The sequence below is a fragment of the Lepidochelys olivacea genome (assembly GCF_965140295.1).
Source record: "Lepidochelys olivacea isolate rLepOli2 genome assembly, chromosome: 18".
NCBI lineage: Eukaryota > Metazoa > Chordata > Testudines > Cheloniidae > Lepidochelys > Lepidochelys olivacea.
Genome location: NC_140428.1, coordinates 8,255,922 through 8,536,603, shown reverse-complemented (window position 1 = coordinate 8,536,603; position 280,682 = coordinate 8,255,922). Strand labels below are relative to the sequence as shown.

The 280,682-nt window shown below is 57.0% G+C and overlaps 2 protein-coding genes across 3 annotated transcripts; one reads left to right on the top strand and one right to left on the bottom strand.

Annotated features, from left to right (window-relative positions):
• Positions 1-46,174: 46,174 nt before the first annotated feature.
• Positions 46,175-239,860, top strand: HSPG2 (heparan sulfate proteoglycan 2). Of its 2 annotated transcripts, none has more exons than XM_084651586.1 (95): positions 46,175-46,493; positions 88,007-88,142; positions 89,053-89,148; positions 98,605-98,714; positions 99,116-99,174; positions 99,690-99,850; positions 102,411-102,536; positions 103,535-103,642; positions 104,510-104,800; positions 106,851-106,970; positions 107,755-107,886; positions 108,079-108,223; positions 108,859-109,010; positions 109,417-109,563; positions 110,283-110,446; positions 110,949-111,128; positions 111,838-112,034; positions 113,189-113,336; positions 113,718-113,845; positions 113,978-114,064; positions 114,418-114,476; positions 115,143-115,210; positions 117,396-117,536; positions 119,757-119,933; positions 120,485-120,664; positions 121,035-121,153; positions 122,087-122,198; positions 124,540-124,653; positions 126,080-126,207; positions 126,376-126,462; positions 127,615-127,664; positions 128,649-128,737; positions 130,451-130,591; positions 130,695-130,886; positions 145,353-145,445; positions 146,606-146,686; positions 147,705-147,935; positions 148,055-148,168; positions 148,532-148,659; positions 151,271-151,357; positions 152,542-152,600; positions 154,018-154,182; positions 155,335-155,445; positions 156,378-156,478; positions 157,583-157,763; positions 159,501-159,560; positions 160,934-161,056; positions 161,886-162,038; positions 162,816-162,958; positions 168,733-168,868; positions 170,325-170,476; positions 170,851-170,989; positions 171,694-171,833; positions 191,226-191,364; positions 192,305-192,456; positions 193,220-193,355; positions 194,321-194,472; positions 194,917-195,043; positions 195,427-195,578; positions 195,981-196,119; positions 197,111-197,262; positions 197,659-197,797; positions 198,467-198,627; positions 199,833-199,971; positions 200,550-200,701; positions 201,126-201,264; positions 201,698-201,841; positions 202,582-202,716; positions 203,421-203,602; positions 204,285-204,477; positions 214,446-214,625; positions 215,486-215,746; positions 216,618-216,795; positions 217,225-217,322; positions 217,569-217,835; positions 218,132-218,244; positions 221,836-221,983; positions 222,911-223,027; positions 224,967-225,051; positions 225,546-225,690; positions 225,965-226,064; positions 226,315-226,424; positions 226,668-226,776; positions 228,082-228,180; positions 228,294-228,515; positions 229,195-229,439; positions 231,943-232,114; positions 232,455-232,577; positions 233,250-233,306; positions 233,666-233,741; positions 234,135-234,213; positions 235,953-236,023; positions 236,700-236,783; positions 237,099-237,202; positions 237,880-239,860. In XM_084651586.1, the coding sequence occupies exons 1-95, from the start codon at positions 46,428-46,430 to the stop codon at positions 238,050-238,052; spliced, it is 12,756 nt and encodes a 4,251-aa protein (XP_084507712.1). In that variant the 5' UTR covers positions 46,175-46,427; the 3' UTR covers positions 238,053-239,860. The 2 variants fall into 2 exon arrangements, with proteins under 2 accessions (XP_084507712.1, XP_084507711.1); XM_084651585.1 differs by having other exon boundaries at positions 157,583-157,805.
• Positions 239,861-240,735: 875 nt separating this feature from the next.
• LDLRAD2 (low density lipoprotein receptor class A domain containing 2) lies at positions 240,736-271,940 on the bottom strand. Its single transcript, XM_084652127.1, has 5 exons — positions 271,597-271,940; positions 245,502-246,008; positions 243,446-243,589; positions 242,955-243,095; positions 240,736-241,470 (listed from the first exon to the last, which is right to left on the bottom strand). The coding sequence occupies exons 1-5, from the start codon at positions 271,727-271,729 to the stop codon at positions 241,223-241,225; spliced, it is 1,173 nt and encodes a 390-aa protein (XP_084508253.1). The 5' UTR covers positions 271,730-271,940; the 3' UTR covers positions 240,736-241,222.
• Positions 271,941-280,682: the final 8,742 nt, after the last annotated feature.

Here is a 280,682-nt window from a genome sequence, read left to right as displayed (position 1 = left end):
GCCAGGAAAAGCGGGAGGGGTTCAGCAGTGCTCCAGCAATGCGAGGGTTAACGGGGGTGCTGGGTGAGGCATGTGCGAGGGGAGGACCCACGCAGGGCACAGAGGTGTGGGTGTCGGGCAGGCTCAGCACCTGCCCCTGGAGAGCTGAGTGCAAATCCTGGGGAAGGTCCCAGAAGCAGAAATGAGTTTGTCTCAACCTCGTTCCCATTTCTCCAGCCAAACTATTCCCACGGCTTTGAGAGGCCTCAGGAGAATCCCAGGGCAGGGACAGCGGGGGCTGTGGGTCAGGACTGAGGGGCGCCAGCGGAGCTATGTGTGGGGAGCTCAGCACTGAGGTACAGGGGGGCCGTGGGTCAGGATCAGGGGGCACTGGCAGGGCTGTGTGTACGGTGCCCATTCCCAGCTCTGCTCTGGGCCCCTGGAGAGGCCCCCAATCTGCACAAGGCCCATCTCAGGGAGCCTGAGTAGGGAGATCTGCCCCCTGTTTCCTGGCCAAGGGGAGCTGGGGGTGCTGGGAGATTGTCCTGCCCTGTCTCAGGGGGCTGCAGAGGTACAGGCCTGTGCTGGGGGTTGGCATCCCATGGGAATAAACCTCGAGGCACCAGTCATCCTCAGGAAACTGTGGGGGAAGGAAGCCCCATGCACCATTCCTTGGGGGGAGGCTGCTCCCCCTCTGCATCCAGCCGGCTCCACTAGAGCAGGGCCGTGACCCCGCCTCACCCCCTTTGGAGGGCAGCAAAAACACCCTCCAGAAAAGGATGCCAGAGGCTCCTGCACCCAGCAGCTACAGCAAGCAGTGCAGAGCCAGTACTCTGTCCCGCTGGAGGCAGGGGTCCCTTTCCCCGAGAGTTGCCTTGCTCTCCGGCCATGCAGTGGGATGCCGACCAGGCCCCATGCTAGGTACATTTCCATAGAGCATGGATCCACCCTGTTCTCTCCCCTCAGGATGGCCGAGACCCCCACTGCTGCACTAGAGGCTCAAAGGCACAGAGGCTGTGCCCAGCACAGGGAAACGGCCAGTCCCTGCCTCCCCAACCCGCGACTGGGGGCTGATCAGCCCTGGAAGGGGCCCCCTGCTCAGCCAGCTGGTGGGTTTGTTTCCCTGTTTGTTCCCCCTTATCTCCACAAGCCCTGGGAGCTCTCATCAGTGCTGATGATACAGTGGGCAGCGGAAGGCCAGCCCAAGCACCTTCTAACCTCTGAATCCCTCCCGGAAAGAGTGGCCTCGGGGAGCGTGCTGAGCAGCGGAGGAACAAACAAGCCAGGCTATTCCTGTTGCTCGCACAGACACTTCCTCTGACATGGCCCTGACTGCAGGGACCCCAGTCCTGAGTGCGTGGGGTCCCAGGGGCTCCTTTCACACACCAGTCCTGTGGCCTCTTGGGGTAAGCTTAGCCCATCTCCCTACATCCCATTTATTTAGATGTCTCAATAGGTCTACTTACAACAGACTGATTAATGAATCCCATCCTGGGATAGACTCTGAGACCCTTGGTGCTAAAGCACAGGTGTCTACTTCTTGTGCTAAAGGACGAACTCTGTTAGCTGGTAGATGTAGTGGGCTTTTATCCACTGCCAGGCCTAACCACTAGGGCAAGGGACACACCAAGCTTAATTGGAGCATCACATGTCCTTGGAAGGATTCAGGATTGGTCGGTTAATGTCAAGAATCATCAGTTTCCACGTTCCACTTAAGCCCAACCACAGACATTTGTGGCAGAGGCCATGGAAATGCCAGTGTGTCGCTGCAAGGGGGAATGTAAGCCCCACACTGGCAATGCCAGGATTCAGGGGAGCTGGACAGCCCAGTTAGCCCATTCTGGGGCCTCTTCAGGGAACCAGGTAATGGAGGATCAGCCCCAGCTGAGAAGTTCCTATGGAGGAAGGACTGCGGGGCAATGGGAGGAAGGCCTACTTGGAAGCTTCCTCTCTCTGAGAAGGAATGAGAGGGGCCTGCAGGAAGGAGCTTGTCCTTTGGGACTGTCCCCGAAGGGAGAGGGCAGCTGGGGAGAAGGAGGCCCCTAAAGCAAACCTAGGAGAAGAGAGCCTCCAGGGAAGGTGCCCTGAGCATCAGCGGCTTGAGAGGAGCCAGGCCCCCTGGAAGAAAGCTCTGTGACCAACGGAGGAGGAACGCAGCGGAGCCCAGGAGAGGGGATTGAACTTGGGAAGGGGGGAAGTGTTTTGGTCCTTGGCACTGGGCCATTACCAGCTGGGCCGGTCAGTGTCACCAGGCAGGAGAGCCAAGTCACCACACAGCAGGAGGGTGAGGCTGAGGGCAGGTCTTGCCATCAGGAGGCGCTCTGGGATGCTGAGTGTATGACACTCACCCTCCCAGATGGGCTGGTGCCCTGGTCACCTGTGGGGACCGAACACCAGACCTCTGGATTTCAAGTCACAAACCGTGGCTGCTGGAGCTAAAGGAGCAGCTCGGAAGTCAGCAGCAGACTCGTAGATGTCTATGCATGTTGCAGCCACTAGATGGGGACAAGGAGCCACACGAGCTAGCATAGGCTGAACTGGCACCTGGCTGATCAGTTCGTAAGAAAGGAATGACAATAAAGGTGAGGCTCAGGCATCGGGGGTTGTTTCTGCATCTCTACATCTACAGACAGCAACTGATGGTGAGGGGCTCCTGCTACGGGGGTCTGAACTCAGCATTTCTGGGTGCCCAGCTTTTGAGTTCGAGAAGTTAAGCACCTGTTTTGGAAGGGCTGTGCAGAGCCGAGAGGCCCAGGGCCACCTGGACTCCAGCAGCCTTCGCTCCACGGGGCTGCAGGGGTGTGTGTGTTCGTTTATTCTGTGGGCTTGGTTTTGTTTTAATTTCCAGCAAGTGCAAAAATTGAAGATGGTGGAAAGTCAGGAGCCTGGGAGTAACCTGGATTTTATGGGGTTCCTGGCCCTTCACTAGCACCTGGCACAGCCAGGGCCAGGGCAGGTTTGTACTGAGCTCTGAGATCCTCAGAAGAATGCAGCCTTCAAACAGAAGAATCAGATAAGCATTCGCCTCTCTATTGTAGATGCCAAGCCAGGGGGCTTATGTTCCAGCGAAATCAATCGAACAGCCTCAAATGGCATGCACACCTCTGTGCACGCGTGGCATGCACACGACTGCACGTGTAAGCAGAATCTGATCTGCACACACATGTTACTAGACAGGCGCCCGCCTGGCAGAGCCCTGGTTTACACACCTGGCAGGCGAGCAGCGGGGCATGCAGCTTCCAGCTGAACAATGAGGCCCAGAAGTCTGCCCCACCCCTGCGAACACTGGCACTGGTGAGCGTGTTTGTGTCGGGCTGTCCGTGTGTGTTCATTCACCTCGCTGCCCTGCCCTCTCCTCTGCTCCAGGCCAGCCCTGGAAAATCCTGCTTAGACAGGAAAGAGAAGATAAGGCGGAGAGAAAACAAGGGGCTGTTCTAACCCCAGGAAACACCCTCCTAGTCTCAGCAAAACATTCCTTTCTCCTGTTAACCTCCCCAGCCCTCACAGGCTGGCCTGGATGGCTCCGGAGCCTCTCAGCTCCTGTAATGAGCCAGCTGCAGCCTCCCCATCCCCAGCCATGAGAAGGGAGGCTGGCGGGGCAGGACGTGGCTGCCCCTCTATCCCCAGCTTGAGCCCAGCCAGGGCTTCTGGCTGCAAAGGCAGGCAAGGAGCTGGAAGAAGCAGGATGCTGCTGGATGTGTCTCTCAGGGTGTCAGGTAGCTGAGATAGTGACTGGTGCTGTCGGGTCCATCTGCTGCCAACCTTCTGTCCCGGCAGCTGGCACTGACCAGGTGGGACGCTGTGATGAAGTGGGACTGTTCTTAATGTTCTCTCTAAATACTGTGCGGTGCCTCAGTTTCCCCTAGGCATTTCTTAAGTATCTAGGGGTGGCGGGATAAGGGCGTGTGATTGCTGCAGAGCCCTAGAGGGCCAGTGTGATGGTGTCTGCACAGAGAATGGCCGACCTGTCTCCTGGCGACTGATGGCCTGGGCCCTCCCCTGCAAAGGGGCCAACTGAAGGTGTTGGAGAACGAAGAGATCAGGTGGCCTCCTGGCCCAGGAAAGGGACAAAGGCCAGGGGAGGGGCTGGAGAGTTTCAGTTTGGAGCTGGCTGGGGAAATGGAGAGAGGCCCAGATGGGGCTCTGGCCTCCCTGCCCCCCAAGATGGACCTGACTGAGGGGTCCTGTTCTCTGTACCTACAAGCTCTGTTTTAGACCATGTGCCTGTCATCTAATAAACCTTCTGTTTTACTGGCTGGCTGAGAGTCACGTCTGACTGCAGAGTTGGGGGGCAGGACCCTCTGGCTTTCCCAGGACCCCGCCTGGGCGGACTCGCTGGGGGAAGCGCACGGAGGGGCAGAGGAGGCTGAATGCTCTGAGGTCAGACCCAGGAAGGTGGAAGCTGTGGAAGCTTCTTGCCCTGCAGACAGGCTGCTCCCAGAGAGGAGGCTCCCCCAGAGTCCTGACTGGCTTCGTAGGGAGCAGTTCCAGAGCATCGCCCAGGGACTCCGGGACAGAGGGTGACCTTCCCAAGGTGGAAGGTGCAGAGCGGGGCAGCACCTTTCCCTTAGCCAGCCTGAGCTGGACTGGAGCTGAGCACCTGCACCCAGGGCGCCCAGCCCTCACCCTCCCGCGTCTCCCTGGGGCTGATGGGAATGCTGCTGGCCCGTGAGTCACCAGCAGGGAGCCCAGCCCTGGGGTGACTCCTCCCCCGCACGTACGTGATGCGGCCCCCCTCCGAGCCTGGTAACTCGCGGTTGGCTTCACTTTCCAGGCCCTTTGCAGTCAGTCCCCACCCAGCTCTCATCTCTCACCCGCTGCCGAGCTGGCCATGCACCTCCAATAGCCCCTCAAGCTGGGCTCTGCTGCCCGCTGGTTACTTTTTCAAACAAGGCCCTTGTGCTTTCTCCCGGTGACCCCATGCTTGGGTGGAGCTCCCACAAACACCCACAGAGCTACTGCTTTGTCCTCAAATCGCTCCCTAGCGCTGCCCATTGCCGGGACGCCGGCAGGCACGGGACAGCTGTGGGTGTGCTGACAGCACGGCTGTCGTGCTGCTCAGGACGTCCTCCTGTTCTTGGGCTCCCCCGCTGGTCAGTCTGCCCCCACCTGTCACTGCCCCTTGCACTTGGTGAGCTCCTGGGGGCTGTCGCCTAGCACCTCATGCACTGGGGGGGTGGGCCACAGAACGGTACCACTTGTGCGGAGGGGATACTAGAAATGGGCCCAAACTGCCCACTTCAGATCTGGATCTCGACTCTCCCAGGAAGCAGGGTTTTGGTCCCTCCTGTCCAGGACCTTGTCTTCACTAGGAACAAGGGTGTGTTCCTAAAACAAGTTAACTAATCAGAGGGAAAATCCAAGTGACACCACAGCAGCATGTGGCTTTCACGGGTAGGAGCAGGACCTGGTCAAACCCGTGGAGGAGACTGGGGCTCATCTTGCCCTGTGAAAGCTCCCAGCTGCCTTGGCTTCCCAGTTCTCGTGCCAGGTAGTCTCTTCATGTCAGCTCACAGGTGGAAGCTGGTGAGAACCAGTGTCGGGCAGGAAATGGCTTTCCTGACCCTTGAACATTTTCAAGATTTCCAAGCTGCATCAGGATGAATCCGAGACCTTTCCATGGTGAGAGCAGCCCCACACTAGCCAACCAGTGGGTTGGGGCTCATGTGGGCTATGGGAGAGCCAGGTTCAAGGCCTGCTCTGCCTAGTTCATTGGCACTCAAGCCTGGGTCTCATCCACCCCAGCTCAGTGCCCTGGCCAGGACATCTCGCTCTCCATCCGGGAGCTGAGAGACCTTCTCCACAAAGCACCATTTTCCCACAGCAAGAAAAGTTTGTCAAATCATTCCCAGCCAGCTCTGGCAGGATGCACGTTGGTGAACATGATGTGGGAACATATGTTATCTTCTCATGAGCATGGGACCCAGCCGGCTCAGTCCCTGCTGGAGATGATGGGGCAAAGCTCCCCAGCCGGCATGGCAGAACTTGCAGATACCCCAGGGTCTGGGGGCTGGCGCCCCTCACTGCTCAGTAGTTCATTACTGTGGACCCCAAGCTGGGCAAATCCAGAGATCACGGCTCATATGCTACGCTAGGCTCCCTCCTCTCCCTGCAGCGGCAGCCCAGCCTTTGCCAACCAACCGAGAGGAGCAATGGCAACTTGCCAGGAGCACATGGCTGCCCGCTGATATGCATGAAAACGGAAACGATTGCACCTGCCCTCCTCTGACAGCACGGGTGGGGCCTGCAGGGACACAGGTCTGCAGCCTGCTTCACTTCACGCAGGGGCCCTGTGCGATCGAACGCTGAACTGCGTTATGCTGTTCAGCCACTAACTGTGTTATGCATACAATACCTTATTTCATCCAACCTCAACCATACCTGGCAGAGCATTAAAGGAGCGAGTGATGAACACAGCTGGGTTATAAGCACGCTCTGCGCCCAGCCTGTATCTAACGCAGAAGTACATGACATGGTGTCAGCAGTAATCTAAGAACAGAAACAGAAGGAACAGCAACAAAGGTTGCAGGATCTCGTCAATATGCCACTCTTCAGTGCCCCAGAGAACTTAAACAGAAATTAAATGGTACAGTCCCAAAAGTGAAATCCCTGCAAGCTGCATGGAAACTCTTTAAAGACACCATAATAGAGGCTTAACTTAAATGTATACCCCAAATTAAGAGAACCAAAAGTGCCACCGTGGCTAAACAACAAAGTAAAAGAAGCAGTGAGAGGCAAAAAGGCATCCTTTAAAAGTGGAGTTGAATCCTATTGAGGAAAATAAAAAAGAACATAAACTCTGGAAGTCAAGTGTAAAAGTATAACTAGGACGACCAAAAAAGTATCTGAAGAGCAACTAGGCAAAGACTCAAAAAGTAACAGACTTTTTTTAAAGTACATTAGAAGCAGAAAGCCTGCCAAACAACCAGTGGGGTCACTGGACGATTGAGATGCTAAAGGAGCAGTCAAGGAAGATAAGGCCATTGTGGAGAAACTAAATGAATTCTTTGCATCAGTCTTCATGGCTGAGGAGGTGAGGAAGATCCCCACATCTGAGTCATTACTTTTAGGTGACAAATCTGAGAAAATGTCCCACACTGAGGTGTCATTAGAGGAGGTTTTGGAGCAAACTGATAAATTAAACAGTAACAAGTCACCAGGCCCAGATGGTATTCACCCAAGAGTTCTGAAGGAACTCAGATATGAAATTGCAGAACTACTATCTGTAGTCTGTAACCTGTCTTTTCAATCAGCTTCTGTACCAGATGACTGGAGGGTAGCTAATGTGACACCAATTTTTTAAAAGGGCTCCAGAGGTGACCCTGGCAATTACAGGCTTCAGTACCAGGCAAACTGGTTTAAATTACAGTAAAGAACAGAATTTTCAGAGACATGGATGAACATAATTTGTTGAGGAAGAGTCAACATGGGTTTTGTAAAGGGAAATCATGTCTCACTGATCTACTAGATTTCTTTGAGTGGGGGTGAACAAACATGTGGACAAGGGGGATCCAGTGGATATAGTGTACTTGGACTTTCAGAAATCCTTTGACAAGGTCCCTCACCAAAGGCTCTTAGGCAAAGTAAGCTGTCATGGCATAAGAGGGTAGGTCCTCTAATGGATCAGTAATGAATTAAAAAACAGGAAACAAAGGGTAGGAATAAATGGTCAGTTTTCAGAATGGAGAGAGATAAATAGTGGTGTCCAGTTGGGGTCTGTACTGGGATCAGTGCTGTTCAACATATTCATAAATGATCTGGAAAAAGGGGTAAACAGTGAGGTGGCAAAATTAGCAAATGATACAATATTATTCAAGATAGTTAAGTCCAAAGCAGACTGCAAAGAGTTGCAAAGGAATTTCACAAAACTGAATGATTGGGCAACAAAATAGCAAATGAAATTCAAGGTTGATAAATTCAAAGTGATGCACATTGGAAAACACCATCCCAATTATACATACAAAATGATGGGGTCTAAATTAGCTATTACTATGCAAGAAAGAGATCTTTGGGTCACAGTGGATAGATACAGCCATTCTTATGTTCTTAACTTCAGCTTTGACAAACCTTCCCAATGGACAGACTGGAAACAATATTTTGCAAGATTTTGGATTGCAAACCAACTCCGCAAAGAAACTGGAGATATTCACCTATTGTCTCTAATTTATGAGCTAGGGAAAGGATATATTTAAAGCCTTTGGCTTTACTGAAGATAGTCGTAAAGATGACTATGAAAGGGTTCTGACTATGTTTGATGCATATTTTATACCTTAGAGAAATGTGGTTTATGAAAGACCATGTTTTCACCGGAGAATTAAAAAACTAGAGGAAAACATTGACTGTTTCTCAGAGGTCGCATACACTGCTGGCTGAAAACTGATTTTGGGAATGAAAACAACAGAGACAGGCTGGTTATTGGGTTAACAGATAAAAGCCTTTCACAGCAGCTACAGCTGAAGAAATTTAACCCCAGCCACAGCTATGCAGAGAGTGAAGCAGTCAGAATTAGCCAAACAACAGACCAAATGGCAGGAGCAACTTGAAAAACCTGAAACTAGATTAGAAGCTGCAGACAGACACTTGCATGTTATCATAAAATGCTGAGGCCAGGAGAAAGAACTCCCAGGCTAAGAGGGATAAATTCCAGCCTAGTGCCCAAGGTGTGGAAAAAGTCGTATCCCAAGAGATGATTCATGTCCAGCCAGAGGCGCATGGTGTAATATGTGCATGAAATATGGACATTTTGTGACTGTTTGCTGCACCAAAGCAGTCAGGGAGTTGACTCATATTACAGACAATCAAAACGAGCCGTTGTTCTGGGATCTATCACTTGTGATGACTCAGAACGTGCATGGAGAGTGAAATGGACTATTCATGCAGAGACTATTGACTTTAAAATTGACTCAGAGCTGACATCACAGTCATCTCAGAAGGGGCAGCTCTGACTAGCCCTGGAGGGATTCTGAGCTGCCTGGGCAGCTCACCACAGAACAACTTACAAAGACAAGAGCTTTGTGTTCAGAGTGTATGTGATCCAAGGACACAGATCAACAGCCTTCCCAGCCGCAGCAGGGCAGCCATGATGGGCCTAGTGAGAAACATGGATGAACTCTATGGAATATTTTATGATACTGGACTTTTGAAAGGCGATCCAATGCAAATCAACCTAAAGAGACACTGGTGAGCCATAGAGAGTACAAACACCCCGAGCAGACAGACCTGAGAAGAGAATAGCTGCAGATTTATGCACATTCAGAGGACATCATTACCTGGTCATTCTGGATTATTTTTCCAGAATAATGTATTTTTCCAAGAAATAATGTACTTGAAATACATAATGTGTCACAATGTCTTCGAGAACCTGAAGTGCACTTTTGCTCACTTTGGAATTCCACAATTCCTAAGGATGGACAACGGGCCACAATTCACGACAGCAGAATTTAAGTCATTCCAAATGAAATATGATTTTGATCATATTGCTAGCAGCCCACATTACCCACAAGCGAATGGAGAGGCTAAAAGAGCTGTACAGACAGCAGTGAGATCCATTCCTTGCTTCTCTGAGTTACAGATCAACGCCAAGAGCGGCTACTGGATATAGTCCAGCATGACTCCTGATGGGAAGACAACTCAGAACATGAAGCGAGTAGCCAAATCAGATAAAAAGGGCTAGAAGAGCTTATGAACACTTTTGCAACAGACATCGCTCAGATAGAGAACTGCCAGGTCTAGAATGTCCTGTGTTCATATCAAATTGGATGGAGGAAAAGGGTGGACAATTCCAACTGTTGTAAAGAAAAAGAATTCCATGCCCAGATCATATGGGATCGAGCTGACCGCAGAGAGTTCAACAGAAGCCGTCAACATCTACATTTGTTCATCAGAGAGAACAATCAACAGAGCAGACTCTGCAGCTGGCAGATGCAGAACAAGAAGACGAGGACTCAAGGATTCCAACATAGCCAGTCATTGCAAAAAATGGACAGCCAGATGAGCATGTTGTTATGTGTAATTAGAAAACTAGTACAATTCAGAGACGCTGAACAGACTGATCCGTACTGAACATCAAAGATACCGTGACAGTGTAAATACTGTAACTGGTAGGAATATAGAACTTAAAGGGGGAGATGTGATGGAACACTAAACTGTATCACACAATTCAGCCACTAGGTGATATAGCTTATTTAAGCTAATCTTAGCCGTACCTGGCGGAGCATGAAAGGATCTAACAATGAACACAGATGGGGTATAAGCATGCTCTCTGCCCAGCCCACACCTGGTGCAGAGATGTGACTACCTAGACAGCCAGATTTGCAAATGAGCTCATCTCTTATCAGCTGCCACGGAGTACAATAGAGAATCCCCTACCCTCCCATTAAGAACAAGGGAGTGGCTGGGTGATGACCTATTCGGAAGTCTGGCCTGTGTGTTTTGCAGGCCGTCTCTCGGTGTGCAGAACAAGAATGGCCACAGGCAACATAGAGAACTTGGCAGACCTGCTTTGTCAGTCTTGGGGACTGGCGCCCCAGTTCTGCCAATGCCCCATAAACCTGACTCACAGCCCCTCTGCTGTTCCAGCCTGGGCCTCCATACAGCGCGTTAATGCACTTTGTCTCTACCAATTTATTAGAGCATAAGCTTTCGTGAGCTACAGCTCACTTCCTCACGAAAGCTTATGCTCTAATAAATTGGTTAGTCTCTAAGGTGCCACAAGTCCTCCTTTTCTTTTTGCGAATACAGACTAACACGGCTGCTACTCTGAAATTTGTCTCTACCTGCTACCACAGCACAAATGAAGAATAACCTCAATCCTGGCCTGCTGCACCTTGGCCATTGCAGCCCTGGGCTCACACACAGCGCCGCTGCTGCCCCTCCATGCCACCCACAGCCCAGCTGCTAGTCCAGGCCTGGGCTCACCCACAGCCCCGCTGCTAGTCCAGTCCTGGGATCCCAAAGCAAGGCACTGCTGCTTCTGCTCAGTCCTGACCAATGGCGCCTCCAGTCTTAGATTTTTCAGGAATGAAGAATGTGATGGTGCCCCCCCATAAGACTTTATGGAAATATACTTATGAATGTATTAATGACATAACTAGAATATGTTTTATGCTACATATGCCATGTAACATATCTCTGCAAAGGTTATGATCTATTGAATCTATTAATCCTATTTGTATGCATGTGTCATTTTTGTATTCAAAATTATGAATATTGGCTGCCCACTTGTTTGATTCTAAGTAGGTTTTAGTGAAGCAGTTGATCAGCTTCCTGAGAAAAGACCATTCTCAGTAAGTGCCCATCAAGAAGCCCTTAAGCCAACAATGAACTTGGAGATGCCAATCCACATCTGGGCTTTCCCAGGAATGTGGCCTGGTTGGAAAGGAACTCAGTCATGCAAGGACATGTGACTTGCCCAGGTGACTCCAAAACTCCATTTTGTAGCTGAACTTTGCATAGGAGAGAGGAGGGAGTCTCCACCCACAAGAGAAAGTCTATTTAAACCCCTGGGAGAGCCCTCCATTTTGGTCTTCAGCTGGCTAAAGAGAGAGACTCTATCCCCAAGGATACCTGAAAGAAACTGAAACAAAGGACAGTAACTACAGGGGGTGTGAGTGATTGCTGGACCCACACTAGAAGGAAACTAGTCTGTAAAAGGAAGCTTACTGGGTGAGGATTTTATCTGTATTCAGTTTTATTACTGTACTAGACTTAGACTTGCGTGTTTTATTTTAGTTTGCTTGGTAATTCACTTTGTTCTGTCTGTTACTACTTGAAATACCTTAAATCCTACTTTCTGTATTTAATAAAATCACTTTTTACTTATTAATTAACCCAGGGTATGTATTAGAATCATAGAATATCAGGGTTGGAAGGGACCTCAGGAGGTCATCTAGTCCAACCCCCTACTCTAAGCAGGACCAATCCCCAACTAAATCATCCCAGCCACGGCTTTGTCAAGCCTGACCTTAAAAATATCTAAGGAAGGAGATTCCACCACCTCCCTAAGTAACGCATTCCAGTGTTTCACCACCCTCCTAGTGAAAAAGTTTTTCCTAATATCCAACCTAAACCTCCCCCACTGCAACTTGAGACCATTACTCCTTGTTCTGCCATCAGCTACCACTGAGAACAGTCTAGATCCATCCTCTTTGGAACCCCCTTTCAGGTAGTTGAAAGCAGCTATCAAATCCCCCTCATTCTTCTCTTCCGCAGACTAAACAATCCCAGTTCCCTCAGCCTCTCCTCATAAGTGTTCCAGTCCCCTAATCATTTTTGTCGCCCTCTGCTGGACTCTTTCCAATTTTTTCACATCCTTCTTGTAGCGTGGGGCCCAAAACTGGACACAGTATTCCAGATGAGGCCTCACCAATGTCGAATAGAGGGAAACGATCACGTCCCTCAATCTGCTGGCAATGCCCCTACATATACATCCCAAAATGCCATTGGCCTTCTTGGCAACAAGGGCACACTGTTGACTCATATCCAGCTTCTCGTCCACGGTCACCCCTAGGTCCTTTTCTGCAGAACTGCTGCCAAGCCATTCGGTCCCTAGTCTGTAGCGGTGCATGGGATTCTTCCTCTCTAAGTGCAGGACTCTGCACTTGTCCTTGTTGAACCTCATCAGATTTCTTTTGGCCCAATCCTCTAATTTGTCTAGGGCCCTCTGTACCTATCCCTACCCTCCAGCATATCTACCTCTCCTTCCAGTTTAGTGTATTAATACCTGGGGTGGGCAAACAGCTGTGCATATCTCTCTATCAGTGTCATAGAGTGCCAACAATTTATGAGTTTACCCTGTATAAGCTTTATACAGGGTAAAACAGATTTATTTAGGGTTTGGACTCCATTGGGAGTTGGGCTTCTGAGTGTTAAAGACAGGAACACTTCTTAAGTTGCTTTCAATTAAGCCTGCAGCTTTGGGGCAAGTGGTTCAGGCTCTGGGTCTGTGTTGGAGCAGACGGGCGTGTCTGGCTCAGCGAGACAGGGCGCTGGAGTCCTACACTGGCAGGGAAAGCAGGGGCAGAAGTAGTCATGACACATCAGTTGGCAGCTCCCAGGGGGTTCTGTGATCCAACCCGTCACAAAGATCACTAGTCACCATGAACTGGGGGGTGAGAGGCAGCGTGTGCATGTCCGAGGGTGTGGGTGGGGGTGTGCATGCATAAATGAGAGAGGAAGGATGAGACACGTTGGTTGTTATTGTCTAGCTCATTTTCCCAGCATTTGGTCCCTGCAGTGCCATTGCTCAGTATCTCCTCTGACTCTCCAGGGTGCAGCTGCCCCGCATGCCTCCCAGATTTCACTCTGACGATGAGCCCCCCTCCAAGCTCAGTAGCCTCCCAGGCTCTCCTTGCAGCCTGTGCCTGCTCTGCTCAGACATGTGTCACTCAGCCAGGGAGACAGCGTCCCTGGTTACGGCAGTTAGCTGAGATGCCACCTCCTGCAGATTGGTGCCATGCAGAGCTGGTGCCGCTCTTCACCGGCTGGGAGACGCCGCAGTCCCAATATAACCCTAAATCACGCTGCCTGGGTTTATGTTTACGCCCTGCGCGCCAGTCCGGGAGGAGCTTGGCCTGCGCTGGGATCACAGCGCTAGATCAGCTCATTAAAAAGCAGCCAGTTCTCTTGCCGGGCACTCCACACGCGCAGAGACAGGCCTGATAGCAGCTAACTACTCCACCAGCGCGGTTCCCAGCTCACCACCGCCACATGGTCAATCGCAGGCGGGTGTTAGCCCCTCCCTGCCGCACTGGGCACGGAGCCCATCTGGCAGGCTGTGCGGGAAGAAGTGACTCACCCACTTGGCATCTCCCAGTGCAATCAGCCCCCGTCTATTTAAAACGGTGAGCTACAGTTTGCTGTCCGAGCTGCCATCCCGCCGCTGGCTCCATTCCAGGCCCAGCGCCTGGCCCCACAGGCTGCTGGTGGTGGTGATTATTTCAAGGCAGGGATTTCGCTAGCCACAGGCAGGAAGGGACAGGATTCAGGCCAGGCGTGGTCAGGCAAAATCGTGGCCATGTGCATGGAGCCGGCATGGAGCACTCGCGCTTGCCAGCTGGTGACAAGCACCCGCTCGCCTCTGATACTAGGAGAGCCCTGGCCAGGTGAGCAGCGAGGGACAGTCCTGCAGCGCCAGGGTACCAGTGGGGGCATGTTGGAGTAAGCTCAGGGCCTGGCCAGTGGTTTGGCAGGATGGGATTCCATCCGCCAGAGGTCGACCCATGCCAATCAGCAGGGCGGGTGGCTTCAGCTCAGGATGCTGAGCTGGGACACAGCAGCTAATTTCCGGCCCTGTCACTGATTCCCTGTGCTCCAGTTCTCTCTGCAGCATGGAGATGGTAATGCTCCCTCTCTGCCTTGCCTATTGAGGTGAGGGTCTCTCTGGGACATGGCCTGGGTCTCACCCACACAGGGGCCATCTCCGTGCTGTGTTTGTCCAGCCTGGGGGATGCCACAATGCAGATCAGAAATACTGGTGCCACCTGGGATGCCATGTCCAGGTGAGTTTCTGGGCACCACATGACACAGCATTGCCAACCGCAGCGTTCAACCACCAGGCGTCAGACCACCACCACCAGGAAACTGTCTTCAAAACTATGACATTAAAATCAAGAGTCCCCATTTTGCCGTGCATGGGTTGGTTGGTCTGAAGTCTGCTCTGAACAGCTCCCAGGGGTAACCCCAGCTGCACCCCTTTGCCCCTGGCCATGCCCTCTCTGCCTGCAGCAGGCTGGGGGCTGGATCTGTGTCTCCATGCGCAGCTGGGCCAGTGTAAAGCAGCCCTGACACACCAGGCCGCGGCGCCGGGATGGAGCACCGGAGGCCTGGAATCTGCATCTGGTTCCCATTGGGTGCAAAGCGAGTAACACCCGCGGTGGGCTGGCGGCTGCACCCGGGGTCCCAGGAAGCAGCCTGCTGTGCACACGCACCCCCTTCCCCCACTCCTGGTAGGAGCTTTGTGATCAGCCTTAGCACCCGGGTCAGGGGCACAGAGGTCATTCCCACCTGGCATTGCAGCTGGGAGCAGGCTGGGCCGCAGCTGCAGGCGAAGGGGTGGATCTGTCCTATCAGGCAGGTGGAGAGCAAGGGGTTTTACACGGCAGCAAGGCCTGCTGCCCCATCCCTCACCCTGACAGCTCTGGCATCTGGAGGATGATCTCTCCCTCCCCCTGCACTGGGCACCGCCAGCACCTGGCTGCAGTGAGCAGCCGTGAGTGCAGGGAGCACATTGTCTGAACTGGCCTGAGTCCAAGGTTTCCAGTGTTTACGGTTGGGAAAGCATCCCACTGGGTCCTGACCTGCTCCCAGCCAGCCAGGGGGCCGCTGCCTTCTCCTTGCTCCCTGGTTGGGCTTGAGCAGAGAGCGGCTAAAGGGCAGGAGTCCCTGGGATGGATTCTTCTCTCATGGCCCAGGAGTCACTCCAGCTACACCCACAGGCTCGCACTGGGGAACCAGGCCGCCACGGGGAAGTAGGGCTGGATCACCTGACCTCATTCAGCCTGGGGCAAAGGGGGGTCCCAACCCTATTCCCATGGGGCCACATGAACCCCACTAGCAGGTTGGTTCCCCTCACGGCGCTCTGCCGGGGTTGTGACTGGCCCGGTAGCTGCTGCCGTCCCCTGCAATCGGATATTGCCCCCCACACTTTGCTCCAATGGCAAATGACGCAATCCAGTGCAGGGCAGCCGGGGACTGGGCCCCAGCTAGCATAAGGTGTTGGCCAAAGCAAAGGTGTTGGCCAAAGCCACCAGCAAGGATCTGGCTGTTCCTGAGTCCAACCTAAGCCCTTCGGCTGGAGTCAGGCCCCTGCGTGGCCACACCCATAGTGGGTCCGGGGAGGCCAGGGGCGAGGCACCCGAGAGAGGGGGCAATGCCTGTACAGCAGCTTCCAGGCCACGGCCTCCACACAGATCCATCCTCCAGGCAGCTGAGCGCCTGGCCCACACCAGTCCCTGCGGGCGCCTCTCCCAGTGCAGGCCTGGGCTGACAGTGACCTGACCACATAGACCCTGGGCCAGGCAGGGTGCATCCCCCAGTGCTGGTGTGGGGGAGAAGATGCAGCAGAACGTGGCCAGGCTCCGGCAGGGCCCCTGAGCACCCAGGGGAGCAGCAGAGGGGGTTGCAGCTGGCCTCTCGGCCCCAGAGAGAGCTGACCGAGGCCTGTGGAGGGCCCCAGCAGGAGAGGTGTAGCTGCTTGAATTATTCTGAACATTTTCTGTTAATGAACCAGAGCCCAAGGAGGCTGTTGTTGTGGGACTGAAGAAAGCTTTATGTGAGTTCCTGAGGGGTTCAAGAGGGGAAACTGAGGCAAGGTGCTGCAGAGACTCCCCTGGACACAAGGGGGCACTCAGGAGGCAGCCCACCTCTTACATGGTCGTGGGCGGTGGTGGGGGAGGGCAGAACCCTCTCCTAGAAGCCTGGGTGAGGCCTTGTCTGCACCCGCATGCTGCACCAATGTCAGCCCCTTGTGTCAACAGGATGAGCTGCAGCAAGCTGGGCCTGGCACTGGTGTTGCCTCGCTCTGCTTGAGCCCAGCCCTGCTTGTCTGCACTGGGGGCACATCCCCGCACAAGCAGCTGAAATTGGGGCACATCCCCCCACAAGCAGGCTCAGAGGCGTAGAGGAGCAACTGTCCTTACAGCCTTTAGCCCGTGTGCAAGCTGTGTGCCCTGGGGAAACAGCCCTCCCACATAGATGGAGGTGGCAGATGCCCACTTTAGGTGTGGCAGTTGTGACTGGTTCGGTCACAGAGATCCCCTTGGGACTGCCACCTGACGTGCTGGAATTACCTCTGAGCCCGTTTTCCCGGCCAGCTCGGGACTCCAGAACCTGCCTTGTTGAGCCAGACACATTAGCCTGCTGCAACACAGACCCAGGTCTGGTCCACGTCCCCAAAGCTGCAGACTTTAACCAAAAACAGCTCTGCAAGTCGCCTATCTCCAGCACCCAGTTCCCAATGGGATCCAAACCCCACATAAATCCGTTTTACTCTGTATAAAGTTTATACAGGGTAAACTCATAAACTGTCCACCCTCGACAACACTGAGAGAGAGAGATGCACAGCTGTTTGCTCCCCCAGGTATTCATCACTTACTCTGGGTTTACTAATAAACAAAGGTGATTTTATTCAGTATAAAAAGTAGGATTTAAGTGGTTTCAAGTAATAACAGACAGAATAAAAAGAACAGGAGTACTTGTGGCACCTTAGCGACTAACACATTTATTTAAGCATAAGCTTTTGTGGGCTACAGCCCACTTCATCGGATGCATGCAGTGGAAAATACAGTAGGACGATTTTATATACACAGAGAACATGAAACAATGGGTGTTACCTTACACAGTATAATGAGAGTGGTCAGTTAAGGTGAGCTATTACCAGCAGGAGAGAAAGAAAACCTTTTGTAGTGATCATCAAGGTGGGCCATTTCCAACAGTTGACAAAAACGTGTGAGGAACAGTAGGGGGGAAAAATAAACATGGGGAAATAGTTTTACTTTGTGTAATGACTCATCCACTCCCAGTCTTTATTCAAGCCTAATTTAATGGTGTCCAGTTTGCAAATTAATTCCAATTCTGCAGTCTCTCATTGGAGTCTGTTTTTGAAGTTTTGTTGTTGCCATATTGCGACAGTATAGGGTGGTGTTTATGTGACCATTGCTTATTAGCACTGTAGCGTCCAGGAAGTGGATCTGTTGTGTGGCCTGGTCCAGGCTGTGGTTGATGGTGGGATGGAAATTGTTGAAATCATGGTGGAATTCCTCAAGGGCTTCTTTTCCATGGGTCCAGATGATGAAGATGTCATCAATGTAGCACAAGTAGAGTAGGGGCATTAGGGGACGAGAGCTGAGGAAGCGTTGTTCTAAGTCAGCCATAAAAATGTTGGCATACTGTGGGCCATGCGGGTACCCATAGCAGTGCTGCTGATTTGAAGGTATACATTGTCCCCAAATGTGAAATAGTTATGGGTGAGGACAAAGTCACAAAGTTCAGCCACCAGGTTTGCCGTGACATTATCGGGGATACTGTTCCTGACGGCTTGTAGTCCATCTTTGTGTGGAATGTTGGTGAACCAGTCGGAGAACACTTCAATCTCTCTGGTCACTTGATTACAGACCTAAAAGTCGCAATATTACAACAACAAAACTTCAAAAACAGACTCCAACGAGAGACTGCTGAACTGGAATTAATTTGCAAACTGGAAACCATTAAATTAGACTTGAATAAAGACTGGGAGTGGATGTGTCAATACACAAAGTAAAACTATTTCCCCATGTTTATTTTTTTCCCCCTACTGTTCTTCACACATTCTTGTCAACTGCTGGAACTGGCCCATCTTGATGATCACTACAAAAGGTTTTTTTTCCTCTCCTGCTGGTAATAGCTCACCTTAACTGACCACTTTCGTTATAGTGTGCATGGTAACACCCATTGTTTCATGTTCTCTGTGTATATAAAATCATCCTACTGTATTTTCCACTGCATGCATCCGATGAAGTGGGCTGTAGCCCACAAAAGCTTATGCTTAAATAAATGTGTTAGTCTCTAAAGGTGCCACAAATACTCCTAAAAAGAAAAGGAGTACTTGTGGCACCTTAGAGACTAACCAATTTATTTGAGCATAAGCTTTCGTGAGCTACAGCTCACTTCATCAGATGCATACTGTGGAAACTGCAGAAGACATTATATACACAGAGACCATGAAACAATACCTCCTCCCACCCCACTCTCCTGCTAGTAATAGCTTATCTAAAGTGGTCACTCTCCTTACAATGTGTATGATAATCAAGTTGGGCCATTTCCAGCACAAATCCAGGTTTTCTCACACACACACCCCTTTTCCAAAAACCACACACACAAACTCACTTTCCTGCTGGTAATAGCTTATCCAAAGTGACCACTCTCCTTACAATGTGTATGAAAATCAAGGTGGGCCATTTCCAGCACAAATCCAGGTTTTCTTACCCCCCCCCCCCAAAACACACACACACACAAACTCACTCTCCTGCTGGTAATAGCTTATCCAAAGTGACCACTCTCCCTACAATGTGCATGATAATCAAGGTGGGCCATTTCCAGCACAAATCCAGGTTTTCTCACACACACACCCCCCCCCCCACACACACAGACTCACTCTCCTGCTGGTAATTTTGCTTATGCTCAAATAAATTGGTTAGTCTCTAAGGTGCCACAAGTACTCCTTTTCTTTTTGCGAATACAGACTAACACGGCTGTTACTCTGAAACAAATACTCCTGTTCTTTTTGCGGATACAGACTGACACGGCTGCTACTCTGAGACAGAACAAAGTAAGTTACCAAGCAAAATAAAACAAAACACACAAATTTAAGCCTAATACATTAAGAAACTGATACAGTTTCAGATAATCAGATTCAGAAAATCTCACCCTTAAAGATGTTCCAATAAGCTTCTTTCACAGACTAGACTCCTTCCTAGTCTGGGCCCAATCTTTTCCCCAGTACAGTTCTTGTTAGCTCCAGCTCAGGTGGTAACTCAGGGATTTCTCATGACTGGCAGCTCCCTTTGTTCTGTTCCACCCCCTTTTATAGCTTTCGCCGAAAGCGGGAATCTTTGTCTCTCTGGGTCCCCACCACTCTTTCTAAATGGAAAAGCACCAGGTTTAAGATGGATTCCAGTATCATGTGACATGGTCACATGTCACTGTAAGACCTCATTCTTCATTACCCACACCAGGTACACAGGAAGGCTTGCAGGTAAATAGACCCATTCACAACCAATTGTCCTAGTCAATGGAAGTGTCAAGGTTCCCTCCCAACTCTGAACTCTAGGGTACAGGTGTGGGGACCCGCATGAAAGACCCCCCTATGCTTATTTCTACCAGCTTAGGTTAAAAACTTCCCCAAGGCACAAATCCTTCCTTGTCCTTGGACGGTATTGCTGCCACCACCAAGTGCGTTAGACAAAACTTCAGGAAAAGGACCACTTGGAGTTCCTGTTTTCCTAAAATATCCCCCCAAGCCCCTTCACCCCCTTTCCTGGGGAGGCTTGAGAATAATCTACCGACCAAATAGGTAAACCAGATTCTTAAAAAACAGAACTTTATTATTGTGACGTTATTGACTTGAACTGGGACCGTATAAAACATTGTTGCAGCCAAGGTCCTACAGTGGCACCAAATCCTGTATAAAGGGGGTCAAATGAGGTGTCTAAAGACAAGGTTATGGTTTGCTGGTTATGATTATGCTGTCTATCTGTGTGTATCACTTTTGTAGTTAAAGTTATGGGTATTGGCTCTATACTGTTTGTATTTCAAACCTGTGCTATGCTTCTGGGTGACACCCCAGACAAGTTGGGGTCAGCTCTGCCTAGCCTGCTTGATGGCCCATTAAGGACCATCAGCGATACAAGTGACCCATTGAGAGAAGGCAGACACGCCTGGGGACTCAGCAAGGTGTGCAGGGACCTGCCTAGGGACAGAACTCTGAGGTGTTTCCAGGCCATGGGATGGACAGCGTGTCTTTGGGACAAAGAAAGACAGAGACCACATGGCAAGGGAATGTAAAAAGCTGCTGCAGCTCCTCCATCTGGTCTTCAGTCCTGCTTCCTACCTCTGGAGGGACTTTGCTACACTGAAGCTTTGAACCAAGGACTGAACGACCCATCCCAGCTGGGGATGTTCTCCAGAGATTTGATTTGAACCTGTAGTTTGTTCTATCACTGCTGCAAGTCTGAACCAAGAACTTTGCCATCACTGTATGTCATTGAGTCCATTTAACCCATTCTAGCTCTCGTCTCTATCCTTTTCCTTTTATGAATAAACCTTTAGATTTTAGATTCTAAAGGATTGCAACAGTGTGATTTGTGGATAAGATCTGATTTGTAGATTGACCTGGGTCAGGGGCTTGGTCCTGTGGGATCGAGAGAACCTTTTTTCTTTTACTGGGATATTGGTTTTCATAACCATTTGTCCCCATAACGAGTGGCACTGGTGGTGATACTGGGAAACTGGAGTGTCTAAGGAAATTGCTCGTGTGACTTGTGGTTACCCAGTGGGGTAAAACCAAAGTCTTCTCTGTCTGTCTGGTTTGGTTTGGTTTGCCTTGGTGGGCATAGAAACCCCAGCTTTGGGCTGTAACTACCCTGCTTGAAGCAATTTGTCCTGAATTGGCACTCTCCGTTGGGTCCCGCCAGAACCAGCAATGTTACAATTATAAAGAAAAAAAAAAGTAAAAGAAACACCTCTGTAAAATCAGGATGGAAGGTAACTTTACAGGGTAATCAGATTCAAAACACAGAGGATTCCCCTCTAGGTAAAACTTTAAAGTTACAAAAAAGCAGGGATAAATCTCCCTCTTAGCACAGGGAAAATTCACAAGCTAAAAACAAAAGATAAGTTACCAAGATATCTTATCTTGCCTTATTTACTTATCTTTTTTGCAATATTGAGACTCATTTTAGGATGATTTTAGGAGAAGGAGTTTTCTGACCTGATGCTTCTCTGCTTCCCCAGAGAACACACAACACAGAGCACAAAAAGTCTCCCCCACCCCCCAGATTTGAAAGTATCTTCTTTCCCCATTGGTCCTTTTGGTCAGGTGCCAACCAGGTTATTTGAGCTTCTTAACCCCTTACGGGTAAGGAGGAATTTTAGGCTACCCTTAGCTGTATGGTTATGACATGCCTCCCAAATCCCAGTCGGTGCTAGACAACCTGTACCACACTGGTTGTGATTTCTTCCTGGAGCTCTAGGACCAAACAGAGTTAATATGACACATGCATCTCTAGATATACTACTGATTATATAAAAACTAACAATATCTCCCACATTTCAAGGATGATTTTAACCAGTTGATTCTGGGAAACCTTCATGGGAGAGTGCATCAGCCATTTTGTTCTATGTTCCTGGAATGTATTGTATTTCAAAATCAAAATCTTGGAGAGCTAAACTCCACCGAAGAAGTTTTCTGTTATTTCTTTGACGGTGTGAAGCCACTTCAGTGCAGGATGGTCAGTTTGCAGGTGGAAACGCCGTCTCCAAACATATGTGCGTAGTTTTTCCAGAGCGTACACAATTCCTTTTCGGTGATTGACCAGTGACTTTCCCTCTCAGACAGTTTTTTGCTGAGAAACATGACAGGATGCAATTCTTGATCCGGTCCTTCCTGCATTAAAACTGCTCTCACACCATGCTCGGACGCATCCGTGGTTACTAGGAACAGTTTGTCAAAGTCTGGGGCCCTTAGTACAGGGTCAGACATGAGTGTCGCTTTAAGCTGGTTAAAGGCCTTCTGACACTCTTCAGTCCACTGAATGGCATTTGGCTAGTTCTTTTTGGTCAGGTCTGTTAGTGGGGCGGCAATTTGGCTGTAGTGTGGTACAAATCGCCTGTATTATCCAGACAAGCCTAAGAAGGATTGGACCTATTTCTTTGACTTTGGGACAGGCCACTTTTGGATAGCATTCACTTTGGCTTGTAGGGGGTTGATAGTTCCTTGACCCAGCTGGTGTCCAAGGTAAATCACTCTGTTTAGGCCTATTTGACACTTTTTAGCCTTAACAGTTAGTCCTGCCTCCCTTATGCGCTCGAAGACCTTCTGGAGATGCTCCAGGTGTTCTGCCCATGAATCAGAAAAGATGGCCACATGATCAAGGTAGGTGACTGCAGATTCTCATCCATCTCATCATCAAGCTAGGAGACTATCTACAAGATTCTGGAAGGTGGCGGGTGCATTTCGCAGCCCAAAAGGGAGCACATTAAATTCACACAGTCCTACATGGGTGATGAACTACAGTCCTGGGGAACTACAGGCCAGTCAGCCTCACCTCAGTCCCTGGAAAAATCATTGAGCAGGTCCTCAAGGAATCACTTCTGAAGCACTTAGAGAAGAGGAAAGCGATCAGGAACAGTCAGAATGGATTCACCAAGGGCAAGTCATGCCTGACTAATCTAATTGCCTTCTATAACTAGATAACTGGCTCTGTGGATGAGGGGAAAACAGTGGACGTGTTGTTCCTTGACTTCCACAGTATTCTTGCCAGCAAGTTAAAGAAGTATGGGCTGGATGAATGGACTATAAGGTGGATAGAAAGTTGGCTAGATTGTCAGGCTCAACGGGTAGTGATCAATGGCTCCATGTCTAGGTGGCAGCCGGTATCAAGCGGAGTGCCCCAAGGGTCGGTCCTGGGGCCGGTTTTGCTCAATATCTTCATTAATGATCTGGAGAATGGCATGTACTGCGCCCTCAGGAAGTTTGCAGATGACACTAAACTGGGAGGAATGGTAGATACGCTGGAGGGTAGGGACAGGATACAGAGGGACCTAGACAAATTGGAAGATTGGGCCAAAAGAAATCTGATGAGGTTCAACAAGGACCTGCACTTAGGACGGAAGAATCCCATGCACCGCTACAGACTAGGGACCAAATGGCTCGGCAGCAGTTCTGCAGAAAAGGACCTAGGGGTTACAGTGGACGAGAAGCTGGATATGAGTCAACAGTGTGCCCTTGTTGCCAAGAAGGCCAATGGCATTTTGGGATATATAAGTAGGGGCATTGCCAGCAGATCGAGGGACTTGATCGTTCCCCTCTATTCAACATTGGTGAGGCCTCATCTGGAGTACTGTGTCCACTTTTGGGCCCCACGCTACAAGAAGGATGTGAAAAAATTGGAAAGCATCCAGCAGAGGGCAACAAAAATGATTAGGGGGCTGGAACACATGACTTATAAGGAAAAGCTGAGGGACCCGGGATTGTTTAGTCTGCAGAAGAGAAGAATGAGGGGGGATTTGGTAGATGCTTTCAACTACCTGAAAGGGGGTTCCAAAGAGATGGATCTAGACTGTTCTCAGTGGTAGCAGATGACAGAACGAGGAGTAATGGTCTCAAGTTGCAGTGGGGAGGTCTTGGTTGGATATTAGCAAACACTATTTCACTAGGAGGGTGGTGAAGCACTGGAATGGGTTACCGAGGGCGGTGGTGGAATCTCCTTCCCTTGAAGTTTTTAAGGTCAGGCTTGACAAAGCCCTGGCTTGGATGATTTAGTTGGGGATTGATCCTGCTTTAAGCAGGGGGTTGGACTAGATGACCTCCTGAGGTCCCTTCCAACCCTGATATTCTATGATTCTATGAAGACTGACCTTTCCTTGGCGGATTCATCCAGCCAGTACCCCTTGGTTAAGTCCAAGGTAGAGATGAACTGGGACTGTCCCAGTTTCTCCAATAGCTCATCTGTGCGTGGCATTGGATAGTTGTCTGGGCGAGTTACAGCATTTAGCTTACGGTAGTCCACGCAAAAGTGTATTTCCCCATCTGGTTTGGGAACTGTTAGAGGGGCGGATTACACCCATCTGTAGCATATCCTGGATCTCCCGTTCTACAGCAGTTTTAGCTTGAGGAGACACCTGGTAAGGTTGGGCTCTAATTGGGTGAGCATTACCTATGTCAATGGAGTGGTATGCCCGTTCGGTCTGTCCTGGGGTGGCTGAGAACGTTGGCGCGTAGCTAGTGCACAGCTCCTGGATCTGCTAGCATTGCATATATCCGAAGGTCATTGAGAAGTTCACCTCTTCCACGCCACCGTCACTTTTTCCTTCGTAGTAGACACCTTGAGGCCACTCAGCGTCATCTCCTCCCTAGGCTGTAAAATGACAAAGCTTTAATTCTCTGGAATAAAAGGGCTTTAGAGAATTAACATAGTACGCCTTAGGCCTTAGGTTTGAGGTGGGGGATGCTATGAGATAGTTAACAGCTCCGAGACACTCTTGGACCATAAATGGCCTTTCCCATGACACTTCCATCTTATGGGCCTGGAGCACCTTCAAGGCCATGACCTGGTCCCCTACTTTGAAGGAACGCTCTCTGGCATGTTTATCATACCAGGCCTTTTGCTCTTCTTTTAGGTTTTCTCTAGCAAGGGCTAAAGAGGTTCGGAGGGTGTTTTGTAGGTTGTTTACAAAGTCCAGAATGTTAGTTCCTGGAGAAGGTGTAAATCCCTCCCATTGTTGCTTCACCATCTGTAATGGCCCTTTAACCTCATGACCAAACACAAGTTCAAATGGTGAAAACCATAAACTGGGATGGGGTATAGCTCTGTAGGCAAAGAGCAACTGCTGCAACACTAGGTCCCAATCATTGGAGTGCTCATTTATGAATTTACATATCATGGTCCCCAACCTTCCATTAAACTTCTCCACTAGGCCATTTGTTTGATGGTGGTAAGGAGTGGCGACCAAGTGATTTACCCCATGAGCTTCCCACACGCTTTTCATGGTCCCTGCCAGGAAATTAGTTCCCGAATCCATAAGGATGTTGAAGGGCCAACCTACCCTGGCAAAAATATCTGTTAATGCCTGGCACACACTTTTAGCCCTGGTGTTGCTTAGAGCTACTGCTTCCAGCCATCAGGTGACAAAATCCAGGAAAGTCAGTATGTACTGCTTTCCTCTGGGTGTCTTATTTGAGAAAGGACCCAGAATATCCACAGCTACTCGCTGAAATGGAATCTCAATTATCGGGAGTGGCTGGAAAGGGGCTTTCATAGAATCATAGAATATCAGGATTGGAAGGGACCTCAGGAGGTCATCTAGTCCAACCCCCTGCTCAAAGCAGGACCAATCCCCGACTAAATCATCCCAGCCAGAGCTTTGTCAAGCCTGACCTTAAAAACTTCTAGGGAAGGAGATTCCACCACCTCCCTAGGTAACGCATTCCAGTGTTTCACCACCCTCCTAGTGAAAAAGTTTTTCCTAATATCCAACCTAAAGCTCCCCCACTGCAACTTGAGACCATTACTCCTTGTTCTGTCATCCGCTGCCACTGAGAACAGTCTAGATCCATCCTCTTTGGAACCCCCTTTCAGGTAGTTGAAAGCAGCTATCAAATCCCCCCTCATTCTTCTCTTCCGTAGACTAAACAATCCCAGTTTCCTCAGCCTCTCCGCATAAGTCATGTGCTCCAGTCCCCTCATCCTTTTTGTTGCCCTCCACTGGACTCTTTCCAACTTTTCCACATCCTTCATGCACTGTGGGGCCCAAAACTGGACACAGTACTCCAGATGAGGCCTCACCAATGTCGAATAGAGGGGAAAGATCACGTCCCTCGATCTGCTGGCAATGCCCCTACTTATACATCCCAAAATGCCATTGGCCTTCTTGGCAACAAGGGCACACTGCTGGCTCATATCCAGCTTCTCATCCACTGTCACCCCTAGGTCCTTTTCCGCAGAACTGCTACCGAGCCATTCGGTCCTTAGTCTGTAGCGGTGCATGGGATTCTTCCGTCCGAAGTGCAGGACTCTGCACTTGTCCTTGTTGAACCTCATCAGATTTCTTTTGGCCCAATCCTCCAATTTGTCTAGGTCCCTCTGTATCCTATCCCTACCCTCCAGCATATTTACCTCTCCTCCCAGTTTAGTGTCATCTGCAAACTTGCTGAGGGTGCAATCCACACCATCCTTCAGATCATTTATGAAGATATTGAACAAAACCGGCCCCAGGACCGACCCTTGGGGCACTCCACTTGATACCGGCTGCCAACTAGACATGGAGCCATTGATCACTACCTGTTGAGCCCGACAATCTAGCCAGCTTTCTATCCACCATTCATCCAGCCCATACTTCTTTAACTTACTGGCAAGAATACTGTGGGAGACAGTGTCAAAAGCTTTGCTAAAGTCAAGGAATAACACGTCCTCTGCTTTCCCTTGATCCACAGAACCAGTTATCTAGTCATAGAAGGCAATTCGATTAGTCAGGCATGACTTGCCCTTGGTGAATCCATGCTGACTGTTCCTCATCACTTTCCTCTCCTCTAAGTGCTTCAGAAGTGATTCCTTGAGGACCTGCTCCATGATTTTTCCAGGGACTGAGGTGAGGCTGACTGGCCTGTAGTTCCCAGGATCCTCCTTCTTCCCTTTTTTAAAGATGGGCACTATATTAACCTTTTTCCAGTCGTCCGGGACTTCCCCTGATCGCCATGAGTTTTCAAAGATAATGGCCAATGGCTCTTTACAATCACATCCGCCAACTCCTTTAGCACTCTGGGATGCAGCGCATCCGGCCCCATGGACTTGTGCTCGTCCAGCTTTTCTAAATAGTCCCGAACCACTTCTTTCTCCACAGAGGGCTGGTCACCTCCTCCCCATGCTGTGCTGCCCGGCGCAGCAGTCTGGGAGCTGACCTTGTTCGTGAAGACAGAGGCAAAAAAGCATTGAGTACATTAGCTTTTTCCACATCCTCTGTCACTAGGTTGCCTCCCTCATTCAGTAAGGGGCCCACACTTTCCTTGACTTTCTTCTTGTTGCTAACATACCTGAAGAAACCCTTCTTGTTACTTCTAACATCTCTTGCCAGCTGCAACTCCAGGTGTGATTTGGCCTTCCTGATTTCACTCCTGCATGCCCGAGCAATATTTTTATACTCATCCCTGGTCATTTGTCCAATCTTCCACTTCTTGTAAGTTTCTTTTTTGTATTTAAGATCAGCAAGGATTTCACTGTCTTTTTTTTGACCTGGTCTTGGGGTTTTCCCACTCTTTGGCACACCTCAGAAGACTGGACATAGGTAGAAATGTCCTTGCCCATTCCCTCCCAGTGGAAGGACTTCCCCAAACGGTCTTTGGTCCTGTTCACTCCAGCATGGCCACTGGGATGATCGTGGAATAAGCTCAAGAGCTTTACCCGGTACTTAGTTGGGACTACCAACTGTCTCTGAGGAAGCCAGTCTTCCTGGTGCCCACCAGAAAGAGTGTCCTTGTATAGAAGTCCTCTTTCTACAACAAACCGGGATCGACTAGAAGAGCTGAGGGGTGGTGGGTTGCTCTGTCCAAGCTCCCTGGAGGCTTTCAACTGCTTCCTGCTCAGCCTGGAACTGTTCCCTTGATGCTGGAGACATCAGTTCCTCACTGGATTGTAGACTTGGGCTTGGTCCCTCGGGAAGCGATGTAGGGGATGAGGCTGTTTCCGTTGACTGTGAACCGCTCTCCGCTGGTGCACTATGGGGTATTTCAGGTGCTGGCAGAGCCTCTTGCCCAGGTTTAGCTGCTGCTGCCAGGGCGGGCTCGGTGGGGCCCTCTGGTTTTGGGGTTGCAGGCGAGGTTGCAAGCGCTGGACTCAGGGCTGGCAATGGTTCTGGTGCTGGTTGCTCCACCAATTCCGGTTCTGGGACTGGCCCTGGCTGGGTCTCTGAGGCTGGATCCGCTATGGCTGTTGCAGTCGTTGGCAGGGGATCCGGTTCCACCACCTCTGTCTGGGTCTCTGGTAACACAGATGGGCCCCTGGTGGAAGGCTCAGGAACAGAGCTAGGTGTGACGGCTTGCTTAGCCTGGATGCAGGTGACCATTCCCACCCTCTTGGCTAGCTTCACATGGTTGGCCAAATCTTCCCCCAGCAGCATGGGAATGGGATAATCATCATAGACTGCAAAAGTTCACATTCCTGACCATCTCTTATACTGGACAGGCAACTTGGCTGTAGGCAAATCAAAAGAGTTGGACTTGAAGGGTTGAATTGTCACTTGGGACTCTGGGTTGATGAGTTTGGGGTCCACTAAGGATTGGTGGATAGCTGACACCTGTGCCCCAGTGTCCCTCCAAGCTGTAACCTTCTTCTCGCCCACACTCACAGTTTCCCTTCCCTCTGAGGGTATCTGGGAGGCATCTGGGCCTGAGGACCTTTGGTGTGACCCCAGTGCAATGAACTGTAATCTGTTGGGATTCAACTTTATTATAAAGAAAAAAAAAGTAAAAGAAGCACCTCTGTAAAATCAGGATGGAAGGTAACTTTACAGGGTAATCAGATTCAAAACACAGAGGATTCCCCTCTAGGTAAAACTTTAAAGTTACAAAAAAGCAGGGATAAACCTCCCTCTTAGCACAGGGAAAATTCACAAGCTAAAAACAAAAGATAATCTATCGTGCCTTGCCTTATTTACTTATCTTTTTTGCAATATTGAGACTCATTTTAGGATGATTTTAGGAGAAGGAGTTTTCTGACCTGATGCTTCTCTGCTTCCCCAGAGAACACACAACACAGAGCACAAAAAGTCTCCCCCGCCCCCCAGATTTGAAAGTATCTTCTTTCCCCATTGGTCCTTTTGGTCAGGTGCCAACCAGGTTATTTGAGCTTCTTAACCCCTTACGGATAAGGAGGTATTCTAGGCTACCCTTAGCTGTACAGTTATGACAGCGAGCCATCAAGATTCCCAGGCACCATTAATGGCCCACACTTTGCATAGTTACAGTAGGACTTCAGAGTAATACTTCATATTTCTAGCTTCAGAGACAAGAATGATACACTCATAAAAATAGGTTGAACACACTCAGTAGATCATAAGCTTTGTAATGATACCTTACAAGAGACCTTTTGCATAAAGCATGATCCAGTTACCTCATATTCACACTCATAAGCATATTTCCATAAACATATGGAGTGCAACGTCCCAGTTGGGAGCCCGGCTTCTCCAGGGTGGAGGCAGGCAGTGGTGCATGCCACGGGGTGAATTGCACTGGCTGCACCATATCAAAGGCCTGTGTGGTTCAAAGAGCCTTTATTTGTGGGCCCTAGTGAGGCAGGACAGCCTCCTTCTGGACCCACAGCAGCCTCTGTTCAGTTCCCATCAAATTGGGAGCACAAAAGACAATGGGAGGTGGTGGATGGAGGAAGCTGGTTGGCTGGACGGAGGGCTGCTCCAAACGGAAAACATGCACCAGGCCATTGTCTGCAAACAGGGCAAAGCAAATTCACCCCAGAGTGGGACGGGGAGCAATCACAGCAGTGTCTGTGTGACGGGAGCCCCCAAGAACAGCCATGCCTCTTCCAAGCAGGAGGATCTCACCAGCGGGGGTGGGTACAATGAGCCAGAGCAAACCCCCTCCCCAGCTCTGCAGGGCTGGCCTTGTGCCAAGGGCCCCCCAGCAGACCTGGTTAGGAAACTGAGGGGTGGGGGGCGGGATGCATCAACATTTGGTCAATTTTTTTCACAATTTTTCTTTTTTAATTTTTAAATTCAAAACGTGCAAATCTGACAAAAGTCTCCCACCTCTGCTGGTCAGTGTGCGGACTTTAGCCAGGCTTCTAGGACCATAAGAATGGCTAGACTGGGTCAGAGCAAGGGTCCGTATAGCCCAGTGTCCTGTCTTCCTACAGTGGACAAAGCCAGATGTTTCACAGGGAATGAACAGAACAGGGCAATTTCAAGTGACCCAATCCCTGTTGTCCAGTCCTAGCTTCTGGCAGCCAGAGGGGGAGGGATACGCGGCATGAAGGTGTGTCCTTGACCATCTTAGCTAGCAGCCACTCATGGCCCTAACAGCCTCACTTTTCTTAGGGTTTTATTAATTTCATTTTTCAGGGTTGACTTTTAGCACTTTTTGAGTTGTGTGTTCAGAAGTCGGGAGGGGGCCTCAGAGCTTTCTCTTTGTATGCGGCCGCAGTACTGCTGGAAACAGTATCCCTTTAAAGCACACAAGGGCCCGGTTAGCATACACCAGCGGGGTGTACACAGACCCGTTGGTGTCCAGCACAGTAGTGCACTGTAGAAGGCAGAAGCCTGTAGTCCGCAGGCCCGCGTTACTGCTCCAGGGAGACATGCCCTTAGATCTGAGCTCAGGAGAGGGACATCACCTGCAGAAACAAACTGTGCCGGGTAAGGGGTGAAGCTACCATGAACCGAATAACCATTGCCAGTGGATTTCCAGCTTTTAGTGGATGAATGCCGAACTCTTGCTTTTGGGTGGTTGGGTTTTTTTGGTATCTAGGGTGTTTTATTGGTTGCATCCTAAAGTCAGAAGCCCCACTCATAAACTAGGAGCCCAGGAGTACTTGGGGAATGGCACCTTCTGTGGTTTATACGTAAGCTTGGAAGGATTCGATTTTTATCAGTAAACCTTGATTTGGCTGTACACACGCACACAAACCCACAGAAAAATGTTCCATTGGCCACAACTGACATTTACAGATTGGCAAAGGAAGAAAAATGGGGCTTGAGAACTCCTTCGAGTTTGATGTAAGGATAGTTACTTTGACAGCTGATGTTGACAATTTGTCTGAACAGTTACGAAGTGTTCACATTTCTAGGCCTACCATCATTAAATAGCTACTGTCCGAACTCCCATTGTCTGACCCCTCCCACCATTTCCTGCAACTGTGAACATTTAAATGAATTAAAATCAGAAAAATATTGCTTAAAAATAACCATCAGTGTTATCCATCGAAACAATAACAGCGACCAGTGAATGCTGCCAAGGCTACTGGCTGTGAGGCCGGGGGCTGGAGAAGAGGCAGAGGAGCGACAGTGTGGCCTAGTGGACACAGCTGTGGTCTGAGACTGCTGCGCTCTGGGGTCTGTGCCCAGCTCACCCTTGCCCTGCCGGGTGACGTTCGACATGTCCCCTCCCAGCTCTCCGTGCCTCTGTACCTGGGCAGCACCCACCGCAGCAGGGCCCCGCTCGCAGCAGGGGTGTCTGGGTACTCCGGGGATATAGGTAATAACCTCTCGGTTGCTGCTTCAACCCACCAGAGAAAAGCAACTCCTCTCCGTCCCGCCATGGGCCAAGGGTTTCTTTGCTGCCTGCAGCCCCTGCAGCCCAGCGCAGCCCAGCTGACAGGCAGCCGTGGCAAGAGGGGCCCCCTCTGAGCTGAGTCCCAGGTGCACAGGCTGCTCCTCAGCACGTGGGACACTCCATGGAGAACACAGGCCAGTCCCAGCCTGGCTGGGAGCACGGGCCGGCTCCTCGCACAAGCAGGGAGAAAAGCGTCCCTGGGCGATGGAACAACCAGGGCCCAAGCCACAGCTCTTGGCTCCCGTGGCCTGGATTTGGGCCTCGGAAGGTCCTGGTCCTGTGATGGCAGCACATCGAGCTCTGTTGGGAGGGGGGGATCAGAGCCCAGGAGAGCTTATCCGCAGACCAGCTGCAGAATGGGCAGCAGCCACACTAGCTTCTCCCGCAGTGCTCAAACCAGACCAGTGCGGGGAAGGGCTCTCTGCTGAGCCTTGCACCCCTGCCTGCAAAGGAACAGCACAAGCCCCCCGCATGCCTGGGGTTCCCCAGCCCACTCGGGTGCCTCTCTGCTGCGTGGAAGAAAGCCTGCCCAGAACTCTTCCCCACTACTGGTCCTGGGCTTCCTGCTCACAGCCCATCTCTCTGCTCTCCCTCCTGTCTGGTCCCGGGGACCGACTGGCTCGGCAGCAGTTCTGCAGAAACGGACCTGGGGATTACAGCAGACGAGAAGCTGGATACGAGTCGGCAGTGTGCCCTTGTTGCCAAGAAGGCCAATGGCATATTGGGCTGCATTAGTAGGAGCATTGCCGGCAGATTGAGGGAAGTGATTATTCCCCTCTATTCGGCACTGGTGAGGCCACACCTGGAGTATTGCGTCCAGTTTTGGTCCCCCCACTACAGAAGGGATGTGGACAAATTGGAGAGAGTCCAGCGGAGGGCAACGAAAATGATTACGGGGTTGGGGCCAATGTTCCCTCTAATTTTTGACAGGCCGTGTGTGCAAAAAATTTCTTCTGTGCAAATTTTTGTGTGCGCGGTGTTTCGCTGTGTGCGCGGGGTTTAGGATCTGTGTGCTCACACACACACGCACAGCTTAGAGGGAAGAGTGGTTGGGGCACATGATTTACGAGGAGAGGCTGAGGGAACTGTGGTTATTTAGTCTGCAGAAGAGAAGAATGAGGGGGGATTGGATAGCTGCCTTCAACTACCTGAAAGGGGGTTCCAAAGAGGATGGAGCTCGGCTGTTCTCAGTGGTGGCAGATGACAGAACGAGGAGCAATGGTCTCAAGTTGCAGTGGGGACGGTCTAGGTTGGATATTAGGAAACATTATTTCACTAGGAGGGTGGTGAAGCACTGGAATGCGTTACCTAGGGAGGTGGTGGGATCTCCGTCCTTAGAAGTTTTTAAGGTCAGGCTTGACAAAGCCCTGGCTGGGATGATTTAGTTGGAGATTGGTCCTGCTTTGAGCAGGGGGTTGGACTAGATGACCTCCTGAGGTCCCTTCCACCCCTGAGATTCTATGATTCTATGGATTTAGCACCCTGGACTGCAGAGATCCCCATCCAGAACCTGAGTCTGGGGCCAGAAGCCTGCAGAGAGGCAGGGATGGGGCCCTTGGAGACCTGTCTTCTCAGCATTGGGCTGAGCTCCAACAGCTCCTGTCACTACTCTCCAGGGAGCCAGAGCAGAAAGGTCCCACAGGTCTCTCCTACCATCAGGGCCAGCTCCAGCGTTTTTACCACCCCAAGTGGCAAAAAAACAAAAAAACAAAAAACCTTGCCACTGAACACGGAGGTGGAGTGACGGTGCAGCCGCTGAATTGCTGCTGGCGACCGTAGGAGAGTCGCGTCCCCGCCGCCAAATTGCCGCCGAGCGCGAAACGCGCTGTGAGGGCGGATTGCTGCCCCAGAGCCCGCCATCCTGCCGCCCCTTTACACTGGCAACCCCAGGCACCTGCTTGGTTCGCTGGTGCCTGGAGCCGGCCCTGCCTACCATACACCCCATTCTGGATCCAGCCCACCCCCCAGGGCTGACTCTGGGCTCCCATCTCATTAGCAGTCACTCCTTGCTCTAGCAGTATCTTTTCAGATGCTCCCTGCTCAACAGCTCGGTTTTCTAAAGAGCCCTGAACTTTAGGCCCATTCCCTTGTTGCCTCTGCCCCCTGCTTTAATCTCCCTGGGAATGGCAAAGGAGCCCTCAATGGCAAAGCAGTTTAGCAGAAAATGATTGACCCGACCTCAGTGTTTTTCAACAATAAAAGACACAGAGGCAGAACAAAGTGGGACAATTCCCTTTGGAAAAAGCCCCAGGCCCGGTCCCACCCAGCCAGGGATCTAGGGGAGAGCGTCCAGGCTGTAGGACTGTGCCCTCAGCAGGACCCTAGGCCCGCAGGCATTGCTTATCTTATTTGGCTTGTGCTTCAGACACTGGGAGCCTCACCAGGGGAGGGGGTTGAGTGTCTCCAGGGGTGGGCAGCCGCCTGCAGGGCCTTTCACCGAAACGTGACCTGTTCAAGCCAGGCCTGGGTCAGAAGTCCAAGCAGTAGCCTGCCTGGAATGAGACACGTGCTCTCAGTCCACACCCAGCAAAGAGGCCATTGGTGCCCCAAGAGCTGCCTGTCTCCCTGGATGGACCTGAGTAGGCCCCTCGCCACCCATGGAGATGGAGAGTGAGCCCTTGATTCTCCAGGGTCGGGGAGGCTCACTTATGCTGCTTGTGTGGCTCTGGCTCCATGGACAAAGGAATCCAGGGCCAGGGACCCAGCACAGAGTTCACAAGAGGCAACCTGCCCTCGAACCTCTGGGCCAGCATGTGGAAAAGGGGCCACTGACTCTGCTTTTGGTGGCCCAACTTGAGACCCCTGATTTTCAGGGGAGCTGAGCACCGCTGTGTCCAGCTGAAGTCAGTGGGAGCCGTGGCACAGCACCATCCAGTGGGCCCTGCAGGTATCTGGCAGAAAGTAGGCTAGCGCAGTGCTTCTCAAGCTATCTGATGTGGGGGACCGGCAATTTTATTTTCCAATGTGCGCACAGACCGGCAGCCGCTGGCTCATGGACCGGCGGCACTGGTCTGCGGACCACCACTGGATTCCATCATCCATCCATCCCTCATTCCCACATCAAAACTACACGAGTCAGATTACAGCAGGGTTTTGCACTTTGAGTAGCACTGGGCTAGAGAACAGGGTGAACAAACCCATCTCTAATTGGGTAGGACAGTCCCAAAATGTACATTTCCAAGTCCCGGTCCCGGCTGAATGACTCTGGGACAGCATTTGTCCCAGATTCCCTGCGGTGTCACTCCACACCAGCTTGGGGCTCAGGAGCAGCGCCAGCCTCTTCCCAATGGAGGGGACCGAGGTGGGCCTTAGCCCCCTCCTTGCCACGAGGCCCTGCCCCTGCTCCACCTCTTCCCCTGAGGCCCCACCCCTGGCCAGGCCGGAAGCCAAAGCCGGACCATGACCATGGTAAGAGCCGCCCACGGAGTCTGAAGCACAAGTCGCTGAAGGGAGCCTCACCTGTCCTGGGCTGCACAACCCAGGGGGCGGGGACACTGGCTGGGAGCTGCTTTTGTGCACCCTGGTCCCCCGCCCAGGGCAGATGGAGTGGTTGGGGCTCCCCACAGTGGCCCAGGCTGCCTGGGCAGCTCTTACCATGATCTGGCTCTGGCTTGGCCAGGAGATGGGGCCTTGCGGGGAAGAGGAGCAGGGCCATGGGGGGTGCGGCTCCTGCATGTGTCCTGTTTTTGCATTTTGAAAAGATGGTCACCCTACTGGAGACCCAGAAGCAGACAGTTCAGGCATCTGGGAGTCCACCCTGTTTCAGTGTCACCAATCCCGGGCTCAGAAATCACTTCAGGTCCAGCAAGTCATTAAAATATAGTAAACCTGGGATGCTTTTCTCTGCCTTCTGCGCCTTCAGAGTGCACACTGGTCACCTTTGCAGGGTTTCCTCTGCCAGCAGGATGGCTCGAAACTGATCTTTTAAAAAATGAAAGCTGAGTTCTCACCTATTCCCCAGCCTCCAGGAACTGCGGCTTTACGGGGAACACCAAATAGCATGGCATGGCAGCGCAGCTTGTTGTCTCTGAGCCTCCTTCCAACACAGCACGTCGGAGACTGGGCCCTGGGGTCTCTGACTGGGCCCGGACACACCGCTGCTCTCAGAATCATTGAACAGGTACGATGGGGCTTCCCCAGCTGCGCTGTTGAGGCTGGAAGGGAAGCGCTGGGCGCATCAGGGGCCGGTACACAGCGCTCTCTCTGCGAGACCCTTTGTCGGGGATGTCCCGGATGTCCGGTCATCCTCATGCCCTTTAACCTCTCACCCTCTTGTCCTCCTTCAGCACCCAGGCTGCATGCTGGCATCTCCGTCTTCCGCCTCTGAGACACCTGGAGCTCCGGTGCCAACTCTCTCTTAAGAGCTCGGGCAGCCCACCCTCCTTCCAGCTCTATCACTGCGCTGCTACCTCTCGTGCCTGGCATGCCTGGCGCTCTCCTGAGCCAGGCTCTGGGCAGGGCCTTCTCTACAGGGCGGAGCAGGCAGCATGACCGCCTGGCATCGGCGTGCCCACAGGCGGCAGCCTGCCAGCAGCGAGCTGGGGAGTGGCGGGAGGGATCGCACGGGGCAGCTTGTGCAGGAGCCTCGGCCCTGCTGCCGCGACGCTCGGCTGGGCCAGGCCAGTTGTGGGAGCTGAACGCTGCCTGTCCTGCCCGGGGCGACGTTCACGTTTCTCCAGAGAAACCCAGGCCGGGAGCGCCTTGGAGGGGTGGGTCTTCTCTCTGGGCAGGGCAGGTGCTGGAGCCAGGGGGCTCAGAGCTGGCGCTGTGGGGGAAGCTGCTGGGGAGGCAGAGGAGAGGGGCTGTGAGGCAGTGGATCTCCGCGCTTAGGGGTGACTTGGCAGAGATCAGTGCTCCTGTGTGTCACCCAGCTGTGGCGGGTTCGGCTCCCCGCACGACGGGGCAGCATTGCTCGGGGAGGAGCAGCCTCTGCTGTGCTGGGGAGGGCGACTGCCCAGGCCTGGCCTTGTCGCTGATCAGTGGAACTGCAGCCTGAGCTTCCCTGTCCAGGGCAAAGGAACCTGCAGAACAATGGGGGGAAGCTCAAGGCGCGGGGGAGTCACAGAAATCCAGGCAAGGTCACCTCCGGCCCGGCCTGCTGGGACCAGGCAGGACAGCTCCCCTCCCCCACTTCGCAGGCTGCTCCACCCGGCTACGGGTCTCCCTGATCCCTGGCTGAGGACCCCGCAATCCCTGCCGGGAGAGGGAGTGCACCTGCACCCACCCACACGCAGGCCTCCAGCCCCTTGTAACTGACCAGGAGATTTGCCAAGGAGCCAAGCAGCTATTCTAAATTAGCTCAGGATGCCAGGAGCCGGGGAGGTGGAGGCGGGGACCTTGCCCAGAAGAGGGGTTTGGCTTCCTAGGGCTGCTCCTGCGGTTTCCCTCTGGTCACTCCCTCCTCTGCCTGCTGCTCCCCCAGGGCTGGTACAAAAGGGGGCTGCTCAGTCCCTCATGCAGGAAATCCAGAGTTAATCATTAATGGCACCTGGATCCCTGCAGTTCAAGGGTGTTACGCAGGAGGTGGAGGCCCCTCCCTCACCCGGGGGGGGGGGTGTGCAGAGAGCTGGGGGGTGCTGGGGAGGTGAAGCAGAACAGGAGCCTTTGAGATGTGGGGAGAGCTGCAGAGGCAGAAGCTGAGTCATTGGTCCGTTTCAGAGATGGACAAAGCCAAAGGAAACGAAAAATCCCCAAGAAAAGAGCAGGAGTACTTATGGCACCTTAGAGGTTCATTACACACACACACACACACCCCCGCCCCGTGTGAGCATTAGGCAGTGCAGCGGGCTCTGAGCAGTGTGGATGCCCCTGCAGATGGCGGTGCTCAGGGCACCTCCCTGCTGCGTCCCAGAGCCTGAGTAACCAGTGGGGTGCCCTGGTTGTCCTCCCCTGCTCTGCAGTTTGCACTGGGGGGGAGGCCAGGGTTCACAGGAGACAAGACAGGTCAGAGACAGCTCCAGGACCATTCATTCTCCCCCCCGAGCAGTGTGGAGGGAATGGAAAAGCTGCCTCTGCTTTTTGCAGAAAACCGGTGAGGCTTCAACTGGCCACAACCCCTACAGAGCCCCTGGTGCTCCCTGTAATATGCCGGGTGGCAGACTTTGTGAGGAGCTTCTCATCACCTGTATTGGGGGGTGGGGGGCAGGAACCATGGTCACTGGCAGATGGCAGGGTACAGTAGAAAACAACTGAAGCAAATACTTGCCTGTCCAAGTGAACTCTCTTTGCCCAGGCCCTCTTTGCACTCACTGTCCATGCAAGTCCCAGGAGCTGAGTTTCAGCAGCACAAACTTCTCCAGAGACTTGTCTGTGTGGCCAGTAAATTTTTAATTTGCTCATGCTCACCTGGTCAGAGAGAGGGAAAAGTGGCCATGTGATCTGTTCAGTCAATCACAGCTGAAATTGGCTATTGGCCATGGATCCTGAGGATGAAAATCAGATAGGAGTTTTGCAGAATATGAGATTATGGGATGAAGTCGCATTGGTTGTGATCTGCCCAGAGATGTCCCCGAAGTAGGAAAAGGAGCCAAGATTCAACCAGCAGATTATTGGTTGTGAATTATTTGCTCATTATTATAATACTGGGCTTTGATTAAATACCTGACATAGGTCAGTGATAGCTTGGCCCATCACTGAAATGCAGCCTCCTCTGGGGGGATGCTTAACAGCACACAACAATGCTGCATGCCACTTTGGGGCAGGAAGTGAAGAAGGATACTGTATTCTTTCAGAATGATGGAGTAGACACAATGCCCTCACCAGGGGTAAAAATGGGCCAGGACACATGGCCTCAACACCATGGGATCTCTCATAGCCCCAGGTGTGAGAGCGCCCCCTAGCACCAGACTGTGGATTGCTCAGCAGTGACAGAGAATCACCCATGCTGCTCCCTGCAGCACCTTAAATATGCCAGCCTCCTTGCTTATCTCCTGAGTGGTGACAGGCCCCAGCCTAGCTGCAGGCCGATCCTAAGCATTGCACAACTGGCCAGGGGTGGGGGAGTCGCTTTCCCAATGAGCTGGGGATCAGCCATGGCTGGAGGCCGCATGCCAGCCTGGAAGGAGCAGTGGTTTGATCTGCAGTGGCAAATCCAGTGTTCCCCCAGCCGAGAAACATCCTGCATCCTTCCCTTGTTGTTATGCTGACAAAACTACACAGAATCATTTCAGGGGACAAGACAAGATGTCACGTTTATTATAATAACACAATTTGATTTAACCACTAACTAATATCTAATACCTATGTACACACACACACACACAAATGTTCTGCAGCTGCTAGATGGTTCCCAGTCCTGAATGTAGCTTGAGTTTGTGGCTTGGGTTCGTAGCTTATGGCAGCTCACTGGCCAGGAAAGCCGGGCACAAGGAAGGGCTGGGTCTCTGTGGAACGTGCACCAATGCCCTTCCATGTTGGCAGCAGAATGTGACCCTCTAAAGTCTTCCATCTCACCCATCGTTTTTGTAGGCTTTAGTTTGAATCCAGAGTCTATCGGTCTTGCTGTGTCAGGTTGCCTCTGGGTTTGGTGTGATTGATCACCCGTCAATTGCAGACATGACTTTCAGCCTGGGACCTGGCTTTGATGTTTCTTCAATTGTACCTTTGTTCTTTTCTTTTGAGGGTGGACTCTTCCTGCTTTGTCAGGGCTGTTGTCTGCATCTTCAGCCATCGGTGTTTACACTTTATTTCATCAGGACAGGCTGGGGCTGGAGGTTGATTCCATCATCCATCCATCCCTCATTCCCACATCAAAACTACACGAGTCAGATTACAGCAGGGTTTTGCAAAAATGAAGGTTGCAGCAAGCTTTTACAAAATGGAGTGAGCATTTAAAAATGGAGTTTGGGACAAGTTAAAATGGAGTTTGGGTTACACCATGGGCACGTGTAAGGAACGGCAAACAGTGAACAGAAGTTACAATGTTGAAGTTACAATGCATCCGATGCAGTAAGCTGTAGCTCACAAAACCTTATGCTCAAATAAATTGGTTAGTCCCTAAGGTGCCACAAGTCCTCCTTTTCTTTTTAATGTTGAAGCAGTACAAGATTCAGTGATTTAAGCAGCAATTGGATTGAAAGTGAAACTCAAATAGCCAGTTATTGGGATACCTGGTTTTATGAATGAATGTAATTTCATTCATAAAACTTTACTTATTAAGTTATATTAATAAAGTGAACAATTAAAAACAATTTCATTGATCAGTTCTACAATGTCGAAGCACAGCCCTGGGCCATGTACAACTCTTCCTGCTGTCTCCTGGCAGGGAAGGGACTGGGTCTCAGCCCCTTCTCTCCCCGACTCCCTGGAGACTGAAAGAGGAAGGGGAAAGTCCCTGGGGATCCTCTCCCCAGATGGGAGAACAGTGCTTTGAACAGGGGCTCCTGGGTGCAGCCCAGTGAGCAGAGCACTAACCAGTGCCTGCTCTCTGCTCTGCCCCATGGCATGGGGGATGAGCGCGGCTCCCCAGTGGTGCACGCCTCCCTTCATGCTGCCTCTGCCTCCCTATGTGGCCTGTAGGAGAAAGGATCCCGGCTGCACAGGTGGAATGTCCTTAGCTAAAGCAGCCGCAGCTAGTACTGGGCACTGAGCAGGGCTCCAGCTGAGGAGATGGGGCCAAGGCGGGGGGGGCTTGCAGGCGCTCAGATGTGCATCAGCCGGCTGGGGAGAGGTGGTAACCCTTACCGCAGCTCCCTGCTCTTGCAGCCTCTCCTTTGGCGAAGGAGGTCTCTGTTGGAGCAAAGGGTCCATGCTGTACTCCCGGCACGGCTGGCCGGCGCACAGAGGGCAGTGTGTGTGCGAGAGGCTGTCTCCTTGGCTGCTCCCACTCCTTGAGGCACAGGCCGCTGTGCAGAGCACATGCCCAGTGCCAGGGCCCGGTTGTGCTCTTGGACAGTGGGGACCCTGCTGGTTTCAGGGGCTTTCAGCAGGCCCCCATCTCGGTGCAAAAGGCTTTGGTTGTGTCTGCTGGTGTTCCGGGGTCGGCCCCTGGCGGCGCACACAGCTGCAGGGTGTTCTGGGGCTGGGATCAGAGGTAACCTGGCTCAGTGGACTGAACACAGGGCTGAGAGTGGGGATGCCAGACTCTCGGCCTCTGCCACTGATATGCTGCACGGCCTGAGCCTCTCACTGGCCGGTGCAGAGCCAGCGGACCAATTGCCATTAGGATTTGTACAGAGCTGCACATGCCTGGTGCCGAGTGATGGGGATCGGTCCCTTCGTCATTCCCTTGGCTGGGAGCTGAGTTCCAGCTCTCAGGGGAGCACTGTGTCTGGCTGGGCCTACCTGGGCACCCCATGCGCTGGTTCCTGGGGATGTGGCTGTGACATGGGCTTATTTCCCCAGCTCCATTCTCCCAGGGGCCAGCTCTGCTACGTGTGGTTTGTGCTGTGGACTGAGGCCACCTGAGGGCTTCTCACCCCCTCCCCCAGAGCCTGCAATGAGGTAACCATTCTTACCAAAGGTGGGGATGGGTGTCCTTTTATGGGGAGCCACTGTGGCTTGAGGACCTACACATTTCCTGATGGTAACACACAATGGCAGAGTGTCGGCCTTTGTTTCCCCCCAAAGACTGCTCACATAAGATAAGAGCCTACTACTGGTGCCAACTAATAGAGCTGGCTCCTTTAGCACAAGCTGAAACAGCCTATGCTTTTACTGCAGAAAGTTCTGGGTTCAGGCCTCAGCCGTGGCTCATGGGGGGCTCTGCAGTGTTCCCAGGGTCTCCTGGTGCAGCAGTGCACAGGAAGAAAAGGACAGGTTTCAGAGTAGCAGCCGTGTTAGTCTGTATTCGCAAAAAGAAAAGGAGGACTTGTGGCACCTTAGAGACTAACCCATTTATTTGAGCATAAGTGGACAGGAGCAACCTTGCTGTGGACGTGCCCCATCCCACAGCCTGACACACAGGTGGTTCTTGTGCCCTATTGGCGAAGATATCACACTCACATCATCCCCCCCAGGAGATACTCCCTGCCCTGCTCTGCTCGCTTACCCAGCAGCTGCCTCTACTCAGAGGCCTATCAGGGTGTGATTAAAAGGCTGGTGGAAGAAACCATGGGAAAACAGCCAGTCACTGGCTGCCCCCAGGAAATTAAAACTGCACACTGTGGTAATCTCTACATGCTGTTTCCTTTGCCTGCTCCACCCTGCACAAGCCTGGCATGCTCTCCCTGGCTCCAGGCACCTCCACCAAGCTCAGCAAAGCAGGGTCATGAAATGGATCTTGCAGTCAGACCTGCACCCTGATCCCGCCATCAGATCCAGGGACCAATTCTGTAATGAGATCTGTGCCATAGTCCTGCCAGCGATGGCAAGATCAGCACCCGGGTCAGTCAGGACATCAGTCTTGCACTGTTTTAAAGGGACTCCGAACATTTCCCACATTTCATAGAATCACAGAATCATAGAATATCAGGGTTGGAAGGGACCTCAGGAGGTCATCTAGTCCAAGCCCCTGCTTAAAGCAGGACCAATCCCCAATTAAATCATCCCAGCCAGGGCTTTGTCAAGCCTGACCTTAAAAACTTCTAAGGAAGAAGATTCTACCACCTCCCTAGGTAACGCATTCCAGTGTTTCACCACCCTCCTAGTGAAAAAGTTTTTCCTCATATCCAACCTAAACCTCCCCCACTGCAACTTGAGACCATTATTCCTTGTCCTGTCCTCTTCTACCACTGAGAATAGTCTAGAACCATTCTCTCTGGAACCCCCTTTCAGGTAGTTGAAAGCAGCTATCAAATCCCCCCTCATTCTTCTCTTCTGCAAACTAAACAATCCCAGTTCCCTCAGCCTCTCCTCGTAAGTCATGTGTTCCAGACCCCTAATCATTTTTGTTGCCCTTCGCTGGACTCTCTCCAATTTATCCACATCCTTTTTGTAGTGTGGGGCCCAAAACTGGACACAGTACTCCAGATGAGGCCTCACCAATGTCGAATAGAGGGGGACGATCACGTCCCTCGATCTGCTCGCTATGCCCCTACTTATACATCCCAAAATGCCATTGGCCTTCTTGGCAACAAGGGCACACTGCTGACTCATATCCAGCTTCTCGTCCACTGTCACCCCTAGGTCCTTTTCCGCAGAACTGCTGCTGAGCCATTCGGTCCCTAGTCTGTAGCGGTGCATTGGATTCTTCCATCCTAAGTGCAGGACCCTGCACTTATCCTTATTGAACCTCATCAGATTTCTTTTGGCCCAATCCTCCAATTTGTCTAGGTCCCTCTGTATCCTATCCCTCCCCTCCAGTGTATCTACCACTCCTCCCAGTTTAGTATCATCTGGAAATTTTCTGAGAGTGCAATCCACACCATCCTCCAGATCATTTATGAAGATATTGAACAAAACCGGCCCCAGGACCGACCCTTGGGGCACTCCACTTGATACCGGCTGCCAACTAGACATGGAGCCATTGATCACTACCCGTTGAGCCCGACAATCTAGCCAACTTTCTACCCACCTTATGGTGTATTCATCCAGCCCATACTTCCTTAACTTGCTGACAAGAATACTGTGGGAGACCGTGTCAAAAGCTTTGCTAAAGTCAAGAAACAATACATCCACTGCTTTCCCTTCATCCACAGAACCAGTAATCTCATCATAGAAGGCGATTAGATTAGTCAGGCATGACCTTCCATTGGTAAATCCATGCTGACTGTTCCTGATCACTTTCCTCTCATGCAAGTGCTTCAGGATTGATTCTTTGAGGACCTGATTTTTCCGGGGACTGAGGTGAGGCTGACTGGCCTGTAGTTCCCAGGATCTTCCTTCTTCTCTTTTTTAAAGATTGGCACTACATTAGCCTTTTTCCAGTCATCCGGGACTTCCCCCGTTCGCCACGAGTTTTCAAAGATAATGGCCAATGGCTCTGCAATCACAGCCGCCAATTCCTTTAGCACTCTCGGATGCAACTCGTCCAGCCCCATGAACTTGTGCACGTCCAGCTTTTCTAAATAGTCCCTAACCACCTCTATCTCCACAGAGGGCTGGCCATCTCTTCCCCATTTTGTGATGCCCAGCGCAGCAGTCTGGGAGCTGACCTTGTTAATAAAGACAGAGGCAAAAAAAGCATTGAGTACATTAGCTTTTTCCACATCCTCTGTCACTAGGTTGCCTCCCTCATTCTGTCAGGGGCCCACACTTTCCTTGTCTTTCTTCTTGTTGCCAACATACCTGAAGAAACCCTTCTTGTTACTCTTGACATCTCTCGCTAGCTGCAGCTCCAGGTGCGATTTGGCCCTCCTGATTTCATTCCTACATGCCCGAGCAATATTTTTATACTCTTCCCTGGTCATATGTCCAACCTTCCACTTCTTGTAAGCTTCTTTTTTATGTTTAAGATCCGCTAGGATTTCACCGTTAAGCCAAGCTGGTCGCCTGCCATATTTACTATTCTTTCGACACATCGGGATGGTTTGTCCCTGTAACCTCAACAGGGATTCCTTGAAATACAGCCAGCTCTCCTGGACTCCTTACCCCTTCACGTTAGTCCCCCAGGGGATCCTACCCATCCGTTTCCTGAGGGAGACGAAGTCTGCTTTCCTGAAGTCCAGGGTCCGTATCCTGCTGCTTACCTTTCTTCCCTGGGTCAGGATCCTGAACTCGACCAACTCATGGTCACTGCCTCCCAGATTCCCATCCACTTTTGCTTCCCCCACTAATTCTTCCCGGTTTGTGAGCAGCAGGTCAAGAAAAGCTCCCCCCCAGTTGGCTCCTCTAGCACTTGCACCAGGAAATTGTCCTCTACGCTTTCCAAAAACTTCCTGGATTGTCTGTGCACCGCTGTATTGCTCTCCCAGCAGATATCAGGAAAATTAAAGTCGCCCATGAGAACCAGGGTGTGTGATCTAGTAGCTTCTGCGAGCTGCCGGAAGAAAGCCTCATCCACCTCATCCCCCTGGTCTGGTGGTCTATAGCAGACTCCCACCACTACATCACTCTTGTTGCTCACACTTCTAAACTTAATCCAGAGACACTCAGGTTTTTCTACAGTTTCGTACCGGAGCTCTGAGCAGTCATACTGCTCCCTTACATACAGTGCTACTCCCCCACCTTTTCTGCCCTGCCTGTCCTTCCTGAACAGTTTATAACCATCCATGATAGTACTCCAGTCATGTGAGTTATCCCACCAAGTCTCTGTTACTCCAATCACATCACAATTCCTTGACATCAACAGGACCTCCAGTTCTCCCTGCTTGTTTGCAAGGCTTTGTTCATTTGTATATAAGCACTTGAGATAACCTGCTGATCGCCCCTCATTCTCAGTATGAGGCAGGAGCCCTCCCCTCACAGACATTCCTGCCTGTGCTTCCTCCCGGTATCCCGCTTTCCCACTTACCTCAGGGCTTTGGTCTCCTTCCCCCGGTGAACCTAGTTTAAAGCCCTCCTCACTAGGTTAGCCAGCCTGCTTGCGAAGGTGCTCTTCCCCCTCTCTGCCTAGCAATTCTTCTTCTTGGAACACCATCCCATGGTCAAAGAATCCAAAGCCTTCTCTCCGACACCACCTGCATAGCCATTCGTTGACTTCTACGATTCAACGGTCCCTGCCCAGGCCTTTTCCTTCCACGAGGAGGATGGACGAGAACATCACTTGCGCCTCAAACTCCTTTATCCTTCTTCCCAAAGCCACGTCGTCTGCAGTGATCCGCTCAAGGTCATTCTTGGCAGTATCATGGGTGCCCACGTGGAGAAGCAGGAAGGGGTAGCGATCCGAGGGCTTGATGAGTCTCGGCAGTCTCTCCGTCACATCGCAAATCTTAGCCCCCGGCAAGCAGCAGACTTCTCGGTTTTCCCGGTCAGGGCGGCAGATAGATGACTCAGTCCCCTGGAGGAGACAGTCCCCGACCACCACCACCCGCCTTCTCCTCTTGGGAGTGGTGGTCGTGGAACCCCCAACCTCAGGACATCGCATCTCATGCCTTCCAACCAGCGGAGTCTCCTTCTGCTTTCTCGTCCCAGACGTATCATCTGGTCCACTCTCCGCAATGGTACCTGTGGAGAGAACATGAAAGCGGTTAGTCACCTGTGTCTGCGTTGCTGGAACCCGGACATTCCAGCCAAAGCAGCTTGTTTTGTCTTGAGTGGCCCCTGCAGCGTTTGTGTCTGAAAACAGTGCAGCATGTGCTGGGGCTTGAGAGCCCTCAAGTGACACAAAGGGGACCCTGGGCAGTTTTATCAAGCTGCCCGTGCAGAAAGGGAGTGAGCACCAGAGCTGGCAGGAAGTATGTCCAGTTGTTACGTTAAAGTTGTTCTTTGCCGTGGAGTTTGAGCCTTTGCAGGTCAAGTTTTCACTCTTTTCTCTGGTCACAGGACAGAGGGCTAGAAACCGACTCTTAAAAACCGGAAGGTGAGATCCTCACCAAATCCCAGGACTCCAAGAGCTAGGTATTTAAGAACAAGCACCAAATACAGTGGTACAATGGCAAGAGACAGAAACACTGGATATGGGCCTGGATCTTCCAAAGTGACTAGCGGTTCCGGGTGCCCACCTCAAGACACTTAAAGGGGCCCGATTCTGCGAGAAGGGTCAGCTGGCACCCAGAAGCTGGGAACCTGGCTGTGCTCAGTGGGGCTGTGCAGGGTGAAGTCACTGTTTGCAGGATCAGGCCCTGCTCGGGATGTGCCCCCGTTCCTAGGGACCTGATTGTGACTTCACCCCTGATTTGCCCCGGCCGCGGCTCCTTCCTCCGCCCCCTCCCCGCGCCCAGCTCCCTTCCGGAGTCCGGACTCCAGGCCGCGTTTGGCCGCCAGCCGGCCGGGAGTGAGGAGCCGAGATTCGGAGCGGCGCCGCCGGGACAGGGCAGAGCGCAGGGAAAGTTGCTCGTGGCCGGAGCGGGCGCCCGGCGGCCCAGCCAGACAAAGGGACGGACCCTGTGCGCGGGCCGGTGCCGGGCCGGGATCAGGACGCTGCGCCCCGAGCCGGAACATGGGTCCCCGGCAGCGGCTCCCCGGGGCGCGCTGCTCGCTGCTGCTGCTGGCTGCGCTCCTGCGGGTAAGTCCCGGGGCGAGGGGGACCCCCGCTCCCGTCTGCGCGGAGCCTCTGCCCGGGACTCGGCCCCGAGCCCGGCGGGCGGGCGGAGCTTGGCCCCGGCCTGGGGCCCCTGGCGCTGGAGCCTGGGGGCCGCGGGGGCGGCCCGTGCTCGGCTGGCTCTGTCCCGGGCGCGCTGTGCCGCGGGTGCGGACCGCGCGGGGCTCAGCGGCAGGGCTGGGCTGGGCTGCGGCCCCTGCTCGGCGGGCGCCGACCCCAGGAGGGCTCCCGGGCGCTCGGACCCTCCTTGGGCGCCAGCTCCGGGCGGGAGCCGGCGGGCCCCGCGCAGCAGCCAGCCCGGGTGCTCGGAGCGGGCGCGGTAAAAATAGCCGCCTTAAAATAAAGGCACCGCCCGGCCGGCGCGGAGCGGGGCGGGAGCGGCTCCCCCGAGAGGCCCTGGGGGCCGGCCGGCCGGGGTCCCGGCCCGCCCCCGAGAGGCCCTGGGGGCCGGCCGGGGTCCCGGCCCGCGGGGGAGCTGGGGTGAGCCCAGGTTCTGTCTCCCTGTCTCCCCGCCGCGGGGGGCTCCGAGCCCGGCGGGCTCGCGGGAGCCCGGAGCCCGGCAGGGACCCGCCTGGCGCGGAGGGGCTGGGCTCTGCCAGGCCGGCTCTGCAGGGCACGGGGCTTTGGGCAGCTCCTGGGTGCACATGGTTTGGGGCGCCAGGGCGGGGGAGCTGGCTGCTGGAGCCTTTCCCCGATCCCTGGGTGCCAAGGGGAAGGCGAAGGCCACTGCCGGGACGGCATCGCAGCAGCGTGTAGTGGGGGTCCCCACCGGCTGTGAGGGGACGGGGCTCCCCCTCCTGCTCACAGCTGGGCAACGATCAAATGTCCCGTACCAGCGGCAGGGAGCAGCCCCTTTCCAGGAGTCTGCTCGGCCCCTCCCGCCTTCCTCTGCCCAGCCAGCCTCCCCCAGGGCAGCCTGGCTGGCCCTGGACAAGCGCTGGCCGCGGTGATTTAGCCCGGGCTAGGTGGGGTACCTTACTGCCAGCTGCTCCCACCTGTAGCAGCCCCTGCAGGGCGTGCGGAGGCTCCTGCTGGGCTTGGCTCCCTCCCGCGATCAGACCAGGGAGCCTGGGCTGGGTGTGTGCTGGGGAAAACGCTGCCGGGCACCCCACGCTGCGTCTCTGAGCTGGCAGAGGCAAGGGGACCCCGGTGATCAGGGTGCCGGGCCGTTGTTCCTTGCACATGGAGCACTGGGGTGCCCTGCATGTTTGAGGGGCAGGAAAGTCAAGTTGGGTGAAAGTTGCCAGGAGTATTTTTGGGCTCTTGGCAAGAGCCAGCTCCCCTTGGTGCCCCCTACTACTCCCACTGGGCCTTGCGCTGGGTAGACACTGCACCCACTCAGCGCCACTGATGCTGTTCAATCCTGACCTGCTGCCTTTCAACTGTCCCAGCCCAGGGCCCCCCCAGCCCTGCTGGTGCCCCTCAGCTATCCCAGCCCTGGCTCCACCAGAAGATCTTCAGTACAGGAGACCTCTGGGGGCTCTGGAGGTTGTTACATAGTCTGCCCTGCCTGCTCTCCACCCACATGGCCTGGGCTCAGGGCTGCGTGGGTAACAATGGACAGCTTTGTGTCTGAGAGTCCACAGGCTCTGAGAACATGCAGGCGGCTAGAGAGACTCCTCAGCCTTTGCTGGGAGCCTGTTCCTGGAAGGTGATTGCTCAAGCTTGCCCATCTCAGGGGCATGGGGCACCCCCATCCTGGGGGCCCGCCTGCTGCAGCTGGGGGCAGCTTATAGGATGGGTGAAAGGCTGTCGAGCTTGGTGCTGCAGCCCTGGCCATGCGTTGGACACGATACCCGGGGTGGCCTGGCTCTCTGAATGGTCCTGGGGGTGCTGGCAGGGGCTCAAGGGCACAGAAAATGGAGCTGGAGGCAGGTGATGGTGGGCAGAGGCTGCTTGGACCAGGTGGAGCCGTGCATGCTGGGTAGCATGAAGCGGGTAGCTGCATTCTGTTCACGCCCCCTGCCCTGGGCCTGGCTGTCTGAAATTTCACTCACCTGTGACCTCCCCTTGCCTAGGGAAGTAGAGCCTGGCTGCAGCCTGCCTTCTCCCATGTGGGGAGCTGCTCCCACCCGGCCCCAGATTCAGGAGCGACTGATGACTTGCCCCGTCTAGCATGCTCCATTGCAGGCTCCCAACCTCCCTGCATGAGACCGGGTCTCTCCCACCCCATTGCACAGATGGGGAAAGTGAGGCACAGAGTGGGGAGGGGACTTGCTAGTCAGTGGCATAGCTGGAAATAGAACCCAGGTGTCCTGCATCCCAGGCCCTGTTTGGCTGGCCCTGTCCTTAAGCAGCAGCCCACTTCTCTGTCTGTGGGCCACAGGCAGGACTGTGGGGGTGGGGGTGCACTTTCCTGGGGTGCTGGAAGCAGGAGCTGGGCTGGTTGGGGGCTCTGCTGGGCAGCGAGTGTGTAAGTGTGCTGGGACTCTGGGTGGCAGGGTGGAGGGATCCCCAGGGACTTGGGCAGGCTGTGTGTGCTGGGTCTGGAAGGGGAATGATGAGGGGGCTTGCAGGGCGGTTGTGCGAATAGTGCACAAGGCCACCATTCCCTGAGCAGCTGAATGGGAGAGGATCATGTGACAGGCAGATATCCTCCCCCCCCCCACACCTGCCCAGGCTTGTTCTCAAAGTAGAGGGTCTACGGGGGTGGGATCTGCTCCTCCCTCCCTGGGAAGGGGATGGGGTGGCTGGGTGAGAGGAAGTGCGAGGAGGGGGAGGCAGGATTGTAAACATGGCTCTAAATAGAACATGGATTGAGTGACTCCTCTGTAGTATTTATACAATCCAGGAATCTCTCCCCAGCCCTCTCTTGCAGGGAGCCCAGGCTGTGGGACGGCTCTTGGGACCCCGATCCAGCCATAGCTTAGCAGCCAGAGGGGAGTGTGCAGGCCTCCCACCCTGCCCTCGGATGGGACCAGGCAGCAGGCTCGGTGGGACAATCCCTGGGAAGTGTGCTGGCTTCTTCATGAAGCTAAAGCCCAGTCTCTGGAATCTCCTCTAACCTCCAGCCTAGGCCATTGCAGTGGGGAGCTTCCCCACAGAAGAAGGGCTCTGAGCTGCCTGGAGGATCCCTGACTGGAGGTTCCAGTCCTGTGCCCAGGTGCAAACCACCCCATGTTTTCTTGCCCCCCCGTGCCATCCCTTCCCTCGGGGATCTCTCCCTAGCTGGGGTTAGAGAATGTGGGGTTGGTCCTGCCACCGCAGACCCCTCTGAAGACCAGGATAGCCCCACATGCCTGTTCTCTGGAAACCCTGGCTCCCATACCCAGGGTCGCAGCGCAGGGGGCATCCATCCTGTTGGGCGGGACTGCAGAGCCAGGAAAGCTGTCAGGGCGCGGAGCCTTGCAGAGGTGGACATGGCCGCCGGGGGCAGCCGAAAGACTCTGAGGCCTGGCCTAGGCTACAGTTATTATACACTAATTATGTCAGTGTCCACACTGCAGCCTTGCTCCCACCGATGTCAGTGCCCCGCTACACTGACATCATAACTCCATCTCCATGAGAGGAGCAGGGCTCATGTGGGTGTAATTAGGGCCTGTCATTCTTGTCAATTTCACAGCTCCACACAGAGCCATGAAATTGACAAGAAACCGGGGCTCCCCTCTCTACTCTGAGAGCAGAGCAGCCTCGGAAAACCGAGGCTGATCTCAGCAGGGAGCTCTGTGCCTGGAGCTTGGACGGCTGATGTGCTCCTGGTGGGAAGCAGGGAGCTGAGAGCCCAGGGGGCAGCTGGGTTCCTGTGGGGGTAGCCAGGCTCCTGGCAGGGAACCAAGAGTCTGGGCTCCCCGACACTGCCCCTCTTCAGTCGGTGGAAGTGCTCCTGGTGTGGACTACGGACAGAAGGAGGGTAGTGTGGACATGATTCACTGCAGTAATTGCTGCGGTGGCTGTAAGTCAAGGGTGTAGACATGCCCTGAGTTACAGTGCCGGAGCCCTGCGGGGGGAGAGCCTGGGCTAAGAGGTGTGCTGAGGTCAGGCTTCCAGCTGGCCCCCCCCTACCCAGCTCCAACAGCTTTAGCTGGGGTATAGTCTCCCTGGGGAGAGGGAGGCTGGGGGAGCCAGGATCTTATTCCCATCAGGTGTCTCCCAAGGACAGCTCCCTCCCCAGAGGCGTTTACTGCCCCCCAGCGCCCTGCCAGACATTGAGATGCTATCCTGCCAGGGGTGGCTTAATGCAGTTCCCAAAGTGACCAGAGGGGGAGCTATAGAGCAGTGCATGGTGCTGCCCCGAGCACATGCCGTCTGGTAGCGTGTGGGGACTGGCTCTGGCTCACTTGATTTTTAACCAGGAGGTGGAAATGCCCTGCAAGCAGCCACTGTGGGTGTCATCCCATAGGCCCCCCAGAGGAGTCTCAACAAGAACCCACAGCCTGGGCTTGCGGAGCCCTGGATCCAGCTTAGTAACTGGAGCCGCTGTGCTAGGTGCTGAAGGGTTCTGAATGGCGGCTCGCCCGTGCGAAGGGTGGCCAGTCCGGAGTCACCGGCAGACGGAGCCGCCCCGTTGGGGGAAAGGGGTTGGGAGCGAAGGTGCCTATCAGGTGGGGGTGGAGTGCGGGAGGAGGTGCCCACTGTGTGTCTCAGTTGTTTGCTAAGTGGCAGAGGCAGCTGTGTGTCCGGGAGGTGCACAAACACACCTCTCTTTGGCTGGCCTCCGGGCCTCCCCCTCTCTGCCTGCTCTCCTCTCTTCCTCTGTCTCGTTTGCATTCTCCTTTGCACCACAGACCCAGAATTCTTGGACCAAATTAAAGCTGACAGTGGCTGAGAAATATGCCTGGAACTTGGGCTGTAGGAGCCGAGATGTTTTCCAAATGAGGCAGGTTGTTGGAGCTCTCCCGCTTGCCTTCTCCCTTCTTGTCAATTGCTGCTTTGAGGAGCTGGGGTGAGGCGGGGCCGGGGCTGCGAGTGGCTCAGAAATGCAATGGAAAAGCCAGCAGTAAATCCTGGGGCTTTGTGAGTGCCTGCACCCTGGCTCTGGGCTCCCAGCCTGCTGGGGATGAATGGTCAGCTGCGCTGTCCCACTGCACCGCAGGGACTTCCCCATGCAGATCACTGGGAGAGACAGGTGGGGAGCTGCAGACGGTGATGTCATGGCTGTGGACGGTGATGTCATGTTGCTGATGTCACAATGGGAGGGTAAAGTGGGGCTGCCCTGTTGTTCTGGCCGAGCGATGTAGAAAGCCCTGGCTGTGCGTATCGAGGTGCAGGCCAAGGCAGGCTCCTAACAGCAATGTTGTCCTTGCCCCCCCTCCCCCCCTCAAATGCCCGGCTGCACTCCAGCCCCGCCCCTCCCCCCCCCCCAGCTCCCTCCTGCACTTGTCCCCTTCCACGTTAGTATTTCTGTTACGGGTAGCGCCTAGGAACCCCATGCAGAGGCCTGGGCCCGGTTGTGCGGGGAGCCGACGGACTAATCGCAAAGCAGACAGCTCCCTCGGCCTCTGTGTTGGGGAGGCCATTGAAGGGAATCCGTGGTCACTGGACACCCACTGGCTCCCCTTCATGGGCACGCAGCACAGGCCACCATCTGCCCTTTTGGTACGCCTGATCCCCGCTGTGCCCATCTGTCAAAGCCTCCATGTATCAGCATGCTTCCCTCCAGGCCCTGTGAGCCACAGCCCAGCAACAGGAATGCCACACACAGCAGGAAAATCAACCTGTCACACCCGTGGCATGGCCAAGTGCCACCAGGCAATCACTGGCATGTGGCGTGCTCTCTCGTGGAAGCTGGGCGGGTTGGGGGTACTGGGTGTCACCAAGCCCAAGCATTCAAACTCATAAGTCCGGTGACTAGCTTAAAAATCATGAGACTTTTTTTATTTAGGTAAATGTAGGGCTTCTCTCTCTTTGCCTTCTGAGCTTCCCATCTGACTGGTCACGTTTTCTCCACCAACGTTCGGGCTAGAAACTCTTTTTTTTTAAAATGAAAGCAGAGATTCTCAGATATTCACATGACTCCAGGAGCTGGGGCTTTAAGAGTCACTTCCAGTGCTGTGAGGCTCCCGCTTAAATGGTGAGAGCTGGTGTTCTGGAGTCCCTGGGCGATGCTCTGGAACTACTCCATACGAAGTCAGTCAGGACTCAAGGGGAGCCTCCTCTCTGAGAGCAGACTGCCCTCCAGGGCAAGAAGCTTCCACAGCTTCCACCTTCTTGAGTCTGACCTTGGAGCATTCAGCCTCCCCTTCTCAGACTGTGCGCTTCCCGCAGCGAGTCTGCACAGGCGGGGCTCCTGGGGAAGCCTGAGGGCCCTGCACCCCAATTCCACAGTCAGCCGTGACTTTCAGCGAGTCAGTAAAACAGCAGGTTTATTAGACGACAGGAACATGGTCTAAAACAGAGCTTGTAGGTACAGAGAACAGGACCCCTCAGTCAGGTCTGTCTTGGGGGGCAGGGAGGCCAGAACCCCATCTGGGCCTCCCACCATTTTCCCAGCCAGCTCCAAACTGAAACTCTCCAGCCCCTCCTCTAGCCTTTGTCTCTTTCCTGGGCCAGGAGGCCGCCTGATCTCTTTGTTCTCCAACACCTTCAGTTGGCACCTTTGTAGGGGAGGGCCCAGGTCATCAGTTGCCAGGAGACAGGTCGGCCATTCTCTGTCCGGACAGCCTCACGCTGGCCCTCTAGGGCTCTGCAACAATCGCTCACCCTTATCCCACCACCTAGATACTTAAGAAATTCCTAGGGGAAACTGAGGCACCCACCCAGTATTCAGAGAAAACATTCCCACTTTGCCACAGCTGGTGATGCTAGATGCTGGATTCCCCTCTCACTTGTGTTGGAAGTAAATGGAGAGTAACTCAGAATTTCCATGATGTGAGAGGAGAACCGTGCCCCTGTGAGTTCTCCCTGCACTCTCGTCCCCTGGAGAAATGAGGGTGGGTGTAATCCTACTCGTTGCTGCACGCTGAAGCCAGACACCTTCAGACTAGAAATTAGAGCAAATGTTTAAGAGTGAGGGGCCTACTGGCCTGGGTTGTGGGGGATTCTCCAGCATGTGGCCAGTCTTTCTTCGAGCTCTGCACTGGCTCCGCCAGGAGGTCAGGGCGGGATTACGTGGGGAGGCTTCTCAAGCTTTGCTAGGCAGGAGGTCAGACTCCATCACGCTGGTCCCTTCTGGCCTGATGGCTCAAGCTGCAGAGGTGTGGAGAAGCGAAGAGGGAACTTTGGCCAAGGGGGAATTGAGGGCAAAGGACCCCTAGCATCTGAGCACCAACGGGTGTAAGTAAGATCAGGATTGGACCCTTCGTCCGGCACCGCCAGGAGTCTGATGCCCCTGCTATCCAGCTGTCCAGGTGGGAGCAGACAGCACAGTTATTGAATTAATGTGACCCTGTGACTAGCTGCTGGATGCCCCTCCTGGACCAGGCCAGGTTCTGGGCTCAGTTACCCCCGCCTGGTGTAAATTCCTCAGCTACAGTGGAGTGGCTCCAGTCTGACCCTATGCCAGGCCGAGCAGAGTCTGGCCCTGGCTGCACAGGGAAGAGGGAAGGTCTGATGTCTTGTGGCTGTGGGTGTGTCCTTGTGGCCAGCCTGCCTGTGTGCAGAGGGACACGTACCCCATGGGCTGTGGGTGGCAGGACTGCCGCAGTGGGATTGGGGGAGGGGCCGGCTCTGACCCTGACCGTTCGCTACGGCCCTGATGCTCCCAGTCCCCCTTCTGTAGTGACCCCTCCCTGCCGGGAGACCCCCGCTCACCCCAGGCAGACCCCTGGACAGCCAGTGTTTAGTTCTTTTCCCAGCTCAGGTCTCAAGCTTTTCTAGGTTGTTGCAATGAAGGAGATGTCATCACAGTGCCCGGAAGCAGTGCCTGTGGGGAAGGGGGCACCCGGGGGGCCAGTGCTTGCCAGCTGGCTTAGCTGGGTCCCTCTGGGGCCCCCCATTCCCATCCCGAGAGAGGCCCTGCTTCCCTATGCCTGTGGCAAGCTCTGAGCCCACAGAGCGCCATCACCTCTGTGCCCCACGGCTGTCCCTTGACTGACAGTGGGGGCCTCCTCCCTCCTGAGAGGGAAGGGCCAGCGATGGAGACGGGATCCCTGCTCGGGGGGCTGAGGAGAGAGTCCTGTTTGCCGTGGAAACCGGAGAGGGGCCAGACTCCTAAAGGAGCTGGGGGGGGGGGGCGTGTAGGAGGGCTGGTGCCTGTGGAAGATGTGGGGGGGTGAGCTGTGGGCTCGGAGGTTAAGCTGGGGCTCCCAGGTGTGTGGAGCTGCTTAGTTGCCACCCCTCCAGCCTTGCTGGCTGGCGCCTCCTGTGGGCTGCAAGCATGTGTGAAGAGCGTTTCATGTCCGCCCCCGGTCCCCACCTTTCGCCCCTCCATCCCGAGGCCCCCGTGCGGGAAGGGGTCACGGCTCCTTCCTGGCTGGGGGGCCAGGGAAAAGTCAGGGGAGGAATGTTTGGTGGGCAGGCGAGCTGTGTCAAAGCTTGCCATTCACCTTGCTGAGCGGGGTGTGAACACGGGGTGGGGGGGTGTCAGAAATCGGAGCAGGCGGCAGGGTTTCAGGGGCTTTTGCTGGGGCTGTGGCAGCCTGCATGCGGGGCTCTCTGGGCTGAGGAATCCATGGTGTGGAGCCTGCGGCTGGGCTGGGGGAATGAGCACCACATGCAGAAAGGCATTTGTGTGCCACCACGGCTATCCTGCACCAGCAGCTGCCACGCTGGGCCAGCCCAAGGGCAGTAGCATGGCCGTGCAGGCAGAGAGGGAATCTGTACAGTTGTGGGGGAGCTCGTGGGCTGCCCCAGAGGGGGCCGTGTCTTGCTGTGGATTCTTCTTCTCAGTGGCACATGGAGCTGTCTGAGCCCAGTGCAGTCGCTGCGTTTACCGTCTGATTGTTCCAACGTACAGCTAGAACAGGGATGCCCGGGGAATACGAGGCTCCAGGGGTCCCGTGCTTGGGTCAGGCTGGAAGCACAGGGCCCAGTGGTAGCTCCCACCAGTGCCATGTGGCCTAGGACGCAGCCTGGGAGCTGGATCTTGGAGCATGGTTTGGAGACTCAGCTCCGCCCTTGCTAAGAGAATGCTCAGTGCTCCTGCTTTCCTCATTAACCCCCAGCCCTGCAGTGCTCAGACTGGGAGCTGGGGGTGGCTGCTGCTGCGGAGGAGGGGGTTGGGGACCTGATTCCATCTCTGTTCGTGAGAATCCATCCAGCACACCTGCTGCCTTCCTTGGGGCATGGCCACGAGAGCTGGGCACCGTGATTTTTGGTGACTTGGGATAGAACATTTGTCCTCTAGGGCGAAGGGCAGGGCAGAAGGGAAACACCTTTGGAGGCCCCACTGCTGTACCCAGCTGAGCGCTGCACCTCTGCCCTGGTGCAGGCTCTGTGCAAAGGCTTGTTTGTGAGGCAACCAGGATTCTGTCTGGCTTTTGCTTTGTATACCAAAGGCAAGAGACCCAGTGCTTGTGAGCAAACCGCATGTAAGGACCTGGAGTGCAATGGAAGTGAGACTCTCATGGGGAGAGCACAGGCCTCAGTCCCCCGGGGCTATGATAAAAGGTTCCTTGAACCAATTAACCCTGTGGCATGTCTGTATTCCTGACTGTGTGAGAGATTCATGCCCCTTCAGTAGCGCCTCCTGCTGGCCAGCTCAGGAGAGGCGCTGCAAGCTGCTGCAGCCTGCTTTGGCCAGGGGAAATGGGTGGTCCTGGAGGTGTTGTGTTCCTGGCTATGGAATGAGCCAGGAGCTATGCAGAGGGGGCTCATTGTGCAGGCTGGAGGGGGCTTGGCAGAACTGACTTGGCTTTAGTAGTTTTGACAGATAATATCCATGTTTGCTGCCAAACAGGTTTTCTAACTTCCGCAGGCGCAGGCAAGTTATGGGGCATCAGGCAAGTTACGGGGCATCAGGCAGTTACTTGCTGACGGGCCTTGAGATGCATGAAGTTAAAGCTGCTAAAACACATCAGTATTGCCTGTGGAAACAGATAAAGTAAATAGCCTTAGATCAAACTCTAGCTCCCTGGCTGCACTCTTCTTCCTTTGCCTCTCTGAGACATTTGCGTAAGATCAATGGGAACATTCCCCTTGTATGTGTGGTGAAACTCGGGTGACCAGATGTCCCGATATTCGGGGCTTTGTCTAATATAGACGCCTATTACCCCCCGCTCCCTGTCCCGATTTCTCACGCTTGCTATCTAGCCACGCTGGGTGAAACCGACATTTACCAACACTCACCAATGATAATCTAATCCTTCCCAGACTGCACGCGCGGGACAGGCCATGTGGGCTGGCTGGGTGTGCCTGGGGTGGGCTGAGGGATGCGTGTGTCTAGGCATCTCTAGCTGAACTGGGAGCTCAGGGCTTGGTGGGGCCTGAATCATAATCATAGAATATCAGGGCTGGAAGAGACCTCAGGAAGTCGTCTAGTCCAACCCCCTGCTCAAAGCAGGACCAATCCCCAACTAAATCATCCCAGCCAGGGCTTTGTCAAGCCTGACCTTAAAAACCTCAAAGGAAGGAGATTCCACCATCTCCTTAGGTAACGCATTCCAGTGTTTCACCACCCTCCTAGTGAAAAAGTTTTTCCTAATATCCAACCTAAACCTCCCCCACTGCAACTTGAGACTATTACTCCTTGTTCTGTCATCAGCTACCACTGAGAACAGTCTAGAGCCATCCTCTTTGGAACCCCCTTTCAGGTAGTTGAAAGCAGCTATCAAATCCCCCCTCATTCTTCTCTTCCATAGACTAAACATCCCAGTTCCCTCAGCCCCTCCTCATAAGTCATGTGTTCCAGTCCCCTCATCATTTTTGTTGCCCTCCGCTGGACTCTTTCCAATTTATCCACATCCTTCTTGTAGTGTGGGGCCCAAAACTGGACACAGTACTCCAGATGAGGCCTCACCAATGTTGAATAGAGGGGAATGATCACGTCCCTCGATCTGCTGGCAATGCCCCTACTTATACATCCCAAAATGCCTGGTGCTGTATGGCGCTCCCCAGCCCCAGAGCTGTCTGCTTTGCCCTCCCCTCCTCATCTTTCCTCCCCTCCTGCCGCTGCTTTGATGTTGCTCCTGATGCCAAGGCAGGCAGGCAGCTACCTCTGGCCCTGGGAGGCAGTGGTGGCTTTCTCAGCCGGCTGCACTCCCATCTCTCCCACCCTGAGTCATGGTGACACCCATGAGAGGTCCTTGGCAAAGGCTGGTGAATCTAGAGCTGGTTTGTGAGAGAAGCGATAGCAGCTGTGGCCTCGGGGGTGTGGTGAGTTTGTCAAGCCTGGGCTGAGCTCTGCACACACGCTGCTTCCTGGCTCAGAATCACCAAGGCCTGGAAGCTATCTAGCACCTGCTTCAGAGCAAACCTGGATGGACTTAGGGCTCATACCTGCCTGCCCCAGGACCCCCTCAATCAGCCAGGGGTCTGAGCCTGCCCTTCTCCTGGGATAATGCACATGCCGGGTATTTCTGTGGCTTCTTGCAGAGCTTTGTGAAGGAGCCCTCATTGCTCTGCTGACAGCCACTTGCTGGGAAGAGAACCCTGGAGTCCTGGCACCCAGTCCCCTGCTCTGACCACTAGATGCCACTGCTTTCCCAGAGCTGGGAAGAGAACCCAGGAGTCTTGCCTCACAGCTCTCTGCTCTAGCTGCCCTTCGGGGTGGGGGATGGGCCCGTGCGATGGGTGTTTTGTGCAGCTGTTGGAGTCCATGCAGGATCCTCCAACCCTGCTAGGCCGTGTTCCTGGTCACAGAGTTAACGATAAAATCAACTCCCGCTGCTGCTGTCTCTATGGGCATTTCCTTCCAGGTCACACAGATTTCCAGGGAGGACCTCTCCCATGCAGCCCCGTGGCCATGGTCTGATCTGGGTTCCTCTTCTCTCTTCGGCACATGGACTCTGCCAACTCTTCAGCCAGCACCTGGCTCTGCTTGATCCCTGCACCCATGACCCTTGCCCCTGGGTGGCTCTTCCCAGCACCTCTCTGGGCCACACGGTGGGTTTAAGCCCACAGAGCCATGGTCACCGGGCAGCCTGTGTGCCCTCCTTCCAGCCTTCCTCACCCCTGCATACATGGGCGGCTTATCCTCCCTCCCCTCCCAGCATCCTTTGTGCCTCTCCGAAGGCCTCTCTGGGGCAGGGCGCCCATTGGCTGGTGGGATGCGGTTGCAAGTGTCGGAGCAGGTGTGTTAGTGTGGAGGGAGGGATGGCACTGCCCAGCTCCCCAGAGAGTGGTTGGAGACCTCTGCCAGCTTCAGGCCCCCGGGCAGACTGAGCAGGGCTGGGGGAGTCTGAAGCTGTTTGTGATGCAAACTTGTGAGGCCGATAGAGGGGTGGGGGTAGCTTGGCAGCCAGCGGGAGTCCCGGGGCTGCGAGTCACCCGAGCAATGTGCCTAACTCGTCCAAAGGAGTCGCTGCAGAGCAGCACCAGCCCCTGCCCCCACCTCGCCTTCAGAGCCGGCAAGCGGAGTCGTGCCAGAGCCTCCTTCCCTGCACAGGGCTCCCCCCTGGTCCTTGGCCAGATCCGCCCTTACTGGGCCCCGTTTCCACGGGGAGCCTGGCCTGGTCTTCTAGGACTCCAGGGTTCTTTTTAGCTTCCCCATCTCCAAGAGCAGCTAGAGTGGGGCCCAGCAGTCAGGACTCCTGGGTTCTTGTCCCGGCTCCGGGGGTGAGTGTGATTGCGGGTAGATCAGGGTGTTCTGGGAGTCAGGACACCTGGGTTCTTGTCCTGGCTCCGGGGGTGAGTGTGATTGCGGGTAGATCAGGGTGTTCTGGGAGTCAGGACACCTGGGTTCTTGTCCTGGCTCTGGGGGTGAGTGTGATTGCGGGGTAGATCAGGGTGTTCTGGGAGTCAGGACACCTGGGTTCTTGTCCCGGCTCCGGGGGGTGAGTGTGATTGCGGGGTAGAGCAGGGTGGTCCGGGAGTCAGGACTCCTGGGTTCTTGTCCCGGCTTCGGGGGGTGAGTGTGATTGCGGGGTAGATCAGGGTGTTCTGGGAGTCAGGACACCTGGGTTCTTGTCCCGGCTCCGGGGGGTGAGTGTGATTGCGGGGTAGAGCAGGGTGGTCCGGGAGTCAGGACTTGGGTTCTCTTCCCACCCTGGAATGTTTAAATTCAAAGGGTCTAATCCTGCTCCAGCTGAATTCGATGGGGCTTTTGTCACTGACTGCAGGGTGAGTAGGAGCAGGTTCCCCGCAGACTGCTGTGGAGTGTCCCCCTCAGGCCGCTGCAGCATGCAGTGCGAGCCCCTCCTCTGACGGATGCCCAGGTGCTGGACTGTTTCTTTTGGTAATGTTAGGGGCTTCCCCCTTCTTTCTCTGCAGCGGCTGCTATTCCGAGTGAGGGCAGAGAAGGAGCTGTGGATAAATTAGGTAATGTTGACCTGGGAGGAATGTGCTAAGCATTGGGCCAAAGCCTGAGGCAGAGAATAGCCTCCTGGGCAGCTGAGAGGGAGCCATGCCGTGGCAGGGCGGAAGGAGCACACCGGAGCGGGGGGAGCTAGCAGGGAGCTAGGGCTGATCGCTCTGGCCTTGGGGAGGGCTTGGCCTGCTCTCTGAGCCTGACGGCTGTCCTGGGGGTCCTGGGCTGAGTGCTCTGAGCTGCCGTGGGTCCAGGGCGGGGGTTGAGTTCTGCTCATGCAGGGCTGTTGGCTGTTCTGCTCTCAGTGCTGCCCTGTGGAGGTCTGGGTTGAGGCCCAGCAGCTGGGAGAGCTAGTCACTTAGGGCCGATGGGGATAGGGGTGGGGGTGGGTGGGTGCTCCATGGCACCCCCCCCAGCTGGCTGAGGCCCAGTGCCAGGGGACTTGTCTGGGTAGCTTTTCGTAGCATTTGTGCTGGATGATGGAGGACTCCTGCTGGCCCCCCTGCTGCCAAAGAGACTTTGCAGGGCAGAGACTGGCTCGGGGTGTGCCTGGGATGTGAGGGCACCATGCGCCCTGTGTTACCCACAGACTCTGTATGGCCCAAGGCGGGATGCCGTGAGGTTCCCTGAAGCCAGAGGGGGCCTGGCCTGACCCTGGTGGAGAGGGGCAGGGGAGCTAAATAGGCACCGTGGTCTGTCAGCCTGTCTGTCAGACTGTCTGCTGAGCTGTCAGTGGGGCCAGGCTGGTGTATGACTTGGGGCAAGGGGCCCTCTCCCTCTAGGCTGGTTTCCCTTTGCTCCATCCCATCCTGTCTCTGAAGCCACATGATGATCCCTGTCCATGCTGGGGGCCAGGTCAGAAGAAGGCTCCCCCTCCCCCCAGGTTGCCCATGTTGCCCTTCCATGCCTGTGTCACGTGGGTTGGTGCATCACACGGACAGCCTGGTGTGCAGATTCCAGCCCGAGTTAGTTCCACTCTGTGGGTGAGTCCCACGTTGCTCCTGCCTTGGACCCAGCCCTGGGCTGGCGTCAAAAGCCTCTGACTCATGCCTCTAGGGAACTGGCCAGTCCAGCTGGACAGCGCTTTCCAGCTCCCAGAGTTTTTGCCTTTTCCCCCTATTGTTTCACTGTCACTAAGGAGATTTGATAACACAATCCTGCCCCTTTGCTGGCGCCTGCTGTCCAGGGGTCTCCAAGCACTACACAGACAAGAGTGACTCGCTCCCCCCAGAGGGGGTGATGGGGAACTGTCACCCCCCATTTCACACCTGGGGAAGCTGAGGCCCAGGGTTGCACAGCAGGTTCGACACAGATCCTGGGACGAGGACTCAGGAGTCCTGATTCCCATGGTTGTGCCTTAACCATGACCTCATGCTGAAAAGCCCTTCTCTCCCCGCTGATGCCAGCTGGACCCGGAGACTAGCCCTGAATAAAGGAGAAGGGGCTGGGCCAGGCTCCTGGGCAGTGAAGTCTCTCTGCTCCAGCGCAGATCGGCTGAGAGGAGTGGCTGGGCGGGGCCCTGCTCCCTGGTGCCCTGTGGGGACTGAGCAAAATCCATGGAGCAGAGTCAAGGGAGCCATTGGGATATTGGACAGTTATAAAGCTTCATGCCGTGCAAATGTGGCAGTTGGGGCTGGGGTGGGAAGAGCCGGACATGTGATACTGCTGGATCTCTCGCTATTGGCCTGACCTCTCGGTACTGTACGGAGAGGAGGCCCATGGCCCCCACCCTGCTGCTGTGAAATGCTGCTCTCATATTGCCAGGGCTGAACAAACACTGCAAAGCCTCCTTTCAGCAAAGCAGCGAAGTGCGTGCATCTGGCCATCCCTCTTCAGCCGAGTGCCGAAGCACACGCGTCCCCTAAAGCGAACCGTCGGGGCTGGTCAGAAGAGAGGCCCGCTGCTGCTCTGGACCTGGCAGAACAGACCTTCAGCTGCAGCGGGTCCGTGGGGAGCTTGTGGGATGAGCGACGGCAGTGTTAGGAGGCAGCCAGAGATGGGCAGAGGTTCAGAACTCTTTTGGAGACTCCTGCTTGATGCCATTGCTAAGTCCGAGCTAGGACCTACTGTTGCCGAGTGGGCTGCGCTGATCAGAAACAATACAGCAGCCATATCAATCCCCACACACAGCGACGCGAAAGGCACAGGAAGGCTGCAGAGTCGAGCACTCCAGAGTTAAAAACGCCAGGACTAAGCTTGTCTATGCAACCCTAATTTGGTCCCCTTGTACGTATGTAGTCTGTCTGTAATGCCGTGACCGTGCTGTGTTCTCCACAGCGCCCCTGGCCCCGTGCACAGGACACACAGCGCTCCCTGAACGAGCAGCTAGGCAATACTTCATTTTATCCTCATTGTTCCGCGTGTGGCCCCAGGCCTCATTTACTGCAAATTTATTTCCTCCTGGGCTTTTCTGTGGCTCTCATCGCAGTATTTATTCTCTGAGTGCTTCCCAAGCAGTAAGGAATGGATGTCAATGACATTATTTTCCAGCACCGTGAGGGGTGGGGGGGTGTTGCGATCCCTGTTTTGCAGACGGGGAATGGAGGCACAGAGAGATCAAGGTCAAAAGCAGGGGTGCTACAGACCAGCTGTAGTGCACAGCTGTGGTTCATCCCCAGGGCAGGTCTCTGAGCACTAACTGAGGCAGTGGTGCTGGGGAAAACTAGTATGTGATCGAGTTATGGGCCTTGCGCCCCAGGAGGGCAAAGGGCAGAGGAAGCTTGACTTTGCAGCCTTAATAGCCTTGTCACATGGTCTGTTTGGCTGTGATCAGTAGAATAATGGTTTGCAGCTGGAATTTTATGAACATTTGAGGAGCACATAGAAGACTTGGGCAAAACACTGGCTGATAAAGCAAGGCCCTGGGCTTTCCTTGGGGTACACAGTCATTAAGAAGAAAAGTAAATAAATTAATAAATATAAATGAAAAACAAAAGCCACAGAAAATATGCAGCCAGGAAGATTCTGGAGTGTTTTCCTGGATGTGCTTTCATGTGCAGGTGTTCTTTCCTCCCCTAACTCCCGGCCCTGCAAAGTTGGCCTGGAAAGGGGCTATCCAGCAGAAATCTTTCCAGCTCATTCATCACCACAGATAAAGATTCTGGGCTCTAAGCTGGGCTGGCCATTGTGGTCACTATATTGGGGTTGGGAAGGAATTGTCCCTAGGTCAGATCGGCAGAGACCCTGGGGTGTTTCACCTTCCTCTGCAGCAGGGGGCTGGGCCACTTGCTGGTTTGAATAGAGTAAATGGTGGATCCTCTGTCTTGCTCAGCCAAAGCTTAGGGGCCCATTTCAGGAGTGGATGGGTGAGGTTCTGTGGCCTGTGATGTGCAGGGAGTCAGACTAGGTGATCATGATGGTCCCTTTTGGCCTTAAAGTCTGATGCCAGAGTGAGTCCGACTTCCACGGGCTGTCCCCGGGCTGGGCTGGCTCAGTGAATGTTGCATTGGAACCCTCCGGCCCGGTGCCGAGACCCCGGGGAAGGCCCTGAGGAGCAGATCTGCTGGGTGAGATGTGGCCGGCTCTGCTCTCTAATATAGACACCATCTGGCCTGAGCAAGATGCATGCATGTGGCAGCAGCTGTGTGGGGCAGGGGTATTTGGGGGTGCGGGGGGAAGGACTCCACTGCACTCCTGAGTTTAAGTTTCACCCTCCTCCTGCCCCAGCATAAGTTACGTGTTCCCCTGATTCAGCCACTTCTCCGAGCAGCACCCGTCGTCTGGGGTGGGTATACCTGGGCGCTGGCAGCCCCACCCTGTGCCCAAGGCCCTCGTGGAAGAGAAGGTCCCCGCTGTGTCTCTGCTAGTCCTGTCCGGGTGTCTCTGCCCAGCACCAGTCCCACCCCTCTTCTCTCTTCCCTCGTTTGCCCCTGAAAGGGAGATTAGGGTTTGTTGTGACTGGGGTCAGTGGGCACTTTGCCCATTCCCTGAGCACTGGTATCTAGGTGCCAAGTATTTGCTGTCTGCACTTAGCTAAGCCCTGGGCCTTGGCCCTGGGCCCAGGAGAACAGGCCACGTCTGGCATCCTCTGATAGCAGAAGAGATGATATCTCATCTTTGCCGTGCGCCTCTGCTGAGCACTTGAGGCCTGATCCTGGCAAGTGCTGAGTGCCTTCCTCTGGGTGCTCAGCACCCTGAACTGCTGGCTTTCACAGCAGCAGTAGGCCAGGCTGACAGGACTTAGCTGGTCTCGTTGTGTGTCGATGGCCATTCCCACCAGTGCTGCCAAGCTACTGTAGGAAACAGGGAAGGAAACACCTGTAACGTTGCTGAAATCCGCTGGCCTTGGAGAACAATGAGCGAGAGGTTGCTAGGGCTTGGAGTTCGTTGGTTTGCTTGGGAGTGGAATGGCTATTAATAAAGGCACGGGTCTATTTCTGGTTGAGCCAGGCTGCAAGGCCACTCATTTAGTTCTTGTCTACTGAATGTGTTTGGAACGTCAGTGTAGACTAGTGCGTGAGCCAGAGAGGTGCTGTAGCCCCCAGGACCTCAGAGGTACTAAATCGCATTGAAATCCATGGGAGCGAGGTGCCGAAATACACAAAGCAGCCAAAGGAAGGAGCATTGCCCATTATAGAGATGGGGAACTGAGACTCAGAGAAATCAGAGCCAGGAACTGAACCCTGCTGTCCTGATCCCAGTCTAGTCACAGGGTCCTCCGTTCCAGCAGTGACTCATCGCTCAGCCAAGCCTATAATAAAGAGATGTATTGAAGAAAAGGCTGTTTCCACTGCTGAATCCTGCCCAGCCTCTGTGCACCACCCTTCACGTTCGCTAGGTCGGTGGGATTCCAGACCCAGGGAGCTGAGAGGTGTTTGTAAATGGACGGGCACCCACCCTGTGCTGAAAATCTAGCCACGGGTTCTGGTGCTTAAATGGGAGCTGTGCTCTCATGGCAACCTAGGCTGTTTACTCCATTTTGTTAACAGCTATTGAAGAATCATTGGCCAGTGAAGGCTGACAGGGTGAAAGAGCTGGCTGTAAATCTTAGTGCGATTCCACATCAAATAACATCCCCTTGCTGGGTGGGAAGATCCCTCCCGTGGTGTGACCTGCCAGTAAAATGTGAGTGGGAAGGGAACATTAGAGCTGTCTTCATTCCCTCATAACTACCTCAGATATTGTCCTTTCTGGGGTGAAATTTTGCCCAAGCTGGCCCCATCCAAAGGTGAACTGCTTCAGAAAGTTTGGAGCAAATCCACCCAGTCAATTACCAGTCACACAAGTGCATGTGCATGTTAGAGGATCAGGCCTCTGCAAGGAGGTGAGGCTTTGATAGGGTGGAAGGGACTGGGCTGGCAAATGAAAAAAGAGCCCAAACTGGAATGCTGCACGTGGGTACTTTTTCATTTGTATTTTCAATTGCTGGCAGCTTTATTTTCATTTTTAGCAGCACATTTCTCCAGGGTGAAATCTGGAGCGTGTTTAATGAACTAACCCACTTTTCAGTCACTAAAAAGAAAGGCTCCTTTTAAAACAGGCCGTGGGTTCCTGCTTGTGTAACACAGGGGACGGGCCTTGGCTTAGATGGTGATTCCCAGACTTTTGGGGGGATTAAGGGGCATGATGTCATTTCAGTAGGACTTGGAGGAGTCAGGGGCCAGGTGCTGCAGAGATACATGATGGGAGATAGTCCCTGTCCGCAGAGAGCTCCAAGTCTCAATAGAGAGGCAAGGCTGAGGTGTGGAAGAGAAATATGGGCAAATGCTGCTGGGAGTAGGGGTCTGAGAGGGGAAGTGACTTTCCCAAGATGAATGGCCAAGCTGGAGAAGAATTCAGGTGTCCCCCTCCCAGTCTGGTGCCATGTCTCCTAGGCCACACTGGGCAGCGAGCCCTGTCCCATGCCGTCAGGAGCTTCTCATTGATCTCAGCAGCAGCTGGGTCAGGTCCCTAGGCCACAGCTGTGTCACTGGTGGGGCAGTCAGGCTCTCCTGGGCGGCTTTGAGGCAGAAAGCTGGCCTGGTTGAGGCTCCTGCAGTGCTGCGAGGGCAGCGCCAGGCCAGGTGCGGACAGGATGTTCCCTGGGCGAGGACGCGAGATTCCAAGGTGGAACTGGGGGAACTAAAGAAACGTGCTGTTTCCGGTAACCTGAGTCGGAATGAGGCAGCTTTCCCCTTGAGGCCCCTCCTCTCTGCACTCCCAGCTCTGCCCTGGCAGCCCCCCTGCCGGCCCCATGACAGGTGCGAGAGTGATCGCTGGAGCAGGCAGCTCCGATTCCCTGCCCAGGGTCCGTGCTGCCAAGTCCTGGCGGAGGGCGGGCTGGCTGATTCCCTGCAGCACCCTGCTTGCTAATGCTCCAGCCGGGGACTGACCCTGGGGGAGCCGAGCACCCACAAACTCCCATTGGCTTGAGTGGAAGCAGGCCCAGACCTGGTAACTTCAGCAGCAGGTGCTGAGCCCCGTGCAGGGTCAGGCCTGACTGCAGCCGGCAGGATCCTGCTGCCTGTTCCCCTTCTCTCTGCCACTTGCCAGGTCAGCCAGCCCAGCGTGTGGGGCAGGCGCGGGAGGTGGTGTTTGCCCTACAGCTCAGGTCTGCGCAGCACTAGGGGGTTAACAGCCAGCAGCCTCTTGGGGAGAGTGAGCCCACAGCTCAGCATGAGGGGCAGGGTGATGAGGGTGCGACCGCGCCCACCCTGCTCTTTACTTAGGAGCAAACAGCGTTTGGGGCCAGGCAGAGGTGCTGATCCTCGGGGTCAGTGCTGCTGAGTGCGATCCCGCAGACCTCAGCCATGATGCTGCTGCTGGGCGGTGGGGGCCATGAGGGGTGCTATTGGGTGGGGGGGCAGTGAGGGGTGCTGCTGAGTGGTGGGCGGCTGTGAGGGGCCCCTGCTGCTGTGGGGGGGAATGGTGAGGGGGCGCTGCTGGGTTGGAGGGGGCCATGAGGGGTGCTGCTGCTGTGCAAGGGACCTTTGGGCTCCTGATTGTTCGCCCTTTGCTGTCTCAGTCACCGGCTCTCCCTCTTGAGCCAGGATTTCGGTGGTTCCTGGCCAGCTCCCTCCACCCGCTCCCTGGCTTCAGGCCTGGCTGGGAGGCCCGGCTGTGGCTAGCCCTGCACAGGGTGGGTGGGACCCAGGCCTCTGCCGTCTCTGGGTTCGGCTCAGGCAGGACATCTGCAGCGTGGCACCCGGGGGAGGGGTGGGTAATTCCTTCCTCAGGGTGGGCTCCCGTACCCTGGATCCCCCCTCCCCTCTGCCGAGAGCGCTGGATCCATAAAGGGCCGTGTGTGTCTGAGGCTGGCTCCTCTTGCCTTGGGGGACTGGAGCAGAGGCCCAGGGGCCTGCTCCAATGAGGCAGCTGCTTGGTGCTTTCTCAGAGTCAGTTTTGGGGTCTGTCTTTGGGCCCTTATCAGCCTTGGCCCTGCCCCTGCTCACAGCACCCCTGGCCAGGGAAATGGGCAAGCCAGTTTTGGGGTGATGGGCTCCTGAGAGCTGGGCTCTTGGCTCTGCAAGGGCCTCTCCCTGCAGCTGGACAAGATGGAGTTAATTCTCTCTAAGCTGCCCCAGGCTTACCCCCACCCCCCACCTGTATCTCCCCCATTCCCAGTGGCCAGGAGCAGTTTCCCCTGCTGTGATTTCAGCCCCTCACTTCTCCTGATGAGGGAGGTTAACTGACCCCGGGGCTATTTATAATCTGGCCCTGCTGTGGGCTGGGATCCGAGCAGAGGCAACGGGCTGAGAGGGGTCGACTGCCTCCCAGCTTAGAGGAGAGACTTCTAATGCAGTGGTCTCCAAACTTTTTTGATTGTGCACCCCATCAGTAAACATTTTTTGAGCACGCACCCCCAATATATGTATATTTATTTATGTATAAATTATAGACATGTACTACTGTACTAATATATTGTGTAAATTATAAAACACACACAAAAACAGAAATTAAAAAATGATGAGATAAAGATGAAATAAACAATATTTTTACAATAATTTTTTATTTTATTAACGGTACAAAAAACCTTTGTGCTCTCACTAAAAACATTATTATTAATAGTAATATTTTTAGTGAGAGCAATGTGATTGAACACGCTTTATTATTTTTGACAGGTTTCAGAGTAACAGCCGTGTTAGTCTGTATTCGCAAAAAGAAAAGGAGGACTTGTGGCACCTTAGAGACTAACCAATTTATTTGAGCATGAGCTTTCGTGAGCTACAGCTCACTTCGTCGGATGCATTTCCACTGAATGCATCCGAGGAAGTGAGCTGTAGCTCACGAAAGCTCATGCTCAAATAAATTGGTTAGTCTCTAAGGTGCCACAAGTCCTCCTGTTCTTTTTATTATTTTTGAAACTCTTGGTTTAACACTTTGTGATACAGCGGGTGCTCAGGGTGGGGTGCGGGGTCTGGGAGGGAGTTAGGGTGCGGGAGGGCACTCAGGATGGGGGTGCGGGAGGAGGCTCAGGGCTGGGGCAGGCAGGAGGTGCAGAGCACTTACCTGGGGCAGCTGGCCTGCAGCTCCGAAGCCCCATTCGGATGCGGCCCTGCGAGCACGGGCCGGAGGACTCAGGGCTGCCCCGCCGCCCTTTTCTTCCTCCGGCGGTGCTCCTCCTGCCGTGCCCCCCAATCGATCATCTTGCGCACCCCCTGAGGCGTGCTCACCCCACTTTGGAGACCACTGTTCTAATGTAACCCTTGGTGCTGCTGGAATTTACTCAGTCAGGGGCCCGGCCACCCGTGCTGACCCCAGTAGCCCTATGCAGCACTGGGGGGCACTGTGATGCAGGGAGCAGGGTGGGGGGCTCTGCAGGGGGCGCTCTCCCCTGCCGCCAGTGCTGACCCCAGTAGCCCTATGCAGCACTGGGGGCACTGTGATGCAGGGAGCAGGGTGGGGGGCTCTGCAGGGGGCGCTCTCCCCTGCCGCCAGTGCTGACCCCAGTAGCCCTATGCAGCACTGGGGGGCACTGTGATGCAGGGAGCAGGGTGGGGGGCTCTGCAGGGGGCGCTCTCCCCTGCCGCCAGTGCTGACCCCAGTAGCCCTATGCAGCACTGGGGGGCACTGTGATGCAGGGAGCAGGGTGGGGGGCTCTGCAGGGGGCGCTCTCCCCTGCCGCCAGTGCTGACCCCAGTAGCCCTATGCAGCACTGGGGGGCACTGTGATGCAGGGAGCAGGGTGGGGGGCTCTGCAGGGGACGCTCTCCCCTGCGGCCAGTGCTGACCGCAGTGCCCTGCAGTGATAGGGGCTGTTGTGCGGCAGGCAATGGTGGAGGGGCACCATAGGGGATGCTTCCCCGGTGCCGCGCTAGGGGGCGCTGTGCTGCTGGAGCGGCTGTCTGAGGGGTAAAACTGAAGCAGGGTCTTGCCAGGCTAAACCGGCAGCGGCTCGACAGCTGGTGGGGGTTGGTCTGCCCCTTTAAAGGGCAATGCCCCCATGCATCCCTGCGAGCTGCAGTGCAGCTTCAGTCCGGCCAGGCTGCCCTCCCCTTTCCAGCAAGGGTCTGCCCCCCTGAGAGGGGCGCGGGCACAGGCAACAGAGCACAGTGGTAGGGCTGTGGGTCAGTGACCCCCGTGGCCTCAGCTTGGGGGCAGGAGCCTGGCTCCGGATTCTCACCCCATCCCTCTCTGCAGCAGCGTTCTCTGCCTGGCCCTTGGGGTGGATGGTTTGTCCGCCAGGCCCTGCCCCTCGGGGCGCTGGGTGGGCAGCAGGCCTAGGACACAGGCCTGGCCTAGTTTCCAGCCCTCCCCTGGCCAGCGACCCTAGAGCTGGGGCAGCCCAGCCCCCACTGGCTGCTCAGTGCACTGGACCCCTCAGGCCTCAAGGCCCTTGGGGCCTCCCTGGGTGGGGTCCTCTGAGCGTGGGCTCTCACTGGGGCTGGAATGGGCCCAGGCCTGGGATTTAGACCCTCCTCAGCCCCCCACCAGAGCGCAGTGGGAGCAGGTGGCAGGGCACTGTCCATCCTCCTTAGCACCCAGCCCGAGGGGGGGCTATTCCAGCAAGTAGGGGAGCAGCAGGAGAGGGGGAGCCTCCTGCAGTCACTCCCCTCAAACTGTCCCCCATGTCCACCCCCTCCCCGGGCAGGACCCTTCCTTGACTCAACACCCTCCCCGCTCCATGGGTTGCCTGGCTGGCTCAGACTGGCAGGGTGGGGCGGCAGGAGGCCTGCCGCCGGCTTGCAGGGTATTTTGGGCTGGGCAGGCCAGCAGGTTATTTTGGGGATGCTTTGGGCTGATCCATTTTCGGTAGCACTGAGCTCTGCCCCTCCCCCCACCGCACACGTGAGAGCAGTGACTCGGGGGGGCCCTCGGGCCCCTCCCTTCTCCCCATATGGGCAGAGCTGGGGAGTCCAAGAGGGGGACAGCCAGCTCGGATGCGCCCCCTTGTGGCAGCGTGTTCTGATTCCCCCTAGTGATCGATACCTCCTTCCCGCCCGGCAGGGACAGATGGGAGGCATTGCCCCATGTGCTTGGTGGCCCATGGTCACCATGCCAGCGGAGCCAGGTCTGGAAGGTTAGCCCTGCTGGGCACAGTTTCATCTCCTGGGTGGGTCCTTTCACCCTGAGCCGGCTGCAGGGCCGTAGGGCTGGGAGGAATGGGGCAGGGCGGGTGCTGAGGGTCAGGGAGGTGAAATCCTCATCCTGGAAAAATATGGGTTTCATCCCCCAATTTCCGCCTGTGTCTGAGGAGTGGAACCTGGTTGGACTCTGGGAAATGGGCAGGGGAGAGCGGCCCTGGGATGGTGGCTGGTGAGCTGCTCTCCCGTGCCAGTAACAGGAGAGGCTTTGCAGAATCCCTGCCAGGTGCAGTGCCAGGCGTGGACCAGCAGAGGTGTTGGGGGGCACTGCCAGGGCCCAGGGGGAGCCCAGGATGGGCTAGCTGGGGGGCTGATGGTTGGCACTGAGGGGCATTGGCAGATTGGGGGGTGCTGAGGGGCACCGCCAGAGCTGGGCAGGCAGTGCTGGGCTTGCAGGGCAGGGCAGGAGCTGAAATAAATAACTGGCTCTCAATCCTGCACCTGGCAAATCCCCAGCCACAGGCACAGGGTGGGGCCAAGCCTGCGAGAAGCAGCAGGGTAAAGGCAGGGCCGACTGGGCTGGGTTTGCTGCAGATTCACAAACCTCTCCTGAGTTTGCCAAATCCCTGAGCCCCCCCAGCCACATTCGCTTCATCAGGAGGCCCCCCCTGCGATCTAGAACTAGAACCACTGTCCACACACCAATGATGGACCTGGACCAGCCCTGCCCACCCCCAATCTGCTCCTCTGCCAGCCTGATTGGCTGGCCTGGCCAGCTCCTGAAGGGGCAGCTCTCCGGAGGGTTCTCACCTGGCACTAAGCTTGGTGCATGGGCCGGGCCATGCTCCCACTCCAGGCTGTGTGGGGGGTGGTATTTGAGCCAAACTGAGACCCTTTGGCCCTGAGGAAGCCAGAGAAGGGAACGGAAGCTATGGCAGTGAGGGAAGTGAAGGGGAAATAACCACAGATGCTATGGAGACGGCCACAGGCCTGCAGTGTGTTAGCAGAGCTGGAGACCCCATGACAGCAGGGGCTGCAGGTTAGGAATGAGGGGCACTGGCAGAGCCAGGGGGTGGGGAAGGTCAGGGCAGAGGGATAACTCAGTGGTTTGAGCATTAGCCCCCTAAACCACGGGTTGGGAGTTCAATCCTTGAGGGGGCGATTTAGGGATCTGGGCCAAAAATGGGGCTTGGTCCTGCTTTGAGCAGGGGGTTGGACTAGAACTTCCTGAGGTCCCTTCCAACCCTGAGATTCTAGGATTCTATGAATAGCAGGGGGCTACGGGTAGGGATTGAGGGGCCCTGTCAGAGCTGTTCGTGGGTAGAGCAGGACTGTGGTAGCAGGGGTGGTGGGGCGAGCAGCCCCATAACATGGGTTGGAAAATGCTGCACCGGAGAACGAGCAGGTTTCTCTGGTGGTGAACAAAGGGGAGTTTCTGGGAAGGCTGCACACTCTGGCAGATTGTGGGATGAGTGACAGGCTGTTACAATGACCCTGTGAGCAGCTGTAATGGTTTAGGTCCTGCTGGTCCCCAGAGCCAGCTGCACCCAGCAGCTCAGCTCCATGCACTTGGAAAATTGGTTGTAATTAAGCGGTTATTGGGCCCTGATCCAGCCCCTGGCAGGAGGGCAGGTTGGTGGGAAGGTGGGGCCTGATCCAGGTCTCTGGATGCGGGGGGGGGTGGGTGGATGAGGGGGATGGTCGGGCTCGTCTGGGTGTTGATGGGGCATTTTGCCATTGATTTCAGTGGGGCAGGCTTGAGCACTGTGCTATGCGTGGGGACCGTCGTCCTTGGCTGGCTGCAGCTTAGGAAGCTCACGGGCTCTTCCAGAGGCGGCAGCGGAGCAGAGGTTTTCTGTAGCTCCAGTGATTGGGCCCCGTGTTGGGAGCCGTGGGGCCTGGGTTCTTGGCACCAGGGGCGAGTTTATTTTGGCGGGGGCATCTGATCCTAGTTCATGTTACCGCAGGGGCCTGCTCTCCAGCAGTCCTGGTCCTGGTGGGCTGAAACAGGAGTTTGCCTCCCTGCTAAGAGCCAGGTGTTCAGTGGTCAGCGCCAGATTTCCGAGGTCCCAAGTGCTTCGTTTCCTGGTGCTCGGCTGGGGCTGTCCGTGATCGGGACGAGGCACAGGGCTGGCACTTGGCAGTGGGGGTTGGTTTTCCAGTTTGATTTCTGGAGTAGAGTCAAATGGCAGGAGCCTCTCCCAGCTGGGCTGGAATCGGGGGAGGGAGGACTGCATGAAAGAGGGCAAAGGAACAGTTAAGGAGGGTGAGGACGCTGCAGGGAAGCTCCCTGATTTCCCTGTGCCAGCCTTCAGCACAGCGGGGGCGGGAGATGACTGGGCCCCGGACCCCCCCATCAGGGGTTCAGTGACCAAAGAGAGGAGTTGGCGCAATGTGGTGAGTTAGAGAGCAGCAGATCGCCAGCAGCTGCTGCCATGGGTGTTGGGTGATGCTGGCCAAGTGTTCTGAACGGCTGTTGCTGAGATCAGGGGATGTGGCAGCGAAGTTGCTAAGCTGCTACCCAACCCACGTGGGCCTAACGCCCGCTCCTGTAGCAGGGGGCTGGAGGGCAGGGAGTGGGCAGCGAGCCTGGGGATTGCAGCTCACTGGGATGCGCGGGCATACTGGACGCACTGGCTGGGATCTGCTCAGACGCCGTGAGGGCCATGAGCTGAGAGTGAAACTGACGCGGCTGCTGGGAGGGCAGGCCAGGGCATGGCACGGGCTGCCCCAGGCGGGGCGCTAATGGAGAGGAGGGCAGCTGCCACGTGCTTTTAGCAGGGGAAGGGTGGCTGCTCCACGGCTTTGCCCAGGGTTGTGGCGCTGGCTGATGGGAGGATGCAGGAGGGTTAATCCAGTCGCCCTCTGGGCGGGTTCCTGGCCCTACCTCAGCAATGCTGGTGCGGCTGCTGTTGGGGCATACTGGCCTGGCTGGGCCCCTGGCTGACCCCCCCGGCAGTTCCAGGATCCCTGGAGAATGGGCCTGGGCTTGGCACAAGCTGGGGATGCCCCTGTTCTGTACTGAGCACCACGACCATCCTCTGCCATGGATGCTCTCGGCTGAGCAGGGCTCCGTGGCAGCAGCTGGAGCCGCCCCACGTCTTCCTCTGCCCGTCTTAGGTCAAGCTTCAGGCTGCCTTGGGGAAAGCAAAGGAGAATCCTCCAAGCCCCGGCCTGGGCCCTCCCTCCCCCCCCTCTGCCAGGGGTGCTGGTGGAGCACGGGGCAGTGGTTGGAGATGAGTGGCGAGCAGGGACATGCGGGGGGGTTGAATGCCTGTGTTTGGGGTGGGGGCCCTTGGCTAGTCCCTGCTGAGCCGCCTGCTGGCTGGTGCATCTGTTCCCGAGCACAATTTCAGGAAGTGTCTCATTCCTGCAGGAGCCTGGGGCGGGGGCGCGGGAAGCGACCTGGTGCTGCCTGGAGCTTTAAATAACCCCTGGGCTGCCTCAGAGGCTTGGGAATAGCTGCCATTGTTCTGGTGGCAGAGGGACCCTAGCTCCCGCATGGGGCCACGTTGTCGGGGGCTGATCTCTCCCGGGGGAAACCTCACCCCCATCCTTTTCTTGGGGTGACTTTCCTGCAGGCCGGCGAGTGGGATCCGGCAGGGCTGTGGGGGTGCTGTGCATGGCACATGGTGCATTGGGGTACAGGGGTGTGACTCACACTCCAGGGCTGAGGGGGGGGGCGTGTGGACAGCAGGTCCTGGCTTCCTATCCATCCTCCTGGGGGTTTAACACCCTTCTGCCTCTCTGGCATGTCAGTTACACTCCTTGGCACCTCCGTGTACATCAGCTCGGCTGTCAGGCCCAGCCCTGGATCGTGACCAGGCTGGAGGGGGCAGCTGGGGGGAGAATATTTTCCCCTTCTGAACTGGTGTAACACGGTGCCTGGTGGGATTCCAGAGCGCTGTGTTCAGGCCCGGGGTTTGCTCCACGCCTGCTCTGGGCGATGACCCCCCAGACGTTAAACATAGCCCAGAAGTCAGCCGTGATGTAAGTATTTCCTGGCTGCGGGGCAGGAGCGAGCGAGACAGTGGTGTGTATGTGCGTGCTGCCGGCTACGTGAGTGCCCGCCCGTCTGTGGGCATGCTGCATCTGTGCACTTCTGCCCGCCACTGCCTTTGCATGCAGCTGCGGCCCCTCCCCGCGCCCAGGCGCTGCCATTAAAGCTCCTTCGTAGCTGGTGCTAGCCGCCGGCTGGTGTCTGGGCTGCAGTATCTCTTTATTTTTGTCACAGCCCCAGGGCAGGGATTTGCAGCCTAGCACTCCGGAGGCATTTCCAGCAGCTTCCCGGGTTCATTACTTTTTCTTCTCTATTAGCTGTACAGCTGGAGCCCTTGTGGGGATGAGCTCAGGGCCCATTGTGCTGACGCTGCACAGACACAGAGTAGGCCAGTCTCAGGCCCCCAGAGCTGACAGTCTCAACAGACAAGACAGAAACAGGCTGGGAAGGGAAACTGAGGCTCACTTTCTTTTCTTTTCTTTTCTTTCTGTATCCTAGTTAATTTTGGGGAGGGGGCAGTTTCCAAACTGGCAGCCCCTAGACAGTGGAGTTCCCCCCTACTACGGGGCGGTGTGTATTGGGCACAGAGCAGCGATGCCATGGCAGGATCTGAACGGGACACTGAATCACCAACCATCTCCAGTACCCCAGGATTCCAACCCAGTGGCCCTGCAGCATTACCTCACTGCAGAAATGCTGCCCCTTGCTCAGCTGAACTGCCAGGTCTCCTCTGGGGACAGGGCCAAATTAAAGCTGCCCAGGGCCATAGGCACACCCCACATGAGACTCCCCCTGGCATGGGCCTGTCCCTCACTGGAATGGCAGCAAGTTTCAGTAGCTCTTGGAGCTACTGGTTCAGGCTGCCTGCAGACTCAGGCAGGCAATGCTCGTACTCAGGCCTTGGCTTCAAGCTTTTCTTTGCCCCGGGGGGTAGGAACAAATAGATCTGTAAGTGAGAGCTGAGACTGTGCGCTCAGCATGGGACTGTAAGAGCCAGGGCCTTTCTTTGGTCTGTGTGGGAGGCCGAACCTGCAGGGAGATGGTGCTTCCCTGGGAGCTGGTACCTGGCCGCTAGAGGAGGATATGGGGCTAGAGTCCATCCATCTGCCAGGCCCAGGGAGTGAATCTGTGCCCCTCGCCTGCTGCCTGCGATCCTAGAGCCACCCTGAATCCCGCCTGGCTGGTGGGACAGTGTGGGTCGCAGGGCTTGATTCATAGAATCATAGAATATCAGGCTTGGAAGGGACTTAGGAGGTCATCTAGTCCAACCCTCTGCTCAAAGCAGGACCAATCCCCAACTAAATCATCCCAGCCAGGGCTTGTCAAGCCTGATCTTAAAAACTTCAAAGGAAGAAGATTCCACCACCTCCCTAGGTAACGCATTCCAGTGTTTCACCAGCCTCCTAGTGAGAAAGTTTTTCCAACCTAAACCTCCCCCACTGCAACCTGAGACCATTACTCCTTGTTCTGTCATCTGCTACCACTGAGAACAGTCTAGAGCCATCCTCTTTGGAACCCCCCTTCAGGTAGTTGAAAGCAGCTATCAAATCCCCCCTCATTCTTCTCTTCTGCAGACTAAACAATCCCAGTTCCCTCAGCCTCTCCTCATAAGTCACATGTTCCAGTCCCCTAATCATTTTTATTGCCCTCCGCTGGACTCTTTCCAATTTTTCCACATCCTTCTTGTAGTGTGGGGCCCAAAACTGGACACAGGACTGCAGATGAGGCCTCACCAATGTCAAACAGAGGGGAACGATCACGTCCCTCGATCTACTGGCAATGCCCCTACATATACATCCCAAAATGCCATTGGCCTTCTTGGCAACAAGGGCACGCTGTTAACTCATATCCAGCTTCTCGTCCACTGTCACCCCTAGGACCTTTTCTGCAGAACTGTTGCCGAGCCATTCGGTCCCTAGTCTGTAGCGGTGCATGGGATTCTTCCTTTCTAAGTGCAGGACTCTGCACTTGTCCTTGTTGAACCTCATCAGATTTCTTTTGGCCCAATCCTCCAATTTGTCTAGGTCCCTCTGTATCCTATCCCTCCCCTCCAGCGTATCTACCACTCCTCCCAGTTTAGTGCCCCCAGCTCTCAGCAGGTCCACTCTGGGAGGCGCTGAGAGTTCCCCTGCATGGGGCCACAAAACCACTTGACTCCTGAGGGAAAGCATCCTCATGGGTCTAATGCACTTTACGCTCACGACACGGCACCTGAGCTGATTCCCCTCCATGTCCCTGGGTGCAGACGAGCCCCAAGGGTCCCTGGCGGCTGCAGGGCGCGGCATGGCTCCCACCTGCTGCTCTCCTCTCGCCCCGGTGATCTGCGCGGGGGTCTCACTCCCTGGCCCTTTTAAGAGAGGCCGGTGGGGGACGGGGTGCGCGGCTGGTGTCCAGGCCTGCAGTCCTGCCCAAAGGACACACATTGCTTCCCCTGGGAGACTGGGCATGGCGGGGCTGGAGGCTGCTCTCCCCCGCAGAGTTGGAAGGGGATTGTGCTGAAAGAGGGGGCTGGTTTGGGCTGGTGGAGCACCGGGAGATTTGTGAGCGCCAGGTCTGGAATAGCGGGGGGCTGCCAGTCGGGATTGAGGCTCACCGGCAGAGCGGGGTGTGGGGAGCTCAGGGCCGGGCGGGCTGTGGGTCAGGAGTGGGGGGCAGTGGCAGAGCGGGGTGTGGGGAGCTCAGGGCCGGGCGGGCTGTGGGGGAGGAGTGGGGGGCAGTGGCAGAGCGGGGTGTGGGGAGCTCAGGGCCGGGCGGGCTGTGGGTCAGGAGTGGGGGGCAGTGGCAGAGCTGGGTGTGGGGAGCTCAGGGCCGGGCGGGCTGTGGGGGAGGAGTGGGGGGCAATGGCAGAGCTGGGTGTGGGGAGCTCTGGGCCGGGCGGGCTGTGGGTCAGGAGTGGGGGGCAGTGGCAGAGCTGGGTGTGGGGAGCTCAGGGCCGGGCGGGCTGTGGGGGAGGAGTAGGGGGCAGTGGCAGAGCTGGGTGTGGGGAGCTCAGGGCCGGGTGGGCTGTGGGTCAGGAGTGGGGGGCAGTGGCAGAGCTGGGTGTGGGGAGCTCAGGGCCGGGCGGGCTGTGGGTGAGGCGTGGGGGGCAGTGGCAGAGCGGGGTGTGGGAAGCTCAGGGCCGGGCGGGCTGTGGGTCAGGAGTGGGGGGCAGTGGCAGAGCTGGGTGTGGGGAGCTCAGGGCCGGGCGGGCTGTGGGTCAGGAGTGGGGGGCAGTGGCAGAGCTGGGTGTGGGGAGCTCAGGGCCGGGCGGGCTGTGGGTGAGGCGTGGGGGGCTCTGGCAGAGCTGGGTGTGGGGAGCTCAGGGCCGGGCGGGCTGTGGGGGAGGTGTGGGGGGCAGTGGCAGAGCTGGGTGTGGGGAGCTCAGGGCCGGGCGGGCTGTGGGTCAGGAGTGGGGGGCAGTGGCAGAGCTGGGTGTGGGGAGCTCAGGGCCGGGCGGGCTGTGGGTCAGGAGTGGGGGCCATCGGCAGAGCTGGAGTGAACTGCACCATGCCTGGCCTCTGAATGTTTGACTCTATCTAATTTTGCCCATAATTAATTGATGTAAAGAAGAGACCCCAACACGGACTCCAGCAGAGCCCCCATCCGCCTGAGACCCACAGAGTGGCCCTGCTGGGGGCTCCCAGCCTGGTGGTTCGGCTGAGGCCCAAGGGGCAGGCCCACATGACCACTGTGTGGCTGACTGCATGCTAGCCCCAGGGGCTGCGCAGCTTGGAGCCTGCCCCACGGGGAAGGAGTCTGCATGTCCCACCAGGATGTTCCCGCCCCAGTGGGTGGTGCCTGCGGGCAGCCAGAGCCGGGGTGATTTGCCCCGGCTGCTGCATGATCCCATCCTTGGTGGCCACCAGCACCTGCTCTATCCCCCAGCCTCGGGTGGCCGGGCAGGGCTGTGACCCCTGGCACAGCTGGGCACGGCTCTATCCCCCCAGCCTCGGGTGGCCGGGCAGGGCTGTGACCCCTGGCACAGCCGGGCACGGCTCTATCCCCCCAGCCTCGGGTGGCCGGGCAGGGCTGTGACCCCTGGCACAGCCGGGCACGGCTCTATCCCCCCAGCCTCGGGTGGCCGGGCAGGGCTGTGACCCCTGGCACAGCCGGGCACGGCTCTATTCCCCAGCCTCGGGTGGCCGGGCAGGGCTGTGACCCCTGGCACAGCCGGGCACGGCTCTATCCCCCCAGCCTCGGGTGGCTGGGCAGGGCTGTGACCCCTGGCACAGCCGGGCACGGCTCTATCCCTCCAGCCTCGGGTGGCTGGGCAGGGCTGTGACCCCTGGCTCAGTCGGTCACGGCTCTATCCCCCCAGCCTCGGGTGGCCGGGCAGGTTTGTTACCCCTGGCACAGCCGGTCACGGCTCTATCCCCCAGCCTCGGGCGGCTGGGCAGGGCTGTGACCCCTGGCACAGCCAGGCACGGCTCTATCCCCCCAGCCTCGGGTGGCCGGGCAGGGCTGTGACCCCTGGCACAGCCGGTCACGGCTCTATCCCGCAGCCCCCGGCAGCTGGGCAGAGCCCTTGGCTCCCTGCTGCTGGGTTCTCAGGGCAAGGCAGGTATGGAGCCCAGCTGTCTGGAGCCCTGGTCTCTCTTCCCAGGCTGGTGCCCTGCACCCCATCCCCGGCTCAGTTGAAAGGGGGCCCTACGAAGTGTGGGGGAGGGGGAGCCAGCTGCGCCTTCTCCAGAGCGCTCCCAGATGTGGGGAGGGGAGGAGGGAAGGTGCTGTCACAACTGGGGGAGGGGCTGCTACAGGGTAGCCTGGGGCTGGGGGGGACGGAGAGGGGGCTGGAGGCCAGTGCATTTGTCTGGGGGTTGGAGCCCCACCCCCCTGGCCTGGGTGAGCCACCCTGCTTCGCTGATGGCCCTCGGCCCCCAGCTGCCTGGCAGTGACAAGGGCGTGTGTGGGCCCATGGCGGGGGCTGCAGGGGCTCAGTGTGGGACTCTGGCAGTGATGGGGCGGGTGTGGGGTCCTGGCTGGAACGGGGGCCGGGCACAAGCGAGCGGCGCTCGTGACAATTTCTGCTGTCTGCAATGACAGGCCCAGCCATGCCGTGACTGATGCTGAGCAGGGTCCGTTGCCCTGGGGAAGCCTGTGGGGCCCGTGACCCTGTGTGCCCTGCTGCTCTGGCACTGCCGTGGGGATGAGCCCTGACTCCTGGCCTGACAGCCCAGCAGCTGCTGCAGTGGGAGGGCCGAGAGCCCTAGGTGACGGTGGACTTACTTGCCTGGCCCATGGCTGGAGATGGGAGGGTTTAGACTGCTTGTGCCATCTCTTGTCTAATTGCAAAGCTCCTTATAGGTGCTCAGGCCTGTGTGAAATCCTGCTGGGCTCTTGGCCTCAGATACACCTTGTGGCAGTGAGTTCCACAGGCTGACCACACTATGGGTGGCATTGCCTCATGCCTGGATCATGGGCGCAGACAGCGCCAGTTTGCCTGCTCTGCTCCTTTGTGCCACGTCTGGGTCTGCACACCTGTGCTGTGTGCCCTCCCATCACTGCCTGCTGGCCCTGCCAGGCACGGGGCTCAGGGCAGCTCCTCCAGTGCTCCTCGGCTGGGATACGTGGGTCGGGGCAAGGGCGCTTTTGTGGGGGGGAGCCCCCAGGAGCCGGGAGGATCCTGCTGAGAACGGGCCGGGCCAGACCTCACGTCAGGGCTGGGGCAGCCTCCCCCAAGGGGCCGGGCCAAGCCCCAAGGCTAAGATTAGAGCCGGTGATGGGATCTGCCCTCAGCTTCCTTCCTGCCCTGAGCAGAGCAGGGGTGAGTGTGTGCCAGTCCCACCCCTCAGCAGCCCAGCCCTGGGCTTAGGGTCTTCTCCAGCCCAGAGTCACCGGTGCCTTGGCGGTGCGGCTGGTGGCCTGCTTTTTTGGGAGACATCTGTGAGCCTTAGACGCATCCATGTGTCCCGGGCCCAGCACGCTCTGGCTGCAGCAGATCAGAGCCCTCCAAAGGGGCTGCTGGGGCAAGTCTCAGGGGCACTCCAGAAGAGACACAGAGGCTCTGCCAGCCACCAGGCCAGGGGCATGGGGAGAGCCCCTCAGCATGCCCACCCCTGGTGGATTACGGCTGGGGCACATACCTGTTCAGGTTGTTCCGGCTGTGGCCCCCGGCTGGCTGCCCCCTGGGTCGCAGGGGGACCCTCAGCTGCAGTGATGTGCCATGTGCCCGCTGATTGGGTGCATGGGTGCTGGCTGGCAAACACTGCAGTGACCTGCCTGCAAACTCCAAGCCACAGCGCTGTGGCTGGTGTGCCCTGAGCCTGGCACAGGCCTGGGCATAGCAGCTGGTCCCTTTGAAGTGATCTCTGCTCTCTTCCTTGCTGTGCTAGCAGGGGCCCGCTCGCTGGGTCAGTGACTGCCACACACTGAGGCTTGCGTGCCCAGGGTCTGGGCAGATCCGTGGGCAGCTGGGACATGTGGCCATGCCAGGCTGGAGCTGAACCCCTGCTGGGCATCATGTCTTCATTCCACTTCCCACAGGCCCCCCTGCCAGGCTGGGAGATCATGCCCTTGTATCCATCAGTGCATGTGGTATCAGTGCCCTGGAGTCCCCTCTACCTGCACCCTGTTGGCACCTGGCTGTAGGAGATCTCTTTGTTCCCAGCGAGTGCCAGGAGAGATGCCAAGCTGGCAGAGGGCAGAGAGTGGCATGGGGGTAAATAGGGACACCTGGTGCCATCCAGGTTGGGAGGGCAGCAGTGCTGGGTTCTTGGGGGCTGTGTGCGTGGAGCCTGGCATGGTGCCATGCTGGCATTTGCAGACTGCATGGATCGCCAGCTCCTGTTTCCCCTTGGCCTTTTCATGCCCATTCAGACAGCCGGGGCTGATTAAATACCTTTTCTGTTTCCATCAGGCCTTTGTCCCCGCGCCGATCACCCGGGAATAATAACCCGGTGTGTTTGCACAGGAAAGTGCTGCTGTGACGAATTCCTGCCTTGTCGCGGTCTGATGCCCCAGGCCACTCGCTGCCAGCGGGGTGGGGTGGGGGAAGGGCAGGGAAGCCGGCGCCCAAGCTGCCCCAGGAAGGGGCCCCGCCAGGGCCACCGGCTGGCAGTAGGGGCTGGCTGCGGGTGCGATCGCTGTACTGGGATGTGCCTCCTATAATGTGATGGGCTGAATGAGTGGGGCTCAGGGGAGGAGATTGGGGGTGCTGGCCCTGGGGGTGCAGCAGGGGAGGGGGTTGCTGATCTCTGGGGAGAAGGACAGAAGGGATGGGGGGGCCGGCACTCAGGCCATTCTGCCCGCCCTGCCACCCCAATGCATGCTCTCTCCCTGTTCCTGGGCAGAGAGCTGCCTTGTGGGGACCCTCCCCCTTCCTTTGCCTGCTGGGGTGGGTGAACCCCCATGATGAGCTGGGTCATGGCTGGTTCTCCCTGTACGTGGACTGGATTGCAGCTGTTCCATGCGGGGTACGTGGTGGGCTGGGGCTGGATGTGCTCAGGGTGGGCGTGTGGGCTCAGAGTGGTGTTAGGTGCTCTGCCAGGCTCATGTCACTCCTTGCCCCACCCAAGCCCCTCCCAAGAGCTCCCACTTCTAGGTTATTTCGTGGGGGCTGCAGGCCTGTGAGGGATCCAGCAGGGGCGTCCTTCCCTTTGCACCTGCCCAGAGTAGGAAGTGGAGGGACGCTGCTGCAGGGAGCAGGGTGGGTGGCTCTTCCCTTGCAGTCCGTGCTGGGCTAATGCCCAGCATGGCACTAGGGGCATGGTGCTGCAGGGAGCAGGGCAGGTGACCCAGCAGGGGGCACTCTCCCCTTTGAGCTGGTGCCCCAGTGCCAGGTGGCACTGTGCTGCAGGGAGCAGCGTGGGTGTCTCTCAGGAGGGGGTTTTGCTGCCGCAGGGGGTGTCTTTCAGATACCATGTGAAAAGGGGCCTGTGCCCATTTGCCCATAGGGGCTTGTGCCCTGCTTTGGACACAGGAGGAAAGTGAATCCTGCCCCCCGAATCTCCCTGCACTTTCATCCATATTCTTCTCCACTTCGCATCCCAAAGCAGCATGCAGCATTGCTGTGCACTGTTCCCACCCCAGAGCTGGCTGCATTTCTATGAGCTAAAGCAGTTTCTGAGTAGCTTGTGGGGCAGGAGGCTCTAGTGGGGTGAGAGCCCCTGTTCTTCCCACCACAGGCCCAGGGCTAAACAGAGGAGTGCAGCCCCCTGCCCCCCACCAGCTTGGGGATGTTTGCTTTGCTTTAATCAGCGTAAGATGAGTCCCTGTGGACTCATCCTGCTTCCATGTCAGAGCAATGAGGCAGTGCTGGGAGCTGGCTTGGAGGATCAGCTCTGGCCAGGGAGCACATGGCCTCTGCATGGGGATCCCCTTCAGCCCCACCCCAGGGTGAAAGCCATGGAGCAGACAATGCACCCCACCTGGCTGGCCCTGCTGCCCCAGGGCCAACGCCAGAAGCCAGATCTTGTTTCCTCCAGTCTGGGGTGGGCTCCTGGATTTCTGTCAGCCCTCAGCTTGGGGGAAGGAGCATGAGCCACAGTTTACCCCTAGGTAGTGGCATGCCAGCACCCAAGGAGGCTGCAGGGGTGTTGCTGCCAGCATGCCCACTCCCTGCTGCCCCTGGGAGCGGGGGGCACAAGGCCATCGGCCCTGGGCCTCTTGCATGACATGCAAAGTGCTGCTTTGAGCTGCACTGAACTAGTTCCCACTGGAACTGAGTTTGCTGCTGGGGGCCATCCCCTTGCGCCTTCCTGCCTGAAGGATCCCAAAGGGCTGGATAGTGCATGGGCCAAACTCTGCTCATAGTTTCCCTGGTGTAAATCTGTGGCATCAGGGGAGTCACTCCAGGTTCATGTGCCGAGGATCAGTCCCCCCTGCCATGGAAATGCATCTGCCTCTGGGGTGAGGCTGTTGAACAGTGCACAGCGCTGTACGCCCATGGGGGAGCGGGCGTGAAGAAGACTGCCATAGGGGTTACCCAGAATATTGGCAGCCCAAGCTGGCATTTGCCAGGATGCTGCAGGAAGCGGCCATGGCCACTCCAGGGAGCAGTGCCAGGGAAGCCTGGGTGGCCGCGGGACTGTGGAGCTCTGCTGGAGTGTGGGCGGAGGGAAGGGTGCAACAGGCAGGGTCCCAGCGCGGTGCCCAGAGATGATAGTCCTGATGCATTGGTGCACGGGGCCCCCTGACATCGGGAGGTTCAAGGTGACCTGCAAAAAGAAAAGAAGCTTCTTTGGGCCAGGTCTTGTCTGCCGCAGGAGTCTCTGTGGACATCTGGGAGCTGCGGCCACCGTGTGGTGTGGGAGGGGAGAGGATTCTCAGCCAGTGGTGCCAGTTTCACGTTGGCACCGAAGGAGCAGAGGTTGGGAGGACGTGTCCGGGGAAGACTCAGGGTGAGAGCACCCAGTCCTGGCTCCCCGCCACCTGAGATCTGTAAGGAAAAACCCGGCAGGATGACAACCCCGTGGACAAACACTTTCAGGCCTTCTCCGGCCTGCGTGGGCACCTCAGTGCCAAAGTCGTGTCTCCCCTATGGGCAGGGTTGGCAGCGGGGCTGGGGGTGACTGCAGCTAGCAATGGAAGCCCCCATGATGAGGTGGGGCCAGTTGGAAGGGAATGCGGCTCCGGCGGGGTGAGCTGGGCCCCGGGCCCGGGTGGGAGGCGGCTCCGGCGGGGTGAGCTGGGCCCCGGGCCCGGGGGGGAGGCGGCTCCGGCGGGGTGAGCTGGGCCCCGGGCCCGGGGGGGGAGGCGGCTCCGGCGGGGTGAGCTGGGCCCCGCGCCCGGGGGGGAGGCGGCTCCGGCGGGGTGAGCTGGGCCCCGGGCCCGGGGGGGAGGCGGCTCCGGCGGGGTGAGCTGGGCCCCGCGCCCGGGGGGAGGTGGCTCCGGCGGGGTGAGCTGGGCCCCGGGCCCGGGGGGGGAGGCGGCTCCGGCGGGGTGAGCTGGGCCCCGCACCTGGGGGGAGGCGGCTCCGGCGGGGTGAGCTGGGCCCCGGGCCCGGGGGGGAGGCGGCTCCGGCGGGGTGAGCTGGGTCCCGGGCCCGGGGGGGAGGCGGCTCCGGCGGGGTGAGCTGGGCCCCGGGCCCGGGGGGGAGGCGGCTCCGGCGGGGTGAGCTGGGCCCCGCACCTGGGGGGAGGCGGCTCCGGCGGGGTGAGCTGGGCTCCGGGCCCGGGGGGGAGGCGGCTCCGGCGGGGTGAGCTGGGTCCCGGGCCCGGGGGGGAGGCGGCTCCGGCGGGGTGAGCTGGGCCCCGCACCTGGGGGGAGGCGGCTCCGGCGGGGTGAGCTGGGCCCCGCGCCCGGGGGGAGGCGGCTCCGGCGGGGTGAGCTGGGCCCCGGGCCCGGGGGGGAGGCGGCTCCGGCGGGGTGAGCTGGGCCCCGCGCCCGGGGGGAGGCGGCTCCGGCGGGGTGAGCTGGGCCCCGCGCCCGGGGGGGAGGCGGCTCCGGCGGGGTGAGCTGGGCCCCGGGCCCGGGGGGGAGGCGGCTCCGGCGGGGTGAGCTGGGCCCCGCGCCCGGGGGGAGGCGGCTCCGGCGGGGTGAGCTGGGCCCCGCGCCTGGGGGGAGGCGGCTCCGGCGGGGTGAGCTGGGACCCACACTGTGGGCACGTCTCTCGAGCGAGCACTCAGGCCTGGGGCCCAGTGGCCTCCCTTTCTGAGCTCTGTTCAGCCCGTGCCATCTGTGCGGTTGCATGGCCACCTGTGGGGCTGTGCCCGCTCCCCGAGGTCACTCCTGGGGGGCTGGCCACACAGAGGGAGCAAAGCCCAAGATGAGAACAGCCCCCCTAGGCGCAGCCAGTGCTGCGGGGTGCTCCGACACCACGGGGAGGGGAGGCGCATGCTGAGCCCTGCTGAGGGGAACGGGTGCCCCCCGGGGCATCTTCTCCAGCTGTGGAGCTGTCTGGGGATTCCCTCCCCCCTAGCCCCCCCCACGCCAACCCCCGGAATTCCATGGGCTGAGATCATGGCCGCTGCGAGCACATGGCCCAGGAATGCTTGTGGGTGGCTGGAGATGAGCTCACTGCTCCTGTCCCTCCCCCAAAGGCCAGCATGACTTTACTGCTCAGCAATGTTGGCGAGGCCATGCCAGGAGCCTGCAGTGAACACCAGCCCATGCAAAGGCTCTCAGGCAAAGGAAGCTGTCATGGGATAAGAGGGAAGGTCCTCTCATGGGTTGGTAACTGGTTAAAAGACAGGAAACAAAGGGTAGGTATAAATGGTCAGTTCTCAGAACGGAGAGAGGTAAATAGTGGTGTCCCCCCGGGGATCTGTACTGGGGCCAGTCCTATTCAACATATTCATAAATGATATGGAAAAAGGGGTAAACAGTGAGGTGGCAAAATTTGCAAATGATACAAAATTACTCAAGAAAGTTAAGTCAAAAGCTGACTGTGAAGACTTACAAAAGGATCTCTCAAAACTAGGTGACCGAACAACAAAATGGCAGATGAAATTTAAGGTTGATAAATGCAAAGTAATGCACATTGGAAAATATAATCCCAATTACACATATTTAATGATGGGTTGTAAATTAGCTGTTGTTGCTCAAGAAAGAGATCTTGGAGTCAGTGTGGAGAGTTCTCTGAAAACATCCACTCAACGTGCAGCGGCCGTCAAAATAGCAAACAGACTGTTGTGGGGGAATCACGAAGAAGGGGAGAGAGAGTAACAGAAAATATCATGTTGCTTCTGTAGACATCCCTGGCACACCCCCATCTTGAATACTGTGGGCAGATCTGGTCGCCCCATCTCAAAAAAAGATATGTTAAAACTGGAAAAGGTTCAGAAAAGGGCAACAAAAATGATGAGGGGCATGGAACAGCTTCCATATGAGGAGAGATTAATAAGACTTGGACTTTTCAACTTGGAAAAGAGATGACCAAGGGGGATGTGATAGAGGTCTATGAAAGGCTAAGATAGATAGAGGGCTAAGTCATTATGCAAGGTAGCCTGTTTCCTCTTGTTTTTTCCTACCCCCCCCCCCCCCCAGATGTTCTGGTTTAACTTGGATTTAAACTTGAAGAGTGGTCAGTTTGGATGAGCTATTACCAGCAGGAGAGTGAGTTTGTGTGTGTATGGGGGTGGGGGGGATGTGAGAAAACCTGGATTTGTGCAGGAAATAGCCCAACTTGATTGTCATGCACATTGTGTAAAGAGTTGTCACTTTGGATGGGCTATCACCAGCAGGAGAGTGAATTTGTGTGTGGGGGGTGGAGGGTGAGAAAACCTGGATTTGTGCTGGAAATGGCCCACCTGATGATCACTTTAGATAAGCTATTACCAGCAGGACAGTGGGGTGGGAGGAGGTATTGTTTCATATTCTCTGTGTATATATAAAGTCTGCTGCGGTTTCCACGGTATGCATCCGATGAAGTGAGCTGTAGCTCACGAAAGCTTATGCTCTAATAAATTGGTTAGTCTCTAAGGTGCCACAAGTACTCCTTTTCTTTTTGCGAATACCGACTAACACGGCTGGTACTCTGAAACCTATGAAATCATGAGTAGTGTGGAGAAAGCAAATAAGGCAATGTTATTAATTCCTTATAATAACACTAGAACTGGAGGTCATGCTATGAAATTAATCGGCAGCAGGTTTAAAACAAACGAAAGGAAGTATTTCTTCACACAATGCAGAGTCAACCTGTGGGACTCCTTGCTGGGGAATATTGAGAAAGGCCAAAAGTAAAACTGGGTTTACAAAAGAATGATATAAAGTTCATGGAGGATAGGGCCATCAATGGCGATTAGGCAGGGTGAGCAGGGATGCCACCTGCCGCTCTGGGTGTCCTTAAATCTCTGTTTGCCAGAAGCTGGGAGTGGTCAACAGGAGATGGATCACTTGATAATTGCCCTTTGAGGCAGCTGACATTGGCCACTGTTGGAGGGCAGAAGACTAGGCTAGAGGGACCATTGATCTCACCTAGTATCGCCATTCTTATGTTCTTGAAACAGGTTTCTACGCATGGCATTGTAATCGTCTGACCTATTTTTCCTTTGTACAATTGTTTTAAAGCAAATTTGATGTCTGGTTTGGCATCTGTGGGGCGTCTGTTCCTCCACTCGATTACTCATGTCCCGTTGCACCTGGCTTGTTACTGCCCCCTTTGCCCCTCGGGCAGCCTTCACTCGCTGGGCTCTGCTGCTGGCCTGGAGCTTTCCCTGCAGACGCTGGCTTGGTGGCTCCCACCAGGAATTTTTAACCTGCCGATCCCTGAGCTGGTCCCAGGGGGTTGCCTGCATTTGAATGGCTCAGAAGCGTGCTGGTCTCTTTCACCTGGTCCCTTGAGCTCCTTGGGGAGTGCCCTGCCTCCATCACAGGCTGTTAATCCCCTACTGCACGTGGCCAAAGCAGAGTGTGGGTCAGACACAGGGCAGAATGCAGTGCAATCGTAAATCGTAGAGCAGCCCGACAAAGGGGCCTGGGCACTATCCGGTCTCGCCTCCTGCGCTCGACGCCGGGTGGAGCAAAGCCAAGTGGCTGGAGCAGCCTTGTCGGGCCTCGGCTGTGCTTGCATCCAGGCAGCTGCACAGAGCCGCCCCAGCCTGTGTGACTGAACTGAGTGCCAGGGAAGTGACTGCATTCCTGCCAGCGCTGCTTGGCACCTGGGGCATTGTTGCAGTGAGAGAGGGTGACTCTCCCTCAGCTAGACAAGCCCTGAAGTTTCCCCTGCTCAAGGGAGCACTGGGGATGCTGGGGCAGTGTGCCGGGTACACCCTCAAACCCTGCCTCTTGGGTCTCATGTGCAAGGGGTGCTGTGGGAGCTGATCCAGCCCTGGTTCTGGTTTGCCAAGAGGAAGGGCCGGCCACTGACTGATGCTATCTGGGCTTCTCTCTGGCAGGTCTCCCACGCTGCCCAGGGGCTGACCGAAGCCTCCTTTCCCGAGGATACAGAGTCTGACCCAGCGGGCACACCCTGGTGGAGTGATGTCGACCTCTCTGATGACGAGGACATGCTGGCAGATGAGGCCTCAGGAGGTAGGGGCTGCGAGGCTCCAGCATGCCCTCCCTGGCCTGGGCTCTGAGATCTGTGCTTCCCGCCCCACTGACAGCCCCTGCTCCTGCTGGGAGAGGGACAGGGCCGGCTCCTGTGGCTCCCAAAATGCACGGCTGCTCTCCTGTCCCCTGTGCCCCAGCTCCCTGGGGACATGGGGCCAACACTCCCACCCAGGCAGGGGCTTTGCAGCCCTGACATGTGCTGGGGGGAAGTGCCGGGCGCCCCGCCAAGTCCTAAAGGTGCCGTGTAACAGTTCTGGGGCTGCACAGGACTCTCGTCCTCCCAGCCCCCGCCCATGTGGCCCCAGGGCTTCATGAGCCGGCAGGGACAGACAGCAGGGAAATCCCCTCCGGCCGTAGCCAGAATAGTCCCAGATGCTCTATGCAGGCCCCCGCAGTGGGTGGCTGAGCTCCCTGTGGGCATGCGCTCGTGAACTGGCGCCATGCCCATGGCAATAACGGGCAGTCCTGAGGGGGAGCTGGGCCGTGGCCTGTGAGCCGGAGGGAGTGTTCTGGGAGAGAACAAGACGGGCACCTGCTCCGTTTGCACAGCACTGTCCCTGGGTGTTACCAGCTCCGAGCGTAACTGTTGCCCAGTATCCCTACTCTGGGTCTTACTCCTCCAGGCAGGGAGCTGAGTAAGAAGGTGCCACTTTTACCAGGCCAGCTCCACAGCAGCCTGGCCGTGGCCCGTGGGTCCCCAGGCCTTCCCTCACAAGAGGGGTGGGTATTCCGTGCCAGGGAGATGGGCCTGGAACCCTGCATGGGGCTTGGTCCTTTCCTCGCCGGCGTGACTGGCCCTGACCCTAGCCGACCCTGGGGAGCTGGTGCTGCCAGGAGCCCCACACCGCGGCTGCAGCTCACGGCCATGTTCTGTCTGCTTCCATTCCAGATGGCAACGGCAGCGGGGAGAACGGCAGTGGGATTGCGCTGCCCGACATGCCGCTGTCCACCAGCCGGACGCCGAGCGTCACGCTCTTGCCAATGGGTAAGGGGTGGAGCTGGTGGGCGCTGGTGGGCGGGGCCGAAACTGCAACCAAAGAGCAGCAACACGGCCCAGCTTCCTGGTGGTGGGCACCAATGGGCTGGCAAGTCATGGGTGTGCTCAGGGCTGGGAAGTCTGGATGGCAGCTCTGCCTTCCCCAGTATGCAGTGCATCACAAATAGCGCTCACTCGCCCCGGCTGGGCTGGGCTGGGCAGCTTGTAACAGGCCCGACGACGCTGCCTGTTTGCCTGGGGCCTGTGGGAGAGTCTAAGCCGAGCGTGGAGGGAGGTGGGGGTATCATGAGGCCTGGATCCATTCTGACCCCAGGGGAGTTACCCAGGATGGGTGTGAGTGGGCATATCCCTGTCCCTTGCCTGGGGCATGGCCTCCATTCATGGGTGGCACAAGCAAGGGAGGGGGCAGGGGGAGGCAGCGGGGGTGGGGCTGGGGTGCAAGTATAACAGAGAGGCAGGGTTGGCTGCTGGGGCCATGAGGGCCATGGCTTGGTGGTGGTAGGAGGCAGCGTGGCATTGTGTGGCGGTGGTGATAGGAGGCAGCGTGGCACTGTGTGGCGGTGGTGGCAGAAGGCAGCGTGGCACTGTGGCGATGATGGTTGGAGGCAGCGTGGCACTGTGCGGCAGTGGTGGCAGAAGGCAGAGTGGCACTGTGTGGCGATGACGGTTGGAGGCACCATGGCACTGTGCGGCCGTGGTGGCAGGAGGCAGTGTGGCACTGTGTGGCAGTGGTGGCAGGAGGCAGCGTGGCACTGTGTGGCGATGACGGTTGGAGACAGCGTGGCACTGTGTGGCAGTGGTGGCAGGAGGCAGTGTGGCACTGTGTGGCGATGATGCTTGGAGGCAGCATGGCCCTGTGTGGCAGTGGTGGCAGGAGGTAGCGTGGCCTTGTGTGGCGATGATGGTTGGAGGCAGCATGGCACTGTGTGGAGTGGTGGCAGGAGGCAGCGTGGCACTGTGTGGCAATGATGGTTGGAGGCAGCGTGGCACTGTGTGGCAGTGGTGGCAGGAGGCAGCGTGGCACTGTATGGCAGTGGTGGCAGGAGGCAGTGTGGCACTGTGTGGCGATGACGGTTGGAGGCAGCGTGGCACTGTGTGGCAGTGGTGGCAGGAGGCAGTGTGGCACTGTGTGGCGATGATGGTTGGAGGCAGCGTGGCCCTGTGTGGCAGTGGTGGCAGGAGGTAGCGTGGCACTGTGTGGCGATGATGGTTGGAGGCAGCATGGCACTGTGTGGAGTGGTGGCAGGAGGCAGCGTGGCCCTGTGTGGCAATGATGGTTGGAGGCAGCGTGGCACTGTGCGGCCGTGGTGGCAGAAGACAGCGTGGCACTGTGTGGCAGTGGTGGCAGGAGGCAGCGTGGCCCTGTGTGGCAATGATGGTTGGAGGCAGCGTGGCATTGTGCGGCAGTGGTGGCAGGAGGCAGCGTGGCACTGTGTGGCAGTGGTGGCAGGAGGCAGTGTGGCACTGTGTGGCAATGACGGTTGGAGGCAGCGTGGCACTGTGTGGCAGTGGTGGCAGGAGGCAGTGTGGCACTGTGTGGCGATGATGGTTGGAGGCAGCGTGGCCCTGTGTGGCAATGATGGTTGGAGGCAGCATGGCACTGTGTGGAGTGGTGGCAGGAGGCAGCGTGGCCCTGTGTGGCAATGATGGTTGGAGGCAGCGTGGCACTGTGCGGCAGTGGTGGCAGGAGGCAGCGTGGCACTGTGCGGCAGTGGTGGCAGGAGGCAGCGTGGCACTGTGTGGCAGTGGTGGCAGGAGGTAGCGTGGCCCTGTGTGGCGATGATGGTTGGAGGCAGCATGGCACTGTGTGGAGTGGTGGCAGGAGGCAGCGTGGCCCTGTGTGGCAATGATGGTTGGAGGCAGCGTGGCATTGTGCGGCAGTGGTGGCAGGAGGCAGCGTGGCCCTGTGTGGCAATGATGGTTGGAGGCACTGTGGCACTGTGCGGCAGTGGTGGCAGGAGGCAGCGTGGCACTGTGTGGCAGTGGTGGCAGGAGGTAGCGTGGCCCTGTGTGGCGATGATGGTTGGAGGCAGCATGGCACTGTGTGGAGTGGTGGCAGGAGGCAGCGTGGCACTGTGCGGCAGTGGTGGCAGGAGGCAGCGTGGCACTGTGTGGCAGTGGTGGCAGGAGGTAGCGTGGCCCTGTGTGGCGATGATGGTTGGAGGCAGCGTGGCACTGTGTGGAGTGGTGGCAGGAGGCAGCGTGGCACTGTGTGGCAGTGGTGGCAGGAGGCAGCGTGGCCCTGTGTGGCGATGATGGTTGGAGGCAGCGTGGCATTGTGCGGCAGTGGTGGCAGGAGGCAGCATGGCACTATGTGGAGTGGTGGCAGGAGGCAGCGTGGCCCTGTGTGGCGATGACGGTTGGAGGCAGCGTGGCACTGTGTGGCAGTGGTGGCAGGGGGCAGCGTGGCACTGTGTGGCAGTGGTGGCAGGAAGCAGCGTGGCACTGTGTGGCGATGATGGTTGGAGGCAGTGTGGCACTGTGTGGCGATGACGGTTGGAGGCAGCGTGGCACTGTGTGGAGTGGTGGCAGGAGGCAGCGTGGCCCTGTGTGGCAATGATGGTTGGAGGCAGCGTGGCCCTGTGTGGCGATGACGGTTGGAGGCAGCGTGGCACTGTGTGGCAGTGGTGGCAGGGGGCAGCGTGGCACTGTGTGGCAGTGGTGGCAGGAAGCAGCATGGCACTGTGAGGCGATGATGGTTGGAGGCAGTGTGGCACTGTGTGGCGATGACGGTTGGAGGCAGCATGGCACTGTGTGGAGTGGTGGCAGGAGGCAGCGTGGCCCTGTGTGGCAATGATGGTTGGAGGCAGCGTGGCACTGTGTGGCAGTGGTGGCAGGAGGCAGCGTGGCCCTGTGTGGCGATGACGGTTGGAGGCAGCGTGGCACTGTGTGGCGATGATGGTTGGAGGCAGCGTGGCACTGTGTGGCAGTGGTGGCAGGAGGCAGCGTGGCCCTGTGTGGCGATGATGGTTGGAGGCAGCGTGGCACTGTGTGGCAGTGGTGGCAGGAGGCAGCGTGGCACTGTGTGGCGATGACGGTTGGAGGCAGCATGTGCGGCAGTGATGGCCTGGCTTTCAGGTCAGGGCTGGGGCTCTCCTCTTCTGCTTAGCGGTAGCGTTGGGCCTTTCTCTTGGGTTGCTGGCTCTGGCCCTGCATGACCTCGGCTGTAGCTCTTTCTTCTCTCTCAGTAACTGCCCATCTTTCTCTCTTTTTTTCTCTCCTGTCCTGTCCCTCTCCATCCTCCATCTTCTTCCTCCTCCTGCTCCTGGGGTGCAGCCCAACCGGGTGCAGCAGGGCAGCCCCATCTGGCAGGTATGACTGTGGCTGACCCGGACGATGAGGCCCCCCTCAGTAAGTGAAGGGCTTGGGGGCCCAGGCTGCGTGTGGGGAGGGGGCGCAGACTGGGCTAGCTGGGGTGGGGAGGTCAATAGAAAACTTCAGCATGTTGATAAAAATGTGAATGCCAAAATATTTGGATTGAGAATTGCTGCCACAATGCCTCATGGGAGTTATGGTTCAGCTCTCTCAAGCTCCAGTTCTCCTCTATAGGCCAGGTCCCCTGGTCGGATTATAGCTCCCATGATGCACTGTGCTCTGCCCCCTTAGTGCAGAGAGGCTGTGCAACATGAGAGTCCCTAGCCATGGTGCATCATGGGAGCTGTAGTCCAGCTAGGGAACTGGCCCATAGAGGAGAATGGGGACAACGAGGCATGCGAACTACAATTCTCAGGCAGCACCGTGTCAGCCTCTCCAAATTGAACTGTTGTGGTTTTCGGGATTTTGGACAAAAAAATCCTGTTCTGCAGGCAGCTGACGCTATTTGTGAAAAATTTCATTTAGTCGAAACCAGAGTTTTCTGTTGAAAAACAGCTGAGATGGAACCTGCCCACCCCAGCCTTGTGGTTCCATTGCATCTTGGGGCAGCAGCATCCCGCCTGCAGGAGCAGGGTCGCAGTGTGGGGTATCAGGGCCACCCCATCAGGGACAGGCTGCCTGGCTGTTAGCAGCAGAGCCGGTTCCCTCGCTGCAAGGCTGGGTTGTTTATTTTCTACCCCAGTTGGCAGATCTCTCCATTGTGGGTCGCTGGCACGCTGGAACCCTGGGCCTTCCTAGCCCCAGTCCTTGAGCTCCAGGAGTAGCTGCCCCTCTGTGGCTCAGCTGCTAGCCAGGGGGCTGCATGTGGAATGGTCGTGATCAGGACTCCTGGGTTCGGTCAGTGGCTCTGGAGGGGAGCATGGACGTGACGTTAAGATCTAGTCCCAGCTCTGCCTGAATCATAGAATATCAGGGTTGGAAGGGACCTCAGGAGGTCATCTAGTCCAACCCCCTGCTCAAAGCAGGACCAATCCTCAATTTTTGCCCCAGATCGCAAATGGCCCCCTCAAGGATTGAACTCACAACCCTGGGGTTAGCAGGCCAATGCTCAAACCACTGAGCTCTCCTTCCCCCGCAAGTGCCCTTGTAGGATGGCGCCATTGGCTGCTGTGTAAAAGGAGAGAGGCCTGGTGCTCGTCTGGCTGCTAGGGCAGAGAACGTGGTGAGCAGTCAGAGCTACCAGGTGCTCAGACGGCAGCCAGGAGAGGGGAGAGTAGAAACCATCCCTGCACAGCTCAGTGCTGCAGGGGATCAGGGCACTGTGCCCCCAGCTCCCACCCAGGACACCATTGGCCTCGCCAGCCCATTCTCTTGCCAGGTTGGCCAGCTCCAGCTCCTTCCGCCTCTCCCTATCAGGCGACCCCCCGTCACTCTTATTGCTCACCCCAAGCTCACTGCAATTTGCTGCCCTCGTCCTGGCGCTGAGGCTGGATTCCCCTTGCCGTGTAGAGGGGCTTTCTGGGCCTTCACAGGCAAAGCGCATGTTGCACTGTTGTGGCCACGTCACAGGGCCGGACCATCTCCCCTGGTGGCGTGGGCATGCTGGGGCACCACCTGCCTCCTGGCCCTGATCCTGATTCTGGGACACAGCCCCTGTGTGTGAGCTGGGTAATACCACGGCTACCCTGCCCCCTGCCAAGGTCATTCGCTGGGCTCATGAGTTCAGAGGTCTCCCCAGGGCAGCGAGCTTGGAGCGCTGGAGAGCCCCAGGGTCTGTGCTGAGCGCGAGCGCCGGGCTGGGTGTGTCACCCCCCACGTGCCCTGCCTCACGAGAGGAGCCTGCCCAGGGCTGGGCTGGCTTCTGCTGTCAGCTCCAGAGGTCCCAGGCACCGTGTGGCGAGGCAGTGGGCCATCCGCGCAGTGCCCTGGCAGGGGAGGGAGTGATTTCCAAGGCAGACTCTGCCTTCCCCCAGGTCATGGTGAGCCAGGTCTGTCCCAGGAGCCCCCAGGCCCGTGCAGCCCGGAGCGGGTGCCCGGGAGGGGTGGCTCAGCCGGCGCCGGACGCAGCAGCAGGAAGCTGAGGGCTCCGCAGCCGGAGGCATTTTTTCCATCTCCCTCCCCAGCCAAGTGCAAACAAAGTGCAGCCGAGAACCGAGGGCTCCTTAAAAGGAGGACGAGTGGCTGCTGGGGCAGCCAGGGAGCAGGCTGGGCTTCCTGCAGCAGGCTGCTCTCCAGCCCAGGGCTGAGCCAGAGCCAGGGCCCCCCAACGCGCCACTCCCAGTGCCTGGCTACAAACGCAGCCCCAGCCATGTGCACGTGGCTGCACCTCCCGATGCTGGGCACTGGGGGTTGTGGGCACAATTCTTTGGGCTTTTGCCTGGGGCCATTGGGCATGTTTGTAGGGCAGTGTTGCTGGTGCAAGGCTTCCCATGGGCACCCTCTGCTTGCCCACTCATTTTAACCCTGTGTGCACCCCCCATGTGCTCAATCCTGCTTTTGTACAGCCAGAGAGCTGCACAGTCTGACGTGAAAGCCCCTGAACTCTCGCTCTTGTGCCCAGATGCCCATGGGTAGCCAGTGGGGCTGACAAGGGCACATACCCAGCTGGGGCAGGGCTGAGGCTGCCCTCCTGAGCCTATGGGGGCTGGGACCCACCTTGGAGAGCGACCACCCAGTGCCAGCCCCAGGGCGTCTGCAGGAATTAAATGTCCCATGTGACGAGGTCCCAGCTCCTTGGCAGGAGGGCTGGAGCATCACCCTGTCTGAGGCCAGGCTGAGGGGCTGGCAGAAGCAGAGCAGTGGCCAAGCAGAGAGCTGGGCTCTGGGCTGCTGGTAGTTAGCGAGGCCCAGTGATGCGCGTTGCCGGCTCCAGGCTGAACCCCCATCCCCGACGCTGCAAGAAAAGGGGCTTTGTAGTGTGAGCCGCATGCTCCCTCCCCCTGAGCTGAGGAAGGGCTGTTTCCTGGTGGCCGCCTGGCTGCGCTCTTTGGGGTGAGCTGTGCTGGAGGGCAGGGTGTGAGGGGCGACCCCACCCCCTGGCTGCCCGCCATCCCCGCTGTCACAGGGCACTTTCAATGGGCTCTTTGTGTGCCTGACAAGTGCCCTTGTGTTCCCTGGGCTCTGGGAGGGGCACCTGGGCAGGGAATGGCAGCACCTCGCTGCAAATGGGGGAAGCCCCTGTCTTCAGGCAGGGCCACCACCCCTAGCCCCAAGTGCTCTCTGGCACTGCCCTCTCTGGTGCTGGTGGCACGGCCTCTCCCGTGCCTGGGAAGGGCCTGGCTGGGAGCAGAAGCAGCCCTGGAACGTGGGGAGACTGCTGGCTCTGTGTGCGGGCCTGTGAGCCAACATTACAAGGCATCACCCCAGGGAGCAGCCCTTGAGCAGCTCCATCCAGCCTGCAGGAGACTCTGGCTCTCCCAGGCTGCTGGGGGGCACCTGGGAAGGGTTGGGGGCTGACTGGCCAGCTGCAGGGGAGCTGCTGCGTTCTGAAAGGGGCCCCTGCCCCATGCATAGTGCCCATCTCCATCCTTCCCAGCCCCTGGGATAGTGAGAAGCCTCATCTGGCCCCCCTGCCCTGCCCCCGGCTGGTTCCAGTACCCTGCAGCTGTCCTGCTGGCACCCCAGCCCCCATGCTAGCGAGCAGGAAACAGACTCTCCTTGCAGACAGGCCGCCCACTTCCATGGGGTGAACCAAGCTAGGGGCAGGCAGCGCCAGTGGGCACAGCGACAACCCTGTCCCATCCCTGCCAGGATCTCAGAGCTCTGCACAACCTCCCCAGCAGGTCAGGATCCTTCTCCCCGCTTTATAGAGGGCAAAGTAAGGCACCTCGGGGGAAGGAATTCACCCAGTTGCAGGACTGTGAATAAAACCCAGGAATCTGACTTCAACCCTCCCCGGCTCTAATCCACTCGATCCTACTTCCCTCCCCAAGCAGAACCCAGGAGCACTGACCCCCTAACCCACCCCCACTCGACTCCACTCTCTACTTCAAGGGGAATTCTGTGCCAAAAAATTAAAAATTATATGCACAATATTTCAAAATGCTGCATATTTTATTTATCAAAATAAAACAAAATAATCAGGCCGGTTTCAATTATTTTGGTCATTTATTTCAAAATACCAGTCAGCGCGTGTGTCTGTAACAAGACAGCGACAAGACAGGAGGAGGCAGAGCGGTGGCTGCTCGCCACCCTTCGTTTTCTGCTGTTGCTAGCAGCAGTGCTGCCTTCAGAGCTGGGAGGCTGGAGACCAGATTTCGCTGGGGAGACCAGATTTCACGGTCTGTGTTGCAATTTTCATGGCTGCAAACTCGGTAGACCCCCAAATGTAGGAGGGAGGGCAGCACAGCTAGGGTCAGACAGGAGGAAAAAGGAAGCATTTTGGTTGAAATCACAAATTCTGCATGAAAAACAAATTCTGTGGGGAACATTAATTCTGCATTGCGCAATGGCACAGAATTCCAGCGGGAGCACAGTCCTCCCAAAGCAGGATAAAGAACTCAGGAGCTCTGGCTCCCAGCCCCCCAGTTCTAACCCACTAGTCCCTACACCCTTCCCGAACAGGAAATGGAACCCAGGAGTCCAGTCTCCCATGCCAGGCCTTTTTCTCCTTGGAGAAGAGCGGGGTAGATTGTCCAGCTCTGCCATGTACCTGGGGGGTAGTTTGCCAGTGTCAGACCCCAAGCTGGGGCATCTGAAGCAGGCAGGGCGCAGTTTCTCCCTGGTGACGTCACCACTGCGTGTGGTGGGGCTGGGACCGTGTTACCGATACCTGACAAGGCACTGTGGAGCGTGTGGGCAGGGCAGGGCATAGTAACTTCCCTGGCACAGCCTGCCTCTCCTCTCTGACAAGGCCGGGCTGTGTGCCCCCTCGGCCCCACACCTAGGGTGTTTGCCCCAGAGAGCCAGCTCAGGGAGGCCAAGCCAGTGCTGCCCTTGGCTGGGTGATCCCTGTGGGCAGAGCCCAGAGGCCCAGTCAGAGTGCAACCACATGGTGGAGGAGCTCCCCCCTGCCCCTGGGTCTCCGGTGCTGGGGGTCAGGCTGCAGGGACTCCTTGGCCTGGGAGCAGCTGTCCTGTGGGGGAGCTGTGTGGTGTCTGGCCTGTCTGCAGGAGCTGGGGGAGGTGGTGAGTGGGGCTGCTGTTTACTCACTGCAAGGAGCTGAGCAGCTGGTGCTGGGGAGGGGCCCCTGCGGGGCTGGACGCAGGGCAGCTGCGAGCGGGGGATGAGCTCTGGCAGCCGCAGCCTGATGCAGGGAGCCAGGGGCTGCTCCTGGCACGGCAGGCGTGTGAAGCTCGGGGGTGCAGTTAGCAGGACTCCACAGACCCCTCCCCCCGGCCCAGAACTCCCACCTGGGCCCAGCCCCTGTGGCACGGACCCTTCGGGGCTGGCTGCAGATGGCCTTGCAAAGGGGGCTGAGGATTTTCCCAGCCGGGAGCCAGGCTGAGCCTGCCCCCTCCACCCCACCCCACCGTCAGTGGAGCCTGCCCCTGGGGAGATGATCAGGGCTCTGCTCCCTCTGCCCGCATGGGAGGCCAACTCCTGAGGGAGGGCTCCCCAGTGCCGCCCCCTGCCCTGCCGTCGTCCCAGGGGGTCCCGGCTGGTCGAGGTGGGAACCGCCTCGGTTGGGCAAACGTCACACTGGGAGGGAGGCGCTGTGCTGCTGGGGGCAGTGTTGGGGGCTCAGTAGGGGGCGCTCTCCCACCACAGTCAGTGCTAGAGCCAGTGCCTCAGCACAGCACCAGGGGGCGCTGCGCTGCACAGGGTGCACAGCCAGGTCGTGTCCCCCTCTGGTCATTAATGATCCCTTGGCTCTTTTTGGCAGAATAAGGGTGTTGGCTCCATTGGCCTGGCCAGGTCCTAACCCAGCGGGGGGCCTTCTGGTGTCCCAGGATCCTGCAGGTTTCAGCTGGACACCGTAGTCTTCCTCACTTCCTGTCCTAACAGTTGCACTGTGTTGTCATGTGGCTGCAGCAACCCACCCCAGAGGTGGCTGCATTACAGGGCTGGGCAAGGTGATCCCTGGAGGTAGCCAGTAAAGCTGGTCGGTGCAGAGGCCCTAGAGCTGGTCCTCCCTGCTCAGCTGCGCCCTGCTCTCATGCTGGCTGTTTCTCCTCTCCACATGCCCAGTCTACTTCCGCGCTCTGGTGAATTTCACCCAGTCCATCGACTACAGCCCTCGCCTAGACGATGCCAATTCGGAGGAGTTCCGGGAGGTTTCGGAGGCCGTGGTGGATACGGTGAGCCCTGGCCCTGCCACCTGGCCCTGCCCAGGGAGCTCCCTGGCAGCTGGCCCCTGCTGCTCCCAGATTCAGCAGTAACCCTGCCCCCTGCTCGGCACTACAGAGGTCTGTCAGCCCCGGCTGCCCAGCCTGGGTGCAAGGGGCTTCAGTCTCTAGTGGGCGTAGCCCACCGGGCCCCAAGGCCCTTTCCAGGCAGGGTCACTGTCCCTAGGATAGATGGGCAAACTGGGGTGGGGGAAGAGCCTGGAGCCGATGGCTAGGTCAGGTGACGAACCTCAGCAGCTTGGCTCATGGTGCCCTGCGCTCACTACTAGGCCATGCTGCCTGCGGGATTCGCCCCCTGCCTCCCCCGGCCATGGGGTATCGCTTGCTGATGCTCTCTCTGCCTCTCTCCCCAGCTGGAGTCCGAGTACTACAAGATTGGCGGGGAGCAGGTGGTCAGCGTGGTGTTCATCAAGTGAGTGAGGTGCCCCTGGCAGTGCCGCGGGGTGGGGAGGGCAATGGAGGCCCTTCTGTCCCCTGTTCCCCTGGGCCTGGGGCATTTATCTCTGGGAGCTGGAACTTTCCCAGCTGTCAGCATCACGCCCTGCCCGGCTGTGCCCCAAGCACCCTGCGCCAGGGTCCAAAGTGTGCATGGGGAGTCGCACACCATGCCCAAAGAGAGGACACCCCACCCCGCGCCGCCTTCTGCAGCCGGAGACATTGCGGGGGTCACGGCTCTGCTCCTCCCGCGGACTGCAGCTGTTTCAAATAGGCCTGAGCATGGGAGCGAAAGGAGCAGCCCCGTTAGCGCAGCCGTAGCAGGATTTTTATTATCTGCAGAGGGGGAGGTAACTGGGAACACACGAGCCTGGTGGATCCCAATTGGGAGACCCATGCACACAAGGGAATCTACTTCCATCCAGTACGGAGCAGTGGCCGGAGCACGCATGCACACCTCCCCCGATTCAGCCCTGGCCCCGCTCTCCCCAGGGAAATCGACGACTGTGTCTTTGTGGAGCTGGATGTGGGCTCAGAGGGGAACCTGGACGAGCGGGAGATCCGTGAGGTGCTCTACTCCATCATCCAGGGCGGCTCCATTGCCTCCTACGTCACCTCCACGCAGGGCTTCCAGTTCCGGCGCCTTGGGGAAGGTGAGCGAGGCCCTGCCCGGACCCCCAGCTGGGGTCACTGCCCTGGGCGCTGTTGGAGTGTGCCAAGGGGGCTGGGGTCGGGGGGGCAGCAGCTTGCCAGTGTGTTTAGAACAGATCCTGGGCATGCAGGAGGCCCCTCCCCAGCAGTTGAGCCCTGGCGACTGGCAGACTAAGTGCGGGGTGGGGCCTGTGCCCGCGATGGGCATGGTATGGGCCCAAGGCCGATCTGTCTGTGTGGTTCACCCCACAGTGGCTCAGAGGGGCTGGGACAGATTGGCCTGGCCTGCGTGGACAGAACAGGGCTGGTTCTGGTCGCTGTCCTATAGAACCAGACTGCTCCCTGGGCATCCATGGGCTGTGTCCATCGGTCTATCTGCAGTCACTGTGTTGCCCGGGTGCCGTGGTCTTACTCTGGACTCCCTAGCCTGTCTGCTCCCCTGCCCAGGCCCAGCAAACCCGGCTGGAACCTGGCGCCTGGCACGGCGGGGGCCGCTCTGCTGGGAGGGTCAGCTGGCAGCCCAGATGACAGGTTAGGGGCAGTGCTCCCTGTGTGGGGCTGCGGCTGCGGCCCTGCTGCCTGTGGGGCCAGATGGAGGGCAGGCGGGAGGGAGGGCAGCGTTGGCTGGTCCACTGAGCTGCTGTCTGGCCAGGGCTGAGCCAGGTGGCCCCGAGCCAGAGACCTCCACTCCTTAGGCGGCCTGCGCTTAGGCCTGGGGGGCCCTTCCTCCCTGGCTCTAACCTTCTATTCACTTGCAGCCCAGACCCCACCTCCCCCCATTGCCAGGGAGTCGCCAGGTGAGTAGGGTGAGGCAGCAGGTGCAGGGAGAACCTGGAGGCTTTGCAGTGCAACTGGCAGCCAGGGGAGGGGCGGGAGGAGCGCCCCAGGGGCAGCCTCTGCTCTTCCTGTAGCCCCTTGCACCCTAGAGGGCTCCCGCTGATTGGCACAAGCTGGTTGGATGCAGGGTTTTGTCATTGGGCACCTTCGGCCTGAAGAGATTTCCAGAGCTGGGTGTTGGCTGCTGCACCCAGTGCCAGGCCCTTCCACCGAGCACCCAGGGTTCCCAGTTCCTGCCCCAGTGATTGGCAGTAAAGAGATTAAAGATCCCAGAAGCCCAGCCTGTGGGTGAGCTGGTCTGGACTGTGCGAGAGGGCGCAGACATCTCCTTTCCCCTCCCACGGCAGCTGCCAGCCCCCGGGAGGGTCTCTGTGACCCAGCGTGGTGGGGTGCTGCCTGCCTGCCTTCGGCTGGTGTTCGGAGCGCAGACCAATGCTGGGCCCCCCGGATTGGGCCAGGCCCCATCGGCTCCTGCAACAGGCTCCAGGTTCCCCCACGCTGTGCCGTGCCGTGCCGTGCCGTGCCGTGCCGTGCTGTGCTGTGCTGTGCCAGGTGTGTTTTTGGGCGGCCTGCCATTTGCGTGGCTCTGGTGCCGCTGGCTGATGCCTGGCTGTTGGCCCTGCAGCTGGGGCCCTGGCAGGTGACACCCCCCGCAGCTGGCACAGACCCTGTCCTGCGGCTCGACGCCTTTGTGCAGGCACTTGGAAATGGCTGCTTTCCCAGTGCCGCCACACCAGGAGACACAGGGCCATGCCAGGGCCCTCACTGTCGGGCTGGGAACCATGGGCATGGCCTGTGAGGCTTGTGGGCTCTGGGGAGAATAACAAGTGCCCCCTTCCCCTCGCTCGTGGACCAGGTGAGCTCTGGAGCCTGTCTGTGCTGCTCCTGAGATTGACCAGGGGGGCATTGCGGAGCACTGGTACTTACCTCCAATGGGGGAGCCGGCAGCCTCCACGGCACTGCCCCCGGCTGGCTGCATTTTGCGCTGCTCCCAGACCCCCGCAGACCCAGGCCCGAGCAAACCCACCCTCACCTGAGCCCAGCAGACTCATCAAGGTCAGAGCGGGTGGTTCGTGCAGGAACCCACCAGGCAGGAGTCCAAATCCACCAGGTGCTGGGGGCAGGTGGGCCCTGTGCGATGGCATGTCTGCCGCATAGTACGTGTGCCCCAAGGCATATGCCGCGTGGCGTGTGCACATGGCGTGTTCCACATGGCATCTGCCATGTGTCGCGTGTGTCACATGGCATATGGCCCGTGGTGTGGGTACCTGCTGCCTGCCTCTAACCGTGTGCAGTGCTTGTTTTGCTTCCTGAACACGCAGCTCACAGGGTTTCTGGTGCTGGATCCCACCCCATGCCTGGCCCACGTGGGCAGGGGGCAGCGAGGGGATTTCAGTGCAGCTGGGTGAGTCTGGGGAGGTGGGAGGAGGCAGCGTAGGGCGTCCCTGGGGGGGGGGTGGCAGTGAGTGGAGCTCTGGGGAGCCCCCTGTGAGCCTGCAGAGGAGAAGGGGCTCCAGGCAAACTCCAGCCATCCGGCTGGGATTTGCCATCCCAGGAGCTAGCTGGGCCAAGGTCAGCAGAGACCTGGGCTGGACCTCGAGCCCTGGCCCATGGGCTGGGAGCTTTCCCCAGGGGTTGGAGCCCTAGTGGCACCTCCCCTCGCCCCCAAGGCGCTGACCCCGGCTGGCCTGGGGGTCCCGTGGCTCTGACTCCTGCCCATTGCAGTGCCCCTGGATGTGCGTGCCTGCACTGGGGAGGAGTTTGCCTGCCGCAGCGGGGAGTGCATCGAGAAGGAGTTCCGCTGCGACCGCCGCCCTGACTGCCGCGACATGTCGGATGAACTGGACTGCGGTAGGTGCCGGGAACGGGCAGGGGCGGGGCTACTGATGGGGGCAGGGCTATTGAAGGGGGCGGAGCCATTGATTGGGAGGCCTGGACCTCGCTGGATCCTCCCAGTCCAGCCCCTCCCCTGCAGTGGTCCCCTTGCGTATGTCCTTCCTCTAACCAGCTCCTCCCCTCTGAACCACTCGCAGCACAGATCCAGCCCCCCCAGCCCAGAGAGGGCCAGGAATCCTGGCACGAGCCCCCCTCAGGAGCTCTGGTGGGGTCAAATACCTCCCAGCAGCTTCCAGGCCTCAGCTCCCTCCCTCCCTGCGACCACGGAGCCATGGGCAATAGAGACCCAAGAAACCCCCGGCACCTCCAGTTGAGGGGCTCTCCCACCTGGGAGGTGGGAGGGATTATGCCGCATGCTCCCGAAGGTGCTTTGCAGATGGGGAACTCGAGGCACCGAGCAGCCAAGTTGAGAGCTGGGGTTAGAACCTGAAGCTCCAGCCCCCCCCGTGCTGGGTAGAGCCCCTGCCCGTCCTCAGTGACCCTAAGAGAGCGCTGCTGCCCAGGCCATGCCCTCTGCCTGCCCTGCTCTAGGCCAGAGCTGGAGTGGAGCAGACCCCTGGGGGTGGCAGGGGGAGGGACTGCTCACAGCAGGCTGGTCTCCCGGGCTCAGCTGGTCCCAGGCGATGCCCCTGGGAGTGGATTGCGCAGCCTGACTGAGCTCCCCCAGCGCTGGTCTACCCCTGGCTCAGCCCGTGCTGTGCCGCCATGGCAGATCCAGAACAACCCCTGTAACTGTGAGCGAGACCCTCTGCCCCAAGGCCTGGGGTGCATGGGGCTGGCCCAGCTGAGAGGGGGCACTTGCCCTGGAGGCCTCGTGAGCTAGGACCTACCTCGACCCCTGGGAACTGGAGGCCTCAGGCTGCAGGGGCCAGGAGCTCGCGGGCGCCCGTGGTCCTAGAGTGGGGGCTGCCTCGGGAACTAGCTGATCCCCCCCCGCTTCCTGTCCCCTGCAGAGTGCCCCAGCGAGGAGTTCCGGTGCGGCACTGGGGAGTGCCTGCCCTTGGCCTACCGCTGCGACCGCAGCCCTGACTGCAGGGACGGCTCCGATGAGCACGGCTGTGGTAGGGAGCCTGGGGGCCCCAGGACTTTCCCTCGCCACCCGCTGCCGTTGCGGGAGAGACTGGGCACCCCTTGCCTAGGCTTCCAAAGGGCCAACTGCCAGGACAGCCCTGGGCACAGCCAGGCGCTGCCCCTTGCCTGGGCACTAGTTGGAATGCCACTGGGCTGGGGAGGGGGCATGTGTATTGTGAAGGCTCTTCCCATGGGCATGCTCTGCTCACAAGCCCTCCCATCCTGTATGTGCCAGGGACACCCTCAGACTGCCGGGGGCATCCCAATGCTAGCAAAGGGCCCAGGGCCCAGCAGTGCCAGTCCTTGCCATGGGACCTCCATGCTGCCATGACCCCAGGCCAGGCAGCTGAGCTTGGATGGGAGTGAACTAGTAATGTCTCGTGCCCCCCGGCCATGGAATCCCCGTTCCCTAAGGCTGGATCCCACTCCTGCCGGCGCTGCATGCCCTGGCTGCCTACCTGGTCGCTGCCCCTCCTTCCAGCTGAACCCTGGGTAGCCAGCCTGGCTCTCCTGATCACAGATACCTTCCTTAGTGTCCCTGGCCTTGGATATAGGATCCCCTGCCACCAGCTCCTCTGCCTGGCCTGGCCTGGCCTGGCCCAGGAACTCAGATCTCAGGGCTGGATTCCCTGCCCCCAGCTTCCCTGCCTGGCCTGGCCCATGATCTCAGATCCCAGGGCTGGATCCCTAGTTCCCCTGCCTGGCCTGGCCCAGGATCTCAGATCCAAGGGCTGGATCCCCTGCCTAGCCCAGCCGGGCCCAGGATCTCAGGTCCCAGAGCTGGATCCCCTGCCACCTGACCTTGGCTCTCAGCCCGTTTCTCTCTGGTCTCTAATGCTCTCTCTGTCTGGTCCCAGATCGGCAGGAAGTGGTGACCTTCCCACCCCTGCCCATCACCACTGCTCAGCCAGCCACCACCCGGACACCCACAACCTCCCCTTCGACACCCATGATCACTACCAGGAGGGTGCCAGCCACCACGCCCCCCCGGCTCGTCACCCCCAAGCACCCACCGATTCGGCACCCCCTGGAGCAGCGCCCCTGCCGCCGGGATGAAGCCGTCTGCTCCAACAAGCAGTGCATCCCCCGGGACTACCTGTGCGACGGCGAGCGGGACTGCCTGGATGGGAGCGACGAGCTCAGCTGCGGTAGGGGGCGTGAGGGGGTGGACTGGGCCAGGAGTGGCAGCAAAAGAACAGCCAGGCTAGCGGCTGCAGCGCTAGCCCAGGACATGGCCCTCGGCTCGGATGGCTCCCGCAATTGGCTGACGGATCATTACTGGGGAATCGGGTCCCTGTGCAGCGCTGGGGAGGGTCTCTCCCGTGACACGGTGCGGGGGGACGGGCAGCGCTGGGGGGGGTCTCTCCCGTGACACGGTGCGGGGGGACGGGAACAGTGCTGGGGAGGGTCTCTCCCGTGACACGGTGCGGGGCGATGGGCAGCGCTGGGGAGGGTCTCTCCCGTGACACGGTGCTGGGGGGGGGTCTCTCCCGTGACACGGTGCGGGGCGACGGGCAGCGCTGGGGAGGGTCTCTCCCGTGACACGGTGCGGGGGGACGGGCAGCGCGGGGGGACGGGCAGCGCTGGGGAGGGTCTCTCCCGTGACATGGGGCGGGGAGACGGGCAGTGCTGGGGAGACGGGCAACGCGGGGGGACGGGCAGCGCGGGGAGGGTCTCTCCCGTGACACGGGGCGGGGGGGCGGGCAGCGCTGGGGAGGGTCTCTCCCGTGACACGGGGCGGGGGGGCGGGCAGCGCGGGGGGACGGGCAGCGCTGGGGAGGGTCTCTCCCGTGACACGGGGCGGGGGGGCGGGCAGCGCTGGGGAGGGTCTCTCCCGTGACACGGGGCAGGGGGGCGGGTAGCGCGGGGGAGATGGGCAGCGCGGGGGAGAAGGGCAGCGCGGGGGGGCGGGCAGCGCGGGGGGACAGGCAGCGCGGGGGGGTGGGCAGCGCTGGGGAGATGGGCAGCGCGGGGGGCGGGCAGCACGGGGGAAACGGGCAGCGCGGGGAGATGGGCAGCGCGGGGGGGCGGGTAGCGCGGGGGAGATGGGCAGCGCGGGGGAGGGTCTCTCCGTGACACGGGGCGGGGGGACGGGCAACGCAGGGGGACGGGCAGCGCGGGGGGGACGGGCAGTGCTGGGGAGATGGGCAGCGCGGGGGGGCGGGCAGCGCTGGGGAGATGGGCAGCGCGGGGGAGATGGGCAGCGCGGGGGAGACGGGCAGCGCGGGGGAGACGGGCAGCGCGGGGGGACGGGCAGCGCTGGGGAGATGGGCAGCGCGGGGGGACGGGCAGCGCAGGGGGACGGGCAGCGCGGGGAGATGGGCAGCGCGGGGGGGCGGGTAGCGCGGGGGAGATGGGCAGCGCGGGAGGGCGGGTAGCGCGGGGGAGATGGGCAGCGCGGGGGAGGGTCTCTCCGTGACACGGGGCGGGGGGACGGGCAACGCGGGGGGGACGGGCAGTGCTGGGGAGATGGGCAGCGCGGGGGGGCGGGCAGCGCTGGGGAGATGGGCAGCGCGGGGGAGACGGGCAGCGCGGGGGGACGGGCAGCGCTGGGGAGATGGGCAGCGCGGGGGGCGGGCAGCGCGGGGGGACGGGCAGCGCGGGGGAGATGAGCAGCACGGGGGAGATGGGCAGCGCGGGGGGACGGGCAGCGCGGGGGGACGGGCAGCGCGGGGGGACGGGCAGCGCAGGGGGACGGGCAGCACGGGGGGACGGGCAGCGCAGGGGGACGGGCAGCACGGGGGAGATGGGCAGCGCGGGGGGACGGGCAGCGCGGGGGGACGGGCAGCGCGGGGGAGATGGGCAGCGCGGGGGGCGGGCAGCGCGGGGGGACGGGCAGTGCGGGGGAGATGAGCAGCACGGGGGAGATGGGCAGCGCGGGGGGACGGGCAGCGCGGGGGGACGGGCAGCGCGGGGGGACGGGCAGCGCGGGGGGACGGGCAGCGCGGGGGAGATGGGCAGCACGGGGGGGCGGGCAGCACGGGGGAGGGTCTCTCCGTGACACGGGGCGGGGGGACGGGCAACGCGGGGGGACGGGCAGTGCTGGGGAGATGGGCAGCGCGGGCGGGCGGGCAGCGCTGGGGGCGGGCAGCGCTGGGGAGATGGGCAGCACTGGGGAGATGGGCAGCGCGGGGGGGCGGGCAGCGCTGATGCAGGCGGGGCCCAGGCCGTGCCCTGATGGATTCTCCCGCCCGACAGGCACCGCTACCCCGTGCGAGCCCAACGAGTTCAGGTGCCGGAACGGGCACTGTGCGCTCAAGCTGTGGCGTTGTGACGGGGACAACGACTGCGTGGACGGCTCCGATGAGGCCGACTGCCGTAAGTGTGCCGGCGAGAGCCACCCTGCCTTCCCCGGGCCCTGCCCAGCTCCCCAGCCTGGCTGCGTGAAGCCCCAGGGCACCCAGGACAGCTCCGGGCTGCTCCCTGGTGCCTGCAAATGGCCCAGGCTGTGGCTCTGACTCCAGGGTGCGAAGGAGGCCTGCCAGGGCGGAGCAGTGGAGCCGTTTGGTGACTCCACGGAGACCCTTGGGGCTGGGGGCTCTGGCTGGCGGCAGTGTGGTGGGGCTTGGGGCCGAGGCGAGGGTGCTGCGTGGGAGAGGAGCACGGCGTGTCCCTTGGTGCCCCTCACGCAGCTGGCGCGCTGTGTCCCGGGGCCAGGGAGCCGCAGGGGGCCAGAGGAGCTGCCAGCGGAAGCCGGGTCAGCCCGAGCTGCTGCCCTGCCGGTGGGATGGCAGAGGAGAGCAGGGTGCCCATGGGTGCCACAGGCTGGCAGAGACTCGTAACAGCTTCCTGTGGGCTGGGCACGGGTTCAGCTCTGTGCTGGCCCAGGCCCAGTGCCGACTGGACTCGCCTCTCCCAGCTGGCACTGGGATAGTCCTCGGCGGGGGCTGGCCAGCGGTGTGCATGTGCCTGGCCCTGGCTGAGCTGGGGGGATGAGGGGGATGCTGGTAGGCGGGGGGGTCATGCCAGCTGGGCAGGGGGCGATGCTGGCCAGGCGGGGGGGTCATGCCAGCTGGGCAGGGGCGATGCTGGCCAGGCGGGGGAGTGTGGCCAAGCATTCGCAGGCTTATGCCCACTAACCCCCTCGTCGCATGCCCCCCAGCCACCAAGGGCCCCGGCGACACCTGCAGCCCCGACCAGTTCATCTGTGTGTCCAGCCGCACCTGCATCCCGGCCAGCTACCAGTGTGACGAGGAGGCCGACTGCCCCGACCGCTCCGACGAGGTCGGCTGCAGTGAGTGCGGGCATGGGGTGGGCTGTGGGGCCTTTCCCCCAGGGGGTGAGGGGTGGGCTCAGCCAGCTGCCTTGGCAGAGGGGTCTCTGCCCTCCGAGGAGGGGTGGGGGAGCCCTCCCCTTGGAGCTGCTGTGGGGCAGCCTAGGCCCGGGGTGGGGGACGCCCGCCTGCCTCACTGGTTCCTCCCCCTAGCACCACCACAAGTCATCACGCCCCCCGAGGAGTCCGTGCAGGCCATCCCTGGGCAGACAGTGCGCTTCCGCTGTGTGGCCGTCGGTGTGCCCACCCCCATCATCACCTGGAGACTCAACTGGGGACACATCCCTGCCAACAGGAGGTAGGCTGGGGATGGCCCAGGACACCCCAGGGAGCGGGGAATGTGGTTTCAGAAGGGGGCTCTGCAGTGGGGGAGGGGTGTTGCAGTGGAGTCACAGTGGGGATTAATGTGAGGGTCTCTGCAGCGGGGGAGGGGCTCTGCAGTGGAAGTGCAGTGGGGGTTGGCATGAGGGGCTCTGCAGCATGTGGGGGGCTCTTCTGGGGCGAGGGGCTGTGCAGTGAGGGTTGGCATGAGGGGCTCTGCAGTGGGAGGGGGTGTTGCAGTGAAGGTGCAGTGGTATTTGGCGTGAGGGGCTCTGCAGTGCGTGTGGGAGCTTTGCAGTGGTGCAGGGGCTCTGCAGCTCATGGTGGGGTTCTGCAGTCGAGTAGGAGCTCTGCAGTGGGGGAGTCACAGTGGAGTCTTGCACTGCAGTGGAGTCACAGCGGGGATTGGTGTGAGGGGCTCTGCAGTGGTGGTGCAGTGGTGGGTTGGCATGAGGGGCTCTGCAGCATGTGGGGGGCTCTGCAGTGGGAGAGGGGCATTGCAGTGGAAATGCAGTGGGAGGTTGGTGTGAGGGGCTCTGCAGCATATGGGACCCTTTTGCCAGGGCTCCCTCCATTGGGACTTGTGGGCACTGCCCTTCCTCCCCTCCCCAGAGTGTCCATAAGCAGCGAGAACGGCCACGGGATGCTGACCATCCGGGACGTGAAGGAGGCCGACCAGGGGGCCTACACCTGTGAAGCCATCAATGCCCGGGGCATGGTGTTCGGGATCCCCGACGGTGTGCTGAGCCTCAAGCCCCAGCGTGGTGAGTCTGGGGCCCAACACCCGCCCTCCCTGCCAGCTCTGCCAGCCTGAGACCTGGCCAGTGAGCGCAGGGCCTGGGGGCTTGGTTCGCTGGTCTGTGACCTCCCCAGCTGTGGCCTCGCAGCTCCTGGGGAAGGGGGAGTTGAGCCTGGATGGGGAAGCAGGACGGGCGGGAATGGGGAGCCGACTGGCGTATGGGGCTCACCTGCGTGAGAAATTTCCCAGGTGGGGCCGGAGGTTCCTGGTCAGTGACGGTTCCGTCACCCCCGCCATGGCTTCCATGGCACCTGCCTGCCCCGCCCTATTCCTGCGTGGGGCGCTGTGGCACCAGCAGGGATGTGCAGCCAGGTCCGCTCTGTGCCCCCAGGGCGCCAGGGCCTATCGTGGTCTCCCTCGTTTCCCGGCAGGTCCCTGCCCCGAAGGACACTTCCATGTTGAAAGTACCTCCAAATGCCTGGCCTGCTTCTGCTTTGGCATCACCACAGCTTGCCAAGGCACCAGCCGCTACCGGGACCAGATCCGCCTGCGCTTTGACACGCCTGAGGACTTCAAGGGTGAGCGGCCGGGAAGGGTAACTGCTGATACAGCTGCCAATACTAGCCGGGCCCTGCCATGCAACATGCCCCCTTGATCTCTGGGCCATGGTTACTGCCCTGTGGCTTTGCCAGGGTGAGAGTCTGGCTGTGGTTTCCCAGCTGGGAAGCACGTCTCCCTGGGAGGAATGCCCCCTGCTGGGGTGTGAGCCCACCGAGTTGGCCTCGCCTCAGGCGTGGTGCTGAGGGCTGCGGCCCCCTGCTCCTGCACAGACTGGCCTGGGAGGGCTGGCGTGGGCCTTGGAAGGGCGGCTTAGGTTGGCTGCCCAGCTTGGAAAGCAGGTTAACTAGCAGTTAGTGGAATGGCCTCCAGAGTGGCTGGCTGCAGACAGGGCTGGGGTGGAGGGGTTGGTAGGGCCCTTGTGGCTGGAGAGTTTCCTCTAAGCTGACTCCTGGCCAATCAGGCCCCACTCTGGTTCCTGGCTTGTGCAGCAGGTGCCCTTGTGAAGGGCCAAGGACAAATGCAGAGCTGGTCCACAGACTCACTCTGGCAGCCAGACCAGAGGGGTCTCATCAGCCACAGCTCAGCTCTGGGGGCACAGGGGGGCTTGAGGGAGGGCAGCAGGTCTCGTTGCGGGGCCCCTCGCAGCCGCCGTCTCCCCATGCAGCCCTGCCCCTTTCTGCGTGGGTGAGCGCTGTGCTGGGAGCAGGGGGTGCTAAGCCTTTCCCCTCCTGGCCAGGGGTGAATGTGACGACACCAGCGCAGCTGGGGACGCTGCCCCTCTCCTCCACGCAGCTCCAGATCGACCCCGCCCTGCAGGAGTTCCAGCTCGTGGACCTGTCCAGGAGGTTTCTGGCACAGAACTCCTTCTGGACATTGCCTAGCCAGTTCCTGGGCAACAAGGTGAAGGGCCGGGACTGGGCAGACCCTTGGGTGGGGAGGGGACAGCAGCCTGGGAGGGGAGGTGGCAAGTGGAGTAGCCCATCCCTCCGCTGGCACCGTCTAGGGCACAGGGAAGTGCCTGCTCTGCTGGGGGACTCTGGGGCAGGAACGGTGCCACTGTGCGGGGCAGCCCAGTGCCGCGTCCCCAGGGGCCTGGTGGCTTTGCGGCCTGGCTGGTGCTGGAGAAGAGAGGGGCCCTTCCAGACACGCAGCCAGCAACAGCCTCACGTGGGCTTAGAACAGGGGCGAGGGCTCTGGCTCTACCCTGCCCACGCCCCAGGAGCGCCCCCTGCTGGCTGGCTACACACGAGGGGCGCCATGACGGCCTGAGGCCCTGTGGAGGGCGAGGGAGGGGCTGGCAGGTGGAGGGACCATCTCTGGGTTCTTTGCAGGGCTTGCAGGACTCCCCTGGGGCTGCCAGCTCCCGACTGCACGCTGACCTGAGCTCTGTCGCTGGTTGCAGGTGGACTCCTACGGCGGGTACCTCAGCTTCCAGGTGCGCTATGCATTAGCGCGCGGCCAGTCGGAGCCTGTGCAGAAGTCCAGTGTGGTGATTGTGGGGAATGGGCAGAAGCTCATCTACCGGGTGCAGGTGCCCACCCAGCCATCGGTCATCAACCAGCTCCAGATTCATTTCACAGAGGTGGGTCTGCTGGAGAGGCAGCTGGCCCCACGTGCCCAGGGAGGGCTGGGGGCCTCCGTCCCTGGCAGCATGCTCTCTCAGCTGCCCGAGCCGATGACCATGTGTTGGGGTGACGTTCAGCCCACTCACTTGGCTTCCAGTAGGGCTCTCGCACCGTGCGGTGGGTGCTGTTCTGCTGCTCACGCCGGCTGACCCTGCCATGCCCGGCGGGCCCCTTGCAGCAGCGGGAGGCAGGCCTGGCTTGGCGACCGAGGCTCGTTCTGTGGCTCACCAACTGCCCCTTGGACACCTGTTGGCAGCTCCAGGGCAGGCAAAGGCAGCGGGAAGCTGGGGTGAAGGAGACGGGATGCTGAGACCCGCCACTTGTCCTGAGCTCCTTAGCTAGGCTGTCCCGCACTGGGCATGATGCCCTCAGGAGAAACAAAGTTTCCCTTGGCTTTCTCCACCAGCTCCTTCCTGGTCCCTTATTGCCAGGAACACATGCTAGGGGATTCCCTTGCTCTCCAGTCACTGGGGAAGAGGTATTCGGACATGGTAGGTCACATCCAGTGTGGTTGTCAGAGCCATGAAGGGGCATCTGGAGCTGCTGTGTGCCTGGTCCTCTGAGTGCAGTGCTGAGATGCCCCTCCCCCGGTCCATATTGCCCTGTGTTCCCGGCATGCACTCAGGGGGCGAATGCGACATTGTCCCTCCCCTGGGCCTTTCCCAGGAGAACTGGCAGCACGAGTCGGGTGCCCCGGTGAGCCGAGAGACGCTGCTCCTGGCCCTGCAGAACCTGGAGAGCATCCTGGTGCAGACGGTCTACGACAACAAGATGGCGAGCGTAGGGCTGAGCGACATCGCCATGGACACCACCACCATGGAGCTCACTAGCCAGGGCATGGCGCAGGGCGTCGAGGAGTGCAGGTGCCATCAGGAAACTGCCCGGCTTGGGTGGGGGGAGTCTCCTGCTTCCTAGGAAGCTCAGGGCCCCAACATTCTGGGCTCAAGGAGCCGTGGGCTGGCTGGTGTCTCTCTTCCCTCCATGCACTGTGTAGCCGGGACGTACCGTTGCTGCAACAAGGCTGGGGCCCAAACTCGGCGTGCTTCCTTGTGACAGGGCTGGGCCCCTGCTGCTGTGCTGCGGGCCCCCCCGCGTGCTGTGGATCCCCCAGTGCCTGCCATGGGTCCCCCCACGTGCCATGGGTCCCCCAGTGACTGACGCGGGTCCCCCCTGCATGCTGCAGGTCCCCCCAGTACCTGATGCGGGTCCCCCAGTGCCTGATCTGGGTCTGCCCTGCGTGCCATGGGTCCCCACTGTGTGCCAGGGGTTTCCCAGTACGTGCTGTGGGTCCCCCAGGGCCTGATGCAGTTCCCTAGCATCTGCTGTGGGTCCCCCCTATGTGTCATGGGTCCCCCTTGTGTGCCATGGCTCAACGAGTAAGCAGGAGGGCCCTGCAGGGAATCACAGAATCATAGAATATCAGGGTTGGAAGGGACCTCAGGAGGTCATCTAGTCCAACCCCCTGCTCGAAGCAAGACCAACCCCAACTAAATCGGGAAGAGTGCTGCGAAAAAGCAGGAGGGCGCTGCGGGGAAGCAGGAGGACGCTGCGGGGAAGCAGGAGGGCGCTGCGGGGAAGCTGGAGGGTGCTGTGGGGAAGCACTGGGGACTGTGCTGGACCCTCAGCTCTGGAGCATCCCAGTCCCGAACTAAGGAAGGGCAACTGCCCCAGGGCATGATCCTTGGGCCCCGCTGGAGCTGCAGGGAGCAGGCTACAGCTGTCGTTCTAGCAGGGGAGCCCTCTGTTCACGCCAAGGACTAGCCCGCTCTCCCCAGCCCCTAGTGAGTGGGGAGAGGACCACTCTGGCTGCCCCCCCCCCCAATGTGGAGACCCATCTGTTGCCGCCATCGCCCACTGTGCTCTGTCCTGGCTCAGGCTCCATCCCTGATGGAACCAGGGTGGGATGCAGCACCCTGGGCCTGCCGGATCTCCAAGGGGAACGTCAGCTGAGCCCTGGGTTTTCCGTAGCCTGGGACTGTCCCACTCCCTGCGGCCAGCTCCTCCTGCTTCCTTCCAGGTGCCCCATCGGCTACCTGGGCCTGTCCTGCGAGAGGTGCGATGCCCGCTTTGAGCGGGTACCCGAGGGCCCCTACCTCGGCACCTGCTCCGGCTGCAACTGCCACGGGCACTCCAGCTCCTGTGACCGGGTCTTCGGCTACTGTCTGGTAAGGAACAGGGCCTGGCTACTGCCTGGCTACAACCTGGCCTCCCCTAGTGACGGGAGGGGAGGGGCAGATGCCAAGCGGGATGGAGCGGGACTCTGTGCATCGCCCACTCCTGGGCTCTCTCCTCTAGGGCATGTGCTGGCCGGACCTATTCCCGGGGCAATGCCAGGTAGACCGTGGATGGTCAGTGCCACCCATGACATGCCCAGTCCAGTGCATGCTGGGGCATCTGAGCGCAGAGGGGAGTCACTGTGGGGAGCGGGCCTGTGCCCCCTTGTTCAGGGTGTGGTGCTGCACAGTGCGGGTGGCATTGCCTGCCACGGGCACCATGCCCCTTGCAGCTTCCTGGAGCCTCAGCGACCCACCTCCTCCCTCCCCCAGAACTGCCAGCACAACACAGAGGGGCCTCAGTGTAACAAGTGCAAACCTGGCTTCTTCGGAGATGCCACCAGAGGCAACGCCACGGCCTGCCGGGCCTGCCCCTGCCCCTACACTGACTCTGTGCGCAGGTGAGTGCTGGGAGCGCACCACCCCGTGGCTTGCAGGGCATGGGTGCCCCATTGCTGGGCTGCTCTGTGCCTGGCTCCATGCTCTCCGGGGGGCACGCAGGGCGCTAACTGTCTCCGCTTTGCTGCCTGCAGGTTCTCCAACACGTGCTTCCTGGACACAGACGGCCAGGCCACATGCGACGACTGTGCCCCGGGGTACACGGGGCGGCGCTGTGAGAGGTGGGTCCCTGAGGCACTGTGGGAGCAGGGGGGATGTTAGCCCAGGGCACTGGGGCATTCTCCTAGATGGGGAAGGCTGCAGGGAGGGGTAAGCTGAGGGGGCCTGCTGGGCCTGGTGTGCGGGGGGATGGGCAGCAGGGATGGCACTGGCGAGGAGGGAGAAGGGCAGGGGTTGGCATGGACCGGGGGAGCCCATGGGGAACAGGACACTCTGAGAGCTCTCCCGCACTGGGAGATGGATGGGTGCCCTCTGGGAAGTCGGGGGTCAGGGAACCTGCCCTATAGAGGGGACATCCATGGCCTTGCTCCAGGCGGGCCTGTCTGACCCGGCATCTCTCTCAATTCCCCTGTAGCTGTGCCCGTGGCTACGAAGGGAACCCCATGCAGCCAGGCGGGAGGTGTGTGACAACGGGTGAGTACCTCCATGTGCCCTCTGCCAGTAAGTGCCCCCGGACCTTGGCACTGCGCGGGTCTCTTCCCCGCTCTGCTCATTGGCATCCCAGCAGAGAGGCCTCAGCCTCGTCCCTCGCCTCAGGCAGGGGCTGTGCCTGGAGCCTTCCTGGGGGTGCTGTGGGCTCTGCTGGAGACCCACAGCCATCCCTAGGGTCGTGCCCAGCCCCTCAATGAGGAGATCGACAGTCTGGATCTTTTCTCTGAGCAGGGCCTCTGCAAACATCACGTTGCCCTTGGGGGAGCCCCCAAACTGGGCCCTTCCGTGCCTGGCTCCTGAGCCATGCGTACCGAGACCCCTACGCCATAGCCTTGAGCCTTGTGTTTGGGAGCCATCAGTGGGGCAGGACAGAATCACTGTGACCCCTGAGGGAGCCCCTGCTGGTGACGCCCAGCCCCCTCACTCCATCCCCTCATGATCTTATCTGGACCCAGAACACCCCAGGGTGCGATGGGCACTGCAGCTGCTGAACAGTGCTGTGGCCCCATCCCGCTCCGGTGCCCCTGGCTGCACAGAGACCAGCCAGTGCCAAGCAGCCAGGGCTGCCCCACGGCGTGGTAGCAGGAGACGAGTGGGTTGGTGGTTGGGTGAGTGTCTGACTGGCTGCAAACCCCTCTGCTTCCCCAGCCCAGGAGTTCATGAAGTGTGACAAGCGGGGGAGCAGTGACTCCACAGGAGGCTCCTGCCGCTGTAAGGTAGGTACGGTGCTGTGCGGTGCGGTGCTGTGTGGTGTGGTGCTGCACGGTGCCTTGCGGTGCAGTACGGCATGGTACAGTGTGATACTCGATGGTCTGGTGCAGTGCAGTACGGGTGGTGTGGCGCGGTGCAATATGGTTTAGTATGGTACAGTACAGTGCAGTGTGGTACAGTGCAGTACAGGGCTATGCAGTTTGATGGTGTGTGGTGTGTTGCAGTGCAGTGTAGTGTGATGCCGCGCTGTGTGGTGCGATACGGTGCAGTACAGTGTGATACTCTATGGTCTGGTGCAGTGAAGTACGGTGTGGTGAGGTGTGGCGTTGCATGGTACAATTTAATATGGTGCGGTGTGGTACAGTGCAATATGGGGCTGTGTGGTTTGGTGTTGTGCGGTGTGTTGCGGTGCAGTGTGGCGCAGCGCTGTGTGGTGCAGTGTGGCCCAGCGCAGTGCAGTGCAGTGTGGCCCAGCGCAGTGCAGTGCAGTGTGGCCCAGCGCTGCGTGGTGCGGTGTGGCACAGCACGGTGCTGTGCGCTGCGGAGCAGTCTGGCCCATCACTGCATGGTGCAGTGTGGCACAGTGCGGTGCAGTGCAGTGCAGTGTGGCCCAGCGCTGTGTGGTGCAGTGTGGCCTAGCGCGGTGCTGTGCAGTGCGGTGCAGCGTGGCCCAGCGCTGCGTGGTGCGGTGTGGCCTTGCGCGGTGTGGTGCAGTGTGGCACAGTGCAGTGCTGTGCAGTGCAATTCAGTGTGGACAGCGCTGCGTGGTTCGTTGTGGCACAGCGCGGTGCTGCGCGGTGCGGTGCAGTGTGGCACAGCACGGTACTGTGCGGTGCGGTGCAGTGTGGCCCAGCGCTGCGTGGTTCGGTGTGGCACAGCGTGGTGCTGCGCGGTGCAGTGTAGTGTGGCCCAGCGCTGCGTGGTTCGTTGTGGCACAGCGCGGTGCTGCGCGGTGCGGTGCAGTGTGGCCCAGCGCTGCGTGGTTCGTTGTGGCACAGCGCGGTGCTGTGCGGTGCGGTGCAGTGTGGCCCAGCGCTGCGTGGTTCGGTGTGGCACAGCGCGGTGCTGCGCGGTGTGGTTCGGTGTGGCACAGCGTGGTGCTGCGCGGTGCGGTGCAGTGTGACCCAGCGCTGCATGGTTAGGTGTGGCACAGTGCGGTGCTGTGCGGTGCAGTGTGGCCCAGCGCTGCATGGTGCGGTGTGGCCTTGCACAGTGTGGTGCAGTGTGGCACAGTGCAGTGCTGTGCGGTGCAATGCAGTGTGGCCCAGCACTGCGTGGTTCAGTGTGGCACAGCGCAGTGCTGCGCGGTGCGGTGCAGTGTGGCCCAGCACTGTGTGGTGCGGTGCTGTGCTTTGCAGTGCAATGCGACCCCGCTGGCCTGGGGAGCACAAGGTGGTGACAGGGATTTGAACAGCAGAAGCGAGAAGCAGAAACGAGTACTTGGGTCCTGCCTTCTGGGCTGTCGGGCAGGGCCTGCCTCGGGGCTGGGGGACGCGCTGAGAGGTTTGGGGCAGACAGCTGCATTTGGAGCCCCCAGGACTCCTGCACCACGCCCTCCCGTAGGGCTCAGGGCCTGGCCCTGGCCACTCCTGTGTGCCCTCTGCTGGCTCCATGCCAGGGGCTTCATCCATTCTGGGGGTGCTGCAGGGGCGTATCTGTTCCCTGGAGTCAGGGAGGGAGAGGAGGGGACCCCCAGTGCCCGCTCGGAGGCTGTGGCCCAGCCCGAGTACAATGACCCTCCTCAGCTATTGTGCTGGACAGCTGCCTGGCAGACGGTGGCCAGCTCTGCCATCTCCGCAGCTCGCCTTCAACCACGCCATCTGCGCCCTGCAGCCTGCGGCCTGGAGCGGCACAGGCTAGTCCCACTAGCATGCCCCCTCCTCCATGATCCAGGGTTCCCAGACAGACACAGCGCTCCCTAGGGCCCTTGGCACTCGGCGCCAGGACTTGTGGGTGCTGTGCCCACCTGAGAGCAGTGGGGGCCCCTTGCCAGAGGCCCAGGCCAACACGAGATCGGTCGGATCCCTGGAGGATGGGCTGTATTGGAGCCAGGCCAGTGCCCCGGAGCACGCAGGAGCCCCTGGGCCCTGCCAGGCTGGGGCAGCGTGGGTGGGGGTGCAGTGGGAGCAGCCCTGCTACGTGCCCAGCCTGCCCGCATCTCTCGGTGCCAAACCTCCGTCTCTTCTGCAGCCCAATGTGGTGGGACGTCTCTGCAACGAGTGCACGCCTGGAGCCTTCTACCTGAGCGACCAGAACCCCGACGGCTGCCTGAAGTGCTTCTGCATGGGGGTGTCCCGGCAGTGCGCCAGCTCCTCCTGGAATAGAGAGCAGGTACCGCCCGCAGCCGGGCCTCCCCACAGAGACCCCCTCAGGGCAGGGACCGCCCGCAGCCGGGCCTCCCCACAGAGACCCCCTCAGGGCAGGGACCGCCCGCAGCCGGGCCTCCCCCCAGAGACCCCCTCAGGGCAGGGACCGCCCGCAGCCGGGCCTCCCCCAGAGACCCCCTCAGGGCAGGGACCGCCCGCAGCCGGCCCCCCCCCCCAGAGACCCCCTCAGGGCAGGGACCGCCCGCAGCCGGGCCTCCCCCCAGACACCCCCTCAGGGCAGGTACCGCCCGCAGCCGGGCCTCCCCCCAGACACCCCCTCAGGGCAGGGACTGCCCGCAGCCGGGCCTCCCCCCAGACACCCCCTCAGGGCAGGTACCGCCCGCAGCCGGGCCTCCCCCCAGACACCCCCTCAGGGCAGGTACCGCCCGCAGCCGGGCCTCCCCCCAGAGACCCCCTCAGGGCAGGGACCGCCCGCAGGCAGGGCCTCCCCCCAGAGACCCCCTCAGGGCAGGGACCGCCCGCAGCCGGGCCTCCCCCCAGACACCCCCTCAGGGCAGGGACCGCCCGCAGCCGGGCCTCCCCCCAGAGACCCCCTCAGGGCAGGTACCGCCCGCAGCCGGGCCTCCCCCAGAGACCCCCTCAGGGCAGGTACCGCCCGCAGCCGGGCCTCCCCCCAGAGACCCCCTCAGGGCAGGGACCGCCCGCAGCCGGGCCTCTCCCCAGAGACCCCCTCAGGGCAGGTACCGCCCGCAGCCGGGCCTCCCCCCAGAGACCCCCTCAGGGCAGGGACCGCCCGCAGCCGGGCCTCCCCCCAGAGACCCCCTCAGGGCAGGGACCGCCCGCAGCCGGGCCTCCCCCCAGAGACCCCCTCAGGGCAGGGACCGCCCGCAGCCGGGCCTCCCCCCAGACCCCCCCTCAGGGCAGGGACCGCCCGCAGCCGGGCCTCCCCCCAGAGACCCCCTCAGGGCAGGTACCGCCCGCAGCCGGGCCTCCCCCCAGAGACCCCCTCAGGGCAGGGACCGCCTGCAGCCGGGCCTCCCCCCCCAGAGACCCCCCAGGGCAGGGACCGCCCGCCGCCGGGCCTCCCCCCAGAGACCCCCTCAGGGCAGGGACCGCCCGCAGCCGGGCCTCCCCCCAGAGACCCCCTCAGGGCAGGTACCACCCGCAGCAGGGCCTTCCCCCAGAGACCCCCTCAGGGCAGGGACCGCCCGCAGCCGGGCCTCCCCCCAGAGACCCCTCAGGGCAGGGACCGCCCGCAGCCGGGCCTCCCCCCAGAGACCCCCTCAGGGCAGGGACCGCCCGCAGCCGGGCCTCCCCCCAGACACCCCCTCAGGGCAGGGACCGCCCGCAGCCGGGCCTCCCCGCAGACCCCCCCTCAGGGCAGGGACCGCCCGCAGCCGGGCCTCCCCCCAGAGACCCCCTCAGGGCAGGGACCGCCCGCAGCCGGGCCTCCCCCCAGAGACCCCCTCAGGGCAGGGACCGTCCGCAGGCAGCGCCTCCCCCCAGAGACCCCTCAGGGCAGGGACCGCCCGCAGCCGGGCCTCCCCCCAGAGACCCCCTGTCCCGGAGTCCCCGGGCGATGCTCTGGAACTACTCCATACAAAGCCAGTCAGGACTCTGGGGGAGCTTCCTCTCTGGGAGCAGCCTGTCTGCAGGGCAAGAAGCTTCCACAGCTTCCACCTTCCTGGGTCTGACTTCGGAGCATTCAGCCTCCTCTACCCCATCGTGCACTTCCCACAGTGAGTCCGCCCAGGTGGGGTCCTGGGGAAGCCAGAGGGTCCAGCCGTGACTCTCAGCCAGCCGGGAAAACAGAAGGTTTATTAGTCGACAGGAACACAGAGCACCTCCCCACCCAGAGAGCCCCAGCGGGCAGGTACCGCTGTCAGTAAGCACCTCCTGACCCAGAGAGCTCCACCGGGCAGGTACCCGCTGCGGGCAGTGCCTCCCCACCCAGAGAGCCATACCTGTCTCCCCAGGCAGAGAGCCCCACCGGGCAGGGGCACGGCCCCATCAGCTAACCTTCACCGGGGCCCATAGGTTCGCCCGTGTCATGCGCTGCCAGTGGGCAGAGCCGTTCACTGGCCTGCCCCCCGCGTCCTTGATGCAGATCAGTGTGCTCACCCCATGGCAGAGATGGAACCCCCAAAAGGGCAGTGAGGCGCAGGAGAACCCAGGTGTCCTGCTCCCGGCGTCGGGCCGCCAGCTAACAGTGTTTGTGTTGTAGGTGCGGGCCACGGACGGTGAACAGGAGCACTTCAGCCTGGCCAACCTGGCCACTACCCACACGGTCAGCGAGGGCATCCGGTTCCCGAGCCATACCGAGTTGGCCTTTTCCGCCTTCCACTCCCTGCCTCGCGATGTCTACTACTGGGTGCTGCCCGAGCGCTTCAAGGGAGACAAGGTGCCCCCCTTCATTCCACAGTGCCCATAGCTGACGCGGCCACCCTCATGGCAGGCTGGGCTGGCAGCATTGCCAGGCCCCGGTGCCCCGTGGTGCTGGGGAAGGGTGGAGACGGGGGAGGGCGGGTGCTTTGTGGGGTGAGCAAAGGGATGGAGTGGGGGAGGCTATGCGTGGGGCCAGATGGCGGGACTGGGGAGGCTTTGGGCAGGGTAGGGCAGTGGGATGGAGGAGGGTGGGGGCAGGGCCGGATGGTGGGACGGGGAGGCTGAGGGGGCTGGGGGTGGGGGAGGCTGTTTGGGCGGGGGCGGCTGTGGGCGGGGCCAGGCTGTGGGGTGGGGGTGGCTCCGGGCATGGCAGGGCGGTGGGTCGGGGAGGCTGTGGGCGTTGGGCAGGGCAGGGGAGGCTCTGGCTGGGGGCTGGGTGGTGGGTGGGGGTGGCTGTGGGCGGGGCGACAGAGGCTGTGGGTGGGGCTAGGCGACGGGAGAAGGGAGGCAGTGGGCGGGGCCAGGCCACGTCCGTCAGTCTGGCTGAGTGGCGCTGTCCCCGCCCAGGTGACCTCGTACGGCGGGGAGCTGCACTACACGGTCACGCACAGCGCGCCGCCCGGCGCCCACCCCCTGCCCGGCCAGCCCGACGTGCTTCTGCGTGGCAACGGCATCTTCCTGGAGCACTTCACCGAGGCTGGCCCCCAGCTGGGGACCCCCACCCGCCTCACTGTCCCCTTCCGAGAGGTGAGAGTGCAGCCGGCCCCGCAGGGAGTGGGATGGGACCCCCTTGCCCACCAGCTCCTGAGTCTCCCAGTGTCCAGGAGCCCGGGGCTAACCCACGGTGCCTGCCGGGGCGCCCTGCCCTCACTCCCCAGTGACCTCTGCCCACTGACTGGCCCATGGCCCCTGCGGGTGGGGGCGCGTGTGGCTGCTGCTTGGGGACATGCCACGCCGTGAAGTACCCAGAATCCCCTGCTCCGCTGCTGGCAGCGACGGCTAGAGCGCCCCGAGCTCCAGCCTGCGGTGGCCTGTGTGCGGGGAGCGGGGCTCGCACGGGTGGCACTTTGGGTGGCAAGACGGTCGGTCACCCCGGCGCTTGCTCTGCCCTCCCTAGCGAGCCTGGCGCCGGGCTGACGGGCAGGATGCCACGAGGGAGCACCTGTTGATGGCGCTGGCCGATATCGACCTCTTCATGATCCGGGCATCGTACATGGACAGGCCAGCAGAGAGCAGGTAACGTGGGCGCCGGGGCCCGGCCCTGGCTTCGGGCTCCAGCCTGGCAAGGGGCAGCAGGCGGCTCGGAGCAGAGGAGAAGCTGTCTTTGCTGGTGACCCAGCTGTGCCTGTTCTTTGGGGAAGGGGCCAGTCTGCAGGGCTGAGAGACGGGGCCAGCTGCGACTGCGCCCCAGCCCACACCTCTGCATCACACACACTGCATACACGCACCACACACACCACCCATGCACCACACCCGTGCACATGGGCGTGCCACAAACTCAAGTGTGCACACACCACACACACGCACCCCACCCCAGCCTCACAGACACGCCCGCCGCACCAGAGCGCAAACTCGCCTGCCTCTCTCAGTGCCTGTGTAGCTCCCTGCTGGGGAGCCAGAGGCTGCAAGTTTTGGGCTCCCCCCTTCTTGCTCCCTGACGCCATCCTGCCCTTGACCCTGGCAGAGCCTCGGGGGAGGCCCTTCTTGGCAGTGGCGTGGAGCCCAGCTGATGTGGGGGTTGGAGGCTGTTCCTGGACCCAGCGTGCCAGAGGGCAGTGCGACGGGACAGCAGGAAAGAGGCTGCTTTGAATTCAGCCATGGTAGCTACCTCCGCCTGCAGCATGGGTTGCTCCAGGGACCTGCCTTCTAAAGCTGCTCTGTACCCCTCTGAAAGGCAGAGGTGCGTCCCCTCTGCCGGGACAGGTAGGCTTGGGAGACTCCCTCCTCGGCTCCCTCAGATGGGCCTGGGACACAACTGCCCATGCACAGAGGCTCCAGGATGGAGGGTGACACTCACTGATCTCGCTGCCTCACCCGGGATCCTGTGGAGTCTGGCTGTGACCCTTGGGAGACCTCGGCCGGGGCCGGGACCTGGCTGTGCCCAGGCAGCCTGGCCCAAGCCTGTCTCTCTGCAGACGCTGAGCTCCCTCCTGGCCTCTTGTCTCCCAGGCTCTCCAACATCCACATGGACGTGGCTGTGCCCCATGCCACGGGCCTGGAGCAGGCGGTCGAGGTGGAGGAGTGCACCTGTCCCCCTGGCTATCGTGGCCCTTCCTGCCAGGTGAGTCTGCCCCTGGAGTAGGCAGGAGCCCCACCCAGCGCACAGGGCAGCAGCTCTGGCTGGGGGGCAGCCTTCTCCGCAGCACTGGGGGCCATGCAGCAGGGGCCAGAGACGACACTGCCTGGTGCTAGATGGCAGCTGTGGAGCGCAAGCCCACTGCTCCTCCCTCCAGCTGCTGGGCAGCCCAGCTGGAGGGGCTGGTGTCCTGCCGCTGCCAGGGCTGGGCAGCAACGGGGCCCGCACCGGCGTACAGGGAGGCAGGGAGCGGTCCCAGCGTTGGGGAGGCTCTATGTCACCTTAGGGTAGAGTCTGAGCCATATCCTGGGAACCGGGCAGCGTGCCCCGTGCCAGCATGAGAGCTTCGTGGCCCATTTGGACCCAGAAAGCCAGGGGGTCAATAGGCTCAGGCTAAATCAGTCTGAGCCCTGTGCCAGGCTGACTTCACCGCTGCTGTGTGCGGCGTTGACTCCGGGGGCGGGTCAGGTGGAGGATGGTGTTGCAGCAAGAACAGCTGCAGCCTCCCGGCCATTCTGAGCACAGAGTCCAAAGGACAAAACTCCCTGGGAGACCCGGAGGGTGGCCGTGGCCTGAGCTGGAGGAGGGGTCTGGGGGCAGCATACCCTGTCTGGCACCGGGGGAAGGTCTCAGCCCTCGTGGCGCCGGGGGAGGGTCCCAGCCCTGCGTGGCGCCGGGGGAGGGTCCCAGCCCTGCGTGGCGCCGAGGGAAGGTCCCAGCCCTCGTGGCGCCGGGGGAGGGTCCCAGCCCTGTGTGGCGCCGGGGGAGGGTCCCAGCCCTGCGTGGTGCCGAGGGAGGGTCCCAGCCCTGCGTGGCGCCGAGGGAAGGTCCCAGCCCTGCGTGGCGCCAGGGGAGGTCCCAGCCCTGCGTGGCGCCGAGGGAAGGTCCCAGCCCTGCGTGGCGCCGGGGGAGGGTCCTAGCCCTCGTGGCGCCGGGGGAAGGTCCCAGCCCTCGTGGCGCCGGGGGAGGGTCCCAGCCCTGCATGGCACCGAGGGAAGGTCCCAGCCCTGCGTGGCGCCGAGGGAGGGTCCCAGCCCTCGTGGCGCCGGGGGAGGGTCCCAGCCCTGTGTGGCGCCGGGGGAGGGTCCCAGCCCTGCGTGGCGCCGAGGGAGGGTCCCAGCCCTGCGTGGCGCCGAGGGAAGGTCCCAGCCCTGCGTGGCGCCAGGGGAGGTCCCAGCCCTGCGTGGCGCCGAGGGAAGGTCCCAGCCCTGCGTGGCGCCGGGGGAGGGTCCTAGCCCTCGTGGCGCCGGGGGAAGGTCCCAGCCCTCGTGGCGCCGGGGGAGGGTCCCAGCCCAGCATGGCACCGAGGGAAGGTCCCAGCCCTGCGTGGCGCCAGGGGAGGTCCCAGCCCTGCGTGGCGCCGAGGGAAGGTCCCAGCCCTGCGTGGCGCCGGGGGAGGGTCCTAGCCCTCGTGGCGCCGGGGGAAGGTCCCAGCCCTCGTGGCGCCGGGGGAGGGTCCCAGCCCTGCATGGCACCGAGGGAAGGTCCCAGCCCTGCGTGGCGCCGAGGGAGGGTCCCAGCCCTCGTGGCGCCGGGGGAGGGTCCCAGCCCTGTGTGGCGCCGGGGGAGGGTCCCAGCCCTGCGTGGTGCCGAGGGAGGGTCCCAGCCCTGCGTGGCGCCGAGGGAAGGTCCCAGCCCTGCGTGGCGCCAGGGGAGGTCCCAGCCCTGCGTGGCGCCGAGGGAAGGTCCCAGCCCTGCGTGGCGCCGGGGGAGGGTCCTAGCCCTCGTGGCGCCGGGGGAAGGTCCCAGCCCTGCGTGGCGCCGAGGGAGGGTCCCAGCCCTCGTGGCGCCGGGGGAGGGTCCCAGCCCTTGTGGCGCCAAGGGAAGGTCCCAGCCCTGCGTGGCGCCGAGGGAGGGTCCCAGCCCTGCGTGGCGCCGGGGGAGGGTCCCAGCCCTGCTTGGCGCCAGGGGAGGGTCCCAGCCCTGCGTGGCGCCGGGGGAAGGTCCCAGCCCTCGTGGCGCCGGGGGAGGGTCCCAGCCCTGCGTGGCGCCGAGGGAGGGTCCCAGCCCTGCGTGGCACCGGGGGAGGTCCCAGCCCTGCGTGGCGCCGGGGGAGGGTCCCAGCCCTGCGTGGCGCCAGGGGAGGGTCCCAGCCCTGCGTGGCGCCGAGGGAGGGTCCCAGCCCCGCGTGGCGCCGGGGGAGGGTCCCAGCCCTTGTGGCGCCGGGGGAGGGTCCCAGCCCTCGTGGCGCCGGGGGAGGGTCCCAGCCCTGCGTGGCGCCGGGGGAGGGTCCCAGCCCTCGTGGCGCCGGGGGAGGGTCCCAGCCCTGCGTGGCGCCGGGGGAGGGTGGATTTAGGAACCCACTGGCCCTGTTCTCTCCCACAAGGACTGTGACGTGGGCTACGCTCGGACCACCAGCGGCCTCTACCTGGGTACCTGCGAGCGCTGCGACTGCAGCGGGCACTCGGCCGAGTGTGATGCCGAGACAGGAGACTGCCAGGTGAGCCCTGCCCCGTGAGCCGCCCATGGCTGACACTGCTGCCCTGTGTGGGGAGGGTCCATGACTCAGCAGGGATGTCCCCTGCCATGTGATTCTGGGCACAGAAATCTCAGCACCTCCTGCTGCTGCGGGTGGCTAGGGCCAGGTGCCAGGGGTTCAAGCCCTGAGTGCCCGACACAGCAGAGATCTACCCCTGCCTCGTGGGACCTTGGGGGATGGGCAGGAAATAGCAGGCTCTGCCAACGTCACCCCGCACCCGGCCCTGCCTGGCCCCTAGCCAAGCCAGCTCTTACAGGTTCCTCCAGTGGGCAGCATCCTGCGCTCTGTCCTGGCCTGGCTGCTCCCAGGGGTTTCTGGTGGGCTTGTTGCAGAGGGCCTGTGCCCAGAGCTATGCCAGCCAGTTCCCCTCAGGGACCCTCGTGAGCTCCCTGGCTCTGGGGATGAGGCTGGCGTGGGACAGGCAGTGGATGTCAGTGACCTGTGCAGCATCTTGTCGGGTATCTGGGGCTTCAGGTTCCTGGGCAGGTGCCAGGCTGAGGTGAGAGTGAGGGGGTGTCAGGGTGGTGCTGGCAGGACCTGGCTATAAGGGATGAGAACTTAAGAACGGCCCTACTGCTGGTCCATCCAGCCCAGTATCCTGTCTTCCGACAGTGGCCAGTGCCAGGTGCCCCAGAGGGAGTGAACAGAACAGGTCATCATCAAGTGATCCATCCCCTGTCGCCCATTCCCAGTTTCTGGCTAACAGAGGCTAGGGACACCTTCCCTGCCCATCCTGACTCATAGCCATTGATGGACCTATCCTCCATGAATTTATCTAGTTCTTTTTTGAACCCTGTTATAGTCTTGGCCTTCACAACATCCTCTGGCAAGGAGTTCCACAGGTTGACTGTGCGTTGTGTGAAGAAATACTTCCTTTTATTTGTTTTAAACCTGCTGCCTATTAATTTCATTTGATGACCGCTAGTTCTTGTGTTATGAGAAGGAGTAAATAACACTTCCTTATTCACTTTCTCCACACCAGTCATGATTTTATAGACCTCTATCATATCCCCCATTAGTCATCTCTTTTCCAAGCTAAAAAGTCCCAATCTCTCCTCATATGGAAGCTGTTCCATACCACTAATAATTTTTGTTGCCCTTTTCTGAACCTTTTCCAATCCCAATGTATCTTTTTTGAGATGGGGCGACCACATCTGCCCGCAGTAACAGGGATTTATACAGAGGCAACATGATATTTTCTGTCTTATTATCTATCCCTTTTTTAATGATTCCCAGCATTCTGTTCGCTTTTTTGGCTGCCGCTGCACATTGAGTGGATGTTTTCAGAGAACTTCCACACTGACTCCAAGATCTCTTTCTTGAGTGGTAACAGCTAATTTACACCCCATCATTTTATATGTATAGATTCCTTCTCTTTCCTTCTCAGAACTGCCAGGACAACACCGAGGGCACCAGGTGCGAACGCTGCCAGTCAGGCTACTATGGCGATGCCCGACGAGGGACCCCAGCAGACTGCCAGCCCTGCCCATGCCACAGGCCATATGCCACCAGCCAGTACGTCCCCTGACAGCCTGGGGCAGTCCCACCTCACAGGGTTTCTGCTCACTCCATGTCTTGTGTCGTCTTGTCTGTCTGTCAGTCCTTGGGGTGGGCTGCGGGGTGGACAAGGCTGGGGCAGGGCTGGGCTGGGCTGGGCATGACTCTTCTTCATCCTCCTCTCAGGGCTACGAAAACTTGCTTCCTGGACACGGACGGACAGCCCACTTGTAATGCCTGCACCACGGGCTACGTGGGACGCCAGTGCCAGAGGTAGGGGGGTGCCAGTCTGTCCCTGCCCAGACGCCGCGCAGGGACTGTCCCATGTGCCCTGTTTGGTTCACCCGAGTGCCAGTCTGTGCCTGCCCTGGGGGTCTGGGGCTGTGGAAGCAGCACTGACTGCATGGTGCCAGGGGTGACCCCGAATGCCAGTGTAGGTCACTGCTCTGGGAGCCCCAGCAAGGCTCCCTGGCTCGGACACTTGGAGAAGGGAACCGCTCTAAGCCCAGCTAGCCTAGCACAGCCTGTCTCCTGCAGAGTCGAATGGGTCTTGGAGCCTAGCCGTGGGGCTGTCTGTGGCTGCTGCCCAGGTGTGGGGTGCCAGGGCTCTGGGGTTAGTTAAGGACTGTGGGGCTGGGGGCTCAGCTGGGAAGGAAGCTCCTCCAGCCTAGTACTGAGGCCAGGGCTCCCTGTGCTCCTGCCCAGTTACCGGCCACTGAACGCTCTGGGGGCCTGATTCTTCCCCTGGGGGACGAGTAACCCCCGTCAGGCCAGCAAGAGCCACTCGTGTTGTGGGGGAATAGGGCCAGATGCAGAGCTCAGGGCACCTGACTCCAGGCTGGGAGCAGCAGGAGGGCAGCAGAGATACAAAGAGCCAAACCAGAGTTGGGGGGCCGGGAGGATGAGGGGCTGTGAGGTATGGGTGTGGAGGTGTGTGGCTGTGTGGGAGGTGCAGATACAGGACTGTGGATGAGGGGTGAGAGGTGGGACTGTGGGGGCATGGGTGGCTGTGTTAGGGGATGGGGGGTAGGGCTGTGGGTGAGGGGGCAGTATGTGGGGTGGGGTCTGCAGCTGTGTGGGAGGATGGGGGTGGGGCTGTGGGGGCTATGTGGGGTATAGGTGTGGGAGGTGCGTCTGTGTGAGGGGGTGGGGCAGTGATTGAGGAGGCGGTATGTGGGTGGGGGGTGCAGCTGTGTGGGGAAAGGGGTGGGGCTGTAGGTGAGGGGGCTGTGTGAGGGGGTGGGGCTGTGAGTGAGGGGGCTGTGGGGTATGGGTGTTGGGGGTGCGGCTGGTGGAAGATGGAGGTGCAGGGCTGTGGGTGAGGGGTCGGGGAATGGGGGGCTGTAAGGGGAAGGAGCAGCTGAGGTTTGGTGGGCCGAAGACTGCTCCCCTTGTGACCAGGAGGTCACTTCCCTTTTCCCCCAGGTGTGCTCCTGGCTACCTGGGGAATCCCAGCCTGGGACAGCCCTGCAGAGGTGAGTGCCATGGAAGTGAGTGGCAGCTGATTCTGGGGGGAGCCGTGGGGTGAGACTGGGGTTCAGGGCCTGGTGCCAGGGCTGCCAGGAAGGGAGGGGCCCCACTGAGTCATGCAAAATCCCCAGCGTCCAGCAGCCAAACCCATGCAGTGCCCTCGGGGTGACGGGGCCCGGTGCCTGGAGAGGGGCTCCCCTGGGGGTCCAATTGTGGGGGAGATTGAAGGAGCCCCAGCCTGGGGGAGCCCATCCCGCATTCTGATGCCCCATGCCTGTGGGCAGGGCAGACCTGGTGGTTACCCATGGAGCTCGTTACCCATTGGCAGTTACCCATCGTTCCTCTCTATTCGACATTGGTGAGGCCTCATCTGCAGTCCTGTGTCCAGTTTTGGGCCCCATACTACAAGAAGGATGTGGAAAAATTGGAAAGAGTCCAGCGGAGGGCAACAAAAATGATTAGGGGACTGGAACACATGAGTTATGAGGAGAGGCTGAGGGAACTGGGATGTTTAGTCGACGGAAGAGAAGAATGTGGGGGGGGATTTGATAGCTGCTTTCAACTACCTGAAGGGGGTTCCAAAGAGGATGGATCTAGACTGTTCTCAGTGGTAGCTGATAACAGAACAAGGAGTAATGGTCTCAAGTTGCAGTGGGGGAGGTTTAGGTTGGATATTAGGAAAAACTTTTTCACCAGGAGGGTGGTGAAACACTGGAATGCGTTACCTAGGGAGGTGGTGGAATCTCCTTCCCTAGAAGTTTTTAAGGTCAGGCTTGACAAAGCCCTGGCTGGGATGATTTAGTTGGGGATTGGTCCTGCTTTGAGCAGGGGGTTGGACGAGATGACCTCCTGAGGTCCCTTCCAACCCTGATATTCTATGATTCTGTGATTCTTGAGGGTACTGGGCTCGGAGCCCCTTCATCGCTTGCCCCCCCCCAGGTGCCCGGGCTCAGGAGTAACAGCTCTTCTCTTCTGCCTCATTGCTGTAGAGTCCCACAAGCCCAACGGAAACTGCAGCTGTGACCCACAAGGCAGCGTGAGCAGGCAGTGTGATGCCAGCAGACAGTGCCAGTGTAAGGTGAGGGGAATAGCTCCATGCTTGCACGTTCATGACAGGGAAGTTCCTCTGCCATGTGTGGGGACTCACCCACAGCCCTGTCAGGGACCCATCTGGGGACCTAGCTCTATTCCTCCCCAATTGCCAGACCTGGCGCTTGTCCGAGGGGGGGCTCTCAGGAGGCCACAGGCTGATGCTCCCAGCCACTGCTCTAATGCAAGGTGAACTGAGCCAGACAGATGCAATACTGGTGGAGCTGGGATAAGAACCCAGGAGTCCTGGGCCCAAGCCCCCCGCCCTAATCTCTTCCCCACTCCCCTCCTAGACCCAGGAGTCCTCACTGTTCTAACCACTAGACCCCACTGTCACAGATCCACAGGCTCAGTGCTACAGACCCAGCTTTGGAACAGTCTCTAGGACTGTTCAGTGGACTGGACCCCCAGGGGCCTCACTCTTCCTCCAGGGTAGGGCCTGCTGCCTGGCCACCTCCTAGACTGGACTTCTGGGGCTCCAGCCCCCCTGCTTCACACTGTGAGCTCTGTGCAGCGAGGCCCACTGAGCCAGACTCCCGGTGGAGACCTGCGCTGTGCAGGGATTAACGCGACATTCACCCAGCACTGTCACAACAGTCGGTTTATGCGGCAGCTGGAGCCCAGCAAGGAAGTTCCCAGGTTAGCCCAGAGAACTGAAAGTGAAAGCACAGCCCATCCTGGTCAGCCCAGAGCCTGGCCAGGGGAACAGTGAACCCACTGTTCAGGCTCCGTCTGTCTCTCTCTGCCTGACCTCCTTGGTCAGATCTCCATGAGAGCCCCGACTCCTTCCAGCGGGCACCTCTAGTCACCACCTCACACCTCTCCAGTCCTTTGTTCTCCAGCTGTTGCTTAGCTCCTCTGCAGAGAGGTGGGGAAGTCCATCTCCCCTGCACCATTGGTTCCTAGGTGTCAATGTTCTGGGATTGGGTTGGCCATTGGCTTCTCGCATACTCCACTGATGTGGAATTGGCCTTGGCCAATCTTTTTTAATGACCCATCCCAGCTCGTTCAGCCTGGCAACACTCCTATGTGTGTTGCAGCCTGCCCTGAGAGCCCTTCCTCCCCTCTGTGTAGCCATGCGAAATATAGGGGAAACTGAGGCACACACAGAAGACATACAAATCTTACAGAAAAGTCTCACTTTGTCACACCTACTCCCTATTCTTGTTAACATCGTATGCTAAGCGTAACTGGCTCTCCTGTGTCTGACGCTGAGCTACCCTCAGTTCCCCAGAGCCACACTGAGAACAAAATTCCCGGGCTGGGTTGTTCTTTGCGCCTCACCCCAAGCTCTGGCCCTTGCCCGCCCCGTGCTGCTGACAGCTCTTACTGTGCTGCCCCAGCTGGTGGGTAGCTGGCCTATGCCCACGTGCATTGAGTCTGCACCCTCTGCCTGGCCCCCACCAGTGGTGGCTGAGATCTCCACCAGTCTGTGTGCCTGAACACAGGGACTCGGGGGAGAGGAGCACGGTCCCCGGGGGAGAGGATCCCTCTGTAGCTTCCCCAGGATTCTGCTGCACTTACCCCTTCGTTCCCGTGCTCCTGGCCCAGTTCATTGCTGGGGCGTGGAAGATGCTTGGGGAATTCCAGCCCTGGGGACGGGATGGGGCTGGTTGGAGCCCCTGCCAGTTGGGGTCACTCAACTGTCTCCCCAGCTGTTGGGCCGTCTCCTCAGCCCCTCATCTGTCCCATTCACTTGTAGCCCCACGTGGAGGGTCCCTCCTGCAGCAGCTGCCGTGCCAACCATTTCCACCTGAGTGCCGAGAACCGTGACGGCTGTCTGCCCTGCTTCTGCATGGGCGTGACCCAGCAGTGCACCAGCTCCTCCTACTACCGGGGCCTGGTAAGAGCCCGTCTCCCCCAACCTCCCAGTCCAGTCCCGCGGAATGCCTGGCTCGCGGGGGCCTCTGGTTGGATTCACATCCCTCGGTGTCTGTTCCCGGCAGGTCACTAGCCCCTTCCTTCCGGGCGACTTCCAGAGCTTCGCCCTGGTGAACCGCCAGCACAGCACCCGCATCGTGACCGGCTTCGCCGTGGAGCCGTGGGCCGAGGGGCCGCAGCTCTCCTTCGGGCACTTTGGCCAGCTGGGCCAGGAGTCCTACTACTGGCAGCTGCCAGAGCCCTACCAAGGAGACAAGGTATGGCAAGAAGCCCAAGGCCCTGCCCATCCACCTGCCCCACTGTGGCTGGAGCATGGCTGAGGGGCCCCCTGGGGCCAGGCCACACGGCGCGTGTCTGTGCGAGAGCTCTGCATGCCCGGGCTGACACCCTGAACTCCAGCGTGCCCGGCAGATTCTGAGGCCTTGGGCTCCTGCACTGCACTAGTGATGCCCCTGGCTCGTCTCCGGCCCTGCCAAGCAGCGGGTCTCATAGTGCTTTACAGAGGGCAATACTGTTAGCTCCATGTTACAGATGGGGAAACCGAGGCACAGGCCTGCACTGCTGTGTCTCCTGGGCCCCTGTTATCAGCATGTGAGCCCTGAACCTATGAGCTTTCCCCACAGCCCTGTGCTGAGGCCAGAGCCCCATCTTGCCAGGCACAGCAGGGCCAAGCCCGGGCAGGGGATAGCACTGGCTCTAACGGGCCCTATTCCTCAGGCAGCCCTGAGGTGAGCAGCGCCATCGCCCCTTGGAGACCCCCCAGACCCCCACCTCACACTGATCCCCGCAGCCGGATCCCGGTGGCACAGACCCAGCTGGGCCGACAGCCCAGGGAATGTGACCCATGGGGCTGAGCACTAGAGCCCCTCCCCGCAGGGATTGCAGCTGAAGGGGGCATGAGCTCTGCCAGGAGCCTGGGGGGCTGTGGCTACGTGTCACTGGGAAGGGAATTTGCCCCATGAAGGCAGGATTGCCTAGTGGATAAGGCACTGAGGTGGGACTCAGGAGACTGGGGCTTGGTTTCTCTGGCCCCTTGTGTGACCTTGGGGAAGTCACTTAACAGCTCCATGGCTTTGCTCTCTGCAGCCTGAGGGCTGTGCCCCCTACTCCCAGCAGGAGCCTATTCTAGGGGCTTTGATACGAGCAAGGTCATGGCTCTCTGGTGGCCTCCGTGGGTAGGTCCACGCTGCGCACTAACCCCAGGCTGTGACTCAGGTTTGAGCCCAAGCCCGTCTTCCATCCACACAGCAATCAGGCAGATTCAGGTGTGCAAACCTGCAGGCTCTGGCTCCTAGGACCCCGATGGGCATTCGGTCAGAGCTCGGGTCCAGCTGCGACTCGGCTCCAAGTGTGGACACAACTCGAGCCACAGCCCCAAGGCAGGGCTGTGCAGTGCAGCGTGGACGTGTTCACATGGGGCCAGCCATCGTAAGCCCAGTTTCCCAATGAGTACACAAGCACAAGTTCCAGTCGTGGGTTTCCATGTAGACGCCAAGCAGGCAAATTGGCACCCGGCGCGCAGTAGATGCGCTCGCCGTGCGGTGATGTCCCGGGATCACAGGGCAGCGTTGTGTCTGGAATGGACTGTGTTTACTCCAGACACCCCTTCCCCGCAGGGGGCAGAGCTGGGGGCTGCATTCCACACTCACTGCTCCCCCTGGCTGGGCGTTTGTTCTAGATCAGCTCTGCCCCCCTTCCCTTGAGCCCCAGCAGGTGTAAGGAGAGGATGACTCTGCCCTTACAGGGGGAAAGGGGCCCAATTCACTGTCTGTAACCGGGGGGATTTGTTCCTTCCCTGGGGGCCAGCCATGCTCTGGCAGCGGCCGCCATGTGCTGGGAGCACCAGTCATTTGCTGGGAGAGCTAGCTGTGTGCTGGGAACGCCGCTGTGTGCCAGGAGCACCAGCCATGTGCTGGGAGCACAGCCATTTGTCGGGAGCACCAGCCATTTTGGGAGTGCCCACCGTGTGCCAGGAGCACCCGCCGTGTGCCGGGAGCACCCGCCGTGTGCCGGGAGCGCCCACCGTGTGCCAGGAGCATAGTCCTACATGGGGACCCAGCTCTGCCCCGGGCTCACAGGCACATTCAGCACAGACTTTGCCACCTGCACACAGGGCACTCAGGGGATTGCTGGGAGGAGGGTGTCTGGTTTGCGAGTTGCGGGGTGCAGATGAGAGCGGGAGGTGAGAAGGAATGGCAAGAAAGCTGGGGGCTTGGCAATGAGAGGAGAAGCTGGAGAGGGCTGTGGGAGAGCCATGGGATGGGAGGAGCCAGGTTCGCACTCTGCAGCTGGCCCTGAGGAGCAGCTGTCCAACTGAGCCAGACAGGGAGGGGGGCAGATAGCGTGCCAACCATCTGTCACCGGTTCCTGGGCCCCTGGAGTGGGGAGTGCTCTGTCCTGATCCCTCCCGTCGGTTGGCCCCATGCTGGGGCAGGCTGCATTGCCTGGGGGTTTGCTCAGCCCTGCCATGGAGTGTCCGTGGCAAACCACGCCTCGGGGTCTGCTGCCTCAGTCCCAGCCCGGCTCGCGGTCAGCACCAGGCCGACAGCTGCTGGGCAGGCAGGAGTGGCGGGGGCAGCTCGGCTTTTCAGCCATCTGGAAGGGATTTCCTGCACGTGGGCGGTTTGGCTGGCCCGCGCTGGGTGCAGGTGGGCTCCTGGCACTGCTCACTTGTCCTCAGTAACCCTGCTCTCTCCTCTCCTTCCTGCCTGTCTCCTCCCTTAAACAGAGAGAAACCTATTTTGCCCGGATGCGCCGTGCGCACAAGGTACTAGGCACGGGCACCGCATGGCGGGGGCGTGAGCATGGAGTGCTCCGTGGGGCTGCCGAGCTAACCCGCAGGTGCGGGCCTGGGGCAGTCAAGCGCTTGGCTCCCAAGGGTCCTGGAGTCCGTTGGCCTGGGTCATGTGGCCCTCCTGGATAATCTGGCAAATGGTGGTCAGAGAAGGGGCGTGGCTTACCCACCTGCCAAGGAAGGGGTGTGGCTTACCCCACCTGCCACAGGAGGGGCTTGCCTGCGGGGTGTGTGGCTTACCCGCTTGCAGGGGGAAGGGGTGTGGCTTTCCTGCCTGCTTGGGAAGGGGTGTGTCTTATCTTAGCCCCTCCCCTCATCTTTGGGACAGAGCTAATTACATGGAATTTGCATGTTACTAAGCACCTGCGGGCATTTGGCCAGCCCCAGTGCTGGATTGTCTGGGGTGTCTTGTCAGGGGGCCTTGCCAGTGGGAGGGGCCGGGGCGTGGCTGGTTCTATTGTGGCCAGGATAGCCAGGCTGGGGTGGGCTGTCCCCATGCTTGTGCCCAGTGCTTCGCAGAGTAGCACCCGGGGTCTCTAACACCCCATGAATACTCTGAGCTTCAGAGCCGTCTGCCCTGCACCCACCGTGTCCTCGCTCCCACGGAGATGGCTCGCAGTCAAGGGAGCCCCACGAGCGATCGTAGTGGCATTGTGCCCTGCTCACCACCATGGGGCAGGGGAGTCAACGTGTCCCTTTCCCCTCTGACTGGCTCCCTCCTGGCTTGGGCCGGGCTGAGCCTGGCATGGGGACCCTAGTGTTCGTGGGGGGGACATGCCCAGGGTGACAGGGTCTGGGTGGCATCTCTGAGAGCATGGTAGCTTGTGGTGACTACAGCAGCGGACACCTCGGTGCCAGTGTGGCTCTGAGTGGAGACTCCCCTCCCCTCCCCTCCCCAGGCCAGTGTGCAGGGGCAGTGCCACGGGGACTCGCCCACGTAGCTGCTCATGGAGCTGGAGCATGCAGCGTGTGGCGACCCTGGCCTGTGGCACTAGGCACAGCCAGGGGCAGGTGGGTGAAAGGTGTGAGGGCTGCTCGTACCCCCTGGGTGGGAGGGCCCGTGGATTCATGGCACCCTTGTGCCTCCCATCAGAACAGCACGTCCCTTACGGAGGAGCAGCTGCGGAATGCTGTGGCCGCGGGTATGATCCTGGGCTCTGGAGGGGGCAGCCGCAGGGTCAGACGAGCTGCTAAGGTAATGGGGGGGCATTGGCTTGGGCATGCTCTACAGTGATTGACAGGTCAGAACCCCTGCTTGGACTCTGTGGGGCTAGAACTCAGAGGAGCAGGGACTACAGGAGGATCTAGGAGGCTTCCCACTATGCTCTTGGGCAGCATTTTTCTGCCTGTGCTCACCAATCTGCCAACCCTGCACCACTCCCTGACCTAGGCCAGCCAGCCAGTGCCCTGCCCCATCCCCCATGCCAGCCAATGTCCAACCTGCCCTGCTCCCCGCCCCATGTCAGCCAGTGCCCAGCCCCACACCATTCCCTGCCCATTGCAAGCAAGTGCCCAGCCCTGCTCGGCTCCCTGCCCTGTGCCAACCAGCACCCAGCCTACCTGGCTCCCTGCTCTGTGTAGCCAGCCCTGCCCCACTCCCTGCCCTGTGCCAGCCAGCACCTGGCCCCACACCACCTCCCCCCTGTGCCTGCCAGTGCCCAGCCCCACCCTGTGCCATGCCCCATGCCAGCCAGTGCCCTGCCCCACCCCCGTGCCAGTCAATGCCCAGCCTGCCCTGCTCCCTGCCCCTTGCAGGCAAGGGCCCAGCCCTGCCTGGCTCCCTGACCCATGTCAGCCAGCTGGTGCCTGGCTGCCCCCCATGCCAACCAATGCCCAGCCTTCCCTGCTCCCCGCCCCTTGCAAGCAAGCACCTAGCCCTACTTGCCTCCCTGCCCTGTGCCAGCCAGTGCCCAGCCCTGCCCCACCTCCCCTCATGCCAGCCAACACCCAACTCTGCACCGCTCCCCCACCACATGCCAGCCTGTGCCCAGCCCCACCCCACTCCCCTCCCTATGTTAGCCAGTGCCTCATGCCCCTTTCTGCCCCATGCCAGCCAGCACGCGGCCTCACCCAACCTCCCCCATGCTGGCCAACACCTGGCCCTGCGCCACTCCCCGCCCCATGCCAGACAGCACCCAGCTCTGCACCGCTCCCCCTCCCCATGCCAGCCTGCACCCAGCTGGCTATTGCCGTGTGCATGGAGGTCGCTCTGAGGAGATGTCCTGCCAGCGGCTGCTGCAGGGCACCTGAGCGGGGCCCTGCCCCTGAGGCTTCCGCTGCTGGCTGCCTCCAGGAGGCGCTGTTTGGAAAAGGCCCAGCATCCTTGGCTCCATCCCGTCCCTGTGTGGCATGTGGGTTCAGTACCGCTCTTCCAGGGGCTGGGGCATAGTGGGTGGGAGTTAGCACTTCCCCATCCTGGTGTGTGGGGGAGGGGGTTGGCACAACCCCTGCCTAGTCTGGTGTGGGGTTGGTTCTGTGCCCATCATGGTTTGTGGGGTTGGCACCGTGCCTGGTATGGGGTTGGTGCTGTGCTTGGCATGGTGTGTGGGGTTGGCACTGTGCCATGATGGTGTGTGGGGTTGGCATCATGCCCAGTGTGGTGTGTGGGGTTGGCACTGTGCCCAGCATGGTGTGTGGGGTTGGCACCGTGCCCAGTGTGGTTGTGGGGTTGGTGCTGTGCCTGGCGTGATTTGTGGGGTTGGCACCATGCCTAGTGTGGTGTGTGGGTTGGCACCATGCCCAGCATGGTGTATGATGATGGCACTGCCTGGCGTGGCCACTCCCTGCTCTCAGGTCACTCACTGGCTCTCTCTGTCCGTCCCCTCCCCACCCTCAGACCGATGAAGCCCAGTGGAGGCTGGATGCTGAGATCTGGGAGCTGCTTTTTGGCTTCGCCGTGGGGCAGACGGCCTCTCCACATAGCACTCCGCCCTGGCTGTATGCCCCTCCCTTGACTCTGGGATTTCGCTCTTCCCAAGCCCTGGCTTCCCCCTCACCCGCCAATGCTTCACACCCTCCCCCCCATCCTGCAGTGTGTGCCTCAGCCACTCTCCCTGACGTGGGGACTCAGAGAGCTCCCCAGATACCCCCCTCCTTTCCACCCTCCCGCCACCCTCCCTCCTCCTTCACTGTCCTTCCCTTGCCCTCCCGTCCACTGCTCAAAGCTCCGGTATGAAACTGCAGAAAAACCTGAGAGTCTCTGGACTAAGTTTAGAAGCATGAGCAATAAGGGTGATGTCGTGGTGGGAGTCTGCTAGAGACCACTGGATCAGGGGGATGAGGTGGACGAGGCTTTCTTCCGGCAACTCACGGAAGTTGATCGCAGGCCCTGGCTCTCATGGGAGACTTCAGTCACCCCGATATCTGCTGGGAGAGCAATAGAGCGGTGCACAGACAATCCAGGAAGTTTTTGGAAAGGGTAGGGGACAATTTCCTGGTGCAAGTGCTGGAGGAACCAACTAGGGGCAGAGCTCTTCTTGACCTGCTGCTCACAAACCGGGAAGAATTAGTAGGGGAAGCAAAAGTGGATGGGAGGCAGTGACCATGAGATGGTCGAGTTCAGGATCGTGACACAGGGAAGAAAGGAGAGCAGCAGAATACGGACCCTGGACTTCAGAAAAGCAGTCTTTGACAACCTCAGGGAACTGAGGGGCAGGATCCCCTGGGAGAATAACATGAGGGGGAAAGGTTTCAGAGTAGCAGCCGTGTTAGTCTGTATTCGCAAAAAGAAAAGGAGTACTTGTGGCACCTTAGCGACTAACCAATTTATTTGAGCATGAGCTTTCGTGAGCTACAGCTCACTTCATCAAATGCATTCAGTGGAAAATACAGTGAGGCGATTTATATACACACAGAATATGAAAAAATGGGTGTTACCATACACACTGTAAGGAGAGTGATCACTTAAGATGAGCTATTACCAGCGGGGGTGGGGGGGGACGGAAAAGAAAACCTTTTGTAGTGATAATCAAGGTGGGCCATTTCCAGCAGTTAACAAGAACGTCTGAAGAAGGGGGGGGAATAAACATGGGGAAATAGTTTTACTTTGTGTAATAAGCCATCCACTCCCAGTCTCTATTCAAGCCTGAGTTAATTGTATCCAGTTTGCAAATTAATTCCAATTCAGCAGTCTCTTGTTGGAGTCTGTTTTTAAAGTCTTTTTGTTGTAATATTGCGACTTTTAGATCAGAGATCAAGTGACCAGAGAGATTGAAGTGTTCTCCGACTGGTTTATGAATGTTATAATTCTTGACATCTGCTTTGTGTCCATTTATTCTTTTACATAGAGACTGTCCAGTTTGACCAATGTACATGGCAAAGGGGCATTGCTGGCACATGATGGCGTATATCACATTGGTGGATGTGCAGGTGAACGAGCCTCTGACAGTGTGGCTGATGTGATTAGGCTCTATGATGGTGTCCTCTGAATAGATATGTGGGCACAGTTGGCAACGGGCTTTGTTGCAAGGATAGGTTCCTGGGTTAGTGGTTCTGTGGTGTGGTGTGTGGTTGCTGGTGACTATTTTCTTCAGGTTGCGGGGCTGTCTGTAAGCGAGGACTGGCCTGTCTCACAAGATCTGGGAGAGTGAGGGATCGTCCTTCAGGATAGGTTGTAGATCCTTGATGATGCGTTGGAGAGGTTTTAGTTGGGGGCTGAAGGTGACGGCTAGTGGCGTTCTGTTGTTATCTTTGTTGGTCCTGTTCTGTAGTAGGTGACTTCTGGGTCCTCTTCTGGCTCTATCAATCTGTTTCTTTACTTCAGCAGGTGAGTATTGTAGTTGTAAGAACGCTTGATAGAGATCTTGTAGGTGTTTGTCTCTGTCTGAGGGGTTGGAGCAAATGCGGTTGTATTGTAGAGCTTGGGTGTAGACAATGGATTGTGTGGTATGGTCTGGATGAAAGCTGGAGGCATATAGGTAAGTATAGCGGTCAGTAGGTTTCCGGTATAGGGTGGTGTTTATGTGACCGTTGTTTATTAGCACTGTAGTGTCCAGGAAGTGGATCTTTTGTGGGGACTGGTCCAGGCTGAGGTTGATGGTGAGATGGAAATTGTTGAAGTCATGGTGGAATTCCTCAAGGGCTTCTTTTCCATGGGTCCAGATGATGAAGATGTCATCAATATAGCGCAAGTAGAGTAGGGGACGAGAGCTGAGGAAGCGTTGTTCTAAGTCAGCCATAAAAATGTTGGCATACTGTGGGGCCATGCGGGTACCCATAGCAGTGCCGCTGATTTGAAGGTATACATTGTCCCCAAATGTGAAATAGTTATGGGTGAGGACAAAGTCACAAAGTTCAGCCACCAGGTTTGCCGTGACGTTATTGGGGATACTGTTCCTGACGGCTTGTTGTCCATCTTTGTGTGGAATGTTGGTGTAGAGGGCTTCTACATCCATAGTGGCCAGGATGGTGTTATCAGGAAGATCACCGATGGATTGAAGTTTCCTCAGGAAGTCAGTGGTGTCTCGAAGGTAGCTGGGAGTGCTGATAGCGTAGGGCTTCAGGAGGGAGTCCACATAGCCAGACAATCCTGCTGTCAGGGTGCCAATGCCTGAGATGATGGGGCGTCCAGGATTTCCAGGTTTGTGGATCTTGAGTAGAAGATAGAATACCCCAGGTCGGGGTTCCAGGGGTGTGTCTGTGCGGATTTGTTCTTGAGCTTTTTCAGGGAGTTTCTTGAGCAAATGCTGTAGTTTCTTTTGGTAACCCTCAGTGGTATCAGAGGTAATGGCTTGTAGAAAGTGGTGTTGGAGAGCTGCCGAGCAGCCTCTTGTTCATATTCCGACCTATTCATGATGACGACGGCACCTCCTTTATCAGCCTTTTTGATTATGACGTCAGAGTTGTTTCTGAGGCTGTGGATGGCATTGTGTTCTGCACGGCTGAGGTTATGGGGCAAGTGATGCTGCTTTTCCACAATTTCAGCCCGTGCACATCGGCGGAAGCACTCTATGTAGAAGTCCAGTCTGTTGTTTCGATCTTCAGAAGGAGGGGAAAGGAGTCCAGGAGAGCTGGCTGTATTTTAAAGAATCCTTATTGAGGTTGCAGGAACAAACCATCCCGATGTGTAGAAAGAATAGTAAATATGGCAGGCGACCAGCTTGGCTTAACAGCGAAATCCTTGCTTATCTTAAACACAAAAAAGAAGCTTACAAGAAGTGGAAGACTGGATAAATGACCAGGGAGGAGTATAACAATATTGCTCAGCCATGCAGGAGTAGAATCAGGAAGGCCAAATCACAGTTGAGAGTTGCAGCTAGCAAGGGATGTTAAGAGTAACCAGAAGGGTTTCTTCAGGTACGTTAGCGACAAAAAGAGAGTCAAGGAAAGTGTGGGCCCCTGACTGAATGAGGGGAGCAACCTAGTGACAGAGGATGTGGAAAAAGCTAATGTACTCAATGCTTTTTTTGCCTCTGTCTTCACGAACAAGGTCAGCTCCCAGACTGCTGCACTGGGCAGCACAGCATGGGGAGGAGGTGACCAGCCCTCTGTGGAGAAAGAAGTAGTTCAGGACTATTTAGAAAAGCTGGATGAGCACAAGTCCATGGGGCCGGACGAGTTGCATCCGAGAGTGCTAAAGGAGTTGGCGGATGTGATTGCAAAGAGCCATGGGCCATTATCTTTGAAAACTCCTGGCGATCGGGGGAGGTCCCAGACGACCAGAAAAAGACTAATGTAGTGCCCATCTTTAAAAAAGGGAAGAAGGAGGATCCTGGGAACTACAGGACAGTCAGCCTCACCTCAGTCCCTGGAAAAATCATGGAGTAGGTCCTCAAGGAATCAATTTTGTTAGGAATCCTCCTTCAAAGAGAGGAAAGTGATCAGGAATAGTCAGCATGGATTCACCAAGGGGAAGTCATGCCTGACTAACCTAATTGCCTTCTATGATGAGATAATTGGCTCTGTGGATGAGGGGACAGCAGTGGACGTGCTGTTCCTTGACTTTAGCAAAGCGTTTGACACGGTCTCCCACAGTATTCTCGCCAGCAAGTGAAAGAAGTATGGGCTGGATGAATGGACTATAAGGTGGATAGAGAGCTGGCTAGATCACCGGGCTCTCATATCAAGCGGAGTGCCCCAAGGGTCAGTCTTGGGGCTGGTTTTGTTCAATATCTTTATTAATGATCTGGAGGATGGTGTGGATTGTACCTTCAGCAAGTTTGCAGATGACACTAAACTGGGAGGAGAGGTAGATACACTGGAGGGTAGGGATAGGATACAGAGGGACCCACACAAATTAGAGGATTGGGCCAAAAGAAATCTGATGAGGTTCAACAAGGACAAGTGCAGAGTCCTGCACTTAGGACGGGAGAATCCCATGTACCGCTACAGACTAGGGACCGAATGGCTCGGCAGCAGTTCTTCAGAAAAGGAGCTAGGGGTTACGGTGGACCAGAAGCTGGATATGAGTCAACAGTGTGCCCTTGTTGCCAAGAAGGCCAATGGCATTTTGGGCTGTATAAGTAGGAGCATTTCCAGCAGATCGAGGGACGTGATCGTTCCCATCTATTCGGCATTGGTGAGGCCTCATCTGGAGTAATGTGTCCAGTTTTGGGCCCCACACTACAAGAAGGATGTGGAAAAATTGGAAAGAGTCCAGCGGAGGGCAACAAAAATGATTAGGGGACTAGAACACATGACTTACGAGGAGAGGCTGAGGGAACTGGGATTGTTTAGTCTGCGGAAGAGAAGAATGTGGGGGGATTTGATAGCTGCTTTCAACTACCTGAAGGGGGTTCCAAAGAGGATGGATCTAGACTGTTCTCAGTGGTACCAGATGACAGAACGAGGAGTAATGGTCTCAAGTTGCAGTGTGGGAGGTTTAGGTTGGATATTAGGAAAAACCTTTTCACTAGGAGGGTGGTGAAACACTGGAATGTGTTACCTAGGGAGGTGGTGGAATCTCCTTCCTTTGAGGTTTTTAAGGTCCAGCTTGACAAAGCCCTGGCTGGGATGATTTAGTTGGGGTTGGTCCTGGTTTGAGCAGGGGGTTGGACTAGAACCTTCTGAGGTCCCTTCGAAACCTGAGATTCTATGAATCTGTGATTCCCCCCACCCTCTCCCTACCTTCATTGCCTTCGCCGTCCGCCGTCCGCCATCCGCCTTTGCTGCCCTCCCCCTGTGCTCACTACCCTCCCCACTCCCTCTTGCTGCCCTCTCCCCACCTTCGCCACCCTGCCAAGAAGCCATGGCAGAGCTGTTGGGCTTGTCCAAACCCTGCCCAGGATAGCCCTGGGCCGGGCGAGGCAGCGCTGGTGCCCAAGGGGATGCCACGTGTATGGAGTGGTCCCGGGTCGGGCCATGAAGCTGTTTAAACAGTGTCTGCAAATGGACTCAGTCGTTGGCTCTGCTCCTCTCTGCTGCCCCTGTCTGAGGCCGCTCCAGCAAACCAGTGGTCTGGACCCTGCCTCACCCATCTGCGGGGTCTGTGGTCTCCTTCCCCCCCCCAGTCAGTCTATGCAATGCTGTCCTGGGTCTATGGCTTTGCCCCCAGACACTGCCTCCGTGGACTGAGCCCTCCCTTGGTCTCTTGTGTTGCTAAAGCCCCAGCGGGAAGCATTGCTCGGACCTCGCTCCCAGGAGTCCAGCAACCTCCTCTCCCAGGGCCACAGGCTTGCTGCTGTGGCTGAGAAGGTACCGGAGGCCAGGGTTTGCCCACCTGCATGGCCTGGGTGGGGCTCTACATGGCTGAGGGATTTGGCTCTCTGGGAGGGAGTAAAATGGCCCCGCTGTCCCCATGGGATGCACAATGCCGGGGGTGGCACTGCATGTCCCGGGGAATTGCATCTGGTTCCTGCAGTAGCGCTCCCTGGGCCCTGTTCGCAGGGTACCGCGGGCCAGATGCTGATCTCATTTGCCCCAGTGAGGCTATGCTGGGGTGAAAGCACTTGGGAACGAGAGCAGATTCTGGCTTCGTTTGCCTGGGTACTACGACATGGCAGCTCCCCTGGTATCCCCTGGCCAGCCCTTTCCAGCTAAGCAGAGACCTTGCATACTAGCATGCCCAGGCCTGGGCTGGAGCACCACGGCTGTGGAGCCTGAGGTCTGGATTCAGAGCTGATGTAGATGGTGAAAGCCCAGCACTTGCACCCCGTTGACCCACCCTGTGCATGCGCCTTCCTGCCCATTGTTGTGCCCTGGGAATCTGTCCCGCTCGGGGACGACGGAGCCTGCCTGGCTTGGGGAGGTGGAGGTGCCATCGGGAATTGTGTGGTTTGCTGTTGAAGTCCTTTAACTCTGCCTGCATTTGCCTGTGCGTGTGTGGGTGGCTGCAACCGTCCCTAACGAGTCTCCGTGCTGCTCCCCACTGGCCGACTGCAGACAGACAGTGGGGGACAGGGTTTCCCGTCTGTGTTCCCCTAGTTATCCTGCTCTAGGAGGGGATGGGCCCGTTCCCCTGGCCCTCCCCCTGGGGGGACTTCAGCCTCTCTCCAGCCCCCCAGCATTTCCTCCAGGGTCACCTTGCCCCCACAGTGACCAACAGGAGCTCTCCCGTGCAGACTGCCAGCATGTCTCCTGCTGTGAGGCTGCCTGTGCCCGCAGCTGAGCATCGCTCCGGCCTGCAGCCCAACCAGGCCGCATTCTTTCCTGATGAACAGGAAATTCCACCCATCTGGGAAAACAGCCCCCTTGCAAGAGGCCACTGCTGGCTCCAGCTCTCCTGCCGTGCCTCAAGGTACCACTTCATGACAGGTGCAGGAAGCAGGGGCATGGTTGTGCTCCAGCCTGGCACAGCTGGAGCCTTGGGTACAATCTTAGCTTGGCTCACAAGTGTGATAACTCCAGTGGGTCTCGTCCTAGGTCCTAGTGGCCCCTTCTCCCCCATTGTTAGTGGGCAGTCGGGAAGCCAGCAGTGGGCACTGCAGGTGGGATGGAAGGGCATCAGCAGGGCTGCAATGCAAGGGTTGTGCCCCTGCCCATGGGCACCACTGCCTCGCAGCCTGGGCATGGATTAGAATGAGTGATGCAGAGCAGGAGTGAGGGCTGTCACCCCCAGGACGCCTGGGAACTGGCACAACGCTCCTGTCTCACCCGTGGCCCTTCCCGCGGGGGCATGGCTTGTGGTGCCATTTCCCTGTGGCACAGGAGTTTCAGTGCCATGCCCGTGCTTTGTGTGGCTCCCCCTCTACTCTCCTGCAGCCAGCCAGGTGGGGACACTCAGCTGTGCCCCCTCTGTGACGCGGTGCCATGTGCCCATCTCTCTCCTCTCCCAGTATTCTCTCATCTACAAGGGTTTCTCTCTGCTTCCTGAAAGTGTTTTCTACTGGCAGCTTCCCGGCGCCTTCCTAGGGGACAAGGTAACTTCTGGGGAGGGGAAGCACTGCTGGCAGCTGCCACTTTGATCTAGGTCCAGAATGGGGGTGCTGGGATCTGGGGTTCGGCTAATCCCTTGTCCTCGAGCGCTGGGTTGTGTGGCTGAGCAGAGTTCCTGTTGCAGCCTGCTCCGATGCCCATGGCAAAATGGCCCTGGGGAGCCCCCTGCCTTGTTACCCGGTGCTGTTCCCTACCCGGGTTCTGTGCCTTCGCTGGGTCTGTTCTGCACAGGCCCTGCCTGCCGGAGCCTGTAGTCCCAGGGAAGGGCCTGGCCTCCTCTGGAGAGCGAGGGGCTTTGGGGGCACTGGGCTTTGCCTTGAGGGCTCCAAGGACGAGCGTCGCACTCTCCAGAGCTGTAGATCTCCAAGAAGTCCCCTTCATTTCATCGACTCGGAGGCCAGGAGGGACCATTGTGATCATCTAGCCCAGGGAGTTCCAAACTCTGCCCTCAGGCCCCCCATGCAGCCACCGTTAGCACTTTGGGAGGAAAAATAGTCACCTGGATGATTTTAGACTTATGAACTCCAACCCTGTATATAAACCATGTGCCTGCTACTGTGATGGTCCCAATCATGTCTCGTCAAGGTGGAAACGGAGCAGCACGGCCAAGCCCCAGTCGCTGCAGGGCCGAGACTCCAGGGGGCCCGGCTGCCTTGGATTGCGGGGTGCAGTGGCTTGGGGCGGGAATGGCTGGGAACCCTCCAGCCTCTGGGAGCTGCCACCTCTCAGGGCCAGCCCTTCTCCTCACCCTCTACTTAGCAGCTCCACTTCTCTCTCTGCCACCTGCCAGAGGCACTGTGCCCTTCTGGCCCTGGGCAGGGCCATTGCTGGGCACCACTCTGCCAGTGGTGGGGGGCTAACAGCCAGCTCCAGGCGCACGACTCCTCGTTGCTGTCCACTTCCCAGTCAGACATGGTGGCACTGGGTGCCCTGTGTGTGAGAGAGGACCTGCTGGGGAGGGTGTGACTCGAGCTGTTCGGGGGGCAGCTGAACCTTTAAATTGTGCCCCCCACTATCAACATATACATTTTGGGGGGGGCAGTGCCCCCCAAGCTCTGCCCATGATGCGTCAGTGGAGCACCCGGGACTGTGTCCTGGCCCACCTTTGGGTGCATCCCACAGTTTGGGAACCCATGATCTCGCCTGACCCCCTGGATAGCACAGGCCAAAGACCTGCCCCACACGAATTCCTAGAGCAGGTCTGTTAGAGAAACAGCCAGGCTGGATTTCAGATGGTCAGAGCTGGAGAATCCACTGGGAAATGGTTCTGAGGGTTAATTACCCTCACACATGCACTCCCTGTGCCCGTGATTCAACCCGTCGCTGCTGGACTGATGGGCCCGTTAGTAAATCTTTGTTCCCCACACAGGTCTTTACAGACTGGGGTCAAGGCCCTCTGAGCCATCTCTGTCAGGCTAAGGAGATGGAGCTCCCTGGGTCGATCGCTATCGGGCAGGTTTTTGATCCTTCCCCCTGCCCTGTCCCCGCCCCTAGTGCCCCCCTCATGGACTGACCAAACCAGCCCCGGGCAGACTCACTTGAGGGACCCTTGGCCAGGCCAGGGCGCCACAGAGCCAGAGCTGAGGTGCTCAGCCTACGCTGTTCCTTGCTTTCTTAGGTCGGCTCCTATGGTGGGCGGCTGCGCTACACCCTCTCCTACAACTCGGGGGGGAGGAGTGCCCCGCTGCCTGACGCCGACGTGCAGATCACGGTAAGGGGGCTGTCTGGGATGGGGGGGTGCCTGGAACAGGACAGTGGGGGGCCTGTGGGGCACCAGGGCTCTCTGGAATGGGAAGGGGGCTGCCTGGGATGGGGTTGGGGGTAAGGGAGCTGTCCAGGATGGGATGGGGGCCTGGCTGGGACAGGACAGTGGGGGGCCTGTGGGGCACCAGGGCTCTCCGGGATGGGAAGGGGGTTGTCTGGGTGACAGGGTGTCTGGGGCCAGGGCTGGAATAGCAGGGGGCTGGGATTGAGGGGCATGCAGAGAGCTGGGAGAAGGGAGGCTGGGAGGGAGCGCAGGGAATACATGCCAGAACAGGGAAAGGTCAGGGTAAGGAGTTTGATGGGTTCGGTGTATTGAAGTGAGCAGGGCCTGGTGAAGTGCACTCTCGGGCACATAGGGAACTAGCTGAAGCCAGCTGGGAACCCGTTAGTGACCATCTTGGAGAACTCCCCAAGGACGGGTGAGGTCTCAGAGGACTGGAGATGCGTAGCCTCGTACCCACCTTTGAAAAGGGGAACAGAAAGGACCTGGGCAATTGCAGCCCAGAAAGCCTAACTTCAATACCCGGAGAGATACTGAAACAAACGATTCAAAGTCAATCTGTAAGCACCTCGAGGACAGCAAGGCGATAAGGAGCAGCCAGCATGGACCTGTCAAGAACAAATCATGGCAAAGCGTCTAATTTCCTTCTCTGATGGGCACTGGCCTAGGGGATGGGAGAAGCTGTAGGTGTGGCATGTCTCTGTTTCACAAAGGGATCTGGCACAGTCCCACATGACAGGCTCATAAGCAAACGAGGGAAAGGTGGGCTAGATGAAACTACTCTTAGGGGGGTGCTTTAGAGAGGGGCAGCCACAGAGACGGGCCCTTGAAATCTCCCCCCGCAGGGAGGGCGCTACATGGGGGGGTGTCCAAGCAGGCTGGGCGAGAAGAGGCCAGCACCTGCCAGCGGACTGGGGGGCGTGCTCACAGCACAAGGGCCCTGTAGGTGAGTGGAAGGCAGGTGGCGTCTGGTGGAGGGAGAGGGTCAGAACAGGTCCAGGACGGGCTGGCATGGCGTGTGCAGGGGGGGCCCTGCCAACCTGGATGAGGGTGTGCGGAGCCGAGCCCGGGGTCTGACCAGCCGCTTCCCCTTGTTGTCTGTGCAGGGCAACGACATCACGCTGGTGGCCTACCAGCCTGAGCTGCTGCCACGTGACAGACAGAGCTTCGAGATCGTCCTCCGGGAGGTGAGTGCGCGGCTCACAGGGTACCGCCCCGGCCCCCTCCCCGGCCCCACCTCACCCACGCGGTACCGCCCCGGCCCCCTCCCCGGCCCCACCTCACCCACGCGGTACCGCCCCGGCCCCCTCCCCGGCCCCACCTCGCCCACGCGGTACCGCCCCAGCCCCCTCCCCGGCCCCGCCTCGCCCACGTGGTACCGCCCCGGCCCCCTCCCCGGCCCCGCCTCACCCACGCGGTACCGCCCCAGCCCCCTCCCCGGCCCCGCCTCGCCCACGCGGTACCGCCCCGGCCCCGCCTCACCCACGGTACCGCCCCGGCCCCCTCCCCGGCCCCGCCTCGCCCACGCGGTACCGCCCCAGCCCCCTCCCCGGCCCCGCCTCGCCAGCACGGTACCGCCCCGGCCCCCTCCCCGGCCCCACCTCGCCCACGCGGTACCGCCCCGGCCCCCTCCCCGGCCCCACCTCGCCCACGCGGTACCGCTCTGGCCCCCTCCCCGGCCCCGCCTCGCCCACGCGGTACCGCCCCGGCCCCCTCCCCGGCCCCGCCTCACCCACGCGGTACCGCCCCGGCCCCCTCCCCGGCCCTGCCTCGCCCACCATCTTACACCCCCGCCTCCCGACATGGTCCCCCTGCCCCCTCCTCTCCAGTCTGAGCTCCCCGCAAGGGCGTGGGGAAGGTGCAGTGGGGCTCCTGGCCTCCCCTGAACTGAAGCCACTGGAGCCCCCATGTCAAGCCAACTCACCCACCTGTGCCAGGAGGGGGCATGTCCCAAGGGGCTGGGCTGCCCTCTGGCTCCACGGGGTTGAGCTCTCGTCTGAGCTGGGTTTAGTCCCCATTCGTGCCATGGCGGAGTCGCCGCCCCAGAGCCCCCTCCAGCCCCTGCTGCATGAATCCAGGGCAGCCTGGCTGAGCCAAGGTCCAGGGTGCGAGCACATGGGCTTCCCTGCAGGGCAGCCCCGCTGTCCTTGCCTCAGAGCTCGGTGGGCTTCCAGCCAGGCGTGACTCTGCCCCTCTCCCCCACAGCAATACTGGAAGCGTCCCGACGGGCAGCATGCCACCCGGGAGCACTTGATGATGGCGCTGGCCGACCTGGACGAGATCCTCATCCGTGCCACCTATTCCACCGACATGGTGTCGGCCAGCATTGCTGGCGTCAGCATGGAGACCGTTGTGCCCACCTACAGCAGCCTGCCGCGGGCGCTGGAGGTGGAGGAGTGCCGCTGCCCGCCTGGGTACCGGGGCCTCTCCTGCCAGGTGAGGTGGCCCCTTGCTGACCCACATCCCTTGGCTTGGGGCCTGGCAGCTGTGCCCGCTCTGGGGGCGAGGCCCCGGCCGGTTGTACTGCAGGGTGACGCTGTGTCTCTTCCCTGCAGGACTGTGCTGCTGGCTACACTCGCACCGGGGGTGGCCTGTACCTGGGGCACTGCGAGCTGTGTGAGTGCAATGGCCACTCGGACTCCTGTCACCCGGAGACGGGGGCCTGCTCGGTGAGTGACCAGTGTGCTGTACACTGTACCTCCCCACCGGCTGGAGCAGCCTTTCCACCCTGCCTCGCTGAACCAGACACTCCTATGTCTTCTGGAGTCCCCCTCGCCACTGCCCCAGGCCAGGTGGATGCCCCAACGTGGGCTGAGAGAAGGGCTGAGACTCCCTCTGGTCCCCCTGAACCTGCTTGCGCTGGGCCAGAGCCCCTGGCTTCCTGGGCCCACACTCTGTGACTCGGCAAGGGACCCCATCTATACCCTGCCTCCTGCCCCACCCTGGAGGAGGACTCTGCCCCAGGGCAAGCCCCTCGCTGCAGTCGCTCCTCTCCCATCGGCTGGGTGTGTGAGCTCTGTTCCTCTCCCCAGAACTGCTTACACAACGCGGCCGGGGAGTTCTGCGAGCAGTGTGCCCCTGGCTACTACGGTGACGCCACCGCCGGGACCCCCGAGGACTGCCAGCCTTGCGCCTGCCCACTTTCCGAACCTGAGAACCAGTGAGTAGCTGACACCAGCGGGTGGGGTTGGGGGTTAGAGTGTAGCAACCCATGGCACACATGGGGTTAACATGACTGAGCTCATCACCTCCCACGTGGCATCTCCATCTCTGAGTGTTAACCTCGGGGTGGAGGTGGAGTGAGGATTTATGGAGGAGGCCCCAAGTTCTGGCCACCCTATTGCCAGCCAAGGTCTGTCGGCATCTCAGCACCAGCCCCACCGCTGCTGCCAGCCAGAGTTTCCTGGCAGGTCCCCCGAGAACCTGCCTTGGGGGTGATCCTGAGGGCTCTGTGGTTTGCTCAACCTTGTGTGTCTAATAACTCGGGGGGTATACATCGGGGACAGGACCGCTCTTCCTGGGGCGGCAGGGCAGGGGGCAGGAGGCACTGTTCCCGGAGCGGCTGAGTGGGGGCAGAGGGCTCTGTTCCTGGGGCAGCTGAGTGGGGGCAGCAGATGCTGTTTCCGGGGCAGCTGAGTGGGGGTGAGGTGTTGTTCCTGCCGTGGTTCCGGGGTGGCGGAGGCAGGGGGGCGCTGTTCCCGGGATGGCTGAGCCGGGGTGGGGTTCTGCTCCTGGAGTGGTTCCGGGGTGGCGGAGGCAGGGGGCGCTGTTCCCGGGATGGCTGAGCCGGGGTGGGGTTCTGTTCCTGGAGTGGTTCCGGGGTGGCGGAGGCAGGGGGCGTTGTTCCCAGGATGGCTGAGCCGGGGTGGGGTTCTGTTCCTGCCGTGGTTCCGGGGTGGCGGAGGCAGGGGGCGCTGTTCCCGGGATGGCTGAGCCGGGGTGGGGTTCTGTTCCTGGAGTGGTTCCGGGGTGGCGGAGGCAGGGGGGCGCTGTTCCCGGGATGGCTGAGCCGGGGTGGGGTTCTGTTCCTGGAGCGGTTCCGGGGTGGTGGAGGCAGGGGGGCGCTGTTCCCGGGATAGCTGAGCCGGGGTGGGGTTCTGTTCCTGCCATGGTTCCAGGGTGGCGGAGGCAGGGGGCGCTGTTCCCGGGATGGCTGAGCCGGGGTGGGGTTCTGTTCCTGGAGTGGTTCCGGGGTGGCGGAGGCAGGGGGGCGCTGTTCCCGGGATGGCTGAGCCGGGGTGGGGTTCTGTTCCTGGAGTGGTTCCGGGGTGGCGGAGGCAGGGGGCGCTGTTCCCGGGATGGCTGAGCCGGGGTGGGGTTCTGTTCCTGGAGTGGTTCCGGGGTGGCGGAGGCAGGGGGGCGCTGTTCCCGGGATGGCTGAGCCGGGGTGGGGTTCTGTTCCTGGAGTGGTTCCGGGGTGGCGGAGGCAGAGGGGCGCTGTTCCCGGGATGGCTGAGCCGGGGTGGGGTTCTGTTCCTGCCGTGGTTCCGGGGTGGCGGAGGCAGGGGGGCGCTGTTCCCGGGATGGCTGAGCCGGGGTGGGGTTCTGTTCCTGCCGTGGTTCCGGGGTGGCGGAGGCAGGGGGGCGCTGTTCCCGGGATGGCTGAGCCGGGGTGGGGTTCTGTTCCTGCCATGGTTCTGGGGTGGCGGAGGCAGGGGGCGCTGTTCCCGGGATGGCTGAGCCGGGGTGGGGTTCTGTTCCTGGAGTGGTTCCGGGGTGGCGGAGGCAGGGGGCGCTGTTCCCGGGATGGCTGAGCCGGGGTGGGGTTCTGTTCCTGGAGTGGTTCCGGGGTGGCGGAGGCAGGGGGGCGCTGTTCCCGGGATGGCTGAGCCGGGGTGGGGTTCTGTTCCTGAAGTGGTTCCGGGGTGGCGGAGGCAGGGGGGCGCTGTTCCTGGGATGGCTGAGCCGGGGTGGGGTTCTGTTCCTGGAGTGGTTCCGGGGTGGCGGAGGCAGGGGGGCGCTGTTCCCGGGATGGCTGAGCCGGGGTGGGGTTCTGTTCCTGGAGTGGTTCCGGGGTGGCGGAGGCATCGGGGCACTGTTCCCGGGATGGCTGAGCCGGGGTGGGGTTCTGTTCCTGGAGTGGTTCCGGGGTGGCGGAGGCAGGGGGCGCTGTTCCCGGGATGGCTGAGCCGGGGTGGGGTTCTGTTCCTGGAGTGGTTCCGGGGTGGCGGAGGCAGCGGGGCGCTGTTCCCGGGATGGCTGAGCCGGGGTGGGGTTCTGTTCCTGCCATGGTTCCGGGGTGGCGGAGGCAGGGGGCGCTGTTCCCGGGATGGCTGAGCCGGGGTGGGGTTCTGTTCCTGGAGTGGTTCCGGGGTGGCGGAGGCAGGGGGGCGCTGTTCCCGGGATGGCTGAGCCGGGGTGGGGTTCTGTTCCTGGAGTGGTTCCGGGGTGGCGGAGGCAGGGGGGCGCTGTTCCCGGGATGGCTGAGCCGGGGTGGGGTTCTGTTCCTGGAGTGGTTCCGGGGTGGCAGAGGCAGGGGGGCGCTGTTCCCGGGATGGCTGAGCCGGGGTGGGGTTCTGTTCCTGGAGTGGTTCCGGGGTGGCGGAGGCAGGGGGCGCTGTTCCCGGGATGGCTGAGCCGGGGTGGGGTTCTGTTCCTGGAGTGGTTCCGGGGTGGCGGAGGCAGGGGGGCGCTGTTCCCGGGATGGCTGAGCCGGGGTGGGGTTCTGTTCCTGCCGTGGTTCCGGGGTGGCGGAGGCAGGGGGGCGCTGTTCACTGGGTGGGTGGGGGCGCTGTTCCTGACCGGGTGCTCAGTTCGCTCTCTCCCTGCAGGTTCTCGCGGACATGTGAGAGCCTGGGGGCGGGCGGCTATCGCTGCTCTGCCTGCGATCCCGGCTACACCGGCCAGTACTGCGAGCAGTAAGTCTTTCCCCTAGGGCTGCCACCCGGCCAGCTTTCCCCCAGACAGTCTGGGTTTTGGCTTGTGTGTCCTGGTGTCATTTGACAAGCCCCCCTACATTGTCCATGTTTTAAAGTCTGGGATGAGTGGGGAAGAGGCAGAGCAGGGGCGAGGCCTTGGGGGAAGAGGTGGAGCAGAAGGGTACTTGGGGGAGGACATGGAGAAGGGGTGGGGCTTTGGGGAGGAAGCAGAGTAGGGGGCAGGACCTCAAAGGAAGAGGCAGGACAGGGCCTCCGGGTCTCCTTTCCAGCCCTTAGAAAGGTGACAACTCTATTGTCCCCTGGACTCCCAGCTGCCATGGGTTGGGGCTTGCCCCATGGAGTCTGGCCTCATTGCACCTGGACCCCGGGGGCTGTGTACACTGGGGCAATAACTGCTTCCCCACGCTCCTCAGGCCCAGCCTGCAGCTCCAAGGCACAGCGGACAGAAGGCTTTGTTAGGGAGTTCCCAAAGGTGTCCGTTTTTCGACCGGAACGCCCAGTCGAGAAGGGACCCTGGCGGCTCCAGTCAGCACCGCCAACCGGACCGATAAAAGTCTGGTCGGCGGTGCGGCTCTAAGGCTGGCTAGCCCTATCTGTCGTGGGGCACTGCACTGCTTCCAGAAGCGACCAGCAGGTCCAACTCCTAGGCGGGGTGGGCCACAGTGCTCCGCGCTGCCCCCGCCCCGAGCACTGGCTCCACAGTGGGGCTGGGGGGTTGTCAGTGCCTGCAGCTGAGAGCAGCACATGCCGCAGAGCCTCCTGCCCGCGCCCCCACGTAGGAGCCAGACCCGCTGGCCACTTCTGGGGCGCAGCACGGAGCCAGGAGAGGCGGGCAGCCTGCCTTAGCCCTGCTGCGCCGCTGACCGGGAGCCACCCAAGGTAAGCCCACGCCCCAACCCCGAGCCCCAACCCCCTCCCGTACCCCAACTTGCTGCCCCAGCCCCAGTGAAAGTGAGTGAGGGTGGGGGAGAGCGAGACACTGAGGGAGGGGGAATGTAGTGAGCAGGGGGTGGGCCTCAGGAAGGGGCGAGGCTAGGGTGTTCGGTTTTGTGCCAATAGAAAGTTGGCAGCCCTAGGCTTTGTGTGCAACTCCCCCTCCCCCCCATAATTGTTTTCCCCTGGGAGCCAGTGCCCCCTTCACCTGTCTCTCCTGCTCCCCACAGATGTGCGCCAGGCTATGTGGGGAACCCCAGCGTGCGGGGGCAGAAGTGTGTGCCTGTGGGTAAGTGCTGGTCCAGGCGCTGGCGGCAGGGCTGGGTCCCAGTGGGTCCCCACTGCCCTGGCTTTTGGGCCAGCAGAAGGACAAAGGCTAGCAGCCTGCAAGCTGAGATGTTGAAGGTCCCTTGACACTGTCCAGGGTCAGTAGCCAGCAATTTTCTATGTTCACTGGAGTTACCAACAGCTCAGTTTAAACACAGTGCTGCACTGGGTTAGATTAAAAATCAAGCCAGTTTATTTAACTACAGCCTGGCGGATTTCAGGTGAGTACTAGTGTAAGGCATCAAAGTTAGAAATGGGTCCAAGAAACACAAATATAAACCCCTTTCTAGCAGCTACCACTGAACAAGCTAGGCTTGGCTGGAGGTCAAACCTGCACCACTCTCCCGTCAGTATGGCTGATGCAGTCCTCAGGTCCAGCTCTCCCCTGCAGTCACAGTGCCCTGCAGGTGAGAGAGAGGTGGCTGGGGTGGTTTTGCTGCTCACTGTCACAGTCCAGCCCCTTTTGAAATGCTCTCTGCTGAGGGTCACCACGGAGAAAGTTTACTCCAGCGGTGAGGTCGGGATGGGGAGTCCCATACGGAAAGAGGCTCCAAGCTGCTGTTTGCAGATTGATTTGTTCCTACCCCCATTGCTGCCAAGGAGCAGCCCCGGGACAGGCCAGAGGTGCCAGCCTGTCCTGTGTCTGAGAAGCAGGGTTACCCCACCCGGTTGTTGGGTGAACTCTTCCTGTGCGCTTCGTGCATACGCTCCCCAAGGACATTAGCCTGGAGGGGGACTTTAATGATTCCTCCCAAGGCGCATCGCAGTGATGTGGGGAGTGTGAATACAGGGTGCTTGGAGCACCCCCTCCTGGAGGGCTGTGACTCCGGGCTCAGGTGGCTGCAAGGGGAGCAGGTGACTGCTGGATGCTGGTACAGCTCCCAGACCACGGGCCAGACTTCCTAGCATCCAGCCCCTCATCCCTGCCTCTGCCCCGCCAGCAACGGTCAGCAGAGAGATGGGATCTGGCCAGGAGCTGGTAGAGGGATAAGCCCCTCAGGGCACAGGTGGATACGGCCCCTCACCCCAGAGCCCTGGGGGGCCCCCGTTGGTGGGTGCAGAGCAGGGAACGGGTGGATACGGCCCCTTGCACCAGAGCCCCGGGGGGTCCCCCTTGGTGGGTGTACAGCAGGGCATGGGTGGATACGGCCCCTTGCCCCATAGTCCTGGGGGGGTCCTGTTGGTGAGTGCAGAGCTGGGCTTGGATGGATATGGCCCCTCGCCCCACAGCCCTGGGTGGGCCCTTTGCTCTCACATCAAGGCAGTTCCCATTTGGGGGGGCAGCTGGCCACAGCACCATTGCTGACCCACCCCCGTGGGTCTGATGCATCGCCCCAGCATCCCCAGAATGACCGGCTCCCGCTCTCCTCTCCCCACAGACCGAGCCCCTTTCGTGGTACGAGTCCACCCGTCAAAGACCACGGTGTCGCAGGGTGGTGAGGTGACTCTGCGCTGCCAGGCCAGTGGCAGCCCGCCCTACTACTACTCCTGGTCGCGGGAGGATGGGCGCCCTGTGCCCAGCACTGCTCAGAGCCGACGGCAAGGTAACGGTGTGGCCAGGTGTGGAGAGAACAATGAACGTTAGGAACCAGGCACATCCCCTCCGCTGAGGCTGTGTCTGCACTGTGGGAGCTATGGTGGCACAGCGTAGCTCCGTCATGTAGCTGGAAGGGTCTGACCATTGCTTTGGGAGCTCCCTGAGCGACGGCTGATGGAAGCGTTCATCTGTCAACCTAGCTGCATCTACCAGGGTTGGTAGCATAGCTACAGTGCTCAGAGGTGTGGATTTTCACACCCCCGAGCACTGCAGCTATGTCGACCTAAGTTATAAGTGTAGACCAGCCCTGAAATGCAGCTGCTTCTGGGGTGTGGCAATATATCCATTTATACAGAGATCCCTCACCTAGCACTGGGATCCAGCTGTCTCTGGGGTGCGACAGGGTAGCTCTTTATACAGTCACACCGCAATGCTATAAAACTGTAGGACAGGAGGGGAAGGAGAATCTGGTATCCACATGCCACTGCAGGGTCATCCTGGTGGCTGTGGGGAGTGGGTTTGATGGCAGGTTTATTGTGATTAGTACTGGTGCTGGCAGACGCCCAGGCCAATGGTGGAAGGTTTGAATCAGTAGGGAACCGAGGGCAGGATGGGGGTCCAGCCCTGGGTCCCACAGACTCAGGGACACACCTGGCTGGGGCCAGCCATTCTGTCATTCAGCCTGCTCAAAGGTGAGGAGACAACAGGGAGTTCAGGAGGGGCTGGATCAGGACACCCCAATCTGGTGCAAATGCAGCCCCCCGAGGCCAGAGCAGGTCAGGAGCTTGGATCGATGCTCCTCCAACTGCAATCTGCAGGGGAGAGCACCCCCCACGGAATGACCTAGCACCACACGGGGGCCCACGCTGGCTCGGGCGCATGTGCCACCTCCCGAATCACCAGTCTGAGCATCTCAGGTGTTCCTCAGAGCTCTCCGTCCAGACGTGGCCCAGGCCAGCCCTCCCTAGCTGGGGTGCTGGGCCATGGCTGGGGAGCTGTGACCAGTGGCTATAAGCAGCGGGGTGGCAGAGACAGGGTCTCCCTGCAAGCTCCCCAGGCCTGGGGATGTTCTCCCTGCCTGCCAGAGGGCCCCTCTGTGCACACGCTCTGCCCGTGGTGGGCCATGTGTGGGTCTCACGCGTCCTTTGCCTGGCCCTAGGTGAAGAGCTCCACTTCCCCAGCATCCGTCCCTCGGAGGCCGGTGTGTACGTCTGCACCTGCCGCAGCCTGGAGCACAGCAATGCCAGTCGGGCGGAGATCATTGTCACGGGTGAGCGGCTGCGGGCTTGGCCTGCGGGTGGGGGAGCGGGAGGGCGCTGCTGAGACCAGGTGGGCCTGGCACCCGGGCTGTGCACTCTGCGGGGCCACGGCTGGGAGCTGACACCCTCCTTCCCTGGCAGAGCCGTTGTCATGGTGGCCCTGCCCTCAGCGGCGGTGGGATAGAGGCAGAGCAAATGGCACTGCTCCACACAGGCAGCCAGGGCAGGGTCGAGGTCCGAGCCTCTGACCCCATCCACCACCAGCCCCTCACGCCTGGGCAACAAGATGAGCTCCTATGGGCAAGGCCCAGGGGTGGGCAGGGCCTGGGGTCCAGGGCCTGGGGTCCAGCGGGGAGCAGGGTCTGCCTGGGCTCAGGGGAATGGATAGGGCCTTCCCAAGGCTGGGCAGGATCTGTGTGGGGGCCGGGGGGGCAGGGCCCATGGGATGGGCAGGGCCTGGGGTCTGGGAGCAGACAGGACCCAGGAGGCAGGCAGGGCTTCAGGCCCCGAGGCTGGGCAGGATCTGCATGAGGATCAGGGGGCGGGCAGGGCCCAGGGGATGGGCAGGGCCCAGGAGGAGGGCAGGGACCAGGGGATGGGCAGGGCCTGGGGGCAGGCATGGCCCACGGGGCCCGGGGGCAGGCAGGGCCAAAGAGGAGGGCAGGGCATGGGGCCCGGAGAGGGGGCAGGATTTGCCTGGGACCCAGGAGGAGGGAAGGGCCTAGGTTGGGATGAGGCAGCCTCAGAGAGGAAGAGCTGACAAGAAAAGCTGAACTCAACCCTCCCACCCCAAGCGCTGCTCCCTGTTGGCCTCCTTGCCCTGCCTGGCCCTGGCCCTGGGGCACCATTAGGCCCTGGTGGCTGGGCCCTGGAGCTGCCGTCCTGCTGTCCATGGCCTGCAGGGTGTGCTGGGCACGAGTCTTATGTCTCCCCGTCGGTGCAGAGGCCCCCAGCAAACCCATCACAGTGACCGTGGAGGAGAAGAGGGTCCAGAGTGTGAAGCCGGGAGCTGACGTCACCTTCATCTGTACGGCCAAGAGCAAGGTGAGGGCAGGGCAGCTGCCTGGGGCTGGGGGAGGCAGCGAGATGGGCTGAGCGTGGGTGGGGAAATGAAAACCGAACTCTGCGCTGTTCACTCGCACGGCTGCTACTCCAGAAACAGCACAGGCCCGGGCAAGGAACCCACGCGCCTCCTGCAGCCGCCTGGACACCCAGACCCTGCACAGACACAAGGCCACAATGGCCACACACCTGTTTTTTCTGGAGTGGCGCCGCGAGGCCCTGGCCAGGGATCAGGCCGGTTGTGCCAGGCACTGCACGCCCATCTAGCAAAGAGCCGGCGCCCCAGAGAGCTTGTGCTGGAAAGTCAATGGGAGCCGGGCGAGCGGCTAGCGGTCCTGTGACTGCGGGGTCCTCACGGCGCTTGTCATTGTTTAACGCGGGGTGAAGCTGAGGGTGAGCACGGTGCATACGTGGGCTCTGAGGGCAGTGCAGACAGTCATGCAGTTTAGAGCAGAGTGCCCAGCCGGCTGCCAGCTGCCAGGTGGTAACGCAGCCAAAGCCCTGTGCCCACATTTGGGATAACGGGCAGCCGGCATGGCACACCCGCTGGAGCCCTTACACCCAGCCGGCGTAAATGGACGTTGCCAGGGAAGTCTGTGAAACAAGGTCCAGTCACCCCAGCTGAGAGTCTGACCGGGCGCAACTCTCAGGTGGTGCCAGCAGGGCAGAGCCCGGGCTCCCCGCAGCGGGAGGACTGACACCTGCTCTCCCCACGCTTTGGTGAGCAGAATAGGGAGCAGAGTGACTTGCTAACCAGGGCCTGGGGTCTGACAGTCCCTGAGTAGCCAGGCAGGGAGCCACCCTCCCGAAGCTGCCGAGCGCAGCCTAGGGGACGCAGCCTTCCCTGCCTCTGCCTTCTTCAGTGACGTGTCCATCACCATGGTATCTGGGTGCCACTCCTGTGCTCTGCCATCCCCTGCAGTGGCCCTAGCCCTGGCAGGGGTGTAGGGAGGGGAGCAGGTTTATTGCCTAGGTGAGGATTGGCCCCACGTTGCCTCCCGAGGAGCCCACCTAGCGCCAGCTCCCTGGGGTGGGGGAGGGTGGGCTCATGCCCTCCTCATGGCCATGTACCCTCTGCTCCCGCAGTCTCCAGCCTACACGCTGGTCTGGACGCGCCAGAACCATGGCAAACTGCCGCGCCGCGCCATGGACTTCAACGGCATCCTCACCATCCGCAACGTGCAGCCCGAGGACGCCGGCATCTACGTCTGTACCGGCTCCAACATGTTGGACATGGCCGAGGGCACAGCCACGCTGCACGTGCAAGGTGTGCACGCCCCATTGCGCCCTCAGGGAGAGCCTGGCCTGGGTTAGTCAGATGGAGGCAGTTAGGGAGAGCCTGGCTGCTGGCGCCCAGTGCTCACCAGTTACCAGGAGCCACCCCTGCAATCCGGAGTCCTGAGGCCACCTTCTGCCCAGGACAGTGCCACCAAATGTAACCTTCTGCTAGCCAGGCTCCCCACTCTGCCCTGGGGGTGCTAGCATTGCTCTGTGCCCCCCCCCCACCCTGTGGCACTTTCCCTGGCAGGAGTGGTGCCCACGGTCAGTCCCCATTCCGTCCTTCTCTGGTTCCGGGGTCGGTGGGATCTGCTGGCGCTGACCTCACTGGGTGGGTTTTTAATGGGGACGTTCCCCACCGGCCGGTGCCCACCATTGGCCTTTACAAAGGCAGCTTCCTTCTGGGCGGAGGGGAGAGCTGCATGGGGGGACATGACCATTGAAAAGTTGCACCTGACTTGGGCTAATGCCCCTCCCCCCTGATTTCCTCCTCAAACTCTCGTGCTAGTGGATTAATTCAGAGCGGTGCCATTCAGCAGGAACCGCCGACCCCGCAGAATCTCTGACAGGAGCAGGGTCAGGGTTTATGGCCAGCTTAGGTGTTGTGAAAGCAAAGTGGAACCCTAATCAAACGAGGTCGGGGGCTCAAAGGGAAGCTGCTCCAGTTTGGGTTTAAGCGCCCTTGCCGCTGCGGCATGGAAAACAGAAATCAAGAAAGCCAGTTTCTTTGTCAAGATGAGAGAAATAGGGGGCAAGAGAAGCTAGGTGTAAAATTCCTGCCGTGTCCTGTCCAGGCCAAGCAACACAGGGTCGGAAGCGTGGGCTTCTCTATGGGGTCAATCTGATTTTGGACCCTGCTCCTTTAGTGTCACTGCAGGAGGGCTGAACAGCGAGGAAAGATGATTTGTAGCTAGGGCACCTGGCTGGGACTCAGCAGATCTGCATTCTTTTTCTGACTCCGCCACAGGGTGTGTGTGACCCTGTGGAAGTCATGGAAGCTTTGTGCCTTGGTTTCCCTTTTTGGGAAAATCAGGAAAATGATCCTTCCCTACATCCGAGAGGAGGTAAATTCATTCACATTCAGGAGGTGCTTGAGCACGGCAAGGGTGGGGGTAGAGAAACACCGCCTCGTTTTTTCTCTATCCAGGGCCCTGTGGAAGAAGAAGCAGCCTGTTTCGTAGAGTGTGTTGGGGGCAGAGGTGGAATGAATTTTTTTTTGCACCTCTCTTTCTTGCTGTCCCTGGGGCTTTCCTTCTGCGGAATCTCTGGAGGAAGTGACCTCATTCCCGCTGCCCTCACAGGCACGGGGACATGGCTCTTTGCTTTCCAAGCCACTTCCCAAGAAAGGGAAGATGGTGCTGGGCCATTTTCCTTTCTTGTGGCCACGTGGCTGGTGTCAAGTCCTCCAGCTTCTCTCTCAGCGGCACATGGGCTCAGGGTCCAGCTGCCTCCACCCACCACAGAGCAGCCTCTTCTGTCAGCTGTCCCAGGGCTCTTCCCTGGCGCAGCCATTCAAGACACCGGGACACAGAAACCTGACTTGCTGGCTGGTGCCCTCAGGCTGCCCTGTAGTGGTTTGTGAGCTGAGACAGCAACCGCTGCGTTGTCGGGGAACAGGCCCAGAGCTGGGTGCTGCCATGCTCCCTCCGGCAGGTCCCCGCATGGAGCCGCGCACGCAGCGCTCAGTGTTCCTGTGGGTTGAAACTGAAACCTGATTTCTTTGCAGCCCCTTCTAAGACTCAGATGTTTTATGGACCCATCGAAGTCATGGAAGGCCACCGACCCTGTAAGTTGGCCTGGCTGTGCACGCCCAGCACTGTGCCAAGGCTTCCCGCTCAGGGTGGTGCCTATGCGGCTCGCTGTCCCCCGCAGCACGGAAGGGCGGCGCAGCTGCTGTTTGCGCCTCTCTGCACCCCTGCCCCCCCACCGTGCGAGTGGTGGGCGGGGACTCAGGGAAGAGGCTGAGTGGGAGCAGGACCTCGGATCAGAGCAGGGGTTGGGGTCTCGGGGTGGAGCATGGGGCCGGGGCCCTCAAAAGGTTAATCCAGCCCTGAGGACACCATGCCTGGGACAGCCCAGTTCCTCTGGCCACAGTAATCAGGGCTGGAGAGGGGGTTAGACACCAGAGGTCAGTGATGTGTACTGGGTTCCTATGTGTCACGGTGGGCAGGTCCCTGAGTGGCCTCTTCTCCTGTGACTGACGCTGGGCTGGAGATGGAACAAATGCCAGCAGGGGCAGGTGTCGGAGCAGGTTGGGTGTTTGGGGCTCTGGGACCTGCCTGGTGTTCAGAGTAACACCTTCTTTCTGTGGCATCCTGACCCATTTCTCTGAAAACTGGCCCGTGGTACAGCACCGCAAGGCACAGGTGGGTGATACGCCAGACAGGGTTAGTTGTCCTGGGCCCACCTGCATTGGGCTCCAGGAAGAGACCCCCTCCTGCTTTGTCCTTTGAGGGGGAGGGATAGCTCAGTGGTTTGAGCATTGGCCTGCTAAACCCAGGGTTGTGAGTTCAATCCTTGAGGGGGCCATTTAGGGATCTGGGGAAAAAATTGGGGATTGGTCCTTCTTTGAGCAGGGGATTGGACTAGATGACCTCCTGAGGTCCCTTCCAACCCTGATATTCTATGATTCTATGCATGGGGGGCTTCAGGATTGTTTCCTTAACATCCTACGAGCTGCTCCCCACACTGGCCCCAGGGGCAGCAATTTGGTCACAAACTGGGGGATCCCAGCCAAGTCACTGCAGGTGCCAAGACCCAGGCTCTCGGCTGTACTCAGCACTTGAGGGAGACTCTCAGGGAGTCAGCTCTGGGTCCCTAATTCTCAGTCCTGGCCCTGGGTGCTGGTTAGAGAAACCTGGGGCCTGCTCGAAACTGCCCACTTGGCTGTGGTCCATTATGGACCATATACTGTTCTCCAGGGCAGAACAGGGGCCGCCCGGCCGGGACATGGCCTCTGCTCAGTCTTCTGGGGCCAGTGTTACTGTAGATGAGAGCTGGGATGTCCCAGGTAGGCCAGGCCTGGGGTCCATACAGCCCTGGGGTGCCCTGAGTAGGCAGCAGGTCTAGGAGACTGGAGCACCCTGCAGCCCCTGCCACAGGGCTCTCCAAGTTTCCTGCTAGTACAAAGTGATTAACCCGCTGTACTTCTTGCCGCAGCTGCCACCGCTGTCCTGCCCATGGCCACCATCGAGCCAGCACAGCTGACGGTCCAGCCAGGCCAGCCGGCTGAGTTCCGCTGCATTGCCACCGGGAGCCCCCCGCCCACCGTAGAGTGGATCGGTAGGTGCAGCAGACCCGCTTCTGGCCAGGCGTGGAACACCGTGGGAGCTGTGGCGATGGGGCTGTCAGCACTTCCCCGTGCCGGCCATACCTCCTGCCTGCCAGGCTTCCATGTTCGCCTGGCCACTCGGAGGCCCAGGACTGGGACAAGGCAGCTGAGATGCTCTGCAAACCACTAGACTAGATCCCATTGACTGTGGCCTGTGGCCATGGGCAGCAGGTATCAGGGGATGCTAAGCCTCCCGTAACCCAGGCCGTGGCTCCGCCCCGAGGCCCCACCCTCAGTCCCCCTCTCCCAGAAGCCAGTCGGGGATCCTCCGGCCACAGGGAGCCTGGGAGGGGGGCTCAGGGCTGAGGCGGGACCTTAAGCGGAAGGGGTAGGGCTGTGGGCTAGCCGCCCTGAGCAGGGGTTCACCTGCTGCCCAGGCCTGAGGCTGCGTCAGCAGGAGACAGGGGTTTGAACAGGGGACGGGGAGTCCTAGCCCCTCGCACCTGAGCCGGAGGAGTCCCTTCATCAGCTTTGGGTAGACAGCAGGCTGCTGTAGTGCCTGGGGCTGGCCACGAGAGGGCGACATGCTCACATGTACCCCATTGCGTTGCAATGCCAGGCTCCAGCTACCCAGCATGGGCTGCCAGGGGCTGTTCTCCAGGCCCCTAACCCCGGGGCATGCGTGACCAGGCCGTGCTGTGCCAGGCCGGCCACGGACTGTGAGCCCGGCTGCTCTCCGGGCCCCTGGCCCTGGGTGGGGGTGAGGCAGGTTGTGCAAGGCTGGGGTGCTGAGAGAGGGGGCATTAACTGCTGTCTCTCTCCTGGTCTGGCTCACTGCAGGAGGACGAGCTGGCATCATGTCCCGCAAAGCCGTGATCCAGGGAGGGACCCTGCGCTTCCCCGCTGTGGAGCCCTCGGACGAGGCGGAGTATCTCTGCCGTGTGCGCAGCAGTGCTGGGCAGCACGTGGCCCGGGCCTTCCTGCAAGTGCACGGTACGTACACTGTGGCGGGTGCTGCCTGCCCTGACCCAGAGATCTCACCCAGCCTGCCCCAGCCAGGGGTCGTACAGGGAGACCAGCCCTTCCATGGAGCTCTGCGTCTCCAGACCAAAGGAGCAGCAGCAGGACCCCAGAAGCAACCCTTGCTCTCGCTGTCCGGGGACTGCACCAGGTGCTGACTCTACACACCAAGTTCTACACACTTTGGCCTCTTGTCATGGACTAGAGCAGCAGCAGTGGGAGCAGGGATGCAGGATGGGCTAGTGGTTCAAGCAGGGACGTTGGACCTTTCTGGTAGGGGGTAGTCAGCGTGTGCCATGGACAGAGTCTGGTGGGGGCAGGGACGGGCGGTCAGCGTGTGCCATGGACAGAGTCCGGTGGGGGCAGGGACGGGCGGTCAGCGTGTGCCGTGGACAGAGTCCGGTGGGGGCAGGGATGGGCGGTCAGCATGTGCCCTGGACAGAGTCCGGTGGGGGCAGGGACGGGTGGTCAGCGTGTGCCGTGGACAGAGTACGGTGGGGGCAGGGACGGGCGGTCAGCGTGTGCCGTGGACAGAGTACGGTGAGGCTCAGGGGCGGGCTGAGTGGTGGAAGGATTGCAGGGTGGGACGCAGTGTCCCCCATTCGCTTGTGCTGCGAAGGGTGGAGAGGTGCCGTGGGGAAGAGTGGGGTGGGAGATGGGTGACGTCACACTTGCCAGGCTGGCCCTGCTGTGACCCAGCCAGGGCTCTCCCCGAACCCCCTGCAGCTCTAACCCGCTGGCTGTTTGCAGGTTCCAGCGTGCTGCAGGTACAGGTGAGCCCGGAGAGGACAGAGGTGCAGGAGGGCAGCACAGTGAGACTGTACTGCAGGGCTGCTGGCTCCCCCACTGCCACCATCACCTGGGAGAAGCAAGGGGGCAGCCTCCCGCCCCAGGTAACATGCCCAGGCCTACAGACCTTCTGGGGACGGGGCAGGGGTGTGGGACGGGCTGTGTTGGGGGTGTATGCTGGGGGCATAGCCATTCTGGGGGGGAAGGGGTACAGGGAGCCAGTGATTGTACTGTGGGGCCCTGCGATATGGGAGTGCCAGGGTTCGAAATGCTCAGAGGTGGGCCATGGGGACCGAGCAGATTGGGAGTGCTGTGGTTTGGGGGTACCACAGGTTAGGGGTGCTGTGGGTTGGGGGTGTTTCGTGTAGCAGATTGGGGGTGGGTGCCGTTGGTCGAGGTGTGGGGCCTGGCAGGTTTTGGGTGGTGCCGGGGGTTTGGACCTGGGGCCCAGCAGGCAGGGGATGAGTGCCACTGGTTGGGGCGTGGGGCCCCACAGATAGGGGGTGGTGCCATGCATTGGGGTGTTGGGCCCAGCATGTTGGGGGGGGGTGAAATTGGTTGGGGCGTGGGGCCCAGCATGTTGGGGGTGGGTGCTGTGGGTTGGGCCGTTGGGCCGGCAGGTTGGGGATGGTTGCTGTAGGTTGGGGATGGGTGCCGTTGGTCGATGTGCGGGGCCCAGCAGGTTTCAGGTGGTGCCGTGGGTTGGGATGTGGGGCCCAGCAGGCTGGGGATGAGTGCCATTGGTTGGGGATCGGGGCCCCGCAGATTGGAGGTGGTGCCGTGGATTGGGGTGTTGGGTCCAGCAGGTTGGGGATGGGTGAAATTGGTCGGGGCATGGGGCTGGCAGGTTGGCAATGGGTGCCGTGGGTTGGGGCGTGGGGCCCAGCAGATTGGGAGTGGATACCATTGATTGGGGCATGGGGCCCGGCAGGTTGGGGGTGGTGCCGTGGGTTGAGGCGTGGGGCCCCGCAGGCTGGGGGTGGTGCCGTGGATTGGGGCGTGGGGCCCGGAAGGTTGGCGATGGGTGCTGTGGGTTGGGGCGTGGGGCCCAGCAGATTGGGAGTGGATACCATTGATTGGGGCGTGGGGCCTGGCAGGTTGGGGGTGGTGCTGGGGGTTGGGGCGTGGGGCCCGGCAGGTTGGGGGCTGCGGTGGATCCAGCCTGTGACGTTGGTGCGGAAGCTCTACGCCCCAGCAAGGCCAGATGCAGACAGTCCATTGGTTCTCCCAGTCCCTGAGTAGGGACCTCCATGGGCAGGGGCCTCCCCCACTTGGTCAGGGCCAGAGCCCAGTGCAGCCCCTGAGGTGTGCACCCCATGTCATAGGGGCAGGAGCGCAGGCAGCAGGGACTGGCCCCATGGGCAGGGGCTCAGGCTGTGTCTCAGCATCTTTGGGCTGAGCCAGGCCAGTCTGGCTCCTTGGCCGGGACCTAGGGCCCCAGGGGTCTCAGGGCTTTGTTGCTGGTGCCAGCTCCCAGCCCTGTTCCCATGAGGGAGCCACTTCCCACCGGACAGGCCGGTCGCAGGACGGGCCTTGCAGACTCTCACGCATGGCCACGGTCACGCACGCGGGCACCCCCCCCCACCGGCTGCTGTCGCTCTGTCACTCTGCCACCCTCTCTCTGCCAGACTCTCTCTGCCTACGGTTTCCTTCACTTCCAAGGCACCAGCCTGGAGGAGATACAGCAGCGGGTCCAGGAGCTCTGGCAGGTAGCTCGCTTGCTCTTGTGCTTGGCATGGCTGGCTGGGCTGGGCACTGGCTTCCTGCTTTCCTCTGCCAGCTCTGCCTGATGGCTGTTCCTCCCTCACTGGCTCAGGGCGCTAGGGATCACAGCACGTCAGCAGCCCAGGCCCCGGGAGCCGCTCCGTTAGCTCCAGCAGAGTGCCCTGGCCACGCGTTCACGGGCGCCACTGCTTCCTGAGGAGGGGGGTGATTTGGTACCATCCAGCCCAGGCTGGCAGGAGATCCTTGCTGTGCAGTGGGCTAGCCCAGGAGAGCCCGCTGACATCCCCACCAGAGGCCCGGGCCCCAGCACAAACAGGATGCAGCTCACCATGCCCAGGTTCCCCCACCCCCCGGCCCCTCTGAAGGGAGCCACACCGGGTCCCCCTGTGATAGGATCGTAGGGTTGCCTGCTTTCTAATTGCACAAAACTGAACACCCTTGCCCCGCCCCCTGCCCTAATGCCCCTCCCCTTTTCTGAGGCCCCGCCCCCTGCTCACTCCTTCCCCCAACCCTCACTTTCACTGGGCTGGGGAGGGGGTTGGGCTGCGGGAGGGAGTGAGGGCTCCAGCGGGGGTGCAGGCTCTGAGGTGGGGCTGGGGATGAGGGGTTTGGGATGCAGGAGGGGGTGTGGGCTCTGGGAGGGAGTTAGAGTGTGGGAGGGGGTTCCGATCTGGGGCAGGGGGTTGGGGTGCAGGAGGGGGTTCGGGGTGTGGGCTCCGGCCAGGCGGCGCTTAACTTAGGCGACTCTTCGAAACATGAAACCAAACACCCTAGCCCTGCTCCTTCCCCCAAGGCCCTGCTCCCTGCCCCGCCCCTTCCCCGAGGCCCCACCCCCTGCTCACTACATTCCCCCTCCCTCGGTGGCTCGTTTTCCCTCACTTTCACTGGGCTCGGGCAGGGGGTTGGGGTGTGGGAGGGGAGAGGGCTCCGGCTGGGGGTGTGGGATCTGAGGTGGGGCCGGGGATGAGGGGTTTGGGGTTCAGGAGGGGGCTCAGGTCTGGGGCAGGGGGTTGGGGTACAGGAGGGGGTGCGGGCTCCGACTGGAGGTGCAGGCTCTGAGGTGGGGCCGGGGATGAAGGGTTTGTGGTGCAGGAAGGGGTGTGGGATGTGGGCTCTGGGAGGGAGTTAGAGTGTGTGTGGGGGGGGGTTCAGACCTGAGGAAGGGGGTTGGGGTGCAGGAGGGGGTTTGGGGTGCGGCGCTTACCTCAGGCGGCTCCTGGAGCCGCCGGCATGTCCAGTTCTAGGTGGAGAGGCGGCAAGGGGGCTTCATGTGCTGCCCACAGCTGCAGGTGGCACCCCGACAGCTCCCATTGGCAGTGGTTCCTGGTCAATGGGAACTGTGGAGCTGGCGCTCAGGGCGGGGGCAGCACGCAGAGCCCCCTGGCTGCTCCTGTGCCTAGGAGCCGGATATGCTGGCTGCTTAGGGGAGCTGCGTGGAGCCAGGGCAGGCAGGGAGCCTGCCTTAGCCCCACTGCACCACGGACTGGACTTTTAGAGGCCCAGTCACTGGTGCTGACTGGAGCCTCCTGGGTCCCTTTTCGACTGTGCATTCTGGTCGAAAACTGGATGCCTGGCAACCCTACGGGATCACTGGGGTACAACCTGGAACTTGGATACCGCTGTGCCCCCTTAACTCTCCAGCCTGGGTTGTCGCTCACAATGCTTTGCTAGTGACAAGCAACAAACCCTTCTGGGCACTGTTATCACTCAGCCATCAGCATGTGGAGTCCCACACCCAGCTAGATCGCATGAATGCTCCCTGAGCCACTCATGGATCACACAGAGAAAGCCACCAGCCAATTCCCTCCAGCTCTCCAGCCTTGCACCCCAGAACTGTACCTGACCAGTGTATGTTTAATACCCAGTCCACCCCTCCTTCAATGTGGAGAGGACACACACTAGCCTTTGTAAACTGAGCTGAGATTTCCCAAGCACTTGAAGCAAAACACACTGTTCTAGGTAAAATATAAAACAGATTTATTAACTACAGAAAGATAGATTTTAAGTGATTACAAGTGGTAGGCACAAAAGGTCAGAGCTAGTTACAAAAGAAAATAAAAGGTAAGCACTCAGTCTATATCTGAAACCTTATTACACTCGGCAATATTTGGATCAAGCAGTTTTGTCACCACACTGGATGATACAATTCTTAATACACAGGCTTCTCCCTTGAGCCTGGGACCAATCTCCTCAGTTGAAGTCTTTGTCTTCCCAGCATTCTTGTTGCTTCCAGTGTAGGTGTGGGAGGAGAAAGGTGAAAGAATGATGCCACTGTCCCCTATTTTATATCCTCAGTTCATGTGCCTGGAAAACACTAGCCCAGACATGTCCTGGCGGGCTTTGCTGTGTCAGAGTTGAGCAATCCCCCACTGTGTGATGCTTGTGCAGCCCTCTTACAAGTATTGTAAATTCCTTGTTTATAATTCCCCTGCTGATTAATGGTCGCATAACACTCCCCAGGGAGTGGGTCACCACCTAGCAGTAGAGAGTCTCAGACTTACACCATATTTCAGTAACAACCATACAGCAAAATCTCATAACTTCATACACATTAACGATATACAGGTTTGGACAGAACAGTGGATTTCAGCAGATCATGAGCTTTCATATGATATTTTACATGGCATGTGTGACAGGTTTGGGCCTTTTGGGGTGTCACCTTATGTGCTGGGATGCCACTGAATCAGCCTATTCTGCCAGTCTGGGTCCCCTTTACCTGGCCTGGCTGGGGTAGGCCCACAAGCCTGTTCCAGCCAAGCACAGAGGCAGGGCCACGCCCAACTGCACATAGAGACAGAGATCTGCTCTGGGAAGATTCAGCCTTCGGGGCTCGCCTCAGCACTCTAGTGCCCATTCCGTTTAAGGGGTACAAACCCAAAGGTTTTATGAAATTCGCCCCCTCCCTCACCATGGAAGGAGATATGCACAACTTCTTGCCCCCCCCCCCCCCGCAGTTAGAAATTACATAAACTGGGTTATATTATAAACAAGAAATAAGTTTATTAACTACAAAAGGTGAATTTTAAATGAATATAAGAGGTAACTGACAGAACAAAGCAGATTACTGAGCAAATAAACCAAAGTACACAAGCTAAGCTCAGTATACTTAAGAAACAGGTTACACAATGTAATTTCTTACCCTAAATGTTATTTTAGGCAGATTGCAAAGTTTCTGTAGTTCAGAGTTCCAGTTATATTTCTTTTCAGACTGGATCCCTGTCTCAGTCTGGACTCCCACCCGCCTTCCCTTCAGGTGGCTTTAAAGCAGTCTTTCTTCTTGGGCAGACAGGCCATGGAGAGGAGGGGTCCCGTTTGCCTTCCTCCCCATCCTTAAATAGGATTTACATAAGGCGGGAATCCTTCGTTTCCCAAACTTGATCCCCCTTCCCTTCCAGGGGAAAGTTACCAGAAGTCCCAGGTAATGTTTAGTATCAGGTGAGAAGACCTTCTGACTCTGTAATATCACAGCGTCCATGAGTCAGTGGCAGTACGGAGATTCCGCAGGAAGGCCAAGATTTCACAATCCATTGTCCTCACTGATGGGCCATCCGCCCTGTCTGGCTTTTCCATTGTTGTACCTGAAGTGTTAGCAGTGGGCATCACCCAAAGTAGCAGAGTTGAAATACAGATACATAGTCAATATTCCTAACTTCAGATACAGAACTGATACAGGCATACAAATTGGATAATCACATCCAATAAATCATACCCTTTCCAATGATATCTCACATGATCCATCTTGCTTAAAGTATGTCTCAGTTATATAATATTCATATCATAAGCATATTTTCCTAAAGAATATGGAGTCAAACGTCACAGCATGCTTGTGGGAAATAGATCATAATTATTTGACATGTGAATATGGGGGTTCCAGGGTGCTACTTTGAGGGACAGAGAGCCACCTCCCACAGGCCCTGTACCACCCAGACAAACCGCCAGTAACCAAGATGGCCACCCAGCAGCCCCTTTCCTGCTAAATTGCTGTGCTGTCTTCTGGGCACTGATTAATGGTCTCGTCAGTGGGCCCTGCTGTGACCCCGCACAATGGGGATGGGGTCCCAGGTGCCCTCCCCTCTCCCTGCACACCTGGAGCATGTGCCTGGTGTGTGCCCCCGGGACCCCAGCCCTGACTGCTCCCTTGCTGTGTTTGCAGTCCCGCTCGGAGCGCACCGACATCGCCACTCTGGTGATCCCCTCCATCACGGCTGCTGACAGCGGGGTCTACCTGTGCATCGGGACCAGCCCAGCCGGTGTCGGCAGCGCCAGGATCGAGGTGGTGGTGCTACGAGGTAGGGGCCCAGGGATGGGCTTTCACTGCTAACCACTAGGGATGTGCCGGCCGACTGGGCCACTTGCAGGGCTGCCCTGGCACATGCTGGGCAGCGCAGCATTGGGCATCAACCACATGCCATCCAGCTGGAGGGTGTGTAGCTCCCCAGGGCAGGGCCCAGGAGGGGGCAAGGCCCTTGCCTTTCAGCTCCAGCAGCTTCTCTCCAGCTGTTGGTGCTTCCAGGACTTTAACAAGAGGCTCCCACAGAAAATCTGCTCCCTTAGCCTGGGCTAAGAGGAGGGGGAAGCATCTTGGGGGGTCTGCCCCCATGAAAGGGCTCTGCACTGATCCTGCAAACCAGCCTGTGTTCAGTGTATGGAGAGCGGACCCCAGGCTCGCAGCCCTGCCTCCCTCTAGTGACCAGGCCCGTGAAGAGCTTCCCAAGTGCACTGTTCCCTGCCCCAAGCTGCTGGAGCTGGGTTCTTAGCTCAAGCCGTTGACTGTCCTGTTGTGATATCCCAAGACTCCGGTTCAGTCCCTGCGGGGACCCATTCAGGGGCGTTGTCACAGTAGCCCAGCTTGGCTGTGGACCCCTGCTGTGCGGTGGCTGCTGGGGTATTAACTGTTGGCACTGGCGGAGCCCGGAGTCACTCTGGGGCTGCTAAGTACAGAATGCCCCTGGTAGGGTAAGAAGTGACACTGGCAAGAACTCGGAGCTGCCTTGCGTAGTTGTGCTGGGCCTGATCGGTCACGTGGTGTCACCCCTCTGCTCCCGATTGGTGGAACTGAGGCTGCGTGACTCGTCTCTGGGGGCGAATGCTTGAAGGAACATAGCTCAGTCTCCCCCTGTGAGTGGCTGGGGGGGCGTTTGAGCTCATGCTAGTAAAACCCCATGGCACAGATGCTTGTGCAAAAGGGGCCTGGGTACAAACAGCCCTGAGGCCCACAAGGAGCTGGCAGCATGCCAGGGGAAGGGTCACTGGCACCTGACCGAGCACTGATCACAGAGAGTGGCTCCCAGCTCAGGCTGCCATGATCCTGCCTCTTCTGCGGGGAGGTTCTTGGTGCTGCCACCAGGCACTGTCACTTGAAATAAGTGACCAACTGGGAGATCAGCCGGAAAAGGCCAAGCATCTCCAGCTTTTGGCCTGCGAGAGCCCAGCACAGCCAGCCCCCTCCGGGGGGCTGCAAGAAAATGAGCCATTGCTAATGCATTTTGACTGCCGGGCCCCCACCTTTCTGCTCTGTGGCTGTGCAACACCTGGCACGCAGAGGCCTGTCCTTGACAGGGCACCTGCAGATAACGCGAACGATGAATAATTCCATGCTAGGCTGCAGTAGCTAGGCATGAGGACGTGTGGGCTGCATTGTGGGCCCTGGTAGACGAGCTGCTGGGCTTTAAATGAACTCTTAGCCATTGATCCATGCTAAGCTGATTAACCCAGGGATTCTCCACCCTGTCCTGGCTCTTCCAGCCTCGGGCGTGGCGCCCCCCATCCGGATCGAGGCCTCGTCATCTTCCATCACCGAGGGACAGACCCTGGATCTGAACTGCCTCGTCGCGGGCCAGGCACCAGCCACGGTCACGTGGTACAAGCGGGGGGGCTCCCTGCCAGCCAGACACCAGGTACAGCTGTAGGAAATCAGTGTGACTCCACGGACAGCTGCGGACCTGCACCAGTTCATCCCCGCTGGGGATGTGGCCTGTGGCACTGCAGAGCCCCTGTGTGGACTCCCTCAGGTCCTGGCACAGATGTTCATGGATCCCAAGGAGGCTTTTCCTTATCCCAGGGCAGGCGGGCAGCTGTGTCATTCTCTGAGAACACGGAGATGGGAGGATGCAGAAATGAGAGGCCAGTCATTCTCAGGCTGAGGCCCAGCGAGTCCCTGGGATTTTCAAGGGGGCTGGGCAGGGGACACAGTGGGGCTGAGGGTTAAGCTCAGGTCTGTTTTCTTCTCTTCCCCCTTGAATTCCCTCTCTCCCACCCATCTCCCTGCCAGGTCTCTGGCTCCCACCTGCGCATCTCTCAGGTCTCGGCGGCCGACTCGGGTGAGTACGTCTGCCGCGTGAGCATTGGTGCCAGCCCCCATGAGGCCTCCATCCCAGTTACTGTCCAGCACAGCGCCGGCTTCCCACATGGTAAGGCTGAGCTGTGTGTGCTGGCTGGCTTGGGGGCAGGAGTTCCCTGCTCTTGTTGCCCTGGTACCAGGGGTCCCTGTGAGCGATGCTCTGGCATCCACTGGGTGAGGGATGGCTCTGACCCGCTGTGGCCCCAGGTGATGTGCTTTCCAGACCCTGCCTTGCCCCTTCAGATGCTGCCCTCCGCACCCTGCCCGCTGCACATGGCAGGTTTCGGGGCCACCATTCCCCTTCCACAGGTGAGTGGAGGAGCCTGTGCAGACGGGTGCAGGCTGCAGGGAGTGTGCCACAGGGATCTGCTCTCACAGACAGCTGCCCTTGGTGCTTTCCCCAGGGGAACCAGCCTCGCAGTGGCATGACCAGGCAGCACAGCGGTTGCTGTTGTGGGGGGGCGGGGAGATCTGGAAGTTTCTGCTGATCTCTGGGGGCAAGAGACCCCCCCCAGTGGATCTGCACTGGAGGGTGAAGGGCGGGCCATGGGCTGCCCTCTTTCCCCTTGGTGTTGCCCTGAGGTCCGTGCAGCTGCCTTGCCAGTCCTAGGAGAGCTGCGCTCTGACCCTGTGGGGCTGCGGGCCGGGCAGGTCATTTCCATTGCTTTACAAATCACTTGAGGGTTCTTACCCCTCCCCCAGCCAGCGCTGCTCCAGTCTGCCTTTTGGTGATGCTCTGCTCTTGGCTCTACCCCTCCCTCTCTGCTCTTCCAGCCCCCCCTATCCGGATCGAGTCCTCCTCCTCTGCCGTCACTGAGGGACAGTCCTTGGACTTGAACTGCCTCGTCACAGGCCAGTCGCCAGCCACAGTCATGTGGTACAAGCGGGGGGGCTCCCTGCCGGACAGCCACCAGGTAGTGGACCATGTGGGAACACAGTGGGCTGGCTCTGGTGCTTTGGCCTGTGCCAGTTCTGGTGTGGAGCTGGGCTGAAATGCCCAGGCCTCAGCAATAGCTGCTTGGGAATTCCTTGGGGAACCAGTAACTCCACAGCGCTGCCTCCCAGTAATGTAGCACCACTGTCCAGCTTACCCACAATACCTTACTCCTCCTCATGCTTCTGGGAGAGTCTCTCCAGAGCCCTGCCTCAAGAGGTGTGGCACCATGGAGGGGGAGGTTACCGTTGTGATGGGTTCACCCTGGGGTGCCACCTCAAACTGGGGTACCATTGAGCCCCCTGACCCACCAGCCTGGGCTCCCTTCATACTGCACTGCTGTGACAAGCTGCCCAGCCCAATACAGGTAGGGATACACCTAGCTGCAGTTACATGCAGAAGCTGTGACCAGCCCTGCATGGGAAGGGTCCAACTAGGGAACTTCCCAGCTACTCAGGCACGCCCCCTCTGGAGTGTAAACCCTCTGGAGTGTAAACCCCAAATTATACTATCTTGTGCTGCACAGGGAACTGTACAGCGTAAGCTCATGAAATTTACCCCCTCCCGCAAAGTGGAGAGGAATATACAATAGTTTTCTGCGCCGAGTTATGAATCCCACACACTGGTTTTAAACAAAGCAAAAACAAGTTTATTAACTACAAAAAGTTAGATTTTAAGTGATTATAAGGGACAGCAAACAGATCAAAGCAGTTTACCTAGCAAATAAACAAAAACCGCAAACTAAGCTTAATATAGTAACAAGTTTGGATATGAATAGAGGATTCTTATCCTAAATGATGATACAAGCAGTCTGCAGATTCCTAAGGGGCAAGCTGCACTAACTTACAGCTTGGAATCCCCAGGTGTTCCATTCACAGGCTAAAAATCCCTTTAGCCTAGGTCCAGCACTTCCCCCAGGTCAGTCTTTCTTCCTCAGGTGTTTCCAGGAGTCTCTTTGGGTGGGGAGTCTGTGAAGACCCACGATGATGTCACTCCCCTGCCTTATATAGCTTTTGCATGTGGCGGGAACCCTTTGTTTCAAAGCTTGATTCCCATGCCAGTCAGTGAAAAAATACTGATGTCCCAAGATAGAGTCCAGCACCAGGTGACCTGGTTACATGTCCCTGTCGTGTCACAGCAGCCATTACTCGGAGGCTGTCTGCGGCCTCCTCAGGAAGGCTCCCCAGGTGGGAAATAAGCTTCTTCTAAGGCCTGTTGTTTTCTCTAATGGCCCTTCTCCACCCAGCTTTTCAAAATGAAAACATCTTGTCTAGTGGGCGTTCCCCAGGAGTAAACACATTTGTAATACAGATACATAGTCAATATTCCTAACTTCAGATACAAAAATGATACATGCATACAAATAGGATAATCATATTCAGTAAATCATAACCTTTCCAAAGATATCTCACATGGCCTATTGTAACGATGCTGGCTTTGGTGGGACACAACTGGGAGTAGCAATTCAGGACAAATTGCTTAGAGCAGGGCAGTCACAGCCCCAGGCTGGTGGTTGTCCACCTCTAAGGCACACCAAACCAGCCAAACAGAGAGGACTTCGGTCTCACCCCACTGGCTAACCATCAGTCACACAAGCAATTCCCTTAGACACTCCAGTTTCCCAGGCTTCAGAGTAGCGGCCATGTTAGTCTGTATCAACAGAAAGAACGAGGAGCACTTGTGGCACCTTAGAGACTAACAAATTTATTTGAGGATAAGCTTTCATGGGCTAAAGCCCACTTCATCAGATGCATGCAGTGGAAAATACAGTAGGAAGATAGATTAGATAAAGAACATGAAAAAATGGGGGTTGCCATACCAACTCTTAACGAGACCAATCGATTAAGGTGGGCTATTATCAGCAGGAGAAAAAAAACTTTTGTAGTGATAATCAGGATGGCCCATTTCAAACAGTTGACAAGAAGGTGTGAGTAACAGTAGGGGGAAAATTAGCATGAGGAAATAGTTTTTAGTTAGTGTAATGACTCATCCACTCCCAGTCTTTATTCAAGCCTAATTTAATGTTGTCCAGTTTGCAAATTAATTCCAGTTCTGCTGTTTCTCGTTGAAGTCTGGTTTTGAAGTTTTTTTGTTGAATAATTGCGACTTTTAGGTCTGTAATTGAGTGTCCAGGGAGGTTGAAGTGTTCTCCAACTGGTTTTTGAATGTTGTAATTCTTGACGTCTAATTTGTGTCCATTTATTCTTTTGCGTAGAGACTGTCCAGTATGGCCAATGTACATGGCAGAGGGGCATTGCTGGCACATGATGGCATATGTCACATTGGTAGATGTGCAGGTGAATGAGCCTCTGACAGTGTAGCTGATGTGATTAGGCCCTGTGATGGTGTCCCTTGAATAGATACGTGGACAGAGTTGGCAACGGGCTTTGTTGCAAGGATAGGTTCCTCGGTTAGTGTTTTTGGTGTGTGGTTGCTGGTGAGTATTTGCTTCAGGTTGGGGGGCTGTCTGTAAGCGAGGACTGGCCTGTCTCCCAAGATCTGTGAGAGTGAAGGATCGTTCTTCAGGATAGGTTGTAGATCCTTGATAATGCACTGGAGAGGTTTTAGTTGTGGGCTGAAGGTGGCAGCTAGTGGCGTTAGGCCTGAGTAAAGATTGGGAGTGGACGAGTCATTACACTAACTAACAACTATTTCTCTGTGCTAATTTTCCCCCTACTGTTACTCACACTTTCTTGTCAACTGTTTGAAATGGGCCATCCTGCTTATCGCTACAAAAGTTTTTTTTCTCCTGCTGATAATAGTCCACCTTAATCGATTGGTCTCGTTAAGAGTTGGTATGGCAACCCTCATTTTTTCTTGTTCTTTGTAATATATATATATATGTTTCTCCTGTATTTTCCACTGCATGCATCTGATGAAGTGAGCTGTAGCCCACGAAAGCTTATGCTCAAATAAATATGTTAGTCTCTAAGGTGCCACAAGTGCTCCTCGTTCTTCCAGTTTCGCAGTATCATCACCAGTGCCTCTCTTATTCTGGGGACGAATGGTTATGAAAACCAATACCCAGTAAAAGAAAAAGGGTTCTCCTGATCCTAAAGGACCAAGCTCCAGACCCTGGTCAATATACAAATCAGATCTTACTCACAAATCACACTGTTGCCAATCCTTTAGAATCTAAATTCTAAAGGTTTATTAATAAAAGGAAAGAAATATAGATGAAAGCTAGAATTGATTAAATGGAATCAATTGCATACAGTAATGGCATAGTTCTTGATTCAAGCTTGTAGCAGTGATGAAATAAACTGCAGGTTCAAATCAAGTCTCTGGAGTACATCCACAGCTGGGATGGGTCATCCAGTCCTTTGTTCAGAGCTTCAGTTTGTAGCAAGGTTCCTCCAAAAGTAAGAAGCAGGATTGAAGACAAAATGGAGGGGTCTCCAGGGCCTTTTATATTCTCTGCCCCGTGGAAGGACACCTCTTTGTTCTTACTGTGGAATTCACAGCTGCAAAATGGAGTTACATAGCCAAGCCACATGTCCATGCATGACTCAGTTCTTTACAGGCCTACGTCATTGTTTACATGTTAGTTCCCAGGAAAGCTCAGCTGTAGATTGAGGTCTCCCAAAGTCCATTGTCAGTTAAGGGATTCTTGATTGGGCACTTACTAAGAATAGTCCTTTCTCAAGACGCTGACCAAATGCTTCACTGAGGCTACTTAGAATCAAAACACATTGAGATACAAGTACGTAGCCACTATTCATAACTTCAACTACAAAAATGGTACACACATACAGACAGCATAATCATAACCAGCAAATCATAACCTTTTTATAGACACCTCACACGACAGCCTCTTTACATATGAACAGTCCTGAACCTTAAATAGTTTTTCTGAGCAAAATTTCCATAAATCACTTAAATGTGAAGGTTTTGGCCACTGGGCTTCATTTGAATGTACGATATCATCTACATTTGGGTAGGTTGCGGGTGCAGTGGTGAGGTTAATGGAGGAAGGGATGGTGGGGGTGATGGTTGTGGTAGCAAGGCGTTTTTGATAGTCACTGTCTGGAAGCCAATTAGGGAGGGCAGTGCATGGTGAAGCCACTTGTCCAAAAACACAGGGCACAGCCTGTGAAATAAACCCCAATACCCAATCAATGCCACATTCCCAAGAATGGGACCCACAAGTTCCTCCCTGCCAATGTACAATGTTCTGTCTTCTGTGCTATGGTAAATTCTTAATGTCTTTGGTAGTCAGGAATTCTTGTGCCTTGGCTTTAGCAGAACAGATGTTCCTCTTCTTTTGGAACATCCGTGGTTTAGCATCATATAAGGGAGAGGTGACTGGCACTTTACTTGGTCCTTCAGAGGGGTTATTTATTGACAAATTGCTGGTGGCTTTGTGCATCTAAAAGAACATAACAGTATCATCAAAGTTCAGCAATAGTAGCAAGAACATAGTTACGCATACAAACCAAATAGAAGGCATCAGTCATTTTCACACCATGGCTAATTCTTTTATTCTGACCGCGGGGTCGGTCATGACAGTTGGGTGCCAGCGGGCGCTAGGCTCTCCACTGGGCTTCTAAAGGCTTTATTCTGGCCTTTGATCTCTGGTGTCCCCTTTACCAGCAGGCCTGAAGCCTTAGCTAGCTATAAGGGTGAATCACGGGAAGTGTCACTGTCTCTTCCTGAGATTGTACCTAGGTTCCCTTTTGGGGCCTGAAACTGGGTTGCCATCACAACCACTCTGGTTGTTTTTTGGAACTGGATCTCGTGGTTGAAAATCCCCAGCGTCTGGGTCCAAGGGTGATGTTATTTTCTTGCCGTGGGAGGCGTGGATCCAGCTAACGAGTCCCTTGCACTTGACTGCTGTATGGGTGGTCAGTAGGATCTCGTAGGGGCCCTTCCAGCGAGGTTCCAAAGAAGTCTTTCTTTGATATACCTTAATATAAACCCAATCTCCAGGCTGAAGGGGATGGCATGGTGTGTCAGCTGGTTCCACCAGGGCACTTTGGAACTGTGAATGGATAGACCTAATGCAATGAATTAGCGTCTGACAGTATGTCATAACAGTATCATCATTTAGTTGCAGGTCCAATTGGCAAGAGAGTGGGGGAGGGGAAGTCAGCATATGCATAGGTCTAGCCATAAGGATTTTATATGGGGATAGGCCATGTTTGCGTGTAGGTGTGTTCCTCATATATATGAGAGCAAGGGGTAAGGCATCAGGCCATTTAAGGTTGGTTTCAGCACAGATCTTAGAGACTTTGTACTTTAGTTCCCCATTTTTGCGCTCAACCACCCCTTCACTCTGGGGGTGATGAGCACAATGCAAGTGTTGGGTGATGTTAAGAGCCTTGCAAATCTGTTGCATGATTTGTCCTGTAAAATGGGTACCTCACTCACTGTTAATAGAGAGAGGTAAACCAAACCGAGGAATAAAATCCCTTAACAATTTTTTTGCTATGGTGAGGGAATCGGCCTTGGCGCAAGGGTAGGCCTCTATCCATCCAGAATACATGCAGACACAAACAAGAACATATTCATAAGAACAACATTTTGGCATATTGATAAAATTGATTTGGATATTTACAAAAGGTCCCCACGGAGTGGGGTGCGCAGCGGGTTTTGTCCGAACTGGTCTGCCGCTATTGTGGGCTAGGCAGATCGGACAAGAATTGCAGTACTGCTGTGCCATAATGGAGAAATTTGGGGCATACCAATGATGCAGTACTAAAGCAATCATCCCCCCTTTGCTCACATTCGCCAATCCATGGGATGCACAAGCGAGATAGGGGAGCACAGCCTTGGGCGCCACCAAGCAGCCATCTGGGGAGCGCCACAAGGCATCTGGATGCAAAGTACCTCCATCCCACTTCCATCTGTCCTTCTCTGGTTCTGGGGACGAATCTTGCATAAAAGCTAAATCGTGGAGAGAGGCAGGCATGGAGGGGAACTGTGAACTGAAGAAAATAAAATCAAATGGAGCCAGAAACCCGGAAATGGCCGCCTATCTGACAGTAGCATCTGCCAGTGCTTTTCCTCTGGTAACATCATCCTAAGGTTTCTGGTGAGCAGTACATTTTACAATGGCAATAGCAGAAGAGAGTTGAAGGGCAGAGAGAAGAGCACCAACAAAGGGCCCATTACTGATCTTTGCCCCTCCCCCCCAAAGTGAGAAATCCTCGGTGTTTCCATAGTTGCCCATAATCATGAACCACCCTGAAGGCATATCGAGAGTCTGTGTAGATGGTAACAGACTTGTTCTTGGCTAAAGTACAAGCAAGGGTAAGGGCGACAAGTTCTGCGACTTGGGCTGAATGTGCTCCCGGAAGGGAACAAGCCTCCACAGGCTCGTATTGGGAACAAACAGCATAGCTGGCCACGAGTAGGCCCGCAGGATTTCTGAGGCAGGACCCAGCTACATAGAATAGTAGATCAGGATTATGAAGCAGGATATCCTTCAAATCAATTCTAGGAGTGAAGAGTTCTGCTGTCTCAGCTAAACAGTCATGAGGTTCCCCCTCAGCTGCCGTGGGAAGTAGGGAAGCGGGGTTAAGGACAGGGCAGCGAGTAACAGTTACATTTGAGGCATTTAAAAGCAGCATTTCACACTTGGTTCATCTGTAGTTAGAGAGATGCTGGGTTTTGCTTTGTAGAAGCAGGGTGGTCACGGCATGTGGGACGGCAACACATAAGGGGGAACCCAAAACAAGAGTAGCAGAAGTCTCCACAAGGGAAGCAGCTGCCGCTACCGCCCAAAGACAAGGAGGGAGTCCAGCTGCCATAGGGTCCAGAGGTGAGCTATAATATGCCACGGGGCATCGTTTGTCGCCATGAGTTTGAGTAAAGACCCCCAAGGCTATTTCCTCCTTCTAGTGGCAGTAGAGGGTAAAGAGCTTCTGGTAGTCAGGTAAGCCCAAGGCAGGAGACCTGGTAAGAGCCTCCTTAATCTTAGTAAATGCTTCCTCGGCTTTTGAGGTCCATGGAAGGGGTTCAGGAACCTTGTCAAGGGTTAATTCTTGCAGGGGCCTAACAATAGCTGTATACCCAAAGATCCACTGTCGGCAATACCTGGCCATACCTAGGAAGCTGCGCATTTGTTTCTTAGTGGTTGGTTTAGGGACCTGGAGGATGGCTTGTATTCACGCAGAGGACAAGTGTCTCTCTCCAGCTGAAATATCATGTCCCAAATAATGGACCTTGGGCAGACAGAGCTGCAGTTTAGACTTGGAGGCTTTTTGACCCTTCTTGGCTAAAGCTTGCAATAGCGTAAGGGAATCAGTTTTAGAGGCCTCTAAAGATGACGATGCCAATAGCAAGTCGTCTACGTACTGGACTAGAGTGGACCCCATTTTGAACTCGACGTCATCCAGATCCCTTTTGAGGATATGTGAGAACAAGGTGGGCGATTTGGTGTAACCTTGGGGTAACCTGGTCCAAGTGTATTGACATCCTTGGTAGGTGAAAGCAAACAGATATTGACTATTTCTGTGGACAGGGATAGAGAAGAAAGCCGAGCAGAGGTCAACAACCGTGAAATGAACAGCAGAGGGAGGAATACAGGAGAGAATAATAGCAAGGTTTGGGACAACGGGGTAGATAGGGAGAACAGCAGCATTGACTGCGGAGATCCTGGACAAAGCGCCACATCTGCTTGCCAGGTTTCCTTACAGGTAAAATGGGGGTGTTACATTTACTGACTATAGGAATAATAACTCCTTGTCAAATTAGGGAGGTAATCACTGGGTGGATTCCCTCTTCGGCCTTCGTTGAGAGAGGGTATTGCTGAACTCTAGGAAGGGGTTTTGCCGGATCTAGGCGAATTTGAACCGGTCTAGCAGTCCTGATGCACTGGTTGGAGTGCTCGGCCCACAAACAGGGAGGAACCTTGGCCAGCAATTCCTGTTGCAACAAGGAAGGGCTGGGGTCGGTCTCCTCCTCTGGAGCGCCCAATTGCAAGACTGCCAGGATCTCATTTTGACTGGGATCAGGGACATCCAAATACACCCCGTCTGGGGTGCAATAAATTGTACAATTTAATTTGCACAGCAAGTCTCTTCCCAGAAGGTTAACAGGTGAGCAGGGGCTGAGGAGGAAAGCGTGGTGCTCAGACAGAGGACCGATAGAGATAGTCAGAGGTGAGGAAATGGGATGGGGAATAGGAGTGTTCCTCACTCCTACTGCATTTACTATTTCTGAGGTTACTGGAAGGGAAGGGAGGTCGCCCGCATGGAGGCAAGAGGTAGGGGTGCCATTATACAGTTTACATATGGTCCTGTCTGGTTCAAAGGAACAAGCAAAGCGATGATGTCACCCGTCTCCTGGCTATCCTAATGGCTTTGAGGGCATAAGGGAACAGGGGAAGAATATTGCGATGAAAGGGCAGGGTCGATTGACCTGTTAGGGCGATTGGGACAATTGTTTTTCCAATAGCCGACCCGTCCACAATTGTAACAGGCGTCATTACTTTGCCTCTGAGCAGGGAGACAGTGGGGACCTCTGTTGGGTCTCCCTCCTATTCCCCTTAATGGGCGGTTGTTGTGGGGTTTTTGTATATTCTGGATCTGGAGGGTCATTCATTTAGTTTCGATGTCGTTCTTTTTTTTTTTTCTAACTGACGGTAGTAATGCTGGGCGACTGCCAGAATTTCATCTGGGTTTTTTCCTTCCCAATCCATGGTACCAATTTCTAATTGGTCCCCCAATCGTGGATTGAGTCCCCGGACAAAGGCGGCCACTATGGCTTGTTTAGCATCTTGCTCTGCATTATCTATGCCAGAATATCCCTCAAAAACCTGCTTAAGGCGCTTTTCTCCTTTATTTTGTCTACAAGCACTAATTTTAGTCCAATCTGCCTTTTTTGGGCAGTTTTTAAGAACTGCATCCAGCAGGTTGTTTCTGTCTGTGTTTAAGTTCCTATTATGGCCTTGGTCGTCGCTGGGCCAGTGGGCCTCTTGTAGGAGGCGATTTAATGTTTCCCTGAGCAGGACTCCTCTCAGGAGTTGGTTTAAATCTGCCCAGTTAGGGTTGTAACAGCTTATGACTGTTCTTAAATCTTCTTGAAATTTGACTGGGTCTTCCCTTATTTTAGGAAATTTTTCAATCAAATTATACAAATCCGTGGGAGACCAAGGGGTATGTACAGTCACCAGGGTTGCCTGGGCCGAATGATCAGCACCTGGGCCTGGGAGTTGGTGCAAAGGGAATGCTGTTTCATGATGGGGAGACAGGGGCTGAGGGCTGAGCATGAGGGGCCCCTGGGATCGTAACTTCTATTGTCTAGTATTCTTTGCCAATGGTCCAGATGAATTTTCCGGCAGTCCATCTAATTGGTCACATAGATATCAGACCGAGTCTGCTAGGGTAGTGATTGGTCTTCCTGTGGGATCTGAGGGCGACTCAGGGGAAGGCGGTGAAGTAGATGCTGACATTGGTGTTACTGCTTGGGGCAAGGGTCCCTGGATAGTGGAGTCAGCCTCCTGATTGTAGAATGGTGGAGGTGTGTAGTCTGGTGGAGGCGGGCAGGGTCCACTGCCCTCTCTATTTGTTCCTCCCTGAGTGGACGGACCTGCACTCACCTGTCGAGGTAAAGTAGGGGCAGCCAGCTGTCTACATTCTAAGTATAGATCTATAAGATCTGTGGATGGGGCCGAGGGTTTTTTTTGAAGAGGCCTTGAAGGGTAAAGGGGTATTTGCTGGCCAGCCGGGGTTTGGAGAAGAGTTAATTTCTCCTTTGCCTCTTTTAATTGCGTTTTAAGTTTCTCCTGGGAGTCCTTGAGACTCCTCATTTGAGATTCACAGCGCCGTTTTTCTGTTTCCCCATACCAATCGAAATATGCATCAAACTGACCTTTCCCTACTGCTTTGGCCTGAAGTGCGCCTCTGAGGTGCACAATCTTGTCAAGGTCGAAGCTTCCCTCTAAGGGAAACTGTAATTTTGGATCATCCCTGGTATACCGATTCCCTTTCTCTAAAAACTTGCAAGTGAAAGGACTATAATTTGTGTACATGTAGTATGCCGGTGTGCCTTTTGGCGGGATGGTGATCCTTTTTGACTCACCAGCCCCCATCTTTTGCTGGCAAGTGCGGGAATCCCTTTTTGGATCCCCTGGCTCCCAGAATCCCTACGGATCTTTCACTCGTCACACTCACACAGGGAAGGTTTTGTTTAGGGTCTCCACGACTGTCTTACAGCCTCCCTTCAGCAAAGAGCGTCGGCTGGTGCCACATACTCTGTCGCTTCAGGAGAGGTGATCAGACCAGTCAGTGGCTCATAACTAGAGGTAGGGGAGGAAAGAGGGTACGGCAACAAACCGTCCGAGGATGGAAAGGATGGGATCACACAATCCTAGACCCAGACAGGCCCCTCAACGGTCATGCCATGCAGAGGGAAACTGCCGAGGTCAGGGCATTTATCGTGATGCCCACTAGATGGAATCACAGGGCTTGCTTTAGAGGCACCTCTGACTTCGCAGGGTGCTCTGGGTGTCTTCCTGTGACTCACACTCACACCGGTCTACCGACCTTCACTTTCACACTGGCACACGGACCCAGGTCTATCCACGACCTGCCCAGCCACACCCAGTGGCTCTTCCCGAAAACCAAACCTGGATGGGACTCTAACCCACCCAAGGGCATCAGGTGTGTCTGGCAGCAAAAGTCCGGATAGAGCGTGCAACTCACCTAAGCCCAGAGCCTACGGGCGGTCCTCCACCAGAAAACCAATATACAGATTTCAAAAGGTCTCTTACCTTTCTGATGGGCCCAGGGTCTGGTGGGAAACAGCTCACTGTCCTCCAGCTCTCGGGGGTCATTGTCTATCCAAGTCATGGCACCAAGAATTGCCGTGGAAAAATCACCACGGGTTCTGTTTGGTTCAGAACAAGCCTGAAAGCCAGCTTTATTCAAGCATGCGCATACAGGGAGAGTCAGCCAGAGCTGCTCTGCTATAAACAGAAAATACGGGAGCTTATATTGCTGAAAACCATAATCTGTTAAACACACTTCCTTCAACAGCATTTTTCCTTATTTGGCATATAGTGCAAGCTTTAATGGTAGCTTTTCCTTATTTGGAATATAGCAAAACAAGCGTTACCTGTTACTGACTGGTGCTTCCTTTGTGGTTAATGGTCTTTTCCAGCTTCTAGCGGTTATGGTTACATTTTTAAGCTGAGCTGTTGCTATTTGCCTCTCAATGGCAATTTCCTCACCCGCTTCTTATGCTTTATACATACAGTTAGCTTAACCAAAGTTCTAGGCCTATTAGTTTAGGCCTACTAGATTTTTCCTCCACAGATGAGAAGCAGTATTCTTATAAGACTTCCTTGATGCCACTCCTACCATGTTTAAAAATTTTCTGCAAAAATTATGTATGTTACACATTTTTAAAGGATTTACCATCAGTACCAAATTCTTTGTCATAACCAACAAACTGTATTATGAGACTTAACAGTACCAGAAAATTAATGACAGGGAGACGTTGCCAAGTATGTTTATCATACCATGCCTTCTGTTTAGATGGTCTGGTTTGTTGAATATTTATTGTGTTTTTCAATTTCTTCCTGAACCATACTATGTATTCAGGAGCTGCTCTTTCTTCCCCTTTAGTGTTTTGTCCAGTGTCCCTTCAGTAAAGGTTCTCTGTTCATGTCTGTCTTTGGAGTTTTGGAGAGGTAAGGATGTAAGAGGACCTAGCATGTTACTGGCTGGTCCTTACGGAGATGCATTCCATCTCCAGGGCTAAACCCATGCAAAAAATCCTCCACCCTGCCCTTCTAGGGTTTCCTTGTAATTCTCACTCCAAGAATTGGGACTTTTCCCACCCCCTTCTTCTACAGGGCTGTGGTCTCTTAGCATAAGAACATAAGAATGCCCCTACTGGGTCAGACCAAAAGGTCCATCTAGCCCAGTATCCTGTCTTCTGACAGTGGCCAGTGCCAGGTGCCCCAGAGGAAACGAACAGAACCATCGGTAATCATCAAGTGATCCACTCCATGTTGCTCATTCCCAGCTTCTGGCAAAGAGAGGCTAGGGACACCATCCCTGCCCATCCTGGCTAATAACCATTAGTGGACCTATCCTCCATGAATTTATCTAGTTCTTTTTTGAACCCTGGTATGGTCTTGGCCTTCACAACATCCTCTGGCAAGGAGTTCCACAGGTTGACTGTGCGTTATGTGAAGAAATACGTCGTTTTATTTGTTTTAAACCTGCCGCCTATTAATTTCATTTGATGACCCCTAGTTCTTGTGTTATGAGAAGTAGTAACCAACACTTCCTTATCTATTTTCTCTACACCAGTCATGATTTTATAGACCTCTAGCATATCTCCCCTTAGCTATCTCTTTTCCAAGCTGAAAAGTCCCAGTCTTATTAATCTCTCCTCATATGGAAGCCGTTCCAGACCCCTAATGATTTTTGTTGCCATTTTCTGAACGTTTCCCAATTCCAATATATCTTTTTTGAGATGGGGCAACCATATCTGCACGTAGTATTCAAGGTGTGGGCATACCATGGATTTATATGGAGGCAACATGATATTTTCTGTCCTATTATCTATCCCTTTCCTAATTATTCCTCACATTCTGTTCGCTTTTTTGACTGCCGCTGCACACTGAGTGGATGTTTTCAGAGAACTATCTCCAATGACTCCAAGATCTCTTTCTTGAGTGGTAACAGCTAATTTAGACCCCATCATTTTATATGTATAGTTGGGATTATGTCTTCCAGTGTGCATTACTTTGTATTTATCAACATTAAATTTCACCTGTCATTTTGTTGCCTAGTCACCCAGTTCTGAGAGATCCTTTTGTAGCTCGTCACAGTCTGCTTGGGTCTTAACTATCGAGTAATTTTGTATCATTTCCAAATTTTGCCACCTCACTGTTTACCCCTTTTTCCATATCATTTATGAATATGTTGAATAGGACTGGGCCCAGTACAGATCCCTGTATTTAACTCTTTAACTCTTCATTCTGAAAACAGACCATTTATACCTACCCTTTGTTTCCTATCTTTTAACCAGTTACCAATCCACGAGAGGATCTTCCCTCTTATCCCATGGCAGCTTACTTTGCGTAAGAGCCTTTGGTGAGGGACCTTGTCAAAGGCTTTCTGAAAATCTAAGTACACTATATTCACTGCATCTCCTGGTCCACATGCTTGTTGACCCCCTCAAAGAATTCTAGTAGATTGGGGAGGCATTATTTCCCTTTACAAAAACCATGTTGACTCTTCTCCAACAAATTATGTTCATCTATATGTCTGACAATATTTTTCTTTATTATGGTTTCAACCAGTTTGCCTGGTCCTGAAGTCAGGCTTACAGGCCTGTAATTGCTGGGATCACCCCTGGAGCCCTTTTTAAAAATTGGCATCACATTAGCTATCCTCCAGTCATCTGGTACAGAATCTGATTAAATGATTACAGACTACAATTAGTAGTTCTGCAATTTCACATTCGAGTTCCTTCAGAATTCTTGGGTGAATACCATCTGGTCCTGGTGACTTAGAATCAGAGAATCATAGAAGATTAGGGTTGGAAGAGACCTCAGGAGGTCATCTAGTCCAATCCCCTGCTCAAAGCCGGACCAACACCAACTAAAACATCCCAGCCAGGGCTTTGTCAAGCCAGGCCTTAAAAACCTCTAAGGATGGAGATTCCACCACCTCCCTAGATAACCCATTCCAGTGTTTCACCACCCTCTTAGTGAAAAAGTTTTTCCTAATATCCAATCTAAACCTCCCCCACTGCAACTTGAGACCGTTACTCCTCGTTCTGTCGTCTGCCACCACTGAGAACAGCCTAGCTCCATCCTCTTTGAAGCCCCCCTTCAGGTAGTTGAACCCTGCTATCAAATCCCCCCTCACTCTTCTCTTCTGCAGACTAAACAAGCCCAGTTCCCTCAGCCTCTCTTCATAAGTCATGTGCCCCAGACCCCTGATCATTTTCATTGCCCTCCACTAGACTCTCTCCAATTTGTTCACATCCTTTCTGTTGTGGAGGGCCCAAAACTGGACACAATACTCCAGATGTGGCCTCACCAGTGCTGAATAGAGGGGAATAATCACTTCCCTTGATCTGCTGGCAATGCACCTACTTATACAGCCCAATATGTTGTTGGCCTTCTTGGCAACAAGGGCACACTGCGGACTCACATCCAGCTTCTTGTCCACTGTAATCCCCAGGTCTTTTTCTGCAGAACTGCCGCTTAGCCATTCGGTCCCTAGTCTGTAGCGGTGCATGGGATTCTTCCTTCTTAGGTGCAGGACTCTGCACTTGTCCTTGTTGAACCTCATCAGATTACTTTAGGCCCAATCCTCCAATTTGTCGAGGTCACTCTGGACCCTATCCCTACCCTCCAGCATATCTACTTCTCCCCCCTCCCCCCACCCCAGTTTAGTGTCATCTGCGAATTTGCTGAGGGTGCAATTCATCCCATCATCCAGATCATTAATAAAGATGTTGAACAAAACCGGCCCCAGTACTGACCCCTGGGGCACTCCGCTTAATATCAGCTGCCAACTAGACATTGAGCCATTGAGCCCGACTATCTAACCAGCTTTCTATCCACCTTATTGCTGTTTAATTTATCAATTTGTTCCAAAACCACCTCTAATGATACCCCAATCCGGGAGGGTTCCTCTGATTTGTCACCTAAAAAGAATGGCTCAGATTTGGGAATTTCCCTCACATCCTCAGCCACAAAGACCAATGCAAAGAATTCATTTATTTTCTCCACAATGATCTTATCATCCGTGAGTGCTCCTTTAGCACCTTGATCGTCCAGTGGCCTCACTGGTTGTTTAGCAGCTTCCTGCTTCCAATGTACTTAAAAAAAAAATTGCTATTACTTTTTGAGTTTTTCCTAACTGTTCCTCAAATTCTTTTTTGGCCTCTTCCTCATTGTATTTTTACACTTCATTTGCCAGAGATTTTGCTCCTTTCTATTTTTCTCACTAGGATTTAACTTCCACTTTTTAAAGGATGCCTTTTTGCCTCTCACTGCTTCTTTTAATTTGTTGTTTAGCAGTTTTTCCTTAGCTGCTTGGTGGATCCTACCCATCTGGGGAAATTGATTCCTCCTCCCCTTTCTCAGGTGGGTCATTAGCATTTTCATTGACACTCAAGTCTTTAGTAGGATTCTCATCCTGTCTTAAAGAGACAGAGTTAGTTTCCACAAGTACATCAGGAACATCATTTTTCAAAACTGGGAGCTGGATTGGGGTACCCTCTGTCATAGCTCTCTCTGTCCCCAAGGGGTCAGTTGTGTACCTGCTCCCTTCCGGGAGGTCAGTTACACAGTTTCCTCTTAAAACCTGAGCCACAGGTTGGATGCCTGGGAGCAAAGATGCTGACCAAGCAAATCTGTCCTGGGCAAACCCTCCCCTGTAATCAGTGAGGAGACATTCCTGTACTCTCCCAAATTCCTTCTCAACTTCCTCCTCTGGGGCCCCCCTCTAAGACACACATCTCTGTGCTTTCTAGAGTGGGATCTATCCCCTGTGCAGCTGTGAAGGGCTCTCAGCTAACAGCCAGAATGGTTCTTTCACTGGCAGGCACCACGTCCTCCTCCCTCTTTGAATTGGGTTTGTCTGCAGCTACACAGCCCGTGGAACCCTTACCCACCTCAGTATCTCTAGTGTTCCATCACCTTCCTCTGGGCTTCCCGCTAGGACACATCTTCCTATGCACCCTAGAGTGAGGTCTGACTCTTGCTCAACTACAACCTGTTGACAGTCAGCAACCTGGACAGTTTTCTCACTGACAGGCAATATGCTCCCCTTCCACCTGGAGGAAACACTGCCTTTAGCCCACTGGCAGTAGGAGCTGGTCTCAACCACACCCACCCCTGGTAGCAGACTGTTTTCCACTGCTGCAGAGGAATTAAAGAGACGCTCTCCCATTCCTTCAGCAGTTTCTGGGACTTTATCTTTCTCCTCTGGGGTTTCAGCATGATATTCCTCCTTGCTACTGGCAGAACCCTTGACAGCCCAAGCCACATTGAAAAAACATTTCCCAGCAACAATTGTGATGGGTTATTAGGAACTGCCACTGCAGTCAGTTCAGCTTCCAAATCTTGAGTTTCTATGTGCACTTTAGCCAAAGGCACACAGAATTTGTGTCCTCCTACTAACAAAAGCTCTGCCATCCGTCCTGACAGTCTGTCTTTTTCCTGAACAAGGTTTCTCCTAACCACAGAAATTTCTGCACTTGTGTCCCTCCACCCAAGGTGGTCCTTGCCATTAATTTTGACAGCCTTTATGTGCTTTCTGCCTGGCTGGACAGAGGCTATTTTTACAAACCCTTTATGATAAGTGGTAATTGCCTGAGGTGCCTCTGTGCTCTGGGTAGCAGCATTCCCATGAGTTGCTTGCTGCCTGTTCCCACTCAGCACAGGGCATTTATTCCTCAGGTGCTCAGTGGAATTACAGTGATAGCGCCTTCTGGGCTCTTCTGTTTTTACAGGAGATTTGGGGCGAGGACTAGAGGAATGGATTTAGACAGGTGAACGCCCAGCCTCCCCTCCACCCTCCTTTTTCCCAGGGATAAAATGGAAACCCAGCTTTCTTCCAGACTTAAACCCCTCTGCCAGTGATTTATTTCTAATAGATGCTTGGATTTGTTCAAATTCATCCGCTAGAGTAGCAAGTTCATCAACAGTCTTCACCTCTTTATCCCATAAACACTATTTTACATCATCACTACATGTATTCAGGAAATGTACCTGAGCAACACGATCACACATTTCTTCAAAGCTTCTAATACCTTTTCCCCTCACCCACTTATCCATCAAATCTTTTATCTGGTTTACATATGCCACAGCACTCATTCCAGCACCCCTCTTAAGGCTTCTAAATTTTACTCTGTGTGTTTCAGGTGTAATCTGAAACTGTTTTAAAGCCATTTCCTTGAATTTACCATAATCTGAAGCATCTCTAATTGGCATCTTATTGAATATATCCAGAGTTCTACCAGACAACTTGGCAACCAAAATGGGCATCTTTTGGTCTTCTGGAATCTCATGTAGTACACGCAGCCTCTCAAAGATGATGCAATATTCAGCAATGCCCCCTGTCTCACTGTATGCAGGATACAACCATTCCTATTTGCGGATTTTTGAAGAGGTGGGACTCCCCTTTTTTTGTGGGCTCCACTTCTCTATCAAGTCCAGTTCATGCTTTCTCTCTCTCTCCCTCTCCTCCATGACTAGCTTCCGGGCCTAAATTTCTTTTTCTTGCCATTCCATGGCTCTCTGGTGTGTAGCTTTTTGCCTGGCCTCCTCTGCTTCCATGGCTCTTCAGTGTTCAGCTTCTTGTCTGGCATTCTCTCCTTCAATCTGCAGTGGCTGCAATTCCATATGTCTTCTCCTCCTCCTCATCTGCCTGCAATCTACACAGCTCCAGCTTCTTAATAGTTTCACTTTCACTCATTTCCCTACTTTTCTGTCCCTGCTTCCCTTGCCCCAAATCAGCAAACAGAAAATAACAAATTGGTAACCACTTTGACTGATTTCTAGCCACCACACTTAAAACTCTCTTAAAAACACCACCAGTGTGTGAAGTCTCACTCAGAGCAACAAGCTGTGCATATGACCCTGCTCGCTGCGCCACTGTGCCGGGTTCCCCCCCAGGGTGCCACCTGGAACTGACCAGCCCGTGACACAGCAGCCTAGACTCCCTTTACACTGTACTGCTGTGACAAGCTGCAGAGCCCTCTCCAACCTGCATTTTCACCAGCATACACACAGGTAGGGACACACCCAGCTGCGGTTACATGCAGGCAGACTCTCTGACCAGCCCCTGCATGGGAAGGCTACAACTAGGGCAACTACCAGCTCCTTAGGCATGCACCCACTTTGGAGTATAAACCCAAAATTATACCGTCTTGAGCTGCACAGGGAGATGTGCAGCGTTAGCTCATAAAATTCACCCCCTTCCACAATGTGAAGAGGAATATGCAACTGCCTTTTGACCCTGAGTTATGATTCCCACACACTGGTTTAGATAAAGCAAAATAAGTTTATTAACTACAATAAGATAGATTTAAGTGATTATAAGGGATAGCAAACAGATCAAAGCAGATTACCTAGCAAATAAACAAAAACTAAGCTTAGTATACTAACGAGATTGGATATGAATAGCAGATTCTCACCTTAAGTGATGATACAAGCAGGCTGCAGATTCCTAAGGGCAAGCTGCACTAACTTACAGCTTGGAATCCCCAGGTGTTCCATTCACAGGCTAAAAATCCCTTTAGCCTGGGTCCAGCACTTCCCCCAGGTCAGTCTTTCTTCCTCAGGTGTTTCCAGGAGTCTCTTTGGGTGGGGAGTCTGTGAAGAACCAGGATAATGTCACTGCCCTGCCTTAAATAGCTTTTCCATATGGCGGGAACCTTTTGTTTCAAAGCTGGGTTCCCATGCCAGTCAGTGGAAGATACTGATGTCCGAAGATGGAGTCCAGCACTAGGTGACCTGGTTACATGTCCCTTGTAGTATCACAGCAACCATTACTCGGAGGCTGTCTGCGGCCTCCTCAGGAAGGCTCCCCAGGGGAGAAATAAGCTTCTTCTAAGGCCTGTTGTTTTCTCTAATGGCCCTTTTCCACCCAGCTTTTCAAAATGAAAACATCTTGTCTAGTGGGCGTTCCCCAGGTGTAAACCCATTTGTAATACAGATACATGGTCAATATTCCTAACTTCAGATACAAAAATGATACATGCATACAAATAGGATAATCATATTCAGTAAATCATAACCTTTCCAATTATATCTCACATGACTTATCTTGCATAAAATACATCATAATTATGCCATAATCATATCATAATTTCTCTATGAAGAATATGAGGTGCAGTGTCACACCCATGTCCCCGGGCAGCCCTTCCCTAGCGTCCCCTCAGGAAAATCAAACCAGCGGCACCTCCAATCCTGCTCCCTGGCCATGTGTGGGTGGAGGGTGACACGTTCTCGTGTAGGCCTCTTCCACGCTGGTCCTTCGCCAGCCCCCAACCCACAAGCCCTGGGAAAGGCTGGCCCAGATTGCCCTGCTGTCATGGAGCTAAGCCTGGCCGCTGAGTGGGGGCACCCCCAGCATGATGGAGCATCTCAGGCTCCCTGCAGACTCGGGCCGACCCTGCCTTGGTTGCACTCAGGTCATGCTTTCACGATTTTCTGTGCAACCTTCACAGCAAGGGACTGACTCTTTTAGCTGAACGTTGGAGAACCACTGAGAGGCGGGTCCACTCCCCCACCCCAGCTAGTCCTTTGCCCCACACGCTGGGGGAGGCTGCCTTGGCTGAGGGACGCGGGCTTGGGGTTAGCTCCCCCAGCGGCTCCATTCAGCTTGCTAGTTCCATTCTCTCTTCTCACAAAGCCCCATTGCTTTCCTGCCCCATTCCCCGCCAGGTCTCCGGCTCCCACCTGCGGCTGGTCCGGGTCTCAGCGGCCAACTCGGGCGAGTATGTCTGCCGCACCAGCTCCGGCGCTGGCATCCAAGAGGCCTCCATCATCGTCAACATCTACCGGGCCACCGATTCACCGTACTGTAAGTGAAGGCAGTGCCTGGTACGGTGCAGCCCTGGGCTGGCCTGGAAACCCTGACTCGGGCGTGACCTCTGGCCTTAGGGTTCAGGGCATCTGCTCCTCCGCCTTGCTGGCAGCTGGGCCCGGCAGTGCCAGCTGGGATGCACGGGGCGGGAGGGAGCGGGTCCAAGGAGGTCCTGCAGGGAGCCCTTTAGGGCAGCCCTGCAGGGGAAGGCCAAGGCATCTCTTGTCTCCCAGGGGACGAGCAAAGCAGTGAGGAGCAGAAGGAATCTCCTTCCAGGCTGGCCATGGCCATAAAACAGGCTAACCACCACTGGGCCAGCATCTAGTAGGGAGGTGCCCACATCATGGAAACTGCCATCCTGATTGGCACCCCTGCCCTTGGGGCGGCCGGCTCAGCAGAGGCTGAGAAGGAAGTGAGCTGTGGTGCTGATCTGGCTTCGGGCCCCAGAGGGAAAGGGAGACCTGTTTGTGCTGCTGGAGGGAAGGCAATGCTCCAGGAGAGGCTGCATGGCCTGGGCATGGAGGGGGCTCAGGAGACCTGGGTTCTAGCCCCACCTCTGCCCTAGCTTGCTGCGTAACTGGGGCAAGTTACTTCCCCTCCCTGTGGAACTTGCCTTGGGTTCCCCCTGCTTGACCAGCACTGTTCCCTGTCCCTCCACATCACGGCCCGGTGCCTGGGAGCAGAGGCTGCTGGCCATGAGGCCAGAACCTCCAAGCACAGAGCTCCCACACGCCAAGCAGGAGGCGCAGCCTGTCAGCCACCTTGGCCTCTCCTGAAAGCCAGACCCTCAGCTCTCCAGGCTCTGCTGACAGAGCTCCTGCTGCAGGGGCTGGGTGTGGACTAACCACTTTGGCAGGCTGTTTCTATCTCCAATTCCTCTGCTATGTGAGGGGACCTCTCCCCCAGCTCTAACACCCCATCCCCCTGGCTCCTCCAGCCTCGGGCGTCGAGTCCCCTGTCCGCATCGAGTCTTCCTCGTCCTCCATTGCTGAGGGACAGACCATGGACCTTAAGTGCCTTGTCGCGGGCCAGGCACCAGCCATGGTCACGTGGTACAAGCGGAGGGGCTCCCTGCCGGCCAGTCACCAGGTAGGAGATACACACGCGAGACATGATTGCGGGTTCCTTGGGCCCAGGGAGAGTGGGTCTGGCAGGGTTGTTTGCTGCAGATGAGCCCATCTCTGGAGGATGTCCATCTCCCTCCAGAGTTATCTGGTTTCTCACCTTGGTACCCTGGTTAGTACTTGGCAGCTCCATGGGGAAACTGCCCAACTCTGCCATAGCCCAGTGCTGTAGTGGTGTGGGAACAACCTGTCAGGGTCCCCAGGCGGGGGCTCTCGCACGACTCAGGAACAGTCCCTGGAGGGCCCCCTTCAACATATCAGCCCCTGTAGGGTCACTGAGGCCCACACACTAGACGGAATGGATTACTTGATAATTACCTGTTCATTCCCTCTGGGGCCCCTGGCATTGGCCACTGTCGGTAGACAGGATACTGGGCTGGATGGACCTTTGGTCTGACCCAGTGTGGCTGATCTTATGTTCTTATACAAAATACTATGAAAAACTCCCATGCTCTCACATACATGGCTCCTGTCATCCTGCCTGCGCTATCCACAATGCACTGCTGCTCCCAGGGCAGTGGGGCTCGGGTTGCTCTCCTAGGAATGGCGACCGTCAGAGCCTGGCTAACAGGCTGGGATCATGGCAGCCCCCGACGGTGGAGGGTCACCTTGAGGGTGGAGGGTCACCCCTCCTGCCCTGAGGAGACGTTATCGGAGCCTGGATGTCAGATGTGGGGTTTGTCCCTTTCTCTCCTCGACTCTTGCTCTCCCGGTTCCTTCCCCACCAGGTCTCCGGCTCCCACCTGCGTATCCCCCAGGTCTCAGCGGCTGACTCGGGCGAGTACGTCTGCCGCGTCAGCACCGGTGCTGTGGTCCAAGAAGCCTCCATCATTGTCACCGTCAGCAGCGCCGGGTCCTCCTACTGTGAGTTCAGGCAACAGACATGACGGCTGGACTTCCAGTGTCCCACGAGGGGTGGCTCTGTACATCCATGGCAGGCAGCCTGGCCTAGTGGACAGAGCACTGGACTGGGGATCTGGGTTCTATGATCCCTCTGCCACTGACCTGCTAAACTCCTCTGTGCCTCAGTTTCCCCTCCCTTTTTCTGTTTAGCTCTTCAGGGCAGGGTCTCTGTGTCTGTGCAGCGCCTGACACAATGTGGCCCTGATCTCAAATTGGGCAGGGCCTGGCTCTCACTCTGTGTCTGGGCAGTGCCCGGCACAATGGGCCCTGATCTCAGTGGGGCCTCGGGTGGCTCCTGCTATAAACGGTAACGATGATTAGCACATCCCTCACTGCTCAAGGGCTGTGGGGTGATGGCTGCTGAGACTCCTTCGTGGGGAGCATACTGGAGTGTTGAGCAGGTGCTTGGCTCAGGGCAGAGGCAGGATCGGGTGCCACCAGAGACCCTATTTAAAGTGGGGATGGGGGTACGTTGCAGATTCTGCTTCGGTTTCCCCAGCCTAGCCTGTCCCATGGGCACTGGCCTTGGGAAAGTGGGCTTTAGAGGCAGCCTCCCCTGTATATGCACAGCTGAGCTTTGTACCCCAGGACGCATGCCTGAAGCCCTACATGTGGGGAATCCAATCACCTGCCCTGCCTTGGGATCTAGGGTGAGGGGAGGGCAGCATCCTGCTTGCCTTCAGTGCAGGAGCATCCTGCAGGGATCAGGTTGGGGGCCGTCCCCTTTAGATTTCAGAGGGAGAGAGGAGGGGTTCAGCTCTGGGATAATTTCCTGCCGGGGGAAGCCCCATCACCGGGCTGTTGACAGCTGGGGTGGGCTGGGACCATAGGACCCCAGAGTCATTTACATCTCCACTTTGCATGGGGGTATGAAATGCTCTGAGAACATGCTGTCAGCCATGCCTACCTCTTCTTGGCTCTTCCAGCCTTGGGCATCCGCCCCCCAATTCGGATAGAGCAATCATCGTCCTCCGTCACCGAGGGACAGACCCTGGACCTGAACTGCCTTGTTGCAGGCCAGGCGGCAGCCACGGTCACATGGTACAAGCGGGGGGGCTCCCTGCCGGCGGATCACCAGGTAGGAAAGCGAGGCTGGTCTAGTGGGGAGGTTCTGTCCAGGTTCCTCTGGGTCCAAAGAATGTGGCTACTGGGTGAAAATGGCAGCTCTGGGAATGAGCTGGGCTCTGTCCTGCTGCGAGCTGGCTCTATGGGGGTCCCGGTGCAGTGGCAGGACCCCTAGTCGAAAGGGCAGAGCCAGGAGTGGCGTTCTCATCCCTGGCGGCAGAGGAGTCGGGGGCTGGGAGCGTACATGGATAGGGGGGTGAGTCCTGCTCTGCCAACTGATCAGCAGGGGACCTGGGAGCAGCAGGCGCAAGCCTGAGCCTGGTGGAGGCCAGGCAGGCAGCCCCACGCTGTGTGGTGCAGGTTAGACGCTCCAGCTCCATCCCCGCAGAGCTGGGTCAGAGGACAGCAGCCTGGCCTTCCTTCTCTGACTCTGGGCTCTCCGTGACCCGCCCCGCAGCTCTCTGGCTCGCGCCTGCGGCTGGTCCAGGTCTCAGCGGCTGACTCGGGCGAGTATGTCTGCCGCGCCGGCAACAAGGAGGCCTCTGTCATCATCACCATCCAGCAGAGCAGCAGCATCTCCTACCGTGAGTTGTGCGTGGCCACTGTGCTCTCCTCTTCCGCAGGGCGGAGGAAGCTCGGTGCCCTCTGGGGATGTGCCTCTAGTGGGCAAGCCTGAGCACCCGCAGGTGCTGCCATCCAAGGGGAGATCTGAGCCCCCCAACAGGGTGACTAGAATTGATGGGGTGGCTCTGAGCTCCCAAAGGGCGAGGTCTGTGGGTTGTGGGACAGGCCCCTGGGGAAGCGGCTGGAGCCCTGAACTAGACCAGGCAGGGCATTCAGGAGCTCCCTGCTGGTGCTGATCTGGCCCCAGCCCTGGGAGACCTGCCCCCACAGCTCTGCTCCATCTCTTCTCCATGGGAGGGAGCTGGAGCCCGCAGCTCCAACTCTCTGCCCTTGGCCCCTCCAGCCTCAGGCGTCACCCCACCAGTGAGGATCGAGTCTTCCTCATCCTCCGTCGCCGAGGGACAGACCTTGGACCTGAAGTGCATCGTTGCGGGCCAGGTGCAGCCCAGAGTCACATGGCACAAGCGGGGGGGCTCCCTGCCGGCCGGCCACCAGGTAGGAGACATGGGGGGCCTAGCGGGCATTTCCAGAGGGTGTTTCCTGGGCCTTGGATTCCCTTTGCCCTCCCAGGAGGGGGTCTTGTCCCGGGGTTTCCTGGAATACCTTCTCCTCCTGACCAGGCAGCGGGGCTTGGCTCCAGTGGCTCGGGAGCAGAGATATAGTTAGAGGAGGAGGAGGGGCCCCCTGGGCCAGGAGAGCTCAAGGGAGCAGAGCTGAGCAGTCCTGCCAGGAGACCCAGTGGGAACAGCCAGCCCCACCCCACAGCGCAGAGCCTGGGGAGGGGTCGCTTGGGGCCAAAGGCGGGGTAAGGGAGTGGAGGGATCACTGACCTCGCCAGCTTCCCGTGCGCTCCCTCTTCTCATGGACCCGTTCTCCACATGATTCGCTGCCCACCAGGTCTCCGGCTCGCGCTTGCGCATCCCCCAGGTCTCAGCAGCTGACTCAGGCGAGTACATCTGCCGCGTCCGCACTGGTGCCATCACCCAGGAGACCTCGCTCATCGTCACCATCCAGGGTGGCGCCGGCTCCTCTTACTGTGAGTTTGGCCTGGGCTGGGCTGCGGGCACGGGGAATGGCCGGGAAGCAGGAGGGAGCTGGCCTGGGCTGGGCTGCGGGCAGTGGGATGGGCCGGGAAGCAGGAGGGAGCTGGCTGATGTGCTGGCCTGGGCTGGGCTGCGGGCACGGGGAATGGCCGGGAAGCAGGAGGGAGCTGGCTGATGTCCTGGCCTGGGCTGGGCAGCGGGCACGGGGAATGGCCGGGAAGCAGGAGGGAGCTGGCTGATGTCCTGGCCTGGGCTGGGCTGCGGGCACGGGGAATGGCCGGGAAGCAGGAGGGAGCTGGCTGATGTCCTGGCCTGGGCTGGGCAGCGGGCACGGGGAATGGCCGGGAAGCAGGAGGGAGCTGGCTGATGTCCTGGCCTGGGCTGGGCTGCGAGCATGGGGAATGGCCGGGAAGCAGGAGGGAGCTGGCTGATGTCCTGGCCTGGGCTGGGCTGCGGGCATGGGGAATGGCCGGGAAGCAGGAGGGAGCTGGCCTGGGCTGGGCTGCGGGCAGTGGGATGGGCCGGGAAGCAGGAGGGAGCTGGCTGATGTGCTGGCCTGGGCTGGGCTGCGGGCACGGGGAATGTCCGGGAAGCAGGAGGGAGCTGGCTGATGTCCTGGCCTGGGCTGGGCAGCGGGCACTGGGAATGGCCGGGAAGCAGGAGGGAGCTGGTTGATGTCCTGGCCTGGGCTGGGCAGCAGGCAGTGGGATGGGCCGGGAAGCAGGAGGGAGCTGGCTGATGTCCTGGCCTGGGCTGGGCTGCGGGCAGTGGGATGGGCCGGGAAGCAGGAGGGAGCTGGCTGATGTCATGGCCTGGGCTGGGCAGCGGGCACGGGGAATGGCCGGGAAGCAGGAGGGAGCTGGCTGATGTCCCAGCCTGGGCTGTAGTCTCGTGCGCCCTGTGGGTTGATCGTAGCTTGGCAGGGCACAGTGGGTCCTTCACCATCTCTGAGCTCTCTGTGCTGAGCCTCTGTTCCCCTTCCAGCTCTGGGCGTCACCCCCCCAGTGAGGATCGAGACCTCTTCCGCGTCCATTGCTGAGGGACAAACCTTGGACCTGAACTGCCTGGTCGCAGGCCAGGCGCAGCCCAGAGTCACGTGGTACAGGCGGGGGAACTCCCTGCCAGCCAGTAGCCAGGTATGGGGGCTCATGGCGGCTGGGAATTGATGGCCGTAGCCCGTAAATTCCCCCATGCTCCTGGGAGCAGCAGACCCATGGGATTTCCTGGGTGGGGCAGCGACGGGGAGAAGGTTGGTGTCCTTGGACAATGAAACCCACAAGAGGCAGCAAATGCTTTGGAAACCAAATGCCTGGAAAAGTCCGTGGTGTCCCAGTCCTGCCTCAGGAGGAGCCACAGGGGCTGCATGGGGGCTGGGAGATGGTGGGAGTCGGACACAGTCCGTGCCAGCCTTGTAAGGGCTTGTCACACAGGCAGGGCTGGCTTTCCCAAGGAGCCCAGCTCCTCGTGTGCCCCTGCCTACCGAGCACAGCTCTCCTCAATGCCCCATGGCCTCTGCCCTCTCTCCCCGCCAGGTCTCCGGCTCCCGCCTGCGCATCCCCCAGGTCTCAGCTGCCGACTCGGGCGAGTACATCTGCCGTGTCAGCAACAGCACCGGCCCCCTGGAAGCCTCCGTCATCGTCACCATCCCCCGCAGTGCCGGCTCCTCGTACCGTACGTCTGGGCAGGGTGGGGCCCACATGTGGAGAGGCCAGTGGGCATGGCACTCAGTGCCAGGGGCCCACACAGACAAGGGGCATGGACCCAGTGCTAGAGACCCCTGGGGGCCCAGTACCCTCTCCTAGATTGGTTCGTACCCATCTCCATGGAGACATCTGTTGAGATTGGCTCAGGGCCCTGGCCTGGCTCAGGAATAGCAGGGGCTTCACATCGGGGTGCACAAGCCAGGAGTCCATGGGGATCGGAGACCCCTGGTGTGGTGAGGTGGGCACTGTGGGCTAAGGGGTGGGGCCAGGTGGGTGCTATAATCCTAGGGCAGGTATTGGGATCCACCTTGGCTAACTCCAGTGCATTGTGGGAGGGCACAGACCCTGCCCCAGTGCTGGGTTAGCCCTGTGGGGCAGGGTCCATGAGGGAGGCTCCCAGGGCTCTGAGTGCTGGGGAGGGCTCGCTTGGGACTGCACAAGGAGGGGAGCCGGGGGTGATAGGATGCGCTGGCTGCATTGCGGGGATCCCATCACCTAGGGGGCCTAGGGTGGAGTCCTTTGGAGCTGGGCAATGCACTGGGAACCTTCCTGCCATGGCTGGGCCCTGCCTGGGGAGATGGACGACACTGCCTTTGCTCCTTGGCACCGTGATGCGATGTTGCACCCTCCCCCTCAGCTCTTCCAGCCTTGGGCGTGGCCCCCCCTGTCCGGATTGAGTCTTCCTCATCCTCCATCGCAGAGGGACAGACCTTGGACCTGAACTGCCTCGTTGCGGGCCAGGAACAGCCCAGAGTCAGATGGTACAAGCGGGGGGGCTCCCTGCCAGCCAGTCACCAGGTACGTCAGCAAGCAGGGGGCTGGGCTGAGCTCCAGATTGGTTTTCTCAGGCCCTGCTCCTGGAACGGCTGTGTCTGGAGGCTCCCAGACAGAGGAGCTTCCCTGGGCAGGGAGACAGGCTTCTGGGCTTTGCCAAGAGTGAGGAGAGAGGTGATTGAGTCGCTCCAGCCGAGGGAATGAAAGCAGCAGTGGGATGCTTAGGGAAGGAGCAATGGCAGCAGATGGCAGCTCTTCTTACCACTGTGCCCCACCCCGGGAGCAGGGGGCCTCAGGACTGACTGGGGCTGTGGACTCTGGGAATCAGGGCAGGCTGCTTCTTGTTTGCAGCTGACACAAATATCGGAGTGGTAAATAAAAAGAGGTTAGGTCACTGACAGAGCAGTCGGATCACTTGGTAAACTGGGCGCAAGTAAACAATATGCATTTTAATATGGTTAAATGTAAATATATCCATCTAGGAACAATGAATGCTGGCCACACTTACAGGATGGGGGACTCTACCCCGGGGAACAGGGACTTTGAAAAAGATTTGGGGACCATGGTGGATAATCAGCCGAACATGAGCTCCCAATACGATGCTGTGGCCAAAAGAGCTAATGCAATCCCGGGATGCATAAACAGGGGAATCTCGAGTAGGAGCAGAGAGGTGATTTTACCTCTGTACTTGGCACTGGTGCGACGCAGTTGGCATCCTGGGTCCAGTTCTGGTGCCCACAATTCAAGAAGGATGTTGATACATTGGAGCGGGTTCAGAAAAGAGCCACAAGAAGGATTAAAGGGTTAGAAAACACAATTTATAGTGATAGATTCAAGAAGCTCAATTGATTTTGCTTAACAAAGAGAAGGTTGAGGGGTGACTTGATCCTAGTCTGTAGGCATTTACACAAACAAACGTTTAATAACGGGCTCTAGCAGTGAAAGGTCTGACAGGATGGGACTTGAAGCTAGGCCCATTCAGACTGGAAATAAGGGGGACAGCGAGAGCAATTAACCACTGAAACAATTGACCAGGGTCTTATGGATTCTCCAGCCATGGCAATTTGTAAAGCAAGATGGGATGTTTTTCTAGAAGCTCTGCTCTAGGATTTATTGTGGGCAGGTCTGTGGCCTGGGCTATCCAGGGGGACGGGCTAAGTGATCACAATGGCCTTGGAATCTATGAATCTATGTTTGTCCTGGTCTGTCACGGACCCTCTCCCCACCAGGTCTCCGGCTCCCGCCTGCGCATCCCGCAGGTCTCAGCGGCCGACTCGGGCGAGTACGTCTGCCGCGTCAGCACCGGTGCCGTCACCCAGGAGGCAGCTCTTGTTGTCACCATCGAGGACAGCACCGGCCCATCCCACTGTAAGTCTGCCTGGCCTGCGCTGACGTGGCCTCTCTGGCAGGTAGTCAGTTCTCTGGGACCAAATCCTGCCAGCCGCTCTACAGGCAGGTGGGCTTCGGCAGCCAGGACTGGACATGCCCTAGCTCGGGGCTGGTGCCTGAGGTGGGAGATAAGTGATCTGCTCCCAGGCCGACTCCCGCACAGTCCCCTGCCCACAAGCAGCAGTGTCTGACTCTTGGAGCACTAGGAGCGAGGCTGTCCTGGGTTCGAATCCTGCCTCTGCCATAGATTAGCTGCATGGCCTTGTGCAAGCCTTCCCCTCTCTCTGCTTCAGTTTCCCCATCTGCTGAAGGGGGTGATGATCCTGCCAGCAGGATCAAGGCTGTGGCACAGTTCCCGAGGAAGGGCTGGGAGCCCCTTGCTTGAGTCTTTTCAAAGCTGCCTGCATCAGGCTGTCTGGGATGAGGGGCTCCTGCTCTGGCCATGGGGGCTGGGGGTGGACTGGCTGCTTTGTCAGGCAGTTTCTATCTCCAATTCCTCCGCTGTGTGAGGGGACCTCCCCTGCAGCTCTAACTTCCATCTCCCCCGGCTCCTCCAGCCTCAGGTGTGGTGCCCCACGTCCGGATCGAGTCTTCCTCGTCCTCCATTGCCGAGGGACAGACCCTGGACCTGAACTGCCTCGTCGCGGGCCAGGCGCCATCCACAGTCACGTGGTACAAGAGGGGGGGTGCCCTGCCGGCCAGTCACCAGGTAGGAAGTAGCCCAGCACCTGGGGGCACTTTCTTTCTTTTTCCTGGGGTGTGGGGGGGATCTTCCCAGGATTGATTTGTCCTGGGGGACAGAGGGATCTGCTGCTTCTGTCTCCACAGAGCTGTGGCTGGGGATGGGACTGGCTCACTCCCCAGCAGGGCTCCGTCGATGGCCTAGCAGTCAGCTGGGGTTGGGGAATCCAGGTACAATAGACAGATAGACAGTCGCCAGTGAAGGGGGGAGCAGTCACTGACTGAGCCACCCCATGGCGGAGCCCGGCAGCATGGGGAGCGTGTGGGCTGGGGGCTGCCGTGGCTCTGGTCCCATGGCAGCTGTCGGAAGTGGGATCAGACTTTCCCAGGGATTGGCTGTAGACAGATGCTTCAGCCCTTTCTCTCCGACTCCTGGACTCCTCTCCCGCCAGGTCTCCGGCTCCCACCTGCGGCTGGTCCGGGTCTCTGCAGCCGACTCAGGCGAGTACGTCTGCCGCGTCAGCACCAGCGCCGGCCCCCGCGAGGCCTCCATCACTGTGAGCGTCTCCTCTGGCACCAGCTCCTCCTACCGTAAGTCTGTCTAGCCTGCTGATAGGTGGGCGGTCCTAAGGCCGTGGCTCAGGGGCTCCCCGGGGATAGTCTATCCAGTGACACTCAGACAGCTCATGAGCCGCAAGTGGCTCCAGGTGGCTCCTGCGGCTCTTCGCAGCACATACTAAAACACTGTGATTTCATAAGTAACCAAGCAGGGTGCTGTTACTCTGTTATTGACCGACTGCAGCTGATAAAATAATGCTATTCGGTCAGTCATTTTGCTGCGAGAACGATATCGAGATAATTCCCATCAGACTGTTTCAATCGGAATCTCTCGCGCTACAGGAAGTGAACCAATGGCTTCACGCGACTGGGGCTTTTGGGGTAGTGCTGCTGGCTAATTTAGCTCCCGAACGCCTGAGGTCTGGGTGTCACAGCTCTAACCCCGTTTCCCTTCCCCGCCTGGCAGGTCTGCAGAGCCCCATCATCTCCATCGAGCCACACAGCACTGCTGTGCGCCAGGGCGAGGATGCCACCTTCAAGTGCCGCATCCATGATGGTGCCCGGCCCATCAATATCACTTGGAAGATGGCCCCAAAGCAGCAGCTGCAAGGTAGTTCTCACGCCAGGTCCAGCCCACTGCTGCTGATGTCCCCCCCAGTGCCCTGGGTCCAGTACCCACGGCCCCCACCATACAGGACCCGACATCCCCTCTTCATCAGCGTCCCTTCCCCCACACCTTGTTGTCCTCTCCCTGCCCCCACTTCTCTCCAAGATCCCCCCATGAGTGCTAGCCCTGCTCCCCCAGACCCACAGCGCCTAGTCTCCTGTGGGGGCACTCCCATTCCCTGGCCAGGATGCTGGGCAGCCATGGGCATTGTCCCTCTCCACTGCAGCAGCCGTCTGCAGACCCTGTGTCGTCCTCCCTTCCCATGTGGGGCCATGGGGCCTGGACGCCCGTTGGGCTCTGCATATCTGGGGTGTGAGCAAAAACAGCCCACCCTTCCCCTGGGCCAGGGACACATGGGCCCCTGCTCTAGCCATGGCCCCGGCTCCCTGGGCTCGCACTAGAGTGAGAGCAAACAACCTGGGGCACAGAGGGGCTGCAGGGCAGCAGTGTTGGTTTCAGGGAAGCTCAGCTCCTCCAGTCCCAGCATATGCCAGCAAGAGGCGTGATAAGATAGAGTAAGAGCCTGGGTGCTCGGGGGAAGTTCCCAGCTACTCCAGTCCTGGCCTCTCCCAGCAGGGGGCGCTGTCAGTGTTTCAGGCGTTAGGAATCTGGGTTTTCTGCAAGAGCTCCCAGCCCCAGGGGTGAGATCAGCTGTTTGTTCACCTGTGTCTTTCCCCCTGCAGACAATGTGAAGATCAGCCCCAATGGCTCAGTGATCACCATCTACAGGGCTCGCCCCAGCAACCAGGGGGCCTATCGCTGTGTGGCCTCCAACCGCTACGGCGTAGCCAACAGCGTGGTTAACTTAATGGTGCAAGGTGAGAGGCCGTGAGTACAGGAGAGGGGGCAGCGCTGGGGACAGGCAGTTGGGATACCTGGCCTGGTCCCTAGCTCACTGACTGGCCCCTGAGAGCCTCTAGCTGGCACCCCAGCATTGTCGTTCTATCACACCAGTCCGCCTCAGCTTCCCCCTGTCCCGGGTGGGCGCTGAGGGTCTCGGTGGTGGGGCCAACCTGAGCTGCTGCTCCAGGACTGGAACCCTGTGTCGGCTGCCGTGCTCTGGCAATGGGGCTGGCGGAGGTGCACTCGGGCTGTTCCTGGTCTCTTGCCCGGGAGCCAGTGGAGCCTGGGGATGTTCCTCAAGCCAGGGAGCCCATGGGCAGGGATGGGGGGGCCTTTGGGGAGGGGTAGGTTTAACCCCCAACAGCCTCCCAGCCTGGATTGCATGTCCCAGTCGGGCCCACCCCCAGACACGCCCCTCAGTGCTCAGGGCTTGAATCCGCTTGTGTAGGGCTGGCCTGAAAGCCCACTGACTAGCTGAGCACACTGGGGGCTGGGCTGCTGGCCACCCCACTTTGGCTCCACACTCCTGCCCAGCAGCTCCTTGAAGGCTCTTGGGGCCATCTTGGTGCTGCCCCTGCAGTCTGCCGGGGCCAGCTCCCAGCTGCTCCATGAGGATTTCTAGCAGCTCTGGCTGGCAGGTTGTGCCCTGACTCCACCCCTCCCCTCTGCACCCTTCCAGGCTCTCCTACAGTGTCTGTGATGCCCCAGGGCTCCGTGACGGTGAAGACAGGCAAGTCCATCAGCCTGGATTGCCTTGGCATGGGCGACCCTCGCCCGCTGGTTCGCTGGAGCCGCTTGGGCATGAGGCAGAAAATCGAGCACCAGACCTTGTTGCCCCTGGAGAGCCAAGCAGTGCTACAAGTAAGCTGGGGCTGGGGGGAGGGGGAGGGGGAGGGGGCCCCGCACCATGGCACAGGCAACTTGGCCTTTATCCTGTCCATGTGGACCATGGGGCTATCGGGGTCGCCAGGGGATCTGCCCATGGCTGCACCACAGTCCAGTCCTGCCCGGCCAGGGAGCAGAACTCCCTTCCTCAGCCAACCATAGCAGGAGCTGAGCAAAGAAACCACCCATGCCGGCCTCTGATGGGGCATGGGGCAGTTCAGGGCCCACTCTGAAGTAGGGGGGCAGGCAACGTGGCCTCCCCATTGTGACTGAGCTGTCTGCCTGGATCGCACTGGGACAGGGACCTGGCCCGTCCTTCCCCGAGGCTGCTGGGCACAGACAGACCCTGGGTTTCTCTCTGGCTCCCACAGCCTGGATCCCCACACAAGTGCCCCTAAATACTGCCCTGGGCCTGGCGGACATGAAAGGGGCTGCTGCCCTCTGCGCTCCGGGCTCCCTGTCTTGCTGTCTGCAGGGCACAGCGCTGGACCCCCAGCCAGCTCGCTGGGCAGAGCCGCAACAGACAAGGCTGCACCCCCTACAACAGGACCTAGTGCCGCCTAACATCACTCCTGTCGCTCAGCCTTGGGGGGACTGGAAGGGGGATGTGGCTTCATCACACCCCACAGGCCTCCCAATGCTGTGTCTCTGCCCCCAGATCTCGGCAGCCAAGTCTGAAGACGCTGGCACCTACATCTGCGTGGCCCAGAACTCCATCGGCTCCGCACAGGTCCAAGTGGAGGTGAACGTGGAAGCTGCCCACGGAAAGCCCGGTGCCCCTGAGATCACAGTGAAGCCGACACTGACAGTGGTAGCTGGAGAAACCGCGACCCTCCAGTGCTCTGCTACAGGTACTTGTGTGCCAGGCAGGGCCACTGGCTTCCCTGGCGCTGTCCACTTGTAGGGCAGAGCTGGGGAGTAGCCTGCAGCCAGAGCTCCGAGAAGGGATGGGAGTTTGGGAGCGGCTCCCTGGGGAGGCTCCCACTTGACTTGGGGCAGAGATCCATGCCTCCTGTTCTGCCAGCCCCTGTTTGGCCTTCCCATTCCTCCTCCCTAGTATGAGTCTCAGACCTGGCAGCTAAATGGGGCCAGGCCTATTCCGTCTGGAGGTAGGAGACCACAAAGGGCAGCCAGAGGGCAGGGTTGGGGGGCACTTATCTCCTTGAGGCAATGCTCCGTGGGCAGCACCCTGCTGTTGGCACCTCCACATCCATCACACGTCCCAGGGCACTTGGGAGCCACCACAAAACCCATGTGAGCCCAGAGCCAGTGAACACCTGCTGGAACCACTGCTGGCTGAGATGGGTGGGCTTCCGGGGGAAAGCCAGACCCTGGCATCCAGCAGACAGGTGAGAGCGCTGAATTCTCCTTGCATTGTGGAAGGTGGGTTATGCCACTGAATGAGAAGGATGAAATAGTCAGCTCCACTCAGGCTGTTCAATCAAGTTCCCTGAACTACAGATCTGACAGGGTGGGTAAGGAAAGGCAAAGCTGCCCAAGTCAGATCCCGGGCCTGTCTGCATGCACAGGGCCAATTTCTTTACAGTCTGCAGGGTTTTTATGTTACCTATTTATCTCACAGGACAATTTGTGATTAGTCCACTTCCCATGGAATGTTCAATCGTTTAGACTGTTACATTTCTATCCTCCTTTACGTTCCCCTCTACAAAGAATCACAACACCTTTGACCTTCTTAAAAGAACTTATCTGGGGTTTAACCAAGAGTCTTAACCAGTTCATTCCATTTGTTCTGTGCGTCTGAGTGCATTTTAAACGTCACGCTTTCCACAAGATGATGTATGTCTCCACTGATACATTTCTTTGCTATTAAATTAACAGTATTTTTTCTGTAACAATTTTTTTTTACTTTATCCCTTTTTATGGTTTTATTACTACAGTATAACTTGTGATTTTAGTAGAAGCCGGCTGCAGGTTACAGAAGGATTACGTACATTCACTTCATGAGCAGTTACTTTATCTGCTAGTAATTTTGTTATATTTAGTCTTGGAAGGAGTAGATTTTTATCCGTAAATGTCAGTTTCACCATATACACACATATGGAGGCATAGACGTACACACAAACACAGACATAGAGACACAAACACACACACAAATATTTCCATCAATAATAATTGAAATTCACAGCTAGGCAAAGTGAGAAAAATGCTGCTTAAGAACTAGAGTTTGGTTTCAGGCTCTGCGCTTTGTCTGACACACGATGTTGACAATTTGTGTTTTAACAGTTATAAAGCATTAACTCTTTGAGTCTCAGCATTGACTGTCATTAAATAGCAAGAAAAAGAGGACTTGTGGCACCTTAGAGACTAACTAATTTATTTGAGCATAAGCTTTCGTGAGCTACAGCTCACTTCATCAGATGCATCCGATGAAGTTAGCTGTAGCTCACGAAAACTCATGCTCAAATAAATTGGTTAGTCTCTAAGGTGCCACAAGTCCTCTTTTTCTTTTTGCGAATACAGACTAACACGGCTGCTACTGTGAAACCTGTCATTAAATAGTTATTCTTCTTCGAGATGAGTTGCTCATATGCATTCCACGGTAGGTGTGTGTGCTCACCACGTGCACCGGTGCTGGAAGTTTTTCCCAGCAGTACCTGTAGGGGAGCACCCCAGCGAGCCCATGGTGCGGTATAAGGGGGTTGCGCGCTCCCCCCACCCTCAGTGCCTTCTTGCCGCCAGTGAAGGTGCTTCGGAACTGCTCTGCTCCAGCTTTCTGCTGTAGCTTCCCGGTTTGGACTGTTGTTTAGTTCATAGATAGTTAGTACCTGTAGTAAAAAAAAAAAAAGAACAGGAAGTCATATAGATAGAGTAGAGAAGTGCTCCGGGGTTGGGGCATGCCCTGCGCCCCGGGCTTTAAGTCGTTCGACACTTGTAAACGGCCTATGCCCATAAGTGATCTGCACACTAGCTGTTTACGCTGTCTTGGGGAAACCCACCTCAGCGACCGCTGCAAGATTTGCAGATCATTTAAGCCTCAGACCAAGAAGGAGCAGGACATTCGGCTCCAAGCCATATTGATGGAGTCAGCTCTGACCCCAACACTGCTACGCCGCTCCGAGTTGGCACCGAGCACCACAGCATTCGTGTGTGGCGACCCAGTGGTGCCCTCCACCAGCCGGCACTGCTCCCCATCCACAGGACACGCTAAGAAGATGAAGAAGCGATCTCGATCAAGGCACCGGGGCAAGACTGTATTTTAAAGAATCCTTATTGAGGTTACAGGGACAAGCCATCCCGATGTGTAAAAAGAATAGTAAATATGGCAGGCGACCAGCTTGGCTTAACAGTGAAATCCTTGCTGATCTTAAACACAAAAAAGAAGCTTTCAAGAAGTGGAAGTTTGGACAAATGACCAGGGAGGGGTACAAAAATATTGCTCGGGCATGCAGGAGTGAAATCAGGAAGGCCATATCACACCTGGAGTTGCAGCTAGCGAGAGATGTTAAGAGTAACAAGAAGGGTTTCTTCAGGTATGTTAGCAACAAGAAGAAAGTCAAGGAAAGTGTGGGCCCCAGACTGAATGAGGGAGGCAACCTAGTGACAGAGGATGTGGAAAAAGCTAATGTACTCAATGTTTTTTTTGCCTCTGTCTTCACGAACAAGGTCAGCTCCCAGACTGCTGCACTGGGCAGCACAGCATGGGGAGGAGGTGACCAGCCCTCTGTGGAGAAAGAAGTGGTTCGGGACTATTTAGAAAAGCTGGACGAGCACAAGTCCATGGGGCCAGACGCGTTGCATCCGAGAGTGCTAAAGGAGTTGGCGGATGTGATTGCAGAACCATTGACCATTAACTTTGAAAACTCATGGAGATCGGGGAAGGTCCCAGATGACGGGAAAAAGGCTAATGTAGTGCCCATCTTTAAAAAAGGGAAGAAGGAGGATCCTGGGAACTACAGGCCAGTCAGCCTCACCTCAGTCCCTGGAAAAATCATGGAGCAGGTCCTCAAGAAATCACTTCTGAAGCACTCAGAGGAGAGGAAAGTGATTAGGAATAGTCAGCATGGATTCACCAAGGGAAAGTCCTGCCTGACTAATCTAATTGCCTTCTATGATGAGATAACTGGCTCTGTGGATGCGGGGAAAGCAGTGGACGTGTTGTTCCTTGACTTTATCAAAGCTTTTGACACGGTCTCCCACAGTATTCTTGCCAGCAAGTGAAAGAAGCATGGGCTGGATGAATGGACTATAAGGTGGATAGAAAGTTGGCTAGATCATCGGACTCAACGGGTAGTGATCAATGGCTCCATGTCTAGTTGGCAGGCGGTATCAAGTGGAGTGCCCCAAGGGTCTGTCCTGGGGCCGGTTTTGTTCAATATCTTCCTAAATGATCTGGAGGATGGTGTGGATTGCACCCTCAGCAAGTTTGCAGATGACCCTAAACTGGGAGGAGAGGTAGATACGCTGGAGGGTAGGGATAGGATACAGAGGGACCTAGACAAATTGGAGGATTGGGCCAAAAGAAATCTGATGAGGTTCAACAAGGACAAGTGCAGAGTCCTGCACTTAGGACGGAAGAATCCCATGCACCGCTACAGACTAGGGACCAAGTGGCTCGGCAGCAGTTCTGCAGAAAAGGACCTGGGGATTACAGTGGACGAGAAGCTGGATATGAGTCAACAGTGTGCCCTTGTTGCCAAGAAGGCCAATGGCATTTTGGCGTGTATAAGTAGGGGCATTGCCAGCAGATCGTGGGACGTGATCGTTCCCCTCTATTCGACATTGGTGAGGCCTCATCTGGAGTACTGTGTCCAGTTTTGGGCCCCACACTACAAGAAGGATGTGGAGAAATTGGAAAGCGTCCAGCGAAGGGCAACAAAAATGATTAGGGGACTAGAACACATGATTTATGAGGAGAGGCTGGGGGAACTGGGGATGTTTAGTCTGCGGAAGAGAAGAATGAGGGGAGATTTGATAGCTGCTTTCAACTACCTGAAAGGGGGTTCCAAAGAGGATCAGTCTAGGCTGTTCTCAGTGGTGGCAGATGACAGAACGAGGAGTAATGGTCTCAAGTTGCAGTGGGGGAGGTTTAGGTTGGATATTAGGAAAAACTTTTTCACTAGGAGGGTGATGAAGTACTGGAACGGGTTACTTAGGGAGGTGGTGGAATCTCCTTCCTTAGAAGTTTTTAAGGTCAGGCTTGACAAAGCCCTGGCTGGGATGATTTAGTTGGGGCTTGGTTCTGCTTTGAGCAGGGGGTTGGACTAGATGAGGTCCTAGGGTCCCTTCCAACACTGATATTCTATGATTCTAAGACTGGGGGCGAGACTAGACCTACGTTGGGCAGCTCTCGATCCCCCTCGACCTCGCAGCCTCCAACTCAAGTTAAGTGGAGTAGCCCAGCCCACTCCGAGCCAGCTTCCCCGGACATCAGTGGCCACATATGGGTGCCCTCCACGCCAGAGGTCCTACAGGTGGCTTGAGACGTAATGTCTCTCCCGGTAGCGGCTGCACCGACCCCAGTGGCTCCTCAGTCCAGAGGCAAGCCAGTGCTCGGCCCACCACAGTCGCCACGCGGGCGGTACCGCTCACGGTCAAGGGAAGGTTCCCGACACCGTTCTCCGCAGAGTGACTTCTCCGCTCGCAGCCCTTGCCGGTCCATGTTGACCCCCACCAGACTGTCTGTCTGGGTGATGAGCAGCAGGGAATCCAGGCACTGCTCTGCATAGAGGGAGCGCAGGCCTCAAGATCAGGAGCGTGCCCCACCGGGTCTGGGACAGACGGTCCCAGAGGTCACCAACTCCAAGAAGCCACCATAGTCCCTCGCAGTACCGATGTTACTCTCCATCTGGCTGAGGTCCCCAACCCGGCACCGCTCCCACAGCCCTAGGCATAGATCGCTGGCAAGTGGCCATCATGGAGCCGCTCGTAGAGCAGCTGTTACAGACGGTACTCTACAACAAACTCAAGGTCTCGAGCCTGGCACCGTTCACGATGCCTTTACTCATCCCCATCCCAGGATAGCAGCCGTTCGTATGCCAGCATGGCCTCCCCTTGAAGCCGACCGTCGGCAGACCGGGCGAGTCCAGCGGGGCAGCCCACAGCAAGTACGGTGGCACCAGGCTCCCTGGCCAGCGCCCTGGCACCAATGGACCCCAGGAGCCCCAACGCAGCCCCCAGTGGTGGTTCACTCAGTGGCCGGGGCCTCGGAAAGACCGTCGGCCTCCCTCTCTCAGTCCCCCAGGAAGGGGTGGGGGGAGCGCTCTTCCCCAGCCCCGTGCTCAGAAGGGGACCAAGTGTTGGGTTCTGTGGCACCGGTGGGGACGCAGAGGACCGTGCTCCATCCTCACCCTCCCCTGATAAGGGAAACTCCTCCTCCTGTGTCCCAGGAGGACACAAACGCCCACCAAGAGCTCTTGAAAAGGGAGGCTTCGAGCTTCAGTCTACAGGCCTTCGGACTCCCTCTTCGATGTCCTCTCGGCCACAGCGCTCCCTCTCCACGACAGGGTGGCGAAGATCTCCAATGCCCTGTGACAGATCCTGTCTTCCCTGCCTCCCATATCTAAAAGGGCAGAGCAGAAGTATTTTGTGCCCACAAAGGGGCACGAATATCTATACTCCCACCCCAACTCCCTAGTGGTCAAGGTGGTCAACCACAAGGAGCATCAGGGCCAACCTGCTCCCACCCGTAAGAATAAGAATCGAGGAGGCCGGACTTGTTCGGCCAAAAGCTTTATTCTTCCTCGAGCTTCCAGCTGAGGGTGGCAAACCACCAAGCCCTGCTGGGCAGATATAACTTTAACTCAATGCCAAAGTTTACGGACTCCCTCCAGGAGCATAATAGGAAGGAGTATAAGGCCCTGGTAGAGGACGGCACAGCTGCCATGAGAGCAGCCCTTCAGGCAGCCTCGGATGCAGTGGACATGGCTGCAAGAACTATGGCCTCTGTGGTGTCCATGAGGAGGCTCCTCTTGTACGGGTTGTCCAGCGGGGGACAGAGCTCCCTGCAGGACCTCCCCTTCGATGACAAGGCCCTGTTCTCGGAGCAAACAGACATGAAATTACACGGCCTCAAGGACTCTTGCACGACCTTGAAGACTCTTGGTCTATATGTCCCGGTCCCAGCCAGGACCAAGTTCAAGCCTCAGCAGGCACCCAGACAGGCCACCCACTCAAGACACGAGCCTCCCTATAAAAAAATCTAGGGACTATGAGAAACGCCCACAGCAGCAGTCTCGGCCTGCACCCCAGCTTGGTCCCTCTACGGGCAAGCACCAATTTTGATGGGATGCTCGGGGACGACTTACCAGTCTGCACCAGGGATCCACCCAACCTAACCTTCTCCAACAGTCTGTCTTTTTTCCTCCCGGAGTGGTCGCGACTGACCTCGGACCATTGGGTCCTCAACACCATCTCCAGGGGCTATACCCTCTAGTTTCTCTCTACCCCACCTACCCACCTGCCCTCCCATCCCTCTTCAGGGACCCCTCTCAGGAAAGCATACTCAAGCAGGAGGTGAGGCGGCTCCTTCACCTTGGAGCAGTGGAGGTGGTGTCTGCAAAGTTCAGGTACAGAGGGTTCTACTCCCGCCATTTCCTTATCTCGAAGGCCAAAGAGGGCCTCAGGCCCATCCTGGACCTGCGAGGCCTAAACCAATACATGGTAAAACTCAAGTTCCGCATGGTTTCCCTGGCCTCCATCATTCCCTCCCTGGATCCCGGAGACTGGTTCGCTGCCCTCGATCTCCAAGACACATACTTTCACGTTCACATATTCGAGGGCCACAGGCGTTTCCTCCGCTTCACAGTAGGACAGGAACACTACCAGTTCACCGTCCTCCCATTTGGCCTCTCCATGGCACCCAGAGTCTTCACAAAGTGTATGTCTGTGGTGGCGGCCTACCTCAGGCGTCAGGGGGTCCAGAAATCTCCCCTACCTCAACAACTAGCTGGTCAAAGGCAGCTCCAGATCACAGGTACAGGAACACGAAACACTCCTCCTGTCCACATGCACCACACTGGGGCTGCTGGTAGACAACACCAAATCCACGTTAGTATGGATACAACATATAGAGTTAATTGGCACGATTCTCGATGCGACATTGGCCAGAGCTTTCCTCCCGCCGGACAGGTTCGAAACTTTGAGGGAGCTCATCCAGGTGATCACGAGGTTTCCCGTGACAGTGGCCAGGGCGTGCCTCCAACTCCTGGGTCACATGTCAGCATGCACATACATGGTACGTCATGCCAGACTCAGGACGCGGCCCCTTCAGCTCTAGCTAGCCTCAACGTTCTCCCAGTCCAGAGACAGGTTGGACAAGGTCCTCACCGTGCCTGAGCACGTTCTAGCCTCCCTCTGTTGGTGGTCCACCCCGGAGAACATGCTCCAAGGGGTCCCGTTCAGGAGCTGCCCCCCAACTATAGAATTGGTGTCTGATGCATTGGACTTGGGGTGGGGAGCCCACATGGGAAACCTCCAGACCCAAGGCCTGTGGTCTGCACAGGATCTAGCCATGCACATAAACGTCAAAGAACTCAGGGCGGTCAACACCGCCTCGATGTTCTACATCAACTGGCAAGGCGGAGCTCGATCCTCAGCCCTCTGCCAGGAAGCCCTCCGGCTGTGGGACTTCTGTATAGCCCATAATATCAGGCTGGAAGCCCACCACTTACCAGGCATCCGGAACTCTCTGGCGGATCGCCTGAGCCGGGACTTCTCCTCCCAACATGAATGCTCACTGCACACGGAGGTGGCGCACATGATCTTCCAAAAGTGGGGTATTCCCCAGATGGACCTGTTAGCGACCAGGCAGAACCGCCGCTGCCCCCGGTTCTGCTCCAGGAGGGGCCTGGGCAAGGGCACGATTTCCGATGCCTTCCTTCTGTCATGGTCGGGTCAGCTGCTATATGCTTTTCCACTGATAGGCAAGGTCCTAGAAAAAGTCAAAACAGACAGGGCTCGCGTCCTCATGATCGCCCCAGCATGGCCCAGGCAGCACTGGTGTGGGACTCTTATGAGCCTGTCCATTACCCCCCTGTGGCTGCTGCCAACCTGCCCAGACCTTCTCTCTCAGGACCAAGGTCGCCTCCTCCACCCCAACCTTTCAGCCCTCCACCTCACAGTGTGGTTGCTCAATGGCTAGGCCACGAGGAGAGGACCTGCTCGGAGAGGAGAGGACGTGACAGGCCTACCTGGCAAAATGGTCTCGGTTCTCTCAGTGGGCCACGGATCGCGGCGTCTCACCAGTGGCTGCCCCGCTCCAGGTTGTACTGGATTACCTCCTTCATCTAAGAGCCCAAGGCCTAGCGCCCTCGTACGTCAAAGGGCATCTGGCAGCCATATCGGCCTTCCACCCGCCTGTCCAGGGCCACACAGTATTTTCTCATGCCATGACCGGTCGATTCCTTAAGGGCTTGGAGCGCCTCTTTGCTTATGTTAGGCCCCCAGTCCCTCAGTGGGACCTGAACTTGATTCTGGCCAGGCTGACAGGGCCTCCATTTGACTTGCTTGCTACATACTCCTGGTCCCACATGGACCATGGAATGTAGCCTTTCTTTGGCGATCACGTCTGCTAGGCGGGTCTCGGAGCTCCGGGCCCTGACCTCCGAACCCCCGTACACGGTGTTCCATAAGGATAAGGTCCAGCTCCACCCACACCCTTCGTTCCTCCCTAAGGTGGGCTCCGCCTATCATATGAGCCAGGACATTTTCCTGCCGGTGCTCTGTCCCAAGCCCCACGTGTCTAGGGAGGAGCGCCGCCTCCACACACTGGATGTGAGATGGGCCCTGGCTTTTTACCTGGAACGCACAAAACCGTTCAGGAAGTCTTCACAGCTGTTCATTGCCACGACCGAACACATGAGAGGCCAGCCGATCTCACTGAGCGGCTCTCCAACTGGATCACCGCGTGTATTCGTACCTGTCACGGCCTGGCGGGAGTCCCCCCACCGCCAATTGTGAAGGCACACTCCAACAAGGGCACAAGCCTCGTCGGCCACCTTTCTGGCTTGCGTCGCTATTCAGGACATCTGTAGGGCTGCTACATGGCCGTCGGTCCACATGTTCACCTCGCACTATGCAATCGTCTCCCAGGGCAGGGAGGACGCTGGGTTCAACAGGGCAGTGCTCCGTCCCGAGTGCCTGTGAACTCCTACCCACCTCCAACAGCATAGCCTGCAATCACCTCCTGTGGAATAGACATGAGCAACACATCTCGAAGAACGCCAGTTATGGAACAGGTAACTGCCGCATTGTCTGACCCCCCCCCCAACCCCCATTGTCTGACCCCCCTCCCCACCATTGTCTGACCCCGCCCTCCATATTTTTCCACAACTGTGAAAATGTATATGGATACAAACTGAAAACAATGCTTAACATGAACCGTCGATGATAGCCATCGAAATTGTAAAACGTTGCATTCTGCCCAGCCCTACGCTCCTCTCACTCCCAGACGTTTCGCACTGGCCAGGAGGGAAGCTGGGAACATTAAACCTAGCTGGTAACAGTTCCTGCAGCTCTATGGCCGTGCAATGCCATCCAGATCCATGGGGTGGGCCCCATATAAGCGAGGGGAGGAGAGTCCTCTGGCAGCCCTGTGATGTGTGGAGGGCAAAGGAGGTCTCTCCCACAGTAGCAGTCTGAGGCAGAAGAAGGGAGCCATCCAGTAGCACTGTATGTAGGAGTTAAGTTAGGGGCATCTGCCCAGTGCTCAGGCCCTAGCTAGCTAGCGATCCCCTCACACCCCTCTAGCCACCCTCCAATCTGGAGAAGACCGGCATCCCTCAGGAGCAGTGTGGACGGCTCACCTGGCCTGGCCCTGGGCCTGTCTAGCCAGCACTTCATTGTCTCTTTGTCCCCGCAGGTGACCCCCCTCCCACCATCCAGTGGTCCAAGCTGAGGGCCCCGCTGCCCTGGCAGCATCGGGTGGTGAATAACACTCTGCTCATCCCCCGCGTGGCCCAGCAGGACTCAGGCCAGTACATCTGCAATGCCAGCAACGCCGCCAGCTTCACCGAGGCCTTCGTCACACTGGATGTGGAGAGTAAGGAGCTCCCACCTCACGGGGTCAGCCCAGTGCCTGGGCAGCTGGCACTTCACCTCTGACCTCAGGCCCCATATTTCTGTGCCATGTCAGCTGGCGGGAGAGACTGGGGGGGCTGGCTCGCCAGCGCATGCCACGGGGGAAGGGGCAGGGTGAAAGATGAGGAGCTGGTGTCATGGGGCTCTAGTGGCTGAGATGTGTGAAGCCCCTGCCTGCAAACTGCAGCCCCTTGTGCCCTAGGACTCTCTGCTCCGGGCACCGGGGTGTGTGTGTGGGAACCAGGATCTCGCTCAGAGCTGGCACTGATCACTCAGTCAGGCCTGCTAAATGCAGGGACAGGGGGACAGGCTCCATGCACCCTGCCATTCTTTCCCCATTTCCCTGCAGGGCCTCATGGAGTGACACAGGGCTGCCAGCAGGGGGCAGCGCGCTGATAGCTGTGGGCCCCATGTGTGAGCTGTGGGCAGCCGCCCTGGTTGGGCAAAGCGGTTCCCAGAAGTGGGAGACTCTGAACCAGGGGTGCTGGGGATAGAGACTGCTCAGCCCCCCATCCTTCCTGCTGGCTTTGCCTGCTCCATGGCCGCGTCCAATGGCCCAAGCCCTGGGGTCCCCATCCCCGGGGGAGATGGTGCCGCAGCCAGCCAGGCCCATGGGCTCCAGCTCAGGCCTTTCTGTCCCTCTGCGGGGTGGGGCACGAAGGATTCAAGGCTGCAGTGGCCCTGGGGAAGGGGGGTACCAGGGGGCCTCAGTGGGAGCAAGTAGGGCCCAGACACAAAGCGCAGAGCCAACACCGCCAGGAGGGCCTGTTGCCGGCAGCAGTGGGCTGATCCCCTAATGCCCGCCGCCTCTCTGCCCCCCAGTGCCCCCCTACGCCACCAGCCTGCCCGAGGTGGTCTCGGTGCAAGCGGGCGAGGCGGTGCAGCTGCAGTGCCTGGCTCATGGTACGCCACCCCTGCGCTACCAGTGGACCAAGGCCAATGGCAGCCTGTCCAGCCACGCCGTCCTGCGGGAGAGTGCCCTGCACATCAGCCCGACCGCGCCCGAGGACTCGGGTACCTACCGCTGCCTTGTCAGCAACAGGGTGGGCTCGGCGGAGACCTTCGCCCAGGTCAGCGTCCAGGGTGAGTATTGGGGCAGAGGGCACAGGCAGGGCCCAGCACTGGGGGAGCCAGCCCCAGGGAGGGGGTGGCAGGGTGTGGGAGGGGTGGTCCTGCGGGGGCGGGGGGGCGGGGGGGCGGCGGGGCAGCCCTAGCAGGGAGGGGGTGGGGGTGGGGCAAGTCCCAAAGTTGGCCACAGACTCAGGAGTGGGTGAACAAGGGCACTTTGTGGCTTTGCTCCAGTTGGCACAGTGCGGGGAAGGCACAGTGTTGCCAGTCCCCGGGGACAGCATCAGGGCCAGCCGACCCCACTGCATAGGCTCTGCAGCTGCCGGACCCATGGAGCCTCCAGCTTCTGCCCATGCCCAGTGTCTCCTGAACTCTCCCCAGCCCCATGTCAGCTCAGCCCCTCCTGCAGCTGGGGGCTTTCCTCCCCGTGCCCATGCCCAGGCGGGGTCCCCGGGGAGCAATCAGAGAGGGTTTTCCCTGGGCAGGCGGAAGAAGGCTGTGGTAATGCTGCTCTGGCCCCATTGAGGGTCGGGGTGACGCCAGCCCCATTGGGGGTTGTGCGCGAGGGATGCTGCCAGCCCCACTGGGGGTCAGGCTGGGGAGAGGTGACGCAGGCCCTGTTCGGGGGAGGGGTGATGCTGATCCTGCTGGCAGGGGGAGGGGTGCTGCCATCTCCATAGGCGTCGGGGAGTCACGGTGGATCCCAGCAGCCAAGAGTTTTGGGGGCTGCCTGAGGTGCCAGGGGCGCAAGCTGGAGGGGGTGGGCTGTCAGGCAGCGGTTCGGCGGGTGCCCTCGAGCTCACCCTGTTGGCTCCAGCGCGTGCAGCTTCCCCGGGGACGGGGGTTGAGTGCTGTAGCTGGTACCTCAGTGTCTCTGCCCCCACAGGATTGGCCCCCAGCGCCTCCCCGACCGTGCGAGTCACACCCCAGACGGCTGTGAAGGGCGTGGGTGGCACGGCTGAGTTCACCTGCTCTGTCACCGGAGACGCCCAGGCACGGATCGAGTGGTTCAGGGAGGGTGGGGAGCTGCCCGCCAGCCACAGCGTGCAGAACGGGGTGCTGCGGTAAGGAGGAGCAGGCCTGCGCCCTCTCTGGGGCATGCCCGGGAATGTAACCAGTGGGATTCACCCCCATGCCCTCCAGAGGGGCTGCCCCCTTCAGCTCAGGGCCTCTCTGCTGAGACGGGGGCAGCTAGTGCTCTTGGGGATGGGGTTCATGGGGCTTGACCCCCTGCCCACTCTCCCTAACTGCAGAGTTCAGGACTCTTCTCCCAGGCCTCCTTCAGGGCATGAGCTAATTGCCATGCGGGGCAGATCCACCCCCAGAGCCTCAGGGATAAGCCGGTGTTTACGGCTGGGTACCAGACCCGGGGAGGGCAGCACGGGAGGTCTAACCCTCTGTGGCTAGGAGGCCTGGCAGGGTGGCACTGCTGGGGGGCAAAGGGGCCTCAGGGTATGCAGGAGCCAGTCCATCTCTTTGCTGTTTCACTGCAGAATCCAGAACTTGGATCGTGGGTGCCAGGGGGTTTACACCTGCCGGGTAAGCAGCCCCTCCGGGCAGGCCCAGGACAGCGCAAGGCTGGTGATCCAGGGTAAGCAGGGGCCCTGGCACAGGGCAGGGGAGAACACAGACCCTGCCAGCTGAGCAGCACTGAGCTGGCCATGCAGTCTCCACACTAGCCACCGCTGCTCTGTAAGACGGGCTGGGTGTTCCTCCTTGTCCTCCCTTCGGCACAGCTGCTGTGTGTGGGGCTGGCCCTAGAGGGTAAAGCTGCTCCCACACTGTGGCCGCTTGGGAGGGTGCCCCCTCACTCACCTCTGCCATCTGCCCCACCCAGCTCTGCCCAAGGTGATGATCAACGTGCGCACCTCAGTGCAGTCGGTGCTGGTGGGCGCGGCGGTGGAGTTCGAGTGCCTGGTCGTCGGGGACCCCAAGGCACGCATCACCTGGAGCAAGGTGGGCAGCCGCCTTCGCCCCGAGGTGGTCGTCCGCGGTGGGATGGTGAAGATTGAGCGGGCAGAGCAATCGGACGCCGGGCAGTACCGCTGCACCGCCACCAACGACATGGGTACCGTGCAGTCCAACGTCATCCTGCACGTGCAGTGTAAGTGTCTGCTGCCCTGCGGGGGGTGCCCCCTCCCGCTGCACCTCCCCTTGCACCTAGGGGCGGGGGGCTCTCACGGCGGCCCTTGCCCTGTTACACCGGCACACGCACGACTCCGTGCCCCTCACTGGGGGTCACGGGGCCCCGTGCTGGGCGAAGTGAGTGGCCTGCAGAGCAAAGGGCGATGCATCCCCACACATTGGATGGGGAGTGGGTGGGGCAGCAGCTGGGCCCTGGGCAGGAATGCCAGCGCCCCACACTGACGGAGGCCTGAAGAATGTGTTCCTTCACTGCAGCCGTCCCCCAGATCGCAGCTCAGCCGGAGGTCAAGGAGGTCACCACGGGGTCGAGGGCAGTACTCCCATGCCTGGCATCTGGCTTCCCTGTCCCAGAGATCAAGTGGACCAAGGTAAATCCCTGATCTCTAGGGAATGCCCCCCACCCTCCAGCCCTGGGCACTTACTCCCCTGGCACTCTCCCAATGAGTAAGGAGAGAGGAGGGCAGCCGGGGCTTGCCAGCAACAACCACTCTGGGCTTCACCAGCAAGATGGGGGAATCTGCAGTGGGGGTGGCTGCAGAGTGCGCCCCTATTGTGGGAATTCTCTGGTGTCAGTGGGGTGTGAGTGTCAGGGGCCACTGGAGGTAGTGATGCCCCTGCTCACCCCAGAGGAATGGGCATGATGAACAGAGGCGGAATGGAGGCGTGGGTAGATGTGTGGATGCATGGATGGATAGGTAGGTGCACAGTAGGTAATGAGTGGAAGGGTGGATGACAGATGGACAGACGGATGAGTGGGGGGTGGATGAGAGATGGATGGAGGATAGATGGGTAGATAGGTGGGGGGGTAATAATGGGTGGATGAGGGATGGATAGGTGGGGACATGGATGAGGGACAGATGGATGAGGGATGGATGGGTGGATAGGTGGGAGGGTGGATGATGGGCGTATGGGGGATTGATGGATGGATGGATAGGTGCGGGGGTGGGTGATGGGCAAATGGGGGATGGATGGGTGGATAGGTAAGGGGTGGATGATGGATGGATGGGGGACGGATGGATAGTTTTTGGGGTGGATGATGGGCGGATGGGTGGATGGATGGATAGATAGGTGGGGGGGTGGATGATGGGCGGATGGGGGATGGATGAGTTGGATAGGTGGGGGTGGTGGATGATGGGTGGGGAAGGGATCATAGAATCATAGAATATCAGGGTTGGAAGGGACCCTAGGACCTCATCTAGTCCAACCCCCTGCTCAAAGCAGAACCAATCCCCAACTAAATCATCCCAGCCAGGGCTTTGTCAAACCTGACCTTAAAAACCTCTAAGGAAGGAGATTTCACCACCTCCCTAGGGAACCTATTCCAGTGCTTCACCACCCTCCTAGTGAAAAAGTTTTTCCTAATATCCAACCTAAACCTCCCCCACTTCAACTTGAGACCATTACTCCTCTTTCTGTCATCTGCCACCACTGAGAACAGCCTAGACTGATCCTCTTTGGAACCCCCTTTCAGATAGTTGAAAGCAGCTGTCAAATCCCCACTCATTCTTCTCTATCAAATTAAAAAACACAGTAAAAGAACTAAAAAAGAGCCACCGTGGCTTAACAACCATGTAAAAGAAGCAGTGAGAGATAAAAAGGCATCTTGTAAAAAGTGGAAGTCACATCCTAGTGAGGTAAATAGAAAAGAGCATAAACACTGCCAAATTAAGTGTAAAAATGTAATAAGAAAAGTCAAAAAGGAGTCTGAAGAACAACGAGCCAAAAACTCAAAAGGTAATAACAAAATGTTTTTTAAGTACATCAGAAGCAGGAAGCCTGCAACCAGTGGGCCCCAGGACAATCAAGGTACAAAAGGAGCACTTAAAGACGATAAAGTCATTGCGGAGAAACTAAATGAATTCTTTGCTTCAGTCTTCACGGCCAAGGGTGTTAGGGAGATTCCCAAACCTGAGCCGTCTTTTGTAGGTGACAAATCTGAGGAATTGTCACAGATTGAAGTGTCACTAGAGGAGGTTTTGGAATTAACTGAGAAACTTAACAGTAGGAAGTCACCGGGACCAGATGGCATTCACCCAAGAGTTCTGAAAGAACTCAGATGTGAAATTGCGGAACTATTAACTATGGCTTGTAATCTGTCCTTTAAACCAGCTACTGTACGCAATGACTGGAAGATAGCTAATGTAGCGCCAATATTTAAGAAGGGCTCTAGAGGTGATACTGGCAATTACAGACCAGTAAGTCTAATGTCAGTTCCGGGCAAATCAGTTGAAACAACAGTAAAGAATAAAAGTGTCAGACACATAGAAGAACATAAATTGTTGGGAAAAAGTCAACGTAGTTTCTGTAAAGGGAGATCATGTCTTACTGATCTATTAGAGTTCTTTGAAGAGGTCAACAAACATGTGAACAAGGGGGATCCAGTGGACACAGTGTACTTAGATTTCCAGAAAGCCTTAGACAAGGTCCCTCACCAAAGGCTCTTACATAAATTAAGTTGTCATGGGATAAGAGGGAAGATCCTTTCATGGATTGAGAACTGGTTAAAAGACAGGGAACAAAGAGTAGGGATAAATGGTATATTTTCAGAATGGAGAGGGGTAACTAGTGGTGTTCTCCTAGGGTCATTCCTAGGATCAATCCAATTCAACTTATTCATAAATGATCCGGAGAAAGGGGTAAACAGTAAGGTTGCAAAGTTTGCAGATGATACTAAACTGCTCAAGATAGTTAAGACCAAAGCAGACTGTGAAGAACTTCAGAAAGTTCTCACAAAACTAAGTGATTGGGCAAGAAAATGGCAAATGAAATTTAATGTGGATAAATGTAAAGTAATGCACATTGGAAAAAATAACCCCAACTATACGTACAATATGATGGGGGCTAATTTAGCTACAGCTAATCAGGAGAAAGGTCTTGGAGTCATCGTGGATAGTTCTCTGAAGACATCCACGCAGTGTGCAGCAGTCGTCAAAAAAGCAAACAGGATGTTAGGAATCATTAAAAAAGGGATAGAGAATAAGACAGAGAATATCGTATTGCCCTTATATAAATCCATGGTATGCCCACATCTTGAATACTGTGAACAGATGTGGTTCCCTCATCTCAAAAAAGATATACTGGCATTAGAAAAGGTTCAGAAAAGGGTAATTCAAATGAGTAGGGGTTTGGAACGGGTCCCATATGAGGCGAGATTAAAGAGGCTAGGACTTTTCAGCTTGGAAAAGAGGAGACTAAGGGGGGATATGATAGAGGTCTATAAAATCATGAGTGGTGTGGAGAAAGTGAATAAGGAAAAGTTATTTACTTGTTCCCATAATGTAAGAACTAGGGGCCACCAAATGAAATTAATGGGTAGCAGGTTTAAAACAAATAAAAGGAAGTTCTTCACTCAGCGCACATTCAACCTGTGGAACTCCTTGCCTGAGGAGGTTGTGAAGGCTAGGACTATAACAGGGTTTAAAAGAGAACTGTATAAATTCATGGAGGTTAAGTCCATTAATGGCTATTAGCCAGGATAGGTAAGGAATGGTGTCCCTAGCCTCTGTTTGTCAGAGGGTGGAGATGGATGGCAGGAGAGAGATCACTAGGTCGTTACCTTTTAGGTTCATTCCTTCTGGGGCACCTGGCATTGGCCACTGTCAGTAGACAGGATACTGAGCTGGATGGACCTTTGGTCTGACCCAGTGTGGCCCCATTCTTATGTTCTGCAGACTAAATAATCCTAGTTCCCTCAGCCTCTCCTCATAAGTCATGTGCACCAGCCCCCTAATCATTTTTGTTGCCCTCCGCTGGATGGATGGGTGGATGCGGGGGGTGGATGATGGGCATATGGGGGATGGGTTGGTTGGTGGATGGGGGACGAATGGGTGGATAGATGTGGGGGTGGAAGATGGGTGTATGGGGGATGCGTTGGTCAGAGGATGAGGGACGAATGGGTGGATAGGTGATGGTGGGCTGGGTGACAGAGAGTGATGCCCTGGTCTGACATCTGGTTGCAGCTGGAAGGAGACCTCCCCAAAGACATTTGTCTGGAGAACAACATCTTGACCATTCCATCTGTGAAGCCAGAAGATGCTGGGATCTATGTCTGCACGGCATCCAATAGGCAAGGGAAGGTGACGGCCTTCTCCATGCTCAAAGTCCAAGGTGAGCGTTCTGGGCTGGGCGCTCATGCTGCGCTGGTGCCCGCAGGATGTGACCCGTGCAGCTGGGAGGGACATGTCCCTCGTGTCCCCCATTGGCGTCTTCACATTACCGCCATTGTCCTTTCTACCCCCCTGGAGGCGGCATGTGACAGAGGGTGTCCTTCCAGCTGAGGGCAAGGGGACGGGATCCCCTTCAGGACTGGCTGGCACCTTAGTAACCTCTCTGTCCTGCTGTGGCATGCACAGCGCAGTCCCCACCCTGACCCAAGAGCAACGGGGGACTGAATTTCCTATCGGAGGGAGACACCAGGCTGAACCCTAGACGTGCAGCCCTGAGAAGATCTACCCTTGGGCCCCATGCATGCAGCCAGCGGGGGCACTGCTGAGCAGGCCGAGGAGGAACCCATACTGCCTCCATGGCGATCCAAGCCCCGCCAGGCCGTGGTTACTGAACCCGAGCCTCTGCCGAGCATTGCTTAGCACCAGGCCTCCAGCCAGGCTGCACTGTCCGGTCCAGCTGCTCCTTGGAGGTCTCGGTTTCTCCAGCTGGGGCTCAGCTCTCGATGGCGGGGGAACAGGCTCTCTGGCATCTCTCCGTCTCTGCCCCCATGTTCCGTCAGAGTGGGGGTGGCAGCAGTGTGTCTGCTCATCCCACCGCCCGTGCACACACACAGCAGCCCTGCCCAGGGACCGGCGTTAGCCACAGCTCCATCTGGTCTGGCAGGACAGGATCCCAGACCCGAGTGCTGGCCCAGCTCCTCGTGTGTAGATCTAACTCTTGTGTCTATAGCGGCCAAGGCCCAAGGCCCTGCTGGGGATGGGAAGGCTCCAGGCCTTGGCGCCTCTTCATGGGGGGCGCGGGGGCAGCCCTGCACATGGATCTGTTCCGTCACGCACTGACCCACTCTCCCTCATTCCACGATTCCAGAGCGGGTGGTGCCATATTTTACCCAGAATCCTCAGACCTTCCTTGCCTTGCCCACCATCAAGGACGCCTACAAGAAGTTTGAAATCCAGATCACCTTCCGGCCAGACACTGCTGATGGTGAGCCAAGTCCGTCTGAGAAACAGGCACGCCTGCCCACCCGGGGACAACGCCTTCCCGTAGGCGCAAGGGGTGGGGCCCTGAGCCAGGACAGGGCTGGGGGGTGCGGGGGAGGTGAGGGCTTCTCCACTGCTAACTGCATCGGCAAGCCCCTGCCTTTGATTGTAGCCCAATGGCCCCTGTAGCACATGGGCACTTTCTCCTTTCGCCTGCTCCTGCCTCTTCTCTCCCCGGCAGTCTGAGTGAGCCAGGCTCATTTCACTTACCTGTTCTCTTTCTCCTCCCTTCTCTCTCTGCCTTGTCCCTCTCTTGCCTCATGTGTTTCCTTTTCCATCTCTCCTCTCCCCCTCTAGCGCTCATTCTCTACTCAGGTAAGTCTTCTGCTGCCTGATGACCTTTCACAGCCTCACGTGGGATTAGCTCTTAACCCTCCGCAGCCTGGGGCCAGGAACGCTGGCCCTCTGGGTGCAGGACCCATGCACCCCCAGGGTGCCTTAAACCTGCAAACTCTGCACAGACTAACCGAGTGACTGGGGCAGGCTGGGGGTCAGCCAGGCCTGGTGCTCCCCCGTGTGTCTAACTCCTACTAGCCACAGCTGCTGCTTAACCTCCAGCGCATCTTCCTGCCTATCCCAGAGATGTCACTCTCCAGGAAGTGACATCATCCCAAAACACTAGGTGCCCAGGTCACCTTGACTGAAGTAACTCCTGCTGGCATTGTGTTACTGTGCTAATCCATGCTGCCAGCTCCATGCCTGCACCGGGTGCGGGGGCCCTTTGGGGAGTGGACAGAACTGATGGGCTGAGTCTGTTTATGGGAACACTTTCCACGGATTGCCATGTCTCCCCTCAGGGGCCTGCACAGATACCAGATAAAAGCCTACTGTTGCTGCCAGTGAATGAAACCCATTGGCATAAGGGGTAGAGCCCTGTGTTGCTGGCTCCATCCCCACCAATGATGCACGGCGGATGGCAAAGGGCCTCCAAAGGGCCCCTGATAAAGGAGCTGACAGCAGCAGAGGATGGGTTTAACTGATGTTGATGGGGCCCCAGGCTGTCCTGAGGCTGGACTTTCCCTTGTTCATGGGCTGGGCCTTCCTGCCCTTTGCAGCCCCACTATGGCTGGGCGTGAAAACCCAGAGACTTCCCCCCTTTCCCTGCACCCCCCTCTCCTTCACCTGCCTCTGCTGGCTCAGGGAGCCACCTCCTCCAAGATTGTGAAATAAAGGCCCTGCCACTAGGAGGAACTAGAGTTCAACACCCGCCCCTGGCCTTCCAGTGCTGCCCACACTCGACTGACCCCATGGGCCCATGAAGCATCAGGGCTCCCATGGCATCATCCCCTCTCCTGGCTTGGAGGCTCAAGACTTTGGCCCCTCTGTTAGCAAGATATGCCCCACCAGTGCTCTGGGGGTACCCCGAGGCCTAGTGCGGCTCAGCACTTCTCGCCAGGCACGCTCGCCATCAGCTAAGCCATGAGCAGAGGGCAGGGACCTCTCCCTCACCAGCGCCCTGTTCCCGCCCAGCATAGCTGCTCTGAGCCCTTTGCTGATCACAGGGGCTCAGTAGGGCCCCGGCTGTGCTGATGTATAGGGGATGCCCTGTGTTGGGGCTCTGTGATAGGGGAACCTCTGTCAGGGTGGGGCTGCCAAGGGGCAGACACAATGCCCAGCAGTCTCCATTCCCACTCAAGGGCGTGAGGCCAGGGCTGTTCCGGCCAGGTCCCCTCTGCTCAGCTGTGCTCTGGTGTTGCCCCTTCTCCAGCCTGCTGCAGTGCTGTGGTCAGGGCCTAAGTGTCTCTTGTAGCTCGTGGGGAGCAGGGGATGGGGGCTGAGTAGTGAGTGCTTCTGGCTGTGATTTGGACCCTCCCCACTCCTGGCATTTGTTGGCTTGGGTTTGGCACTTACATCCCCCAGCTCAGCTCCTCTGTTTTTGGCAGGGATGCTGCTATACAATGGGCAGAAGAAGAGCACCGGCGCAGACTTCGTGTCCTTTGGTCTAGTGGGAGGCCGCCCGGAATTCAGGTGAGACCTGGCGATGCCAGCCCCTCCCCAGAGCCAGGCCCTTCTGCCAGGAGCAGCCACAGCCTGCACCAACCTGACCAGCTCTGAGCCCTTCCTGAATCCAGGTCGCAAATCGAACAGGGCCCAGGTCCTGCCTACGGCTCCGATTGGCAGAGTTGTTGAATAGAGCCGGTACCTAATTCTGATTCAGATGGTTGCGAACTGGCTGCCCAGATCCACTTGGTGGTTCTGAAATCCTGGCTGCCCCGATGCCATCTCCCACCCCAGGATCTGCAGTATGGCAGACACTGACAATGTGGGGAGAGCCACATAAAGCGCATCTTGTGGCTCAGGAAATGGGCGGCCCAGGTGCTGCTTCACACCAACCTCATCCTGAACCGGTGCTGAGTGCAGAAGCCAGGCTCCAGGTTGCAGCAGAGCACTGAGAAGTGCCAGGGACCGGGGGGGAGGCGGCTCTGCTCCCTTCCCTGTCTCCCACATGCTTGATGTTGCAGGTTTGACGCTGGCTCAGGCATGGCCACGATCCGGCACCCAGCACCGATCCGACTTGGGGAGTTCCACACGGTCCGGTTATACCGGAACCTCACCCAGGGCTCCCTGGTGCTGGACAGCCACCCTCCTGTCAACGGCACGTCCCAGGTAAGAGAACGCTCATGGGGCCACATGGGGTGAGGCCAACAAGTTGGACTGCTGCAGCCTGGCCATGCTGCCAGCAGGGCTGTGGGCCCGGCCGTGCCCTGCTGGCTCTAGCCCCCCGGAGTGGCGCTAGGCCTGGGACAGCCCAGCGGGGGAGGACGTGGGGAGGCTGGATGGCTAGGGCTGTGCCTGCACAATGCACAGGGTTCTCCTGGGACCTGAGGAGGGCACCAAGGATAGCCCTGACCCGCTGTGCCCATCATTCTGTGCCCCCCAGGGTAAATTCCAAGGGCTGGATCTGAACGAGGAGCTGTACCTCGGCGGCTATCCCGACTACACCGCCGTCGCCAAATCCGGCCTCAGCAGCGGCTTTGTGGGTGAGTGGCTCCCGCTCCTCGCGCAGCCCTCTGAGACTCCCGCCCCGGGGCGCCCAGTGTGGGAGCCCTGCATGTGTGTGGAGAACACCGCCGTGAGATGGTGATGGAGGGATTCTGAGCCCCTTGCCCAGCAGGGTTCCTTCCTTCATTGTTCCCCGGGCACTCCGCCCAGACCCCCACCTCGGCCGGATGTTTGCTGTTGCCCTTTGCCCAGCGTGCTCTGACTGCCCCTGCTCCCTTTGTCCCCCAGGCTGTGTGCGCCAACTGCTGGTCCAGGGCGAGGAGGTGATCTTTAAGGATTTGGACTTGAGAGCTCATGGTGTTTCAAACTGTCCCACGTGCCGGGACCGGCCATGTCAGGTAACTCGCTCCCTGACCCCTGGCCCCTCGGGGCAGAGCTGATGCACAGTTCAGACATATGCTGGGACCCTCCTTCCCTGGGGTTGCACCAGTGTAATTGAGGGGCTTTGGCCCGAGGGGGCTCTGCTTTCCCCCATGGCATGTGCTGGCCCCAGGGCTCCTTGTGTTGTGGGATGTCAGCAGCAGCTGGGGGCAGGGCTCTGTCCCCTCTGCCGTTCTAACCCTCTGATTGCTCCTCCCCAGAATGGAGGCACTTGCAGAGACTCGGAGAGCAGCAGCTACGTGTGCCACTGTCCACAGGAATTCACGGGGAGCAACTGTGAACACTCGCAGGCGCTGCATTGCCACCCAGGTACTGCCCCACGGCACCGCTGCCCCACAACTACAGCACTGCCCGCCCCATCCCCACTGCCCCATAGCTGCAGCACTGCCCCACGGCACCGCTGCCCCACAACTACAGCACTGCCCGCCCCATCCCCACTGCCCCATAGCTGCAGCACTGCCCCACGGCACCGCTGCCCCATAGTTACAGCACTGCCCCACGGCAGCTCAGTAGGGGGTCACCCCATAGTTACAGCACTGCCCCACGGCAGCTCAGCAAAGGGGCCCCCCATAGCTATAGCACTGCCCCACGGCAGCTCAGTAGGGGGTCACCCCATAGTTACAGCACTGCCCCTCGGCAGCTCAGTAAGGGGTCACCCCATAGTTACAGCACTGCCCCTCGGCAGCTCAGTAGGGGGTCACCCCATAGTTACAGCACTGCCCCACGGCAGCTCAGTAAGGGGTCACCCCATAGTTACAGCACTGCCCCACGGCAGCTCAGTAGGGGGTCACCCCATAGTTACAGCACTGCCCCACGGCAGCTCAGTAAGGGGTCACCCCATAGTTACAGCACTGCCCCTCGGCAGCTCAGTAGGGGGTCACCCCATAGTTACAGCACTGCCCCACGGCAGCTCAGTAGGGGGTCACCCCATAGTTACAGCACTGCCCCACGGCAGCTCAGTAAGGGGTCACCCCATAGTTACAGCACTGCCCCACGGCAGCTCAGTAGGGGGTCACCCCATAGTTACAGCACTGCCCCACGGCAGCTCAGTAGGGGGTCACCCCATAGTTACAGCACTGCCCCACGGCAGCTCAGTAAGGGGTCACCCCATAGTTACAGCACTGCCCCTCGGAAGCTCAGTAGGGGGTCACCCCATAGTTACAGCACTGCCCCTCGGCAGCTCAGTAAGGGGTCACCCCATAGTTACAGCACTGCCCCACGGCAGCTCAGTAAGGGGTCACCCCATAGTTACAGCACTGCCCCACGGCAGCTCAGTAGGGGGGTGCTGTCACCACCCTTGGCCCAGCAGGAGCTTTGCCAGGGGCCAAGGTATCTCTCAGCTGCCAGGACCTCCCAGCTGCCCCATCCATGTGAGCAGGGCATGGCCCGTCCAATGGGCTCCCCAGAGTTCCTGCACTAGGAGCCACGGGGCCGTGCTGGGAGCAGGTGCTGGCCATGGCCTGACTGCGCCGCAGGAGCTGCTCCGCGCCCCCCACCCTGAGCGGAGCAAGGGCACCCCACTGCAGCCAGAATGCCCCCGCTCCTTTCGCCCCGGCCCTCCCTGCCCAGCCTTGTGCTGCCCGAGCGCTGAGCCCCGTTGTCCCGTCTCCCCAGAGGCCTGCGGACCGGATGCCACCTGCATTAACCGCGCAGACGGGCAGGGCTACCATTGCCGCTGCCACCTGGGCAAGTCTGGGGAGACGTGCATGGAAGGTGAGTGGGGCGGGCGGGCCTGGCAGGGACAGTCCTGCCCCAGTCGGAAGGACCTGCGGGTCAAAGGGCGGCTGGGGCCGGGGGCGGTCCTCAGTAACACCCCCACTCCACAGGCGTCATGGCAACCACCCCTTCCTTCAGTGGGAGCGACTCGTTCATCTCCTACCCACCCCTCACCAACATCCACTACGAGCTGCGCCTCGAGGTGGAGTTCAAGCCGCTGTCCCCCAGCGGCCTCGTCCTGTTCAGCGGGGGATCGGGCGCCCCCGTGGAGGACTTCGTGTCACTCGCCATGGCCAGCGGGCACGTGGAGTTCCGCTACGAGCTGGGCTCAGGTAAGGGCGCCGGGCGTTTGGGCACGGCTGGCGCTAGTCCCACCCCAAGCGAAGATGCCTGCTGGGGCCCCAGCAGGGCTGGGTGTTGGCATCTGTCCCTCAGCCCCCCCACTGGCGCTCGCCCCACCTCCCCGGCTGCGGGGCCGGGCCAGCTCTTGACGGGGAGGGTTCAGTTTCTGTGGCCTGTCTGCTGTGACTGTCTGCATGCAGGCGGCTGGTGCCAGCTGCGCGGGGAGCTGTTCTGGGAGGTGCCTGCTGGGCAAGGGACGCTGCCCCACCACGCTCATTTCACCCCCAGGAAGGCCGGTCCGTTGCTGCTGCCCGGGGCTGCATTTGGGCCATGGCCAATTCCCTCAGCCCCCCAAGCCCCACACCGCACTGGCTCCCTTTCGTCACGGGCACACGGGCTCTGCGGTGCCCTCCCAGCACACAGACCTTTGTAGCCCGGGATCCAGGACCTTGCAGCCATCTGCCTTGTCACTGGCTCCTGTGCTTGGCCCCTGTGATGCTCCTTGGCAGGGCATAGGGCTCTGAAAGCACCCGCCATCCTGCGAGGTCCTGACATGCCCTGGCAGGGGAGATTGCAGCTACCCTGCCACTACAGGTGAAGGAGAGAGTCCGGGGCGTGCCCTGAGCTCGGCGCCAGGCGGCATGCCCGTCTCACCGTTCTCTCTCGCAGGCATGGCTGTGCTCCAGAGCACAGAGCCACTCGCCCTGGGCCAGTGGCACAAAGTCTCGGCAGAACGGATCAACAAGGATGGCACCCTGCAGGTAGACAGCAGCAAGCCGGTGAAGAGGTCCTCCCCGGGGAAGAGCCAAGGGCTCAACCTCCGCACGCCTATGTACCTGGGCGGGGTGGACAAATCTGTCACGCTGCCTGCAGCTGCCAGCATCAGCTCCAGCTTCCATGGCTGCATTGGGGAGGTGAGTCACACCCTTCTGGAGTCACTCCTGAGCCGTACTAGGAGTGGAGTCAGAGGAGGTGGCGGGCTGGGAGCCAGGACTCCTGGGTTCGATCCCCGGCACTGGAAAAGGAGTGGGCCCTAGTGGGGTGAACAGGGGCAGGCTGGGAGTCAGGACTCCTGGGTTCTATTCCGAGTGGTGCCATTGACTCTGGAAGTGGTTTACAAACACCAACCCCAACCGCCCCATAGGGGGCAGGTGAACCCCTTCCTATTTAGCAGCGGGGGGCCGGCGGCTCAGCTTGGGGCAGCCTGGGACCAGGTCACGCACTGAGTGGCTCCCGGGCAGCCTGGATCACATATACTGTGTTCTCTACCCAGCTCTGAAAGGGCCCTTCTGTGCCAGTGCAGACTGCCCAGTTTGGGGCAATGCCAAACTCCTCAGTGTAGGCCCCAGAGCCCCTAGAACCGTAGAACATCAGGACTGGAAGGGACCTCGGGAGGTCGTCTAGTCCCACCCCCTGCCCAGAGCAGGACCAATCCCCGACTAAATCATCCCAGCCAGGGCTTTGTCAAGCCTGACCTTAAAAACCTCAAAGGAAGGAGATTCCACCACCTCCCTAGGTAACGCATTCCAGTGCTTCACCACCCTCCTAGTGAAAAAGTTTTTCCTAATATCCAACCTAAACCTCCCCCACTGCAACTTGAGACCATTACTCCTCGTTCTGTCATCTGCTACCACTGAGAACAGCCGAGCTCCATCCTCTTTGGAACCCCCCTCAGGTAGTTGAAAGCAGCTATCAAATCCCCCCTCATTCTTCTCTTCCACAGACTAAACAATCCCAGTTCCCTCAGCCTCTCCTCATAAGTCATGTGTTCTAGTCCCCTAATCATTTTTGTTGCCCTCCGCTGGACGCTTTCCAATTTTTCCACATCCTTCTTGTAATGTGGGGCCCAAAACTGGACACAGGACTCCAGATGAGGCCTCACCAATGTCGAATAGAGGGGAACGATCACGTCCCTCGATCTGCTGGCAATGCTCCTACTTATACAGCCCAAAATGCCATTGGCCTTCTTGGCAACAAGGGCACACTGTTGACTCATATCCAGCCTCTCGTCCACTGTCACCCCTAGGTCCTTTTCTGCAGAACTGCTGCCGAGCCATTCAGTCCTTAGTCTGTAGCGGTGCATGAGATTCTTCCATCCTAAGTGCAGAACTCTGCACTTGTCCTTGTTGAACCTCATCAGATTTCTTTTGGCCCAATCCTCCAATTTGTCTAGGTCCCTCTGTATCCTATCCCTACCCTCCAGCGTATCTACCTCTCCTCCCAGTTTAGGGTCATCTGCAAACTTGCTGAGGGTGCAATCCACACCATCCTCCAGATCATTTAGGAAGATATTGAACAAAACCGGCCCCAGGACAGACCCTTGGGGCACTCCACTTGATACCGGCTGCCAACTAGACATGGAGCCATTGATCACTACCCGTTGAGTCCGATAATCTAGCCAACTTTCTATCCACCTTATAGTTCATTCATCCAGCCATACTTCTTTCACTTGCTGGCAAGAATACTGTGGGAGACCGTGTCAAAAGTTTTGCTAAAGTCAAGGAAAAACACGTCCACTGCTTTCCCCGCATCCACAGAGCCAGTTATCTCGTCACAGAAGGCAATTAGATTAGTCAGGCAGGACTTTCCCTTGGTGAATCCATGCTGACTATTCCTGATCACTTTCCTCTCCTCTGAGTGCTTCAGAAGTGATTCCTTGAGGACCTGCTCCATGATTTTTCCAGGGACTGAGGTGAGGCTGACTGGCCTGTAGTTCCCAGGATCCTCCTTCTTCCCTTTTTTAAAGATGGGCACTACATTAGTCTTTTTCCGGTCGTCTGGGACCTCCCCCGATCGCCAGGAGTTTTCAAAGATAATGGCCAATGACTCTGCAATCACATCCGCCAACTCCTTTAGCACTCTCAGATCCAGCTTTTCTAAATAGTCCTGAACCACTTCTTTCTCCACAGAGGGCTAGTCACCTCCTCCCCATGCTGTGCTGCCCAGTGCAGTAGTCTGGGAGCAGACCTTGTTCGTGAAGACAGAGGCAAAAAAAGCATTGAGTACATTAGCTTTTTCCACATCCTCTGTCACTAGGTTGCCTCCCTCATTCAGTAAGGGGTCCACACTTTCCTTGACTTTCTTCTTGTTGCTAACATACCTGAAGAAACCCTTCTTGTTACTCTTAACATCTCTTGCTCGCTGCAACTCCAGGTGCGATTTGGCCCTCCTGATTTCACTGCTGCATGCCTGAGCAGTATTGTTATACTCCTCCCTGGTCATTTGTCCAGTATTCCACTTCTTGAAAGCTTCTTTTTTGTGTTTAAGATCAGCAAGGATTTCACTGTGAAGCCAAGCTGGTCGCCTGCCATAGTTACTATTCTTCTACACATCTGGCTAAACCCAGAGAGGCCCCGGGCACTGAGTCTGAGGGAGCCTGTGTGCCGGTGACATGGCGTCTCCTTTCCCTTCCCCCAGGTGTCGATCAATGGGAAGAAGGTGGACATCTCCTACAGCTTCCTGCAGAGCCGGGGCATCACCCAGTGCTATGACAGCTCGCCCTGCGACCGCAGGCCCTGCCTGCACGGCGCCGCCTGCATGCCCACCGGCGAGTATGAGTTCCACTGCCTGTGCCAAGATGGCTTCCGAGGTGGGCACGCCTTGTCCCCGCAGTCGCAGCATGGGCAGGGCTGGGAACACCTCTGCGCACCGGGGCACTGCCACCTGCCCTGCCAAGGGCCCAGGGACGGCTGGCAGCAGATTGCAGCCCCTCCACCGGAGTGAGGAGGGGCCCTGAACTGGGCATCCCCACTCATAGCATGCGGCTCGGGGATGTGCCCAGGGCGGGTCCCCCACAGCTGGGGTCCCCTCTCCCTGGGGATCCGTGACATGGGGCCGGAGTGCATGTGCGTGTGTGCGTGCGTGTGTGCTCACACGTGTGTGCGTGCCCCCTTGTGGCTGCCCACAACCCCCCGGCTGTCTCCCCACAGGCAATCGCTGCGAGTTCTCCGAGGATCAGTGCCTGGTCAGGAACCCCTGCCTGAACGGCGGGATGTGCAAGGCAGATCAGTGCCTATGCCCGGCCGGCTTCTCGGGGACCTACTGCGAGCAGGGTACGCAGACTGGGGCTGGCGGGCAGGGGGCTGCCTCTCCTGCCCCCCGCACAGCCCCAGGGGGCCTGCCAGGGATCTAGCCAGGCCCTTAGAGAGAGGCAGGTGCCACAGCAGGGCAGCAGAAGGCCTCTGGGCGCCGTGGGTGCAGGGGGAGGGGAGGAGTCAGTGGGGGGCTCGGGGGCCTGTAGAGACCAAGGGAGGGAACCAAAGCTGAGTGTACAGGGGACAGGGGTGGGCAGCAGCATGGCCGGGGCTGGGAGGATGGTGAATCAGCATATCTGGAGCTGGGGGGGTCAGGTGGCAGCACATCGGGGCCTCGGGGTCTTGAAGGAAGCAGTGTGCCATGGCTTGGGAATCTGGGGGGCAGCGTGTGCTCAGGGCTGGGGCTGGGGGCAGCGTGTGCTCGGGGCTGGGGCTGGGGGCAGCGTGTGCTCGGGACTGGGGCTGGGGGCAGCTGGTCTGGTTTGGAGCGTGGCACTTGGTACCCCCAGCCCTGTGCAGTGAAGGGACCAGTGGGGAGCCAGCTCCAGGGCCCAAGCTGGCAGGGCTGCGGGGGCTCCCTGGCTGGGCCAAGCCCTCTGCCCGCTCCCTGGCATGGCGCAGCGCTCGTGCCCTGGGCTGCTCCGCTGCGCTGTGTTCCCTGTAACCCACGCCTGTCTCTGCTGCATGCAGGCCTGGCCCTGGCGGCGCTGGACCGTGAGTGGGCCCTGGAGGGCAGCGGGGGAAACGGTACGGTACCTACTTTACTTGGCATCTCCCCCACCGCCTCTCTCCTTCCCCCTCGTTGTACTAGCAACACCCATGGGCATCCTGGCCCAGCGGCTCCCAGGTTCCTTGCGGGGGGTGGCCAAGGGCGGGAGGGCAGCTCACCCCAGGTGGTGGGCTTCAATGAGCTGCAGGGGGGGAAGCGTCAGGAAGCAGCGCTGGCTGACCTGTGCTCACCCCCTCGCCCCAGGGCATCTGCGGCAGGGGCAGGTCCAGCTCCTTACAGAGGGTTCTGGGCGCAGCTGGGTTAATGGTAAGCCCAGGTGTGGGACGGGGCGGCTCCCAGCGCCCGCTGCTGTCTGATCCCAGCTTTTGCCCTGCAGATGCCCCAGGCCAGTACGGAGCCTACTTCCAGGACAGTGGCTACCTCGCGCTCCCCCGGCACGTGCTGCCCCACAGGTGAGTGGGCCCCTATGCTGGGCGGGGGAGGAGGGGCATGGCCCCATTGCCCACGTGCCGTCTGTGTTCAGGAAGGCCCGGAGCTCCCAGCATGTGCCATTGGGGCAAGCACTGGCTCCAGCTCCCAGTGCCAGCCACATGGTGTTCCGCGTAGCCGGGGAGGGAGCCTGGAGCGTGAGCTGGGCAGGCTGATCCGGGAGCAGCCATCTCACCAAGCCCCACCAGAGGCCATGTGGCCTGGCTCTGGGGGCAGAGGAATGACAGAGCTGGGCCCTGGTCGGGGGACTGGAGGCTGGGGGGGCAGGGCTCCCGGGGCATGCCATGATCTGGTCTCTGCTCCCTGCCCGTATACCCTGGGGCCCAGGGCTGACAGCTGCTGCCTTCTCCTTGCAGTCACCCCAAGTCTCCAGAGACCATTGAGCTGGAAGTGCGCACCCGCTCCCCGAACGGCCTCCTCCTTTGGCAGGGTGTGGTGAGTCGCGCTGGGGGCTGGGCTCCACGGCCCTTGCTATGTGGGGGGATGCTCGGAGTGAGCACAAGGCGGAGAGGAGCTGGGCTGGGGCAGGTGGGAACCAGGCCAGCATGGGTGGCTGGGGCAGGTAGGAGATGGGTGGGTGACGGAGAAGGGCTGTCTGGGCTCCCTGGCACTCCGGAACGGAGGCTGGGCCAGGTGAGGGTGACACAGGCCAGATCCAGAGGGAGAGGTGGGAGGGGCAGGTCGGAGACAAGGGCAGCCCGGGCAATGAAAGCCCAGGGGTGAGCATGGTTCCAGCATGCCTTGCGGGACTGGGTTCCAGGGCTGAGGGCGGCACCAGGGACGGGCTGCAGCCATGTCCCCGGCCGGGGCGACTCCATCTACAGCACTTGCCGGCCTGGAGTTCTGCAGCGGTGGGTTGAGAGCAGCCAGCAAGGGGGGAAGAGGGGCCAGTGCGTGAGGCAGGACGGAGCTGGGCACACCCCACTGGGGAGAGGGCCAGGGCATCCCAGATGGCTGAGAGGGCACTGGAGGGTACCAGCTTCTCCCTCAGCACTTGGGAGCACAGTGAGCCCCTCAGGGGCTTATGGGCTGTGGGGAGCCAGGATGAAGGGCAGGGCCAGGTGCATGGGCCCTCAGGAAGGGCAGAGCATGCAGAGTAGCCAGCTTCCTGGCTGCCCTCTGGAGAGGAGGGAGAGGGGCCTTGTTTCCGCAGCTCGGCCTGGGGCAGAGGAGGAGCAGGGCACAGGGAATCTGTTGGGTGCCAGGCGGGTCTGACCAGCAGTGCCCCCTGCTGTCAGTTGGGGGATTGGCTGCTGAGTGTGATCAGGACGTGGGCATAGTGCGCCAGCCAGCATGCTGGGCTGCTCCCTCCCCAGCTATGGCATGGGCTGGAACCCGGCTCCACTCTGGACTCACATCCTATCCACCCACACTGTCTGATCTGCCTGCACATGCATGAAGCCGGCCTGTGCCTCCTGTCTCAGGCCAGAGAGCCAGGCCCGTACTAATCTGCCATGCTCAACTGCTCATTCCATGCCACGCCGGGCTGGCGTCGCCCAAGGGTACTACTCCCTGAGCCATGCCATGGCTGCCAGGCTCCCCATCACCTCCCTGGTGCATGCTGCTTTGCTGGCAATGGACATTTCACTGCCCTGTGGCACGTTTCTCCTCCAGGTGACGGGGCAGCCTGCCCTCAAGCCACATGCTACTAACGAGGTATTTACTGCAGTGCCCTCAGGCGCTGGGCCTGACACCAGATGGGGAGCAGCAGTGTGGCTTACGGCCTCCGGGATCACCAGGCTGTGCTTGCTGCAGGGGCGCAAGTTTGCACGAGCACCAGCATGCACCCCGGCCAGGGACACCCGGGGAGCCCCGATTAGCTATCACTCCCTGCAACTCGGCCCCCGACAGCCATGTCCCCCACTTGTCCGCAGCCGCGCAGGGGTGGGATTTCCCACGCCCCGCGGGCAGTGCAGCTGGCTGCCCATGCAGGCGTTCCCCATTATACGGGGTCAGTCGGAGCATCCAGCCCAGTGTTGCCAAGAAGCTCTGCAGGTGAGCGTGCGCTGCTTGTTGCCTGCTTCATGGGCCCCACAGCGCTGGCTGGCTCATGCCCTGGGCCCAGCCGGACCCGTTCCTGGATGGCAGGCAGGGCCCATGGCTCCCGGGCTGGCTCCTGAGCAGGGTCCCAGTCAGACAGGAGACAGCAATCTCATAATGCCTCTCTCTGGCAGGAACAAGGGCAGAACGGCAAAGCCAAAGACTTCATCAGCCTCGGCCTGAGAGATGGACACCTGGTGTTCAGGTGAGCATGGCCTGGTGCCAGCCGAGGAGCAAATGGCCATGTGTCCCTTGACGCACCCCTTCTGCCAGCCAGGGAGCATGTCCAGAGCACAAGCTAGAAACCCCAGAGCTCCTGCCTTGGGACCCCAGATCCACCTGCCCTGGGCCCACCTTCTCCCTGCCCCCAGGTCCACCTCCCCCCGGCATCCCAGATCCACCTTCCCACTGTTCCTAGGACCCCGGACCCACCTGCCCCCAGGACCCCGACCCACCTTCCCCCTGACCCAGGACCCCAGATCCACCTCTCCCTGGAACCCCAGACCCACCTTCCCCCTACACCTGGGACCCTGGACCTACCTGCAGCCTGGATCCACATTCCCCCTGCCCAGGATCCCAGACCCACCTTCTCTCCCCACTTCTTTCATGTCAGATCCACTCTCCCGTCTCTGAGACCCTAGACCCCCCCTCCCGAGCCTCACCCCCAGGGTCCCAGAACCACCCTTCCCCGGTCTCCCCCAGACCCCACTGCCCCAGAGCACTGGGCGATGCAGACACTGCTTGCCCCCCCCCCGGCTAGTGCTGGGTAATGGGTGGATGCTGTTGTTTCCCCGCCTCCCCCCCCTCGTCCCCCCGAGCACTGGTTTATGCGGACGCTGCCCCCTGGCAGTGGGTGCTAATACCAGCTGTTCTCCCTGCAGTTACCAGCTGGGCAGCGGCGAAGCCAACATCGTCTCTGAGGACCCAGTCAATGATGGAGAGTGGCACAGAGTGACGGCCGTTCGGTGAGGGGCCCCAGGGCTTCGCTCAGCACCGTCCTACAGCCAGACATCCCCCTGGGAAGGGAAGGGGAGGGAGCCATCCCACTGCAAGGCAGCCCTCTAGCTATTCTGAAAGGGTCCTTAGTCCCGGGCTCCCCCTGCAGAGGGGCTGAGCCAGGCTGCAGCCTGGAGCCGGGGAGCCCAGTGGGGTGGCAGGGGAGTCACTGGTGTCAGTGGGCGCAGCTCCCCCATGGTCGATCATCCTGCCCCCTCACTCCCGGCTGGGATGGGGGCTGGCCCTGGACGAGCCTGGCTCACAGCTGTCTCTGTGTCCTGCAGGGAAGGCAGGCGGGGCTCCATTCAGGTGGATGGCGAGGAGCTGGTGAGCGGGGAGTCACCAGGCAGCAACGTCATGGTGAACACCCAAGGCAGTGTGTACATAGGTGAGGCTGGGCTGGCGCCCTGGGGACCTGCAGGGCACGAGCGGACGGGCTGTGTGGGACTTGGGAGACCTGGGTGTACTTGGGGAGGGGGAGGGGAGGAACTGGGGCTCTCCCCTACCCCTGCCCGCTAGCTGGGCCCTCCTGCCCAGGGACCTAGTGCCCAGGAGCCCTGTCTGAACCAGCACCACCGCTTCTGGAACAGAAGAAGGAGTGAGAGGGCTGCCAGGCCGGGCACTTCCCATGGCGGGATGGGGCCAGCGGAGCCCAGGTGTGTCACATGGTGCGATTCTGCACACTCACGGGTTTGGGATGCGCTGAGAGGATCGTGGTCACTTGGGGAATTCCCATAAACCCCCCTCCCAAGAAGGGAGAGAAGGGTCTAGTGATTAGAGCAGGGAAGGGGAGGGGGTTCCATCCCCAGCTCTGCCCCTCGCCCTGTGTGTGTCCTTAGCTCGCTCCATGCCTCGGTTTCCCCACCGCTCCATGTGAACAGGACGTAAGAGCTGCCGTGCTGGGTCTGACTCAGTCCGTCCAGCCTGCTCTCTGACAGGCCATGAAGAGCAGTGGGCCATGTGGAGTGATCCAGTCCCGGCTGTGGCCATTGGAGCGCTCGGGACAGCCTGGGGCTGCCCCCGGCAGTGTCTTTGGGAGCTGACTGTTTCTCCTCTCGCCCCCAGGAGGCGCTCCTGCCATCCGAGCCCTGACCGCCGGCAAGTTCCGCTCCGGAATCACAGGGTGCATTAAAAACCTGGTGCTGAGCCACGAGCAGCCGGGCCAGCCGCCGCGGCAGCCCATTGACTTGCAGCATCACTCGGAGGCGGGAGTTAACATGCAGGAGTGCCCCTCATAGGCTGGCTGCCACCGGCCCCGTCCGCCGCCGGCCCCGTCCGCAGGCCGATTGGGGGACCTCGGCTGCTTATTATTACGATGATTCATTTTTGTAAAGAAACCCAGAGGAAAATGGAGCTTCGCTGCTACCCCAAGCGAGTGGGGGAAGGGTTTGTTTGTGTGATTGGCGCGTGGCAGCAGGGGGCAGCCCCGCCTCCCGCCAGCCCCACGGGAACGCGGACCCTTCGCACCTGAGGAGACGGTGGATTTGACCCAACCGCCATGGGCCCGTGGCCATAGACAGCCGGGAGCCCAACCCAGCGCCAGCCCCTCCACGTCCTGCCCAGCAAGGGCCCCACGGGATGGGGAGCCCACCCCTCTGCCTTCCAGCTTCAGCACTCGGAGCATGTGCCCCTGAGCTGAGCGGGACGGAGGGTGCCAGCTGGCTCTGCTGTGCCCCATGCCCGCTGAGGGATGGGGGTCTGGGGAGACGGGGCATCTTTTCTCCTCTGGGGAGAGATGGGATCCACATTCATCCTTCCAGAGTTAGGAGAGTGGGATCGAAGTCACAGCCCACTTTGCAGGTGGCATGCCTCACCCCGCTCGGGGGGAATCGACAGGAGAGCCTGCCCCCTCTCTCCGGGAGCAGTGAGGGGGCAGGCAGGGGGCTCCCAGCCTGGTCACCCCCACCCCCTCCATTCCATGGGCCAGCACTACAGGAGCCAGCAGGCCAGGGCAGGGGTTCCCACCAGGATCTGGTCTGTTTACACTGGCCGTCCCCATTGCCTCAGCCACACTCCAGCACCCGCACCACGGCTGCCCCAAGCCACTAGCTGAGCTGTCTCCCTAGACCCTCACCCGGAGGGTCATGCCCGCAGAGCAGGAGGGCAGGGGCAGGCTCCTGGAGGGGCAGGCCCCGGGAGCGACAACAGCTCATGCTGCAGGGTACCCTGGCCAGCATCCCGCATGCACAGCTGGGGGCCCAGGCATGACGGCAGCCCCATGGCTCACTCCAGGGCCCCACAGAGAGACCAGTGGTGGCGGCAGGAGCATCCCAGGAGCAGAGGCTGTTACGTGTCCCTATGGGCAGCAACGCAGACCAGCCCTCAGGGCTGGATTGGGACCCCCCCCAAAGATCATTCCTCCCCAGTCAGACGGGCGGACAGACGCAAGTGCCTTACTAGCAGCAGGACCCTCTGGGGTCTGGGCTGCCCCTATTCACCCAACAACCATTGGGCAGACCCTTGAAAGCTGCCCACCCATTCCCTGCCCTGCCGTGCCTGGCAGGGGGCGTTCCCTGCTCTGGAGCCGTCTGCTCACAGGACAATCTTCGCTCACTGCTCTTGCCGGCTCTGCCAGGTCCAGAACTGAGCACTCACCCAGCGCCGAGCCCTGCAAATCGCGCCCCCGACTGCACTGGCTGGAGCTTGCCCAGCACCACATAGTGGGACAGAGACAACTCGGCCTAGGCAGCGGCAGGCTGGGCAGATCAGCCCACTGCAAACAGCCCTTTGCCCCAGCCCACCACCAGCTCCCTGAGCAGAACCGGGAGCTCCAAGGGCACCGGTTCTAACAGAGCCCAGCCAATGTCACCTCTCTGCCTTGAGTGACGTCCCGCCCTGGAGCAAGGTGCCAGCACACGGCACAGGTCCCGCTGCCACTGCCCTGCGTTGCCCTTCTCTCCGGGGCGGCTGCCACCCCAGAGACCGGCAGGGAGCCGGGCTGCTTGTGTTCCTGCCATTCAGATGGCGTCCTAACGCACCCAACCCCAGACCACGTCCGGCTCGTGCTGTTTCACTGGATTCTTATTAAACGACAAGTAACGCCTGAGCTGTCTGTCGGAGGGTGAGCTGCACCTCGCCCCGTGTGTCTGCTTCGGGCGCCTGCCAGCCGGGCCAGGACTCAATACAGGGGGTGTTAGCAGTTGTCCCATGGGTCCCTCTTTGTTAACGAGTCACCAAACAGCTGCCAGTGAGGGGGCAGGCAGGGGGCTGGATGCAGAGTCTGGCAGGGCCCCACCAGTCCTATGGGCCCATTAAGCCGAGCCAGCACCTGGTGGGGCTTCATGGGGGAGTGTGATGGGAGCCAGGCGAAGGCCACGCTCCTCTTCCACTGGCTGGGGAGCAGCGTTTCCCTTGGGGTGTTTGGGCTAGGGCCCTGGCCCCTGCTGGACCTGCCAGCCCTGCTTGCCCCCGTCCCAGAGCCTCCTTTGGGGAGCCCAGCTGCAGCCGGATGGAGCCGGTGCTGTTTGTGCAGGAGCTGGGGGAAAGCCCCAGGGCCCCTTTAGCAGAAGATGGGGGTTGGTCACTGTTCCTAAATAAGCCGTGCTGAACCAGCCCGGTGCCTGGCTTCCCAGCCTCAGCCGGGTCACGCAGGGGGCAGCAGTGGCCATTGGTGTCGGCTCTCCTGGGCCTGGTTTCCAGTGGGGCCGAATGCCGGCAGCTCCTGGGGCTGCAGAGGAGTTCGCAGGCTTGGAGCTGCTGCCAAATCTGGCCCCTAGCACAGACCGGGCACCTGGAAAACAAGGTGCCCCAAAGCGCCTGGTTGTGACAAGGTGGGTGCAGCACCCCAGGAAATGGCCAGGCCTGGTCACCCCCAAAGCTCTTGCAATAGCATGACCCCAGCAACACGGGCCGTACTAGTGATGCCGCCCAGCCCTCCCCGCCTGCAGGGCCAGCTCAGGGCTGGGCGCACACAGCTCCCAAGCAAAGGGTGGGCTTGTTTTATTAGCGCTGGGCTCACATCCTCCGCCAGCTGCACCCCACAGGGTGGGACAGTGCGTTTGGTGCGGCAGGCTTCACAACAACACTCACAGGCCGATCTGGGGGGCACGCAGCCTGCCCCCAGCCGCGCCGTGCTCAGAGGCCGGGGGCCAAGCCCCACCCAGGCCAGTGACTCCGTCGCTCCTTCCACCACCCGCAGCGCTCACTGGGGCAGCTCCCGGGCCCCCGAGCAGCCCTCTGGGCCCTTGTGTTTTGGAGGCTGCCGCCTCTGGGGGAAGGCACATGGGGCCTGGCCCGTGCCTATGGGAGTGGGCAGGGGGGGTAGGGGGAGCTGCCCCATCCCCTCTCATCTCCCCCCACCCACCCCACCAAGCCAGCAGAGGGCACGGGCAGGAGAGGTCGGATCCCTGCTCCTCCGGCCGGGGGGAGGCCCAGTGCCCGCCCCCGGGCAAAGATGGCACGGCTGGCATCAGAGGGGCAGGTCGTCGCTGTGCTGCGGCGTCACTTTGCCGGAACAGCCCTGGTTCCTGTGGGCACAGCTGCGGGGGCAGAGCTGGCATGAGGCCCACACGGAGTTGCAGCCAGGCAGGAACCGGCAGGCCCCAAGTCTCCAGACAAACCAGCCAGGGGACCAGCAGCACCAGAGCAGGAGGGCTGAGCCCACGCCCAGCCCCAGGAGGATGTAGAGGGGCAGCAGGGAGCCTGAGCTCCTCTCACCTGGAGAGGAAGGAAAAGGGCTGGGGGCAGTGAGTGCCAGGTGCCTCCCTTCTCCTCCCCAGCACTGCTCTGTGGCCGTCTCTGCCCCCAAACGCCCTCGACGTGCTGGAGCCAAAAGCAGACAACTCTGGCGAGCCTGTCCTGCCACAGGGTGGGCAGAGCCCAGGGGGCTCCCGTGCCCTCAGTGCCCCAGCCATGGGGCCACAGGGCCTGAGTTGCTGCCAGCCTGCTCCTTCTGCCATGTGGTGCTAAGCCAGCTGCACTGTGCATGGGGGCACGAGACACCAGGGACAGGGTGGATGCGGGCCGCAGGGGACAGCTGGCAATGCTGCATCACACGGCCAGGCGTTGGCCCTTGGAGGGTCGCTGTAGGGGGCACGTTGGGAGAGGAACAACACAGGTGCCTGTTGCAGGGCCCAGGGCCTCGGCGAGGGTCAGTGTGAGACAGCAGCTGATCTCCCACTCGCCTGCCGAGCCGCTACTCCTCGAGCCTGAGCTCAGAGCGGGGGGAGGAGGAACACACACGTAAACATGCCTGTCATCGCACACGCAGCCACCTGCCATTGCACGTGTCCATGCATGCACACATCATACACCCACCTGTCGTTACACACTTTGCACGTCATGGCACACACCTGTCAGTACACCCATTGCACACATGGACATACCGGTCATTACACACGCACACACACCCGTCATTGCATACACCGTCACCATGCACACACGTCTGTCATTGCACAGGGACATACACAGCTGCTAGGGCATATGCACACATGTAAACATGCAACTACCTGCCATTACACGCATATGCACGTGTCATGGCACATAGACACATACACGTCATTACACAAACCTGCACACAGGCCTTTCATTCCACACGTGCCATCATAAGTTTGTCATTATACATCCAGCTGTCGTTGCACACGAGCCCATATCTGTCATTATATACACACGTCATTGCATATGGACACACACCTGCCATTACACACACATCATCACGTGTCTGGCATGACACACACAGAGCTCTCGTTGCACACACACACATCAGTCAACCCTTCTGCAAAGTGCTGGGGGCATCCTGGGCTTTGACCTCCCAGGAGCAAGCTCAGATTGGGCAGAAAGGGCCCTGGCTGCCCGCCGGTTCAGGCTCCCCCCGGGGCATGTCGCAGGGGCTCAAGCACCCACTGAAAATAAATAGGGGGTGCTCTGCCCTGCCCCCACTTGGCCTCTCCCCACCCCGAGGTCCCGCCCCTGCTCAGCCTCTTCCCCTGCTCGCATGGGGTGGAGGGAGGAGGGGACAGAGCAGAGCACCCACCGCCTGCGAGTGGGCGGGTCCCAGACCCTGGCCCTGCCCCAGTCCCCGTCTGTACCATGGGGAACAGCCCAGCCCTGCCCCCAGGGCACGTGGAGAAATCCATTAACAATGCCAGATGCTGAGCACATTTCTGGGCCAGGCCCGGGACTTTGCACTTGGACTTAGGTACCTGCTGCAGGCTTGTCCAGGGGCGCAGTGTCTGGGGCCAAGGGGTGGCTCTTCTCTGCCCCGGCACAAGCCGCCATGCAGGGGGTGACGCTGGCTGCAGGGCTGCTCACCAGCTGGAGAGATGCTGATGTGGGGAGGTGGCCTGCATGGGGGAGAGGAAGAGGGTGTAATTGCACCATCTGCCAGTGCAGGCGTCAGCCCAGCAAAGAGCCCCCAGGCCAGGAAAACCCTTGGAGGGGAGCAGCCCTGAGCTCCTGCTGCCCCCTCCCACCCCAGCAGCCCTTCCCTGGCAGCTGCCTCACTAAAGGCCTCAGAGCCCCCCACCTCCCCGTCCGTTTGCTCCCCCGTCCTCCCATCCAGAATGCTCCCCCGCGCTCCCAACTGCACCAGGCAGGATCGGGCCCATATTTTCCAGCCCTCTTGTCCATTACTGCTCTCGGGGGCACTCCCTCTCCCCCGCCCTTGCCCTGGGTTCTCCCCACCCGCACTGACCTCTGCACTTGGCAGGGGGGTGGGCCGCCTGGTCCGAGCCGTCCCCGCAGTTATCGATGCCCATCCGGTCACACACCAGGCTCCTGGGGATGCACTTGCTGTTCCGGCACTGGAAGTACGGCTCCTCGCTGCACTCCATGAAGCCTGAAATGGAGATGGCCAGCACTGACAGCGTGGCTGGGAGCAGCTGGGAGCATGCACTGGCATGGGTACGTGACTCAATGGCAGAGAGGGAAACGTGACCAAGCTGCCAGGCTCCCGGGGATGAGGTGTTTAGGGTGCAGGAGGTGGCTCAGGGCTGGGGCAAGAGCTTGGGGTGTGGGCTCTGGGAAGGCGTTTGAGTGCAGGAGGGGATTCTGAGGTGGGGGAGGGGGGTGGGGCATGGGAGGAAGTTTGGGAGTGGGGATCTGGCTGGGCAACACTTACCTCAGGCAGCTCTCGGAAGCAGTCGGCATGTCTGGCTCCTAGGCAGAGGGGCCAGGGCGCTCCGTGCGCTGTCTGTGCCTGCCGGCACCTCCCCCACAGCTCCCACTGGCCAATGGGAGTTGCAGAGTTGGCACTCGGGGCAGGGGCAGTGCGTGGAGCCCCCTGGCTGCCCCTGTGCCTAGGAGCTGGACATGCGGACTGCTTCCAAGAGCTGCGCAGAGCCAGGTCAGGCCTGGAGCCTGCCTTAGCCCCACTGCGCCACCAACTGGACTTTTAGCAGCCTGGTCAGTGGTGCTGACCGGAGCTGCCAGGGTCCCTTTCCAACAGGGTGTTCCAGTCAAAAACTGGCAACCTTAGCCATGCCGCAGAGTTTCAGACCCAGGCTCTCTGCAAGCTGGGGCCCTGCCTGGGGCACTGCAAGCAGGACCTTAACACCCCACTAGCCACAGGTGAGACAGCAGGGCGAGCATGCCAAGAGGCTAAAGGACATGGCAGCACCTACTGCTCTGGAGGGGAGATGGCCTCTCCTGTCAGGGGGGCGGCATCAGAGCAGCGGGGGTGTCTGACCAGGGAGAATGGCCTTTGGTTTCTCTTGGAACCACTGGCTCTGGGGCCTGGCAGTGACCACTGAGAGCGGAGCCAGGCTATCGCGCCACCAACGCCCTGCTCACTGGCATCAGGGGCGGGGCGTCACTCATCTCAGCAGGGCCATGAGTTCACCCTGACTAAAGGGCTCTTTGCAGGGCTAGAAACCCTGGGTCTCAGAGCCCGAGACAGTCGGCACAACCTGAAGACCTGAACTACACTGGCCTCAGTGGGGGTGGGGGTGGGTGTGACAGAGAGAGCGAGAGAGCGTGAGGTTGCATGTGAGAGGACATGTGCAACCTTGTGTGAGATGGGGGTGGGTGTGCACACGCCCACGTGCGCAAGGGTGTGTGTACAGGAGCGTGTGTGCAGCTGTTCATGTGCAGCCTTGTGTGAGACTCTGGGTGCGTGCACGCAGGCCTGTGTGTGTGGAAGCATTTGTGCAGCCTTGTGTGAGACGCGGTATGCGTGTGTCTGTGTGCAGCCGTGTGTGTGTGTGTGTATAGGGGTGTGTGCAGACAGCGTGTGTCCAGGAATATATGTGCAGCTGTGCGTGGGGGGCCTAGGCACACGTCATTCTGTGTTCCAGGCAACTGTGGAGTCCCTGGCAAACAGGTGCGTTTTCCCCGTGCCCTGATGGGTGTTCATCGCCATCACACGCGCTTGCGGCCAAGCCCATGTCACTCCTGATTCACCCCCCACCCCGCCAACCAGGTGGCCTTTGGAATCTGCACCCCCTGGGCGTTCATGGGCCAGCCCTGCCTCTGCTCCCCGGCCTGCACCTGATCCAGCCACCCCAGGACAAGACTCCTGTACAGCCTGGCGGGGATTCAGCAGGCGGCACAAATACTCAGTTTATTTCCTCCACTGAAGCCCTTTGCCACATGTGCCCTGGCCCCGTGACGGCTGGTGACCGGGCCCCAGGGCACAGCTGGCATTGGTCTCCAGGCAGGCGGCGGGGGCTGGGCAGCTGATCTTTGGGCTGGACACTGTGCTTGTCTGGCAAGGTCCTTTGGCTCGTGCCCCTGCACGTGTTGCACCTCACCCAGTCGGAAGGATGTAAAATCGCCGACGAAATCCACCCGGGGCTGCTGCCCCCGTGTCACCAAGCGGAGGGTCAGGTAGTTCCCGGTGGACAGGATGGGCCTGGGGATGCTCTTCCCACACAGCGGGACCCCCAGGGGCTCGGCAGCACGACCTCTGCCATCATAGAACTGCACATACGATCCAGCATTGCAGGGATCCTGAAGCTCCCAGTCTCCACCAGACGAGGTCTGTCCAGGCCCCCTTTGGCTGGGCCGGCTGGTCTCTGGGGGCAGAGGCGCTCCGGTGGCAGTGGGTGGGGGCCTGCCGCTGGGGGCCAGGCGCAGCAAGCTGTACACCAAGAAGAATCGGAACTGAAACTGGACTTTGTCTTTGGGCGACGCGGCCTGCATGGTGAGGGAGCAGTCTGTCCCCGTGGCCACGAAGTAGTAGCGCCGGGAGTCCCTGTGCGAATTGATAATCAGCCCGTCGTCTCTGATGGTCAGGCCACAAAAATCCACCAGGTTCACTGAGGCGGGGGAGAGAGAGAGAGTTGCCACCCGAGCCCCAGCAGGATGTGCAGCCCCTGAATCCCAGTGCCTCTGTCCCTGCCTCGGGAGACGGCAAAGCATGGAAACGGCCCTGGGGGGGAGCCGGCTCGTCCCCGCCTAGCGCCCAGCTGCGCTAACAACATGCACCAGCTCGCACGGCTGCAGCCTGCTCTGGGGACACACAGATACCGCCTTCCTCCTCTGACCCCAAGGGCCAGGATGCACAAACCCCACAGCAGGTAGGAAGGGGTTAAAGAGCAGCCATGGGATCGGGCAGCCCCGCCCTGCACACCTGTGACTGATGCCAGGTTTGGAGGAGATGCTTACCAGGGAGAAGCCCAGCTCAGAGGACCCCAGCCCTGGGAGGGCATCAGGCCTCTACCCCTCAGCTCCCAGAGGGGAGCCCAGCTGCTGTCAGGCTCCTGCACACAGCGGGTGCAGGACGATGGCCAGGCTGCTGGTGGGACAGGAGGCATGGTGCTGGGCTCTACTGCTGTTAGTTTGGTTTTCATGCTTTGCTGCCGCACCCCCTGGCTTGAAATGGTTTCCATCATTAACAGTTTGGTTTCAAGTCTCTCAGCACCCCCACTATAAAAACGGTTCCAGCACCCCTGGCTGTGGCAGCGGCTGAGACCACGAGCCTGGTCCCAGGGCAGGATGCAGACAAGGCGAGCCCCTGCACCCAAGCTGGGCTGGTTCAGGAAGTAGCTGAGGGAAGAAGAAAGAGGGCTGATGAGGCAGAAAACCCACTTGCTGCAGGGTCCCTGGGCTGGATCCAGGGTGGAGGCAGGGACTGGGTCCCTACAGGCTAACCAAGGGGGCTGTATGGAGGCCCCAGACACAGGGGCCAGAAGGACTAAGGGGCTGGACCTGGGGCAATGTCATGGCACTGTTGAGTTAAGCTCTGGTTCATCCGAAAGGGCTGAATGTAACTGTGCCCTGGCTGGAGGCCATGGGCGGATGGGACAGCCGGTCGCAGGGGCTACGGAGAGGCAATACCCTGAGACACCGCGCCCAGCCACAGGGCAGCACGTCAGCTTGCAAGGCACACCCCCACACAGCAAAGCCCCGCAGAGAGGTAACAGCCCCCCCAAGGTCACAGTGGTTCCCAGGATGAAGTCTGTCTGGGGGGATAATCCCAGGGCTGCTGGGAGCTGGGCCAGCTGAGTGCAGGGGACTGGCAGGCCGTAAATCTCAGGCAGTATTCTTGGCACTGGGACTCGGCCAGAGATTTCACTGCCATGACTCTGGCCATGCTCCATCTGGGGGGCACCGGGCACGAGGGGCTGGTGCTCTTTGGAACCTGTTGTCCACAACAACCTGCACCAGTCATGGCTGCTGCTGCCCGAACTTCCAGTCAGAGAGAAGGGGTGGCAGGGAGGAGACCTACAGCCACTCTTCAATGCCCCAGAGAACTACAGCTTTGACAAACCTTCCCAATAGACTGACTGGAAGCCGTAATTTGCAAGATTTTGAACTGCTAAAAAAAACTCCACAAAGAAACTGGAGATATTCAGGTATCGTCTCTAATTTATGCTATGGGGAAACAGGTCGAGAATATCTTTACATCTATTGACTTTACTGAAGATAATCACAAAGATGACTATGAACAAGTTTTGGCTATGTTTGATGCATATTTTCTACCTCAGAGAAATGTAGTTTATGAAAAAGCATGTTTTCACCAGAGAATTCAAAAACCAGGGGAAAATGTTGACTGTTTTATAAGAGCTCTGGATACACTGGCTGAAACCTGAGATTTGGGGAATCCAAAACAGGAAAATATCAGAGTCAGGCTGGTTATTGGGTTAACAGATAAAAGCCTTTCACAGCAGCTACAGCTGAAGAGATTTAACCCCAGCCACAGCTATGCAGAGAGTGAAGCAGTCAGAATTAGCCAAACAACAGGCCAAATGGCAGGAGCAACTTGAAAAACCTGAAACTAGATTAAAAGCTGCAGACAGACACTTGCATGTTATCATAAAACCCTGAGGCCAGGAGAAAGAACTCCCAGGCTAAGAGGGACAAATTCCAGCCTAGTGCCCAAGGTGTGGAAAAAGTCGTATCCCAAGAGATGATTCATGTCCAGCCAGAGGCGCATGGTGTAATATGTGCATGAAATATGGACATTTTTTGGCTGTTTGCCACCACAGGGAGTTGACTCATATTACAGACAATCAAGACGAGCTGTTGTTCTGGGATCTATCACTGCTGGTGACACAGAATGTACCTGGAGAGTGAAACGGACTATTCCGTTGGCAAGACTATTGACTTTAAAATTGACTCAGAGCTGACATCACAGTCGTCTCAGCAATTGCCTTCAACCTCTCCCAAAGCTGAATTTACCTGTCACAGCTCAGGCTAGCCCTGGAGGGATTCTGAGCTGCATGGGCCAGCTCACCACAGAACACCTTACAAAGACAAGAGCTTTGTGTTCACAGTGTATGTGATCCAAGGACACAGACCAACAGCCTTCCCGGCCACAGCGGAGCAGCCATGATGGGCCTAGTGAGAAAGGTGGATGAACTCCATGGAATATTTGGTGATATTGGACTTCTGAAAGAAGATCCAGTGCAATGACCTTAAGAGCCAATGCTGAACCATACAGTGTACCTACACCGTGCAGGATTCCTAGCCCATTACTTCATAAAGTGGAAACTGAGTTAAAGAGAATGGAGCGGCTTGGCATAATCAAGCCAACTGCATGGTGTGCCCCAATGGTACCAGAAATAAAGAAAAATAGAAAAATACAAATCTGTATGGATCTTAACAGTCTTAATGAATTTGCTGTGAGACAAAAATCTACCCTTCCACCACTGGCTGACTTCCTCCCCAAAATGAAAGGAGCTACAGTATTCTCCAAGCTGGATGCCTTGAGTGGATTCTGGCAAATTCCGTTAGCCACAGAAAGTGCTAAACTGACTACATTTATCAGACCCTTTGGGAGATTTTGCTTTGATTTTGCTTTTGGAATTGCCAGTGCACCTGAAATTTTTCAAAAAACAATGGCAGAATTGCTAACTAATGCAAATGGAGTTGTCGTTTCCATGGATGATATTCTGATATCCTGTCCTCACAGCAGATGGTAACTGGCTCCTCACAGTCAAAAGCTGGGCAGAGCACTCTGATAGTCTCCTGAACTGTCAATCCACTATGTCCAATGGAGCCATTGACTCAAGCCCGCAGTGTCCTGTCCTGGAGGGGCTAGCTGTGGACCTTTCTTTAGACAAAGTTACTAAGGCCATCAAGCAGCTGTTCAGGGGCAAGTCTCCACCCCTGGTTGCATTCCACTTAATGTGTACAAATGTGGAGGTGTTCACCTGGTCAGAAAACTCACCAACTTTTTCAAGTCTATATAGGAACAGGACACTGTGCCCCAGGAGTATAAAGATGCCTTCATAGTCCATCTATACAAGAGGAAGGGAAGCATACCTTGCAGTGAGAACCATCGTGGAATTGCACAACTGTCTATAGTGGGGAAGATCCTTGTAGTCCTCAGCAAGCTCATCTCTCACTTAGTGGACTCGGTGTATCCAGAGTCACAGTGTGGCTTTTGTCCTGGCCATGGCACCATGGACATGAGTTTTGCAGAGAAGGCTGGTGAACAGAACAAGGACCTGTACATGGTGTTTGCTGGCCTGACCAAGGCCTTCGGCACAGTGAATCACAAGGGCATGTGGAAACTCCTCCATAATTTTGGCTGCCCAGAGAAGAGGATTGCTGTCATCTGCTCACTTCATGATGGCATAATGGGCAGGGTTATGGAGACTCATCAGAAGCCTTCCCTGTCACCAACGGCAATGGCTCTCAACCTTCCCAGACTACTGTACCCCTTTCAGGGGTCTGATGTGTCTTGTGTACCCCCAAGTTTCACCTCACTTAAACTACTTGCTAGTAATTATAAAATAAATCAATTAGAATATAAATATTGTACTTACATTTCAGTGTATATAGAGCAATATAAACAAGTCATTGTCTGCATGACATTTTAGTTTGTACTGTGGGGGGAGATAGCTTAGTGGTTTGAGCATTAGCCTGCTAAACCCAGGGTTGTGAATTCAATCCTTGAGGGGGCCATTTAGGGATCTGGGCCAAAAATTGGGGATTGGTCCTGCTTTGAGCAGGGGGTTGGACTAGATGACCTCCTGAGGTCCCTTCCAACCCTGATATTCTATGACTTCACTAGTGCTTTCTATGTAGCCTGTTGTATAACTAGGCAAATATCTAGATGAGTTGATGTACCCCCTGGAAGATCTCTGCGTACCCTTGATTGAGAACCACTGACCAATGGCACCAAACAAGGATGTGTAATGGCTCCAGCCCTCTTTGCCACTGTCTTTTCAGCCATGCTCTTGGTCACATTCCAGGACTTTGACAGAGACGTAGACTTCTGGTTTATATTGGATGAGGGGTCTAGTCAATCTACAGCAACTCAGGGCCTGCACCAAGGTAACTGAACAGCTACTAAGAGATCTCCTGTTTGCTGACACCTGTGCTCTCCCTACACACACACTCGAGGACATTCAGCTTATTGTGGACCATTCTTCCTATGCCTCAAAATGCTTCAGTTTCACACTCAGCCTGACAAAGACAGAGGTCATGCACCAGCCAGCATCAGACCACCTGCATCATGATCCCATTGTCACAACCGACAACACACCCCTCAACTCAATCAGGAAATTCTGCTGCCCGGGTACCATGTTGGATGATGAGATCACTCAGCACCTGGCAAAGGCCAGCTTGACATTTGCCAGGCTCACCCATGAACTCCAAAGGGAACGTGGAGTCTGCCTCAGAACCAAGATAAAAAACCTACCACTCTCTTGTACTCACCTCACTCCTCCATGGGGCAACACATGGACGTTCTACGAACACCACATTAAACAGCTGAAGAGCTTCCATCTATGCTGCCTAAGATCCATCTGCAACATCAAGTGGCAGGACAGGATCCCGGCACAGAGGTCACCGAGAGGTGCCAAATCCCTGCCCACAAGAGAATGCTCATCAGGGCTCAGCTTTGCTGGGTTGGACACAAGGTGCGCATGGAGGTTTCCCATACACCGAAACCAGCGCTCTCCAGCCAGCTGAGACAGGAACTGCTCTAAGGATCAATCCATCCTCATATACAAAGACGCCTTGAAGGCCAACCTCAAAGCATGCAAGATAGACATTAAAACCTGGAAACTTGTTGCAATGGACAGACCCAGAGGTAGAGGTCTGTGCCATGAGGCTGTGTCCACATTTGGTTTGTGAGGTGTTTGCAGGGGAAGAGAGCACCTCATAAGGCTAACACCTCAAAACTTCCCATCAACAACAACTACACTTCCAAGACATGAGACTGCATTTGCAAACCCAGGATTGGACTCACTTCTCTTGTGAAATGCCATAAAAACAAATAAACCCAGAACTTAGGTCACTACTAACTGAACACTCACCTGTTGAAGCAATGAGAGAATCCATAACACTCTGATAAGTGGAACTTCCATGGAAGACACACCAAAACCCTCAATAAAGTCCTATGCCTTATCAGGCACTCTGGACTGAAGCTAAGAAGGAAAAATCCATCTTCCACCGAACCCAAAGGAGTTTTTGGAACAAACAATAAAGAAAGATGGAATCAGTCCTAGTCCTGAGAAAGTACAAGCAATTCTAGAATTGAATGTACCAATCAATGTACCAAAACTGAGACGTATATTGGGGATGGTACATTACCTTGGTCAATATCTATAAGACCTTTCTTCAGTGACAAAATCACTGAACGAACTGTTCAAGTTCAAGACATCTTGGCTATGGGGCCAAACCAAGAAATTGCCTTCAAAAAGGGAAAAGAAATGATTTCAACAGCGCCAGTTCTCAAGAACTATGATGTGAACAAACCCACCCTGGTCAGTGCAGATGCAAGCACCTGTGGCCTCGGTGGTATGTTGTTTTAACAACAGGGCTCTGAGTGGAAATTAGTGCATTTTGCTCTTGCACACTTACGGAAGCAGAAAAATTGTATGAACAAGGAGTGCCTGGCAAGCATATGGGCATGTGAGAATTTTTAGAGATAGCTGTGTGGACTGGATTAATTTTATAGATAGCTGTGTGGGCTGGAGTACCTATGGGGGAAAATGGTAGGTGCTTAGCACCCACTGACAGCCATCTCCCCCTTCCCTCCAGCGCCTCCTGCCGACCAGTGGCCACACCAATCAGCACCTCCCCCTCACTCCCAGCCCCTCCTGCCCACCACGGAATAGCTGTTGTGAAGAAAAAGAATTCAGCACCCAGATCGTACGTGATCGAGCTAACAGTGTAGAGTTCAACAGAAACCATCAACATCTACAGTTTGTTCCTCAAAGAACAATCAACAGAGCAAACTCTGCAGCTGGCAGATGCAGAACAAGTAGACGAGGACTCAAGGATTCCAACATAGCCAGTCACTGCAGCTAATGGACAGCCAGATGACCAAGTCGTTATGCATTCGGGTTGTGTAATTAGAAACCAGTACGATTCAGAGACACTGAACAGACTGATCTGTACTGAACATCAAAGACAGCGCGACAGTGTAAATACTGTAACTGGTAGGAATGTAGAACTTAAAGGGGGAGATGTGATGGGATGCTAAACTGTATCACATTCTTCAGCCACTAGGCGGCACTGTGTGCGCCATACTTTAGGTGAGCTAACCTTGGCCCTCCCTGGCGGAGCGTTAAGGGATCTAAGGATGAACACAGCTGAGTGTAAGCATGCTCTGTGCCCCGCTCACGTCTGGTTCAGAAGAACATGACAAGGGATATCTCACTGGCTTGAATTAGAGTAGCTTTAGTGATCCCTCCCCTGCTACTTCACAGAGCCATGGATTTTTCAAAGAACCTCACCCAGTGACTTCTGCATCTCGCTCATTACCTTTGCTGGAGATCTGGCTTCACTTGCCCACAATGAGTTAAGTCCGGGGTGAAAGTAACTGAGGCCACTTACCGGTACAGGGCCGGGGCGGCTCCGGCCCCCCTTCCAGGCCGCCTGGCCCGCGCCACCCGGGGCTCCCGTGTTGATTTAAAGGGCCCGGGGCTCCGGACACCGCTTCCGCTACTGCAGCCGTGGCGTCTGGAGCCCCGGGCCCTTTTAAATCACTGGCCCCAGGGCAGCAGCTCCTTTGCCCCCCACCCAGCCCTTCGGCGGCCGGGGGGGCAAAAGGGGCAGGGACGTTAAAGTGCTGCAGGGTCCTTTGCTGTAGCAGCTCTTTAACGTTGCTGCCCCCCACCCCCCACGTCAGTGGCCCCGCCGATGTGCAGAGAGCACAGTCACATCCAAGTGCTGCCACGGCAACGCTTTACTGGGGGCTGGGGCCGGGCCGGGTGGGTTCTTGCCGGTACGCGGTACCAGCCCCTACCGGCTCACTTTCACCCCTGGTTAAGTCTGTGTCTGGTTCTGAGCAACCTCTCTCCTACAGTGCATCTCTGCAAGCCTTTGACCCTCCTCCCGCACTGCCCCTCCCATGGAGACCTAGAAAGCTCACAGACGTTTAACACAGGAGTTCCTAGGAGGCCCACAAGGCTGGAATCTGGGTGCGCACACAACTTGTGTATTTACATCGTTCCCAGACTCTGCAGAGGGCCTCACTCCTCCAGACGTGTTTTCCCAGCAAGCAAATTAAAAAAACAACAGTGGCATCACTTTCCTTTCCGAGTAAACGCACTCGAGCTTTGCCAATTAAAACAAGCTAATTCCATCCCTGCGTTAGCCAAACGCTGCTCCCCAGGAGCAGGCAGGCTCTGCACCACATGCTGGTGAGGGATTATTTTTCACCATTTAAAAATATTTTTAACTTGTTCATATATGATCAACCCTACAATAACAAATCAGCATGCACCTTCCAGTGCTCATGACCAACTCAGTGATAACAAAGGCGCATACGCAGCCTGGGCCTCAGCAGCAGCAGCCCTACAATAACAAACCAGTGCACACAGCACAGTGCACATCCTCAGCAACCCTACAATAACAAACCACCCCATCTTCTTCAATTTCACTAGTGATTTCCCATGTGGAACTGCATCAAATGTTTTCCTTTGTCTACAAAATCAGTTATCTTCTTAAAGAAAGAGGCCAGGCTGGTCTGACATGATCTATCTATTGTAAAACCATGTTGTAGTTTATCCCAGTTACCATTTACCTCTATGTCCTTAACTTTCTTTCAAAATTTGTTCCAAGACTTTGCATACAGCTGAGGTCAAATCTAACAGGCCTGTAGTTTCCCAGCTCACTTTTTTTCCTTCTCTTAAATGTAGATACTAAATTTGCAATTCTCCAGTGGGGTGGTGTATGCACACCCCATTCCCCTTCGAGGTGGGTCATGGTTGTGCTGACACCATGGTTACAGTCTACTGGACTGTTCTGGGCCCCACAACAGTGTTGCCCAGTGGCCAGAGTCAAAGCGGCGGCTCTTGGGTTTTGGCTATGTGGCCTAATGGCCCAAGACAATATGGCCGCCCACAAGCACAGGGCAGTGTGGCCTACTGGCCAGAGTCAATATATTGACCCCCAAGTGTAGCGCTGCATGTCCTAGTGGCCAGAGTCAATATAGCAGCCCTTGAGTGCAGGGCAGCATGGCCTAGTGGCCAAATCCAGGGGCTGCCACCAAAGGGGAGGTAGTGTCGGGGTAGAGGGACCAGGCCCACCCAACTCCACCGGGTCCTGACCCAGGGCCCTAATAGTGCCAGAGTGGTCTGCCACTGGATCAGTGGGGAATCCAACTGCATCATAGAGTGATCGTTCCCCTCTATTCGACATTGGTGAGGCCTCATCTGGAGTACTGTGTCCAGTTTTGGGCCCCACAATACAAGAAGGATGTGGAAAAATTGGAAAGAGTCCAGCGGAGGGCAACAAAAATGATTAGGGGACTGGAACACATGACTTATGAGGAGAGGCTGAGGGAACTAGGGATGTTTAGTCTGCGTAAGAGAAGAATGAGGGGGGATTTGATAGCTGCTTTCAACTACCTGCAAGGGGGTTCCAAAGAGGATGGATCTAGGCTGTTCTCAGTGGTAGCAGATGACAGAACAAGGAGTAATGGTCTCAAGTTGCAGTGGGGGAGATTTACATAAAAAGAATTCAACCCTTTCAGAAATCCGCTCAGCTTTTAGTAGCCATTGCAGACAGATTTAAAGGCTGCCCAGTCTCAGTCCAGAGAATTTCAAGAATCGTGGATCACGTCCTGTATCCGTACTTGACATGACCTGGTGAAGGTCCCAGCTCCTCTACAAGGGCTCAAGCATCAGCGGTGGCATTCATGGCGCGGGTTCCAATTCACGACATCTGTAGAGTGGCGACATGGTTGTCCATCCACACGTTCAAGTCACATGCCATCACCCAGCAAGCTAGAGATGATGCAGGCTTTGGCTGAGTGGTGCTACAATCAGCGAACTCCGAACCCTCCCGCTGTGGAACTGCTTGGGCATCAGCTACATTGGAATGGACCTGAGCAAGCGCTCGAAGAAAAAACAGTTCCTGACCTTCTGTAACTGTTGTTCTTCGAGATGTGTTGCTCATGTCCATACCAACCCCCTCCCCTCTGCTGCTCCTCTGTCGGAGTTAGCTGGCAAGAAGGAACTGAGGGGGCGGTGGGTCAGCAGGGCCCTATTACCACGGCATGAGGGCACGACTCCAGGGGCCACCAGAAACGACCCGACCGATACCATTGAGGGGAAATCTTTCCGGTGATGGTGCTTGGGGCGAGCACGCAGCTGCATTGGAATGGACATAAAGCAACACATCTTGAAGAACACATTGGAATGGACATGAGCAAGCACAGACAGCTCCAGCAGCCCAGGAGCCAGCAAACAGAGCTGTAAACAGGGGAGTTTGACTGGGAGTTTGAAAGGGGAGTTCATGTTGCGGTGCTTGTTGGGGGTTTGTTTGCTGCGGGTGGTGGGGTTTGTGTGTGGTTTGTGTTTCCCAGATTAACAGGATTTAGGTGGGAAGGCGATGACAGACACAGAGGCAGCAGTGGAAGTAACCCAAGTAGTGGAAGACACTATGAAGATGACTGGATGTGGAAGCTGCGGTATGTCCATGATCCTGGAGGGGGGACCTGGAAAGAGTTTTTTCTGCATGAAATGCCGTCTGATTGAGCTGATGGAAGAAAAGATCCAAGGATTGGAGGTGCAGGTGGAAAGTCTGGTTGAGTTTAGAACGGGGTTCAAGCGGATTATGGAGCAAAGACATGAGGCGGTTGAAGGGAAAAGCTCAGACTTGCAGATGGAAGCAGGACCGAAGAACTCTGAGGGGAGACTGCTGGGTGAAGAAAATGGACAGTGGAAGAATGTGACTAAGAGAACCAGGCAGAGGAAAAGACGGGCTAGTGAAGAAGAAATAGAGCTCAAGAACAGGTTTGCAGAGTTGGAAAATGAAGAAGGGGCTTAGCAGGTGGTCACTGAAGGTGGAAGGGCAAGGAAGAAGAGAAGAGCTGCTAGTCCTATATAAAAAGGGGAAGAGTCAATGGAGACTATACCAAATATGAGTCCCAGGAGGATACAGGATGGCTTGAAGAGCATTACAAGGGAGAATAGGAATGGAAAGAACTTGCAGCCAGAGGGAACAGGGGATAGACTGGAGAATCGCATCGTCACCAGGAAAAGGCAGGTCTATGTGATCGGGGACTCCTTACTGAGAAGAATGGAAAGGCCTGTAACCAGAGCTGATCCAGAGAATAGAAGGGTGTGCTGTCTTCCAGGTGCTAAGGTACGGGATGTGGACCTGAGGTTGAAGAGGATCCTAAAGGGAGCAGGAAAGAATCCACTGATCGTCCTTCATGTGGGAACAAATGATACCGGTAGATTCTCGCTGGAACATATCAAGGGAGACTATGCCAGGTTGGGAAAGACGCTTTAGGAAATCGAGGCTCAGGTGATCTTCAGTGGGATTCTGCCTGTTCCTAGAGAAGGGCAACAAAAGTGTGACAAGGTTATGATGAACAACACTGCTTAGGCAGTGGTGCTAGAAGGAGGGCTTTGGGATATATGGCCACTGGGAGGCATTCCTGGACAGAGGACAGTTCTCTCGGGATGGACTTCATCTGAGTAGGGAAGGATATAGACGTCTAGGATGGAGGCTGACACAACTGATTAAGAGAGCTTTAAACTAGGAATTTGGGGGAGATGGTTGGGAGATGTCCAGGTAATCTCCACGCCGAATTTTAACATTGAGAGGGAAGAAAACAAAGTAAGAAAGGATACAGCCGTGGGTAGGAGAATGGACATGAGGAGGAAGGGCAGTGTGGGTACCCGTCTAATAGGTGATACTGGCTGTAGAATGTCTGTGCCTAATCGGGTAAAGAATGTGAGCGAGGCCAAACAGCAAAAATTAAGATGTTTGTACACCAATGCGAGTAGCCCAGGTAACAAAATGGAGGAACTAGAGTTACTGGTACAGGAAGTGAAACCTGTAGGGATAACAGAAACATGGTGGAATAGTCGTCATGACTGGAGTACGGGTATTGAAGGGTAAGTGCTGTTTAGGAAAGACAGAAATAAAGGCAAAGGTGGTGGAGTAGCATTGTCTATCAATGATGAGGTAGAATGTAAAGAAATAAGAAGCGATGGACTGGATAAGACAGAGTCCATCTGGGCAAAAATCACATTGGGGAAGAAAACTACTAGAGCCCCCCTGTAATACTGCTTGGGGTGTGCTAGAGACCGCCGGGATCCGATCTGGATATGGATAGAGCCCTCTTTAGTGTTTTTAATAAAGTAAATACTAATGGAAACTGCGTGATCATGGGAGACTTTAACTTCCTAGATATAGACTGGAGGACGAGTGCTAGTAATAATAATAGGGCTCAGATGTTCCTAGATGCGATAGCTGATGGATTCCTTCACCAAGTAGTTACTGAACCGACTAGAGGGGATGCCATTTTAGATTTGGTTTTGGTGAGTAGTGAGGACCTCATAGAAGAAATGGCTGTAGGGGACAACCCTGGTTCGAGCGATCATGAGCTAATTCAGTTCAAACTGAAAGGAAGGATTAACAAAAATAAATCTGCGACTAGGGTTTTTGATTTCAAAAAGGCTGACTTTCAAAAATTAAGGAAATTAGTTAGGGAAGCGGATTGGACTGAAGAATTTATGGATCTAAAGGCAGAGGAGGCCTGAGATTACTTCAAGTCAAAGCTGCAGAAGCTATCCAAATGATCAGAAGCCTGCATCCCAAGAAAGGGGAAAAAAATTCATAGTCAGGAGTTGTAGACCAAGCTGGATGAGCAAGCATCTCAGAGAGGTGATTAAGAAAAAGCAGAAAGCATACAGGGAGTGGAAGGTGGGAGAGATCAGTAAGAAAAGCTACCTTATTGAGGTCAGAACATGTAGGGATAAAGTGAGAGAGGCTAAAAGTCAAGTAGAGTTGGACCTTGCAAAGGGAATTAAAACCAATAGTAAAAGGTTCTATAGCCATATAAATAAGAAAAAAACAAAGAAAGAAGAAGTGGGACCGCAAAACACTGAGGATGGAGTAGAGGTCAAGGATAATCTAGGCATGGCCCAATATCTAAACAAATACTTTGCCTCAGTCTTTAATGAGGCTAATGAGAATCTTAGGGATAATGGTAGCATGACAAATGGGAATGAGGAAGTGGAGGTCGATATTACCTTATCTGAGGTAGAAGCGAAACTCGAACAGCTTAATGGGACTAAATCGGGGGGCCCAGATAATCTTCATCCAAGAATATTAAAGGAACTGGCACATGAAATTGCAAGCCCATTCGCAAGAATTTTTAATGAATCTGTAAACTCAGGGGTTGTACCATATGACTGGAGAATTGCTAACATAGTTCCTATTTTTAAGAAAGGGAAAAAAGGTGATCCGTTTAACTACAGGCCTGTTAGTTTAACATCTGTAGTATGCAAGGTCTTGGAAAAAATTTTGAAGGAGAAAGTAGTTAAGGACATTGAGGTCAATGGTAAATGGGACAAAATACAACATGGTTTTACAAAAGGTAGATTGTGCCAAACCAACCTGATCTCCTTCTTTGAGAAAGTAACAGATTTTTTAGACAAAGGAAACGCAGTGGATCTAATTTACCTCGATTTCAGTAAAGCGTTTGATACGGTGCCACATGGGGAATTATTAGTTAAATTGGATAAGATTGGGATCAATAAGAAAATTGAAAGGTGGATAAGGAATTGGGTTAAAGGGGAGACAACAACAGGTCCTACTGAAAGGTGAACTGTCAGGCTGGAGGGAGGTTACCAGTGGAGTTCCTCAGGGATCGGTTTTGGGACCAATCTTATTTAATCTTTTTATTACTGACCTCGGCACAAAAAGTGGGTGTGCGCTAATAAAGTTTGAGGATGATTCAAAGCTGGGAGGTATTGCCAATTTAGAGAAGGACCGGGATATCATACAGGAGGATCTGGATGACCTTGTAAACTGGAGTAATAGTAATAGGATGAAATTTAATAGTGAGAAGTGTAAGGTCATGCATTTAGGGATTAATAACAAGAATTTCAGTTACAAGCTGGGGACGCATCAATTAGAAGTAACGGAGGAGGAGAAGGACCTTGGAGTATTGGTTGCCCACAGGATGACTATGAGCCGTCAATGTGATATGGCCGTGAAAAAGGCTAATGCAGTCTTGGGATGCGTCAGGCAAGGTATTTGCAGTAGAGATAAGGAGGTGTTAGTGCTGTTATACAAGGCACTGGTGAGACCTCACTTGGAATACTGTGTGCAGTTCTGGTCTCCCATGTTTAAGAAGGATGAATTCAAACTGGAACAGGTACAGAGAAGGGCTACTCGGATGATCCGAGGAATGGAAAACCTGTCTTATGAAAGGAGACTCAAGGAGCTTGGCTTGTTTAGCCTAACCCAAAGAAGGCTGAGGGTAGACATGATTGCTCTCTATAAATATATCAGAGGGATAAATACCAGAGAAGTAGAGGAATTATTTAACCTCAGTACCAATGTGGACACAAGAACAAATGGATATAAACTGGCCATCAGGAAGTTTAGACTTGAAATTAGATGAAGGTTTCTAACCATCAGAGGAGTGAAGTTCTGGAATAGCCTTCCAAGCGATGCAGTGGGGGCAAAAGACCTATCTGGCTTCAAGATTAAACTCAATAAGTTTATGGAGGAGACGGTATGATGGGATAACATGATTTTGGCAATTAATTGATCTTTAACTATTCATGGTAAATAGGCCCAATGGCCTGTGATGAGATGTTAGATGGGGTGGGATCTGAGTTACTACAGAGAATTCTTTCTTGGGTATCCAGCTGGTGAATCTTGCCCACATGCTCAGGGTTCAGCTGATTGCCATATTTGGGGTTGGGAAGGAATTTTCCTCCAGGGCAAATTGGAAGAGGTCCTGGGGGTTTTTCACCTTCCTCTGCAGCATGGGGCACGGGTCACTTGCTGGAGGATTCTCTGCACCTTGAAGTATTTAAACCATGATTTGAGGACTTCAATAGCTCAGACATAGGTGAGAGGTTTATTGCAGGAGTGGGTGGGTGAGATTCGGTGGCCTGCATTGTGCAGGAGGTCAGACTAGATGATTATAATGGTCCCTTCTGACCTTAATATCTATGAATCTATGAAACACCAGTTAGGGAAGGTCAGAAACCATTTTTTTTTCAGTCAAGTCCATTTCCAAACTAATTCCCTTCATTTTTAAAATTTTGCCCTTTTGAAATCAAGGACCCTAGTTGCAGACGTGTTTTCATTTACCCTCCTATTTAGTTTAAACTGAATTAATTCATGATCACTCGAACCAATGTTGTCCACTATAACCAGTTGCAGCATATCTATCTCTCCCCTCAGTTTAGTGTCTTCTGCAAAGTTGCCGAGGCTGCAGTCCATCCCATCATCCAGATCGTTAATGAAGATATTGTACAAAACCGACCGTTGGGGCACTCCGCTTGATACCGATTGCCAATTAGACAATTGAGCTGTTGATCACTACCCGTTGAGCCTGACAATGTAGCCAGCTTGCTATCCACCTTATAGTCCATTCATCCAGTTCATACTTCTTTAACTTGCTGGCAAGAATACTGTGAGAGACCGTATCAAAAGCTTTGCTAAAGTCAAGATATATCACATCCACCGCTTTCCCCATACCCACAGAGCCAGTTATCTCATCATAGAAGGCAATCAGGTTAGTCAGGCATGACTTGCCCTTCGTGAATCCATGTTGACTGTTCCTGATCACCTTCCTCTCCTCCCAGTGCTTCAAAATGGATTTCTTGAGGACCTGCTCCATGATTTTTCCAGGGACTGAGGTGAGGCTGACCAGTCTGTAGTTCCCTGGGTTCTCCTTCTTCCCTTGTTAAAAGATGTACACTATATTAGACTTTTTCCAATTGTGCTGGAACTCCCTCAATCACCATGAGTTTTCAGATATAATGGCCAAGGGCTCTGCAATCACATCAGCCAACTCCTCAGCACCCTCGGATGCAGCGCATCTGACTCCATGGACTTGTGCATGTCCAGCTTTTCTAAATAGTCCTTAACCTGTTCTTTCACCACTGAGGGATGCTCGCCTCCTCCCCATACTGTGATGCCCAGTGCAGCAGTCTGGGAGCTGACCTTGTCTGTGAAGACCAAGGCAAAAAAAGCATTGAGTACTTCAGCTTTTTCCACATCATCTGTCACTAGGTAGCCTCCCCCATCGAGTAAGGGTTCCACACTTTCCCTAAACTTCTTGTTGCTAACATACGTGTAGAAACCCTTCTTGTTCCCCTTCACATCCCTTGCCAGCTGCAACTCCAATTGTGCTTTGGCCTTCCTGATTACTCCCTGGCATGCTTGAACAATATTTTTATACTCCTCCCTAGTCATCTGTCCAAGTTTCCACTTCTTGTAAGCTTCCTTTTTGTGTTTAAGCTCACCAAAGATTTCTGTTAAGTCAAGTTGGTCACCTGCCATATTTGCTATTCTTTCTGCACATCAGGATGGTTTGTTCCTGCTCTCTCAATAAGCCTTCTTTAAAATACAGCCAGCTCTCCTGGACTCCTTTCCCCTCAGATTAGCCTCCCAGGGGATCCTGCCCATCAGTTCCCTGAGGGAGTCAAAGTCTGCTTTCCTGAAGTCCATGGTCCATATTCTGCTGCTCTCCTTTCTTCCTTTTGCCAGGATCCTGAACTCGACCATCTCGTGGTCACTGCTGCCCAGGTTCCCACCCACTTCTACTTCCCCTACCAATTCTTCCCGGTTTGTGAGCAGCAGGTTAAGAGGATCACGGCCCCTAGTTGGTTGTTCCAGCACTTGCACCAGGAAGTTGTCCCCAACATTGTGCGTAGAGATCTGTGGATGAAAAACGGTATCTGAGAGGTATTATTATCTACAAAAACTTCCTGGATTGTCTGTGCACCGCTGTTTTGCTCTTCCAGCAGATGTCAGGGTGATTGAAGTCTCCCATGAGAACCAGGGCCTGTGATCTGGAAACTTCTGTTAGTTGTCCAAAGAAAGCCTCGTCTACCTCGTCCTCTGGTCTGGCGGTCTATAGCAGACGCCCACCACGACAATACCCTTGTTGTTCTCACCTCTAAACTTAACCCAAAGACTCTCAACAGGCTTTTCTCCAGTTTCCAGTTTTTCTCCAGTTTCAGCTCTGAGCAATCATACTGCTCTTACATACAGGGCAACTCCCCCACCTTTTCTCCTCCGCCTGTCCTTCCTGAACAGTTTATACCCATCCATGACAGTGCTCCAGTCATGTGAGTTACCCCATCAAGTCTCTGTTATTCCAGTCACATCATAGTTCCTTGACTGTGCCAGGACTTCCAATTCTTCCTGCTTGTTTCCCAGGCTTCTTGCATTTGTGTACAGGCACCTAAGATAACTAGCCGATTGCGGTACTTTCTCAATAGGAATCAGGAGGCCTCCCCTGTTGCACCCTCGTCCTTATGTTTCCTCCTGGTATCCCACTACCCCACTTACCTCAGGGCTTAGGTCTCCATCCTCTGGCAAACCTAATTTAAAGCCCTCCTCACTAGGTTAGCAAGCCTGCCTGCAAAGATACTCTTCCCAGTCTTCGTTAGGTGGATCCCATCTCTTCCAAGTAATCCTTCTTCCTGGAACCACATCCCATGGTTGAAGAATCCAAAGCCCTGTCTCCGACACCATCTGCATAATCACGCATTTACTTCCACAATTCGATGATCCCTATCTGGGCCTTTTCCTTCAAGAGGGAGGATAGATGAGTACACTACTTGCACCTCAAACTCCTTTATCCTTCTTCCCAGAGCCACATAGTCTGCAGTGACCCGCTGAAGTTCATTCTTGGCAGTATCATTGGTGCCAAAATGGAGAAGCGGGAAGAGGTACCGGTCCGAGGGCTTGATCAGACTCGGCAGACACTCCATCACATCCTGAATTCTAGCACCAGGCAAGCAGCACATGTCTCGAGTTTCCCGGTCTGGATAGCAGATGGATGACTCAATCTCCCTTAGGATGGATTCCCAGACCACCACCACCCGTCTCCTCCTCTTGGGAGTGGTGATCGTGGAACCCCCGTTCCTAGGAGAATGCATCCCATGCCTTCTGGTCGATGGGGTCTCCTGATCTCTTCCCTCAGAGGGCTCTTCCAAACCATTCTCCACCATAGTACCTGTGCAGAGAGCCTGAAAACGGTTCCTTACCTCTATCTGCATTGGGGGTACATGGGTTCGCCTCTTTCTTCTTCTGGAGGTCACATGCTGCCAATTTTCTTCCCCGTTCTGCACTGCCCACTCAGATTCTTCAGCATGCTGTTCCTGCAGTACCAAACGCTGACTTCTATCCAGAAAGTTTTTGTTTTCTCTGATGCAACGCAGGGTTGATACTTGGGTCTCTAATCCTTTAACCTTCTCTTCCAGTATGGAGACCAGCTTGCACTTCGTACAGATGAAATCGCTTCTGTCCTCTGGGAGAAAGACAAAATGGCACATCCTGTGCATGTCACAACAGCTGATCTCTCACTATCCATATTGTCTTCCTTCTAAGAGCCTCTTCAGATGTTGTATTTACTGCTCACAGAAGCCTGAAAGGCAAAAAATCTGTGGGGGCGCCCCCCGCAGGCGAACTCCCAGGCAAAATCCCTCTGTTTCCTTCTCCTCTATTCGCAGCTCGCTCTGTTCGCAACCGGCTGCTTTTTTACAAGGCTGCTGGCTCAAAGCCTTCCCTCCAATCAACCACTCAAGGCCCACCTGTAACAAAGCACTCCCAATTCACACTTTTCAAACAAACAAACACACGGTCAAACAGTCCCTGCAACGAGCACCAGTCAAACAAATAGTCACAGCAGATAGACACTCAGATATTCACCCCACCAGCTCACAACACAGCCCCCTAATGCAGCACTCACTGTAGCTCCTCATGGATGGTTCCCAGGTAAACTCCCTCTGTTTGCTTCTCCTCTGTTCGCAGCTCACTTGGTTCGCAACTGGCTGCTTTTTTATAGGGCTGCTAGCTTGAAGCAGTTGCCCCGGCTCAAAGCCTTTCGTATCATCTGCAAATTTTGCCACCCCACTGTTTACCCTTTTTCCAGATCATTTATGAATCCTAGTACAGACCCCTGGAGGACACCACTATTTACCTCTCTCCATTCTGAAAACAGACATTTATTCCTATCCGTTGTTTCCTATCTTTTAACCAGTTACTGATCCATGAGAAGACCTGCCCTCTTATCCCATGACTACTTACTTAAGAGCTTGCTTAAGAGCCTTTAGTGAGGAACCTTGTCAAAGACTTTCTGAAAATCTAAGTACACTATATCCACTGGATCCCCCTTGTCCACATGCTTGTTGACCCCTTCAAAGAATTCTAATAGATTGGTGAGGCATAATTTCTCTTTACAAAAGCTATGTTGACTCTTCCCTAACAAATTATGTTCATCTGTGTCTGACAATTCTGTTCTCTATTATAGTTTCAACCAGTTTGCCCGGTACTGAAGTCAGGCCTGTAATTGCCGGGATCACCTCTGGAGCCCTTTTAAAAAATTGGTGTCACATTAGCTCTCCTCCAGTCATCGGGTACAGAAGCTGATTTAAATGATAGGTTACAAACTACAGTTAGTAGTTCTGCAATTTCACATTTGAGTCCCTTCAGAACTCTTGGGTGAGACCATCTGGTCCTGGTGACTTACTATTGTTTAATTTATCATTTTGTTCCAAATCCTCCTCTAATGATACCTCAATCTGGGACAGTTCCTCAGATTTGTCACCTAAAAAGAATGGCTCAGGTTTAAAATCTCCCTCACATCCTCAGCCGGGAAGACCAATGCAAAGAATTAATTTAGTTTCTCCGCAATGGCCTTATCCTCATAGTGCTCCGTTAGCATCTCGATTGTCCAATGGCCTCACTGGTTGTTTAGCAGCTTCTTGCTTCTGATGTACTTAAAAAAAAAATTTGCTATTACTTTTTGAGTCTTTGGCTAGTTGTTCTTCAAATTATTTTTTGGCTGTCCTAATGATATTTTTACACTTCATTTGGCAGAGTTTATGCTCCTTTCTATTTTCCTCACTAGGATTTAACTTCCATTTTTTAAAGGATGCTTTTTTGGTCCTCACTGCTTCTTTTACATGGCTGTTAAGCCACGATGGAACTGTTTTGGTTCTCTTACTATGCTTTTAATTTGGGGTATACATTTAAGTTGGGCCTCTATTATGGTGTCTTTGAAAAGTGTCCATGCAGCTTATAGGGATTTCACTCCAGTCACTGTACCTTTAAATTTCTGTTTAACTAACTGCCTCATTTTTGCATAGTTCCCCTTTCTGAAATTAAATACCACAGTGTTTGGCTGCTGAGGTGTTCTTCCCACCACAGGAATGTTAAATGTTATTAAATTTTGGTCACTATTAGCAAGCGATTCAGTTATATTCACCTCTTGGACCAGATCCTGTGCTCCACTTAGGACTAAATCAAGAATTGTCTCTCCCCTTGTGGATTCCAGAACTAGCTGCTCCAAGAAGCAGTCATTTAAGATGTCAAGAAACTTTATCTCTGTATCCCATCCTGAGGGGACAGGTACCCAGTCAATACAGGGATAGTTGAAATCCCCCATTATTATTGAGGGTTTTTTTTAATAACCTCTTTAATCTCTCTGAGCATTTCACAGTCACTATCATCATCTTGGTCAGGTGGTCAGTAATATATCCCTACTGCTATATTCTTATTATTCAAGCATGGAATAGAGATTCTATGGTACAGTTTGGTTCATTTAAGATTTTTACTTCATTTAATTCTACGTTTTCTTTCACATATAGTGCCACTCCCCCACCAGCACAACCTGTTCTGTCCTTCTGATATATTTTGTACCCTGGTATTACTGTGTCCCATTGAAAAGAATGAGGAGTACTTGTGGCACCTTAGAGACTGTATTTTCCACTTCATCAGATACATGCAGTGGAAAATACAGTAGAAAGATATATATATACAGAGAACATGAAAAAATGGGTGTTGCCATACCAACTCTAATGAGACTAATCAATTAAGGTGGGCTATTATCAGCAGGAGAAAAAAAACTTTTGTAGTGATAATCAGGATGGCCCATTTCAAACAGTTGACAAGAAGGTGTGAGTAACATGCCAGCAATGCCCCTCTGCCATGTACATTGGCCAAACTGGACAGTCTCTACTGTGACAGGGTCAGGCGAGATGGCTATAGGAGAGTGATAGAAGGCAGATATATTAGCCCCAGGTTAAGTAGGTCCCTTTTCCCTGGGTAAGGTAACAGGGAAGGTTCCAGAACAATCAGGAACTTTCTGGAAACAATTAAGGCAGACAGGCTGATTAGAACACCTGTAGCCAATCAAGAAAGCTGCTAGAATCAATTAAGGCAGGCTAATCAGGGTACCTGGGTTTAAAAAGGAGCTCACTTCAGTTTGTGGTATGCGTGTGAGGAGTTGGGAGCAAGAGGCACTAGGAGCTGAGAGTGAGAAAACATACTGTTGGAGGACTGAGGAGTACAAGCATTATCAGACACCAGGAGGAAGGTCCTATGGTGAGGATAAAGAAGGTTTTGGGAGGAGGCCATGGGGAAGTAGCCCAGGGAGTTGTAGCTGTCGCACAGCTGTTCCAGGAGGCATTCTAGACAGCTGCATTCCATAGGGCCCTGGGCTGGAACCCAGAGTAGAGGGTGGGCCTGGGTTTCCCCCAAACCTCCCAACTCCTGATCCAACACAGGAGGAGTTGACCTGGACTGTGGGTTCACAAAAACTGCCAAACTGAGGGCTGCTGTGAATCTCTGAGGTGAGCAAATCCGCCAATAAGCGCAAGACCCACCAAGGTAGAGGAGGAACTTTGTCACAACACGCAAAAGAATAAATGGACACAAATCAGATGTCAAGAATTATAACATTCAAAAACCAGTCGGAGAACACTTCAACCTCTCTGGACATTCAACTACAGACCTAAAAGTCACAATTCTTCAACAAAAAAACAGACTCCAAAGAGAAACTGCAGAACTGGAATTAATTTGCAAACTGGACACCATTAAATTAGGCTTGAATAAAGACTGGGAGTGGATGAGCCATTACACAAACTAAAAACTATTTCCCCATGCTAATTTCCCCCCTAACCTTACTCACACCTTCTTGTCAACTATTTGAAATGGGCCATCCTGATTAGCACTACAAAAGTTTTTTTCTCCTGCTGATAATAGCCCACCTTAATTGATTAGTCTTCTTAGAGTTGGTATGGCATTTTTTCATGTTCTCTGTATATATATATATATCTTCCTACTGTAATTTCCACTGCATGCATCTAATGAAGTGGGTTTTAGCCCATGAAAGCTCATGCTCAAATAAATTGGTTAGTCTCTAAGGTGCCACATGTACTCCTCGTTCTTTTTGCTGATACAGACTAACACGGCTACCACTCTGAAACCTGTGTCCCATTGATTATCCTCATTCCACCAAGTTTCTGTGATGCCTATTATATCTATATCTTAATTCAATACAAGGCACTCTAGTTCACCCATCTTATTATTTAGACTCCTAGCATTTTGACAGGTTTCAGAGTAACAGCCGTCTTAGTCTGTATTCACAAAAAGAAAAGGAGGACTTGTGGCACCTTAGAGACTAACCAATTTATTTGAGCATAAGCTTTCGTGAGCTACAGCTCACTTCATCGGATGCATACTGTGGAAAATACTCCTAGCATTGGTATATAAGCACTTAAAAATTTGTCACTTTTTAGCTGTCTGCCATTATGTGATGTAATTGAATGGGACCTTTTCTCATTTGACTGTTTCTTATCAGATCCTGCCTTTATTTTATCATCGTCCATCCTCTCCTCCTTACAAGGACATAAAGAATCTACATTAATAGATCTTCCCCTAAGGGATGTCTCTGTCTGAACCATGTGCTCCTCCACACCTGTTGACTTTCCCCCAGCCCTTAGTTTAAAAACTTAGCTGGCTCCATGAACTGGACATCAATTTCCGAGTGGGCGTGTCCAGCTCTGTCTGTCTCGGGTTCTTCACAAGGAGAGAAAGAAGTGCAATGGATGGCGTCCACTCCTCAATGCAGTTGCTGGTCCCGGTGTTTTCCCAGCTCCACCTGTGGGGCACAGAGGGCAGCTCTCCCTCCTGGGGGAGGAGAAGCTCAAGGCAAATTGTGGGGAGCAGAATTGCAGTTTTCAAAGTCTCTCCCACCTCAGGGAGGTAGACTGGGCCCTGGAGAAAGTCAGAAAAGTTCCCAGCTCCTAACAGCCCCCTGCTGTACCGTGGGATGGTCAGCCGTGAACCCGCACCACTGGTCCTGATGAGCAGAAAGAAAAAGGTTTGCTCCTGTAGTGTACTCCAAAACTCGACTAACATGGCTGCTACCCTGAAACCTATCAAATTACCAGGGGCTCGTTTAATGGGCCTTCTGACTGTTGCCCTCAAATCGCAAGGGAGCAGCCCACTGTGGCTAAACACACACAGAATCTGCTCACGTTCCCTGCCATGGCATTGCAGTTACACACACACAGACCTGAACAATGCTGCTCTGTGCCTCTGGGAGCCCACACGTCTGGGAAGCGCCGGGGAAGCACTTTATAGTGCCAGCATATTCCAGCTCTCCTGCTTGTCAATGCCAAAGGGCCGTGTCTCCTTGATGCCAAAACGTCTTGTGTCCTATGCAGGTGATTTTACTCCAATTACATCTCAAATCATTGGCTGAGACAGCTCCTTTGGAGAAACAAGCCTGCAGCTTGCTGTTGAAATACCCTTTGAAGTTGTACAGTGGAGCTTAGTTTGCAGAGCGATGAGGGCTTGGCTCCTCCAAAACCTTCAGCAGTGATCCCCCAGCACTGAAGGGGGGTGTTGTTTAGATTGTCCAGATGATATTGGGTACAGAGAAGCAGATTAGATTTTTAGCTCTGGCATTGTTTTAGGCTAGGGTTTAGGGTCAAAGCCAAATCAGGATTAGGACTTGTGTCTGGATTTGACTCAGTGAAATCTCAAAAACTGATCTCATAATATTTTGGCCCAAAACATGTAAAACTGTCTGACCTGATGAGACTTGAGCCATCTTGAGTGGGGCAGCTCACACAAGACCAGCTGTTCTCATAAAATTTCAGCTGGGTGGGAATTTGAACTAGAAGAATCCAACCCCATCTGAAACACAGAGGGGACTCGATTGGAGGTGCCAGTTCGGGTCCATGTCTGGGTGAATCCTGGCTCCACTGACATCAATGGCAAAAATTCCTATGGGACCAGGATTCCCCCTCTGTTTTTTACAGCAAGTCCATTACAGCAGAGAAAATCTGGAATGGGTGAAACATTCTGTGCTGTGCTCTGGTGCCCGGTGTGGGGCAGCCAGCACTCACAGAGTTACCCAGAGGATAGGACATGGTGACGAGGGCACTCCAAACTCTCCTGGGGTCCATGTGCCCTTGTCCGCCCACCCAGGCGTGCGGGAACAACGTGTATAGTGGGAGTGCTGAGAGCCATTGAACCAAACGGTAAAACCTGTATGTCATGGAAACTACTTCAAGCCAGGGGGCGTGGCTGTTCCAGCATATATGCATCCTCTACGTCCTCTCCTCCCCGTGTAGCCTGTGCCCCTCTCAGACGCTTCCTCGAGGAAAATGTCTCGTTCTGTCTGTTGGCCCCGGTTCATTCCAGTTCCCACAGGAAGGGAAGGCATGAGACAACCCTGCAAAGTGAACTTCCATCACAACCCAGTTCCTCTGGGTTTCAGTGAATTTCCTCCATCACCTCGAAACACTTCCCCACTTTTCCTCATGGGTATTAAAGTACTAAATCCAACACAAGAAAGCACCTACCGCTCCTATGCCAAAGGGTTGGACTCCTGGACTCCACAGTAGAAACTCCCTCTTAATGTTTCCACCTCCTGATGGGGAGCCACCCCTTCCAAACTAACATTTGCTTAGGCCAGTAAGATTACTGGGCTGGTGAATTACATGCAATGAATGTGCTCATTCTCTATGGTAAGACAGGTATTGATAATTCTAGCAATGCAGCTACACAATGGACAATAGATAGCTTTCTGTGTAGGGTGCAGCTAAGGCACCTGCACTGTCTTGGCTAACCAGACCTGGATGTGACAGAGAGCCAAATGCAGCACTTGGTCACACCCGTACAAGCTCCTTGTACAGCTTACTGGGGCTGCACAAGGGTGAGAGAGGGCTGCATTCAGCCACAGGACGAAGGTCAAAATGCTGCTCTCCGGTCCACACTGTGGATCTCTTACCCATGCCACAGAACAGAGGGGAGAATTTTGTTCCAAGGCAAGCTAAGAGGTTCTACCTACTCAGTCATGTTTCCCTGGACAGAAGATGCCATGTAGGACTCATACTGCCTGGCTGGACTCATTGGGCCTGATTTTCCTGTAATTTCCACCACTTTCACACTGGTGGAACTCCATTAATTAGAGCTGTAGCTCACGAAAGCTTATGCTCTAATAAATTGGTTAGTCTCTAAGGTGCCACAAGTACTCCTTTTCTTTTTGCGAATACAGACTAACACGGCTGTTACTCTGAAACCTGTCATTAATTAGAGCAGTTACTCCTGATTTGCACCTGCAGAAGTGAAACAGGAATGATGATAACAGTGATTCTTCTTGCACTGTGAATGAGAGTTTGGCCTCAACACCCTAGGAAAAATATTAACTGCAAACAGTCTGTCAAGTTGCTGTGTGTGAATGCCAACGTGTCATTGCACAACTCAGCACAACATCAGGGCCCTGGAAGTGTGCTGAATGTCTTCCATGCTTAGAAAGGTCGCAACTAGCAGTGAGTTCACACAGGCAAATACACACAGGGGCACAGCCAATCATGATTTGGGAAACTACTGATGGTCACCTGCTAGCCACAGGTGCCTGTCTCCCCTTAGACCATATGAATCATTCAGCATTATGCAGCTGCCTTTTAAACCAGGAAAAATAGCAGCTTCTGTATAGGCCATGAACATATCTCTCCCCATCCTAGTGAAACCATTTAGCTCTCACCTATGCAAAGATAGGAAGGAGTGTGGCTACAGTGCACGTCAGATATGCACTTTAGATTCAAGTGTAAAGTCGGGTTTCTACTAGTAAACCAAACAGAGAGCTCGAGTTCTGGATCAGCCCAGCTGGGGAGCAAAAGAAGCAGTCCGGAAAAACCACCATACCTGTTTCTATGGATGAGACCTCCAATGCCATGAAGTTCAGCAGAATCAGCCACTTTGATAGCATATGCAAGTGTCCCCTCATCTTTGTGTTTTCTTTTTCAGGAGCCCCAAATCCCAAGCTACTGCGAGACATGAGGAAGTACTGGCTAGGCCAGCAGCAGCTGGTAGACTGAGGAGTGTGGTGACCTTCTAGCTTTCAGTGAGCAAATCAAGCTGGAGGTTGCTGTGACATGGGAACAAAGGGAAGCAGCTGATCTGCTCATAGTGAAAGGCAGCAGCCCTGGTTGTTGATTAAAAGGCAGAGGACTTTTCTCTTTCTTGTCTGGGCACAATGACTCCTAGAGCTTTACTTTTGTCCTTGCTTCACTCCGCTTTTTACGGTCAGGATTTGTGTTGGTTGGGTAGCCATGGCAACTATGGGAATTTGATGGAGCAGTAGAAGAGCCAGGGGGAACAATAAAACATGCTGCTCCAGGAACCTCCAATCCATTACGAGACTAAAAGGCATCTATGTGGTGACAGCAAACCGACATGGACAATATCTAGCCAGTGAGGATGAGGCATGGATGTGCCAGAGCATTAACAAGACAGGTATTGGGAGATCCAGGCTGAAAACGATGGGCTCGGGACTGATTTAGAACTGATGGAAACTGCTGAGGCCCTGATTCCATGAGGTGTTTGAGCACTCCCATCGAATCAATGGAGCTACACAGACCGTTCAAGGGAAGCACATGCTGAAGCACCTGGCTGAATCCAGGCCATAAAGAGGAAAATCATAGTACAGACCCAGGCAGCTTTAACCTTGCAAGGGAGGTGGGAGAAGGTAACCATTAAGGAAGGGTATCAGGTCGCCAATGTTTTTCAGAAGACCCAACTGGACAAAACAAAATCATCTTCTTTTTCTTCCTTCAAAACTTTATTGTCCTGGTCCCATTTCCCCGATTCTACTACTTGGGCCCACTTCCCCCTTGCCTTTCATCTCCCTCCCCGTGCAGGTTGCTCAGCCCATAGGACTTGCTTATGGCACTCACAGAACTACTGCTGGAGGCTGAGATCTGCAGAGCGGTGCAGGAGGTTTAATGCTAATGGAAACTGGGTGTCCAAATCCCCTTGATGGCTTTGAAATTCCCATCTGTGGAGTATGTGGGTGTGTTTGTAAAAATCCTTTCTTGATTTATTGTGGCACCATGGGCATAAAGCTTTAGCTCTCCCATGAGAGGCCACGGGTTCTGCAGTGCTAGCGTTAGGGCAGGAACTCCACCCACTCCCGCTACACCCACTAGGATTATTCTGGAAAATCTGGGGGCTTCCCAATCTGGTAAAGGCTGAATTTATAAGCCACAAGTTCCTCCAAATGGTGATTTGCTAGAAATTAGAGAACATGGTTAGCCCAAGAAGAACTAACAACAACTACTCCCAATGTCATAATCACTTAACGCTTTATCATAGAATCATAGAATCTCAGGGTTGGAAGGGACCTCAGGAGGTCATCTAGTCCAACCCCCTGCTCAAAGCAGGACCAAGCCCCAACTAAATCATCCCAGCCATGGCTTTGTCAAGCCTGACCTTAAAAATATCTAAGGAAGGAGATTCCACCACCTCCCTAGGTAACGCATTCCAGTGTTTCACCACCCTCCTAGTGAAAAAGTTTTTCCTAATATCCAACCTAAACCTCCCCCACTGCAACTTGAGACCATTACTCCTTGTTCTGTCATCAGCTACCACTGAGAACAGTCTAGAGCCATCCTCTTTGGAACCACCTTTCAGGTAGTTGAAAGCAGCTATCAAATCCCCCCTCATTCTTCTCTTCCGCAGACTAAACAATCCCAGTTCCCTCAGCCTCTCCTCATAAGTCATGTGTTTCCAGTTCCCTAATCATTTTTGTGGCCCTCTGCTGGACGCTTTCCAATTTTTCTACATCCTTCTTGTAGTGTGGGGCCCAAAACTGGACACAGTACTCCAGATGAGGCCTCACCAATGTCAAATAAAGGGGAACGATCAGGTCCCTCGATCTGCTGGCAATGCCCCTACATATATATCCCAAAATGCCATTGGCCTTCTTGGCAACAAGGGCACACTGTTGACTCATATCCAACTTCTAGTCCACTGTAACCCCTAGGCCCTTTTTTGCAGAACTGCTGCCGAGCCATTCGGTCCCTAGTCTGTAGCGGTGCATGGGATTCTTCCGTCCAAAGTGCAGGACTCTGCACTTGTCCTTGTTGAACCTCATCAGATTCCTTTTGGCCCAATCCTCTAATTTGTCTAGGTCCCTCTGTATCCTATCCCTACCCTCCAGCGTATCTACCTCTCCTCCCAGTTTAGGGTCATCTGCAAACTTGCTGAGGATGCAATCCACACCATCCTCCAGATCATTTATGAAGATATTGAACAAAACCGGCCCGAGGACCGACCCTTGGGGCACTCCACTTGATACCGGCTGCCAACTAGACATGGAGCCATTGATCACCACCCGTTGAGCCCGACAATCTAGCCAACTTTCTATCCACCTTATAGTCCATTCATCCAGCCCATACTTCTTTAACTTGCTGACAAGAATACTGTGGGAGACCGTGTCAAAAGCTTTGCTAAAGTCAAGGAACAACACGTCCACTGCTTTCCCCTCTTCCACAAAGCCAGTTATCTCGTCATAGAAGGCAATTAGATTAGTCAGGCATGACTTGCCCTTGGTGAATCCATGCTGACTGTTCCTGATCACTTTCTTCTCCTCTAAGTGCTTCAGAATTGATTCCTTGAGGACCTGCTCCATGATTTTTCCAGGGACTGAGGTGAGGCTGACTGGCCTGTAGTTCCCAGGATCCCTTTTCTTTTTTAAAGATGGGCACTATATTAGCCTTTTTCCAGTCATCCAGGACTTCCCCCGATCACCATGAGTTTTCAAAGATAATGGCCAATGGCTCTGCAATCACATCCGCCAACTCCTTTAGCACCCTCAGATGCAGCACATCCGGCCCCATGGACTTGTGCACGTCCAGCTTTTCTAAATAGTTCCGAACCACTTCTTTCTCCACAGAGGGCTGGTCACCTCCTCCCCACGCTGTGCTGCCCAGTGCAGCAATCTGGGAGCTGACCTTGTTCGTGAAGACAGAGGCAAAAAAAGCATTGAGTACATTAGCTTCTTCCACATCCTCTGTCACTAGATTGCCTCCCTCATTCAGTCAGGGGCCCACACTTTCCTTGACTTTCTTCTTGTTGCTAACATACCTGAAGAAACCCTTCTTGTTACTCTTAACATCTCTTGCTAGCTGCAACTCCAGGTGTGATTTGGCCTTCCTGATTCCACTCCTGCATGTCTGAGCAATATTTTTGTACTCTTCCCTGGTCATTTGTCCAATCTTCCACTTCTTGTAAGCTTCTTTTTTGTGTTTAAGATCAGCAAGGATTTCACTGTTAAGCCAAGCTGGTCGCCTGTCATATTTACTATTCTTTCTACACATCGGGATGATTTGTCCCTGTAACCTCAATAAGGATTCTTTAAAATACAGCCTGCTCTCCTGGACTCCTTTCCCCCTCATGTTATTCTCCCAGGGGATCCTGCCCATCAGTTCCCTGAGGGAGTCAAAGTCTGCTTTTCTGAAGTCCAGGGTCCGTATTCTGCTGCTCTCCTTTCTTCCCTGTGTCAGGATCCTGAACTCAACCATATCATGGTCACTGCCTCCCATCCACTTTTGCTTCCTCTACTGATTCTTCCCGGTTTGTGAGCAGCAGGTCAAGAAGAGCTCTGCCCCTAGTTGGTTCCTCCAGCACTTGCACCAGGAAATTGTCCCCTACACTTTCCAAAAACTTCCTGGATTGTCTGTGCACCGCTGTATTGCTCTCCCAGCAGATATTGGGGTGATTGAAGTCTCCCATGAGAACCAGGGCCTGCGATCTAGTAACTTTTGTGAGTTGCTGGAAGAAAGCCTCGTCCACCTCATCCCCCTGGTCTGGTGGTCTATAGCAGACTCCCACCATGACATCACCCTTGTTGCTCCCACTTCTAAACTTAATGAAGAGACTCTCAGGTTTATCCCCCTTTACTGCATTTATTCCTGTACTTGATAACCAATCAAGACTGTCACAACTTGATTTCCATGGTGCACCTAAGATGTGTGACCAGCTAGTGTAAGTGAGAATACTTTTCAAACACAAACAGTCCAGAAAAAGAATGACTGTGAAATGCTCAGGGAGATTAGAGAGGCTATAAAAACAAAAACCTCAATAATAAAGGGGAATTTCAACTATCCCCATACTGACTGGGTACATGTCACCTCAGGATGGGATAGAGATAAAGTTTCTTGACACCTTAAATGATTGCTTCTTGGAGCAGCTAGAACCCACAAGAGGAGAGGCAATTCTTGATTTAGTTCTAAGTGGATCACAGGATCTGGTCCAAGAGATGAATACAGCTGGACCCCTTGGTAACAGTGACCATAACATAACTAAATTTAACATCTCTGTGGCAGGGAAAACACCACAGCAGCCCAACACTGTAGCAATTAATTTCAGAAAGGGGGACTACACAAAAATGAGGAAGTTAGTGATAGAGAAATTAAAAGGTACAGTGCCAAAAGTAAAATCCCTGCAAGCTGCATGGAAACTTTTTAAAGACACCATAATAGAGGCTCAGCTTAAATGTACACCCCAAATTAAAAGCATAGTAAGAGAACCAAAACAGTTCCATCGTGGGTAAACAACAAAGTAAAAGAAGCAGTGAGGACCAAAAAAGCATCCTTTAAAAAATGGAAGTTAAATCCTAGTGAGGAAAATAGAAAGGAGCATAAACTCTGACAAATGAAGTGTAAAAATATCATTAGGACGGCCAAAAAATAATTTGAAGAACAACTAGCCAAAGACTCAAAAAGTAATAGCAAATTTTTTTTTTTTAAGTACATCAGAAGCAAGAAGCTGCTAAACAACCAGTGGGGTCATTGGACGATCGAGATGCTAACGGAGCACTCGAGGATGATAAGGCCATTGCGGAGAAACTAAATTAATTCTTTGCATTGGTCTTCCCGGCTGAGGATGTGAGGGAGATTTTAAACCTGAGCCATTCTTTTTAGGTGACAAATCTAAATCTAATCTGGGAGGAACTGTCCCAGATTGAGGTATCATTAGAGGAGGATTTGAAACAAAATGATAAATTAAACAATAGTAAATCACCAGGACCAGATGGTCTCACCCAAGAGTTCTGAAGGGACTCAAATGTGAAATTGCAGAACTGCAAACTGTAGTCTGTAACCTATCATTTAAATCAGCTTCTGTACCCGATGACTGGAGGAGAGCTAATGTGACACCAATTTTTTAAAAGGGCTCCAGAGGTGATCCCGGCAATTACAGGCCGGTAACCCTGACTTCAGTACGGGGCAAACTTGTTGAAACTATAGTAAGAACAAAATTGTCAGACACATCATCATCATTATGTTCCTATTACACCTCTGACTTTTAGGGCAGTGACGAAGCTCCTCTACTCCTGTCTGTTTCTGGCAAATCTTTCAATGGTTCCCCAGCTGTGCCTCAGATTTTTCAGCTTGGCTTCCACAGCTCTTTGCCATGTCATTTTCGCTTGCCTTCAGGTGTCCATCTTATTGCTACTCTGGTGATCCATCCAAAGCACATGACCAATCCATCTCTAACGCCTCCTGGCAATGATGGTGCTCATATTCTCTTGGCTGCACTGTATCAACAGATCTTGGTTTGAGATTTTTTCTGGGTCAAAAGATATGGAGGATTTTTCTGAGGCAGGTTGTATGGAATGAAGACAGTTTGGACATGTCATACTTTCTCATTCCCCAGCATTCTGCACTAAAAAGTAGTATTGAAAGTACCTCAAGTATATATCTTGAGTTTGGTTTTGGTGTTGTATTTTGATGATTTCCAGACTGTATTTAAGCTCCTGAAGGTGTTCCTGGCTTTATTGATTTTGTTCCGGATATCCTGGCTAGTTCTACCATCCTAGCTGATGGTGTTGCCCAAGTATGTGAATGTTTCTACGTTGGTGAGAACATAATCCTCTATGTGTCAGATACATAGATGAACATAATTTGTTGGGGAAGAGTCAACATGGTTTTATAAAGGGAAATCATGCCTCACCAATCTACTAGAATTCCTTGAGGGGGTCAACAAGCATGTGGACAAGGGGATATAGTACCTAGATTTTCAGAAAGCTTTTGACAAGGTCCCTCACCAAAGGCTCTTAAGAAAAGTAAGCTGTCATGGGATAAGAGGGACGGTCCTCTCATGGATTGGTAACTGGTTCAAAGACAGGAAACAAAGGGTAGGAATTAATGGTCAGTTTTCAGAATGGAGAGAGGTAAATAGTGGTGTCCAGTTGGGGTCTGTACTGGGACAGACTATTAAACATATTCATAAATGATCTGGAAAAAGGGGTAAACAGTGAGGTGGAAAAATTTGCAGATGATACAAAACTACTCAAGATAGTTAAGTCCCAGGCAGACTGCGAAGAGCTACAAAAGGATCTCACAGAGCTGGGTGACTGGGCAACAAAATGGCAGATGAAATTCAATGTTGATAAATACAAAGTAATGCACATTGGAAAACATAATCCCAACTATACATATAAAATGATGGGGTCTAAATTAGCTGTTACCACTCAAGAAAGAGATCTTGGAGTCTTTGTGGATAGTTCTCTGGAAACATCTGCTCAATGTGCAGCGGCAGCCAAGAAAGTGAACAGAATGTTGGGACTCATTAAGATAGGGATAGATAAGAAGATAGAATATATCATATTGCCTCTGTATAAATCCATGGTACGCCCACACCTTGAATACTGCAGGCAGATGTGGTCGCCCCATCTCAAAAAAGGATATATTGGAATTGGAATATTTCAGAAAAGGGCAACAAAAATGATTAGTTTCAGAGTAGCAGCCGTGTTAGTCTGTATCCACAAAAAGAAAAGGAGGACTTGTGGCTCCTTAGAGACTAACCAATTTATTTGAGCATATGCTTTCGTGAGCTACAGCTCACTTCATCGGATGCATTCAGTGGAAAATACAGTGGGGAGATTTATATACATAGAGAACATGAAACAATGGGTGTTACCATACACACTGTTAGGAGAGTAATCACTTAGGGTGAGCTATTAGCAGCAGGGGGGGAGGGGGAACCTTTTGTAGTGATAATCAAGGTGGGCCATTTCCAGCAGTTGACAAGAACGTCTGAGGAATGGGGGGGAGAATAAACATGGGGAAATAGTTTTACTTTGTGTAATGACCCATCCACTCCCAGTCTTTATTCAAGCCTAAGTTAATTGCATCCAGTCTGCAAATTAATTCCAGTTCAGCAGGTCTCTCGTTGGAGTCTCTTTCTGAAGTTTTTTTGTTGAAGAATTGCCACTTTTAGGTCTGTAATCAAGTGACTAAAGAGATTGAAGTGTTCTCCCACTGGTTTATGAATGTTATAATTCTTGATATCTGATTTGTGTCCATTTATTCTTTTACGTAGAGACTGTCCAGTTTGGCCAATGTACATGGCAGAGGGGCATTGCTGGCACACGATGGCATATATCACATTGGTAGATGTGCAGGTGAACGAGCCTCTGATAGTGTGGCTGATGTGATTAGGCCCTATGATGGTGTCCCCTGAATAGATATGTGGACATAGTTGGCAACGGACTTTGTTGCAAGGATATTTTCCTGGGTTAGTGGTTCTGGTGTGTGGTTGCTGGTGAGTGTTTGCTTCAGGTTGGGGGGCTGTCTGTAGGCAAGGACTGGCCTGTCTCCCAAGATCTGTGAGACTGATGGGTCGTCCTTCAGGATAGGTTGTAGATCCTTGATGATGCGTTGGAGAGGTTTTAGTTGCGGGCTGAAGGTGATGGCTAGTGGCATTCTGTTATTTTCTTTGTTGGGCCTGTCCTGTAGTAGGTGACTTCTGGGTCCTCTTCTGGCTCTGTCAATCTGTTTCTTCACTTCAGCAGGTGAATATTGTAGTTGTACGAATGCTTGATAGAGATCTTGTAGGTGTTTGTCTCTGTCTGAGGGGTTGGAGCAAATGCGGTTGTATCGCAGAGCTTGGCTGTAGACAATGGATTGTGTGGTGTGGTCTGGATGAAAGCTGGAGACATGTAGGTAGGCATAGCGGTCAGTAGGTTTCCGGTACAGGGTGGTGTTTATGTGGCCATCGCTTATTTGCATTATAGTGTCCAGGAAGTGGATCTCTTGTGTGGACTGGTCCAGGCTGCTGTTGATGTTGGGGTGGAAATTGTTGAAATCCAGGTGGAATTTTTCAAGGACCTCCTTCCTGTGGGTCCATATGATGAAGATGTCATCAATGCAGGGCATCTAGAGGAGGGGCACTAGGGGACGAGAGCTGAGAAAGTGTTATAGAAAGAGAAAGAGGAGAAATCCCGTTTGCCTTCCTCCCCACCCTTAAATAGGATTTACATAAGACAGGAATCTTTTGTTTCCCAAACTTGATCCCCCTTCCCTTCCAGTGGAAAGTTACAAGAAATCCCAGGTAATGTTTAGTATCAGGTGAGAAGACCTTCTGACTCTGTAATATCACAGCGTCCATGAGTCAGTGGCAGTACGGAGATTCCGCAGGAAGGCCAAGATTTCACAATCCATTGTCCTCACTGATGGGCCATCCGCCCTGTCTGGCTTTTCCATTGTTGTACCTGAAGTGTTAGCAGTGGGCATCACCCAAAGTAGCATAGTTGAAATACAGATACATAGTCAATATTCCTAACTAGGGTGACCAGACTGTAAATGTGAAAAATCGGGACAGGGGGTGGGTGGTAATAGGAGCCTATATAAGAAAAAGATCCCAAAATTTGGGACTGTCCCTATAAAATCGGGACATCTGGTCACCCTATTCCTAACTTCAGATACAGAAATGATGCAGGCATACAAATGATACAGGATAATCACATTCAGTAAATCATAACCTTTCCAGTGATACATGAGCCATCTTGCATAAAGTATATCTCAGTTATATCATGTTCATGTCATAAGCATATTTTCATGAAGAATATGGAGTGAAACATCACACAGAGTTCAAAAAAGAACTAGATAGTTTCATGGAAGATAGGTCCATCAATGGCTATGAGCCAGGATGGGCAGGGATGGTGT

Coding starts and splice junctions, on each gene's coding strand:
- LDLRAD2 (XM_084652127.1), bottom strand. CDS start 271,729: ATGTCTCGCAGTAGCTTGGGATTTGGGGCTCCTGAAAAAGAAAACACA. Junction 243,096..243,445: donor CCCCCCTGCCAAGTGCAGAG/GTCAGTGCGGGT, acceptor TCCCCCATGCAG/GCCACCTCCCCACATCAGCA. Junction 241,471..242,954: donor CCTGGACAAGCCTGCAGCAG/GTACCTAAGTCC, acceptor CTTCCTCTCCAG/GTGAGAGGAGCTCAGGCTCC.
- HSPG2 (XM_084651585.1), top strand. CDS start 46,428: ATGGGTCCCCGGCAGCGGCTCCCCGGGGCGCGCTGCTCGCTGCTGCTG. Junction 112,035..113,188: donor CAGGGCGTCGAGGAGTGCAG/GTGCCATCAGGA, acceptor GCTTCCTTCCAG/GTGCCCCATCGGCTACCTGG. Junction 127,665..128,648: donor CCTGGGACAGCCCTGCAGAG/GTGAGTGCCATG, acceptor TCATTGCTGTAG/AGTCCCACAAGCCCAACGGA.